This window comes from Centroberyx gerrardi, chromosome 8, assembly GCF_048128805.1.
Source record: "Centroberyx gerrardi isolate f3 chromosome 8, fCenGer3.hap1.cur.20231027, whole genome shotgun sequence".
NCBI classification, from domain to species: Eukaryota; Metazoa; Chordata; class Actinopteri; order Beryciformes; family Berycidae; genus Centroberyx; species Centroberyx gerrardi.
Window position 1 is genome coordinate 27,792,072 of NC_136004.1, and position 229,326 is coordinate 28,021,397.

General features: G+C 42.1%; 5 protein-coding genes across 5 annotated transcripts; 3 read left to right on the plus strand and 2 right to left on the minus strand.

Moving 5' to 3' along the window:
• Positions 1–96,612: 96,612 nt before the first annotated feature.
• On the plus strand, positions 96,613–147,178 carry srrm4 (serine/arginine repetitive matrix 4). Its single transcript, XM_071897737.2, has 13 exons — positions 96,613–96,818; positions 129,881–130,021; positions 136,397–136,486; positions 136,678–136,758; positions 136,878–136,904; positions 137,200–137,250; positions 138,421–138,504; positions 139,902–140,067; positions 144,123–144,445; positions 145,008–145,202; positions 145,305–145,406; positions 145,499–145,654; positions 146,890–147,178. Exons 1-13 carry the CDS (start codon positions 96,613–96,615, stop codon positions 147,176–147,178), a joined length of 1,911 nt encoding a protein of 636 aa, XP_071753838.1.
• A 3,542-nt stretch (positions 147,179–150,720) lies between these two features.
• Positions 150,721–162,028, plus strand: hspb8 (heat shock protein b8). The gene is made up of 3 exons (XM_071897723.2): positions 150,721–151,374; positions 154,027–154,090; positions 160,799–162,028. The coding sequence occupies exons 1-3, from the start codon at positions 150,951–150,953 to the stop codon at positions 160,971–160,973; spliced, it is 663 nt and encodes a 220-aa protein (XP_071753824.1). The 5' UTR covers positions 150,721–150,950; the 3' UTR covers positions 160,974–162,028.
• Positions 162,029–162,972: 944 nt separating this feature from the next.
• On the minus strand, positions 162,973–165,199 carry LOC139910369 (uncharacterized). Its single transcript, XM_071897634.2, has 4 exons — positions 164,833–165,199; positions 164,402–164,465; positions 164,022–164,142; positions 162,973–163,506 (listed from the first exon to the last, which is right to left on the minus strand). The coding sequence occupies exons 1-4, from the start codon at positions 165,197–165,199 to the stop codon at positions 162,973–162,975; spliced, it is 1,086 nt and encodes a 361-aa protein (XP_071753735.2).
• A 2,167-nt stretch (positions 165,200–167,366) lies between these two features.
• Positions 167,367–198,426, plus strand: LOC139910371 (coiled-coil domain-containing protein 60-like). Its single transcript, XM_071897635.2, has 15 exons — positions 167,367–167,476; positions 168,573–168,801; positions 172,142–172,213; positions 172,525–172,601; positions 177,297–177,467; positions 178,396–178,482; positions 182,716–182,820; positions 185,487–185,577; positions 187,294–187,525; positions 192,742–192,829; positions 194,190–194,282; positions 194,812–194,952; positions 196,145–196,333; positions 196,594–196,783; positions 198,319–198,426. Exons 1-15 carry the CDS (start codon positions 167,367–167,369, stop codon positions 198,424–198,426), a joined length of 1,983 nt encoding a protein of 660 aa, XP_071753736.2.
• A 9,724-nt stretch (positions 198,427–208,150) lies between these two features.
• xbp1 (X-box binding protein 1) lies at positions 208,151–211,456 on the minus strand. Its single transcript, XM_078285091.1, is given in 6 exon segments — positions 208,151–209,283; positions 209,472–209,555; positions 209,558–209,638; positions 209,783–209,899; positions 210,460–210,556; positions 211,102–211,456. Coding segments are annotated over 6 exon segments (1,242 nt in total). The 5' UTR covers positions 211,338–211,456; the 3' UTR covers positions 208,151–208,656.
• Positions 211,457–229,326: the final 17,870 nt, after the last annotated feature.

A 229,326-nucleotide genomic window follows, 5' to 3' on the forward strand; every position in this document is an offset into this window, starting at 1 on the left:
CAGAGCCTTTTGGCATCCGTCACACATCTAACCGCTGTGTGTGTCTTCACAGTCAGGACATTTTAATTGATCCAGGATCGATAGCTCATCTTGAGGGTTTTACCAATACATCACTGTTAAATTACACAAGGGTTTCAGTGTGAGCAGGTCTATTCTACTGCTGTGCCGGCTGCTTCAAGCCTTGCTCAGTCTGAGTGGGTTTTCTCACCTGCTCAGAGTGCTCACACTTGACTCGCACCTCTCCTGGCTCGAATCCGTCTGTTTCTCATACCCAGACATACAGATTACACATTCTTAAGTGGCGTGTCAATGACCCATTTCACTGCCTGACTGTAATCTCCACATTTAGCCAAGCAACAATCTTCACCCTCTCTTCTCCACCTTCGCGCCTTTCAAGTCCGGTAGAAGAGCCATGTCCATTTTCTGGCTCTTTGGGAATCTTGTCAGTCTAAGCTATCTGTTTTTTCATACGGTGTAAAATCAATCTGCTGAGTAAGCAAGGGAAAAAGTAGGAACACTTAGGCGAGCAGACAGTTCTCTGGTGGTGAATCAATATCTCTCTTATGCGCCATGTATATTCACCTGTGTGTGGAAAACACCTGCTGACACACACCGTGCACAAAACCAGAGGGAGCACTCCATCCCTCCATGGCTAGGAGTCAGTCTAGTGCTCTGGCTGTGCTTAGGGTTTGTTGGTGGGTCTCACTGGAGCTGTTACACTCTTTGGTGGTTATTGCTTGTGTGCATAAAAAGTCACCCAGGGCATCAATAAAATCCCCCCACAATCTTCCACCAGCCCCGGTCCCGGCGCCGAATTCCCACTTTCATCCTCCGCCTAAATCGAGCATTCGCTCCACTGCATGTTAGTGCTTCGATGCATGGCTCAGGGCGGAGAGCTGCATCTCGCTCGCCGCTATCTGGCGGGAAAGGAGTGGGATCCAGGCAGACTTAGATTTGCCTTTGGTGGTCTTAAGAGAGGATGGTAGGGTTCTTGACATCCCCGCCAGGCCCTGTGTGTGTGTGTGTGTGTGTGTGTGTGTGTGTGTGTGTTCCTGTTCCTCCAGTTTATCACTCTGCAGCAGGTCTACTCATTCTGCATTGGGAGAGGAATTCGTTTATAAGCCGCTCATTTGACTCTTGATATATGGCCATAGGTTACGAAATAGGTTTGGCTGATCATTGCAGCCCCATTGGACCATTCGGCAATATTGATCATTTTAAATGTTCATATCGTTACAGCTACTGCTCATTATAAAATTGGGTCATTGTATTCAGTTATTCATGCGCTCAGTGCCGTTCTGTTTACCAGCTGAGCTACTCTTTTGATCTTGTGCACTTAGTGAATACATAAGAGCAGAGCAAAGTTCACCAAATCATCTGTCTCTGAGGCCACTGTGTGAGTCTTCTGGAGTGGGAATGTTTTATATCACAAGTTTGTGTGCTGAGGGAGTTTTTATTTCCTATTTTGTGCCAGAGGCGCTGCTGTAGTCAGATGCTCTTCCTTCTGTTTTTAAAGGTCCCACTTCTGCTGCTCCCAAACAAAACTGAGACAAACAATTGAAGTAAATCTTCGCACTACTTATCTATCATGTTATGCTGGAAGGAAGCCTTAATTTATTTTTCAGAGTGGGACACATTTTTTGTTGCAAGTAGTTGGTTTATCAATGCTCCATTAAAAGTGCCGGTTGGAAGCAGTGCATTTTTTCCCCACTTATTGAAGCCGGGAAAAGTTTAGCTTGTACAGATAAAGCTGCTGTGTGTATTTCTTTAAACCCTTCTGCTAATTCAAAGAGAATTGCCTAATGATGATGGTCCCCTTTAAACAAAGTCTATGTTTAGCACTCCTAGCACTTGCAGCGTGTCTCAGCCTTTTCCACAGTTATAAGGAATGCAATGTTATCACCGCTTTTAGATTAGAGGGCTGAAAGTTCCCAATCACTCCTCTCTGGCACATAAACCACATGATTTCCAGGGTGGTGATGATTTCATCGGCAGTAACTTCCAACACAGCAATGACTGAACTGTCTTGTTCAATATAACAAGGGGATAGAGCTGTATTCCTGTTTGTCCTGTATGTACTGTATGCTCACCATATGAAAAGCCCTTGTGTGTGCTCAAGACTCAAGATGAAACCATCATGACCTGCTCTGCTAAAAATCATAAGCTGATAGTTCTGATTTTCATACTTTTTCCATGGAAACTGGACAGATATGACTTTATCATTAGCTTACAGCATGAGTGTTTTGTTCAAGGAGAGAACGGCAGAAGCCTGTCAGGCAATTTCAAAGCCACAATCTCAGAGGAGCTATTTACTGTAATTATTGGTACAATGATGATGCAACTAGCTGCGAGGTGTAGCCGAGTGCTAAAGTGCCCAGAATCACTTTTAAGTAACACCCTGTTGGGCATTATGGCTTTTATACCACCGCTACCAAGCCATGCCACTAGATTTAGCATGATTGTTCCATTTTATTTTGGCATGTCTGCCTTTATTAGATAGTTTACAGTGAAGAGAAACAGGAGAGATGTAGGAGAGAGAGAGAGACGGGATGACAAGATACCCAGTAGAGCTGAACAATCGCAATATGAACTTCTGCAATTTCCAAATCACAGAGGCTGCAATTAATTGCTTAAGAGAGAGAGGCGTCCATGGATGGGAATGGATTTCTGAACAAGGTGTTTTTAGTGCTGCGGGTAATCTTTGGTCCATGAATCAAGTGCAATATTGCTGAAAACCTTTCATCATTTATTTTTTATTGTTTAAACAATTTTAAAGTTCTAAAAAATGTATGAGAAGAAAAACTTGTGATGATATGAATCGCAGTTTAAATCGCAATTGCAATACTCTGTCAAATAAAACCTATTAGATTTTCTTTCAGCCCCGATACCCAGGCTGAATTCGAACCCAGGTCATCAGAGTTACTGTGTCAACGGCCCCACCGCTGCCATTTTTGATAAAGCAGAGCTATAGCCATGCTCTATGGGAGTCATCGGCGCAGTCGGAACGTGTCTCTGACCAATAGGATCGCTTGGCTATAATTATCCGTTGTATAAATATGAAGAGATAGTCTGTGACACATCTGGTTTCATCCATGACAGGAACGGAGTCACACAATGATCTCGACGTGAATAATTCAGCAGGGGGAGAGCGGGGGGGAAACAAAGGAAGACGAGCCTGGAGAATTCACACTCCGCCGCCTGAAAGCGGAAGAGCGCGATATAATGTCGGTGTTCTTTTTGCATGAATATCGGCGCTGAAACATGACGCTTCTGTGGTGTTTTGTGTCACAGCATTTACTGTAAATTGCCATTCAGAGTGGCACTCGCTACTCGAGACAACAATAGGCATTCATGATCGGAGCGTCTAAAATGACCCGCGTTTTTTTGTTGTTGTTTCAAGGTCAGTGCGTGTTCGGGAGGTTTCAATCACTCTGGAGAGTTTTTGTATAGATCCGGATTCATCTTTTGCACCCCTTGACGCTAATTTCCCTTTTTTCTTATCGCACAGCAACCTCTCATGAAAACGGCGAGTGAATTCCATTGTGGTTTTAGTTGTTTTGCCATTTCAATAGAGGCCACATATCTACTAAAATCCTCTCAGGACGCGCGGCTCTAAGCAACAACCTTCACACTGACTTTGGAGCCCAGTTGGAAAAGTGAGATCACTCTTCCACTGATAAGATTTGCTCCGATAAGACGTGGATATCTAGTGAGCCATCTCGATATGCACACAGGGTCCCCGAAGGAATCAAAACTTCGCCTCCTGCGTAACCTCTCCCAAGGCATCTCAGCTTTCTGCATATTTTATTCAGCAACTGTGGAAGAGAAAGAGCGGAGCGGAGAGGAGGAGGGGGGAGGGGGGGGAGGTGTCACGAACTGAAAGATGGACCGTGCATGCAGTCATCTCCGACTCGTCGTTCAGAATGAGTTTGTCACGCAAGTTCTGCAGCCGTGGGGCTCCTCGGGGCCCTCCATCACCTCAGCAGAGGCCCCCGCCTTGGGAAGACTAAGAAGGATCGGGTTCGGCCTTGTTAGCGGCAGGCAGGCATATGGAAGCTGCTGCCTACATGCGGCACATCTCTCCCTCAGCCGTTGCCGTTGTCTTTCGGAGCAGCGGTGTCAGAGTGGCTGAGGACATTGGCCTTTTCTTTCTCTGAGCTGAGGCAAAGTGGGATGTTAGGGTGCGATCACACCTACAGTTTTGTTTTCTTTGGTTTGAACCAGTGGAAAAGTTGACTGTGTTGACAGTGTAGGAGCATTTGTCAGTCCCTCCAGGAACTTGCGATTTTGCGATCGCAATAATTAACGCAAATTGAAGAAATCTCCGCAATATTTGCGAGAGCTTGCAGTTTTGCAAAATTGCCGCAACTTTTCTGCATCAAATGGCCAAATCAACAGACCGCTTGTGATTTGGACCAATTGTCGCATTTCGTGTCGTGGTAACTTCGCACATTCAGGTGGAAGATGAACAAAGCTCACCTGCCAACAAAAATTACTGCCATAGACCGTGCAAAACAAAACAAAAGCAGCAAGAATCGAGGTGAGTGCAAAATTCAAACTCTTGGAAGAGTTAATAGCTTAAAAAGAGAGTGGGAGAGAATAAGGGGAGGCTGTGTGTGTGTGTGTGTGTGTGTGTGTGTGTGTGCGGGTGTGTGTGAGTGAGTGAGTTAGAGAGAGAGAGTGAGAGAAAAAAAACAATTTTCCTTTGCTTGCAATTTTTCCCAATTCCCGCAATCTTACCACAAAAAGAGCACATAAAACCTTGCAAATTGTATCGCAATTTTTGAGAAAAGCCACAGCAAAATCAAGCATTTTTGGCCGCAATAATCACAAAAAAACTCTGCGAAATCCTGGTGGGACTGATTTGTGCCGAAGATTCGCCTGAAACCTTCGACACAAATCCAGTTATCCTTAGAAATGACACTGATTGGCCTATTGGGGGCGCTATAGTTCTAACTGAAACGTGACATCTCAGACACCACTGATCCGATTTTGACTAAAATTGTGTGTTTTAAATAATTACACCGCTGGGGATGCTGATCATGCCTGCATCATTGGTGGGGGACGACATGCTTACTTGTTGTATTTAGTTTGTTGTAGGTTCACACTGCCCAGTTACAAGCAAACCAGAGTTTTTAAATAAAAAAGTCACGTGACTCACAAGCAGCTCGTTTATTGGACAGAGTTTGGGTAGCCTGTCATCCCGCCAGGTTAGAGATGTTGGTGATGGGTCAAAATAAATGTGATTCCAGTCCAGTCCCTGTATCTTTAGCATGATGGACTTGTCTGCACGCTTTGCCATCATTTATGTTCTCCGGTGTTCGTACCGGTTTGGAATACATGAAGAAATAGCTGAATCTGAGCAGCTTCACTTCCTGCCCTCGCTTCATTTTTTCATGCTATCCAAGCATGTGTAACTGCTGGCTATCCGATGTCAACACCAGTCTCCTTATACCCATAAAACCTTGCATTGTGGGGTCGTTTCCTGTAGTTGATTCAGATTACCGGTTCACTCCTAACAAACCGCGCTGAAGTTCGCTTGGGAGAGGATAGAGACATTTTCAGGCGTCTCGGTGCGGTTATTCGGTGCCACCAAAGTTGGAACGGCATTGTTTTCACCTGCGCCAACAAACCAAAGCTGTTTACACTCCAGACTTCAAATCAACAAACATGCTTTGGTGTGAACGCACCCTTAGACGCTAGTCCACCCCAGATCTGTGCAGTGCAACAAGCCAAAGACAGTGAGGCAGACACATCTTCATTTCTGAATTCATAAATGAATACTAATCAACTGCAGCCCCAGCAACAGAGGAGAGGAGATTAAAAATGAATAAGATGAATGAGATTTAATGAATAACATCATTGAGCTTCGCCTCAGCGTGCCATTTCAGAAATGAGCGTGATCGTGTCAGAGTGATTTTTTTTTAAGGCTCAGGCAGAGGTCTGTTGTTATCTGGAATCCAGTCTCTGTCTTTTCCCCTCTCTCTCTCTTTCTCTCTCTCTCTCTCTCTCTCTCTCTCTCTCTCCTCCTGTTATTGTCACAGTGAGGGATGGCACCACTGCGACAGATCAATGCTCTCTCATACACTCCTGCTGTATGCCAGTGGGGGCCACACATTCCCACACAGAGTGAATTCCACACTGCATTACACATTCATGATGCCTGATCAATAAATGGCCACTGTGTGGACAGTTAGAGGGATGTGGTGAGAAAATGAACTCAGCGCCTCTGCGGGAGGAGCTTTTGACTTCAACACATGCCAGAATGAGGCCATATATTTAACCTATGCCACTTGGTAGACGCTTTTAGCTGGAAAATACACAGAGCAATACACACCGTTTTTCATTTTTATTTTTATTTAACCTTTATTTAACCAGGAAGATTAAAAAAACTATTTTTCAAGGGCCAAGATCGGCAGCAGCACAGATAAAAACAAATAGTTTCAGACAGACTACAATAAAAACAAATATAGGAACAGAACAGACTACAATAAAAGCACAGGAGGCAGAATACAGCATAAACTAACCAAACTTTTAAGATGAAGAATAGTCCGCTATACAGTTGAGAAATTTGTTGACATTCCAATGCATTAGCCTCCAATTCTTTAATTTTAGATTTAAAAGCATTTAGCGACATTAACTCGTTCAGTTTTAAGTCGTTCAGGAACGTATTCCAGGCAGAAGGTGCAGAATACATAAACGCCCTTTTTTCCAATCTCTGTGCGTACATTTGGGACAGAAAGCATAAGCTGCGACGACAACATCGCTGATAAAGGAGGCATGATGAACTTATGACCCTTCAGCTGCCGCCTGACCACCCACATTTTGCTGCTCCCCCCGTGTTATTAGCGTCGATTGAGCCGAGGCATTTTCTCCTCTTTATTGAGGGGGAAAAAGGAGAGGAAATGGACGCGATTAGAGCCCATTGATTGCGAGATGTCTTCACGAGGCATTGAGGAGAGCGCTGAGTGCTTGCCGATGCCTCGTTTGGAGTGGAGAGGGGAGGGATAATGGATTCCATCTTCCCGTCCCTGCCGTCTTTATGGCTCGTGACAGAGCCGGGATGCCATCAGTTTGCCGGCCCGGCGCTGTCGTCGGCGAGTTGTGGCTCTCTCCTCCGTCCCGGGCTTCCACCGCTGCGGCGTGGAGCCCTTCGCGGGGCTGTGCAATTCACTGGTGGCTTAGCATCATCGCATATTTAGCCTTCCTGTCACCCACATCACACGCCACCAAAATCTCCATCTTAAGTCATTTTGTCTATTAGTGAGTCCTAAAATCCAAATTTTCTTCTAAAAAAGTGAAAAAATCTGCCGATGGGATGAGATAATTTCACTTGTTTCCCATGCAAATCAAATTGTTTCAAGAATTTTGTCATTTTGTCATTTTTTTAAGTGTCATTTCCTTGACAGTAGTGCAGTGATCTGCCTCATTCTGACTTGTTTCAAGATACTGACGATCATTTCTAGGAAACTCCTGAAACAAGTGAAACCGCATCGGGAACAAGTGAAATTATCTCACCCCATTGGCAGAATTTTTCACGTTTGAAGAAAAAATTAGGATTTTAGGACCCAATAATAAACAAAATGACTTGTTAAGATGGAGATTTTTTTTTGCAGCGCGTGACAGCGTCCTCCGTGAGTAGGTGGGATGTTCACACCCTTTCCCTGCTGCCGTGGATTCAAGCTAATGAGAAGAGAAATGTGCGAGACTACGATATGATACTTCCGCTTCCATTAGCTTTATTAGAAGTGAGTGCAAAATTACCTCCAATTAGAGTTTCCTAGATGACGCGCTGGCACTGTATAATGATATTCTTCGTCTTTCTCAACCCCCCCCCCCCCACCGCTCCCCCACCGCCTCTTTTTTCACTTGTCAGGAAATTGTTTTGCCTCTCCCCTGGCCTTCCCGAGGTAATTTTGTGTGCCGTGATGTCTGGGCTATTGAGGAAGGCAATTTGTTTGTTTCTTTGTGTGGTCTTGCATGTGTAGCCCTGGTGTGTCTGTGAGGTTCCTCACTTGTTTTGCACTTTGCCTCTGGATATTATATTGGATATTATTTACTGCATTGTTCCTGAAAGATTATATTTGTTGTGGAGTGTGTGTGTGAAGAGACTTATTGAAAAGCAGCAAGATGTCTTTCCCGGACCAAGTGTCTGGCAGCCCGCATGTTGCGCCAGAGACGGCATGTCCCATGGACCACAACATCTGTTTCCATTAGGTCCCATTATAGCAACACTCCGCCTCAGAATACATCAACTTATGCAGCTGAACAGGCGTCGCATGCTGATGACTTCACTTCCCATCTGCCACGGCTTGAGTAATGGCGAAAGAAAATGTCCAATTCACTGGAGAGTGAAATGCAATCGTATAAGCTTTCACACTGGAAGCACAACAGGCTGCGGCGTTTCATCCTAGATTTTTCCAAGGATAGTGATACAGGGAGTCGAGCGGCCTCGGCTTCAGGCTCCCCGTTTTAAGAATTTACAGTTGTCTAGCTAAGCCTTGCTCGACACATCACTGTATGTTTAAGGGCTGCTCAGAGCTGAGAGCTGCTAAGAAAAGACACTCAAACCAGCAGAACTCATCTCAACAACACTAACACAGATGAGTCCTGTATGAGTCACCAAGACCCCCTGATCTTCAGCGCCGCATGTTTGAAATCCTAATAGTGCTATAGCCTGTTAATTATTAATCATAAATACACTACCAGTCAGAAGTTTGGACACACACATTTTTCTTTATTTTTACTGTTTTCCACATTTTAGAATAATAGTAAAGACATCAAAACTATAAAATAACACAAATGGAATTATGCAGCGACCAAAAAAATGTTAACTAAATCAAAACTATCTTATATTTTAGATTCTTTAAAGAAGCCGCCCTTTGCCTTGATGGAAAGGCAAAGGCTTTGGAAAGAAATTCATACATAGGCATCAACTTCACTATTTATATTTGTCTCAGAAACAAATTTCAAGCATTTAAGCATAAGCCTTTAGATCAAAATGGCTTTAAGAGAATGAAAAACATAATACATTCAATCAGGTGTGTCCAAACTTTTGTAGTTTGTATAGTAGGTAGGTAGTTTATAAAACTACTGTTGTGATGACCACTAACATAATGCTGATTGTCAAGTTAGTTTTTTATCCCCTTGTACCCTGACTTTACCCTTAAATTTCCCCTTAAGCAGCTTCAAAGTTAGAAAAAAAAAATGTCCTAACTATACAACAGCGTCACATCCATATTCTGTATCTGCTCGTTCCAATGCTTTCTTGAAGCTCTAGCTGCTTATATTGAATGAAATATTAAAATACAAGACGCCATGTTTTTATGGCTGCACCATTACATCAAATGGAAAAAATCTAGATGTTTGTGCATCATTTTATACACATTTCCCTGTAATTCAGCCGGACACATTTGGTGTCTTTGGAAAACTTGTTATCTTGACTAGAATTTAAAATAAAGTTCTGTGGGTTTGAACAAAGCTCGGCCGTGCAACCTGCGTTTGTAACGATGGACTCAGTGGCGGGGGCGGCAGGGAAGAAGAGGTTATAGGACAAAATAAAAGTTCCATTCAGCTACATTTTCAGCAATGCTCAATACAATGTACACAACAATACAATGTATATCCATAAAACCACATTACAAGGACAGAAACGTCTAAATGTTTACGATAACGATTGGATTGGATTGGTTTGTCTTGCTTACTTTTTTTGTTCGTCTTTCTTCTCTATCCCTTTCCCCTTCGAGAGGTCCTTTGTCCTCTTGCCAGGCCGTCACTGTTCTTATTTGACCTGCCTGGTTAAATAAAAAAAACAAAAAAAACAAAAATACCTTCCAGACCTCAGATGACTGCAGGCTTGAGAGTGAAACCCTGACCGCAGACTCTTCGGCGAAGGTCTGGCTGACTGAGACCTTGTTTAATGATGCTGGAGTGTCAGGACGGTTGGCCCAGGATTGAAATGATGCTATTTATATGCAGCGGAAAGCTCTTGCCTTGTGTTTATGGCATGAAATATCACTGATGTTTATGTCCTCATCAGTGTGTTCGCCGCAACAGAGAGGAACATAACAAAGCTATATTTGGGGACTGTGCCGTCTTTACAGGAAAAATCCACCATAAAACACATTAGCACTGATAAAAAAAAAAGAAAAACAGCTGTTGACGTTGTACCTTGCATCTCTGGGCTCATTTTGTTGTTTGGTGGTGTGTTTGTCTTATTTCCGTGGATAGCTGGTCAAACGTAGACGAAAAGATGTCACGTCCAGATATTTCCAGCAGCTACAATGGAGTTTGATAGCAGAAAATGTTTCAGCGATCTGAAACATCAACAGTAAATGTCAGGTTTTGGTGTCAGTCCCTCTGAATCAAACAGCGAGGGCTTCTTTCTAGACTCACCATTTTGCGCCGACATTCAACAATCACACAGGGAGAAATCCATCGTAGAAGAGGCAGAGAGACCAATTTCCCCACTGACAGTAGCCTCATTAGACCAGAATGCAATGCAGCCACAGCTTACATCTTTGCAGATCTGTCATGGGTAGCATGTGAAATCCAACGCCCGCTTTTTTTTTAAATTTTGAACAACATACACACAGCATTGCTCTCTCTTCAATCTCACTTTTTCTTGACTGGAAAACCTACTGGTACGCTGTCGCTGTTGCCCTCTCCGCCTGCATATGTATACAGCACAAAGCTACTGCTCATTTTGGGAAAAATATAGGAAATCATCATCACAAAATAACTCCTGGAATTAACTGAACATCACAAATTGATGATATCTAACAGGATTATGAAGTTCCCATACAGTATTATCCTCTTCTTTGATTCGTTTATTTTCAAATGTGCCATGTCTCTGAGTAAGGATATGGTGCTTCTTCATCGTTTAAGAAGCGCCAATAAATGTTCTCAGACTAACGGGGTGTTTCTTGAATGAATTTGAGGACTAAGTGCTCACTGGGCAGAACGGTCACAACACTGCTTCCTGATTGGCAGACAGTGGCCCCGCCCCTGATCCAGCTGATCTGAACCTGCTGAGTGGAGTCATTAAAGAGAGTTTATTACTGTAATTCAAAGGCTGCAAACCCGCCTGATAGGATGGATTTCAGCAGCGGTGTGGGGAGGGACGCAAATCTACACCAAGCCCAGCTGTGATGCATTAACCCCAGTTGAAATTGCCTGTAAAATATTAGCTATGGATAGAATTTTGATATGATGCAATCATTTTAAATATAATAACACCAACAAATTCAAATACTGTCAGTGTCTTCATGAAACTGTATTGGTTAGATACCGGTATAAATACAGGAAAAATGTACTTTCCCATTTAAATGCCCCTTTAAACTCTGGGAAATAGGGAGTGAAACTCGGCCTCGTAATTAGGTTCACGGACCCGACTGTAAACACACTGCAGGCCATAAAAATAACAACAAGGCAACAGTAAACATGTCGTCCCCCCATGAATGATGCAGGCAGCAGCATACATCATCCCTCCAATCAGACGAGCAGTTAAGGCTTAAAATTTTGACCTTTTTTTTTTGTTCTTATTATTATTATAATACTCATTTTCATCTTTTTGTATCTTAAAGTGTCTTAGACTATTTTAAGTCACTGGTTTTTACCCTACTGTTGTCATCTTGTATGCATTTATCAATTCATTTTGTCTTCTTTTAATAGTAATAGCACTTTGTAACTGTGTTTTGAAAAGTGCTCTAGAAATCAAGTTTATTATTATTATCATATTTAATTATAGCGCCCCTACTGGGCCAATCACAGTGCAAAGATGCATCATCCATACAAATTTCGTCAAAACCAGACCAGTGGTGTCTGATATCACATCTGATGGACGGATGAACATTTGGGCGACAATTTGTAAGAGATATCCAATTAAAATGTCAACAAGACAGCATGTTGTGCATTTTCTGTTTTCTTTTTTTTTACTGCTGGTGTGAACTCCCTCAAAGAAAGGCCCTGTGTGTGTGTGTGTGTGTGTGTGTGTGTGTGTGTGTGTGTGTGTGTGTGTGTATACATACTGAAGGTCACATAGCCTCAGACACCTTTTAAAAAGCAAAAGCAGTGAAAACAAGAAGGGCAAACCCTGCGAGAGTCATTTAAAGAGGCCATTGAACTCTGTGAGGGTTGAATATCAGAGGGTTAGATGTTATTGGACAGAGAGAGATAACTCCACTCTCCATAAACAGGTTAACGACAAACACACACTCACACACACACCTTATAAAACCTTATAATGTTTGTTTGTGTTTTCTTCCTCCACTAGTCCCATGTGAATACAGCATCGGATCTTTGCCTGGGCATTAGCAGGACTGATAGCATCGCCAAGACTCTCCAAAGGTCCCGCTAATCACAGCCTCGGCATTATTGGACCATTTCTCACCTATCGGCGAGGAGAAAACCCTTCGTCAGCACCAACAGCTTTTGTTCCTTTTGCCCAGACTTTCAGATGAAGATGGTTTTGAAGATTTTTCAGTGAAAGGGCAAAAAAAAAAAAAAAAAAAGTAGTTTTTGTTGGGGAGAAAAAACTCAGCTTTGACTTTATTGACGGCCTGTGCTTTCACAGTGAGGTAGATTATTTTGGATTCTTTTGTGGCCTCAGCACCTTCAGTTTGGGCCGGTGCTTTCCTCATTAGAGGGGCCGCTTTGTGGAGGCGGGAGGCTGGACATGAATCCATGCACTCCAGATAAACCCATCCTTTAATAACGTTTCCTAACTGAATTTAGCAAAAAAATCCTATCTTATCTTCAGATAAGAATTTAGCTATTACAGAAGCGTCCTAACTTGAGAATATCCTAATTTTGGAATAGCACTGAACCAGTCCTGAATTAAGAAATAATGGACAAAAATGGCAATTGAGACAGCAGACTACTTCTGCTGGGTCTAAATAACAATGAAGAGAGGGAACGCAGAAATGTAATGACAGAGAGGTTGATGAAACCTCAGGATGATGTCCTCAACTTCTCGGACGACGTATTGATTAGGATTTACAGGATGACTAAGGCCTCTGTCTCATCATGTCTAAAATTAAAGGCCCTTCTCTTTTTATCACCAATATTAGTGGCCATTGCGATGTACTGTATAATGATATATTTATGTCGGTTGATACACATTCTAATCATATGGGTTCACTCACAATGTGCATCTAAAAGTGGGAGTATTTGTTGTGTTCTTCTATCTTTCTATTTTACTTGATTTGATTCTTTTAATGCAATGCATCTTGCTTGTTCTTTTATATGAATTTTATCTTTTTATCTGCCTTTTATTGATGTAAAGCACTTTGAGCTGCATGTTGTGTATGAAAGGTGCTATACAAATAAAGGTTATTATTATTATTATTATATAGGTATAGACGCATTGAGATTGAGATTTGAGATTTAGAATTTACCAAAATAGTTAAGATTTCCTAACTTAAATTAAGCCAGGAGGTTTGAGATAAGACAGGACACAGCCATGAGTTTAGGATTTGCTTCTGTAATAAGATTTTTCCTATCTTTGAAACTTAAGATAAGATAGGACCAGAATTTAGTATTTTTTTCAGTAATGAGGCTGAGATCTGTAAAATATATGCATGTATAATGCCCTCTAGAAATATCTGCATACATGTTATCTACATGTTGAATTATGCTTTTATGAAAGCACGGAGACAAGCACCTTCAATCTAATCAACGTGAAACTCATTACATATGGTAATTCTAATGAAATTATGCCATTATGAGTTACATGATCAGAGCAAATAACTTTTCATATCTGATAAGGACAATTATCACTCCCAAGGCCACCTACTACGCAGCCCAGAGGGAATGAATACATTATGAATATATTACGTGATAAATCAGATTAGTCCTTTTTGTCACTGGGAGCGCAGTCACTGATCTTTGGTGAAAATCTGACATTTGACATTTTGCTTGACATTTTCTGAAAGGAGTATGATCCAATCTTTTCTCATAAACCGTGCAATGTGAAGCCTTTTCTTTATTTCAGAGGAATAGCAGTGGAGAGTGACCTTCTTACCTCTAGCCTGCTGATACTATAGTTGCATTTTGTAAATGGCTAAAAGCATTTGTATCTGGATAAATCACCCTGCTCGACTGAGACAGACAGGCATCCTGGAGTGACTCTATCTGTTGCAGCTGCAGCTGAACTGACAGGAAACACCTGTAAACTGCTGGCTTTGTTTCAGTCTGGGAGCTCATAAGCAACTCTGCAACTACTGTGCAGCAGACAACAAAACAGTGACACACTATTTTTATTGTTGAGGGATCATTCAAAAGTCTAAACCAAAGGAATATGAGTCAGGGAGAGAAAGGCTATTTTATTTGATGGGAGGGGTGCGGAGGGGCAGGACTGTTAAACAAATCTAATGGTTTTATTGGTTAGAAATTTATATTTACACCTACAGGTGCAGCATGAGGTCAGAAATACTCTGTTTTCCAGGAAGCAAAAGTAATGGGAGTTCATTTCATGAGGACTTCATTGAGCTTCATTAAAGTAATAATCCATGACATTTTCATATAAATTAATGTCTGTTTTGCTACTCTCTACCACCAATTGATATAACACAGTAATGATTCAACCTTTATCCAGTTAATGAAAGCTTTTACAGTTGCTGTTGTAAACACTCGGTAAAAATCCTCTGGTGCACAGCAAGTGATGCGTTTTACATTTATGATTTGTTTGGAATAAATAAATATAAGAAACTGGGTAGTTGGCATGAGCAGCGATAGCAACCATGGCTGAACAGACAAAGAAAAGAGCGCCACCTACAGGAAGTCAAACTGCATCAACAGAAAATCCAAGGAAAAAGACGTCACAGTCCCGCCCACACTGTTTGATTGACAGGTGATCTGTGGGAAGTGCAGTGCAGAAACACCACAGCAATAAGCGCTTAAACATCAAAGACGAAATAGGAAAAAAAAATACGAGGATCTCGCAGATTTAGCTTCATTTCGACAGCAGGGATGATAGAGGAAAGACAGTCGGAGAAGTAAATAACATTTTCACAGGAGATTTTTGCTGCAGGGTTTGAACTCGGACGTAGAGGAAGGCTCTCACCTACCGTAACAAGACAAGAGCGTTGTAAAGTGCGTGCTGCTGCGTGCTGAGCGTTCACACTGGAGACGGGGAGAGAAGCTTCTCCGCTCTTAAGTCGCAGCTCTCAAAGTAATTGCTCCACCTTGGACAGTGACAAGGGTTTGCTCTCAGGAGGCTCTTGTGTGATGCAATTCTGTTTTGTGCTCCCCCTCCCACCCCCCCGCTCTCATAAGTGCCTGGCTGCTCACCATTTCTCCAACTCTTCCACAGAACACCGGATCAACTTTACAGCAGCAGATGTTGTGCCAAAGCCTTGACATATGCTTGAAACGTGTTTGAGGTGCAAATCAGCGCTCATCAATCGCCGCAGCGTGTCTTCTTCATTGAAGACATCGCAACGTATAAAAAAAAAAGCCTGTTCCCTTCACTGAGGTGTTGGATACTCTCTCTCTGCTCTCTCTTTCTCTCTTGGTTAACCTTATAGACTTGTTTTTATAGGTTTTATAGGTTAGGCGGAGTGCTGCAAGAATAAAGTTGTCTGCTTCTGAATTGATTATTTGTTTAGAGGTTAAGGCTTTCTTTACTTTGAATTGCCTTGTTGCTGAAATGTGCTATATAAATAAACTTGCCTTGCCTTGCCTTGCCTTGCCTTTTCCATTTTGTTGGTGTTAGTAACCCGTTTGACTGTTATACAAAGCTGCAAACTAATCAAACTATATGTTTATTATTTGTTTATTATTAGGATCCCCATTAGCTGTTCATGGTGCAACAACTACTCTTCCTGGGGTCCACACAAAATATAAAAACAAGACATAAAACTTAACATTGGCTTACATTGCACTTCACTATTTCAGTGCAGTGCGTTTCCTCACATTGCTCAGACTTTGTATTTTTCCAGAACAGCCCAGAAAACAGAGAACAGAGAACAGAGAACAGAGAACAGAGAAAGGAGAGAGCGGACAAAAGAAAAACTGAAATATCACAATCGACAAAAGGTGAAATTAAAAAAGAAGAAAGACGGAAAAAAGAGAAAAGTCCCCCCAACACACACACACACACACACACACACTTTTCATACATTTGAACCCACCTGCATTAAAAGCCTGCTCAACGTATCGCAGTAATGATGATATAGTGCTCCTCCATACATTGCTGCAGCATTCCACCATAATAATTTCATCATCAGCCATTGCTTTCAGCTAATTCCTCTGCCATTATCTTCATTATCCTCAGGTTATCCATCGGCTTATTCATATTCATGGCGGCTCTCGCTGTGAATTAACACATGTAGTTATGATTGAGTGGTAGACCTAATAATATTGAATTAGCATAGAATCCAGCCCCCATGAATCACACACACTTATACTTGTTGTTGCCTGCCTTGCCATTTAGATTATGCAAATCGGAGGAGTGGCGGTGGCACTTGTGGACGTTCTGCAGCGTCTCAACCAGCAGCAACTAGTTTGGCCGTGTATCTAATCAACTTATTTGTTTATTTCGGTTAAATAGCATAGTATGGCTGTTTTTGTTACTTCCATTTCGGCTCATTATAAGTATGATTGGTTAAAGAAATGTCATTTAGAAATAGGTCCATATGAAATACAGCTATTAGACTACCGCTATTTAAACAGGCATTTCATTAATTTTTAATTTTACAGTGTTTTATTACTTTATATTCATGTTTTTATGGGCTGTTGCACTACTTGTCTGCAGTTTATGTCCTGCGCTCTTTTGCCCTCTTTCTTTTATCTGTTTTAATTTAAAAGTTTGTTTTTAACTTGTGCTTTATTTCCTTTTGTAAAGCACTTTGTGACTCATTTCGAAAGGTGCTGCGTAAATAAAGTTTTACATACTAGATTACCCCAGGGTGAAAATTTAGGTGTCATCAGCAGCAACTACATTACAGCATGGTAAAGATTAAAAAAGATAACATAAACATTTAAATAAGATATAAAGGGAATTTGACTGAATCACAAACTGATATATTTACAGTATATTTCACAGTGATTAATGGTTTGGACAGACACTCCTCCATTGCTGGCTAAAGCTATAGAGGGGGGGAGCGGGGAGGTGGGAGCTAAATAATGTTTACATGACAAAACAATTTTCAACACCCCAGCTTGCTAAAAACAAATGCTGCATCTGATACTGATCTGTGAATTATAGATTCAGATTGGCTTACACAGGGATTTTTAAGTGGAGAATTTGATGGGATTTAGTCACTCAGGTTTCCACCTGAAGCATCATCACTTCAACCGGCTTTTGAAGGCTGAGACAAGACAAGATCATCGATTCGTCCCGTAGCCTCTGATCGCTCACTGGGATCAGTAGGGCTCATCATTCATCCCACGCACTGCTGGCATTGCACTGCATTTTCTTCCTACCTTTCTTCTACTTTACTACACTCCTCCTCTGCCCCTCTTCTCTGATATTCTAAGATGCAGAGGCAAGATAACAAAAACAAGACAATTAAGCAACATCACACGAGAGAGAGTGCTGTTGTACAGTGGATCGGTCTGGCTGTGATTTGTTTGTAGGCGGATAATCACAGGCGTATGATACTGCTTTTATACTACAGTTCTGTAAACAAAGCTATTTATCAAGTAATTGTAATTTGAGACAACAGATTATGATTTTTGTCTTTTATTCGTCTCCGCCAACAAAAGCAGTTCCCTCAGGATTCCACTACCAAGTGTTGCCAAGCAACACATAAACTGTTTTTATTAGAACAGCTGTAAAGCGGAGTGATACATAAAGTGAAACGTCCCAGTGCTGTTATACTGGATATCAGCACTCATGGAATGCCTCCTGTCCAATCAAATTACTCGACTGGAACTAACTGTTGTATAACAGTAAAGATGTCGTCCCCCGTGAATGACGCAGTCCCCCTCTGGGCCGGTCAGTGACAAATGTGTCATCTTGATTTTTACCTTTCATCGTCAACCAATCAGTGTGCGCCTGAGTTTAGAGGTGAGATGCATCATTCCCCAAAATTTGGTCAAAATCTGATCTGTGATTTATGAAATATCCCATGTGACACATAGACAAACAAATAAACATACAAACAAACAATGTAGCCCTCCCCTTGGGCCAATCAGAGTAATTTTGTCAATTCTGGAATGTAGTGGTGAGATGCATCATTCCCCCAAGTTTCATCAAAATCTGATCTGTGGTGTCCAAGATATCTTGTGTAACAAACAAACAAACAAACAAACACACTAACAGAGACCGATTCATAGTCCCAGTAATAAATATAGGATGTATTTACTAAAGGGTAAACATCATTAGTGGAGGCAGAACTTATTTCTAACCTGAAAAAGGCATCCTCTGTTTTCTCTCTGCAGACACACAGACCCGCTGAAATACATTCACAACTCTTACCTGGTCCAAAGAGACGATCATTAACACTGTTTTGCACTGAAAGAAAGAAATATGCATGATCAAATGTATAACTGTTTATTTTTCAGCCCCTTTTTGCTGTAGGTTGTAATATACCCAGCGAACATTTTGACGTTGGATAGAAATGATAATGAAATTTGAGCAGACATCTGTAGTCGTCTGTCTGCACCGTTTTGTGAAATGGGAACCTAAATATCTTTCTGATGTAAGTTCAAAATAGTTTCCAAAGCTGTATTAAATCAATTTTATACTATTCCATATCATACTGTGAAAACTTGTTTGCTTTGTTTGGATTGACGCTGGACTCGGCTGTCTCCTGCCCATCACCGTCCGTCCAATGCTCGTTGGGTAAAAAAGATATTTGGAGGGCATTTTTAGCCTTTAGTTAATTTTTTTTCATTCTGCTTCATTCCCCCTAAACGGTAGCTTTCGGGATGGCTCGCAACGATGTGTTAAATTGCTGCTGGCCTCTGACTGGGGCCTCCGAAGTACAAAGTCACTGACATTATGAAGCTACGGAGCATGAATCCTGTCACAACTGCTGAGTGCACTGATCAAAGTTCAGAGCCCGTCACTCCAAAACAACTGGAAAGATTGATTGGGGATAAACGCCTGTGTTTCCCCCCCGCCCCCTCTCTCTTTCTTTCTTGCTAAATTGGGAAGCAGCAATCATGCACAGACATAATCACTCTCCCCTTTACCTTCAGGGGCAAACACATCTATCCCAAGATTGTGACTGTCATTTTGAAGTTCTCTCCCCCCCCCCGCCAAACCGCTCCGAACTTTATCAGCGGCGGCAGCCCGGCGCGTCTTTTGCACGCCTCCTGACACGAGTTCTAATCAGCCGGCGATAAAAAGGAAATGCTTGACGAAGTACCAGCCCGCTGTAATTTGATTTGTTTGCTCGTCGCGAGATGAGAGGGGAACTCTTTGTTTCTTTGTCTGCGAATGAAAGGGCTTTTTTTAATCTCGCTGCCACAAATGGAAAGCGAAAGCATATAACGGCAACGGCAAATAGAAACAAAAAGCGTGAAACAAACCGGCCGGACCGTGTGGCTTCATGATAGCGGCCGCCCCACATGTCGGGGACTTGTGTTTCTGCCACAGAAGCCGATTACGAGTCGGCTCTCCGGCTCGCCACTTTTATCCCCTCTGATGTGCAAGCCAATCACTTCAATGAGAAAAATTACAGTTTTTGTTATGAAGAGGGGGGGGAATTTCAATCGGGATGCTTTGAATAACTTACGGTATATTGAATAACAGGACACAACTGTGTATTAAACAATAACCAATTGGATTGTTCAGATCAATAGCTGTGATCGGCGCTCACTTTCCCTGCATCAGTTATTCAGTTTCAGGGCATTTTCCCTTTGATCTCTGTGCCCAGTTCACCTGTGTTTCTGTTTAGCATTTTTTTCTTCTTTTCTTTCTTTTTTTATGAGGCTCTCTGGGTTTATTTCTATTTCTTTACATTCCTTGTTTCTTGATTAGGTTTTTATCATTTGTATGTGCGAATGAACTAAACCTGAATAACTTTCATACATAACATAAACAAACATTTACCCAGGGGCCGGTCACCATCATACGACTTGAAGTGGATATTGAAGTGCGAGCGAGATTGGAAAAATTATTTTGAAAATGTGATCCGTTCAAGAGGACTGACTGGTTTCTACATGTTTAAAAATGCAATCAGTAAGGTAATTCACACAGAAATCTATTCCTGCATACTGTAATTTGAAGAGAAGCAGTGTCTGCTGTTATTTCAAGACACAAATATGTAAACCTCTACACTCTAATAATCAAAATGCCTTTCTCTCTTCCATCATATTTCTCAGTAATCTAATAAAGTAATCACTTTTTTTGTTTTTCCAAAGTCAGTCGGTAATCAGTTTCTGATTATTGCATTCTTACAGTGATTGACTCCCTAATCCAGTGTCTGTCCCATTTTCTGTCCATTAAAGCTGCACAAGGCCACTCCGCAAATGCCACAGCAAGAGGAAACTGTGTTGAAAACATTTGAACTTCAATACCTAGAAATCCTGTAACATGATGTCAGTAAACTGCACACAGCACGCTCATGTTCACCAACCCGGCCGGTCTGTGATGTTTCATACCAAAGGAAACTAAAGAGACGAGAGAGGAACAGATCTAACTCTATCTCTTTTACTCTTAAGTTTTGATTCGTCACTTCCTGTGGGTGGAGAAATGACCATACCTGACACCAGAATTTAATTTGGCAAACGGTGAATCTACAGGGTCTCAATTATGGGGGATGGGACTTTCTTCTCTATTGCACTGAGCTCCACTGATTTAGGCTAGATGATAAGATTTTAATTAATTTTTACATAAAAATCTTCCCTCTAGTGTAGCTTTATACTATTCAGGAGCGCATGCAATTGTAACAAAACGAAGCAGACTGCATTGACCAAACATTTGGCAAACCAGTAAGTGAGAAATGGTAAAGTGAACATATAACAGTTTCTGAAAAGTTCATACTGGATGTTCCCTCTCACATCTCTAATGGCTCCATCACATCAGAGAGAGGCTCCAGGAGCTTGGAAGCAGGTGAGAAACAACAGCGGGTGTAAATGGAGCTCTAATGTGGCGAAGTGAGTGAGAGTATGGCTGTGTTTGAGAGAAATCGAAGAGCACTGGCTTGTTGTGAAAAAGCTAATGGCACGGGTTGGGAGAGGAGACGTTTCCTTCCTCCCCTTTCCCTTCTAAAGCCGCACGCCGCCTTTCATTTTCTCACTTTAATTTCAGAGCTCATAGATCATTTGTGCCTGCCAGTAGTGCAGCGCTGCTAAGCGAGCTGTGGAGCAGGACAGCCGAGTCACTGAATGTGTAAATATTGTACTTAATCCATCTAATGTGCTGTAACGTTTTAAAATTTGTAATTTTTCTGACACTGCGAATGCTGAGTCAGTGGTGTGTCATGTTGTGTTTTGTGTTGTTTCCTATCTCACAGCAGTGTGGTGCAAAAAGTTTCCTAACAGAAAGTTCTGGTCCTCAGTTCTGATTGGTTGAGGTCGCATTCGGAGCCATCTTAAAATAAACACGCTCCTGCGACAAAAAGAACAGTGTATTTAAATGTCAGTATGCTAATTGAAATTCATCTCTCATATTGGTACAAATTTGTCTTTTCGCAACCACTTTGTTTAGTTACTGTTATAGTTACCAAAGAACTATATTGCCAGGCAGAAAACTCAAACTCATAATTACTATTATTATTTATTGTCAATGAAAAATAAAACATTTATTCAACATTACCCAAGCAAACATTTTGACACTGGACAGATGATAAACCCTGAATCAGGACCTAAATATCTACCTGACATCAGCTCACTCAGTTCACAACAGTCTCTACAGCTGTTTTAATGTTAGTTTTTTTCTGTGGCATAATATCATATTGTGAAGATTTTGTGCATGTTCAGGTTGATGTTGAACTTGACCTCCTCCTGCAGGTCACCCTCTGTCAAACGCTTGCTGGGTTGCGTTCATGAGAAGAGGCATGAAACCCCTTCATCATTTGTCCAGGCAGCAGGATTCTCTTGCTGGCTCTCCTCCATGTTTGTTTGTTCTCTGCTGTTCAAACCCGTGTGTCACATGGGGAGTGATGGGAAGGAAACAGCTGAAATCCCATCTGAGCGGTCAGAATGATGCAATTTGAATCGCGTTTCATGCCACCTACATATGTGGCTTCAATCTGATATGAAAAGATGTGATTCCATTGTGTATTTTTGCTGTTCGGACTTTAAAAAATTGGATTTGAGTAGCAGGTGGGGGTTCAGCATCTTGCTTTGTACTGAATGTAGAGATCAAACCGGCGTTTCTGGTTATAAGACGATCTTTCTAACCGTCAAACCACGCTGCCATTCCATCCAACCGGATCTGTTATGCAGCACACATATCAAAACACTCATGAGCAACCGACTGGGTGTAATAAAACAATCTGTCGACTGCAAAATAGATCACTGAAACCTCCTTCCTTTGTTTTGTTTGTCATTAAAGAGCAAGGCAGCTGTCCCATGGGTGCTTGGTATTCAATCAAACCGTAGGAGTCCAAATGGCAATTTCACCTCAAAACGAAACACACGCTGTCCAAAATTGAGTTGTTTGTCGCTAAAAAAAAACAATAAAGCCGCCAGGAAAGAAAGGCTGTTTCAACCCCACTCGGTATTATCTTTCTGAACTCGGCGAGGCGGCGTGCGGAGAGCAAACACGTCGCTTCTTTCTTTCTTTGGAGCTCGGTTTCCCGCCCGTCACTCCGAGCCGTTTGGAAAGCCCTCTGCCATGAGGTGCTGAGTCCACCGAAGACCCGGAGAGAGCATTGCAGCCATGCAGCAAATGAAACGGCCATCAGCTGTTTTTGAGGCATTCTGTGATGTCTTGTGACCTCTCTTGCTGCACACGCTGTGGCAGAGGCACGGCGGCGGAAGCTCCTTTAATGGGATTCATGTGAAAGAGCCCATTAAACACACAGTCGCTGCTGTAAGCCTTTCATCTTCTTCATTTTCTTCCTAAAAAGTAACGTGCTGTCTCTCCCCGCTCAAAGTCAAAAACAGATATAAAGCTCTTTTCTATATATATATATATTAAAAAAAGGTTTCTTAAGAAGGCCACAAGCAATCATATTCCCTTTTAAGAAGGTTTTTTTACTGTTAATGCGTGTCTTAAGGACAAACATAGTCAAATACAGCCGAGCAGTTAATTTGCCTCATTGCACTTGCTGCATAGTTTAAACATCCCCCCGGTGCCTTTATGTAGGCGGTTGTGTTGATCAAGCCCTTGCCCTCCGGTTCACCCTCAGGAAATTGAAAAATCGTCTCTTTATCATACACACTTTAACTGCTCTCATTTGCACTAAAAAACACTATTAATTTCCATAGCTGAAAAGAAAATAGCTTCTTTTCCAGGGTGAAAACTGTTTTGGTGGAAGGGACCGGTAATATCTGTGAGTTGATGTGGCACCAACAGGCGTCCCAGGAGGAACAGGTGAGCTGCAGATGGGATCTTCTCACCGTTTTAATATATTGTGCCAGACAGCCAGGAATTTAAGCATGGATCACAAGCTGGCTATAAAAATATTACTGGAAGAGGCGAAGAAAACATCCTTCCCTCTGCTGCAGAAACAATTCTCTGTGGCGTCGGACATGCTTTGCCATCTTGCATCGAGTCAATAAATTCCTGTTTGCTGTTGCCAATAAAATAGTTGCTGTTGCTCAATTCTTGGAATTTCTGAGACACATGAGAAAAGAATCGCTGTCTATAAAGGTTGAATTGTAATCATAACCAGAGGCTGCAGTGAGCAACATGTTACCGGTATGTAAGAAGATAAGATAATTGCACGGAAGAAAGAAAAAAAACCTGTCACAGCATGAAATCCTAATGAATTCTAAAGCGAAGGAAGACGATGATTTTGGATGTGTGTCGAATACAATAAGGTCACATTATGCTTTAGAGCTACTTGAGTCATCGTGTAGGAATAGGTGCGACAGCCCAATCAAATTAACCATAATAACAAATTGACAGAGTGGCGTGTTGCAAATTGAAAAGGATGAATTCCATTTCACTGATTTATAAAGATCAAAGAATAGAAAAGGAGGATATTGTGTGTTTTTCCTGCCTCTGCATGGTGTGCATTGGATTTGTCAAGGGGGTTTTCTCTGTGCTGGAACAGTGTATTTTGCCAACGAGGTGCCACTGCCTCCTCTTCCACCCTGCCGGTCCCTCTGGTGGCTCCATCATTACAAATGCATGCTGCGCTGCCTACCTGTGTTCAAACCCACAGAACTTTATTTTAAATTCTAGTCAAGATCTCAAGGTTTGCAAAGATACCAAATATGTCATGCCGAATTACAGGGAAATGTGTAGAAAATGATGCACAAGACGTCTAGATTTTTTCATTTGATGTAATGGTGCAGCCGTAAGAAATGGCATCTTGGATTTGAATATTTCCCCTCAATATAAGCGTGATATATCTTCAATGAAGCGCTGGAGCAAGTAAATACAGAATATGCATGTGAGTTTGTCATACAGCATGGGAAAAAATGCTTTTTCTTAAGGGGAAACCAGGGTGCAAGGGGTTAATACATCCCACAATAAACACCTGAATATGAAAGTGTATCTTGCTGCCTTTGTGGTTGTTGGGTGTGGATGAAAGGTAAACTTTGGACCATCTCTCACCCTCAACACCACACCACAACGACTGGTGCAGCGCTTTACTGTGCCTCCAAGCAGACGCATTTCATTTGCCACACTCTGTGACTTGGAGGCAAAGCGGAAGTTTGAAAGTGGAGCGCGAAAAGGATTTTTGAACATCTTTCTCTAACAAACACCCCTCAAGACCGGAGCCTCTGCCCCGCTGTGAGCCGCGCTGGGATGAAGGAAGTACGAGGCCAGCTGTGAATCTGTGATAGACGCTCAGCTGACTCCAGCGGCGCGCTCGGGCTCGCTCTGTGTGACTGTGCAACGCAGAAGGGAAACAAGGATTGCACAAAACACTGAGGTCAATATTTAAGGGGTATTTCGCTTTGTTGGAGGATTTCGATTCCACATGAGCTCATGAGCAGTCAGCGTTCGGCTTTACTGTAGCTGTTCAGTGTCTGTAGTTGCCACTTTTCACATGTCCAGTTGAAACGGGATGTTGGGGCGGGACATACTGAGGGGAGAGACTGTGGACAATATAAAGCAATGGTATGGCACGATCCGTTTTATATAATGGGAAGGGTAGAGGGGATTGTTCAAAAGTCTGATGGTATTATTGATTGTTTTTTTTGTGTACACCAACTTATATGCTAGTAACCACTAGAAATACATTTTCCAGGAAGTAATGGGGTTTTGATGAAAAAAATATGAGAAAATAAGACATTTGTAAATTTAATAAAATATATAAAATAATGAAGTTGAATGAAGTTATCAAACGTGTGTCCGCCCAGTGGGATGCCCTCCGGCTTTTTTTCACTGACCAGTGGCTTGAGGCCAGATTGAACACTGCGGAGAATATTTTTCACGCACTTAACGACGAGTCTCTCCGGCTGTATTACCACTTTCTGGAGCGGGCTCTGCCAAAGTTTACAGACCTCAATCAATATTTTCAGAGCGAAAATGTGGTGATTACTTCACTGAGGAGCAAGATGTGCGAGACCTACAAAGATCTCCTGCTGACCTTCATGAATAGGGACTATGTTCTACGCACCGCAATGAATCAGAATGATATCAATGACGACTCAAAGCTTACACCACTCAACACGATGTACCTGGGTGTAAAGGTGATGCAGCAGGTCCAGCAGTCAGAGATCGCACCAGCCACCCTGACGGATTTTCATGTGCGCTGTCAAAAATTTCTTCGGGTTGCCTGCAGAGAAATCAAGAAACGCTTTGACTTTGATGACGCCCTCTTGACCCACATCGCGTGCCTCTCTCCTGCCACTGCGACCGATGCCAGGACACGAGCAGAGCATCCCTCTCTGCTTCCACTCATGCAGCAAGTGCCACGGTTAATTGACATGACAGACGCAGACCGTCTCCAAGCCATCGATGACCAGTGGAGGCGATTGCCTCTCATGACCTTAGGCGAAGACACAAAGACAATAGCTGTGGATGAATTCTGGCACCATCTCTCTACTTTGGAGGACTTTGGGGGGGAAAAGGTGTTCAGTGAACTGGGAAAGTTTGCCCTCGATGCACTCGTGTTTCCGCATTCAAATGCGTCATGTGAACGTGTTTTTTCCAAAGTGAACCTAATCAAAACGAAACCAGCTCATCACAGACACGCTCAATGGGCTCATGCACACATCAGAGTGTGTGAAGGATGTACCGCATTTAAGCCATCAAGCATTATGCTGCGCTCCTTGACAGCATCAAATCTGTACCGTAAAAGGACTGCCCCGGCCCCATCAACATCTGGCACACCGGCGGAGGATGTAGCAGCCACAGACAGCGACTCAGAGGTGGAGCTTGAACTTTCTCACTAAGGTAAGCCCAGTTATTTATTTAATTAGCCTAGCTGACGGCCTAAACTGTTTTCATGCAGATTATGAACAGGTTTCCAGTTGTGTTGTCTTATAATTTAATTTTATATGTCATTATAAATCTAAACAATAGCCTCCTCTCTGCTTCCATTCATGCAGAAAGTGCCACGGACGTGGACATGGACATAACAGACGCAGACCGGACAGCCTTTGAAGACCAGCGGAGGCGATTAGGCTACGCTACCTCTCATCATGACCACGGCACGAAGACACAAAATCAATGGATGTGTAGCCTTTTCTGGCACCATCTCTCTTTTGGAAGACTTTAGGGGGGGAATTGGTGTAGTGAACTGGAAGCGTTTACCCTTGATTTATTTTATTGTTTATTTATTTTATTATTTATTTATTGATTGATTTACTATTATTTTGGACTTCTGCAGAATTAAGTTAACTGTTTTATAAGATTGTTTCATCATTTACAGCACTTTAACTATTATTTTATTCATATGTTTATATGTGAAACATTTAAGTTACTTATTCACGTCCCCTTTGCCTAAGGACAAAGTCATTTTAGTTCCTACCTGTCATTGTTTATGTGACGCCCACTAATGTGTGGTCACATTTGTGTAGTATTTTGATATTTTTCTTGTATAACCATATTTCATATAATGTGCATCTGCTTGTAATTTAAAATAATTTAATCAGTTATGGTGAATACTGTTTCTCTATGACAAGGAAGTAAACTTGCTATGTCTACTCCCTAACAGTAGGCACAGATTATGACCGATTCTTTCGCCCCATAGTCACCGAAGTAAATATTGGACCCATTTTTCACAAGCCACATATCTTCCGAACATTCTGACACTAAAATGGCATTTTTCAGACAGACAAATCAGGAGAAAATTAACTTTGTTTGAGACCTGTCTCTGTCTCAGCAACACACTCTCGCGAGATCTGGCATCATCATCATATATCCCGTCGGTCTGGTTTCACTGCAGTCAGAGACGGTTTAGAAACATTTCATGCAGTAAAATAACGTTTCCAAAACTATATTGAATGTTTGCTTCCGTTTTTTCTATACATATTTCGGATTAACGTTGTTTATTTCCCCACACACGTTATCTTGTTCAAAACCAAACGTTACTAGTCTAGCGTTAACGTTAGCCAAACTGTGTTAAAATTTTAAGCTAACGTCAACTAATGTTCGCGAACGCCACACGACGTTCACAACACTTCCAAACGAGGTGGGGGGATGGGGGGGGGGGGGGGAGGCGACCACGCCCACTTAGGAGACAGGAAGTGTATATTTCATACCATTGGCGCAGCTTGTAATGCGTCATCTTGTGTGTATAGAGTATCTTTGCTCATACTTTGCCTAAGGACAAAGCAATTTTAGTTCCCACCTGTCATTGTTTGATTGTTTACGGGGGGACACATTTGTGTAACGGTAACAGAGTAACATGTGATGTGCCGATGAGTAGAGGTCCGCTGTGAATCCGTACTGATGCCACAGCCCAGAGTGACTGGAGAACGCTACCCACCAAGAAATCAGGGTTACAGACACATAGAGTAGCCTATTTGAAGATTGCACAACGGTAGGCTCTTGTTCTCTTGGTTATGACTCGCGTACGATAATTTTCCTCAAAATAATTTTAAGCCTCTGGTACGATACTTTAACATTTCCCATCTGGCAACGCTGGTTGGTTAGGTTTAGGGTGCTGGTTTACCTCAAATAATAACACAGCAACCACGGTGAGCACTTTTTAATAGCAGGACCTTGTAAATTATGTTAATAACATATGTCAGGGCTCGACATTACCATTTGCCTGTTACTGTATGTCATGGGAGAAACAGTCAGTCACACATTGAGGGGGACCAATTTGGCAGCAGGGCACCACAAGAGAGCCTGCTTTCATTATAATATGCATCCCTCAATTACTTGAATGCTTCTATTATTTTGGCGGCTATCTGTAGGTTCCAATTAACTTAGTGAGTCTGTTTGAAATTCTTGTGTCAATGAACTAAATTCAGTAATGTTCAGGTTATGGTAATTGTTTCCATTGTTACATTTATAGCCTATAATTCAGTCACTCATGTTGTTTTTTTGTAGACACCAATAATGACTGGCCAGACCTGTGGACAGCCAAACAAAAAGAAGATTTTAAATCCAAGAACCCCTTGTTAGGATACAAAAACAAAAAATTGGGTAGGTTTAGGTAGATTGTTAGTTTTGGCAGCTTCTGAAACAGTGGACACAGAGAAATATACAGTGTGTGTGTTTGTGTGCTTGCATGTATGTGGGAGAAATGGACATTACATTGAACTCCATTGGGATCAACAAGGAGCAAGGTGTATCTCTAGAGAGAATGGATGAACTTTGAAATTCAAGCATCTGGCCAGGGAAGTAGAGAGACAAGTCACACTACACTATCTACACTAAGTCTTACACTATCTGCTGCAAATCAGCTGTTCCAAGAGATAGTTTACAAAAGAAACTACTGGCCCATAGACTACTTGCAAGGTGAGAGAATAGTTGTCCAATTTTCATGTGTGGATGGACTAAGGAATAAGGAATAGTTCACTCAAAATGCATAATTATGTAGTTGTCTCACCCTACAGTCTGTGGGCCAGTATTGATTGCAAAATCTGCACCTCTTCTGTGGCTAATGTTAATTTCATAATGATCCTTACTCCCTGAAGTCAAGCAGCAGAAGTTAAGTGACAATGTGCAAATACTACTGGCCCATTTTTGGGTGAACTAAATATGCAAGAGTAGTCTTACATGTCACTGTTTATAACACAGGGCGTTTATCCTTTGCTGGACGGGCCGCTTTAAAAAAAATTAATTTGGGGCATAAATTAAGAGTATACCCACTTCTCCAGCCTGCATCACTGCCTGTAGCAGGTGAGTTCAGTCAAGTTTTTTGTGATATTGCCTGTTGAGTTTATTAGGGTGGGGGGTAGTTCATACATACATTCACACCTGGAAGCTTCCCAGCACAGTACCACAGTTTTCTAGTGTTACAGACTAGTACAGTACAGCTTTTCCAGAATCTCGCCTAGAGCTACTGAAATGCTAGGGCCGGCCCTGTCTCCAGGCACTGCTACACCACTGTTAATACCTCACGTCTCAATACTAGTTTACCCTCTTCAAAGAGCACCTTCGAGTGAGGAAATGCTTTTTGATCTTTCATGAGGTGCAGTTGATCTTTTGAGCGCCTAGATCTTTTTCTACTCTTTGGAAAAATGACCATGGATAGTTAAAAAAAAAAAAAAAAATGCATTACCTGTTTCCTATCATTCAAGGTCATAATTTAGCAGTATTATTTTTATCGCTTTAAGGAAAGGAAAGCAGGTGAAAGACGTCCCTGCAGATACCAAGGTGAAAATGTTCATCAGAAGTGAAAACCCTTGCCATATGTAACTGTCCATATCCAAAAGCACATGCAAGCATATAAAAGTAGGCTATTGCATGACACGTGTTCTTATGTGTGCTTTTGGTATGAAAAGCTGTCACATGGCCTCGGCTGCAGCGTTCCAACACTCTCTAGAGATGCTTGTTGACATTTGTCACTGAATTGCTTTCTACTATTTCCACTGAAGCCTGGCAACCAAACCAGGGGGCCGAATGAAGGTTAGTGCTCTCTGCAGAATGAAGTATGGAGAGAGGAGAAGAGGCAAGGAAAACCACTTGCCCTTGACCTCTCTCTGATTGACAGTTTTCCCCTCAAACTAAATGAGTCTATTTCCTTCTGGTGAAGGATTAGGAAAGACTTGATCTCGAAGTGAGCCTGCTCTCTCATTCAATCTCTACCTTAAAGGGACATGAGCAATACGTGCAACTGTGCACACACACACACACACACACACACACAAAATACACACACACACACACATATACTGACCTTGCTTATCTGACATACATTTTTACTTTCCGTTTCTATTTCATATCAATTATAACAACAGCAATTACAAGTTCTTAGTTCACAAAGTGATCACAGTTTTAGCCCATCTCAGTGACTGAGACCCCCCCCCCCCCCAAAAAAAAAAACAAATCCAAATTTCATTTCAACACACTCCCAGAGCCCCGTTTGGGATTATTTAAAACTAAATGGTCTGAATTCAGATTGCTGTTGAGTCTGCTATGCATGAAACCAAGTGGTCCCAACTTTAAGTTAGTCGAGGATGTTTTGAAAAATCAATATAAATAAACTTTAGCCAGTCGGACCGGATAAACTAAAGAATTTGATTTATTGTTTGTATTAAACAACACCTGTTGCAAACACATACAAAACACCTATTGTGAATTTCTATCATTATACCTTTAAAAAATACCACTGCTCCCAAAAATACTAAAACTAGCACTGAGACTAAATAGAAACTAAACAAAAATTAAACATTTGTAAAATAAATAACAAAATCAAAAAATTATATACCTCTTTAAATAGTGTATGTCTGACAACATCCAGTGTCTGATGCATTTCTTACATTTAGATGCCTCTGTTTCTTTTTGCTCTAGTTTCCCATAAACACAGCTGTGATTACCAGTGAGATTTTACATCACTGCAGGAGAGCAAGCCGGCCAAGAGTTGCTTTATGTCCAGTCTCATCTGAGAGGAGCAGAGCTTTCTATTTAGTGCCCGTCTGGCTTTTTACGAACCCGGCCAAATCCTCCCTCTACCTAATAGAGCTGAATCCTGGAGTCTTGAGGAAGTGTCTTGGCCCTCTGCTATGCCAGTGCCTCTCATTTACTAGTGTATCCTCTTCCAAACAGGTGAAGTATGGATGTTTCTTTATGTTACAGTAGTTGGGTTGCAGCACCTTATTGGGAGTAATTGCACCGCCTCACAGACTACAGGAGCATCTTTGTGCTGCTAAAAGTAGGGATACATTCTTTTGAAATCATGACTCCTCAGTAAAAGGTGGTTTTGACTAGTTTGGATCATCGCAGAATGAAGGCGCAGTAACAAATGCGTGCAATTTGTAAAATCCAGAGGAAGAAATAAGTTTGGATAAAGCCAGTTTTTTTTTTTTTCCGCAAGGTCACGCTGCATCTTTCAAACAGAAAGGGAGACAGCAAAATGCTCTCAGTGTGTTTGATCATATTTCACGTTCCTTCCCTTTTGAAATCCTCATTCGGGCGGATGAATAAACATTAGAAATTACGGAGAGTGACAGACGATCTTTTAGGGGAAAAAATTGTCCACTCTGTGTACTTTGCCTGTCATGCATCTCTGGGTGTCTGCAGAAAGCTGCTGGAAATAATGACTGTGAGTTTGAAAAGTTGATAATGGCGTTCTGAAAGGATGTGAAACCATTAAAGGAGCTGTAAGGCGCACGCAGCCTTGATGGGCTAAATGCCACGGATCTTAAGTTCAATGGCTTCATGACTTATAGTATGACATGGAGGCTTTTAAAGATGCATCCTTCTCGCGTGCCCGTCCCTGAAGAACAATTCACATGAATAAACACAATGCGCGTGTTGTTTGGCTCGACTCATTTTGTTGTCAGCCCGGGCTGGACCACAGTCTGCAATTTCAAAGCAATTTTCAAAAAATTCTCCCATCGTTTTTTGAAGACATTGTCATCAAAATGCTCTTCAACTAAAAGAGAATGACACAAAAGAAATAAAAGAAAACTCTCTTTCAGTCTGTCAGCCGAACATTAACAATTCGACATTGACGTTCACAAAAATAATTTGTTTCATGCTTATTCAGTATCTTTTGAGATTCATTCATTACTTGGACCATTTGGATGTGAGCATCTGTTTTTACAGGTGAATCAGAAACAGTCTGCATTTAAGCAGCGCGTTTCAAACAGAAGAATAGTGTTTGAAAAATCCAAGAAATGCATTACAGTGTCTAGGTGCTGAATGAGACAGGGAGAGGCTGAGGTGATAATACAAAACCGAAAGAATTTTGCTTACAGATGCACACACACACACACACACACACAAATTGAACACAGCATGCATGTTTGTCCGATCCAAAAATCGATGGTGAAAGAGGAAAAAGTTGATTGTGTGCCAGTTGGTTTTGTTTGCCTGGGTAATTGGGTAGAAAAAAATCAATGGCTTCCCTTTCACTTACGGGCCAGGTTCATCCAACTTGAATCCAAATACGCGGACAGTGACCCTAATGCATTTGTTTGTTTGTTTGTTTTTTGTGCATCCAGTACAGCGTGCAATATCTGTCCAAGCACTTCTGCAATTTTGTACCATGTATATCACGCACAAACTATGGAAATTAAGTTAAAGAGATTCAAGCTGCCATCGATAGATTGCATTTACGAGGACGAGGATTTTCCACATTTTAGAATAATAGTAAAGACATCAAAACTATAAAATAACACAAATGGAATTATGCAGTGACCAAAAAAGTGTTAATCAAATCAAAACTATCTTATATTTTAGATTCTTTAAAGTAGCCGCCCTTTGCCTTGATGGAAAGGCAAAGGCTTTGGAAAGAAATTCATACATAGGCATCAACTTCACTATTTATATTTGTCTAAGAAACACATTTTAAGCATTTAAGCAGAAGCCCTTAGATCAAAATGGCTTTAAGAGATGAAAAACAGTACAAGTACATTCAATCAGGTGTGTCCAAACTTTTGACTGGTAGAGTACATGAATCACATGAAAATGTGTTAAGGAGGTGAAGAAGCGTTGTGTAGGGAGAGGCAGAAATACTCCTGAACCTGTTTGGTGAGTGCCAGAAGTGATGGTGTCACTTCAAGTAAACATCCAGCTCCCTGCTCGCAGTGAGTCACTGCTCCCTCGCTCATCCTCTGATTTACAATTTCAAAGTCTGTTTTGCCAATCCGTCTTGCACATTGAGACACTTTCCTCTGGTTTGTTTCAATTTCATACGAGTCTTCAGAGGAAATAATCCCATCAGTTAATCAAAAGTACAAATCGTGTGTAAACAGTTCAGCCGCGTGTTTTACACGTCAGTGTCTTCGAAATCTGCTTGGTAAAATATGAAGAGCTCATGAAAGGCTGCCTGTGGAGGCTTCAACACTAAATCAGGACTAAGAACACACATCTGTAGAGAACACAGTAACCTAATCAAGCGTAAATGTGTCATAGCAAAACACATCCTCTCACAGCGCCGCTGCCAAAAACAAGAGAAATCTTCCTCTCGCCCTCAGTTGCAACTGACAGTGCACATCCTCTAAATGCTGTGAGTTGGGCTCTGAGGGCACAAACTGGATAAATCCTATCTCTGTACTTGCTGTCGCTTCGGGCCAGTGGAGGGATTTTCTTGGGGGAGTGTTCTGGGCTCGGCCACAATGCATTGTGGGGGTGCTGGTGAGTCACGGCTGTGTGGATGCGGTGATAGAGACGGAGAACAGCTTTCTTAATGTCAGCCGTAATACCCGAGCAGACATGTGAGACCTAATCGAGGATGGCACCTCCCACTACACCAAATTAAACAAGGACCACCAGCTCATCCGTTCATCGTTATGCGTTTGTTTAGCGCTGCTGGCGTTCCTGCAGCAAACCTCAACTGCTGTTCTGTTTGTCGTTTTTTGTTTTATTTGATCGTGTGACATATCATCTAATATTTTTCCACTGACTAATCGAAGAAGTACGTGAAGTTTTGCTCGCCAAAAACAATATGCACCTCGCCGAGCAAGGAGAACCAATCCAATGTGATTTAAAGCCCGTGGTCATAACCTTCTGCCCTACTGAGTATGAGAGTGAAAACCTAACCAAGCATGAAGAGGCTGTCCTGCCCGCTCACATACTGACACATTGCTGATTCATAGACAGCCATGTTTTTTTCATCTTCGAGTTTAGATGCTCGACACACCAACAAGCAGCGAAAAGATAGAAAAGGTTTTACTATTTCATGGCGAGAAGTAGAAGAAAGGGGGGCAGATAATACAAAGTGTGAGAGTAGAATAGCTTTTGGTGCCGGTCAGGTCCAATTCAGCTTCGGGCTTTTGTCCATTTTCAGAAGAATATGTTGTGTTGTACACCGAGAAAAGGCAAATAGGATTCTGACTTAGAGTTTAGGCCCTGCATCTGTCCAGTGACGATAGTGACATAAGTAACCATTATGAAATTTGCAAAGTACAAGCACTGGTAAACAACAAAACTCCCCATACAATAGTATAATATGTATAATAAATTCATGGCAACTTCTCTACAAATGGTAAACACTTTTGGCAACTTCTGTATCAAGGAGCTTCTCAACTTTTTCGTCGCTCTCTGTCTTCATAATCGATTCAGATGCACATTCGCAATCTTCCATGTGTTTTTCCAAGTACCATAACATTCTCATTTAATTGTAATAATTGTAATTTCTTCCACTCGCAAAGCGTTTTACACTTTCAAATGATTAGTGCCCCAGTGTCACGGGGAAAGGATGAGTCCAGCAGATAAAACCGTATTGACCGCTGCTTTCCGGCCGCAGATTAAGCGGAGCGACTTCCTTCACGTTAGTCGTTCCCAGCCGTTGTCAACATAGAGGATCTCTGTTCCTCCTCAGCTACTGCCGTGGAAAAGGAAAGATTAACAGAAGAGGTTTCTCTAACATTTTACGATTTCACCAGTTCATATACTTACCATGCGACATTCTGTCACCCCAACCAGACTTTTTAATAAGGCAATTATTGGCATCTGAGAAAATGGATCCGGATGAAGAACCTTGTCAGTAATCTGCTCTAAATGTTTTCCCTAATCCTCTCCAGCCTTAAAATATGATTGAAGCGGCCGGTCATAAAAATCTCATTCATCTGCTAGACCACTTTGTATTTTTGCTTTAAGAGAGAGATAAGCAGAAGTTCAAGTTTAGTTTTTTTTTTTATCTGAAGAGCAGTGCAGAGCATTAACTTGGATTTCTAATTTGGAGTTTCCATGGTGGCTTCAAATTGCTTAGCATCTGTAGCCCCGTTTTGAACGATCAATATGAATATAATCGCCTTAAAATCATGTGTAGATGGGTATGAAATCCCGGCATTACATCTTGTTTTCTCAAAGCACATCTTTGGGATTGCGCTCTCATGTCTAATTGCTAAATTGACTGACTTAAATGGAAACATGAACAATAGAACAGGAACATTTCTCCAGGAAAGGAACCGCTTCCCTCGCTCCGTTGCTTTTGTCTCTCCACCCATCCTCGGGGTTGAGCATGTAAATTACTATTTGCCTTTGAATGTACAGAAGGAATGTGTTGCAACATTGCTTGAGTGAAATGTATGCCGGATAGTCTAGGGGAAGTTTTGAATTGATGCAAGAGGAAACATGATTGAAGGTATAAGGCACGACGACTGTGATTTCAGCGCTGTATTTCTGAAGCAAAGTGTACACTGATTATTCCTCTGTAAGCACAGCATGTTAAGCGCTTGTGTGGGAAAAGCCCCTAAAGCACTATGCAAATCAGCTTTCACATAAAGATATTAGAATATATGCATGTATGAAGCCGGTCTGTTTTATTTGAAATTAAAAAGGCACACAAAGCACTGGCTATTATGTCTTTAGTCTTGGTAGAAATGCAGCGACTGCCTCCAGGGGCGTCGATCAACATTGCACATAATCCATGTTTTTTTTAGGATCTGCTTCAATGGACAACAGTGAATAAAGTTAAACAAACCGTTTTTGGGTACTTTCCCTTCTCTGGCCTGTTGGGTGTGGCTGTCAATCTATTTGGAATTGATTTTTTTTCCCGGTGTCCTCACTTGCCTCCAGCCTTTGTCACACATCCCTCTCTGTTAACTGCCAATCAGTGTTGAAGATTACATTTTGTTCCATGTCCCCTCTCCTGTGTGAGAGGCATGGATCATTTTAATCAGGTTCTGTTGCCATTGCAGCTTTTGCACAGTAGTAATTAAATTCTGCCTTACTTCAAAACGAGGTGACCCTGTTTTATCAGCCTACTTTAGCATTGTCAATCATCCAGAAATGTTTCCCCGGGGGCTATACAGTAGCAGAGTATTCAAGCAATGGAAGGGATTTAAGAAAGATGACGCATCTCAGGAACTTATTCATTTATTTATCAAGGTGGCCTCTTTGGATGGTGATTTTCTTCAGGAAAAGTAATATCTGTATCTACATCTACTTGGCAAAACAAACGAGAAGAAATCTGATATCTGATTTGAAATATTGCCACCTAAAAACTATTGTTGATTCTGTATTGCATTAGGTGGGAAGAGATTTATAGCCTCTTTTTCAGCCTTTTGGCAGACTATTGCACAGTGTCAAATGCCCAACACACTGTGCAGATTGGAGTTTTACTTATTTAAGCATTTCTCAGAGGCAGAGCTGCTCTGGAGGCAGAAATAATCTCATTGCTTGAATTAAACCTCAATGGGCGGAGCTAAAAAAAAAACTGTGGTTCTTTGGCTCTGCCCATTGAGGTTTAACTCAACCAATGAGATAATTTCTGCCTCCAGAGCAGCTCTGCCTGTGAGAGATGCTTGTCAAGTAAAGGTCAAGTGTAGGTGTCGACAGCAGTGCGAGCACTTATGGCTCTGCACTGGTGATTCTGCACCCAGAATGCTAGACCGCAGTGTTGTGCTTTGTTAACACTGGAGTAATAACAGAAAAATAGTAGTGTTTACATTCTCTGAAACTCATGTTCTGGATATTTCTCACCATGAATTCAGTGACATCTGGTAATCTTTATAATTCAGAGATGATGTGTCGTACAAATCAATATATTTGCAGCCCTCCTCAGCTCTTCTCTCTTCAATCTGCTCCATGTTGTTTTCACTATCGGCGGACATCAACCGGATACAGGTAGGAAGAAAATATGAAGCGGGCCACTCACATTTCTAGCTACAGAGACACAGAAGTACGAATTGGTCTTAAGTCACTGTTGCTGCCAATTTGGCAACTTTGTTGCTAGATTTAGTGACTTTTCAGACCCCCCTGGCAACTTTATTTCTCTAAAGCGACGAGCAACAAATGAGGCGACTTTGTCCGGCCATGGGGAACAATGTTAATGTGTTGACTCCCAATCTAGACTAAACTGTCTAGATTAGCTGGTTAGACTAGCTGACCTCCATGGCCAAACTAGCCTTCAGCTATCCAGATAAGCTAATTAGCTAGCCTGCTGACCTTCTAAGGTCATGAATGAATGAAAAAAATAAGTCATTGCCATTTAGTCCATATATTTGTATTTTGACTAGGGCTGAACAATTAATTGAAATTTTATCGAAATCGCAATATGGCCTACTGCAATTTTCAAATCGCAGGAGGCGCAATATTTGTTAAAGGCTAAATGTGTGTCAAAATACCATTTTAAATTAAATATTGTCGTGCTGCAGAGATGTCCTGGCCTACACATCATATTCTACAGACTTAAGAAAACATCTTTGTTTGATACAGATCCCTGCAAAAATCACACCACAATCATTTCAATACGTTTTTCAATGAAAATGAGAATAATGATGTAAAAATTATCATTCCCTCTAATATCGCAAATCATATCGCAATTGCAATATCAGTCAAAATAATCGCAATTAGATATTTTTTCAAAATCGTTCAGCCCTAATTTTGACCAGAGTTCCTTTTTTGCCATCCAAATTTGCTAATTAGCTTACTCATGAATGTGCTCCGCCCACTGAGGTTTAACTCAACCAATCAGATCATTTCTGCCTCCAGCGCTGCCTCTGAGAAATGTTTGTATAACTAAAACTCCAATCTGCACACATCATGAGCAGCTGATGCTTGTGTCAGAGTGACGCTGCTCAAACTGTGCAGCAGGACACCCTGACCACTCAGACAAATGTCTGGATTCCAGCAGGGTCTCACCTCTGTGAAACATGGATACACACCATCTCCAACGTATTATTTTGGCAGCCATGAAATGTTTGCTCAGACATCAATCTTTCTTTTGCTTTAATGCAGAAATAGAGGTCGCGGCTTCTGACGTAATATGCAGCCTGTCTGCGCTCCTAAGATGGAAGTCTAGCCCGATTTCAAGGTAGACTGCCCGGCTAAATTTAGGAGCTGTAATTCATTCATCACCCAGTTAGTGAATGCACCAGAGATGCCCATTCTTCTTCCTAGGTGTTAAATCTGTCCTTCAGGGTCTTTGCCCGTGACTTTGAAACAGTCTGCTGAACAAGGTTTCCTCAACAAATCTACACCGGCCATCCTGCGCCTGTATCGTATTCTACACAGTTCTGTCATCAAATCTGATCTGTCCTGATTTAAATGCTCTAAACAAGCAGGAGCAGTAAGCACCAATTGTCTGTTAATATCCTGTTACTCATAATTGAAGCTTACAGATGTTTCCCCTTCTAGTTTGCCCCTCCGCAACTAACCAGCATTTTCCTCGGTGAGTGCGCGTGTTATGATGCCAATTTGTAAAGACCAAACACTGCATTCAGGGTCAATGCCGGATATTGATCTGAGGCTGTAGTGGAGGAGAGAGCTTATTGCTGTTGTAAATCAACAATGGATTGGGGGAAAGCAAGGCTAAAGCTCCTAACAATGACCCTTTACTGAGTGCTTCCCCGTCACCTGGGAAACATAAGAAAGCAGCATTAAATTACAAAGGGCAGGCACGGCATGTGTGAAACAAATGGATGGGATTGAGGAACGAGAGGGGTGAGAACGTGCGCCCTGGGTCAGAGACGAAGGCAGGTGGGGACCATCCAAGCAGGAATCATTAAGGGTCGACTATCTGTCATAAATTCCATTTCTCCATTCTTCGCTTCACCCATCGATCAAAGCAGGAGCTAAGCAGGGGTGAGAAAGAGGAGTGCTGCGCCCTTCGGACAACAAAGAATGATACCGCTCAGCTCTCCACTCAGCCTGGGGAATATTAAACAGACATTTAAGAGTTTTCTATCTTTGGACAAAATGAATTATGAGCGCTGAGGAAAAAAAGCCAAGGTTCTTTGAAACTTTTGGCTTATGCAGAGGCTTGGTGATGAATGTAACTTTTCAATCCAATGACTCGCCCACATCTTGTCTATTCAGTGTGACACTTGCAAGTGCTATTTAAGCTCAATAGAAATACACTTTCATTCAGTAACGTGTCCATAAAGCTCTCCTCAGCAAAGACCAAGACATTTGGTCTGAACAATTTAGCAAATTCATTTTCCCTGCAGACTGTGTGGAGCTGACAAATAGCCTCACATTTCAGGCCAATTTTCAACGGCAATCATTTCACAAAGGAGGAAAGAGGACCACTTTTGTGCATACTGTCTTACCGTTTAATTGGTTCAGAGCTCACAATGACCAAGGTGATGAGAAAAGTGCAGCGATAACAGCCAGAAAGAGCAGTGTACATATGGGATTGTTTCACAGCGTTGTCAGCCGTTAATGAAGATCTGCGGGGGGACTGTCAGTCAAAATGGCATCTACACCAGCCTATGCCATAGATATGATTCAGTGGTTGTGTTTCTGTTCCCTGGTCTTCATCCAAAAAGACTCTAACCCTAATATGGAGCAGGTTCCACACTCCTTTCAACTGCGTTTCCACCCATTCTTCCCCTAAAACACGATTCTCTTGCCATTTCTGCTTGTTGTGAAGCAAAATGCAAAAGGTATATTAATATACATACAGGAGTTCATCTTCCATTTATACATGCAAGGCTCCTGATTAAGATTTATGATGAGATCTCCAATCACAAGCCCTTAATTGCACTGAAAATGAAAGCAATATGGTCGGTTGTGTTAGCGTAGCAGTAATCAATTATTGGGTTTTCCCTGAATAGCATTAATTGATGTGAAATTAGCATCCACGCCTCCAGCTCTGAGCCCATTATCCGGCGATTACGTTGCAGAAATAAAAAATGAGAGTCAATTCATTTGAGCGATTTCACACTCCAAAAAACACACTCACATATTTGGAGGGGAAAATGATTAAGTATGCTGCTGAGTAATGATAAACTTCTCAAGTATTCTGTTAATGAGATGGTTTGAGAACAGTTAGTCAGCGGATGAAGCTAGCAAAACATCTTCTATGAGCTTCTGAGAAATCAAGCAACAATACACTGAGGCTTACGCTAATTCAAGTCAAGTCAGTTTTATTTGTATGGCACATTCCATACACAGGTAAGCTCAATGTGCTTCACATTAAAAAACAAAAATAGTAACAATAAAGAGATGAGGAAATACAATACACAAGTAATTCAGGTTACTTTGAAGCTATCAGTCATTGCAAATTTTTTTAGGAACATAAGCATTATGTGATTGTCATTTATTTGAAGTGAATGAACAATAAACCAACCAAGAAGAAAAATATAAACCCTGCCAATTGTTGTGAAGCGCACCACACTGCCACTGTCATCGCCATTCGGAATCACATTTGAAGCCAAATTGCAGCGTTTGCCAAAACGATGGAAAAAAAAACAAGCGAGTCAACAGCTCACAACTGAAAATGATGAAACAAATCCACGAGGCGCCGGTTAATACACTCGTATCGAGACTGAACTCCCTCTTGGCAAGGGCACACATGGCAGAACACCGGCGGCATTTCCTCCTTCCTCCATCGACTGGGCACGATTCGGCTAACAAGGGGGTCAGTGGCAGTGATGGAGGAGATGGGCGGCGGCGGCCCCTCGGGGACGCATTACTCACCGCTTTAATCGTCACAATGATAATCATCTGTGGCAGGAACTGCAGGGAGGCAGTTAGGGCCTATTTGCAAGTCAGTCAAAAGCGCACACGCTCAGATTAATGATCTTGGGCGATGTCTGAAGGAGCCGTAGTGGTGGAGGAGGTGAAGGGGCAGCGGGATCATAACCACCCTCTCGTCCTTGATGGTGGCCAAGTTGAAGAGTTTGATGGCTGGAGTGGAATCATTAGGCTTCAGATAAATTATACATCGACTTTTGACAGTTATGTCTGACCCGAAGTTTTAAAGGAGAATATTAGTCACTTTCTTCTATCATTTCTCTCACTTCAAAACCCATGTATAGATGAATAACAGCGATCATGATAATCTCTATATTTGCACAGCATCTTAGAAGTGTTACAAAGTGCTGTGACCAAAACAACACAAACATGCACTAACTAAAATGTTTCTTAAATCACATAAATGTCACAGTCAGATCTGAATTACTTTACTTGCAAATGCAATAAATGTACAGCAGTTTGTCTTGGTGACATCGGGGCAGGAAAATATCAACAACTCACATAGTACTAACTGAAAAACATGCGGAGGGAACAATAGGACCTCACATTTAATGCAAGGCGACAGTGCAGGACATACTGTACTCTAAAGACTATACATACCACCCTGCATGCACATAAAAGCTTCCATCACTATGTGCATAAAGGAGATTTTGCATGCAGTAGGTTGCAGCTGCTGGTGAGAGTCCAGCACTGCAGTAGAATAACATAACATGACATAGAAGTTATTGAATTACATAAGTATGTAATTCAATAACTCAGCTTCAATAATTCATGCTGCTCATAGGTTCTCATTCAGTTTGAAACGCCATCAAACATGCCACTGAAAGACATCCTTGTCTATATGGGGCCATAATCCATCATTGGGAATTTATTGGTGTCCACTTCTGGGAAATAGCCTCCTTGTACTTTCCAAGCAATTACTTTGATAGAACTGTCCATGAAATTTACTACTGTTACCGGTCATTACCGTGATACTTATCAAAGCTGCACTAGGCAACTTTACAGGATGGCGGCTCCAACTGGCAGTGAGAGGTAACCGTTGAAAAATGTGAACTTCTATACCCAGAAATCATGTAATGTGATGTCAGTGAACCGCACACAGCACGCTCATGTTTACCAACCAGGCCGCTTCATACCAAATGACACCCAAGGGAGGAGAGAGGCAAAAGATATAACGAGCTAAGTCGAGCTTTCTCTGGATGAGGCGCTCGTTCACTGCTGTTTAGGAGACAGTTTTGTATTTTACTGTGGGCACAGAAATCTATTTATTTTGGGCAAATAGGGAGAATCTACAGCGTCTCAATAAGGGGAAATGGGACGCTCTTCTCTACTGCAGCCCCACTTGTGGTTTAGACTGATTAGACGTGCATTTTTACATAAACATCTTGCCTAGTGCAGCTTTAATACCTATTAATACCTTTTAAATACCCTTTAATGAATGTTTTTGCACAATCTTGAATTACTTGCAATACCTCCACAACCGTAGCTTACCAAGACCTTAAATGTTACACTGTTTTGCCTAAATCAAATAAGCCTCTTGCAGAAAAAAAAGATATTGGTCAATCTCATTGAGTCCCAGCCAAAACGGTATTTTCAGTGAAGATGCAAGTAAATGAAAGAGCACTCATTGAGACCTATCGCTTTGCCTGTAGCCTACACTGTCTGACTGCATACAGCAAGCCAATAGAAACCAAAGAGATGAGAGGCAAAAGAGCAGGGTAAGAGGTCTGACTCTGACTAAACAGCAGAGGAATTCAACCAGCACTTAAACCTTCAACATCAGACAAAAGCTAAAAGTCATCAGTCCTCATCTTATTACTTTCTCTCTCAGGTCTTTGCCAGTAAACTAATCGGCCAAGCGTGAGTACGATTCTAACGTAGCACATCGCACCACCAAGCTAATCGGTCACAATTTGTCTGGTGAACTACGCGGCGTAGTGAAAAAGAGCTGAGAGCTTGATTCAGGGCGCACCCCTCGCATTATCAAGATAAATTGTTTGATGCTTTCCCCCCGCGACGTCTTCCCTTAGCAGCACCTAGCCATTAACTCTCACAGGAACTGTAAATGTTCCTTCCATTAGGTTTTCAGAGTGAGGAATGCTGAAGGCTGAGCGGTCTTGAAGGCTGAGAGGTCTTCGCATTTCTCTCATACAAAAGTGTCTTACACTAAAAATGATTATCCCCGCCTCGGATATTCAAACGGTGAAGTATTTGAGCGACAATGAGTTTCACCATGGTAAGATGTTTAAAAGCCTCTTAAGTGATTCAGTGAGTAAGCAATCGAAAGTTTGTAAATGAAAGCGATGACCATCAGCCATGCTGGACCGTTGGTAAAAGCTTAGTTCAGCTTTAGTTCCTCTCAAGGATTATTTCCTTCAAAAATGAAATTGCTCAGCGTTGAGTGACGTGACCGGGTGTGCAGCATAATCATGGCCATAACCAATGAAATTCCATTTTTTGTTTGTTTCCCTTTTGCTACCTTTTGATTTTGCTGAAATTGGGCGCTCATGTCCCACACTTGTCAATATACAGTACATGCTTGTGTGTGTGTCCATATGATCATTTGTAAGTGCATGTGCAGGTGATTGTGGATGTGTGTGTGAGTGAACACGTATGGAGTAGACCTTTGAAGTCCGACATGCTTCAACATAAATCTCAATCCCTTCCAGTACGTTCTTTCACTCCCTTGTAGGTAAGGAGAAGGCGAGCCAACCGTGAGCCTTTGAAGGTGTCACGCTTAAAAATTAATTTCTCTTGTTGGTGTATGGATATGTGTCGGCTGTTTCTTCCAATGCAGCCCTTATACAATATCATTTTATGGCTGTTTTGCGCTTGTTGCTGTGGTGTTTCTGCACTGCACTTCCCAGAGATCACCTGTCAATCAAACAGTGTGGGCGGGACTGTGACGTCTTTGTCCTTGGATTTTCTGTTGATGCAGTTTGAGTTTCTCTTTTCTTTGTCTGTTCAGCCATGGTGGCTATCGCTGCTCATGCCAACTACCCAGTTCTTCTTCTTCTGCTTATTCCACACAAACCGCTGCGCCAGGAGATTTTTCTCGACACTCTGTGCAGCAAAAGTAAAAGCTTTCATGAACTGAGTATGGGTTGAATCATGTTGGGTTATATCTATATTATCTATATCTATTAGCGATTAGACTAGCTTAACAGACATTTATTTATATGAAAATGTTGTGGATTATTACTTTAATAAGTAGGCAAAATACTGTATACTTACGCAACATATTCCTTTTTCGTTTTGTTGATAGAGGAAGTGTGGTGGCAGCCCAGTGGTTAAAGAGAGCCATTTACCATTTTTCTTCCATTTACATTTATTATTTCACATTATTACATATGATTTTTAGGATTGGCTGGTGACTAGCATCATGGGGCATCCGTTACAATGCCAGTACATGAATGACGAAGCTCAATGTAAGTCCAGAGAATGGTGATTTATTAAACACACAGAGTAGGAAAAACAGACACACATGGGCTGATGAAATAGATGATTTGGAGCGGTCTGTAGTTGTTGACAAGGTGAGAAAAGGACACATGAGAAAAGGAATGAGAGGGAGAGAAAAGGAATGCGAGGGAGAGAGCAGCGCTGCAGCAGCTTTAGTGCTGAACAGGTGAACACAATCAGGTAAACGACTGGTGGCAGAGACCAAGGTGCTTCTAATGAAAGTACTGAGGAAATATCAAGTGCACTAAATAGGGTGTAAAGGAGAGTGAAGTGAGGAGCGAAAGAAGTGAGGCAGTCAAACAAAAGAGATTGCTGGTTTCTTCAATATACACATACAGTATATATATACACACAACAAAACAGACATACAAGAAAGACAACAAACACTACATTATCAACTAGAGACAAGACAATACACTGAACTGGGGAGGGGGGGGGGGGGGGGGGGGGGTTACAGTGTTATGGTTATACCAGTGCAAATAGTTACACCTGCATGCATATGATCCATCAAATGAAACCTGCATAGCTCCAAAACATGAATATAGACTTTTTGTTTTTACTAATTTACCAATTTGAAATCCTGGATTGGCTGGGAAGTGAACAAGACATGCTTTTGCCTCCCGCAACAACTACCAATGAGGTGCCCTCAAGCAAAGTGCTTAACCCCCCCCCCCCACACACACACACACACACACACACACACACGCACACACACACACACACACCCACTGGGCAGCTCCTAGGTGTGAATGGTGAAAAAAGAGAATATTATAGCCTACATACTCAGCCAATCTTCTCTGGGTAAACAAAGCTTACCACAAAAAAATCCAAACCTTTCAGTGTAACAACTAGGCAATATATATGAAAGGGTGATGCCTCACTCTTCCCTTTTTTCACATGCAAACATTTCATTGTGTGTATCGCCAAAAAGAAGATCGCTTTAACTGATGTGGGCCATCTAATATCCTGATCTCCAAAGCATTCGCCGTTGTGCAGGGAACAGTTTGGATGCGATGACAAATATGCCATGTCAAAATGCACAGGGAGAAGCTATATTGTGCCTCACCCCAACTCAATCTCTTAATATTAAATCTGTCAGGCATAATTGGTTTCCTACCAGATTAAAACATAAAACTGCAGGGAAGACACTGTTCCCAGCTCACCACCATCTGTGCTCTGCGATGTGCACACTGCAGCAAGACTTAATGAATTATTAGGTCATTAAACCGAGTGCGTATACAGTCGAACCTCAATCAACCACCTTTGACTCCGGGTGTCTTCCGTGTCTTCCCTCCGTTCACCCCCACCCCGCACCCCACTTCACCTGTGACACCCACTGGCACCCTGCCTGCATCTGCCCTTACAGATTACAGAAACAAATGGCCGCCCAGTGGCTGCAGGGTGTTCCTTGGGAGCTATCAGCCACAGGACAGCTGTGTTTCCCGCTGCCAGCCCCGGCCTGGCAAAAAGCCCCACAGCACCACTTGAAACACACGCTCCCCAGTGTCACTGTCCAATTATAGAGACACAGCTCTCCTGCACTCTGCATATGTGCTGATGGTTTGAGCTTGAAGCCATCTTTACCTCTGCTAACCAAGTTGGAAGGATGTTATGTTTTCACCTCTGTTTGTTTGTTTGTTAGCAAGATATCTCAAAAGGTTTCAAACAGTTTTGGTTGAAATTTTGTGGATATATAGCCACTGGCTCAAGGATCAGTTGATCTGGGATTTCCACTATTTTTTTAGCATGCACATGTGCTGGTGGGAAGGTCCAACATCCAGGACTTCCAAGTCGGCTGCTAAACAGCATTGCAATTCACGTGCTACTTCATTGCAAAATCAAACGCAGAACATGAACAATAAACAAACCGTTACAGAGGCTGCAGCTTTGCAAGTTGGAAAATGTTACCCTAGCTGACCTTCCAAGTTCCAACTATCCATAGCAAATAACTATCTAGGTAAGCTAGTCAGCTAGCTGCTGACCTTCCAAGATCTTGAATGGCATGGTCATGAATTAATGAAAAAACTGAAGTCATTGCCATATACACTATATATGATGCAATGATATCCATGAACCTTCTCAACATGGTGGAAAAATCAAGTTTTGTGTCAGTCAATGGTAAAAAAAACACTTATACACAGTATACACATAACATGCATCTTGATTGCACGCTTGTAGTTAGCCAATAACCATCATAACTGACATTTGTTTAAATGAAGTTTGTTAAGCTTGTTAAGCTGCAGGAAGTCCATGTTTGTTTGTCATTAGCAATCCTGGATAGTCGGAGCTTCCTATCAGCACGTGAAAGCATAATAACTTGTGCTCTGAAAAACTTCTTTGGCTCCACCCATAGAGGTTTAACTCAATTAATAACATTATTTCAGCAATCAATAACATTATTTCTGCCTCCAAGGAATGTTTCTAGAACTAAAAGTCCAATCTGTGAAAATATGTCAAGAATGTGAATTTGAATTGGTCAAAAAATCGAAACAGCAGCGTCTCGGATTGCCCTGGGTGTACAGTGACTGATAACACTTGAGTGCTCTTGAGCGCTCGAGTGACCACCAACAGTACATGCTTTGTTGAGCCCCCCCCCCCCAGCCCCCGAACGCCCCATCCCCATCCCACCATCCCCCTTGTCAAGCTTCTTCAGTGTCAGGTCAGTGGTGCTATTTTGTTTGGTTAAAAGTGTGATAATACAGAGAGAGAAATGCCCATAGTGAAAAAAAAATGTGAAACAGGCTTTTCTGTCTGTTGCAGAGCATACGCCATGTTCCTTTCTTGCCCTTTTAGTTTAATCATGTCTCCATAAAGAATTCATCACTGTTACCATCCATGTTCCAGACTATATATTCATCAACTTGATGTTTTTATGTAATGGTCTTGATGAAAATGAATGCTAGTATGCCCGATGCCCTTTTCCTTCATTTCACATTTCCCCTTCTGAACCTTGATCACAGAGAACATGTTTTGCTTCGGCGGAAGAGAAGAGATTGCCAAGTCACAAACACCACAATGTCAACAGCGATCTTCCACCACACACAAAACACAAGTTGTCTGTTTTGTTTTAAACATCGCAGAGAGAAAGAGCGCTCAACAAGCTGCACAATCAAAAATAAGTCTTCTTCTGTTTTCTTTTGAGATTTGATGCCTGGCAGCGCAGATGCAAGTCCTACTTAATAAAAAAATGGACAGGCAGTACACCGTGTGGAAAAGCCAAAAATGACCATGTGCTTGTTCTATTTTCTGGGGGGGAAAAAAAGGACATTTTATGTTTTTTTCACTCATCCTCCAGTTTGGCATGTCTTGTGTTGAGATGATGTTGGCACCATGAAGGAGCAGATGCTTCTGATTAGCTGCCATTACGCCTCTGTGGCGTCACACAAACATATTCCTGCTTCCTCCCATGGGCGACGATGGGTCCAACGTCACCCTCTGCCAGCGATGTGCGCGAATGTGCGGACGTGCGTGTGTGTGAGACAGTGATAAAGAGAGAGATTAAAGATGAAGTGGGACAAAGGGATTGAGGATGCATGACAGAGAGAGAGAGAAAGAGAGGAAGAGAGTGTGTGTCTGAGGAAGCGGAGGAGAGAGAGGCAGGGTGGAGCGGCCCTCCCTCACTTTCCTTCACATTCAGGTTGGATGACACCATCGGGCTAGTCAGGCAAATAGGATCCTCGCAAGACCGGTCCAGAAGATTAAAGCAGGACAGCTGGCTTTGATGCTGCCGCTGCTCTGCGGTCGCTGGAGTGGAGCAGGATGGAGAGCTGGATTGTTGTCATGCCCAGTACTTGAGCTTCTCTCTCTGGCTGCAGAAACCGCATCTCTTCCGGCGCCTGGACAAAGAATCAGCACACACTCATCTTACTAGTGAGGCCAGGTGCCAGAGACAGGTGAAATGGAGGCGACCGTGAGATGAAGCCGTCTTGAAATGAAAATACCTGCCTGAGACAGAGGCATCTTGAATACCAAACTTCCCAGCAAACATTTTGACTTTGAATAGATATATACATTATTACATTATCACATTATCATTACATATATATAGATTATACAATGGCCTGTACCAAATATATCGCCAAAATGAAAGATAAGACGATAAGACTGCTGACTGCATTGTTTTGTGAAATAAGAGCCTCAGTGTCTTTCTGGTATCGGTTCAAAATAGTTTCTAAAACTGTTTCAATAGAATAATTTTTTTTATATCATATTGTGTAAAAGCTAAGGAGAGTGAATCTGCACCTTTGTCACTGGCTGGACATAAGACAGACAGGGTGCGGTGGCCCCAAAAATTGCATTAAGAGCAGACAGAAAAGACTTCACACTCACAAATAGGAAGAAAAAACTCCTCAAGCCGAGTTATCCATTATTTTCCATCTGACAAAGTGCAGAGGTGCCGAAGTGGTGCAAAACGTCTTCAAGTTACCCTATTATCAGTGCAAAAGATTGGTTTAAAAAAGACCCGAGTCTAGATATAATATTGCAAACATTTTGCAAACCGTTATATAGAGTCTCTAAATGATAGTGAGTCTTTCTTAACCGATCTTTTGCACTGATAATAGGGTAACTCGAAGACATTTTGCATCACTTTAACACTTCCACACTTTGTCAGATGGAAAATAAAAAGCCTATTTTTTGCATTTGGGTAACTCAGCTTGAGGAGTTTTTTGAGTTTTTTCTTCCTGTTTGTGAGAGCAAGCTCTTTTCTGTCTACTCTAAAACCATACTGTGAAACTTTTCTGCTCATTAGGGTTTGTCATGTAAACCTAATGAGTTGGATTTGGCCTCCTGCATGTCGCCATCCATCAATGCCGGCAGGGTTGCATCAAAATATCTATATTTTATTACATTTGTTTATTTATATTTTTATCAAGAGTTTATTTATTGAGGGCAGAATGATGTAGCTTCTCTGGATAACTGGAAGGTTCTCCGATTAATGCTAAGATTAATGCTTGATACTTCTAAAACATCGCTTGATAAATCTATTGGCCCTACTCTGTCCCTGCAGAAGTGCACTAGTCACTACAAGTTATGCCTACCGTACATTAGACGACATTTAGTCTGACACACTCTCACATTTAACAACAATTTGTCTCAAGTCATGAGTTTTTAGTCCTAGAGCTGCTCACATTTTAAGATTCTGTCAAGACTGAGGATCATGCAGCATCACAAATTAAAAGAGGATTTTTCAGAGATTTTGTAGTAGTTCCTTGCTTGCATCACGCAGGTTTTCAGTGCATGTGAAGGATTATACAGGCTCAAAATATACTATGGACATAATCGACTATGATGTTTGAGTGTGAGTGAAGCTACAACATCCCCCTCCTCCACCATCTACACACACACACACACATACAACAAACCACACATACGCAACACAGAGAGAGAGAGATAAAGAGAGCGATAAACTCTCCACAGCTCCCAGTTTCTCCTCCAGTTCGACGCTCCAACAGAACCGGGACTTGCGCTTCCCTGCCGGCATCACCATGTTTACTGCTGTCTGTCTGTAGAGTCTGCATTAAGACCGCATTAAGACAGCTTCAACTGAGGCTTACACCTAATGCCTGTTCGGCATCAGGAACGTGCAGCAGCTGCCGTGATTTTTCCCCCCGACTTTGAAAATGTGTCTAAAATATCTTCAAAATATCGTCTAGCGTAAGGTCAGCATTAGCTGCATCAGTCACATTAACGATGCTTTGTGGAGAAAATCACACTTAGATGTGTCATGATCTAGTCATGTCTCCTCATCTTTAATATCTTCAGCAGTCAGAAACCAGATTCCTTGATCGCGACGCAGACATGGACATCTTTTCTCTCACAGTGACGATGAAATAACTTTTTTTCTGCTTTCTGTTTCAGGAGTGGAGGAGAGTAACAGGGAAGATGGGAGAGAGAGATGACATGTGATGAAGGTCAGGAGCTGGATGTACACCCACGGCGTAGTAAGTACAGAGCATGTGCAGTAGCCAGCTGAGGCACCAGGATGCCCATAACAAAGTGCACAGAGTCTACGAGGACCTTTGGCAGAGTTAGTCACTGTTTCTTCGTTAGCGGTGTTTATGTGTGTGCTGTGTCTCCTCACTGTTGATGATCTTGAGGGGCATTCAAGTCTGAGAAAATTAAGGCCATCAACGCATGTGTCATGCAGAGTGGCTGATTGCAGAATTCCCACATCGGGGAGCAAAGTCCATTATCATTAGTTATCCTCAGATATGTGCCGCAGAGAGTCGAGGATGATAGAATAGGAGGGGGGAGGAGAGGAGGAAGTGGGAAGGAGACAGAGAGAGAAAAGGAGAGAGAACAGAGATATGCTAGACAAGACACCCAGAAAAAAGAGAGCTCAATAGAGCTGGAGAGATTGAAAAGAAAGTGCATTCACACACACACACACACACACACACACACACAGGGTGGGAGCAAAGAGACGGGGGAGGAGAGGTGTGGGGAGAAAGTGAGAATGAGGGAGAGCTATTGATTCTCCTCCCTGCACCTGCCATACTAAAAGCAAAGCACCAGACAAAATCAAATGTCATCATTTGCGAAGAGAGTGGCGGGTTCCCTGAGTCATCTTGCAGAAGGGCCACTCAGCCTGTCATCCGCCATTCCCTCCAGCATTCATCACCGACGCTCAGAGCGAGTTTCATTTGGAGCGAACACATGTAAAAGAATCGATGAATGTGCTTGAATGTGCGGGCATAAATCACATGTTCCCCCGCACACAGGAGAAAAGGCCTTGGTAATGCATGTTCAGATATCTAAGTGATAAATAAAAGAGGATAAACAGAAGAGTTTTCTGAGTGAGTTTACGAAAAATTGTGAAATGTGAAAACCCACATGTGAATTCAAAGCATAATTATGTGCTTTTTGGACACATGTTGAATTTTCCTACATGAACATGTGAAATTCCCCCATTTTTACCTGTGAATTGTTTCTTTGCGTCTGAAATGAACATGTTTTCACATGTGACATAAATATTGACAGATCTAACAGGAGGCGAAAAAAAAGTTCACATCATCTAGAAATTGCATTTTTTTTTACATCTGAAGTAAAAACTGTATACAATACAACGTGAGAAAAATTGTTCACATATGAAAACCAACATGTGTCCAGAAAGCACATGTTGCTTTGAATTCACATGTGGGTTTTCACATGTGACTTTTTTGTAAGGGGAGAAATGACAGTGGAATGGGGAAGTAAGGCGTGTCAATTCACATCTTTCAAGTTTCTAAGTATTTGCCTATTCATTACGGTGGCCCTGAGGGTCAAAACACAACATTTCACAAAACACAACGACATTTCAAAAAACAAATTAACATTTCACAAAACAAATTAACATTTCACAAAACACAACAACATTTCACAAAACACAACAACATTTCACAAAACACAACAACATTTCACAAAACACAACATTTCACAAAACACAACATTTCAAAAAACAAATGAACATTTCACAAAACAAATGAACATTTCACAAAACAAATGAACATTTCACAAAACATGACATTTAAGAAAATACAACATTTCACAAAACAAATGAACATTTCACAAAACACAACATTTCAAAAAACAAATGAACATTTCACAAAACACAACGTTTCACAAAACAAATGAACATTTCACAAAACACAACGTTTCACAAAACAAATGAACATTTCACAAAACACAACGTTTCACAAAACAAATGAACATTTCACAAAACACAACGTTTCACAAAACAAATGAACATTTCACAAAACACAACAGCAAAAGAGAAAACAATTCAACATTTCACAGAAAACAGAAAAGGTAGGTCCTTTCTTTGTTGTTACTGATTGGATGTATTCGTTGTCACTCAAGGTAACAGGAAGTGGGACCAGAGCAATGGCTCTGAGAGATGCGTCCGCTGGTTCAAATGAACAGAAAATAACACTTCTGACGTTTAGCCTTCAAAATAAAAGCACAATATTTTAAACATGTATAAATACTGTTTTAAACCAATTACTTTGTATTTAATCATCGAATTCAATAAGTGAACACCCATATTAATGTTTGATGTCAAAATAATAATGAAAAATGCCATATTATGTGCCATTGTTAACTATAAATGCTGCATGTATTACGCTTTTTGATATTTCTGACTGGACACTGTACAGTTTAGAGTAACTGCACAAGTTCTTTGTCAAAACACTCTAACAGACCTGTACTTTCTCCGCACACTATCATTTAGGTCCAAGCTGTGTATTTATTATTTATGTATTTATATCTAATTTGTCCCATTTCTTTTTTTCAGTCACAGCTGCCATTGAAACCAATAAAATTAAAAACTGTAAAAAGACTTGAGACTATTGTGTGTGTTTCAAATGTGTGTCTTAGATACTTTTTTCTACAAATGTCACAGTGTTAGAGTATGGCTGACTTTGAGGGCCTGTCATGACTTTTCTTAAACCATTTGGGCCTAAATATTAGTGTGTGTGAAAGTTCAGGTCTGCAGGAGTGTTTTGACAAACTGTACAGTGTCCAATTTAGTCAAAAATGTCAGAAAATGTAATATATGCAGCGTTTATAGTTAAAAATGGCACATATTATAGCATTTTTCATTATTATTTTGACATCAAACATTAATATGGGTGTTCACTTATTGAATTTGACAATTAAATACAAAGTAATTGGTTTAAAACAGTATTTACCGTATTTCCTCTAATATTGGCCCGGGCCTTTATGTACCTCAACTGCAGAGGGTACCAGGCCTTTATTGGAAGCAGGCTTATATTAGAGACAGGCCTTTATTTCTAATTCCCTCTGTTTGATAAGTATATTTGCTCATATTTTAGTACGAAGCCTCCTTGTTTTCTGATCTGCTTCTGTTGGGGTACGAGACATCTTGTGGCACTTGTACGTTACTACAAACTACAGTTACAAACAGGCACCAGGAGTTTACCGGTATCCACCGTTATTTGCATGTAAGCTGAAGCTAACTGAAGCTAACTGAACCTGGGCGCCGATGTGTTCCCGGTGATCCGGCCGAGATTTCGGCAGGGGGTCCGGGGCTTGAATCGGGAGGATCGATGCGGGCCGTGGGCGCGGTGGAGAGGCAGCGGCGGAGAGAGGAGACGGACACGGTGCAGCTATATACTAGGTTTTGACCTAGTCTTGTTTCCTTTGTTTTTTCCCCCGGCCTGTATTTGAGGCCGGCCTTTATTTGTTCGTGTCGACCACGGCCCCGGCCATTATCGGAGACCCGGCTTTTACAGTTTTTTACGATCGCTAGCAAGCGTTTTTCAATACTTATAATACTTTTTCTAAACTCTTCACACACCAACTCACCTACAACACACAGTTGGCAAAACAGTTAATTTTATGCTCAAAATCACATATTGTAAACTAAACACCAACACTAATTTTCTAAATGCAAGAATACTTTGTCAAAATACACTAACTCTACCAAAACACTGCAAACATGTCTCAAAATCAAATAATTCTTTCAAAACTCTAGCACATGTTTTCTTCCAACAGGAACATTTAGTCAATCACAGCACAATGACATACAAAATACTAACAGTGGATGGTATTACAGACAATGCATTACTTTACATATGTCAGTTCTACCCTTATACAATAGACAGTATATTGATAATCAATTGTTTTTCGCACAGCAGTTTCTTTTGAAGTCACTCTACACTTTTTCTTTTGTTGAGTGTAGTAAATGTACGCATTTTTATCTTCTTTTTTGCATTCTATATCAAAAGTGAATGACTCATCTTTATTTTATAGAATGTACAGTATATGAAAAAGGAATAAGTTACAGAATTGCTGCAGTAAAGGCTTTACAGTATTTGCAATAGGAAATTACTTCAAGAGATCAACAAAAATCTGCAATATAGCTGCTGGTTACAGTTGTGTAAAAATAAAATATACAAAAAGAGAAAGGCACAGAAGAAAAAAAAAGAAAAATACACAGTCCTTTTCTAATCTACCCGGTCTTCTGCATTTGGCCACATGTTCTCGTCCACATCACTCCTTATATTTTCTCTGGCTATGCATCATGGGAAGTATCTTTTGGCGTGCCTTATCCACCCCTGGCAGTGTTCAGCTGTGATTGGTCTATTTGCATAACTTCAATCAGCTGTTTCTCACTAGCAATAAAAATGTACATGTTTCAATGTACAATGTGAACTGCTGTTCACTTCAACTTTAGCCTATAAGTTAGGTTTAGAACATGAGGTTATCTGTTCTGACATACAGTGTGAAAGCATTTGTAAATTTGGCAGTAAAAATCCATAGTTTTGGTCTTGGTTGAGCTTGTGTGTAAAAGAAATTCAAGAGTTTTTAAAATGTGTTCACTGAATGCATTTTGTGTCAAAGGAACAAGAAATGTGTTAATGGTATGGCCCACAACAGACCGATGTTGTGCTAACTGTGTTAAGAGTTATGAAAATGTGACTACAGAACTGATAAAAGGTTGCTAGCAATCGTAAAAAACTGTAATTGACTACCGGCCACTATTAGAGGAAATACGGTATACATGTTTAAAATATCGCGCTTTTATTTTGAAGGCTAAACCAGCAGAACACATCTCTCAGAGCCATTGCTCTGGTCCCACTTCCTATTACTTTGAGTGACAACGAATACATCCAATCAGTAACAATAAAGAAAGGACCTACCTTTTCCGTTTTCTGTGAAATGTTGAAATGTTTTCTCTTTTGCCGTTGTGTTTTGTGAAATGTTGTGTTTTGTGAAATGTTGTATTTTGTGAAATGTTCATTTGTTTTGTGAAATGTTGTGTTTTGTGAAATGTATTTTGTGAAATGTTCATTTGTTTTGTGAAATGTTGTGTTTTGTGAAATGTTCATTTGTTTTGTGAAATGTGTTTTGTGAAATGTTGTTTTGTGAAATGTTCATTTGTTTTGTGAAATGTGTTTTGTGAAATGTTCATTTGTTTTGTGAAATGTTGTGTTTTGTGAAATGTTCATTTGTTTTGTGAAATGTGTTTTGTGAAATGTTCATTTGTTTTGTGAAATGTGTTTTGTGAAATGTCATGTTTTCTGAAATATTGTTGTGTTTTGTAAAATGTCGTTGTTTTTTGTGAAATGTTGTTGTGGTTTGTGAAATGTCGTTGTGTTTTGTGAAATGTTGTGTTTTGTGAAATGTCGTTGTTTTTTGTGAAATGTTGTTGTGGTTTGTGAAATGTCGTTGTTTTTTGTGAAATGTCGTTGTGTTTTGTGAATGTCGTTGTGTTTTGTGAAATGTCGTTGTGTTTTGTGAATGTCGTTGTGTTTTGTGAAATGTCGTTGTGTTTTGTGAAATGTGGTTGTGTTTTGACCCTCAGGGCCACCATAATTCATCATACCTTTTGCTCTGTGATATTCACTTTTCTCCACAAGTTTAGCCATTTGGTTGGAAGTGAGGCGTCAAAGTTTTGGGCTTTTTTTCACAGCAATTTCAAGGACCTCTCCATTATACTATTGAAAAGAAAATGGCCTCTCTTAGTAGTCAGAACCAACATAAATATCCCTTTCTAATCTCCGCAGGAATAAAACTGTTTTCATACAGATTCTTGACCCCTTCGGCCCTCGGATGTTTAAGGCAGCTGAGTTTTTGTCTCCAGCTGAATGGCTCTTTCTCTAACAACGTCACGCTGGGGTAGGAAGATAAGGAAGGAGGTTGAGGGTAAGACGAATCAAACATCCCTCCTGTCTGCTTCGCTTGATTTCAATTTGGTATCCATTGGAAACAGGGATTCTTCAGCGGTCTCTGATAATGGCGTGTGCACTTTACTGATATCTTTGACAGAGGTAGGCGCCTCGCTCTTCATCAGCGCTGACTCGCTCTCAGTGGCACAGAGTGCGTGATTTCAAAGAGAGAGAGAGAAAGGGGAGGTTCAAGGTTTTCCTCACGGCATGGCTAAACATGGCCTTTATCATGTCTGCGTGGCTTTTGAAAGTGTAAACAAACTCACCGCCGCGACGACCTTCACTGGTGACTGCTGCAGCGTGACTCTCATCCACAGCGTTGTGTGTGAAGAGGGTAAGAAATTAACTTACTAGACCTTGATCTGATTTTTAGGGGCATTTTGGTCATATTGAACTATGAAATAATATATTTGCACTGCATATTGTCAAATATACACTCAATTTGTATCACTAATATTTGTTTTATTTTAAATCGCAATATACCGCACATACCACACTTCTTTCCCATTGTTGGAAACTGGCAGCCACTTTTCCCTACTCTCTGTCCCCAGCCAGTACATCTATACCATTTTTCACACAATTGTTTTATTTTTGGTTGATGGTTTGGATAAAAAAACAGTCCGCTTTTATCACCCAGAATGCACTGGAAAGAATCATCCAGTCATAGGCTTCCACAAATCGCCTATGGTGGCCCACGGGAGGCAATAATTGTATTCTCGTGGATATGTGACAACTTTAACAGGGTGAAATTCTATAAGCGTACTCATTATTATAGGTGATAATCTTTTTTTATTTCTCAGGCATTTTATGAACATTCAAGGCCATTTTTGCCCTGAACACCTGTTCATTTCTGATCCTGCTGTGAGGGATCTTTTCTTTCTTGACTTCAGTTTTTTCTTTTTCTTTTCTTAACTTTACCACCAATTAAGTGATCGTGACATTTAGTCCATCATCTCCAGTACAGACATCATAAACCATTTAAGGCCGATTTTGGAAGGAATAGGTTTGATAATAATTTGTGCGTTTAAAGTCCTGTACTGTACAGTAAATGTTTTAACAGCAGAAAAATGGAAGCATACCCCCAGCAATATTATAACCAACGTTTAAATAAATGATTTTTCCATTAAAAGTAAAATTTTAGTGGTTTTCTAGGTGAGTATGAAGCAGAGTGGAGAACCCTAGATCGGTTTCAAGCAAGAAAACTGATTTGTCAAAGACACATTATGCTGAAAATTCCCAGGGAACTACTTAGCAATCTTTTTTTTCTCTTTCTTCTGTTTTGTTTTTTTTTGTTATGTATGCCTTGTCTACTACTTTGAAGAAAACTTTTCAAGCCCTGGTAAATATATCTGTGCAGTACTTTGCTGATGCCGACGAGAGAGAGACTTAAAGAGAGACACTTAAACTTTACTTCTGATGTAAACTTTGTCGACTGGCACTTAAAGCTCTACTCAACTTTGATGAAGTAGAGAACAGTGCTGCGTGGCTGTGTTGTCTCTGCTCCTGTTGTTTACTGTTTGTTCTTCTGTGGCGGTGACGAATGCGAGATCTATAGGGCGAAGTCAGGGTTGTCGGCGGGGGAAATATAGAGTTATACGCTCATTAAAGCCTCCTTGACACCAGAGTAATGTACGCTTGTAAATACTGCCAGTGCCTGCTGGTCAATTTCCAGTTGATCTTCCCGAGACCTGACCTATGTTTTGGATGCTAATTTACACTTCAGAACAACTGGGGTCGCCCAAAGGTCCCTCCAGCCAGAGACGAAGCCGGAGCAGCAGGCTGAGGTCACGGATCCCGATGTAATATTCATGGAGGAGACGCTGCACAAACATCACACAAGACTGAAGTAGCTGCAGTATGTTACGATTGGTTTCCCTCAATTTTCACAGCAGATACGCAAAAAAATGCTCTTAATGCACAATTTTAAACAGCTAATATCCAGCTGAAAATCCAATGTAGCATGCCAAATGAAAAGAACGGTATCAAATGAGGTAGAAAAATGATTCAAAAGTGTATTACTGTATACTATATGAGAACCTTGTTCATCATTTATGCAATTGTCAAATTTACATAATCTCAAATGATAGTCACACATTAAATAAATCTCTTCAAAACAGAGCATGCGTCAGTCGTTTCCTGTATTTAGAATGAAGATGTCAGAAGTTATTCACGTTCCAGATTTTACTTTACTTTTTTTTATTTTGTTTGAACTTCTATTTTATTGAACTGGTGATGACCCAGTGACACATCTCTAGGCTTCCCAAACCGACCCACCCAAAATATTATAATATTTATTGACTTTTTGAATATTTTAGTATGCAGAGTTAGACTCCTTTATCATTGGAAAGAGAAAGTTCCCAAGATGAATGCCTGTTGCCAAATACATTTATTGTACTTGGCAAATAAAGGGATTCCGATACTGAAGAAAAGGACAGAAAGACTGTCTGTGTCCAAAATTCAATATTGAATTCAATAGATGACACATCACTTTGTTATGAAAGTTTTTGAGCCTTTTATGTTTTTATGTCTTATTAAATGTGTTGCAGTTCTCCTTCCCAGCAAACATTTTGACTTTAAACAGATGTTGATACGATGGTCAGTACCAAAGAAAACCGTCTAAACAGGAACAAAATCAAAGTTGAAACGTTGTCCTTAGTCATCCATAGCTACTATCTGTATATAATTTTTACTGTGCCATAATATTTTTTTGTGAAAATGTTATGCTCATCTGGGTTGACGTTGAACTTGGCCACTTGTTGCACGTTGCTGTCCATTAAATGCTTGATCGCTTTTTCATTTTAATGTACCTGGGCAGTGTTGGTGGAAGTAATGGGACATAATTGCAAACACATGATGAATTTATTTAGTGATCTGCTTTTCAACATTGTACTAATATGATGTGACTGCATTCTGCATTCTGATGAACGCCATGTTGAAAATGATATGAAACGAAAGATTTGCAGTTTGTCGTTTGCATTTTATGACTTTGATGTGCAGCAGGTGGCCAAGTTCAACTACAACCCAAATAAGCCCAACATTTTCACAATAAGATATAATTATGGCATAGTTAAAATTCATAGTACAGTGGATTTGGAAACTGTTTTGAAGTGATAGCAGAAAGATATTTGGGTCCCGATGCAGGTAGCAGCTATGGATTAGTTTTCAATGTGGGTGCAGGCTGTCCCATCAACATCTATTCAACATCTATTCAATGTCAAAATGTTTGCTGGGTAACCTTAACCCTCTCTACTACATGTCTAATCTCAATCCTCACCCTAACCTAAACCTAAGTCTAACCTTAATACCAAACCCAGGTCCTAACCTTGAAACAGCCCCTTAAAGAAGTGAGGAACAGCAAAATGTCCTCACTCCCTCCACCCCCCTCTGTCTCCCTCCCTCTCTCTCTCTCTCTCCCTCCCTCCCTCCCTCTCTCTCTCTCTCCCTCCCTCCCTCCCTCTTTCTCGCCACAGATGTGAGTTGTCAGTCAGCGGTCCGGAGGGCAGGAACAGGATCAAGAGGCCGGTGCCAGCGGTGACAGCTTTGACGGACACATGTCACATGAGGATGGAGTGGCCCACCCTGCTGCACATGCCCATAGAGCTGTAGGGACACTGTATGTTTATTACACACACACACACACACACACACACACTTAGGCCAGTAAATCGTCCCAGACTGGGAGTAAACAAAGTCGGGTGCATGAGGCTCCAGGCTGGATGGTAGAGTTGGACCGGTTTAGTTAAAGATCATCCAGTGCGCTCCCTCCAGGGGCCATGGATGGGTGTGTGTGCGTGTGTGTGTGTGTGTGTGTGTGGAGGGGGGTGGGGGCCTCTGGACAGCCATTGATAAGGATGCCCGCTGACGAGAACCATATGCCACTTGTAGATAAAATAAAAAGGACAATGAGAGAAAAGGGCCAGAAAACAGTGATTTTGTAACCAGGGCGACTCTGTCTCAGCGAAATCAAGGTTACAGCATGCGAGAGCAGACACATTTCCAGACACTGTAACAGGATTAGTTTCGCTAGAGTCTAATGCAGCTCTGCGCGTGTGTGAGGGTGTGTGTGTGTGTGTGTGTCCTCTCCAACATCATAAATGCCTCAGTCAGCCCCCCCCCCCACCCCCCTCCACCCAGGACTGGATGTGATGGCAGGCAGCTTTTCATCCCCCCCCCCAATTTCACAAAAGACTTTATTCGGTTATTTAAGGATTTTATTTCATCCATTTTTTTTTCTTTGACTCTGGAATGTGCTTTTACAACTCATTTTCATAAATTTCCACAAAGTGTGGTGCATTTTTAGAAAAAAAAATAAATAAAATAAAATAATTATCTGACCAAAAGCCCCATTACCATTCACTGCTGTGAGAGTGTGTTGAATTGACTGTTACCTCTGGCTCTGACCAGAGACCTAATAACACCTACAGCATCCGAGCAGATTAGAACATTCTGCAAATTAATCAGCACATACCTGGAGGAAAATTAGACTCATAATGGCATTTGAGCAATTTCAAGTTTTTGAGAAAGTTACTAGTTTCACTGGCACCTGTTCAATGTGTGTGTGTGTGTGTGTGTGTGTGTGTGTGTGTGGTTGTGCATGTGTATGAAAACCAAATGTCCTCACAGTTATGGAGACATGAAGAAAATCCTCCAAAGTGAAGACATTTTGCCATTCCTCGCTTCTTTAAGGAGCTGGTTTAGAGTTAAGACTTGGGTTTACGGTTAGAATTAGATTTAGGTTTAGGTTGAGGAAGGATTAAGGAATTAGTGGAGAGGGTTAAGATTATCCAGAAAACGTTTTGACATTGAATAGACGTTCATAGACATTCAAAACGTGCCTGTCCGGAACGGGCCGATTGCTGCTTGCAGTTTTCTCGAGAACCGCGTGTGCCCGTACCGCTTGAGCCCCACTGCTGCACAGAGCGCTGTCCGCTTGTTTTTCAAAGTTTAGTAATATTGAACGTGTTGCGTGTCCAAATTGCACCAAATCCGACACTGCACGTCCTTGGGTCCCCAGTCTTCACCAGTGAGACTAAACTGCGCTTGAACCGTAGAAGCAGCTTACGGCCTTCCATCGGTTGATTCTGCTGCCAATCGAACGTGTCTGCGCTCCTATTGGCTAGTTTTACTGCCTCCGCCTCTGTTTTTTTCTCCTGTGTGTGTTCGTTCTTCTCTCTCGGGCAGTTTAACTGAGCGGGGCGCGTGCCTTTGTCCCGCTCAGCCAGTCAGAGCCCTGAAGCCCCGCTCCGCTGTGATGTGACGGTGTTTATATCAAACAGTTTATTAATATTGAACATGTCGCGTGTCCAAATTGCACCAAATCCGACACTGCACGTCCTTGGGTCCCCAGCAATACACCCGCCAAGTGTGAAGTCGATCGGACGAACGGTTCTCGAGATATGCGAAGGACACACACACACACACACTCACTCACTCACAGAGATTCCTCAAATTAGTAGATAGATGTTGATACAACAGCCTGCACCAACGTTGAAAACTCCGTAGTCGTCCATAGCTGCTACCTGCATCATTTCGTAGGAATTAAGATCTGATATCAATTCAAAGCACTTTCCAAAGCTGTTTTAAAATACTTTGCCATAATACTTGTTTCTAATTCTTACTAATTCTTACTTAAATACTTGTGCCATAATATATTATTGTGACATTTTTGTGCTCGTTTGGATTGACGTTGAATTTGGCCGCCACCTGCACGTCACCATCCGTCAAATGCTTGCTGGGTAGCAGTAGGAGTTGGGGAATGAATGTAGTCAAAAAACTCACACGTAGCCTATCTGTCTTTGTAGATTCATTTCAGTCATCCAGGTAGCAGGATATACAAAAACAAATTTAAAAACAAAATCCACTAGACTTAAAGGTCCCATATTGTGGAAAACGGGATTTCCCTTGCCTCTTTGATTATAAAGGCGTTGGATGTGCTATCTAAACATGGTGAAAGTATCAAAACGCACGGTCGCCAACTAAATCCACACAGTCCATATTAGAAAAGCGAGCCTCTAAACGAGCCGTTTGGACTTCCGTAACTTTGTGGCGTCACAAAGGTTCGCTCATTATCATTTTTGTAAGAAATAATAGACTAACAAAGTGTTTTTTCCAAAGCGGTTGAGCGGTTGTCATTGTTTATTACCGGAGAGTTTTCCCTACCTGTAGCTGCCGGGCTGCGGCGTCTCACGTTTCACTCTTGAAACGGTTAGCCAATCAGAACAGAGGGGTCGTTAATATTAATGAGCCTTAAAGACACAGCAACAGAAACAAACCTGTTCTTGGTAAGGCTCAGAGAGATGCTGGAAAATGAACGTGTAAAGTGTTTTTGGTACATGACACCACACAAACAGCTTTTAATGGCCCTCAAGACATAAAATAAAACACTGGAAAGTGGAGAATATGGGACCTTTAAAATGAAGAGAAGAAGCCTCTCGGATGAGTGGTAAAACATCTTCAACTCTTCATTTTAAGTCCAGTGGATTTTGTTTAAAACATTTTTTTGGACACCTCACAAGTATAGTAATACAAATGTGTGTGTGTGTGTGTGTGTATTCCTTAAATAGTATACATATCCCCGTGCTACTGACTGTGATAGCTGTGTAAAGGCCACAGAAAAAAATCTCCCTCTTTACTTGTCACAGACAAGTAGGTAAAGAGACAAGTAGGATGACATTTGGAGAGTCTGCGATGGTTAAGCAGCATCACTTCCCTTTGACACGGGGTTTCATCCCACAGCTCTGTCTCCCTGTGTTGATGATGACATGCTTATGGACCGCGACCGACCGATGGCGACGTCACGGTCGACTTCGCCGCCCGTTGTGCTGACCGGATCCACCACGGCTCTATGAGTCATCGATCGGAGGAACGGTTTGGCTTTTTAACAGTCGTCGACGAAGCGCAGAGGTTTCCCCTGGGAGGTGAAGCAGAGGTGTCGATGTTGCGAGGCGGAAGGAAAGTGAATTTTCGAACTTTCTTGCAATTCAACAGGCCCGATCCAAATGACAACACTTTGAGACACGTCCAATGAGGAGACACCGGAGAATTGCACCTCTCCGGCACTTGTCTCAGAAACATATTTGAAGTTAATAAGAAGTGATAGCGATCAAATGAAAAACCTATAAAGTGTATAAGGAACCCGGGCCAAGCTGTGATTTTTTTTTTCTCTCCCTAGGTATTTCCAAGCAGGCAGCGGGGCTGATTGAGATTTGACTGCGGTGGCGGAGCTGATACGGCGGTCCCATTGGAGAGGAGGTGGCTGGGAGCGGGAGAGGCGCGCCTGTCCACCGGGGGCCTTATCTCATCTTGAAGAACTCCCAGAGAAGATACGACTAACTCTCTCCCGCACAAGGGCGCAGAGGCACTTTAGGAGTAATCTTTGGCTTTTCCACTTCTGGAGTGCTTCTTCTGCTTTGAAAAAAATTGAATTGTCAACTGAATTGTGAGATGAATCTTTTTTTTTTCCCCCTGTTTGCAATGCCTTCTAAAGCAGGATAGACATTGCAAGCTCCTGTTGAGCTCACAGTGGTTGGTAGAAAAACAGTGAAACTAATCTATATCTGTGAGTGAAAACACAGTAAAATGTTTCGATGCAGCTTGTGAACAAATCTCCAAACTGCTTTTCAGATATTTTCATTTCAGTTATTTCACCGCGCTGCACTCTAATCAAAGCTCGTGCTTTATGACAAATGTTTTTGTAAATAATTTTAATAGTAAGGGCGGCAGCTGTTGTACCGTCTGCTCGTCAGGTGGAGGGATATGGCCAAATGATATAAAAAAAGGGGATGCTCCAATCAGAACGAAGCCAACCTCCTCATTACTGAGTTATCGTTTTTGGCGACATCGAAGTAGCTGGCAAAAGCATAAGGTCCAGCAATCTGCAATCTCTTAAATCCCGCTGATTTATAAGCCCTGTCAGTCAAATTGCAAAACAAGTTGAAAGTAACTGAGATGCACCACAAATTCAATACTCAGCGCGGCCTATGAAAGAAAGATGGTCGCGGTCTGGTTGTTCTCATGAAAAATATACAATGTTCCCGCTTTCTCCGATTATGGTTGCAAGAAAGACGGAGCCAGACCCACAAATCCCACTCACGACAGCTGATCTATACTTCTGTATGAGTTACTGTGTCTCTAGAGACGGGAGGGGGCAGGATTGATCAATTACTGCCCCATGATTGATTTTAACGTTGACCCCCATCAACTTTGCCCTTCACCAGAGCAGCCCGAGTGTGAAGGGAGCCTGTTCTTGTTTACTCCTTGTGCTCCAGCTGAGTGATAAATTATTATACCGAGTCTCTGCCATATCTATGGTGAATACACACAACTAACCGTGGCTCCCCGACATCCAAGGCTTCAAGGCAATCATTCAGAAAAGAAGAAAAAAAGATTCTCACTACTGTATAGCTCAATAAGAACATGATTCCAGGTAGAGTGCAACACATCCTTACAGCTGCAACCCGTGGTTTGTGCTTGTGTGCACCCTCTCACGGCTGTGCAAGAGGAATTAGTTCAAGTTTATTGTCATCTGCGTTAAAAGTTAAAAAATCCTTGTCAAAATTAAAAAACACAATGAAATTCTTGTGCTCTGGCTCTCTCAGCCTTGAACAAGGAGAACAAATCACAAACACACTATGGCAGACAGTACAATAAATAAATACATCAGACAGTACAATTGATCAACCAGTAATACTATACAGGTGTATGTACCATATTAGTGCCCAGTGCCTGTGTGCCAGTTTGTGTACGTGCGGGTACTGTACGTGTAGGTAATCACAAAAATATATACCCCAGAATGTAAACACTTTGTTTTTAGCTAAAGCTAACCGTGCTGGCTAGCTAGCATGCTGATGCTAGGAGAGTGCTCTCCATTTGAATGCTGAGCCAATATTTCCCATTTCTTAGTTGTAGCTGGAGGATCAGCAGATGTAGATTACACATCATTAATGTTATCTTTTTAGATGGTCAGTTGCCAACTTCAATTTATCTTGTCTTTTGTCTGTGATGTCAGTAAACTGCACACAGCACGCTCATGTTTACCAACCAGGCCGGTCTGTGATGCTTTATACCAAAGGAAACCAAAGAGACGAGAGAGGAAAAGATCTAATGTTGGTGAGTCCAGTTTTCTCTGGACGGGGCGCTGCTCACTGCAGTTTAGGAGACAGTCTGGATTTCTCTCTTAAAGGAAAAATCCACCCTCAGTTAATCTCACACTGTTAGATTTCAGATACAATCAATCTGAGATGTTCAGTGCATTCCAGGAGTTATTTTGTGAAGAAGTCTTGTAATCTACTTTTTGGTGACGATTTCGACTTTCATATAATGTCGAGATTTACTAATATACATAATTTGCTAGCACTCCTAAGGTAAGTTGGTCAGCATGTAAACTAAAGCCAAATTCGAATTAATTTCCAAACGCTTGCAAATGTATATTTTTTCGCTGCAGATGTGATTTCTTTTAAATGTTTTTTTTTGCCATGACCTGTGTTACACCTTTTCATTTGATTACAGTCTCTCCACCAGCAAGGTAAGAAAATCAGATTAAATTTATAACTGAAAGACTGATGCCTCAATTGGGAGGTTGAGGTTATTAACTTGAAAAGTCAGATGAGTGCTGGGCAAATTCACACGGGTTAAAATTCAGCATTTGAAATTCACCATCCTACCATTTTAATTAAGTGCAGAGAGCCATCTTATCTCTGTGTTCTAATTAATGGAAATGAACAGAGTCTGCACTGAAGAATGAGAGGACTTTGTGTGTGTGTGTGTGTGTGTGTGCATGTATGTGTGTGTGAGTGCATGTGTGCTTTCATTATATGTGTGTGCATGCATGAACGTGTCTATACAAGTCTGCATGCTTGTGTGTGTGTGTGTGTGTGTGTGTGTGTGTGATATGTGCTCGTGTGATAAAACAGCCTATCCATCCCCTCAGTCCACTTATCTTGGACTTAACTTTTCCCTCAAACCTTACGGCTGTTTGCGGCGAACATCCCCCCTATCAGATCATGTTGAAGGGGAATATATTAAGAGTTTCATTTCCAAAATGTTATATATCCACTTCAGAAAATTACTTCAACATATACACTTTAATATATACACTCTGGAATTACTTAATTATTTGAAATTCATCATCCAATATTTCTAAAATATTGCAGACCCGTTCTGCAAAAGACTGAAAACCAACAGAACATTATATTATTTACTGTGTATAATAAAGGCACAAGAATCTTTCTTGGTTACATTGGTGCTGAGATATAACAGCTAGTTTCTTCGGTAGTACATAAGTACATATAGTAGAAGAAGAAGAACATACTGTCACACATGGTACAGGGACAACAGCAGCTCTCATTCATTGCAAGGGGAGAATGCAAGGCCTGCAAAACATACATAAGCTACATATCACTTTATATAATCTATAGAACAGAACAGCACAACAGATCAGAACAACATTTGGTCAGTAAGAGGAATACAAATGTGGAATGCATACCATCTGAAATTAAAAAACTAACAGAGTTGAAGGTTTTTAACACACATGCAGAACAATGGCTGAAACTGAAACAAGCCTGTGAACACTGATTGTGTATATCCTTTGAATCCACATACACACATATGCAGACATGTGTACACCATGTGCATCATGCACAGATACTGGCATGGACGTACATGTGTGAGCATGCGCACAGGCATACACACCCACACGCATACACACATGGACGTACACGCACACATACATAACACATATTTTAATACTGTAGTTCTTGTTAAATGTATTGTATTTTATGTACTACTAACATCTTAGTCCCTGTCCTTATCTGTATTGTATTTTAATGTTTCTGTATTATTTTTAAGCTTAATGTTCCTGTAAATAAAAACCTGGCTAAAAACCCGTATGCATGGCATCTATTTTGTATTTTATATATGAAACAAGGTTTAATGCATTTGTCCCTGTTAAATAAACGAGTAAATAAAAAAAATAAATAAAATACAGAATAGGCTACATACAGCAATGTATTACTCATGTTGTCAACTGTCATTTTGTAGAGTAGATACTACTTGTACCTGACATCTCATTTCAACTGAAACTCGTCAAAAGGAATTCTTTAAATAATAATAAAGGGACACTTTATTGATCCCCGTCTCTTTCCACTCGCTCACCTCCAGCAGAGCGGAGTGCCGGCTCAGCGCTCCTGGAGCTGGTGGCGGTTCAGTGACTTATTGCTCAAGGACACTTCAGCAGTGCGGATGTTTGCTGATACAGGGTCGAACCAGTTGTCCGGTTTAAGGACGGTCTATTTAACCACTGGGTCACCCTGCTGCCCCCAATATATACATGACTAGAACATTCATACCACGAACACAATGAGGAAGTCACTCAAAACTCAAGCTGTTTTAATAGTTTTAAAGCTGCACTATTGGCGGCTCCAAATGGCAGCAAGAGGTGGAAAAATTTGAACTTCAGTACTCAGTAAATCATAACGTGAAGTCAGTAAGCTGCACACAGCAGGCTCATGTTTGATGCTTTATACCAAAGGAAACCAAAGGGACAAGAGAGGAAAAGATCTAACGTTGGTGAGCTCAGCTTTCCCTGTACGGAGCGCTGCTCACTGCTGTTTGGGAGACAGTTTGGATTTCGCTGTAAAGTTTTTGATTCCTGTGGGTGGAGAAGTGTCCATACCCAAGACCAGGATTTCATTTGGGTGCGGTGGGACGCTCTTCTCTATTGCAGACCACCTTTGTAATTTAGGCTTATAAGACGGGTGTACACTTAATGTACAAAACTGAGCAAAATATTAGGGACATCTCCTTGTTATTGAGTTGCAGCCCATTTTGCTCAATCCACATCGCAATTATCTCAAAGCTTCAAAATCCTTCTCTAATTCATCTGCTTCTTTTTATCTACATCTCCTTTGTGATTGGTATAGATTTAATAAGGGAAATCAATAAGAGTTAATGGCTTTTTCATTGAGTAATCATCTCAAATATTTTCAGTGTATTTAAACATAAAAAGCTTGCCTATGGCTTTAAATACTGCTGCTCACATGTGCAGCATTTGAAATTGTGCCAGAACTATATGATCTACTGGCACAACAGGATGCCAATGTGGGCGAAATCTACACCTACAGTATATATGTGCTTTTCTGGTTGTTATGGCCACCATTGCACAGTAGCATTATACCATGAAACAACCTATGGCTCAATAATGTTTAATGATGATGGCTTAATAATAACTTCCTCTAAAGCAGCACTAGTCTTTTTCACTGGGAGGGAGATGAGTCTTGGACCACAGATCGCAACAGGAATGCAGCAGCCGCCCTCCTCCCACCGTCCCAATTACAGGTGCATGCAGTAAATAGAGAACCTAATATACACAGGATAATAGTTCCTCATATCAGCCAATCTTTTCATTTCGGGGAAATACTTTATGACTGCCAAGAAATAATGGCACTGGCCCCTGTGTTAATTGCATTTTGAGATTCAGATTTATACTACAGTTGGAGTCTGAATTAAGTTATTTCCAAGCAGCTACTGTGAATATACCTTGTGAATATTAAAAGGGAGAATTGTGTAATGCGGGACACAAATGTGATGCATATGGCTGGCAAAGGCAGCAGTGGGGGAGGCAGACTGTTGATATTGTGTTGCAAACATTTGCCTAATCTCTGCCTGACTAAAACAGTTTTGTATTATAAATTCGTCCCGATGCAGCAAATGCTTTCTTAGAGAGAAATTTTTAGAAACACTGAATTTTCATCATTCATGTCTTCCCATTTGGTGTCATCTTTGTTGCTAAGCGCTCATTGCTGTGGTGTTTCTGCACTGCACTTCCCAGAGATCAGCTGTCAATCAAACAGTGTGGGCGGAGCTTGGATTTTCTGTTGATGCAGTTTGAGTTTCTGTAGGTGGCGCTCTTTTCTTTGTCTGTTCAGCCATGGTGGCTATCGCTGCTCATGCTAACTACCCAGTTCTTCTTCTACTGATTCCAAACAAACCGCTGTTGCTGCTGCTGGAAATGTAGAACGCATCACAACACAGGTAGATCTTGATCTTGCACATGTAAAAGCTGTGATGACCTGGATATAGGGTGAATCACTATTGTGTTATATCAATCGATGATAGAGAGTAGTAAAACGGACATTTATTAACATGCAGATTTCATGGATAATTACTTCAAGATAGAGCCATGAAACACAAATATAAAAGAGAAAGAATGCTGTGCGTTGTTGAATCCGTACTTAATACAATCTGTAATAGCAGATTGTTGAGTTACAACGTTCTTTGGCAGTGGTGGATACACAGGATGTTAAAGTCTTGAAGTCTAACTTTGCATCAGTACAGTTCATACAATTTACCGATGCCCCCGAACAACTTGCCACCCGCCTTTCCCCACTTTCTCAACCACATAGCAAAGCACACTGGGAAATGCTTATTTTTCATTATCAGGGATTTACACAAGAACAACAATGAATTGCCTCTGCCAATTCAACAGGCTTCAAGCCAGGGGAATGTCATGGTGACGGTTCAAATCCCGACTACAAGAGAGGATTTCTAAGCACAGCGCAGCCTTGTTCCTGAGAGGTTATGGTGAATGGAGGAGGCTTGGGAGAATGAAATGCATTGAACGGTGACATGCATTGACATACAAATTCAGAATAAAACAAAAAAATCAAATATAAAATGCCTGTCCAAGCATTCTGAAATGATGCTCTGAACAGTGAATTCTTCAATTTATATGCCTTCAGTTACATATGAAGAGTTCTATTCAAAAACACTATATATCCATTTCTGGGACAAAAAATACATGAAATTCAATGTACAGTATTTCAAAAAAATATATGATGCAGTATGTAAAAGTGTAATCATTTTGTCAGTAATCTATCATCCTTTTTAAAATTTTGTATTAACCATTTTGGGAGAGTTGGTGTCACTTTTGTCAAATGGCGGACGCCTCATTTTGGAATGAAACATCTCTCTACATACTATATATCTTAAAGTAAATTACAACAATTATGCAAAATAAATAGAAAATAATTTTCACATCGCCGTATCTTTTATTATGCCTTAAATTGGTCAAATTAAGTCAGAGGGTCATATCTGTATCTGTAAAGGAATGTTTACTATTTTGTTTAAGGTCATGTATTGATATTTATTCCTGTTTTGTATTCTGTCGTCTTTTTTGATTCAGAAAAGTTACAGTAGCTTGTTGCAAATTGTTTAATCAAAGTCCCGATCCATAATTGCAGTTGGATGCCAAGTGTTGAATAACTAATAACCACCAACCCACAACTGGCTTTGTTTACATTTCAAGTTGTTGGATTGCAATTTTTCACTTTCAAACTGAGTATTTGATATAAAAAGATTATCAATCTCATAATATGAGACTCTGCATAACAAAAGGAGTGATTTCACCCTCTGAGGATGAAGAGCCTCTATTGTGTTTGACTCATTAATTACCGAGGAAGCAGAACAGAGCGCAGGCATTTCTTGGTAAAGCCATTGTCACTGCCGAGCCCCTTTTATCGTTATATCGTGTACAAGTTTGGTGATACACACCCAAACCTTCAGCACAATGTGGAAACAGATCTACTTATTTATTCAATATTAGATTCAAACAGCTATTGACATGATTCTTGTTTCTTCTTTTTCTCCCCTCCAGCTCTATATAAACTGCCCTATAGAGTGGCATAGTAAAGAGGAACTGGATGAAATAATTGAAGATAGTTAAATTACCTTCTAATTGATGCTGACAGACTCATCATTCATCAATCATCAGCACACAGAATTACTGGAAAGAAAGAGAACGGCACCCAACCATGTCTGCTCTCATAATACTATTTAACAGTAGTAGCAGTGGTAGTAGCAGGATTATTACTGTAGTAGTAGTAGTAGTAGTAGTAGTAGTAGTAGTAGTAGTAGTAGTAGTAGTAGTAGTAGTAGTAGCAGAGTTAGTGGTTTACTTGACAAACAGAAAACATAACACACATTCCAGCTTCAAGGAGGTGAATTACAGATGTAATGAATGAATAAACAAGCAATTATGAATTATAGAAAGAAAGCTAAACAACCAAAGGCATGGATGACACAACCGAAAGTGTTGCATGGTGTGTTGTGATGCAACCTGTAAGTGGAAGATTTCACTTTAGCAGTGTCTGGCGGTGATCGGTGGTTCGGCTTTTTCTCTGTCTGGGCTTCTGTTTGAGAGATTCTGACACTTCAAAGCCAACAGCAGCCACATCTCTGCTTTCAGCCTTAAGGTCGGGTTGCTGCACAGCAGCTTGTGGGTCGCGAGCTGCACATTAACTACAGGTTTTTACTTTTAGTTTGGTTTTAGTTTATTTACAGAGGGATGAAATAGAGAGGAGAAGTGATTAAAAAAACACAGTCATATAATTACAATGATAAAAAAAACACAGAAAGAACAGAAACGAATGAATTGTGCAGGTGAGATTAAAAAAAGCCCCAAAATTAATTAAAATCTCAGTTCACAACAAAATAAATAAACAACAAATAAATCATTATGACAAGTATAAACACAACTAAAAATGATATTGTTGTAAATAATTAAAGTGATACTTTGCATCTCTACAGCTTACCCTTGTAGACACCATGCACAACATGTAGAAACATTTTTACATGCATAGTTATATCAAGAACATTAAATGCACAAGAAAACAAAAATGATAAAAGAACACAGACACCCAACTCTACACTTAAAGATTCAAATAAATAATCTTTTTTTCAACGATAGATTCAGTATGATTCCAATGTTATTTCATTTTTTTTCTGCTTTGGATTGGAATCCAGAGTCTTTTTTTATTCCTCTCTTTGGTACCTGCTGAGCCACACAAGATGTCCTTTAGAAACACATTTTCTTACAAAGTTTAGAGCAATAACAGGTATATTCCTAAGTGCTACAGTAGGTAATTATAGGTACATTGATGGACAAGTGCACTGCTATCTCTACTGTTGAACTAATAATTTCTGTCCGTCTCTGTGATGGATCTCTGAACCTGCCATTGCTTCGGCATGAAAATTGCTTTAAATATACAAACCTATCAAACATCACATTTTCCTTCAAGGCTTTCTGATGAGAAGTTGTTTTTTTCAGGCTATACTATCACGCAGTGGATCAGTTTTGCATGACTTGAATATAAAACAACGGATTAACAAATAATCATTCTCATTAAATCTATCAGAAAAAACAGCACAAGGCTTCGTTTGGAGCCTCAAAAAACTGATTTTCAAAAAGGGTTGTCAAGACAAAAAAGCATTAAGCAGCACTATACCACTTAAAGATTTCTATGTAAAAATACACTTGTTTTATGAGCCTAAATCCCAAATTTGGCCTGCAACAGAGAAGAGCGTCTTATCCCCCCTAATTGGAATAAATCACAAATATTATACTAGCATTAACAATCAGTTACCAATTTGTGTAAACAGACTGAAACGTTTTCTCCAAAGTAGTGTACATACATGCATAAGAATAAAAATTTTGTATAGCTTTATGGGAATTATCAGCATGGTTGACGTGCATCTCTGACTAATTGTTGCTTGGCTCTACTCTTTGTGTACGAACTTTTTAATCCTGATTTGTTAATGTTTGTTGTATGCTTTTTAAAAAAAAAAAAAAAAAATAGCAAGGAACCTACAGATCAGTAAAGAGTTTCACTTTAAACACAGCTGGCTTTAGTTCCTTGAATCCGTTTTTCTTCTCTCTCTCATCTAAAGACAGTAATAATCTCGCGGAGCTGCCTTGTGTTTCTCCGCATCTCTGGAGTGATAATGAGTGCCAGGAAGTAAAGGGCCGACTCATTAATTTTTGCCTTGCTGAGTGAGGACACAGTGTGAGGCTGCAAAACAGTAACACTGGGCCTCTGGATCATAAACAAGGTGTTTGGCGGAGAGCGTACAACCCGGCGTGTCTGAGTGCAAGAGAATAGCTAAACACTTCCCAGGGGATGGGGGGGGGCTTAAGGTACCGCTGACCTCAGAGACAAGACCATAAGATCCAGGCCAATTATCATATTTAAGATCTTAAGAAACTAAGGATGGATAAAGATGCCTTTGAGGGCTGAAATGTTTTGTCTTACAAATGTTTGCTTTTCTCTTCTGTGTGAAGCGGCAACAATTACTGGAAGCGCTTCAAAGGCGCTTTGTGTGCCGCAGCTGGGGGCTCGCTTCAGGGAGGAGCCATTACCACTCCTGTGCAACGGGTGCGGATAGACGTGTAATACAGAGAGACCATTAAGGTTTCAAATAAGAAAAGTTGCTAATTCTTTCATAGAGTTTGGTCTGGTCTGTGTCCAAAACAATATCCTAATTAGCTCCAAGTATCCAGCGTAATGGGAGCATCTTAATTTCTCTTGAAAGCTGCACTCGGGAACATTGCATGTTGGCAGCTCCAAATGGCAGCGAGAGGTAACTCTGAACTTCAATACCCAGAAAGCATGTAACATAAAGTAAACTGCACACAGCACGCTCATGTTTGCCAACCAGGCCAGTCTGTGATGCTTTATACCAAACAAAGCCAAAGGAACAAGAGAGGAAAAGATCTAACGCTGGTGAGTCCAGCTTTCTCTGGACGGAGCGCTGCTCACTGCTGTTTGGGAGACAGTTTGGATTTCACTCTTAAGTTTTGATTCAGCACTTACTGTGGGAGGAGAACTGAAAATACTTGACACCAGAAATTCATTTGGGCAAATAAGGGGAATCTACGGAGTCTCTATTATGGGGGATGGGACGTCCATTGCAGCGCCGCTATGTGATTTAGGATAAAACAGGTGTAACTTCACAGAAAAATCTTGCCCAGTGCAGCTTTAGGTTTGTGCGTGGAAACTATAGTAAACATAACTGCTGCGATTTGTGGGGATTTAATGTAAATCGTTACATCCTGTAATGCTTGTTGAGGATTGAACTCATGACCTTCTACATTTAATGCATTAGCGCTAATATTCCACAAAGAATAATCCACCTTGTAGGGCAGCTACTATACCATAGTATAATAATCGATAGGTACCAGAAGACTTGGGAGGACCAGTCCTGGTTTACAAGGTCAGTCACTTGTTTACAGCTAAATCAATAAAAGTGCATAAATGGAAAGGAAAGGTTGTTGAAAGAAAAGCTAAGTGGAGCATCTCTCTGTGACGGTCTGACTGGATGATATGTGCAATAGATTTTGTATTCATTAATACTTTATACAATATACATTTTCTGTCATGCACCTCAAATCAACATTTTCATTGTTTTTCTTCACCCAAGTCTCATTTTGTCAAAAAGATATCAATCAAATACTGCTAAATATTAAAACTAAATGTTGCACAATAACATTCAGTTTACATTCTATTTACAGTCAATTACTGGTAATCATTGTGCCAGATCTCGTGGCCAGCATCGTCCAGGCCTGGCCAGGTTTTGAATTGTGGCCGGCTTAGCTGCGGTCTAGCCAGGTTTGGCAGGGATGGAATGGCAGAGGAGATTGTGGCTGTGAGCCAGACAGACCGCAGCACCGCTAACCTCAGCCAACACAGACAAGGAATAGCTGCAGGGTAGAGTTGTTCATGTTCACAAACACTGATGGGGCTTCTGAGGACACAGGGACAACATGCATGGATTCTACATTTTGCGCACCCTTTAAATGGGCGATAAGTCATGTTTTTACTGCCCCATAGTACAAAATGACCATATGGGAATGGGAGCTGGTTGATAGAGTTGTTCAATACCAATGAAACAACGATTACTTTGCCAGGTGCTGAGATTTCTGGCATTTAAAACTCACTTTCTGGCCTGTTTTGGAAAAAATGTCACTATTTTTGCAGTTCCTACTGGTTGCTAATAGATGGTGAAAGAAGTTATAGATTACTTAATACCCCTTTAATTCCAGAAGTTCTGAAAATATGAAATTAGACTCTGGCACAATTTACAGCACAAATATCAATGGCCATAAATACTACGGCCTTTGTCCAATGTGCCTCCCCCTCAGCCCACTCTCTCTGTAATATGTATTCATACTCAGCATGTTATATGCACACTGTTATTATCTATCAGAGGAATAGGCACCCTGCTAGCCTTCTGTGTATGCATTTAGACACCAAGTCATGCAATTACCCATATAAATCCAGAATGAGCGTGGCAGGCAGGAGATCGTTCCAGACTTTTTGACAAAGCCACCTAAGGCACTGGGGGGAAATGAAGTTATTTCTGCACACTGGAATAATGTGAAAGGTGTTGGATGATCGGTGCATACACAACCTCCTAAGGCTTTGAAGGGAAACGGTGGTGTGGCGTTGAGAGCCAAAGAATACACGAATCAAGGGATTTACAGTATATTCATTTGGGCCAGTTAGGAGTCAGGCTCATTAAAATGCATTGATTTTCTTTTTTGTCTAAATCTTGTGGATGTTGCCCTTTTACACTGCAAACATTGTCCGTCTTAAGAAGTCATTTTTTCACCATATTCAGTCCTAAAATCTTTTGAAACATTTGAAACAATTCAGAATAACATATAACTTCACTAGTAACAAGAACATTGACAGCTGATTCAAGAAAATACCTGAAACAAATGAATTTACATTAGAAATAAATGAAATGATCTAACCCCACTGTCAGATTGTTTCACTCAAGAAAAATAACATTTCAATATTCAGTACTGCATCAAACGACTAATATCTAAGATAGATACTGCTTGCGGTGTAACTGTCCATCATTCACATTGCTAATTTAAACTAGCCATGCTCCTTAATTAAACTTGAACCTGACATTAATGATGACAGTTGTGTCCCTGGTTAGAGATAAGATCTAGTGTGTGGGTGGTGAAAGGAGGGTCTTGGATGGATATATGCCTTGACAAGCTATAGCCTTTCCTACATACATTCTTGAGTGTAATATGTTGCTACAGCACTGTGAGCTGAGCTACACTGATGATGCAGCGCATCATGTGCCATAGACTAGTCTGGTAACCTCAGAGCTCTCTGAGGAACAGATACGCTCATTAATAATGATTTGTGTTATTACTTTGCTGGGAATCAAGTGTCTTTTGTGGAGGCTGTCATACTGAGTCACTGTTAAGATGTATTTGTGACATTAAACTCACTGTTTTATTGTGTGTGGGTGTTGAACCATTGGTATACGTTATATCTTTCAGAGTTTCTATTGTTGCTTTGAATTCCAGCCCCATGAAAAGCCATTAAAAACAAACTATCCATCAGTGAAGAAAAAATTTAAAACGGCACAAAAACACTCCAATGCCTTCATGCCCTCAGAGAACAGAGAGGCAATCTAAAGCTAATTATAATGAACAGCATGTAACAATGGCATTAGAGTGTATTTTCAGAAGCTACAGCATATCATTAATCCCATGGCAACCGATGCAGCTCCAGTGTGAGGCTCAGCAGGTCCCCACTTACATGTTGGTCTCTGAACCAATCACCACAAAACAGAGATAGAGTTGAACTCTAATGAATCACTTCATGGCACAGCCAGCGCACAAGGTTTAGCTTCAAAATTGTCCCAACAGCACTCGTTTTCATACGTTCTGCCCTGGTTCAACCCCACCAGACCTCTTGGGTCCAGACACCAAAGGACAATATGGGTGTCATTTTTTGCCCATTTAGTATTGTCTACGTCTAGTTTACACTTCCTTATTATTTCCTTATTTCATAATTTTGCAATGCATGTCGTATGTAATTATACTTTTGACCATTTACTCCTTTTTCAATATACAAACTTTATGGTGTCAAACCTTGCTTGAAGTTAACTGCTGTCCCGGCTAACAAAGACGGCCTAAATAAAAAGATACGGATGTTTGTAAGGCTTTGTAATGTTTTGAGGGATTATTCACTGGCTGAGACTTTCTTCCTGTGGGTGTCAGGTGATTGACAGTGACCACATTGTAATGTAATCCATGCATTGATATGAAAACACTCAACTCGTGAACTCAGCGAAATAACAATAAAACAGAAACTTTGACAAAACCAAATTAAGGCTTCGTGTTTACTGTGGTGGATTATCTCGCTCGGGCAATTTTCAAGTCTGTGGAAGTTGAAAACGAGCGCTGATATCTCCAAATACACTGACTGACTGCAGACACCGGCAGGGAGAATGTAAAGCAGAGAGGCAGCATGGACAATTGGCACCAATACATTTTAAAAAGCACCAGTATTATCCTCTAAATGAAACAGTTCACTGAAGTGGATCAGCCACTATAGTGGAGTAGTTGGTTAGCCAAATCTGTATCATCTTTCAAATCCCTGCTTAATTATGTTTATATACTGGATTTGATGTAAATGTTTGGTTTTAATTTGTCTTTTATTGTTTGTGTCTTTTTTTGTATCTGTTTAATTATTTTGGACACTTTTGTTATTGACTTTTCTTCCTTTACTTCTATTCCTTCTGTATTTATGTAAAGCGCTTTGTAAACTATTTTTAGATAAGTGCTACAAACGTTTATTATTAACAGTATTAGTGTATGATGTGATGATGATGATGGTCGTGATGACATAACGGTTTGGATGGGAGTGGTGGCAGTGATTACGGTGATGATGGAGATGACGCCAGAACTGTGTGTGACTCCATGCTGATTACATCCTACTGATCTTTCTTTGGCTAACAACACAGCCAGTGATCCTGGCAACATGCGAGTTGTTAGTTGAGAGATGACAACTACTGTAATCACCAAACTGTGAAGAAAGAGTTTTGTCTGAGTTATGATTTCCTAATTACTGCTGTGTCCTGCTGTGCTTCTCGCCAAAGCCAGCTGGAAGGTGGAGAACCGTCTTATCTGGCCCAAACTCTCCAGACAGACTAAGTATATTTTACACATTTTGGGGTATTTGATTAGTATGTGATCATTTTGAAACGTTGGCCGTCATTTCATATGCATTGTGAAAGCCATAAGAGTTTGGAGAGTTATGCGCCGTTTCTGCACTTCTAATTTGTAATGCAACCAGACATGGGCTTACTACATTTAATTACACAAGCTGACAAACAGGCTGACTGAAAGAGAATCACAGCAGCGTAGTTTTGTTTGGAGGAATGAGAAATTAAGCAGTGTCATTTCAGTTTAAGCTCTGTAAGATAAAATTGTCACACTTAATAAAAAGAACTGTGTGTCTTTATGAAAGAGAGGCGTTTTTCAAGGCAAATTCTGCAGGTAGGTTATTTAACATTCCTCCTACACTACTGAAGTCCACTTTGACAACTAAGAATTCACACTATTACTGGACATGTTGTACTAATACAACCAAATTGAAATTGCTGATCACAGAGTTTGGGACGCTTGTGCGGGCCATTTTCTATTTTGAAGAAACCTCATCAAATTTTAAATATTACTAAACATGTTTCAATATTGCTTTCATTAATGTATCATAAGCCTGAATGAGTGGCATGGGAATTAGAGGGATACAGTTAGTATACACACATTGCAATTACACATGCCATGCCACCCTCAAAGAGCAACTCTATTTCTCTCCTTTCTCAACTTCCTCTCTTTCTTTCACCATTCCAGCCTCCAAACTCCCTGAAATCCTGCCTCTTCGGGTGATTATGAGGGGGAAAAATTATCATCATTGTACACGTTGTTTGTCTCCCCCAACTGGCAAATGCCTCGAGTGTGAGAGAGAATTAAGTCTAACTGGGGGATAGAACAACACAAGTGAAACTCCATACACTTTTCCTAAAAAAGAGAAAAAGCCTATGTTTTGTCTTGAGTTTGTTGTTTGTGTACCGTGGTTAGTTGCAGCTGTTGAGGTATGATTGATCCGTCAGCGTTTTGTGTGGAATCTGTGCAAAAGGACAATTCGAAAAAGGGAACCATGTTAAATTATAGAGGAAATTACTCCATTAGTAGAACAGGCTTCAGATGACTTCATGGACACACTGATCTGGGACCTGCCAGAGGTCCTGCAGAGCTGAATGGGTAAAGCATGGCAGGGATAGGAGGTTGATTCCCATTGGGGCGACCCATGCTGTTATGTCATGTCATGTCATGATAATGTTATGTTATGTTATGTTATGTTATGTCATGTTATGATAATGTTATGTTATGTCATGTTATGTTATTTTATGTTCTTTTATATTATATTATGATGAGTAAATAGATATATGATATATTTGTCTCCATACAAAAAAAATTAAATTACATCACCAACATGTTTTGGCAGTATGCTTTCTTCAGGGTGTTATGTAATGTTATGATGTACTGTTACGATGTTATGTTATGTTATGTTATGTTATGTTATGTTATGTTATGTTATGTCATGTTATGTCATGTCATGTCATGTCATGTCATGTCATGTCATGTCATGTCATGTCATGTCATGTCATGTCATGTCATGTCATGTCATGTTATGTTATGTTATGTTATGTGTAAAAGGATATTTGTTCTTGGTACCTGACAATATCGCTGATTCCAAAAGGAAGACTTGAAGGAAGTCACACCGCTTTATCGTCAATAATTTAGAGTAACAGAGCTACGGCACACTGAGGATAATGGCCAAATAAATACAGTACATCACAACACACAGACACACACACACACAGACACACAGACACGCACACACACACACACACAGACACACACACACAAGCAATTATTGCTCTCCACTCATTCCTTACCTTTTAATTATCAGTGAGTAATCATGATGGGAGCCTATCTTAATGTGGGAAAACGTTCACTCTCAGAAAAGATATGTTGTTTTCATCATCGCATCTGCGTGTCTAGTTTGGAACAACGACTGTATTAGTTTCAACACCACATACTGTATGTTAATAACTAACCTAAAAATAAAAATATATTGCGTGAATATGTGTTTGGCTATTAACATATGCTGTGTTGAAACCAATACAAATACAAATTGTCCCAACTTGGCACACAAGACACATGGGTGTGTTGAAAATGTCCTTTGTCATTTACACAGCAGTGTGATTTTCATGTGGGAGGCGCTGAAGCACATTGAGGCCCGTTCAGGCACATAAAACAAAAGGAATGCATGCTCACAGTTTTGCTGCTCCCAAAGTGGGTTTTATTAAATAAAGCAGTGACTAATACAGTTTCAACCAAACATGGTGTCAGTCACATAATCAGCCAGCCACATACCCGCAGAAATGAGCTCTCAATGTTTCAGAAAGCTTTTAGACCTAGTTTCTTAACCAGATATGAAGCGTTTCATTCCAAAACGCCGTACATACAATTTGTAATGTTGCTACTTGAAATTCATAAGTTATTTTTAAAACTACAGTATTTTGTAAGAAACAATCTTAAGATGACACATGACAGCAGCCCTTAATATACTTTAATTTTATAGCACTAATACTTTTGTAAGTGTAGGAATCATTTTTTTATTTGGTGGCTTTCTCATTTTATCAATTAGATTGACAGTAATAGGTGCAAAACTAGTGGATACCGGTGCACAGCTAATGTAATGTAATGCTACACGAGGTAGGGGTTTAACACAGTTTAACAATCTACTTATCACCCACACATCCTAAGTGTTTGTTTACACCATGGGCAAGCCATAACAAATGTGGAATTAATGGAAATCTATGTTGTGAATGAGCACAAAATTAATAGTATCATAAAATGCTGCATATTACAGGAGGCATACTGTGCAAATTCTGTTTTCCTTAATTGATTAGGCCATTTGATAAAGGTTGCATTAAGAGAGCATACTGGTAATATTTTTTTTTTCTCCTTAAATAAATCCCTTCTGTTTGTATTGACTTTTCTAACCCCTCAGCTCTCAGTATGCAAGACAGTTAAAAAGTTCATCCAAATGTCTCTAAACACCATCAACAGCTTTCAGTCTGCATTTGCATTAATATTTCAACACTGCAAAATTTTGTCATTAGAATTGTCAAGCTTGGCTATTTATATTTTATTTATGTAGAGGGTGGTTTGCATCTGAAGCAGGCAGGATTACCAACGGCTAGGCTATTTTCACACTATTCCACTTTTTTTCAAACTGCCAGAGGCTTTTTTACATTAAAGTCAATGGGAAGTGGCTGCAAGGCAAACGGAAAGCATCCACTTTGGAAAAAAACGCTGTGCTTGGCTTTGATGAGTGAAAACGCTTTCTAAAGTTGAGAAATATTGGATTTGTTAGAGAGAACCACATGACATTGACCACTTTTTTTGTGAGCCGACCAATCACAAGAAAAGGCAGGGATTCACGCTGCGTACAGTAGCAGCCAGAATGAAAACAGAGACAGTATGATCAGAATAGTTGGTAGTAGCCTTTACTCTGATGGGAGCACACTGGCTGTGTTGTGGGAGTTCCTGCTAAGTGTTTGAAAGCTGTTCCTAATGCTAAGTACTGTCTGCTCATAGTGGCAGATACTGCAGGTAGTTACTGCACAACCTTATTTATCAGCACAAAATGTGATTGAGCCAGTGCTTTTACTACAATAAAAATGCAACACTGTCAACACACACAAAGCACACACCAAGTTTTTTAGAGACTGTCCTGTTAAGTGATGAGAACATACATGTGTCCCCAGTAGATCGTTTGCTCTGTTGCTCGATGCTGAAACTTTAGCATACACTATGTTGAGTGATGGTCGGCTAGTAGCACAACCTCAAAAGTGAAAAAATATGAGCCTTTTGGGGGTATATTTTTCTGTATTCAATTTTTTCTGAAAAACTACATTAAACAACTAATTTACACAAAAGCAACAATGTTGTTTTGACAATTGTACTGTAATTTACAGTGGATTAAAAGTTAAAGGCATACTGAGTAGGATTTTCAACTTTCAAAGTTAACCCCTCCTCCCTGCGGTTGCCAGGCTGTTAAAAAAACAGTAAAAAAGTACAGTGAGGCGAAACGCCAAGCAGACAAGGTACGTTCTGAAATGAGAGTGAATCTGGGGTTGGCTTTCATCCGTTGGCGAGTATTGAAGGAGAAGATGGGGATGAAGGGCGACGTTTGTTGGCCTGTTTTCTGTTAGCTTAGCTATCAGCTTTTCTACTACAAAGAAGCTACGCTAACAACGGTAGCAAGCTGCCAGCTCACGACACACACTAGCACTCCAGTTACTGGATTAGAGTTCAGACCGCTACCGCAGCCAGCGTGGCTTTTGGATATAAAACGATTCAGCAGTGGTTTTGGTTGCAGGCGGACACACCTGCTGCCAAAAGGTTGATGTCCAGAAACGTCCCGAACATTCAGAAATAAGAAAATCCAGGCAGAAGGCAGGCTCTCTGCAGACACAGACACACACTACCAATGGGCCATAAGTAATGATTGAGTAGGATAATTTTTGGATGAGTTTATGCTTTTTCAAGGGGAAAAATCCTGCTCAGTATGCCTTTAAGTCTCTGGGGAGTGTTTGGGGAATGTGTTCGAAGCATTAGTGATGCTGCTGTAAGACAGTCAGTCTGACTCAGCGCCTTACAACCATTTGACCATCTGAGAAAGGTATTTAGATAAGATGCTTTTGAGAACTGTGGATCTGATGCTCTGCTGAATGGTGATCATTAGCATGGACTAGGCCTCAACATTTTTTTTCTGATCAACGGCATGAGCAGGATGAAAGCCTAACGTTGAACAGTAGCATCACTCCATGTTGCTTGCATTATAACAAAAGTTTGAAGTAAAACAAAGTAAACAAAAACCTCACCGTTTCAATGGCATTTGAAGTAAGATCCAAGCAGTTTTCCTACATCGACATTACTTCCAGGTAGTTACAACACATTATTAAGCACAACAAGAATGAAAGCAACTGCGGTTTACTGGAAAACACCAAAGGGCTCCAGAGTCAGAGTTTCCCCAAGATATACTGATGAGCACAGAGTAAATACTTCTGTCAAGCCGTCTAGCGATTTCTGATGTCTGGCGGGTAAAGCCCATTTGAGCAGAGAGGGGGGAAAAAAACACCCCATTACCCATGATGCATTTCAGATGCATTTCAAACCACAGATAAAAGCGATTTGCCTTCAAATGATTTTGTCTTAAGGGGCCATCTTCTGTGAGAGTACTCCCCCATCGAGTTCCTCTGGCATAAGAGGTCCGTTACAATGATTTAGTCCGCACAGTACAAGCATGCACTTGAGTGAGACATACACACACACACACACACACGCACACACACACACACACGCCTCAGGCCTCAGGAGCCATCAATTAGAGTGGGTCCAGTCAAGTCATCATCATCTTCCTCTTTTCTTTTTTCTCCCTCGGTGCACAGAACTGGCACAGTATGGACTCTCAACCCCCAGCCTCCAAGCTGTCCAAAACTGGAGCACTTGCATAAGAGTCTATTTTATAGTCACATAAGCAAAAATAAATCCGATATCCCGTTGTGGTATCGGGGGCGGGGGGGCAGCTCTTGTTTTGTTGTCATGGGTAGAAGGTGTGAAAGTCAGGAGGGTATTTCGGGGCCGCTCCGGTGAGCGAGGATTGGCAGGGGGACCGGAATGAAGCTGAGGCCATCAGATCGTGTTTGTCGGTTGGTTTCACTTTTGCTTTGTACCTCTGCCGTTCGGTGTCCCGGAGACAAAGGCTGTTTTGTTCGTCAGGGAGATACATTTACCTTGCGCTGTCAGATGTCATCTCAGGAACATGTTGGGCACGGCACACCCCGCCCCAGCTGTCGTTGTTTTCCAGTCCTATCCCGTTGTTTACCAGGTTATCTACCGTCATGATGCACATCTAGTGGGTATTACCATGTGATCTTGTTTTTTAAGATTCACTGCAGTGCATCTTAATGTTGCAGTAAATCATGAAATGGACCCAGGCTATAGTCAAGACATTATATATGTTCAACATTTACGCATACAAAAAACCTTTAAAGCTGTAGTAGGTAAGATTTTTATGTAAAAACACATCCGTCTTATCAGCCTAAATCACAAAATGGGGCTGCAATAGAGAAAATTAAAACATTTAATATGCTGTAGATTCACTCTCTTTGCCAAAATGAAATTCTAGAGTTAGGTATGGTCACTGGTGAGGAATCTGCTCAGCTCAGATAAATCAAAACTTAAGAGCAAAATACACAATGTCTCCTTAACCAAACCAACATTAGATCATTTCCTCTCTCGTCCCTTTGGTATCTGTTGGTATAAAGCATCACAGAGCGGCTGGTTTTGTAAACATGTAAACATGCATTGTGCAGTTAAAGGATTTCCGTGTATTGAAGTAAAACATTTTTTTAAAGAATAACCTCTCGCTGCCATTTGGAGCCGCAATCCTAAGAAGTTGCCTAGTGCAGCTTGAAAACAGTTTGTATTCTTCAACTGCATGACGTCAGTGGACAACACATGCACACTCACTGTCACGCAGGGTTTATATCTATAACCTTAACCCTAATACATTTAACAAAACTTTAAGAGGCTACATCCTGCAAAAAGTGGTTGGTGGAGATTCATCTACCTGAGGGCAGAACAGGCTGATTGATAAAGACTCCAAACCAAAATCTGTGCATCTGTGGCCCGCATCTGAATTCCAGAGAGATGAAACCTTTCTTTGTCCTGCGCCGATCTGCCCTTCTTGAACAACCTGCTTTGTAAACGAATCCACTGATGGGCTGCTCCAGCACCAGGGTCAGAGCAGCGGCCATATTGATTTTGCTGTTTATAAAGACAGTGGCAAACAGGGCAGACTCTGAATGCCAACACGAGTGACTTGAAAAAGGCATAGCCTGGAGGTATTCGCTTTCTCGCAGTCACTGCCTGTCTCTCTCTTTGCCTCGAATGCATTTTACTTTCTCTGCCTCCCTGTATGTTACTCACTGTCACTCTCTCCCTTTTCCCTTCTCTCTTTCTCTCTCTCTCTCTCTGTCTCTCTCTCTCTCTCTCTCTTTCCCTTTCTCTCTCATCCACATATCCTACACGGATGAGTAATTTTGAGTAAGATAATCATGAATTATGAGGGTTTGAAAAACACAGCTGTTATGAAACTGAGCTTACATGCTCCATAAGGGACAGGGTTTGTTGTTGGGAATTCACTCCCATCCAGCTATGGATTTCTCTGACAAGTTGATAAGTAATGCAATTAAATGGACTGTATGCTGCAGAACGGGGATTATTTATTCACGGCTAAAGCTCATTAAGTTTTTGTTCTAAAAGCTCTCTCTTGGACTCTTTTTATGGTATGCATGTTTCATTTGATGTCATTTATGTGAGTTTCTGAAGGTTATAGCAGGGAATGGTAAGCGTGCATGAATTAATGCATGCTATTATATGTGTTGTAATTGTCAGGTTCTGGTTTGAAAGGAGGTGAGCTTAGTGCAAACGGAACCCCTTTACAAATTTTAAGAGAAAAAAAAATGTCAGAAAACAATTACATGTCCCCCATTCCTCCTTGTTACCTTTGAACAAATCAAATCGCGCAGCAATAATAATTACTTGGTCTGTTATTGGTTGACTTAGCCCATCTTGTATGTATTTTTTTGAATAGTGCAGCAAAAATCAATGAATAAAAACTCATCATAGCTATTCCAGATGCCAATACCAAGCCATAGGCATGGTAACATAACATGAAATAATATGAAATAATAAGAAATTAATTCATCTCACGTGTGTTTTTTGTCTTTTGTATGTGAAAAACAAACGTGTTACCTTTACATTCAGAGCCTTGCACTTGCTTATCTAATGGCAATGCTGAAAGAGAGTTGCTGTTGTTCTGACCCAGTGTGAGAATGGCACCAAGAGAAAAGAGAGAGAGAGGAAGAGAGAGGGAGAGAGAGAGAGTAAGAGAGAGAGAGAGAGAGAGAGAGAGAGAGAAGGACGGCATGGTGTTGGCTGGGTGACAGGCAGAATCAATTTGGCCAAAATAAATAGAGTGTCTGAGGTCAATTACCTTCCCTACCTCCTTCCTTCCCTCCACTGTTCTTCTTAAGAGAGAGAAAGAGAGAGAGAGAGAGAAAGAGCGAGAGAGAGACTTGGACTGTGTCACGGCTGCTCAGTACAATCCGCTTGGACAGAATACGTCTCGCTCTGTAAATGAACTATCATGCACGTGGCATCACCTACCACCTCCTCTTAATTGGCAACTGTATTTATAGATAAAGGCCTCAGCCTGCAGGAGCTGGAGGGCGGCGCTGCACGCTGAGTGTAGCAACAATTGCATCAGCCGGATCTGCACCATCTGTCAAGTGGGCTAACTTCAAAGCTGCTCTCCTTGGGTCATGCTGCGTAACTTATGTGCTTAAAAGTAATGTACCCCCAAAAAATCGTGCACCCCTCAGGTTTGGCTGCCATAGATTCTCATACTCATAACTTGCAAGTGTCCAACCCACTGAGCAAAAAAATGTTGATTAGCCGTTTAAAAGGCGTTTAAATGGTTATAGGCGTCTAGGCTAAAATGAGGCTGCATAGAGTTTAAAAGTGGAAGTTGAGTAGATGTCTTAATTGGAAGGAAAATGGTTCTTTGGAGTGATGCCATAGAGGAACCGTTTCTGGTTCCACAAAGAACCTTTCAAGACTTGAACTTAAGAACCTTTTAATATTCCAAAGAACCATATGGGATATTAAAAGGTTCTTAATTCATAGTTATTGGATGGTGGGTGATAAATGGGAAAATAACCAAACCCCTCCATAGTATATATTGTGCAATTGCAAATGAGGCTATGTGTGTCTAAGCAAAGGAGTGCTTTAAAGAACTGTTTCTGAACCATTTCTGAAAGGTTCTTTGTGGAACCAGAAATGGTTCTTCTACAGTATCACTCTGAAGAACCTTTATTTTTCTGTGCGTGGGGTAAATGACAAAAATAAAGCATCATCTTGTACTTCTCTAGTGCATATTTTTGATATTTACAGCTGTTTGTGCATTGTTTCAAATATGTAATAATGTAGCCTATTTACTGCTTGGTCTAAAACTGGGCTATACGTTCCCAAAAAGATCTTGGGCTATATGAGAGCTAGAGCATAGACCCAATGTTGAAATGACATCTAGCACTCAGTGGGAAGTGATAAAGAAGTGCAAGTACTCATTAAGAAGAACACTGCAAAAAATCTCCATCTTAACAAGTCATTTAGTCTAATATTGAGTCCTAAAATTGTCATTTTCTTAAAATGTTTTCTTTTTTGTTTCCAATGCAATTTCATTGATACTAGTGCAGTGATCTGACTTGTTTCAAGATACTGACACTAATTTCTAGAAAATTCCTGAAACAAGTGAAATGCATTGGAATGTTATCATTGGCAGAATGTTTCTCTTGGTTTAAGAAAAATAACATTTGAAGGCTGAATATAAGACTAAATGACTTGTTAAGATGGACTTTTTTTTGCAGTGAACAATTAAGACTGCAGCAGGTTGATATTAGTAAACCTGATACATTGGGGATTTTATTGCTCTAAAATCAGGCTGTTTGTTCAAACTCGGGGAAATTTTGATGTTTAACTCACAGAGACACAAATCATTTCCCCCCTTGTGCCAGAAGTCTTTAAATTCTGGGGTAAGCCTCAGAACGGGACGGCTGTCCTCTCAGTGACCCTCAGCTTGTCTTTAGGGACTCCGCGTAACGCTGCGCGACAATCACCGCGGATGAGCATTATTCTGTGTCCACAGGGCCCGGTCTCAGCAGATCCGCTACTCGGAGTCGTCCCCAACCCCGCAGTGTATTTACCCTGACGGAGTCCCGTGATTTAATTTGGCGAGATGGGAGTGTCCTCGTACCCTTGCCCTGCGCCGCTGGGTCTCTCCGTCGGACGCCCCTCCCCCTCCCCCGGCCAGCTTGCTTGCTCACAATGTGCTGAGTCACAAAGAACTCATATTTTCCAGCCATGATCTGCACCTCCAGGGAGCCGGCGAGGGACTTGCAGATGGTTTATACCCTTGTTTTGTTCCTTTGCCGTGTCAGATTTGACTAAGGGCGATATCCGTCCCTCATGGCAGCGCTTGTGAAGGCCAAAGCGAGGGAGGGCAGACCAGGGTTAACTGTCACGTTTTACTCATGGGTGTATTTCTCGGTGTTGGTTGTGTTTTGAGTTTCTGTAGGGATATGACTTTATTCAGAGTTTTTTGTAAACAAAAATGAAAATGTATTACACCTTAGCTACTTTTGACAACTTGTTTTCATGTTAAAGCTGCTTTGCTCAACAAGTGAACCAGGACTTGTAAACAAAAGTCACATGGCTGTATCTTGTTTGGACAGAGTTTTGATAACGCTGTCATCCCGCCAGGTTAGAGATTTTGGCAGAGTCAAAACAAATCTGATTCCAGTCCCTGTAACTTTAGCTAAACATGATGGACTTGTCTGCTCTCGTCACCATAATTTACCTTCTCTGGTGTTCATACCAGTTAAGAACACATGAAGAAATAGCTGAATATGATCAGTCCAGACTGCGGTTTGCACCAAGTAACTGCTAGCTATCAGATGTCAACACCTGTTTCCTTATACCCATAAAACCTTGCGTTTTGGGGTCGTTTCCTGTACTTGGTTCATATGACGTTCTCACAGCTAATGAACTGCAACTCAGCTCTCTTAAAAAGTTCGAATGGTATTGCTCTCGCCTGCCCCCCCTCAAAAATGAACTAAAGAAGTAAACGCTCCAGAGTTTGAATAAACTGCTCCGAAAATGCTTGGTGTGAATGCGCCCTTAATTTCAGAGTGTTGCCCCTGTAACAGCTAAATCACGTGACAGTGAGCCCCGGACTCCACTGACCATGAATGACATTTCTCCACAAGTTGAGGACAAGACGATGTTATGAGTACACCTGGAAGATGTCACCTTGTCCCTTAGCAATAATGGTTTTCCATCAACACTGCACTGTCTGTGCTGTACTATCTACTGTACCATTATTATTAGTTACATGGCATCTGAAGTTCAACCCAAAGTCACGTCCCTACTGTCACTGGCAGTTAAGAAATATAGTTAAAGGATCAATAGTCATGTCATTTTAGCGGCTGCAGGCGGTCATCAGGTTTGTTTACTTTGACATCAATATTTGGTCAAAAGGGCAATAAGATGTATTGATTGCTGCTAGGATGTCTGCAGATGTCAATCACAGAGGGAGGATGTATTTGGCTAGAAGGTACACTAAGGTGAGCAAACGAGTGTGAAACTTAAAAACGACTTTTCAGTAGGTGTTTTTATTGTTGTTATTTCCCAAAAAGCTGCTCCGCCGCACATATTGTAAAATGTGCAGGCTTATTGCTCAAGTTTATCACGACTGCGGTTCCTCTGTGGACAGCACGCTTATTTCATATGGATTTTCATTCACACCCCAGGAAAAATGTAATCCTCATGATAAGTATTTTCCAATGTTCTACTCTCTTCTATGAGTGTAAATCAGGGCAATATTTTCTATTCACTATCATAAACAAAGGGCAACCTTTCAACTTGCCGCACTCTTATTAAAATTTCCACCCATTTGTTTTTTGCTGTGGTGGTTATAGCGCAGATAAAATTATTGAATTGGGCAATTTTCACATTTTTATCATCCCCGACATGCATAAGCACCAAGTTTCTATGGTAACAACCAGCGCTGGAATGTAGTCAGGTTGGCTTGTGAGGGATAATCTTTATTTTATCTCTCCACCTAGGGGGAGGAAGGAGAGCTATGAGCTAAGCCATGATGGGTAATTACATTGGGAGATTGACTGCTTTGCCGGTTTTATCCAATGTCTCTGAAGCTGAGACACTTTTCTACATGTACCCCCCCCCCTCCTCCTCTCTTTCTGTGACAGTGTTGATAGGAAGACAGAATTGGAATGAGAATCCATTTATATTATGTATGATATGCTAATAGAAAGATTCAATAAAGCAATGTATCCCTCTAAATTTCCCCGTCAGTCGGCTCTGGGCTTGGTGTGATCCTCCTTAAGGCTAAATCAGTCATCTTGATAGCAGTGCTGTTCTTTGTTGTCTATATTTGGAAGGATGGTGTACAACTATTCAGTATAACAAACATAACAACAGTGTGGTCCATAAGCCTCTGTGTTCAAAAAAGGTGTCAGCAATTGTAACATTCTCCTAAATGTTAATTCTGCTTTTATCGGACAAGGTCCTCGCACCTTGCCACCTCAGCGTCACGTAACACAATAGACCCAGACCAGGTCTATTTACTTCCAGGTGCCGGGGGGAGGAGGGGTTGATCAAAATGCCATTTTCATGGCAGTCATTCCAAAATTGCAATAGCCTGAAAATGGAATATCTTATCAGGTTTGTGCAGCCTGAGCCAAAGCACCTAGAATTTGGGGTTTACATTTTAATGAAGGGATTCTGAGTAAAACATTAAACCAATCGAACCGCCTGTGTCTTTTTTGGCAGCATTCCTACAACCCTCACAGTAAATAGAGAGCGCTAGGCTTGCAGGTAATTTATACTCTACCCAGTAATATATTGGTGCTACTTTAGAAGTCATTCGTAGTTTATAATTGAACGAGGAGCTTCAAAGTTTTAGCAGAGGGAATTATATTCTAGTCCTGTCAAAAATGTCCAAAAGTTGTCAGAGTAAACTAGAGGTCATGAAGCAGATTGGCAGCTGTTTATACGATCATTACCTGATGTCAGTGATGTAACCCGGGCTCACTGGGCGCTCAGGGACTTTCAACTTTCAACCTGTCTGGGTGTGATCAAGCCCTGGCTTGTGAGCCGCAGCCGATGCCGGTCTGTAGCTGTCTCAGAGGCGACTGTCGTGTCTCATTGTGCTTCCACACTGCGAGCAATATGATCAACAAGTCACTGCAAGTTCATTCATTTCCTACAGAGGGTGACCAGGGAGTCTGATGTGTGGACGGTCAACAAGCTTGTCAGCTGAGAAAAGCTGACCCAACTGATTTTGTGATTTTGTTTCATGAACAAAATGGATGGCACTGGCAAGTGTGGCAAGTGCAAAATGGATGATAGGTTGATTACCTATAGCCATTCAAGAATAAAAGTCTCAGAAGCAATGCTTGGAGAAAGGTTGCATCTATCGTTGGGGTTAATGGCAAGCTCCTAATTTTATTAACTTTTTTCTGTTTATTTTCAATTAATGCTACCTAATTAGCACTTGCTGGCTAGCAAGGTTAACTCATCAAAACAATGTAATGTTATGAAAGGCAATACCAAATCAAATAAAAGGCGTTATGATCCATTACTTATAACTTATAAACTTACAGCACATCTAGAAACAAAGAAAAGTAGATATATATATATAGAAGTAAGTTTGGCCGTTTGCAATTAGTGATATGGAGGACAGGAAAAAACCTGAATGCTGAAGATGAGCTGATACCAGAGGGGCTCTTGAAGTTTTGTGGAGGTGTGCATTATGGAAAGTGAAAATGTTCTATGGAAAAATGGCTTAAAGATTTTGATTTTAAAATAAGGGTGTAGCCTCACTGTTTCCTGGGATTCACCAGGTTCGTACTAAAATAACTTGCAAATTACGCATCAGTGGCAGAACTGGTATAAAAACATTACGGACTTGAAATCTCATTGGTAAAGAGAAAGTAAAATTACACATTTGAACAATTTGCCTTTTCCCTTTCGTGTTGAATAGGTCTGCGACAACATGAAAACAAATCCATATAAATGAATCCATCTGCTCTAACAACTGCAATTACTGTCATTGTTGTCCGGCTTCAGATCTGACAGTGTGAAGCAATCCAGCTCTTCCAATACATTCTCATACATTCCCTCTGCTGGGTTTCTGCTAACTTGTTATTTTCTTTGAATGGATGCAATAGAAAATTACAGAGGACTGAACAAATGCCTTGTTGATATATGCTTTGAATTGTTGATAGCAGAACTGGTGTGGCGCTACATGCAAAGTAGATCAATCAGCGCTGATTTCTGCTCTTGTTGTGTTTCTGTGATTTCTTGACCTACACTATCAAACGCATTAAGAAGCTGGCACGCTGTGTAGTTACGTTGTATAAATAACATGCAAGTCTCTTATATGTGATGTCATGTGAACTCTTGAAAAACCCTTTACCGACCAATGTGACTATAGCTGCAATTCTCTCGATTAAAACATGAAATGATCATCTCCCTACAGCTTAATGACTTTTCCCGTGACAACCTCATGTCCTTGAGCTCAACTTTCCATATAAAAACACTGCTAGCAAAAGCACTTTGTAAAAACACTCGGCACGAAGGAAGTCCAACCCGTTGCCCTCGGCGCGGCCCTCCAATATCTCCTCGACTGCAGCTCACGGCAGAAGCGGCTCTTTGGTATTCCCCGCCATAAATGAAACATATTCTGTGTTTTGCCGGACTGGCCTGTCTTTGCCCTTTGGTTTGATTCGAGAGTGCCTCTGCTCCATCTTTATGCAAAGCACATTGATGAAGCAGCCACTTATCATTAAGTGGCTGGCGTTGTTATACATCAAGGTTTCATGTTATCAGCTAATGTATGCATTATTAATCCAGGCGAGGCGCTGCGCTATGTCTTTATGCATACCTATTAGCAGAGAGAGATATTAATTCCCACCCCCGCGTACGACTCTTCAGCAGGGCGAAGTTAAGTTCACATGACGATGTTGTCTTTACACTGTGGAAATGTTTGCTAAGTTTATGATACTCCTTTCACACACACACAACCAGGGAATATTGCTTTATCCAGGTCCCCATTGGACATTTCCGTGTATGAAGCTCTGTGTATTGCCTCCTACATGGAAATGTCCAATCGGCTGGTACCTTATAATATCATCAAAAGCAGATGCAAGTTTCCCACAGGCCTTGAACTATTTCATGGATATCCCTGGAAGTGCTAGTTTTTTCTTTTTAAAATATAGCACCCAAATTCATCCTTATGCCTCACCTCTCTCCATCCTTTCTTGACTTGACAAGATCACACTGCAAAAACTGACAGACTTGTTAAGTTATGACTTATCAAGCTTATTTTAGAATTGTTTTTAGTGGAATCATCTTACTGCACTGGCAGATAATTTTACCGGTTTCAACAAATTAGACTTTTTTTTCAGGATAATATAACTTGTTTCAGGAGATTTACTTCATTGTTTTATGGTGATTTCCTGAAAGAAGTCATATTGGCATGAATCAAGTGAAATTTACTGAAACCAGCAAGATTATCTGCCAGTGCAGTGAGATAATTTGACAAACAATATCATGAAATAAGCTTGATAGGTCTGGAAACAAGATCAAATCACTTGACAGCTTGTCATTTTTTTGCAGTGCATGAGTAAAACATGAGGCCTCTTTGATATCTAATTTTGACCAGTGTCATGTCTGACCCCAAAACACGGCAATTTTGAGTCCCTGAATTTCACCAAACAAGACCTTGAAAGCCATTGAAAAGTCCTTGAATTTGATGTCCAAGTGAGAGTGGGAACCCTGCAGATGGATTTACATTCTGCGTTCAACATGGTGGACGACACACGCCAGGCACGAAGCCAAAAGGGTTAAGCACTGAACTTTCACTCCAGGCAAAGCAGAGTTTGACCTGGTTCTGAACCCTGAACTTGATCGGGGTCGTTTTGCAGGGTGAACCTACCCAGGTCGACCTTTTTACACTGATGGTTGACCCACGTATTCCACACAGTCTGGTGTGAAAGGGGCACAAATGATTATTACTATTGGCTGATCATGAAAAGGTCAATAACTAAGCAGAGAGCTTGATCAATGTGTGCAGTTTGGTGGCTTTGATTTTACACTGCAAAACAACTGTAAGAGTTTATATTAAAGTGGTAATCCATGAAATTCTTGTTTTTTTTATTTTTATTTTGTCTCCATCTTTGGATCTAAGCGCTCGTTGCTGTGGTGTTTCTGCACTGCACTTCCCAGAGATCACCTGTCAATCAAACAGTGTCCAGACTTTTTTTTTTTCCTTGGATTTTCTGTTGATGCAGTTTGAGTTTCTGTAGGTGGCGCTCTCTGTTCTTTGTCTGTTCAGTCATGGCGGCTATCGCTGCTCATGCTAACTACCCAGTTCTTCTTCTACTTATTCCAAACAAACCAGTGTTGCTGCATCACCTCCTGTACGGCAGAGGATTTTTCCCGGGAAAGACTTACGAAATACCAGGTGTTTAGAAATGCAAATGTAAAAGCTGTCATGAACTGGCTATAGGATTAAATCACTATTGTGTTATCAATCAGCGATAAAGAGTAGCAGAATGGACATTTATTTCTATGAAAATGTCACAGATTATTACTTTGAGAAACAAACATAAATTGCTTGGAAATATTCCCGACTATATATGGGCACTGCCTCTCCAGCTAGCATTTTAGAAGAAAAGTGAAGTTGTTGTACATGAAGGCTGTCAGCATTTCACCTAGTTTCACTCTGTCATGTGACAGCTGGTAAGCAATAACAAAACTCTATACATTCCTCTTTCACAGTGTTGCATACAGTTGCCTGCCTCAGCCTAAATAGGGTTTCAGTCCTGTAGTGGCTCGGCCCACATCAATAATCCCTCCCAACATTTCCAAGCCTAGTCCCACGCATTACAGCAGTGGCAAGCGACAGATGATATGCACCATTAGAGGCAGAAGGCAGAAAGAAGAGGAAAGGGGGGGGGGGGGGGGGGGGTGTCGCCGCGCTCTTGCTCTGTGTTATGTTGTGTAGAAGTAGAGAGGAGAGGAGGAGGAGGAGGAGGAGGAGGAGGAGGAGGAGGAGGAGGAGGAGGTATCCGACGACGGGGAGAAGCTGAAACCCGGGGGAGGTTTGTGTCAGCCACATGCTCCGGCTGGTCCTCGCTGAGCCAGGCCTTTTGTTATGCTGATTGGCTCGGCCTTTTGTCCACGACTCTGATGGAGTTGTGTGTGTGTGTGTGTGTGTGTGTGTGTGTGCGTGTGTGTGGATGTGGTGGGGGGCATACAGAGGAAAGATGGAGGGGAGAAAAGAAAGAAAGAAAGAAAGAAAGAAAGAAAGAAAGAAAGAAAGAAAGTACATTCAATTTGACATTTTTGCTGACAACTTGTCAGAGTTACCCAGACACAAGGCACAAAACAACAGGAACTTGCATTCAAAAAGTGTAAGACTATGGACAGTAAAATAACAATAAATATACATATCACATATCACTTTACATATACCGTATATACTGTATATTCAACATTCACCATTCAATAGCTGTGTGTTCACGCTGTGTGGCATACAGTATAATTGCAGTGTAATTGTACAGAGAAAGCTATACTGAAGAGAAAGAGAATGAAATTATGAGTTTATTGTTATTTGTTCATTAGGAAACCCATTAGCTAATGTTTAATATCAACAGCTTGTCTCCCTGAGGTCCAGACATATAAAACTAAAAATTAAAAGAGAAAATATAATGTAATTAAAGCAACACTCAGCAAATATATGTTAGTTTTGTCAAAAGACAACAATAAAATCGATTATTGAGATCACCTCAATAAATACATATTAGAGCTACATTTTGATTCTGGAAAAACAGGTGTTTAATCTGTTTTTTTTTTTTTTAGAAAACCTACTAAGTGAAAGAAGGAAAGAAAGAAAGAAAGAAAGAAAGAAAGAAAGAAAGAAAGAAAGAAAGAAAGAAAGAAAGAAAGAAACAAGAAAGAAAGCAACCAATTAACTGATGCTGACAAGAGACAGGAAAGAAAGTGAACCTAATCAAGGGTATAGTAGAGTAGGATGAGGGAGAGAGAGAGGGAGAGAGAGAGAGAGAGAGAGAGGGAGAGAGGAGAGAGAGAGAGAGAGAGAGAGAGAGAGAGAGAGAGAGAGAGAAGGATGATAGAAGGTGTCCCTCTCCCCTGTGTCCAACCCCCAGCCTTGACGTCACAGGCTGAGAGAGACAAAACAAGCCGCTGTCAGCTGAGCTCCTCACTCGATTTGCACACACACTCACTCTCGCACACATACTCTCCGACACACACTCCGACACACACACACACACACACACACACACACACCGCAACACTTGCCTCGGCACTCGGTCAGATCTCAACCGCTGTGTGTAGGCGTGCGAAGCCTCTCTTCACTAAATCAGTGCACTCCAGCAACAAGAAAACCACTTGGTCTCTCACTCCTTCATCCACAAACAATGGGACTCAAAGATGCTCCGTCTCTTGTGAGTGATGCCTAACTCTGCCTGAAGCTGCCGACGGGAGAGAGAGAGGTGGTGGGGAGGAGGAGGAGGAGGGGCGGGGGGGGGGGAAGCGGAGGACGAGAGTTAGAGAAGAGCGACTCAATCAAGCCAAGCTACGGGGGAAAAGGAGCACTCCGACTCCCAGCCCAAACCCCGACCCCGACCCCGTCCCCTCATCTCCAGCAGCAGATGTGACAGGAGAGGCGGAGAGAGAGAGAGAAACCCAATCCCCTCCCCATCTGGGAGAACAATACCCAGCCTGCCGTTGGAGGGGGTCAAGCCTTTGTCCCTCTCCCCACGCTCCCGCTGAAGAGTGAAGAGGAGACGCACTGACACATTGACCCACTGTGCGAGGAGAAAACGCTGCTGCGGCTGCTCGCAAAAACCACTGCTCCGCTCAGCAAGGTTTGATTCAGTACTTGGACAGCTCCTGAGCGACAAGCAGTGTGTGTGTGAGCGTGTGTGTGTGTCCATGAGTGCGTAGACTCTCTCTGGCGAGGTACCGTAGGAGTGCTTGAACCGGTTTGGAGCTTCGAGGACGCCCCGATGCAGCCCCCCTGTTCCCTCCAGCTCGGCCCCTGCGGCCCCTCTCCCTCGTCCCTGGGGGAGACGGGCGGCGCGGCCAGCCTCCAGCAGCTGGAGGAGAAGCAGCTCTTTGAGAAGTTTTGGAAGGGGACTTTCAAGGCTGTGGCCACGCCGAGACCCGAGAGCGTCATCGTGGCCAGCATCACCGCCCGCAGGAGGGTGACTGAGTGAGTTCTCTACTTTGTAATACCCAGTGGTCCGTCGGGCACGAAACAATTTGAAATGTGTTTGGTACCTGGCTGTTCCCGGGGAGTGTTGTTTTGTTTTGAGCATGTAACTCTCTCAACTGCAACACACGCACTCGTCAATATGACACAGCAGCAAGTGGTTGTGAACGTTGATTATTGAAGGACTACACTGACTTTTTGGGAAATTGTCTCGTGGTCAACTTACCTTTTACATGTTACAATAGGAGTACCACCAAAGTACCATCATCTTTTGTGTCTCATCAACGCGTTAGCATACAGTAGGTCAAGTGTCCGCAGGCAACTAGCATTGTCTAACATAAGAAGAGTTGGTGTTTGGGTTATTTTCTGCCAATCCTCTTGTCACATGAGGAGTAAATCGACCCATGGGCCAATTTCCCAAAAAGTAGTCATTTAAGAAGTTCAGAATTTAGCCTCGGTTTTTGATCTATCACCGGCGAAACTGTATGTCTGTATGTTCTCTCTGTGCTTAAGCATGCAGCGTTGCACGTGTGACACACAACCAAACACAGCTGGCATGAAAAGTGTTGAGGTTCTGGTAATTGTCCCCTTTAAAGGTCATCTGGCAGCGTCTTCCTGCCTCTAATGTCAGACTTGTCCCCCTCCCAGGGACATGGCTACGTGCCAGAGTCTCAGTCGAGGGGCCAACGTGTCACGTGTTCGTTCCCCACTTTCATCATTCCACCCAAAGGTTAGCCATCGACTTACCGCCTCGGAGGGAGGAATCGTAGCATCCGGCCCCGCTAAGAGGAATATCTGTCGCCGTTTCTCCTCCTTATCCCTCTTCCCCTCTTTTTATCCCATCCTCGCTCCCGTCTGCACGATCAACCCTGATCCCCCGGCTTTGACAACTTCATCCCTTTTATCATGCATTGCTCAGCGTGCTGTGCCTGTTTGTCAAACACTACACATCGGCGGCAATGGTACCGTTTTGTCTATGAAAAAGGCTTACATGCAACGGCACACTCGTACGCACATAATAAATGTGTAAACAGGTAGGACATACACACACATGGTCAGAGACACACGCACTCTTACATAGCAGAATGATGTAGTTCGCTTGGGTGACCTTTGAATGGTTTTGACACCCACTATCAACTTTCCCTTATGTGAAATTAGCGATGTTAATGAGGATTAGAACGGCCCATTTCATCCTACATCAGCACAGGCAGGGGAAAGACACATTGAACCAGATAATGTGTCTTTAATGGCTTCTATTACAGCAGGGCCATAATGCCGTAAATGGCTTGGTTATCGGGGATTTTATGAGGTTGTAGGATATGACCAAAAAAAAAAAATGTGTGACCAAATACGCCCTCACTTCATCGTGCCCCAGCTCAGTGATCCAACCAAATAATTGCAGCCCCAATTTTTCTTACAATCAACTGCAGCTGGGTACAGAAAATGGACTTGCTTCTATTAAGGGACGTGGGCAAAAAATAAGAAAAAAAAAAACGAACCCACAAAAACTGTAATGTTATGCGGCTGGCTGCCACGAACTGAGCAGCGTTTTGAAATAGCCAGAGACTCTGGAGGGGGGCCAGCTGTCTCTTCAGCTTTAGCTTCTCCAGGAAGGAAGCTCTCCTCGAGCGGCTTGCTCCTCCATCGGCTTCTTCTGGCTGACATTGATGATGATGCCGGCATGGCAGGGGGAGACGAGAGAGACGCTCCTCAGAGAGCAGACATAATGTTGCTAATTCGCCTGGGTCTGTTTGTGAGAGGCAACGACGACGTCCCCATCGTCCACAGCTCCTCTCTTGCCCCCCGCCTCTGTGTATATTTGCAGGAGGGGAGAACTGCAGAGGGAACTGGGGTGACATGGATTGTAAATAATGAGTGAAGCACATTGCAACACAAACACAACACCCAGAGAATATGGATGCAGGAGGCACAGGCTTCCTCCCTACTGCACTGTTGATTTTGCCCAAGCAGAGTGTAACTGGGGAATGCTTAGACCATCAGAATGCATGGCCTCAGGCCCGCTGCTCTCCCTCTTTCCCTCTCTCTCTCTCTCTCTCTCTCTCTCTCTCTCTCTCCAAGAGGAAACATCATTATTCACTGAGGATAACTGAGGGGTGATGAACAATTGCAGTGAAACGGCAGGGGCAGTGTGTACAACAAGCAGAGAGGGAACGAAGGAGACCGAGGGCCACGGGGAGATGTTTCATGTTCAATCAGCGTGTTTTTTTTTTTGTTTTTATCGTCCTCGCCTTTCCTTTCCTTTCCGTTCCCTCTCTCTCTTTTTTTTTTTTTTTTGGAGGGGCCTGAGAGCCACAGAGGAGTAATTAGAGTGTGTTGTTCTCCCTCTCCTCCCCTCTGTCCTCCCTGTCTCCTCCTCTTCATCCCTGCCATAGAGAGGGGGATGAGTTCATTGGCTCTCTATAGCGGGGTGGGGCTTGTCCTAAACCATTATACCCCTGCAAGCTGTTTTCTTCATGGGGTGCTCCTCATTAAAAATGCAGGCTGGGGGGCTGTGTTCTCTTGTGTTTGTGTGTGTGTGTGTGTGTGTGTGCATCTGCAGTGGAGATGTTTTCCAGCAATTGCAAGGGTTTGAATTCAGGGTGTGTGGTGCCTGTGTGCGTGTGTGTGTGTGTGTGTGTGTGTGTGGCTGGAGTGTTAGTGGGGTCTTGTCCAACTCTGTGGCAGATGGCAGGCTGGGGAGAGAGAGTGCTAGGCAAAGGGGGAAGGCTGGGTGTGTGTGTGTGGTGTGTGTGTGTGTGTGTGTGTGTGTGGGGGGGGGGGGGGTCAAGCCTCTTACCTCAGCAGATGCTGGTTTAACGAGGAAGAGAGGAAAAGGGATTGGAAGGGCTTGTATCCGGACAGCGCCGGTGGGAATATACAATAGTAGATGTTGAACAAGTGGGTCCGGCTCTGCATCAGGACCGCATGTTTTTTTTCCAAACGACTCACACACAGAATCACGCCTGCATGCACACGCACGTAAAAGAGTTTCCGAGAGTAGCGGTAAATGAATAAGCAATATAGAGTCTCCCAGACGTGGAGGAGTGGCAGAGCTCCCCGTGGGACAAAGCATCTCTCTCTCTCTCTCTCGCTCTGTACAGAATGACAAACATGATTTAGTGACGGACGAGGGCTTTGTCTGCCGCTGTATATCTCTCTGTCTCTGCTTCCGCTCTCCTCATCGCTGAATATCTTTACCCGGCTACTTTCCCCTCTCTTCACATCAGTATCTCTCTCTCTCTCCCTCTCTCTCAGTATCTTTCCAGTGTGTGTTAACTCTCCCTCTCTGTTTCTGTGTCATATTACTCAGAGCCTATACTGGATGCGGCTGCTCAATATGATGCCCGGTCCCTAGGCAGGAATTGGACTTATCACCGCAGTGGAATTATATTTGATATTGATTTCCGCACAGCCAATCCATTTGAATCAAACCGGTGTCTCTTGCTTAACGCTTGATACGCCGTTCCAGTGCATTTTACAGTAGGAGGCATTTCGCGTGCCATGGGAATTGAAGCTAGCTGAGATTTGCACGATTGCCAATTGGCGGAGTGGATTTATATTAGATATTGATTTCCGCACAGCCGATCCATTTGAATCAGACTAGTGTCTCTTGATTAACACTTGATGCACTTTCGCAGCATAAAGTTGTGCATTAGGAGGCATTTAGTGCATCATGGGAAACCGAGGTGACGACGATATGTGACATTGCTAATTTGTCACTGTTGGTTGAAAACCTTGTATCTCCAAAGCATCAGCTTTTCAAGAACTAAGAAACTAAAAAAAACAGCATTGTTTTTGGCTTGACCACCGTGCATTTTGAGTTCATCCACTGCGGTTTCAAAGGATTTCATAAGCACTAAAGATTGCAGAATATTCCCAACTCACAGAGAAGAGAAGAGATGGAAATCACCAAAATTGGAGTTACAAGGTTTTCACACATCAACAACTGATGAATGATTTGAATGCCAAGACAGAAAATGATATACTTCATACAGAAGTAGCCATTGTAGAAAATTAACACTTTACTGCCTGCTGCTGCATTGTTGCTCCACCTCTGAGAGGAATTATTAATTAAAAAAATCAACTTTTCTTCCATTTTCAGTCATCAGAAGGTGGAAATGGAAATGGTTTGGCAAGTAGCAGTTTGAAACACTAGAATTTTGTGTTACAATACTCTTATTATATATATACTCCTACTATTTGGCTTTACTATATCTATAACATTTGCAAAAAAAAATACTAGTGGGCTATAACTGCAGAATAGATTCAGGTTGGACTTTTTTGAGGGCTACTAATGTAGATATAATTTGTTCCATCTTACATATGTGTAAGATGGAAAAAAACACTGTCTTTCCATCACTATAAAATCACAAGACAGGGTGTCTTAAATACATGCTGCTATTTTGAGCGGAAATCAAGTCGTGCTGTCATGCAAGCCATGGAGAAGGCAACCTGCGGAGGCTGGCTGGTCTGATTGCTTCTACAGCCCCAATTAGCAACACTGTGAAGTCTGTCCGTATTTCTCTCCGCCTGCAGGCTCCTATTTCAACAAGCCTAATCACTTCCAAGTACTGCTGCAGTATGGACATAATGAAGAAAATAGAGGGAGAGGAGAAAAAAAGAGGAAAGTGCACTGTGGCGTGATCTTATTTTGTCTTAATCTTTCACCAATGTGCAGGATTTAGTGGAACTTTGGGGTAAATGGATTTGTTCGCTTTATCTATTAGCCCAAAAAACTGTGCAGCTAAAATGACAGCACATTCAAAGTAGAATACATAACATATTCACCGTCCCATAGCACAAAATGACTATAATACATCTGCAGGGGTTTGAAAGGGTTTTTGATCAATACCAATGACTCAACGATTACTTCACCATGGTGCTGAGGTTTCTGGCTTTCAAAACTCACTTTGCAGCCCGAGTATGACATTTCCATCTGGTGATGATCTGGCAACTGAGAGATATGACTTTTGTTTTCATAACACTATAAAACACTACTGATTCTGAGAAAGGATACGCTGCAGCACTAGATAGACCGATAGATGTTTTATATATGCATGATGCGTATAACGATGGCTGCCCCGTGCCCCTTGTATCCCGCAAGTCCCTTGTATGGGGAGCTCAAGAGAGTCTTTAATGTGTGAATCCCACCAATCCCCACCAATCCCCCTCCTCGGCGCTCCCCTGCACCCCCATCTGTCTGCAGCAGCTCTTTCATGAGGAGACGTAAGGCTGTGTGCTTGTCTCTGCTGCTGCTGCTGGGGGATATGAGTCAGAGGCTGGAGCCGCTCTGAGCCCTTCTGGGCAGTGTGCTGCCAGGCTAGCCTCTCACACACACACACACACACACACACACACACACACACATGTATGTATTGTTATAGTTGTGTGGACCTTCATCGACTACATTCATTCCTTAACCCGAAGCTTGAAATAGAAACAATTCGCCGCTGCATACAAATTTCTGTGTACTTGCCGCAACTTCGTATTGTTCGTTTATTTAGAGTCCACACCAGTGGGGGAGCATTAAGATTAAAGAGGTAACCGTAAACTAGGGAAACCAAAAATAGTGGTGACAATAACAGCAAGAGCAACAACAATGGAACAAGGTCGCTGAGGGAATATGAGGATTTACAAGCCGTTTGATTGGTCATAAAGGTGCAGGTATCGTTCATTTTGAAGAGTTGACCATGAGATGTTGGCACTGTGATGTAAACAAAGGCAATGAACCGAAAAGAGGAAATGGAGACGCTTTTCCACAACAGAACCAAACGAAGCAAAGTACGAAGCAAAAAGGAACTTTATTTTTTCGGCAAATGTGTCCTTTGGTCCGTACAAACCTGATGAAATTTGTTTCCACAGCAAGTATACTATGGGCTTAAGCCTAACTTTAATCCTCACCAGCACACGCCTAACTTTAATCTAAAGATAATCTAACCTAATTCTAATATTTACCCTAAACCCAAGTCCTAACCCTAAAATAGCTCCTTGAAGAAGTGAGGACCAACCACCATTCCCTCAAAGATGAAGATTTTTCTCATCTTTCTATCCTTGTAAGGACGTTTGGTCCTCATGAGCATAGAAATACAGGGACACACACACACAGATACATACAAAAATGTGTACCAACTGCAGTATGCACCTGCATACACGATGGCAAATACACACGCACACACACACACACACACACACAGCAGCTGATATACATTGCACCCTAGAGGGCTTGACACAATAATTCCTCCGGAACTGAACAGCAGCCGCAGCATTTTAGAAGATGAGAGCCTGAAATTAACCCTTCCATTCAAACATCAAGTCATATGAGTTTATTTTGTTTGCAAAAGTCCTATTTTGTGTGAATAAATTCAAATTTACATAGTGAGCTGCTATGAAATTTAGCCTCAGGAATGACCCAGCCTGAGCGTTAGCTCTGTGGTAATTCTATTTCTATAATAATATATTGGAAGCTGCCAATTCTCTCTCTTCTTCCTGCAGCTGTTGGCTGTTGTAAAGTCTAACATCTGAATGGCACATTTTTATGCGCAACATTTTGTGAACTCCTGAAATCATTTTCTAGTCCTGGGAAGAATTGGTTCGCTCACATAATTGAAGGCAAACTGTTTTTTGATGGGAATCTGTGCGGCGGTTCTAGAGGGGGCGCTGACAGCTAATTAAAGAAAAAAAAATCCTTCATAAATGTTGTGTTCCAATAATTGGACAGTTCAATCAATATCAGTAAACATAAACAATTATTTCCAAGAATCCAGCAAGGCAAGAATGTAATCTGTCATGCCATGAATAGAAATTTTCTGCTCCATTGGTAATGAATGGGGCACTGACTTTGTGGGCTCATAAAATTTTTGATTGGGTTTTACACCTGAGTTAGTTTTATTTCATGATTGTGAAAGAGAATCACCTTAATTTCTGTCTCAAAGTCCCTCTGCTATTCACTGTCAATGGAGCAGCTCTACAGAGAGTCTTGAGCTTCCCCTTGTTTTTAGTCTATGGAGCGAATTGTTCATGTACACAAACCCAGACTAAACTATCCCAGAGCATAGGAGCAACTGTTTCTGTTTTAGGGTGGATTTTTGCCATATGTATTATGGGTCAGTAAGGTTTCCCTCCTTCCCTCAGTCCAAGTTGGACTTACTTTTATGTTAAAATCGAAAACACAGTGACATTTAAAAAGACTCCTGGCATTTAAAGCCATTAATGTTAACAAAGTGAATTGTGTTGCTTGTTCACTAGATGCACGTTTGAGTTGACTTGTCATTTTGTCAGTCTGTACATTATGTAGACTTTGCAAGAATAAATGCAACAGATTATAACAGAAGAACAAATGCAGCAGCCCTATAACAGCCATGAAATGATAAAGTCGGTGAGAGTGCAGTTGTAAAAAAACTGACTACAATCACTAGCTTTAATAAGTCAAACTTCATTAGGAGTTTAATATCTTTTTGAGCAATGGCTCTTTAATGTTGTGACTACTCAACTTTATTTGGGGTTGCGAGGAACAGATACGCACAGATGTTGCCCCAAATAGACTCTCAACTTCATGTCCTGCACTCACTGACACACAAAAGAAGATATTGTGTACTTGTTTGACATTGAAGAACCGGTGCAAAGCAAGGATGCAGCTCACTCCACTGAATAGAAAAGGAATATGCTGTAGTCAAGTGCCGTAGTACAGAACGACCTGTGACCGCCTGTGTGCTCCTTACGTTTTGCCTCTTATAGAGGAATATAGGTTGTACAAGGTTGTTTGGAAATAGATGTACTGTACTCCGTGTGGAGTGTGTGTGTCCAGCAGCCAGCATCTTCATGTAATTTGCCTCTTTATTTTGACAGAGAGAGAGTGAAAGAAAGAAAGAAAGAAAGAGAGTGAGGAAGAGAGAGAGAGAGAGAGAGAGGTGGAAACTCTAGGCAGATTTTTAATAAAGAGGTGAGATGGAAATCAATATGGTTAATGTCAACATTATGGAGTGAAGAGTGCTGCTGTAATAACTGGTGCACAGAAAGGGAAGAGAAGAGAGAAAGCGGGGGAGGGAGAAAGAAAGAAAGAAAGAAAGAAAGAAAGAAAGAAAGAAAGAGAGATACTCTTTGAGTGACAGGCACCATTTTGAGGCTGTCCATTTCAGGACACTGGAGCACCCAAGGTTATTACATTTTACTGAATATCGTACTCCAGCCCGTGAATAGAAACCCTTTCCTGAATCCTCGCCAAAGGGAATTGAATTATACAACGGCACACAATGTATAGCATTGAATAAACTCATAATAGGCAATGAGAGGGAAGGTGAAACACTCCTTTGTCCTCTACTGGGTCGACATGAAATGGACGGTAGTAAATCTTACAGACAGTAAGAGATGACCTATTCCTTTGAGCGATTCATTACAAGGAGCGCGGTGGCCGAGAAAGGGACGACTCACTCATTACTTCATATTAGATCTTTGCAAACCACGGATGTCCCTGCACATGAAAAAAATATCAGCCAACTTTCTACTTTAACTCCTTAGAATTTGCCCCGCGGCAATAAGGCACCACAGTGAAGGAGAAAGAAAAAAAAAAAATTGTAAGCAAGCCTACAGAAGAAGACTTTTGCTGCTTTGTTTCAACTAAAGAATTTATGAAAGGTTTATGATAATGCTTGGGGGTTTTTTTCCAGGCAAGTTTTTCTTCATCTTGGTTTAAGGCTGAGTGGAGCCCAGACTCTGTGCCTCTGGGTTACTTTTACCTGGTTTCTCATCACATTACTGTCCTCCCTTGTACTGGAAACACTCAGGAACCTCACATGCATCACTTCCTTCTGAAGCATTTCTCACATGGCAATAAAAGTGTAGTTGAATGGGGTTGGCAGGGAGAGAAAAAGCGACTTAATCCCTAACATCCTGCCGAACGTCAATAAATCAAAATCAGTTTCTGCATCTTTGACATACAGAAGGACGGAACACGGAAAACAAATTCTTGTCAAACTGTCCGCAGGAATACGTTTGAACTGGTCTCCCATTATCTAAAAAAAACACACACACTCTCCTGCGTAGTAAACTCCCGAGCTTGTATGAGCCCCGAAGAAAATGATATAAAGCGACAGGTTTTGAATATACGGCAGCTGAAAAAGTCATAATCGTAATAAGATCAGTGGTGCTTTGGGGGAAAGAGAGATAGTTATTGCCACATCCAACTGGAACGTGCCATGAGGAAGCACAATCACTCATAATGACAGTAGGCTGAAATCCCTCTCAGACTAAAATTGCACAGAGGCCAAGGCCTCATTAAATATGCATACACACCCCAGAGTTGGCATATTGGAAAATCTGAAAAATCCTACACAATAGGCCGAAGCATTTTTTTCTTCTCCTAGTAGCAAATGCAGGTCTGGAGTCAAAACACCCAGGAGAGCCTTATTTACAACAAGTTCACACACACACACACACACACACACACACACACACACACACACACACACAGGACAGGCAGACAGACAGTGAGCTTCAGTTTTGCCTTGGGATGACTAACTGTCGGCCCTGCTGGGTCTATAGGTTTTTTTTGCTTGCCGTGCATGCTATTTCTTTGTAACCGGACCCCTGAAGCGGTCGTAGGATTCATTATTAAAATGCAAACTTATCAAAGTCAGCTCCTCATCACTTAAATTAAATCATTTCAAGGCTGACTGGCTCCCACATCCCAGCCTCCTCCTCCATTTTTCATTTTCGCTCCTTGCCCATCCTCATTTCGGGAAGACGATCTGCCATTCATGTGAAATTGCCACCATTTGCATAACTGATGCCGGGGTAAGGGTGCAAACTATTGCGGCGTCGATGTCACAAATGCAATCGGAGATGGTAGAGGTGGAATTAATTGGCCCAGCCGCATTACTTCCCTTCCTCCTCCGCTCCCTCACCTCTGCTGTCGTTTCTTGACACGAAATGTCAAGCAATGACAAGCGATGTCTCGGGACGGAAAACTGTGCCACCTTTTTCAGGTTCACGCCAGGTGATAAACTGTTCCTGTGTTTCACTTGGTATACTGTGGAAAGTTTTTGGCAAGGTTGTGTGGGAGAAACAGCCTGTTCCTGCTGCACTGTTGGGTCTGTTGTCTTTATTTTTCCAGCTTCTAAAAATGTTGTTTTATCCTGCTTCTTTGGCCCTTTGCAATCAGTGAGAGGGGGAATGAAGTTAATATTTTAACAGCGGACAGTAGCACTCCATAAAATCTCTGCAGCGAGTGTTTATCCTCAGAATTACTAAGCTGAATCCAGAGGCACACTGTTTGAGTTCTTAGCTTAAACAGCCCTCAGACTTCAACCTCATTATGTCATTAATCTTCTTTTCAGTATTCACTGATATTCAATCATGAATTCATTTTGTTGCCTTGTGTTGCATCACTCTGTGGACATACAAACGCACCCGTGGCCGAGTTCCATTTTTGCTGCATGCTTGTTTAGAGGGACAATAAGAGTTTTACTGCTTCATAGTACAAAATGGCCATAATACATCTGGGTGGTTGATAGGGTCACAGAGTCAATATCAATGACTCAACGGTGACTTCACCAGGCGCTGAGGTTTCTGGCTTTCAAAACTCACTTTGCAGCCCGTACTCCGTTCTGCAACAAAAACTCCCCACCCACTGGAATTTCAAGACACTCCCAATGTATAACAACTAGTCGTTAGCACAGTTAAAGTTGCTCTAAGCAAGACTTTTATGTAAAAACACACCCGTCCTATCAGCCTAAATCACAAAGTGGGGCTGCAATAGAGCGTCTCTACTAAGTATAAAGCATCACAGACCGGTAAACATGAGCGTGCTGTGTGCAGTTTACTGACCTCACCTTACAGGATTTCTGGGTACTGAAGTTCGTTATTGCCATGCCATTTGGACCCGCCAATGTGCAAATTTGCCTAGTGTACACTGTAAAAGATCTCCATCTTAACAAGTCATTTAGTCCTAAATTGAGTCGTAATCAAAACTCATAAAAAACATAATTCCCTTAAAAATCCTACTTTTCTTAAATCAAATGAAAAATCTGCCAGTGGGATTAGATACTTTCACTTGTTTCCAATGCAAATCAACTTGTTTCAAGAATTTAGAATCAAGTGTCATTTTCTTGATACTAGTGCAGTGATTTGCACTAGTATTATTCTGACTTGACAAGTGAAACCGCATTGGAAACAAGTGGAGTTATCTCGCCTCATTGGCAGAATTGTTCTCTTGTTTTAAGAAAAATAAGATTTTAAGGTTGAATTTGAGACTAAGTGACTTGGTAAGATGGAGGTTTTTTGCAGTGTAGTAAAAATAGTGTAATAAAATTTCAGAATCTTACTCTAATGCCACATCAGATGAACATAGATCAGAAATGCCAACCAAACAATCTGATTTTGAGGCAATGGATGACATCACCACATGGGGGTCAACATTAAGGACAAGGAGTGATAGTGTAGCTCAGAACTGTGTCGAGGGTGCAAACTGTACAAAGCCTCATCTTCCAAGCGTGATACTTCCCAGTGTGTGAGCGTTATTCCCACTGACGTTCCAGTAGTCGGCAGATCCCACAGAGAACTGATTAGGACAAATGGAGCTGACAGGTTTGTCGCTGTTCCCGGGGTGAGAGAGACACGCGAGGAAGTGGAGTCAAAATCTCCTGTTCTGTCGGGCCAAATCACACCGAGCAAGAGATGGGAATTACGATGCTTTTAATAAGCTCTTTAGATCTTTCAGGCTGTTTGATAGCAGTTAATCTATTTATTGTCAGAAAACAATGAGGATTTGTTAGCCAACAGCACTTCCGGCTATACTAACCTTTATCCACGACAACATGCATGAAAACAAGCCTCCACCTGAACATCCTTGTCTTTCTTGTCATCAATAAGTGGGTGATGTCTCAAATCATAATGAATTTTGCAAATTAGGTCTCCCCCCCCCCCCCCCCGCACACCGCCATGATTTGGGACTTCACGTTTGCAGACTGCAGAAAGTCATTAGAGAATATTATTTTTCGTCACGTCAGCAGACCTCCCAAACGCCACGAAATGGCTTGCTGTCGCAGTAGTCCTTGGGAACGGCTCATTTCATTCCTTAATTAACTCAGTAACAGCCATGTGAACTGTGCAGACAGCCGTTAGACATATGTTAAATGTGGTCAGCGTAAGCATTTCGGCAGATACGGACGTCCTGAATGCAACGATGTCCGATCCAGTTCAGCATTTCAGCATTGCTAATTCATTCACTCCATGACTGATCTGACAGTCATGCATATACACTACCAGTCAAAAGTTTGGACACACGCACTTTTCTTTATTTTCTATTTTTCACATTTTAGAATAATAGTAAAGAACTATGAAATAACACAAATGGAATTATGCAGTGATCAAAAAAGTTTTAAACAAATCAAAACTATCTTATATTTTAGATTCTTTAAAGTTGCCTTGATGGAAAGGCAAAGGCTTTGGAAAGAAATTCATAAATAAGCATCAACTTTACTATTTATATTTGTAAAAAGGAACAAATTTCAAGCATTTAAGCATACGCCTTTAGATCAAAATGGCTTTAAGAGAATGAAAAACATTCAATCAGGTGTGTCCAGATTTTTGACTGGTAGTGTGGGGAAGTTACCTGGTTTGTTGGAATATTTTGAAGGTTGGAGGATGAACAAGTTTGAGCATTTGCATGTTAGTGAGTCACCGGCAAGGCAGGTAGTCCACAAACTGTCTTCATCTGAACTTTCAAATTCCACATATTCATCATCCTCAGGCCCCCTACTGAGGTGATCTGTTACATATTCAGTGCAAGCGATTCATTAGGTATGGGCAGCCTTAATGAAATGATGTCTGCATCGCAAACTCCCTCACTCAGTGATAGATTTGCTCAGACAGGCACAGTTCAAGTAGAAGTCACCTGGTGGGTTAGAGCACTCCGAGTATTTAAAAATTAATAACTTTGAGAATTTGGACCAGTTCACGGAGCCGTATTTGCGTTCTTGTGCAACGCTGCCGTTGATCGATATTTCGATCCGTTTGTGTTTGTGAACTGAATCAAATCCCTCACTTTAAAGAGTCCTTCAAAAAGAGTTGGTCACGACAACATTGTGCTGAATCCTACCAGCGTCTTTACTGCATGCAGCGTGAAATGAGCTGAAAAGGTGAGAAGAACTAGCTGATGAAGGTTTGAATTTGACCACTAATTAAATTTATCTGGCATGGATCTGGGTGATCTGGGGATATTCTTCCTAATTATGAGAAATATAATTAATGTCTCTGGCATATGAGCTAATTTCAGAGGCTTACGATCACTTTTGATAGGAGCTGGGAAGACTTTTTCAGTTTCGCATCGATGAAAGAATCGGTTATCGCACTCCTCCTTATTCATTTGGAAAACATGAAAGCCCCACAGATAGCCACATAATTAAACAGTTATTTTGGGGCATTCAATTTAAAGTCGGGCTCGGCGGTGTCCTTGTAGAAGAAATAGAATTGCTTTGTCTCAGCACTCTCTTTGACTCTGAAGACAGTTTAAGGAAATCTAGTCGCAATAAAACGGCAGATCTGACTACGACGGGAGGCTCAGAATTAATGATTCGTCTTTGATCCGAGCGGGGCGATGCGCTGCTGCCTTTGTCCCCATCTAAATGAGTTCCTAGTTCTCTGTGAGGCTGCTAAATTATTAAAGCTGTGCTAGAAGTTGGACTTTTTGATTTCTCTTTTCTTGCACTGTACTGGCAAAATAATCCAAAGGTTTAGAATAGAAAGAATGTGAACTATATCTGTGTTTGCAATGATCATGATGCCTCATAGAGTTGTAGTACAACGTCTGCCCAATGTAATAAACGTCCACATTAACCTACATTGTCTATATTTAGATGTTATTTCAGAGCTTACTGCTGCAGAATACAGCATAGTACATTATGTATTGTGATGGACAACGGGCCGCCAGCTGCAAATTGACTGCAGGATGCCCTCATTGTGTTTCATATATTCAGCTGGAGCAGGGGGGACCTTGGCCTTTCAAGTGATGATTTGCGTAAACAAATGGCTCCTGACTGGTGGCATAATCCTTCTCATGATGGCCAAAGGGCAAAGTTAATGCACTGAGATATCAATGTCAAAGTCAAAGAGTCGAATATAGTCTATTTTTAATCCGTTTATCTGACTCCTTGATTTTCGGCATATTTTCTTTGCTAATCGAACTGATGAAGGCCGCGTTTGAAATCCGCCGCTTTTGAAATTCAGATTTTACACATGAATCGTAACCACTGTATATGGTGATAAGGAAACATTTTCATGAAACTCATTCTGCATAATAACTATGAAGCACACGTGGATCCTAGTCTAGTAATAAGTCAGAATGCTCTGAATGTGGAGACTTTGGAGAGGAGGAGATGCAGTTGCCTCGTTGACTTTCCTCTCTTTCCTCTCAGCGCTCCGAGAGATTGACATATTTACTCCTCCTCCTCCCCGCACTCTCCTCCGCCATCCCTCTCTCCATCTGTCGCTGCCCTTAACGACACCTCATCCTGTTGAGAATAGGCGGAGAGAGGCAGGAGATTAGGGGCTAATATGGTATGGGGAAGGAGGTCTAATCTCACAGGCAGCCTATCTCCTCTCATATAGCCGGCGCAAGGACAGTCTGATTGACTGGCTGACACCGACTGACTGACAGCCGCTATGCGTGGGGCTGGAATGACAGCCAAGTATCCCAAGGTTAGGGTGCGTCAAAATGGAGAAGTCAAGTATAAAAACCTGTTAGCAAAGTACAACCTTAGTTTATCATCCTGGATGTCCGCCTCAGCTATCAACTGTAAGCCCTTTTCCCACGGGACTAATATCACCTGGGGACGTGAAGTGATTTGTAATAATTATGAAGATTGTTTGTCATTTTAATACAAATCTACCATGTCTATAATTTGTTAAAGTCCCCATGAAATGAACTCCCATTACTTTTCCTTACTGGAAAACAGAGTATCTTTCATGGTGACCTCATGCTGCACTAGTAGGCGTAAATACTAAATTTCTAACCAATAAAACCGTCCGATTTTTGGACAATCCCGCCCCCTTCCGCACCCCTCCCATCAAATAAAACTGCCTCTCTCTCACTGACTCATATTCCATTGGTTTAGACTTTTGAATGATCCCTCACTGCATTATGTCCCGCCCCCAACATCCTGTTTCAACAGGAAAATGCATCACATCAAGGAAGTCAATATGCTGTTTCATGGGGTCTTTAAGTAAAAATTCCAGCTCAAATTACCGACCATATTTTGGGGAGGACAAAGGCCCCCTGATACTGATCTGGTGCGAATCAAACTCTCAGTAATTTCAGCCATAATTTGCTTTCGGTGTACAATTTCTTTCCCTTCTTCTTCTTTGACGATGCACAGTTCCTCTCCTTCCCCTGTCGTGAAAAATAGAGGCCATGCTGGAATGTGTAGAGGAAAGATTTGAACTTCAAGCTTTGCCTTGCGAAATCAGAAAGTGAGGAATTGCAAGATCTTGACCTTATACAATTATATTCGGGGAGGAAAGTAGGGGTTAGAGGGGTTATTCATTAATTACATAAGGTCCTAATACCAACTGACTCCCATGCGAATGAGGCTTAAGTCACTTCATCATCATAATCTGTTCCAGTCAAATCGCTGCCGGACATGGACTCACCTTCCTGTAACTCTCCACACTCTCGCCCTCCGGTTCTCTTAGTGGACTTCCCGCTCTCGAGTCACGTTTTCATCGCCGCTTGCTCGCTCTGATTTCCTCTCCGGGAAATGTGCTTACAGGACTGCTGTGACAAAGGAGAGATTTGAGTTTGCGTGTTCGCCCTGCACCAGCGCCACTTCACTCGGGGAACGGTCGTGTTTGCCAGCAAGGTGACTGAAAACACGCTGTCAAGACGCTGACAGTGTTTGAAGCAGCCGACAGGCTTTGCGCCGGATGCCTCGTACATGCCTCAGGGGATTATTTTTTAATATATCTTATTACCCCATACATCCTGCTATCTGTGGAAAAGCAGATGAAATGTGCAATTTGTGTTATTACACCCGTTCACCTATGTTATGAAGCAATGACGCTTTTCATAGAGCTCTCAAAATACACCTGAATTCAAGCAGATATGCTCAGTATGCCTATACAGTCAGTGCACGTCCCAGTGCATTGATGAAATCTACATATCAACCTTCAGAATGATTGCATTGAAATGGAGAAATATTATACCTCATTTGACAGGCCTTTGACCTGTTTTTCATGGTGAAGTAAAATGCAAACCAAAAGTCATTTTATAGAATGTAACTTGAACAAAAAAAGCTACGTGCAACACTCGCTCAGTAGAAAAATATAGACTCTATTGCATTAAAAACATGACGTTTCAGCCATGATGGCCTTCATCAGGTCAATGTAACTTCAGTAGAATGTAACTTGGAAATGATAGAGATGTCCTTACACACGTTAAAGGAAACATCCACCCTCTTACACTGGTAGATATCATCAATCTGTGATGTTCAGAGCTTTCCAGGAGTCATTTTGTGTGTTTGTTGTAATTTGCTTTTTTGGTGGACCCACTTTCCCCTCAACCTGCCCGTTTCTACTTCAGTTAGTGATTTCCTACATTTAGGAAGTGCTAAAGATGAGTGAACTCAAACTTTTTTTTAAAGCTAGTTTATAAGTTTATTCAGGATCCACATTAGCTCATGGACAGGCGACAGGCTATAGTCTTACTGGGGTTCCCATAAAACATAAATAAAACAAAAACAAGTTAAGGTAGAAAGACAAAACGAGAATCAAAACAACAAGGAACACAATTAGAACAACAAAAACAAACAAAATGACAAAATTAGCTAAATGACAAATCAAAGGGTCAAAGGAATTTCAAAAAATTAACAACAGAAAAAAATGAAAACAAATATATTTGCACAGAAAGACAACACAGGGACTCATATCAGCAGAGAATCTCAATAAGGTAAAGTCTCCGATCATAATGAAGAATTTGCTAAACAACTGAGGAGGCACCGTACAAACCACAATGATTCGTTTTTATTATACTTAGAAACTACAACTAAAAAAAAAAGACAATAAATAATTTTTCCATATGACTCCAAACTCAAAAGTCTTTCAGTCCAAACGGTCTTTCAGATCGCTGGTCTTTCCATCAGTTTACTGCGAACGCCCCTCGTTACGTTCACACTAAATACAGCACTGTATGTGCAGCCTGACGACGCTGCATGGTGAATCCTTTAAACGCCACCTTTGACTTTGAGGGGGATTATCCCCTAATAAGGTTTAAGCCAAATCTAAGAAGACTCTTTAATTAAGCCAATCATTTCAAGCCATGTGGCTCTGATGCTTTTCAATTAAATGTCATTACAGTTTTCTATTCATCACATCAGGCTTGAACCTGAAATAGAGAGAAAATCAAGAGAGAACTCTGATGCAGTTTATTCTTCATTTATTACATATTGGACAAACTGTATTTTATTTTTGTTTTTCAGTACAAAAAACAAACAAACCTTTAACTGGAAGGAAAGAAAATCTTAAAAGGTCGACACCACCCTAAAAGTAAAATAGAAAAAATTAATTACATCAACAACAGTAATAAAATGAGTGACAGTAGCGCGACTAACAGCCTGTAAAATAAAAAACTGAATAATAATAGGAGGAAAACAAGTAAGGACATGAAGCAGGGAAGTGACCTGCGTTTTACCTTTTGATGAGGAATCTAGTTGAATCCAATGTGCACAAAACAACATTTTTCTGCATCGGAAACTGCAATAAAAACATTAAAGCATGGAATACATTCTCAGAATCACTTAAAGCAGCCATGAATAAGGGTTAGTGAGCCTATTTGTCACTTTTTTCTATTTACACTCATTTCTTCCTCTGCAGGAACAGAGGTTACACAGCTAAGTAAATTCCTGCGGGGCCTTGACGGCGGTTCCCCTCCACCACATTAAAGATAATGGAATAATTCACTTGCCCTTGAGCCCCTTCGCCGTGCATCCATACAGAACTTCTTATTGGGTCGCCAGCAAATTGAATGAACCTCCTTTCCATAAAAAGGTAATGGACTCCCTCTGATGGCCCTCTAAATAACATGGACGGTAGGGGAGGTGAGATGAACCAATTTATTATCCGTCTTGGAGGAAGGTGCATGCGGAGGGGAGGAAGGTCACTCTCTCATTGATCACCAGTTCCCCGTAGGGAAATGATAATTATGTGTACCAACACGGGCCGAGGTCACCTCCAGCCGCAGCAGGCCAGGAGCCGGTTAGAAAACCCTCCGGGGACAATGTATGTAGGGCCGTGTCGTGGGACATTGTTGTTTTAGCATAAATTAAAACGGGTGTTTGTTTACTTGAACTAGAACGTGACGCCAGCTTCATCCAGCGGCCACATATATTGGAAAATGCTCTTTGCAAAATATTCCCATTTGTGGATTCTGCCTTGTTATGATGAGTTTCATGGTGCTTCGCTGATGTAACGATCACTATTCAAAAGACTTAAAGCACCTGGAAAGCAGTATTGCAAAGGATTGGTTCAAATAGAAGTTAGGGATGGGACGATATATTGAAATTCAATATATCGCCATACAAAAATGTATCGTGGGGCAGAAAAATTAATCGTGATATTAGCTAAATTTTATTCTGCTGGAGTAATCACAAATGACACAGCTTGACCATCACAATTTCACAAGCTCTCAATCCAAAGTATACTATTTTCACTTTGTAATGACATTTTTAAATTGTTGTTTACATTCTAGCAAGCCAATGCCATTGCTAGAAAGATTTGCAGCTCAGAAATAAATATAATTCTGCAGACAGACTTTGTTGTCATTGAACTTTTATTCATTACATCGTATCATGGTTGTATCAAATCGTGAACCCTATATCGTATATCGAATCGTATCGTGAGACAAGCATATCGTCCCATCCCTAATAGAAGTACTGGTACTTGGCTTCAGTAGAAGTGAAATTACTGGTTTAAAAATCTACTTGAGTAAAAGCAAAATGTAGCTCATTTAAAATGTACTCAGAGCTAACCCTAACCCAAGTTTTTTGAACTGTTTTACAAAAGGGAAAACTGTTCCACATGATCTTTCACATGCAAAGCAAAATGGACGAGAGGAAAGAGTTTGAACTAGATTCTTTTCATTTAAGAAAAATCTTCTAATTATTCTTCTCTGCTGACTGACCTTTCACTGCTAATGGCTCCACAGTTGGCCAATTTATGATTAGCCAGTTTCTGCTGTGATGCCTACAGTATGGAGAGCCTTCAAAGTGTGGAGGTGATTTAAAATGTAGTGAAGTACAATACTTCAACAGACAAGAGCGTCCCATCCCCCCATTTGAAAAGCCGTATGCTTGCCTTGTTTGCCCAAATAAAAATCTGGTGTTGGGTATGGACACTAGTGAGAAATTTTCTCTGCACACAGGAAGTGCGAAAAGTGCAAAATATGAACTGTCTCCTAAACAGCAGTGATGAGAAGCTGGACTCACCAACGTTAGATCGTTTCCTCTCTTGTCTCTTAGGTTTCCCATTTGTATAAAGCATCACAGACCAGCTGGGCTGGTAAACATGAGCTGTGTGCAGTTTACTGACGTCACCCTTTGATTTCTGGGTTTTGAAATCCGCAAAATTCAAACAGTTACTTATTGCCGCCATTTTGGGTCGCCAATGTAGAAAGTTGCCTAGTGCAGCTTTAAGGAAAAACAGCTTGTCCCGTTGCTTCAAATATAGCATATGCAAGTTAATTTGAGTCAACATTGCATGCAAGCCGTTCCACTTTCTTCCATAAGCTGTAGTAATGGAAAAACATACAAAAATAGACAAACTGTAGTGCATCTTTAAATTGAAAGAGTAAAATGACTTAAAAAAGTAGTCTAAAAAGACTACAAGAACACAAAAAACTACTTATTTTCAGCAACAAGAGCAATTAAGTTAGAGTAATTTGTTACTTCCGCCCTTACCCATGGCGAGATTTTCTCTCCCTCCACATGGAGGTCAGAGGTCAGCACCCATAGAGCTCCTTGGGAATTAATTTCTTGCTCAAGGACACTCAGCAGGACACAGGGGCTGAACCACCAGCCACCTCTGATAGTGTTGTATTGTATTGTGTAGATTGGTCCGCTTATCCTGCGTAGGCTGCAGGCAGTTCTGTTCTCATAATCAGATCAAATCTATCCAGCAGCCAGCAGCACCCACACTGATTAGCATCAGGGGGAGAGGTGGGTGGAGGAGAGGAAAGTCAGCGGGGGTCTTGATTGCTCTCGGTAGTCGGCACACACTCCGTGCCCTGTTCCGTTTTTAAGATGAGTATTTTAGATGTGAACGCCGGGTTGCATAATGTCTCCCCAACAAAGACAAAATTTATACTTATTTCACGCTTGTATCATTGCGGTTATGAATATAATGGAATCTGCTTGACTGGTGGTAGATCTCCCCAGCCAAGGAAAGATTACACTTTATATAGATATAAATAAAACTTGAAATAGCTATAAATGTAGATATGATATAGATATATAGATATAGATACACTCTACATATATACAGTATATATCTGTGGTTGTGCTTTTCCATGCAGGTACATGCACACCATGATCATGCAGGCTCTTCCTCTCTCACACACACACACACACATGCACACACAAGTGCACTCTCACACACACACACACACACACACACACATGCACACACAGGTGCACTCTCACACACATGTGTACAGTCATGTGGAACGGTAGCACAATGATACTGTCACCAATGGAAATAAAGACCACTCTCTTTGAAATGTAGCTAAGGCTTTGCATGGCGGGGGGTGGGGTGGAGTGGGGTGGGGGTCAGTGGTGGAGACGATGCAGAGTGCTGCGAGATAACTGCGACAGGCAACCGCTAAAATTGCTTCTCAGAGTCACTAAGAACACTGGAGGGAGGTATGAATAGAGATACGTTCACACAGAGATAGAGAGAGAGAGGGTGTGAGGGGAAGAGAAGGGAAACCGAGAAAGAAAGCAGAGAGATAGATAGATAGAGAGAGAGAGTGCATTAAGAATATGACACACACGGCCCATGTAATAGCCTGTAGGGTATAGCAACAGACGTGGGAGGAGGTCCCGACTTTGATTCAGACAGCGGGTGGTTAGGAGATCGATTCAGATATGAGAGACCGCAGAGCGCCGTTCGAAAAAAACCACGAGGCAGCTTTCTGGGCGAGACACAAATAGATAGAGACAGAAGGTTAGAGCGCCGCACAAACACAGACGAACAAGCCTGCAGCTCTGACACAAACACGCGAGGAAAGCGGCAAGCTGGCGAGAGACAGCGAGAGACGCCGTCAGTTAAGCCGCATTTGTCGAATCAAAATGGCGGTTTGTGGCGGGTCTGCTTGGACCCGTTCTCCACCCGCGCCTCCATCTGCCCGTGTGCTATAACCTGGCGGGCGGCAATGACAGAGCAGAGATAAGAACAGCAGGAAAGACTGTGGGGAGAGTTCACCTGTTCGTAAAGGCCGTCCGCGGGCCAAAACCAGCATGAGAAGGTACAGCGCATAGTGTGAGAACTGTAATGAGCACAGGTGATGGAAAAAAAGCAAATGTCAGGTAATTCAAGTTGTGATGTAATGGTGTGAGGAGCAGGAATACAAGGTCTACAATATATTGTGCTTATAATCTGCAGCTCTACTAATACTCAGTGATGCTGTATATTTCAGTCGTTCCCTCATTTTTTGTGCTTTTTTAGTTTAAAAAAATAGTTTAAAACAGTAGTTTAAAAAGCAACTTTCTTAGTTAAACAAGTTTGTGTCTGTTTTCTCTGCACCTCAGGCAGACACCCCAATTTTAGACACTTTTTTTTTAGAATAAATTGAATTCCATGAACCCAATCATCAACCTCACTGTTATGTAACATATAGTGGCAAAACTTTCGCAGTACTTTCCCGGTCTATGTATATGCTGTAATTACATTCTTTATAGTGCGCACAAGAGTGAGAGGTAATTTATTCCCACATGCATATCTGTAATTTACACCGGACTGTGGAGACTAACATAAAAAAACGGAAGAGTGAAAACACGGCAGCATCCAGGTCTCCAGATGTTACTTGTCACATCATTTTTTAGTCTCACCCCTCTCTGCCAGATTGCATGCTGCTCCTATGAGGGTCCATCAATCCACAGTAGAAAAAAAAAAGAAGAAAGAATGTTTTTTTTTTCCCCGATTCTGGCACGTATATTCTATTGACATTCATTATTTCATGAGAGAAGAGATCCTGTGAAACGCGTTTCGTGGTCATAAAGTGGGCTTTGTGAATAATTCACAGGGCTGTTTTGCATTGCAAAGGCCGTAGTAGGGAAGGGATGAGGGGAAAGAAAAAGAAAGAGAGAGAGAGAGAGGGAAAGAGAAAGATAAGAGCAAGTTCAGAGTTATAGAATACATTGGCCTCCAATCTCAACCCATTTGCAATGCCAGCTAATTACCACCGTATATCCTGATCTTGTCAAGAGTTTCCTCGCTCTCTCTCCTACACCAAGGTGTCTGTTGGCCCATTGAGTTTCATTCTCCTTGTCATGGCTGGCTGCAAACCTGATATGTTTACTGACACAAATTAGTGTGGAACTCTAGCAGCTCATTAAGGCAAAGGGAGATTGAAATAGGGAGGCGCTGGGTCCCAATCTGTTCGCCCATCGAGGTCTGTGTATTTGGACAGGTGTGCGGAGAGACCCTTAAGTTAACGCTAGGAATCATTCCCGCGGAGTAAATACAAGGAAACTTGATGGTGGATAATTGGAGGCAGAAACGGGAAAAGGAAATACCGAAGGTCCTTAATGCACAGTGCTGTGGCTGACGGTCTGTCAAAGCAGATTTTAAATTAGCTTCAGTGTCATGTAAAAAGTTATTTACACTTTTTCTTTGCAGTTGCTGGTAAATATTACTTGTTTAATTGGCTGATTAAGTGTGAGCCAGATGGCAATTTTATTTTCTATCCGTCCTCTCAATTAATTGGATGAGCTGTTACAATGTGGAAAATGTCTGTTCTTAGTTTCTCCCAACAAACAGTCCCAAAATGGAGTTCAGATTTGAAATGACTACTGTCACAGCGGAGCAATTGAAATGTGTCCAGAACCCATCTATCAGCCCACTGTTGAAGTCCGACCGGCTTGGCAACTGTCCAAAAATAAATCCTTTTCTGCTGAATAGAAATTGAAGCCCATTTCCCAGATCCAACTTTACTTGAATGGCACGACCCTTTCTCTTCTTCTTTGGTCCGACACTTCAGTAACACCTTCAGTCAATCATGCGGAGGCCTTTTCCAGGCAGCTTCCTCTCGGCGTGCTGCTCATCTGCGCTGCCGTGGTTGTGCTAATTATACAAAGAGAGTGCAGTGATTATTGCACTCCACATACATTAGCATCTGCAGAAGGCTTTTCAGTGATCTCCTTCATACAGGAAGAAATGTAACGAGGAAGTGCGCCTCACAAGCTGCTAATTAAACCCAGCCATGCCTCCTTCCCTCCCTCCGCCTTCACACAAAGAACCCCCTAATCACTCCTAACTCGATTTGGAGGAAAGTAATTGACACACACGTAAGGTTTATCATGCGTGAAAGAAGAGCAACACCGCCATTTTAGGTGTTAACGATCTGGGCTAAGAAAACCATGTGGCACCGGTATCATTTTTAGCTTCTAAATTAGCATAGTTGATTTTGACCACAAAGGCCGAGATGATGATGATGATGATGATGGCGATGATGATGACGATGATGATGATGATGATGATGATGGCAGCGCCACAGTGTTGGCATTTGTACGAGGCTGCATGGTAATCAAGAGTCAGGGCAGGCACTTTGTTGTGCTTATAGTTGTTTGCCGGGGGCGCAGTCTTTATGCCTGTGTGAAAATCCCTTTGTTCTCCAATTGGAACTGAACTGCCGCTGATTACTCAGTTGGCCATGGCTCCATGCTCCCAATTGGAATGAACTTTCTCTAACAGATTGGTTTCCAAGCCAAGGCAGCTTGTAACGGGACTGAAATGCAAAGCAGGAGCTACAGGGAATAGCGCCATCTATTTCAGAGAAGTCCTAGCGGAGTTGGCTTGGGGCTCTCGTCTCCAATTCACAAGGAAATGCTGCTGCCTGGCCTGGGATGTGAGCTCACCCTGTGACTTTTGATCAAACTTCATTTGGACTTTTAAATAAATTCATGCCTCAGGTAATATGAGAACAGCAGCGAGCAAAGTATTACCACGCATATAGCACACTGAATGCATGACACATGCATATGACAGTCTTTGACATGACGCTGTCCAATGAGAATTTTTTTTCAATTCAAATCACACATTCAGGGCAGAAGCAGCTTGAGTATGAAGACATTATTCAACTGCTAAGGTATGAATATATTTCCTCAATATCCTTACAAGTTCCCTCTCCCTCTCAGCCTGTTGTCAGCAAGTGGCTAATAATGAACCGCAGTGCTAACGGCTCCTGTGAATATGAGCGCTGGTCCTGTGAATTGAATTTCGGCGCTACAGAGAGGCTGACTCAAACAGAAGACCTCTCAGTGGAATCCACTGGGTTCACACGAGTCAAATGAAGCCTTTAGGCTACGATTCATTGGCTAAACTGTGAATATATTTTCAGAAAGAGTTCATCCCCGAGTTGATTTTGCAGCTCTCATTTACATAACTCTGGAGAGGAGAATGTATGTTAAGCAGAGATATTTAATTCTGATGAGATGCTCTGACTTCACTACTATAGATTTAAGACTTTCCATTTGGGTCATATCTGGCTTTAATATTGAGAAGTTGTTAATATTTACACCTTATTATATGTTTGTGAACACGATGGCACACAGCTTTCACTGCAGTAATGGCATTTTTTCACATAGGAAATTTAACAGAATTAATTTGACCAAATTACAAACACATAATAAGGTATAAATATTAACAACTTCTCAATATTAAAGCCAGATATGACCCAAATGGATACTCACTCCAGCTATGAAAGTCAGAACATCTCATCAGAATTAAATATCTCTGCTTAACATACATTTTCCTCTCCAGAGTTATGTAAATGAGAGCCGCTAATGAACTCTTTCGGAAAATATATAACTCAACGTTTGGTCAAACTTATTCAGTAAAATTAATAAATTTGACCAAACGGTGAGTTCCTATTGAAAATCTATGAAAAAATGCCATTAATGTAGTCAAAGTAACTGTGCATGTCATTTGACTTGGACAATCATTCCAAATCGATAAGGCAGACGGCAAAATCCACATCAGTGATTGAAGGTGGTCGAAATCCTGGCTGTGATCTAATGAGCAGCCATGTCAGGAGGCAGAGGTCGGAGGTCAGAGGTCGCTCGCTCTGCTCTTCCTGTATCGACCCCACTCCCACTGAACGTGTCGGAGAGCTTCGCTGATCCTTCGCTGAACGCCATGAGAACCGCTTCTAAAATCTTCAATTACACACACACTTGCTTGTGGAATTAATTCAGCTTCATACAGTAGTCAGTCTTGGGGAAATAAACACGCTTGATGCTTGAATGTGTTAAGGGTCTTTCACTGTGTGGGAAGTGGTCATGGAGTCGCTCATGCGTTACGACACACCAGACTTCTTTAAGCAAATTCATTTACAGAATCGCCGCAAAACCTCCTTCACGCCGGCACTTTAATTGCGCATACACAATTTCTATTAAGATTTCTGACGTGTTCGGAGCATTCCAATCGCCCTGAGTAACCTTTGCTTATGCGTGCGTGTTGTCGAAGTTACAGTTCTTAGGTAGACGCTTGCATGGCCGGAGGCAGCGGTCTGAGAGAATCGACTAATTTGTTCTGTTTGGAAGTGATTGCTGCCGAGTGGAGACTGCTTTAATTTGATTGATGTGTGGTTCACCAAGCGGTGGATTTGGTTGTAATTACTCTTTGTGCTCACCGTGATAAGGAAATTAATCAAGCCATTATGTTGCTCCCATTTTATCATCAGGACACAATAATTGAATAAACCAACCTCACTTGTCTTCAAAGTCACTCTGGCTTGCAGCGTACCGGCAACTCGCGCGCTGGAAGGGTAAAACGCTACCTGCTGCTGATGGGCTGACAGAGAGGTGAGGATGGTGAATTTATTTCATATTGAAGCTATGTAGTTCTCTATTTGAACTGGATCACGGCCAGTGCGCTTCAGATTTAATCAGAATGCAGCTGGAGTGTATAATCAATCGATCCAATATGTTTTGAACAAATATCAAGTTCTTTGGCACAATCCTTGGAGTCCTTCAGTAAAAATCCCTAAAAGACTTTATTTGCAGATACATCAAGCGCCGATAGCCTTGAGCTTAAAAACAGAGAAACAGAGAACCTATTCCCATCGTTACATAATGATACTCTAATGTACTGTCAAAGCTTTAGCGGCGAAGTTGGATGTTAGATTTGGAACAAACCAGCGAAGACGGGAAATCGCCTGGAGCCAATGATACCTCCTAATTGGCGATGAACAGCCATTAAATCTTTAATGTTCACTTCTATCACGCTGCCTTCCCATCATACAATGCAAGAGAGGAGAGGTGGCCAATTTGGGGCCGATCTCAGCTGCCCGAAAGGATTTGCATCCGTCCTTGCGATTCGTTCTGGCAGGAGGAATGTCGCTGAAAATCAATTACCCATCTACGCACATTTGGGATGTTATGTGGAAAATCACCTCCGCTGGGAAGGGAATATGTGATGTGCTGTTCTTCCCCCGTAAGACAAAGAGATACCACTTGTTCCAGGCTACCAGACCACTTTCCAGAAGAACAGCGAGACAAACCGAATTTCTCACCCGCATGTGCGTGGCAGTATACTGTTCATTGCACAAACAGCTTAGATTCTAATTTACTTTAAATGGCAGATCTCTCAATAGCTCATCTAACACGGGGGTATGTGATTACTCCATGATCTTAGAATGTCACTTCATGCATCTGTGGCTTTTAATGCAGAAAGCTGCAGCAGCTCTCATCCATATTCAGCAAGGACCCGCGCTGCCACAAGCTTATAGAGTGCTGCTGGCTGGGGTGTGTGTGTGTGTGAGTGACATTTTCCTCATGTTTTGAAGGCAGCTTTACACAGCAAGTGGTTGGATCTGTTGCTCATGTGTGTAATTGATTGGGAGTGCTTGATTGCGTGTGTGCGTGTGTGTAAGGGCTTTCTGTAAGCTGCACAATTGCCTCAAAATCTCTTAACATTTAGTCAATAAAATCTTTCATAAAAAGTATCCACTCTGCACTGAAGTTCAAAAAGGTTTTGAGTGCCCCAAGTGATATACTTGATTCAGTTAGCGTTGGTTTAATTGCTGGCTTGTGTCCTTTGGGTGATGATAAAGTTGTTCTTGACTAGAGTCTGAAACTTGGATAAACACTTTCAGTGTAATTTAAAGTGAAGCGCCCTGGGACCACACTGTTTCGATTTTAATTGTGGTACTAGATCATCTCTTTCCCTGGTAATTATCTCAACTATCATCACTCCTATAATAATGATAATCAATTGTTCCTGGTAGCTTTGACAGGGATAATGAAAAGTGTGTTAGCCTTCCTGAACTGCAAGAGTGGCTGGGGATCTCTTAAATCATCTGTGCAAACGGGCAGAAAAGAAGCCCACTCCTACACACTTTGCACACACACTTGCACACATTTCTACATCTACTCTGCGGCTCCTGAGAGGATCAAGGTCATCCAAGTCCTCCTTCCTCAGTCGCCATTATCAGCTCTGATAGACTGATGTGTTTACCAGCTTGTTGCACAGAACGCAGCTCCTCAAATGCTCATTTAGAAAATCTGGCAACCTACCATTATGTGTAATCAGGATGTCGGCATCTTCAACTATGGGCCACTACAGTGTGCAGAGCTTTGACATTCTGTATGTGACTTTTCCCAATTTACCAGTCAACAGTCTGGACACACCTGATTGAATGTACTATGGTTTTCATCATCTTAAAGCCATTTTGATCTAAAGGCATATGCTTAAATGCTTGAAATTTGTTCCTTAGACAAATATAAATAGTGAAGTTGATGCCTATGAATGAATTTCTTTCCAAAGCCTTTTGCCTTTCCATCAAGGCAAAGGGTGGCTACTTTAAAGAATGTAAAATATAAGATAGTTTTTATCTGTGTTTGCATCATAACAGCAGTATGAAATCATCAAATATAGTACATAATATATGCCAATGGTTGGATTTTTCTTCCAAAGCCGATCCTGTTGGACTGAAACTCTCCACTTCCCCCTTGATGTCTTAGCCTTCTCAAAGTGCTGCATCATTTATTGATTGTCTATGTTGTTTTCCTGTTTTGCTTTAGGGTTAGCTCTATTGATCCTTCCATGTATATCCTCTAACTCGCTTGCCAGTTTGTTATTCACTTGCTCTATTAGGCATACATGTCCTCTTAGCACTCAGCAGGATGGAACAACTGTGAGGATGGCATGGCAACCAGAATGACCGGAAACGACAAGGTTTCGAGCAATGTCGATTTTTGAAGGCCGATACAGATATTTTTAGACTGAAGTCACTGATAGACAATATTTTGTGCCAATATATGTTTGAATTTGACAATTTCCATGCCAAAAATTCTGAGTATTCAGTGTTTCACCCAGAATTTTCTTCTTGTCAGGGTGGAAATGCCTCTGAAACAGCATTTAAACCATCATGGGACACAATGATGTCACTCTCCATTGAAACCCACACTAATGAAATTCTTTTTTGTGTTAGCAGCTCTTTAAAGCAGAGTGACTAACCGCACCTATTCAATGGTAGGGGAAGCTCTGGGATACAATACTGCCTTTAAATGAAGAATTAATTTACAAAAAAACATAATTGCACAATTAAATGAATAAATAAAAGCCTTCATCATATCGGCAGTGGACAATATGACCGGCCAACAGCCAATATTTAATAAAAGCCCAATATTGGCCTGATATATTGGCCTAGAAACGGTGATTCAGAAGATACACCGATTTACGCTAAGAGAGCAAAACAAGGCCAAGAGTGAGTACATTTGTCTGTTTGTGCTCTGAGCGATAGATGAGAGCACAGAATGGAAAATGTACAATGGAAAATGTACAAATGCCCCTCGGGTGTCTCTTAGTTGTGTCTTGTAAGAGCTCAGTCTGTCACAGCGGGGTATGTACAGACAAAAGGGTTAGAAGAAAAAGGCTGCTTCAGATTCGCATGTGTTCTGTTGTCTCCCCGTAGACGCTCTGGAAACATCCAGCACTCCACACTCGAACTCCCCAGAAGCCGAGCCGGAGTAAACCGTCGGGCAGTTTTCCTCACGCGCTTTTGAGTAAACACTTGATTTGGAATTGCCGAGTGCAGATGGAAAAATAACGCGCAGAAGGCAATTATGGCAGCTTTCAATGTAATCTGTGCTGATTGATTTTTGCAGCATTTTTCATGCAAACATCCGAGTTGCGTAGTACTGTTTCCGTGGTTTGTTTATTGGAGCAGTGATGCCTGCGTGCTTCTTGCACACCTGTACCATGTCAGCTGATTGTGAGTTTGAGCCCTCCGACAGCGAGCCGGTGTTCTCCAAAGCAGCTGGCAGATTACCGAGCAGCTCCTGGCAGATATTGTAGCAGTTTATCTCAATTTTACATCGTAAATGGGGTGTGGACAATGAAACTGTACACAAACTATGATGATCCTCCTGTGGCTCTGGCAGTCGATGATGATGTTTCATGAATATCTCAGCTGCTAGCTGGAAGCTGGAAGTTCAGCAGACAAGCAGGCAGATGGTTAGTTAGAAAAAATGAAAAGGTTAGACATGTTTTGCCTTTTCTCTGTCTTTTTTTTGTACCCATTGGGCCCAGTTGACAATGTGATACATCTTTCATCAGGACACAATAGGACAACTGCCCTCGTACACACACACACACACACACATACACATGCGCGCGCCGCCACACACCCTGCATTACGCACATCCTCTCCATCCCAATTTGGAAACGCACTGAGGTGAAAATCACGTCCTCACCCTCTTTAAAAAAAGCCCCGTCTTCCTGTTTGCGGAGTGTATTGTGCACCATCTGTCAGTATTTGTTGCCCATCCACGTGACTGAGAACAGCAGCAGTGTATGACGGAGCAGCGGAGCCCCATGCCAGGAAGAGTGAGCCACTCTCTCTCTGAAAAAAAGACTAAAACAAGAGCCAGTCACAGCGTGGTCATGCCGCTCAGCATCCAATGACAGTATAACTCAGCCGCAAAGGAGCCTGGCGAATGCATGCACATACAGTATGACACATATGACTAAAGAGAGAGGTCAAAAGTTCAACGGAGCGGAAAGATGCCAGTATTTATCTCTGTGTTGTTATACACACAGATGTTGGTGTATTCCAGCCACGTTTTAATCAGCGACATTCCCATCATGCCATTTTCCAGGACGGATTGTAATGGAGCCTTTCCCAGCCTATATGACTCCATTTTACCTGTCTTTTGGTAAACAAATCCAGTCAGGATTTTGCAGGATTACCGTCCGCGTAATTCTTCGTCATCAAGTACTCTCACTTAATCCGCTCAGTATTTGCATTCATTTCAAGCTTTTTTGCCAGTGTGGTGCTTTGAATCGCCCCTTTAAGTACCTTCAACCGCTGCTCGGTTATGGATTACGATTACAAAAGGATTGCCCATGCTTGAGAGAGAGAGAGGAGGGGGGGTGGGGGGCCTTGACAGATACAAACAGCCTGCGATAAATCCAGGTGCTTATAGCTTGGAAAGTTTCAGCCATAAATTGCAGTGCCCGGATCAGGAGAATGTGCATCCGTGATGGCGAAATCGATTTCATTTAGAACTCATCAACCGCAGCTCACCGAGTGACAGCGAATAACAAAGAGTCAGAGGGAGGAGGTAAAAGGAGTTTTGGGCCACTTTCCACTGCCGCTTTGTTCAGGGACACCGAGGGGAGCGCTCAAACAGCAGCACATATAAAGGTTTCGCCTTTTGTTCTGCTGTGTGCAGCCAATTGGAGATATTGTTCGGGGCTTTGCAGGAAGTGGCATTTGAATTATGACTCAAAACCTCACGTCAACCAATCATTGTGCAGAAGCCAAAGATCTCTCTGTGCACAATTAAGGTTGTTCTATTTAGTTTGGGAGAAAAAGAAAATGAAATTCAGTTTATGTTCTATCGTCCTTTTATATAATGAGCAGAGAAGTGTGCTTCATAGCAACATGACTTCTGTTTCTGCTCATTTCTTTTAGATGATTGTTATGAAAGACTTGGGATTTGGGAGGTGTAACAAGCCATTAATTGAAGGGGGTAAATACAATTATAACTACAATTTCTTTGAGTGGTTTTGAAAATCTAACAACACTGGTTCGAACAGAAAGTAGGTGTAAGAAAGGTCATGGAGGGACATTTTGAAAGCTGAGATATTTAAATTGTAAAAATTCAAAACAGCTGTCAATTGACCATAGTTTCGCCTTTCTAGTGTTAAAAGGTGGGTTGTGTTTGGTACATTTGATCAGTAAAACCTGGGGAAAATGGCAACATACTGTACTTTATGTGTATGATACAAGAGTTTATTTAGGAATATGTTTGTTACACACAAATTGCAACACAATGTACTGTATGAATGTGTCTTGTAAGTGTCTTGTTGGCACCTAAAGTGAATAATACTGAAAAAAATCGTCATATGAAATGAAATTAAATGAAATCAAAATCAGTCCATCAGGGCTTAACTGTGCGCAACTATTAAAATATCCACTGAAAGCATGAAACTCAAAACTATGTCCATCCAAGGAGCAAAACCGCCGTATAAAATGACCAACCACTGTATTAACAACAAAATGTGAATCATTTCTCAGCCTGAGATACCAAACGCCTTCAATAACAGACAGCAATCAAGAGAGTAAATAAGCAGACCTTCATTTGCATCTCCAATAACGCCAGGAGAACATTAGCCAAATCACTACAATATTCAAAGGTTCTTTTCCCATCAGCCTCCTTGATCAGACTAATCATCCTTCCGGTGGCTGTCTTTATCTCCCCTATCACCTTTCAAACGCTCGGTCATGTCGGAGCACCCTGTCTGCCGTTTCACATTATTAGTTTTATGCCGGGGGGCGCTCCCGCTTATGCAGAGAAGCGGAGGAGAAAGAGGGTGAAGAAGATGGAAAGCGACGGCTCCTGCCTGCTCATCGCTGGGGGGAGAGGGGGAGGCGTTGACGGCCCAATCTCTGGGTCTGATTATCTTCTCATTACAATCAGACGGGAGCCACTCGAAGAAGAGGAGAATGTGTAATTACGCTCAAATCTCCCATGACTAAAACAGAGGATAATAAGCAGGGCCAGAACTGTGTGCTCACATCTAATCACTCAGTTTATTTAGTCATTCGTTCTGCAGTCTCATTTGACTGTCTGTGGAGATATTTGGGATGTGGAGGTGGAAGTGGTTGGGTTAGTATACACCTGATTTATATCAACATTAATAAGGAACTAGCGGTTCATGAATCAAAATATTACTATTATTGTCTACAACTTATGACTTAATCCTGTAAACTCTAAATTGCCTTCATTTCATAACTGCAGAAAATACACTCCTAGTTGCGGCTGACTGTATAAGTTTTGTTGTTCTTGTTCTTGTTTTTGCTTTGATGTCTGGGCTGATATTATTTCGATATCTAACATTTCTAAGCCCTGGTTTATCAGGGGTAGGACAAATTCAAGGAGAGCTCAACTGTTCAACTGACCATGCATCTCCCGCAGCCGCACCTGCCAAGCAAGAGATAGAAAAAAAATAATTTCCCAAAATGTCAGGGCAGCTGAAGCATGTAAATAACTGCATTTCAATTGACAGCTCATTTGAATGGTAAATGGCTGACCTCCAGTTTTTCCTGGAGGCTGGTTGGCTGGGAGAAATGGAGGGGGAAAAAAAACACCCAGTACCCAGTAGACCAGAGGGAACATGGCTAACCAAGCATGCATGAGTCTTCCTCACTATTGTATGATGGAAGCGTTAACTGTGTGCATCCCCAATAACTATAAACTCACTTTGAAAGTTGTCACGCAGCAACATGAAAGGCAGCTAGGGCACAAGAAGAAAAAACTAAGACTTCCTTTCTTCTTTTATTCTCCTCACAGCACAGAGACAACGGCCTGCCAGCCGCTCAAGGCTGATGAGAGGAAAGTGGCGGATGCGGGCGCGAGGCTGGACGCCACGGACAGAAATGGCTGCATCAAAGCAAAAGGACGCAAACACAACAGCCATCGCAGGGTCAGGAGGTGAGTGGCTCTTTGGTGCTTTCATTAATGGCAGGCAGGACTGTTCCCGGGTCAAAGAAAGACACCTAACAAACAGAAGAGGAACTCAAGACATCAATGTCCTTTGAAGTTGTAGCATAGCAGATTATAGGGAGAAACGTTTTTTTTTCATAAGGTTTTCTATAACATAGGTATTTATTTGTTGTTGTAGCTGTTTTTTGTAGATTTGTGATTAAGGTGCTGATGATAAAGCCTTTCAACAATACAGCAAAACTCCTTTAGGGCTTGACTATCACTGCGAAAACAGGAATAATCTCTATATTCTGGTGCGGGGAACGTAAACAGCCTTATCAGGTCGGGCACAGGGGAGAAATACAAAGATTTCGTGAAGAATTCCACACTGTGTCATTCGGATTCTCTCTTTCATGAACACCTTGAACCAAAAGTCTTTCTTCACACACCGAGAATAGACTGTTTCCCCCCCCCCCTTATTATTCTGAGGTGGGAAAATCAATTGAGGCAGATTTTTTTTTTTGGGAGGAAACCTCTTAATTATCCTGACACCTTCAAAGCCTTAGGAGTGACACAGCAGGGAAGCAGCCAGTGATATGTAAAACACGAGCGAAGCCGCATCTGAAATGTTTGAGGGGATCACAAGCATGAATCACTTCTCTTTGGATGAACTTTACCCAGCGGCTGCTTCTCTTTGTTTTTGATTTTTTACAGAGCATGGAGAGTAAACACAGGCACACAGGCCTCTGATAATCATTATCTCCGTTTCTGACATCTGATAGAAGCAGCCTGATGAACAAGATGTATTTCTTATCCACAAAACTGAGCTTTTCCTTCACTTTGCACATTGGCGGCTCCAAACGGCAGCGAGATATTGCTGTTTGAACACTGTTTGATCTTCAATACTCAGGAATATCAGTAAGCTGCACACAGCACGCTCATGTTTTTCCAACCTGGCCGGTCAGTGATGCTTTATACCAAAGGAAACCAAAGGGACAAGAGAGGAAAAGATCTAATGTTGGTGAGTCCAGCTTTCTCTGGACGGAGCGCTGCTCACTGCTGTTTAGGAGTGTTTTTCTCTCGTGTTTTTCTATGTGGTCTCAATTAGCAGGGATGGGAGCCAATTCTCCATTGCAGCCCCTCTTTCTGATGATAAAACAGGTGTATTTTAACATCTTGTCTAGTGTAGCTTTAATTCAAACAATGCTAAACTCAAGCCACTCCCCAAATGGTCCACTCTCTAAATATCATAGAATATACCTTGCGATTCTGAGTACTGATTGGGTCTAATCCAATCATCAATCACTAAGAGAATCACATTGAAGAAGAACGCTAGTCTTAAAAACAGGCCTTATCTGTGTAAGCAGATAGCAGGAGTAATAGACACCCTCAGACGCCTGTTTATCAAGACTTTGACCACGATCGAGGTCAGGGAGGAGAGGCTGAGGAGAGAGGGCAGCAGCTAGATGACGCAGCTATGGAGGCTTTGCAGCTGCATCACAGCAACCACTGCTGGCACCATCATCGAGGTCCATTGGAGAATTGGCTGTGATTATTGCTAAAAGGATAACAACTGGTCAAGAAAAGGAGAGATATGTGAAAATAGTTATTGTATTGGTCCATTCAGTAATGGTTTATGCAAAAATGAATAGTCTGATGCTAGACTAAGGGCAGGTTTTTTTTTTCTTCAAATTTAGGTTAGTGTGACATAAGAAACTGCCTTAATTGTCCTCCCTTGTCTTCTCCAAAGTGCAAGTTGTATCTTGAGAAGATCAGCTCAATCAACCCAAACAGTTGGTTTTTGGCATTGTTAGCTAGCTAATTAACAGCAGGCTAATTTGGCAAAGCAACTGATGTTAATGTTAACATGCAACTACTAGCCACTAATGTTAGCTTCTGCTAGATACTAATGTGCAAATCAGATGTGTTTACAATGAGACAGTGATGGTTAGCTGACCAGATACTCTGGTTAACAAGTTGACATCTAAACACAAAATTGATATAGGCCTACATTAGTGGCAAAATGATCAGTCCCCAGTGAAAAACAGCACAGAATTTAACCATTTCTATTGGACTCTCTTGAGACAGCCAAGTCGTATGTTTAGAAACGCAATCATCTGTTCACAGCCTCTGTTGTCCAAGAGCTGAGGACCTCCAATATGGCCGCCAGAAGGTGCGTTACATCACCTGAAAGCCCTCTGTTGTCTGCAGATGCAACTGCCTGTAGCCTACTTCACCTTAACGAAGGAAATCCACCTGATAATGGCTGAGAACTAAAACTGACACGATCAGCAGTGCCCATATGACAATTTTGGTAAATAAGGAAGTGATTTTTTTTTATCAGATGTCATATCTAGGATGTAGTTATATTTATGCTATTCAAACCTACAGCAATTGTGCCCAAAAACTACAAGCGCTACTCTTCAGGAAACTGGAATGCCTTCAACAGCATTGTTCTCATCAGATGTCGCCTAAATCCCTTTTTACACTATTGTTTTTCACAATCACCATTCCCAGTGTAGCTGGCAATCGACTGCTCTCCCATCCTCCCTTTCTTTCGTTCTCTCCACCTCATCAAAAGATACTGTTTCGGCTGGCAAAAAATGCAAATGCTCGCCTTGTGCTCTTTTTCTCCATGGCCAGAGTGGGAGAGGTGTTAATGAGTGACAAAGCTTTCTCATTACCAGGAGAGGGTACTTGGGCCTGGTCTGTCTAATCAGCCCTAATGCATTTCGGTTGCTAATGCTCCCAAACTGCCGACTACGCCAACCAGAGCCATTTATTATAGTGAGACAGTCTTCTGCATCCAATGAAACAGGCACATGGTCTCCAGAGCCATGTGGTCGCATATATCAAGGAGGGCTGCAGTTTGTCACTGTCTGCATCGGTTCTGATCACACCTACCTGTATGACCTGCTGTTTGCAGTACAGTCATAGGCTTTCAGAGGATTCTGTAACACAGAATCACAGAGGTACAGTTCCATGTACTTGACATATAAATGGCATAAGATTACCCTCCAATAAACATGAAAAGGACAGCCATTTTTTTAATGTATTGCACCCAGAGCTATGCCCAATTCTATGCTCAGAAAAATATCAATTGGATATTGGTAACATTCAGTTATTCAGTATTTTATTCTCAACAAGACTACTAAATTCAATATCTTAAAAACATGTTGGTTTTATTCTGTGTATTATCTGAAATGCAGCCATTCTCTTACAGTTAGCCTACTATTTTTTAGAAGTTGGCTGCTGATTTGCCCATTTATCATCATTAAGGAGTAGAAAATTCAGGTTCAAATGATTTGATTTCAAAATGTGTTGGTTGATTGATATAATGGGGCAGTGTGTCTGCACTGTATGTGCCCATATATTTGTCTGTGTGTGAGTGAGTGGGCATGTCGGTTCAATGAGTAAGTGCTCCATGTCTCCATGCCAGCTCACTCCTCAGCCTTATTTACTGCTCTGCCATTAATGGTGTAAATGCCCCATCACCCCTACCTAATTCTGCCCATCTAATTTAATCTCCACCAGACACCCATTCCAGTTTTCCCAATAATGCTCATTTTCCACCTCATTATTGAAGCGAAGGTGAGGCTGCCCGAATGAATTGCAGTTTAAAAAACACCTTCTTGCACATCTCTCTCCCTCCCGCCTTTCCCTCTACTGTATTCCAGTCTATCTCCGCCTGAAAGGCCTATTTAATGAGCCTGTGGCGCTTCAAAGGCCTTCATCGCCTTTTCCACATCAGTCATTTTCAGAGAGCAAATGAAGTGGACCTCTGAGCAGCATTCATTCTGGCCAACAGATAGAATCCAACAAGAGTTTCTTTTTTCTATACTGACAAATTTGCACGTTCAAGGTGGAATGGAATGTATGAGCGAGTAGAATTCGTGGCTCAGGCTAGAATGAGTGTGTGTGTGTGTGTGTGTGTGTGTGCACGTGAAAATGTGTGCAGGCAAGTGTCTGTGTAACCTATAGAAGATTTGCAGTTGTGTCACATATCTCCCGGTAACCACAGCTGACGCCGTCATGGAGGTCCATTTGGGGATTGGCTATGCTCAAATAATGTCTAAATATATAACAACCGGGCTAGAAAAAAAGAGGTACCTGAAAAAGATTGTTGTAGATCCATTCAGTGATGTTATAAGTGAATGTGTATTGTCAGATAAGGTAGATTTGGTGTGTGAACTGTCTTGTCTTTAGCCCAGGGGCGGAGCCAAAGGGGTGGCCAGGGTTGCACTGGCTATCCTTGAAACCTGATTGGCCATTCTTGGTGCCACCCCAGATTGTCTTGGTGGTGGTCAGGTCAAAACTGTTGAACAAATTAATTTCAATGTTATTTAACCTGTTTGATTTAGTTCCAGAGAGTGCATTACATCACCTGAAAGCCCTTTACTTGGCTGGGCTATGAAAAAGTATGTGTACATGTGTATATGTGTGTGTGTGTATGTTATAGAGAGGAAGAAAGAAAGAAAAAGAGAGAATAAGGAACAGTCCAACATAGAAAGTGTCTCTGCCATGCCTCAAAGTCAACAACCAATAGGAATGCAGAGCACACGTCCAAGGCTAAATGGGAACCGTTCCCTGATGTAATTGCTGTTAAGTTAGCTAAGGGCATTGGCAGTCGATAGGCTGTAATCCACATCTATCTCCCTCTCTGAGTGGAGCCATCTTGCCACTGCTCTTGACTTCAGAGAAGCACACTGGCACGATATCAGTCTTTTGCTACGATGCCAGTCTGGGTAGGATTTCATACTGTTATGATGGAATCTTCTCATAAGGGACAGTTGGCTCACAGATAATCTTTCTTATGATTATCGTGAGAGGGAATCAGGATGCATTTTAGTGATGTGATGCCTACGTTGAAGCATGTGGATTATTTTACCCTCCACCCCCCACCACCACCATTCTGTCAGGGATATCCATCTAGGAATTTATGAAAAACATTTGGCTGCCCAATAAGAAGACTTGGCATCTCCTAGCCAAATAAGTTCTATGAAAAGTATTTTGAGTCCCAATCTGTGGACTTGCAGGCTTCTGGACTTTGGGGCGCATTCCCACCAAGTCCAGGAGGGTTTAGGGCTGTCCCTTGTCAGAAACCAGGAAGTCTGTGAGGGCTTTCATGCGGACTTTTAGAGGCATGAAAGCGGACTTTTATAGAGTCTGCAGCTTCGGAGACTTTTATAGAGGGCGTTCCATAGTCCATCGTGTACTGATACAATGATGTAAAACTGTAAACAACATGACGCAAAGCAACTGAAGAAGGTATTCCTGTTTTCAGATTAAAGTCCCCATGAAATGAACTTTTACTTTTACTTTTACATTGCTTTTACTTCCTGGAAAACAGAGCATCTTTCATGGTGACCTCATGCTGCACCAGTAGGCGTAAATATAAATTCCAACCAATGAAACCGTCACAGATCTTTGAACAATCCCGCCCCTCCACTCCTCCCATCAAATAAAACCGCCTTTCTCTCCCTGACTGATATTCCATTGGTTTAGATTTTTGAATGATCCCTCACTGCGTTATGTCCCGCCCCCAACATCTAGTTTCAACAGGAAATACAACAAATCTAGGAAGTAAAGATAACGTTTCATGGGGTCTTTAATGTAGCTATTAATACAGCCTATTAGCTAAGGGATTACTCTGCACTGTTTCACTGATGTAACATTAACAGTTAGAGAGTCTGTCCCATTATGCCCTTTTAAGCGTCTCGAACCCCCAAACTCACATCAACACGCTGAGAGTTTTAGGCAATGTTGGAGAAATTAGATATATATGTCACCTTTTAATCAATTGTATATATATTCATTTCTAATCATCAGGTTGCATCCTCATAGTCTGCACTGAGACGCTTTCAAGTAACCAAATGATTACCTCACTACCCTGCCACACGCCGACACAGGCTGGTACTGGAGAAGATACACCTAATTTGTATTTTTCCAGAACCTGGCCGCCGCCTTATACCGCACGTGTTACCTCACTCAACAGTTTTTGCACTTCTTTGTCTCCCCGAAGAATACGGGGAGTCAGACTTGATGAACTGTATTACCCTCGTGCACGAGTAAACACTCAACTACAAGAGAACTGGAACTCAGCTTGCTTATTGATTACCCTGAGTTATTTCCTTGATCCAAATCTACAAATAGAATATTTTTCTGCAACAGGCAATGTCAAACTAAACCAAACCAAAGTCTGTGAGTCTGGGGTCTAGACATTGAGATCCAGCCACTGTAAAGCTGATTTGTTTGTCATGCTATATGCTTGCAATAAAGATTCCATGTTTCATATCTCAATTCGAATCCATCTGCCCATTGAAAACCTTTACCATCGCTGGAATGAACACAGAAGTAACCTCTGTGCTCCGTTTCTGCTTGCAGCCCCTCCTACGATGAGGATCTCTCCCCTCGGCCCACACCCAAGGGGAAGAAGAAGAAGAGAAAGTCAGAGCGGAAGAGGAAGAGGAAAAGGTCAGTTAATAAAATGGGCCGACCCTGCAGTCAGGTCTATTGTTGGACACGTTCCCCGTGTTGCCTGAACAAATTGAAAAAAGGGGAGAGACGTGCAGAGAGAGAGAGAAAAGCAAAAGGTGTGTGTGTGTCTCCATAAGGGAATGCTTGGTTCTCTCTGGTAGTCACGTTTATTTGCTCTCCCGCCGTAGGTCTCCTTCCCATAGCCTGTCGCCACCAAGGAAGAAGAAAAAGAAGAAGAAGAAGAGTTCTAAGAAAAGCAAGCGGCATAGGTATGTCCTGCTTAGTATGGCAATACTGAGGAAATGAATATCTAAGTCATACCCTCTATACCGCTTATGGAATGACATTTATTTTTAGGTGACCCAGTGCTTTTTTTTTTCTATTCCAGGTACACCTCCAAAAAGTCAAAACACAGGTATGTACAAGTTTATTGCAAGATTATTCTGTGTGTTTTGTGGTTGTATGCATCTGGAATTTCTATAAGTTAGAAGGTTTTGTTAAAAGAGTTAATTATAGACATAAATGGAGCGCATAATGAATTTCTCTCGTGATAACAAGGTGTAGCTGATTTCATTTAATGCCTGCTTTCCGTGAGATTGCTCCATTTCCACCTTAAAACGCCAATGCCCTTTATGTATCAAAAAAGGATGCAGGCTTTGTCGGTGTTAATACTCTTATGCTTATGATCCTATTCTCTTTCATCCCATCAGCTCTTCAAGTTTAAAACATAAGAGGAAGGATGAGCGCAAGCACAAGAAAAGGTTAGTGTGTGACTGTTGCATCAGAGTCATGTAGATGCTGCACATCTTGTTTGACCCCCCCCACCCCCACCCCACCCCCATCTCTTCTTCCCCCATGGTAAGCCAGCCGCCCCTTTGATAACACCCATTGCTGAGAAAAAAAAAAGAGAGAAAATCCCCCAAAAGACTCCCAGTTAGATCAGTATAGGGACGCGATCAGTGTAGACACAAACATGCTGCTTTTATGTTTTGAGCAAAGCGTGAAAGAACCCTTGTAAAGAGAAAAACAGATTGAAAGCATGAACCACAAAGAGAGGAAAAAAAAGGGGCTGAAAGAGAGTAAGAGAAACCAATTTCATGCTGTGATCTTGCAACATTTTATAATTCGTCTTTGGCTGAGCAGGCCGCCGTTCCTAAGCACAGAGCCAAGTTCAGACGCTGCGACTTCAACAGAGACCGCTGCCGTCTCTCAGCACACCTCTCCTCTCTCTCCTGTCTGATCGCTTCGCCTCTTTCATGCCTTCGCTGTTCCTTTGCACTCGTGCCTCCTGTGATGTGTTCTCTCATTTTTCAAACATGGCTCATACATCAGGTGATCTGAATCCTGTAATCCGATCTGTGTAAATCCATTCGAAGACAGTACGGAAATGCAGATAGAAGATGCAGCGAGGCAAAGACGCAACATTTGAATTAGATAATTCTTCAGCATTATAGGCTTGAATAGATTGTACACTTCCAGTCAAAAGTCTGGACACACCTGATTGAATGTACTATGCTTTTCATCATCTTAAAGCCATTTTGATCTAAAGGCTTATGCTTAAATCCTTGAAATGTGTTTCTTAGACAAATATAAATAGTGAAGTTGATGCCTATGAATGAATCCAATCCCTTTCCAAAGCCTTTCCATCAAGGCAAAGGGCGGCTACTTTAAAGAATCAAAGATAGTTTTGATTTGTTTAACACTTTTTTGGTCACTGCATAATTCCATTTGTGTTATTTCATAGTTTTGATGTCCAAATTTTGACTGGTAGTGTATATTTTTATTGTTATACAGTACAACTTAAATAAGGGAACAGTGGTTGGAAAGCAATTAACAGACATTTGGTCACATATTTGCCAAATTTCTCTCGCTAATGAGGTTCCTATCCACTCGTGTCTTTTGTCCTTTGCTCTACTCATCGCCTCCCTCAGCTCACGGAGTCACTCACGACGGCGGCGGCGCTATCGGAGGTCAGAGTCGGACAGTTCTTCCTGGCAATCTTCCACAGAGAGCAGGTAGGACACTGATGCGAGGAGTGTGCACCCCCCCCACCCACCCCTCCACCCCATCCCATCCCTCCACCCCATCCCATCCCCACCCCACACCTCAGTTTATCTTATCAGCCCAAGGTGTCTGCTGAGTTCTGGTCACACCACAGCGATGACTGATAGGGCAGAGGTGACTTCCAGATCTCAGGCACGACCATCCCTTATCACAGCTTCACAGGAAATGGCTCAAAATTCACTCCACAGATCGATGTGCACTCAATTATAATGACATATTGCCAAATCAGGGTCTTTGTGATAATATGAAAGATGTAGTTTGATGGATTTTGTGGATTACATTTAAACTAGAGGATGTGACACGATGGTTTCTTAGGCTAGTGGAATAACTGGATACTGCATTTTATATTCTGTAAACCTTAATTAACTTTATTAATCACTGAATAATAGTTGATCGCTATCAATATTCTGCGTTCGCTGCAGGAATGCGGGGATGGCATTCTCAGAAACAGCTCAATTAGTGAACTTTGCCACATGAGATTGCATTCTCTAGGTGGAATTCACTTCAGTTCTTTGCTCATTTATTCATTCATCATTCATCTATGCCGTGCTGGCAACCGAAATGAGGCCCAGTTTTCAAGCTGAAATAATCTGAAAGCAGAGATAATTATTTTTAAATCCGCCTGGACCGCTCCATTACGAGGAATTTCCCTGGGATATGCTCAGCAGCGCTCAGCTTTACAGCACATTCCTCTGAAGAAGGGTTACCTGAGAAGTTCTCGTGTGAAGTGACAGTCAGAATCGTTTTTCAACACCCGTTGATGCAAATGTCCAAGAAAAAAAAAAAAAGACTATGCAGAAATTGCATCCTGGGACCGTATCCATGTATGATGTCCATTTGGCTCTCAGATCATGTTCACAGCTCTGTTATGGTTAAGAGACCAGAGCAATACTTGTTTCTCCTTTCAGCCGGTTGGTAGCACTAGCCATGTTTCCCTGTCTGCTGGCTGTGTTTGAGTCACTTCGTCGAAGTTCTGCCAAGGCAGCGCTGCAGGCGTAAGTCTGTGAACAGCTAAGGCTTGATCCCTCATCAGCTGGTCTTCACAGCAAATATAACTGCTTCCTCACAATCCAGGCACACTCAAGAACCGTCACGCCGCAATTTTTCTATGTTTACAAAATAGGACACTATTCATACAATTCATTTCTCAAGGGAGCCAAAAAACCACAAGCTGCTAGAAGAAAACACGGATGATTTAAGTTCAAATGAGGAAGGTTGCATCACTGACATCAAATATGCATGTGTGCTGCTATTTGTTTTGTGCTCTGAAATCCATTGCTGCCACTTATTGAGGCATCTGTTGTAACGATGCTGTGTTATTAAAACTAAAAGTAGAATTTTCCCGCAGACATCATCTGCAAAAATCTGTGGCACAGCAAGCATTAGGAGAGCTGGCAGGCCTCGGACAGGACAGCAGTGCAGTGCTGGACCAAAGGGACCTGGACTGGAGACCAGCGCCCAAATCAGTGTGTAAAACGGCTCCAAAATATCGCTCCATCCTCTCGACCGGCACCGTAAGTACTCCTTGGGACTCTAACGATGGTACCAGTGGTTTAGTTTGATTTCTCAGTTATGGCCATGTAAAACTCAGCCCTTATTGTCTGTTAAAATGTAATACCCCGAGTCAGCGGGAAAAGGCAATTGGGTGTGGAAATTGATTCTCATCAAAGAAGAAAATGTTGTAATCTTTATCAGCCTGAACACAATCGATCTTCAAACTTTCATAAAACCAAGATACAATAGTTTTGGAAAATTATAAAACCCATTTATTCTTTAAGGGGTGAATCTAACCAGTTCTTGCACAATTTAATTCATTTTACATGGCCTGACTTACTTTCTGATCTTGTTTTATGAACTCCTTATTTTGCAGTAATGTCATCAGTTCTTGTTTTTCTGTTTTAATAACTAACACCATCAAGTAAGTACAAACTTGGCAGAAACGGCTCCACACAAAATTGCTATTGTTGGCAGAATGATAACAATTTGAGTAGGGTGTTTTTAAACTTGTTTTTCTTTTGTCAAGAACTACTGCAGCAGAAAGCAACTGAAAATATCAGAATGACTACAGGCCAACAACAAACAATTTTCAAGTTCAGCTCTATTGACAGCAGCCATTTCCCTTCACACCTGTAGATTCTCTAAGTAAAAGAACAGTGTTATTGATTCCCAACAATGTATTACATATTCGATTTTATGCACGAGCAAGCAGCTTATAACTGGTACACATTTTACATAGTCTATGTGCGTGTGATGAGCAGTACTTGTATTCAAACCAGCAGTAATAAGTTAAGGTTTATAGAATTTGTTTCATGAATAACATAGCAGCCTCACATCATTACACAGTATTACATTAAAACTCCCCATCACAAGCAGACCAGTTCCATGTTTTAAAGGTTTATTACCATACCAATGAAGCTGTAGGAAATGAGACAATCAAAGGAAAAATCAACCCCAAATGAACTGAAGACATACAGTATATCACATCAGGAAATGAAAATATCACTCTTGTGCATACACAGGGTACGGTCAAAATAAGAGAAACCCAATGTAAAGTCCTGCCATAGTAAAGGAGTGTTTTCGCTCTGTACTGATACAAGTCACCGAACTAAATCTATCCTACCGGATGCTATCCTTATTCCAATATCTAATGTACTAACATAACCATTCTGGGTGATTTCCTTCACTCCTTAAAGTAATAATCTGTTACATTTTCACATAAATAAACTACTCACTATCACTGATTGAGTATATCCAGTTCATGAAAGCTTTTCCATTTGCTGTTCTAAACACCCGGTGTCTGGTAGCTCTTTCCTGGGAAAAATCCTCTGGCGGTTTGTTTGGAATAAACAGAAGAAGAAGAACTGGGTAGTTAGCATGAGCAGCGATAGCCGCCATGGCTGAACAGGCAAAGAAAAGAGCGCCACCTACAGAAACTCAAACTGCATCAGCAGAAAATCCAAGCTCCACCCACACTGTTTGATTGACAGGTGATCTCTGGGAAGTGCAGTGCAGAAACACCACAGCAATGAGCGCTGAGCACCAAAGATGGAGACAACATTTAAAAAAAAATAAGGATCTCACAGATTACCACTTTAATGCATTATGCTTTCTTGATGGGAACTGTGTCTTAAAGGATGTATACCTACCCCGTCTCAGTATGCAGATAAGATTCCAATTACATATTCATAGAAGACTTAAACAGCATCGTAAAGATAGGAGGCCAAGATCACGAGCACTCAGAATAATTATGTTAGGAATCGCTGGCATTTTCTTCAACCTTTTGAACCAAAACCTGTGGTTAAAACGCTGTAAACAATACGTTGTGTGAGTCTTAATCTGCTGTGCGCATATCTTTTTCTTTAATCCTTTATTTTGTCTGTACCCTGTAAGCACATTGCAATTTCCCAGTAGGATGGATTTACAAAGAGACAAAAAAACAACAACACATAATGTAGATGAAGGCTTTGCACTTTGACCCTGCTCATAGCTCCTGTAGGGAATTACATCTGCTTTATACTGGTTCAGGTAGGAAGAGTAGCAAAATTATTTTTAAACTGAAATGAAACAGAAAAAAAAAAACAAATGTGTGATTGAAAACTGTAGAAGTCTTTGAACTTTTGTTTTGCTGTTTGTAATTTGTGTTGATTTTCCCTATAAAAAGTCATGTTCTCTCAAAGAGCCGTATAAATGCAGCTATGTCCATTAACTCATTGTCTCATGCTCATTGGGGCATTAAATACATTTAATTTCTCTCCAGAAATCATTAAATTATGCTAATTGCGTACGCGGATGTTTTTAATCACACACCACAGGGTTTTAATTGAAATTCAATAAATGAATCCATATATTGAAGCATGCCTGGCATTCAACATCCCAAATTCCTTCTGAAAGTACTTTACAGTTGGTTGCTGAGAGGTAATATTACCCAGAATTATTGTTTCTTAAAGAATCCATTGAAGATTAAAGAATTCATTGATGTTTGTATTTATTTATGGGCTTTGATTTGGTAAATTAAAGCAAGTCATTCGCCACAGGAATGCAGAATGAACTTTACTTAATATTTCTTTCCCAAAAAAGCAATCTATAAAGGGAAAGGTGGGTATAGCATTATTGGGGGGGAAATACACATTAATATGCTAAATTGGATGTGGTTCATAATAAACCTTATGTCAACCTCTTCCGATTTTGTGGAAGCATATGAATCTTCGTGGAGAAAAGGGAAAAGAAAGCACACAACAACTATTTACCAAAAACACCGATAGACACGCAGTGTTTATTTGAAGGGAGCCTTGTCAGAACATCTCAGGATGAAATTGAGGAATGTCTGTGTTCAGAATCTATTCTTTTGTAAGTGAAATCTTTTGCTCCTGTGTGTGCACAGATGCCGTTGGAGATGCGAGTGGTTAAATGATGGTGGAAGCTCTTTCAGATTTGTTTAAATTTCCCTCTGGGTTGGTCTGTTCTGTGCCGACTGTGTACTAACTAGATGATGGAAAACCTTCGGGAGGACAGAGTGTCTCGCAATCAATAAGTAAAGAGAGATCATAATCTGTCAATTAAGTAAAATTAATGACTAAACCACATAAACATACATAACAAAAAGTCAGTATCTCAAATTCTATTCCATCTGTGGACTTCTGCAGAGAAAAAGCAAATCGGTGCTCTCTCTAAATAAATCTGGTGTGCAGTGTAAGTACTCATGAAAGAGCACACATTTAAAGTATTTTTTGGGACATTTCGCCCCCCAAGAAACTCAAAAAGAAGCACCATTAAAGAAAGAAAAAGGAACATGCCAATATAAGTCTAACTGGCTCTGGGTTTGAAGAGAGGGTTATTGTCTTTTTCTTGCAATTTACGACTCTAATGATGCACTTATGTTGCCCGCTCTTCCCTTTTTCTTACACCTTACCTACTTAAGGAGGAAATCTTGATTGGTAAGTCGATGCTATCCGCAGATTTAGGGATTTACTATAGGTCGCTGCAGGCTAATTATTTACTTCTTGCAGGAAAAAAAAAAAAAAAAAGAGCACAATCATCTGTCCTATTCTGAGGGCTTTCTTAGTTAGACTGATGGGATCTCTCTTTGTCTGCAATCCTTTTCATTTCTACATAATACCCATTTTTGTGATGTTTGTTCAATGTTCTTTAAAAGAGGCTTTTCAATGGGGCTATTGTTTCTCTTTTTCTTCTCACTCGAGTTAGAGCCGGTAGATCTTTCCACGCATAGTTTCTCTTTCTTTTCTGCTCTTTTGTTGTTCCTTTCATATAATTGTTTTAGTTTAGACTTAATTTTACTGAATTTTACTTTTTTTTTAATGGTTTCTTTGACTTTAGTTCAGTTAAACATTTCTTTTGAGGTTATCCGCATGCTTCAAATTTGCATGATGTCTTTATCTTTCAAAGTTTTCTGTCCCAAGAAAAAAAAAAAAAAACTATACTCTTCTCTGTGTTTTCAAGGGAAAATATGTGCCTTTGTACTAGAGTATTCACAGTGCATCAAGCAGGTAGCAGGTTCCATATATCAAAACATGCCTGGATTTAAAGCTGCAGCCTGTTTGTCTGTTTGCAGATCTCGTCGTCAAAACCTGGAGACGAGCTTTTGCATGGAAAAGGCACTCACCATCACACTTTATCCAGTCAGGCCGAAGGTCCGCACGATTACGATTCCGGGAATGACACGTCTTCGCCGCCGTCGAGCAAAACCGGCGTTTCTCGGGCGAGTGTCACTGAAGACAAGAGAAGCCACTGTCAAGGTCTGGCCTCCCCAGAGAAGCTGAAGTTTACTGATAGAGACAATGCATCTGATTCAGGGAACTCTGTGACCAGCTATGCTTCCTTGTGCAAACCTCATGTGGAGGATGGCTTGTCTGCCACCCTTTTCAGTGGGAAGAGGTAATGTTGCGTTCATAATGAATAGTCCATCTGAATTATTGCTCATCAGGGAAATTATGAGCAGTTTATCTTCTGATGCCTGCAAAAACTGACAAACTTGTTATCTTTTATCCAGACTTATCAAGCTTATTTTCAGATTTATTAGTGAAATCACCTTACTGCAGTGCCAGATAATTTTACTGGTTTCAATAAATTCAACTTTTTTCAGGATAATGTAACTTGTTTCAGGACATTTACTTGGTATAAGTGAAACTGTCTTGGAGAAAGTTTCTTGTTTCAAGATTTTAACATTGTTTTATGATGATTTCTTGAAAGAAGTCATATTGGCATGTATCAAGTGAAATGTACTGAAACCAGCAATATTACCTGCCAGTGCAGTGAGATAATTTGACAGAAAATATCATGAAATAAGCTTGATAGATCAGGATAGATCTCTCTCTCCGCTTTAAATATTAATCTTATGAGTGAGAAAAGAGCGAGAGCATTTCATTTCAAGTACATCCTAGGATATTGTTGTGGCTTTTACTCAAAGCAATGAAATGTCTTTGTGTTGCCTCTGCAGCGAGCAGATAACCTTGGGGTGTCGAGTCGAGGTTGTGAGACCTCAAAAGACCTCCGGCTCTCTGCGGAGGACGGGCGGCTCTTCTCGAAGGCGGCGGAAAGCGCGGCGGTCCAGCAGCAGGAGCAGGAGTCGATCCTCCGGGAGTTCCAGGCACTCCGGACGCTACTCTCGAAGCCCGTCTCTGTCATCTTGCAGGTCGGTTCACTGCGTTTCTATTGTACTTACTCCCTCTAATACCCGCGTGACACCGATGCTTCGCTTGATTCGAGAGGGTAATTGTCATTTTCTCACTGTCAGCTCATACTCGCGCTCGCCAACTTATTCAGCTGATGTGAGGCGAAGAGGCAGCGTGGCCAGCGTGAGCTCCAGAGGAAGCTACTCAAGATACAGTCCTGACAGGTGAAATATACTAAATCTTCTGCCAACAAATGACTCCTCACTGACTGAAAACTATCACATATTTACATTGTTGGTTGTTGGTTCCTTCTTAGACCACGAGACAGGAAGAGAACGCCTAGCTCCAGGGAGAGGGATACGAAGCACACGCAGAAGAACGGCAGGAAGAGACGGAGACGCAAATCCTACTCTCCTATGAAGAAAAGGAGGAGAGACTCGCCGAGCCATCTGGAGGCACGGCGGATCACAAGGTAGATATCTTTTGCAGCTTATTGATTTAAAGGCATACTGAGCAGGATTTTCCCCCTTGAAAAAGCATAAACTCATCCAAAAATTATCCTACTCAACATTACTTATGGCCCATTGGTAGTGTGTGACAGTGTCTGCAGAGAGCCTGCCTTCTGCCTGGATTTTCTTATTTCTGAATGTTCGGGACATTTCTGGACGTCAACCTTTTGGCAGCAGGTGTGTCCGCCTGCAACCAAAACCACTGCTGAATCGTTTTATATCTAAAAGCCACGTTGGCTACGGTAGCGGTCCCAAACTCTAATACAGAGTAACTGGAGTCAGAGCAAGTGTGTATCGTGAGCTGGCAGCTAGCTACCGTTGTTAGCGTAGCTTCTTTGTAGTAAAGAAGTTGCTAAGCTAACCGGCACCTGTCCAACAGAAAACAGGCCAACTCCGCGTCACTCTTCATCCCCATCCTCTCCTTCAATACTGGAAACTACTGAAAGCCAACCCTAGAGTCACTCTCGTTTCGCCTCGCTGTTGTCGCGTTTTCTACCGTTCAGGCAACCGCGTTCAGGCAACCGCGTTCAGGGGGCGTGCGCGTCACGTCTTGTTGAGCTCGGGAGGAGGGGTCAACTTTGAAAGTTTTGTTTATAAGCCACAACCGGCTAAATCCTGCTCAGTTTGCCTTTAAAGCTACAATATGCAACTTTTCTGCCTTGAGGCAGCTGGTCCCGCTCTCCTCTGCTGCTCAGCTGGAAAAGTTTCCACCCCAAAACTTGTCACTCAGCTGTGTACGTTGAAATGTATCCTGAGGCTGAGGTAACCGGCACCCACAAAGCCCACCCACAAAGCCTCCACAGGCGCTGAACAAGCAGACAGCGAACACAGGCAATCTGAAATGCAAAAAAAGAAAAAAAAGAAAAAGCAATGCCAATGTTCACTTGCAAATGTTCACTTGTGTTTTTGAACAGGTCTTTTAGCTTGGCTGTTCTTTTCTATCTTACTGCTTTCTACCATATGGTTTACACCCCCAAAACTACCCAAACATTACTGAAAAGCCAATTTTGGGTAAACGGGAGATTTAGGCGTGTGCACAAAGGGTCACAGACAGACAAAGACTGATCATTTTTAGCATATCCTATTTATATATTGTTATGTTAAGGTAAAAAAAAAGGTGCATATTGCAGCTTTAATTCTCTTACACTAAAAACTCTTTGCCAGTTTCACGCCAATTCTCTGATTGTTCTCTCCACAGTGCCAGGAAACGACCGATTCCTTACTTCCGACCCAGTCCTTCGTCCAGCAGTCGCTCCACCAGCGTGTCGTCCTGGAGCAGCCTCTTCACGCGGAGCCGCAGCCGCAGTCCGGTTCACAGCGTCAGCCGGAGCCGGAGCCGGAGCCGGAGCCGGAGCAGGAGCCGCAGCTACTCCTCCTACAGGAGCTACAGCCGAAGTTCGTCCTGGAACTCCATCTTCGGGACTCGCAGTCGGAGCCGGAGTCGCAGTTCCGTGATACTGAACAAACGCAGCAAAACCAGGCATTAGCTTTTTTTTTTTTTTTTTTTTTTCTCAGAGGACTTTAAAGGACTGCAGCGCCATTCATGTTTCCTGTTGAGAGCAAGAACAGTGGATGTTGGAGCAATCGGCTGTGTGTTCGTGTCTTCGCATCGGCTTGACGCTTGAGTGGAAATATCCCAGCAGGGTTGGAGCCATGTCTTACACTGAGGCGGTGTTGTTCACTCTGCCAACAGAGACCACTGGAGACTGAATGTCTTTTTGTTTGTTTTTTGTTCTTGTACTGCATCCTCTTGCATCAGCACTCACAACGGCCTGAGACTGTTCATCTCTGAGATATCTACACTTTAAACTACAAATGCATAAGAAACGCTATTACCGTATTTGGTCAACTGACACCGCTGTCCCATATTTTTATGTCCCTGCACTTCGCATTAACTTATTATTTTCAAGGAATACTTTCAAAATTGTTGAACCGCTTTATATTTTATTTAAAATTATTTCCAACTTATTTTACATAAACTGGTGCATTAAGAAGGGGTGATCAATGCCTAATGAGGGTTTAAAAATATCTATAATTTCATTGGTTCTCAAAATTTTCAAATGATTTCCTTCCCATAAACGTTCTTGCAATGTGGTGTGTTGCAAGTGCAGATGCACCGGTGAGGGACTTTCTCACCAGAGGCAAAATTTCATGGGACACCGTCGCATGCAAGGCCTGTTGGCTGTGTATGTTGTGGGATTTGAGAGGTGAAGTATTTAGGTACCATTTCAGCCGTTTGATCCACATGTTTACAAATGGCTTCAGAGGAACTGTTATCAGGATTAAGGAAAGGTTTATTGCTCTGATCTCAGTACTTCACAAGGTAGAGCACGAACATGCTTCCTCTGAAAAATGGAAGGAGTAGGTTGGCCTGACAGCAAGCAAACTGCCTGTCAGCTCAAATGCCAAATTAATTTATCCTCTGATCAAGTGGAAAACAATTGAAATGTCAGTCCTTGTAATACAACAGAAAGCGATCAAAACATTGCGCAGGGACTGAGAGAGTGATTTCTGTTGGAAAAATCTTCAGAATGTCTGAGGAAATATTTTCCTTGACTGCTCCCAGTGAACAAATTGTGTTTTGAGTTTGCCATACTTTTAGAAATGGATATTTTAAAGCTATTTGTAATGGGCATTTTTTTATCTTCTTCAGTGCTTAAGTTGTCATCTTGTGTTTTTATACATCCATTTCCCTGAATTCTGTTTATTTGATTGATTTGATTTAAAAAGGGAACACAGACAGCATTATGTTGAAATGATGTTCAAATGGATTTGCAAAAGGTTATACTTGATTTGGTTAAAAACAAATTGAAAAACAGATGAAACTTATGAATATTCTCAATTTGCTTGAAATATGTTTTCCTGGTATAACACTGGAACCAAACACACATCTCATCTGTTTTGTTCTTGTGCTGGGCTATATTCACACAGAAGGTCGAGATTTGAAATGCACAGAGCCATACATATTTATTTCTTATTTAATATTTATCAGTTTGTTTTCCCTCTCAGTAGTGGTCAATCTTTCTATGCAACACTGTCGATTTATAGTTATGACACTGCTGTAATTTCTGTTGGTCAACAATAGGTTCTAGTTGAATCCTTAGTGGGGTTTTGTCACCTTATTCAGACACAAACTTCAAATTAGAAGAAGACAATTGAAAAGAAGAAGGAACAAAAAACGGGAATGGCAGAAAAGATCCACCCTGTCTGAACTTTGTTGTTGTGGATTATTTTAGTTTAGCGATTGTTTTGACTCCAGAGTTTGAATCTGCAAAAAGTTTGAAACTGCCTTTCCATATAATTGAAAGAGTTATATTTCTCTATCATTTCAAATCCATCATCCTGTCTGTGGAACTGCTCCAGGCATGAAGGACTGCTCTCTATGCACTCAATACTCTGAGCTTATTTCCCTGAATGTCAAGTAAATTGGCCAAATGAGGGAAATACGATGCTGTTGGAATGGGAAGGGAAATGGCTCAAAAAGTAATCCATAAAGTAAAGGTTGACTACTTGTTGACTTTGTGCCAGCAGAAGATTTGCATAGTAATGATGATAAACTTTCTGGATGGGCACCCAGCTGAGTGTCCCTCTCCCCGTCTCACAATGTAAAGTTTACATTACTTCTTGTGCAAATTAATTTTGAAAATGTAATTACTGTGGTGTAAATATGCATCTGCACTGTATAAATTCTACAAAGGGTGTGATTATTTAATTTACAGACTGTGATATATAGGCCTAGCTGGTTGTTTTGGTGTTGTTTAGGTGGACGGTTTGTTATGATGGTGTCGCCTCGGCTCACCACGCTGAACAAGCCCAGAGAGGAAAAGGAGACAATATGCCAATAAGCTGGGTGTCAATGGACTCTAGATGTCTTTGTGCTTAAGATCCCTCCGATCATGTCTTTTTTTTATTTTAAAAAATTTCAATAACAAGGTCATAGCAATAGTGATCCCGTGTTTTTGGTGTTAAATGATGCATATTCTCTCATTTTCCATATGAATGTGCATATTGCAAAAAGCATATGTTTTTTTTCATACTGTCACATTTGATCGTGTCAGTGTGAACTTGACATCGTAATAATGTGTTACCTGGAAATTGAATTGTCCCCGCCATAACCCCATGAAATCAACTTTCCCTTTCACTGCGTGTCCGGAATAAGCTATATAAAACCATGTTCTGAATAAACCGGTGTTGCAGTCTTTGTTTTATGTGGCCGTGCTTGAGGGAAGCGTTGAAAACATTTGAAAACACTGTGACTTACCGTTAAAGGAGCAGCTGCATCAACAGTAAATACACACCATCTCCACAAACTTGAGGTATTAGCTGTTTGTTTTATCCGTACCGTGACATCAGTGCGTTTGACCCGAAGCCCTGCGTTACTTTCTATTATAAAGCTAATGAGTCACCGAGGGGAGGCAGCCTCAACAGATATAACTGACTGTATGAGTGACTGACGTGTGGTTGGAGACTTAATTTGGTAAAAGGGAGGAGGGTCTCTGGTCAGCTGCTGCCCCTGCACTGCAAAAAATGTCCACCTTAACAAGCCATTTAATCTTCATTGAGTCTTAAAATGTTGTTTTTCCTAAAGCAAGTGAAAAAACTGACATTGTAGTGAGATAATCTCTCTGTTTTCCTTTCAACTGAGGTTTATTTTTTAGAAACAAACGGGGATATCTTCAAATAAGGCAACTCACTCCATAATAATGTCATTTGATTCTAGCAAATTGTTGAAAAAAGTTTATTTGAATTTGAAGAAAATTGAGAAAGCATTTATGTCATCCCATTTTCACTTATTTTAACAAAAACGAGGTGTTAAATTTCCAAACTAAGTCAAATGACTTGTCAACATGGATTTTTTTGCAGTGCAGTTGCTCCCAGATCCACCCAGCACTTTCTGGACACTGGTTTAGTGCCGACTCAACGTCTGGGAAATCTCCCTTCCCATATAAAACCCACAGCCAGCAGGAATTAGATCAGTTCACTTGGAGGTTTCAGAGGATCTGGGTCTACTCAAGAGTTTGGTGTTGGATCAGCAGGTGACTCGGTGACGAATTGCGTCACGGTGATGCGCGTAAAACCTATCCAAAAGAGATAAACTTCTACTTTGTGAAGTTATTACATTTAGCCTACATTATCTAGGGATATAGATACAGACATAGAAATAGATACTTCTGTGTAGTGTCGTTTTGTTTCAGACTAGGACTTGAACACATAGTTGAACTTTTTTGGTTTTGACCTTGTGGCACCGCGCAGCTGGACATGGCAGAGGGAGACTTCTACACGATGGGAAGCCGGCAGCGGATTCCCAGGGATCCGTTTGGAGAATCGCCGTTCAGAGACCAATCTCCGTTCAGGGATCAGCTCGCGTCTCGGTTCATGGAAGATGACTTTGGGATGTCTCCTTTCCCCGACGACCTCGCAATGGACTGGCCGGGTTGGGCTCGGCCGGGCCGGCTAAGCACGCGCCTCAGCACCTCGCCTTTCACCAGCAGTATACGCACGGGTTTCCCCCCGCGCCAGTCCACGGGAGGGCCCACGGTGTACACCAGCAGATACAGTGAACCCTCCCGGAGCTCTCCCACGACCACCGGGGGGGAGCCGTGGAAAGTGTGCGTGAACGTCCACAGCTTCAAACCAGAGGAATTACACGTCAAAACGAGAGATGGCTTTGTAGAAGTGTCAGGTGAGAGAGGCCTTGCTTGCTGTTGGGGGTGTTGTGGATTGTAATCCCACCTAAACCCAGTTTACCCACATTTTTAGGCTGACATAAGTCTCTATGATGTAAATTCATATTATACACCACGTTAAGTAGTATCCAACAGATGTAAGTTATGTGAGGACAGGGTATTTAAAGGGAAAATCATCATTTAATGCTTTTCTGAAAGTGTAATTGAGTTAGATTGGTGGTTGTGATGCCTTATGATGATCAATCAAAACGTTCAATTTAGAGTGACCTACTCCAACATAATGCCACCAGGTCAGATTATAAGAAACAGTATAGTCTGAGTGTAAAAATACCTCTCCGGTTCTAAATATTGTATTTTTGTTGAACCTTTAACCAGGCAGTCACATTTAGACTAAAAATCTCTTTAACAAGAGAGACATGGCCAAGAACACTGCATCATATGAGACATAGACGTTGTAGACAAAACAACATACATCGACATATACACGCTAAATACATTTAAAATCACAAAGTAGGTCAGTGTAAAGTCAGAGATCACTATATGAGTGCTGAAAAGGCAGCAGTCCAGACAGATCAGTGTCCAGGCCTAAACAGATCCTGACGAGACAAAGCATAGAGCACTTTACTGAGTCTCCCTCAAGATCCCTTTTAATCATTTTAACTTTACCAAGAGAGACCAGCTCTTTTAGTTTTAAATAATTTCCAAGCAGCGGCAGCAGAGTAGAGGAAAGCCTCGGTAGCATAACACGCTCTCAGTAGCAATGAGTCGTGATGTGGATGAGCTAGATAGATTTTGGGACAGTGACTTGCAGATTGGCAGGCAGATCCTCAAGCTTAGACACCTGTTTCAGATTCCTAGAGAATCACTCCCTCAGCCACGAGCTAGATTTAGATTTAAGGCAAGGCCCGTGACAACAGTCTCTGTTTACAATAAGACAGGCAATGTGCTGCCATTAAACACTGGGCAGAATGTTCTGGAAACTGACTCTTTAACCCCGGGGTCCTCATGCAGTTTTCTCGCTGACATTCTAGCTTGGTCGCTGGTTATGGTGCTAAATGAGAATAACTTGTGAAAAATTGCTGCCTTAAGGGCCTGCCTGGAGTCAGAGCTTCAAAAGGCAGGCAAATGCCAGGGATACCCAGGACAGACGAGGGAACAGAGGAGAGCCGGCCGCAGCGCTGGGCTTTTTATAAACACATTGTTGGTATGCCAGTTGGGTCATTCAATCAGCGCCACGGAGGGCCGGCCTGCCTGCCTGCCACAGTGACTCGACCTCGTTCTAAAAGTGTGCCTGGGAGCGTGTTGCAAGCATGTACAAGACACAAGGAAACACAGCGCGCGCCTCCCCTCCGTGTCGCAGCAACAAGCGCACCGAGAAATCCCATCTGTACTCATATAGCCCTAACCTCAGGAAGAAAACGTTTGATGGGCGTAGTTGTATGTTATATTATCTGTTATAAGATACTGCCTGCCATCTCCCTTCCCAGGAGCCTGTTACACAGAGCATCTGGAATGTGACATCTCCGTCATAAGAGACTTGGAAACAGGGAGAGGCACCTTGTACTCTCTGACCTCCATTATTCATGAAACATCTGAGGGACCAGTTTTTTACTTCTTGAGTCATGATGAAGTTTATATAATCACATGACTTCACTCTTATGTATTCCGGCCTCGATCGCCGGTGGAGTCCAGCACTTTCGGGCAGGCAAAGACGTCACAGCGGGGGTATAGGGTAGCGCATAGTCGAGCCCGGAGCAGGGGGGGGGGGTGGAGGGGCGGGACGGGCCGAGCTGCTGGCGGCGCTGACATTTAGCAGCCCCAGAGCAGCTGCGAGCGACCTAGAGACACAGAACAGCCATAAACAGAGCTTGGAAGAGGAGGCCCGTTCCTCTGGGGCAGGCGGGGGGGTGGGGGGGGGGGCTTTCCAGGCCTCGCTGTCCTCCCCAGTTCAGTCGAACTTGTTTCTGTGTGTTTCTGCCGGGAATTGTTCTTGGAAGGATCTAAAAGGAACGGATGGGTGTTTCATCATGTTCATTTCACTTGTGTGTGTGTGTGTGTGTGTGTGTGTGTGTGTGTGTGTGTGTGTGTGACTCACTAACATGTTGACAGAGAGTCCGTAACACAGAGGGGGGAATGCAACCCACCCTCGAGGTCGCAAAGTAAAAACACTGCTGGAACAGGATTGGGAAATGGAAAGCTGCGTCTGCCAAATGAAATGCACTTTGATTTCAGCGTCATCAACAGCTTTTATACTAAAGTACTTGGATAGATTTAATAGAGGATCCCAGTGATTACTAGATCTGATCAATGTCCCATTTAAAGTGGCAAAAAGGACGCTTTTAATTCTCATTTACCTGATCTGTGACCTTGCAAAACCATTACACATTTATTTTATTTTATTTTATAGGGGCAGATACAGTCTACATAGAGAATTGTAGAACAATTTTCCAATGTAACGCATCACATCATTTACAGCTTCTGCTAATTGCCACTGCTCGTTCCTAATTGGGTGTTTCACAAGAAGAGACGACAGTCACGTACAATATAAAACACAACAAAAGAGAAAAGAAATGAAATTAAATCATTTTCTGGGGACATTCGAGGTTACTCAGTTCACTCACTTGTCTTTTCTTTTTTTTTTTTGATAGGAAAACACGAAGAGAAGCAAGAGGAAGGAGGCATAGTGACAAAGAATTTCACAAAGAAGATACAGTGAGTATTTTCAGTGAGCCTTGTACCGCAGTGAATGATAGCTGCTCAGTCTCTCCCTTCGGGTCAGCTTAACCTTGTTTTCCCCACTGGCTTTCTAGACAGTTTATAGAGATAACACCGCTTCGCTTTGCATCTAGTTTGTTTCATTCACAGCACATTTTCCAGTGTTAATAACTGTTGATGTCTTTTAGTGACAATTATTTGGAGGTGACAAGCGATGATTGGGGAGATGTTTGTCCACTCATAGAGCTGATATGGCTCTATGGCTTACATGCACCCTATGCTAAGTCCACCCTCATCAATTTAAATAGTTAATTTAACACTTTTAGATATTTTTTAACAGTAGAAAGAGAAAAATGCTATCCGCACTCTTCTGTCAGATGCAAAAGTACTATTTATTCAGCTAAGCTTTGCTGAATAAATAGTACTTTTTCATCTGACAGGAGTGTGCGGATAGCATTTTTCTCTTTCTAGTGTTTATGCCGTAGCTTCCAGCACCTTCACTTTTGGGGGTGCGGTTGATTTTGTCTCATTGTTCCAGATAGTTTTGAACATCCATATCAGATCTATGAGTGAACAACCTGTCAACTTCACATAATTGTCACTGAAAAAACAACACTTATTAACACTGGAACATTTACTGAAGTTTGCACTCAAAGGACTGCAATGACTACTCCTATTGTAACTCAACCAAACCAAGCACAACTGACCCCCCCCACACACACACACACACACACACACACACACACAAATGTCTGCCCCTTTAATTGGACAGTGGGAAGACTTCAAACAGCGGTGCTAATCGCTGGTGCGGGTCGCTGTCTCGCTGCCGCGTCACTCCACTTCTGCTAATTTCCTGTTGGCTAATTAGTAAGCGGTTGGGCTGCGCTAGCCTCGCACTCTTCATATCACAATCCCTTTAATTGGAAAGCCCTCAGATCGGGCCTGTGTGTCTCAGCTAAGCGAAACCCAAAGCAAGTGACAGATAGAATAGAGAGAGAGAGGGAGAGAGAGAGAGGGAGAGAGAGAGAGGGAGAGAGAGAGGGTGGTGGTGGGGGGGGGGGGTTCATATATAAATAACTGCCCTCAATACACAAATCCTCTAGCTATATAAGAGAGAGAGAAAGGCAGAGAGAAGACACATTATTCTTTTGCATGGCTAGTATTCCTGCGAATGTGCTTTTAATTGAAGCGCTGCTGCTTTTCCATTCTCTTTGATATGGTCTTCTTGCATATAATGGCAATAAACTTTATTTGTATAGCACTTTTTTTTTTTTTTTAAAACAGATGACAAAGTGCTTTAACAATGATTTAAAAGCAAACATCATACTCATAAATTAATTACAACAAGTAAAAACAAGAAGACAGCACAAGATAAAAAGGTAAGAATAGAGGGTAAAACAACAGTAAAAACAATTAGATAGAAGACATTGCATAAAGGCAAGGGCTACAAAAATGAGTTTAAAATGATGTTGCGTAACATTTTCATATCAATAAATGTCCATTTTGTCAGTGATTGAACACAATAATGATTGAACCTATAGCCAATTCTTGAACACTTTTACATTTGCTGTTCTGAACGCCCGGTGTCTGGTAGGTCTTTCCCAGGAAAAGTGCACAGAAAGTGATGCGTTTTACATTTCCAGCAGCAGACAAATAGAATAGAAGAATATCTAGAAGAAGAACTGGGTAGTTGGCATGAGCAGCGATAGCCACCATGGCTGAGCAGACAAAGAAAAAAGCGCCACCTACAGAAACTCAACCTTCATCAGCAGAAAACCCCAAGGAAAAAGACGTCACACTGTTTGATTGACAGGTGATCCGTGGGAAGTGCAGTGCAGAAACACCGCAGCAATGAGCGCTGAGCACCAAAGATGTCACCGAAAAAAAAAAAAAAAGGGGGAACTCATGGATTACCACTTTAAGAAGTGACTTAAAAGATGATAGGGACTCTGCTAGTCAAAGCTCTCAGGCGGGTTGTTCCAAAGCCCTGAAGTCAAAAGCCTGGTGCTTACAGGAGAAATCCACCCTAAAACACTTTAACACTGTTACAAGAAAATGTACCTTGTATTTCTCTGCCCATTTTGTAGTTTGGTGGTGTATTTTTCTTATTTTCGTGGACAACTGGCCAAAGATACATGGTGTGACATCAAGTGGAGATAATTCCAGTGCAGATACAATGGAGTTTGATATCAGAAAATGCTTCAGCGATCTAAACATCAGGTTTTGGTGTCAGTCCCTCACAATCAAAGAGCGAGGGCTTCTTTCTAGAGCTGCCATTTTGCACCGAGAGACGTTCAACAATCACACAGGGAGAAATCCATCGTAGAAGAGGCAGAGAGACCAATTTCTCCACCGACAGCAGCCTCAATAGAGCAGAAGGCAGCGCAGCCACAAGACTTTTTTGAGTAAAGGGTGCGACTCTCGCTCTCTTGCTCTTACTAGGCTATCACTATTTCTCTCTCCACCTACATGTATAACCCACAGCTGAATACAACAAGTTCAGGCCCGGGTTGTCGAAAGGCATTCTGGGAAACGTGGCAGGTTGAGGGAAAGTGAGTGCGCCAAAAAAGTAAATGACAACACTTCCTCACAAAATAACTCCTGGAATGCTTTTGAACATCACAGATTGATAATATCTAACAGTGCGACAGTATCTATGGGGGGAGTTTTACTTTATCTTCCTCTTAGACGGCGAGAGAAATATGTCAATTAGTAACCAAATATGTTACTTGCTAAATCAGTTCGAAGGGCAAAGGTAGCTTTCCGACCTTTCCGAGGCTTAACAAGCGGCCGGCTGCGATGGAATACGCTCTTTCTGTTGTGGATGTGAAAGTGTCTCCGGTGTTATTGGCTTGTTATTCAGCCCCTTTTAGGTGAATCTCTGCTTGTCGCTCTGCCTCTGTCCTGCCGAGACACATGATCATATACTGGATCGACTCAGTCTGTCTGGGAACTGTGTGTGTGGGTGTGTGTGTGTGGGTGTTATATGCTCACACACACACACCACGAATGCACACCCTGTCCAGTCTTACTCTCTTGTCTTCTCCCTCTACTCCCAAGCACTGTTTCAGCATCTCTTGGGGGGGGGGGGGGGGGGGGGGGGGGGGAGAAAGCATATTGGACAGTTTTTTGGCAGCTGTACAAAATCAATGTTTGAGATAAAACGTGCGCTTGCCAGAGGTAAATAAACTCCCCGCGCCGGACAGATAAGGTGTCTGCCGGAGTCCCACGTAATGGGCCGGCTGAGTGATTTGACTTTGTCAGAAGGGGCAACTTTGCTATGCAGCAATTGGCTCCTTGAAAATGGGTGGGGGGCAGAGATACAGGAGAATGTGTAGGCACGTGTGTGTGTGTGTGTGTGTGTGTGTGTGGGCGCTAGGTTTGGGAATTGATGGAAATTTTTGGTTCAGAACAACTTCAAACACCAGCACTAAAACCAGGCTTTATTCCACCTATGTTGAATAAAAGCATATTTTATGTTGAGAAAGCGCGTGATAGATGCAGTTATTATCTGTGTAATATTTCCAAACGTTTTCCTAAAATAGAATCCCATGACTCCATTTGTAGAAACTAGTAGGAAGTAGCTAGTACTCCTAAAACCTGAGATCTCATTGTAAGAATGCAAGACACAGAAGTTATTTTGACACGTTTTGATGCCCTAAAGTCAATGCTGATGACAAAAGTTGTTCCGATATCATTTATTGATATCGGAACAAACAAAAGAGGGTTTGCTGCTTGTTTCTATTTCTATTCTGTATGTGTGTTTGTCTTTAAACCTCTCTGTCTGTCTGTCTGTCTGTCTGTCTGTCTGTCTGTCTGTCTACTTCAGTGAGTCAGCATGGGTGAGGTCCTCTCTCTCTCTCTCTCTCTCTCTCTCTCTCTCTCTCTCTCTATCCACTCGACCCCCTCTGACTTGTCATTCTCAGTGGAGTGGGAAGACAGTGGAGGGTCCACTCTAATTAAATGGAGGGTAGACCCTCCGTCTCCTCTGGACGGGGCCTGGCTGCCTGATGTTTATATTAGCTCCCAAAGACACTTGGCAGCTCAGACGGAAAACCCAGAATACCCCTATTTGGCCATGCTGTCTGACAAAGACCAGAGATTGCTTGGATCTGGTGTGTGTGTGTGTGTGTGTGTGTGTCTGTGTGTCTGTGTCTGTGTCAGATAGATTATGAATTAAAATATGCACTGTGAGCACAGATATCACTTTACACATTTACAGTCCAGTGTAATAGGAGTTACATCATGTTACTCATTAACAAAAATGGCCAGATTCAGATTTATGTTGCCAAGTACATATGCACAAACGAGCAATTTAGTTTGGTAATAAATGACAAACAAACACAAAACAAAAACAATAAACAGTAAGTGGCATTTAGTGCAATATTCAGACACAAGCAATAGACAATAGGCAATAAGCATCCAAGCAGTACAATTAGCAGTTAAAAAACAACAATATCACTATAAAATATGAATGTAAATATAAAATATAGAAATGTACAGAATATACAAAAATTTACAAAATGATAAATTAAATAGATTTTACACAATTGTATATACATATACAGTATATACAGTATACTGGAGTGATTCCCAACCTTTTTCATATCAAGGACCCTAATTTAGTCCACATAGGGCCACGGACCCCCATTTGATGAAATGGGGGTGAGAATATTTTTATTGTTAGATATGATTTTGTCCAGAATTCCATGACTATCTGTATTGTAGGTAGAGAGATAATGAAACTATGATCAAAAAAGACATTCTTCTACATTCTCTAATTGTGTTAACTTCTTGTAAATGAAATAATGCTGATGTTTCACAATTCATTAATTTGCTGGGGACCCCCCGGAACCCCCTCAAGGACCCCTAGTGGTCCCCGGACCCTAGGTTGAGAACCACTGGTATACTGTGTGTGTGTGTGTGTGTGTGTGTGTGTGTGTGCAACCAGGCAACTTCAGCATCATTATTGTACATGCAACCTGCGATATCAATAATCTTAATCATGCAAAAGGTTTCCATGCTCTTACCAAGCCATCTTACTAAAGTTATTAATACATTTTTCTTGTCTCATAAACAATAATCCAGTCTTATTGGTTTTATTTCCCCTCATCCTCTTTCTCCTGAAACATTTGAAGACTTTCACTCCAAAATAAGATATGTATTATTTTGAGATTGTTGTCACCTACTTGAAATTAACTAAAGACCTATAATTAGAATACTTTTAGATGATATTTAAATATATTTTTTGAACATTTTTATTCCCCCAAAATGGATATGCAGCGTTGTGGAATGAAACCCTTATATAGCTCCATCTGATTTCCGTCAATACTCTTCTCTTCGTATCTCGCTGCAAGTTGAGGAAGCCAATTATACCACTCCGCTCAGGAAAGTATCACATTTGCAGTACGAAAAGTGTCAAAAAAGGAGGCCCCAAAAAATAAAAAAAAGTCTGACACAAAATTAGCTGTTGCCTGTCTGACAGATGAGAGCAGCAGATTAGAAACATACACACCGACGGAAATTTACAGGTGTTAAACTTTTGCGGACAGACGCTCTCCATAATTGGAATCAGACTTTGTTGGATGTGTGTTTTCTCTCCATCCCTTCACCGCAGAGCCAGAGGTTTTTTTTTTTTTAATGAAAACTCGGTGGCGGTTTTCAATTCCTCTCCTGGGTGCGAGATGTGTGTGAATCTAGAATGAGTGCTATAGCCAAGGAAGATAGGGTGAACGTTTTTTTTAAATAACAGTCAAAAATCCTCAGCCGAGTCATTTTCTGTTTTTTTTTCCGACGTATGGCGGTAAAATCGTACGCTTCTGACTGGAGGCTGTTTATGGGTATTGACAAGGTGTCAATCAAAATCCCTGGCGCTTAACAATGTTTTTACAGCAGCTCTAATGTGGGAAAAGGTCACAGAGTTTTGCACAACCTCCAACAAGCAGGAACTACTATTTCTCTAGGCGGCTTCTCCTCGCTGCTCTCCTTATTTTATTCCTCCCCCTCTCTCACTTTCTCACACACACACACACACACACACACACACACCAGCATACAGTATATTGACCAAGAAAACTGTACAACTGTAAAACTGTCGGAAGTAACATAGTTTACTCAAGTTTTTCTTTCACCTAAGACTTTTTACTCTTACTACATTTCAAAAGAAAAATGTATACTTTCCACTCAATACATTTTCAAAACGGACTTGTCTCTCTCGGGAAATCAACTGATTTTGTATTTTTTTTTGTTGTTAATTTTCCGCATCAGACAGCTTCCATCAGAAACAGCTGATCAAGTAGCAAATGTGATTGTGGCTGCTTGTTCAGCAAAGAGACACCAAAAAAGCAACACGATGAAGAAGAGAGAAGCAGATATAGAAGCAACAGTAGATAATTAACATTAGAATTCAGCTGCTGGAAGTGATTTGAGCTGCAGACTCTTTCTCATCTGGGATTCAGAGGAACACTCAACAGAGAACCGAAGTTTAGTTCATTAGAAATGCCTTTTTAGACGACTACTTTTACACTTTAAGTACATTTAAGACCACGTACTTTTATACTTTGACTTGACTAAAGGATTTGAAAAGGTGTTTTTCGATGAGTATTTGCACTTTTTCTTGAGGAAGGACTTTTTGTACTTCCACCACCTCTGCTGCTCCTTGCTCTCTCTCACCCGTTCTTCCTCCCATCTCCTGTGTCTCCTCAGGATCCCGATAGATGTGGACCCTCTGACGGTCTTCGCCTCCTTGTCCCCCGAGGGCGTCCTCATCATCGAGGCCCGGCAGACTCCTCCCTATTACCTCTTCAGCAACGAGGGCGCCCAGGCTGGCGAGATGCCCGAGGCGGAGGCCCCCAAGCCCCAGGAGGCTGCCATGGTGTAACCCTGGCAACCAGAGCCCCCCCCTTCTCCCCTCCCCCCCAATCCCCAACATCCCAACATAACAGAACATCCAGCACGGTTGATGACAGGGTCGATACGAAACCTGTGGCCTTCAGCTTCATGTTGTTAGACATCCCGAGTTAAAAATGTGTAAAATATACTGTAGAGGATCGATATTTCCCATTTGATTTAAACATTAAAGCTGCACAAGATTTTTATGTAAAAAACATACACCCTTCTTGTCAGCCTAAATCACGGTGGGGCTGCATCCGAGAAGAGCGTCCCATCCTCCTGTTTGAGACGCCATAGATTCGCCCGATTTGCCCAAATGAAATTCTGGTGTCGGGTTTGGTCACTTCTCTGCAAACAGGAAGTAACGAATCAAAACTCACGAGCGAAATACGATTAACGATTTTTGGGTATTGAAGTTCGAATTTTTGTAACAGTTACCTCTCGCTGCCATATGGAGCAGCCAATGTGTGAAGTTGTCTAGTGCAGTTTTAATAGATATATGGGTGGATCCTGTGGTAATACAAGAGCCGTTAGGCCACTGATACATTAAAAATCATCATATTCTCAATAACTTGCAGTTGTATTGACATGCAGTTAATTTAATGGAACATTATTTGCTAGAACATTTCACCAGTGTCATAATAACTCTATGATATCTTTGATACTCTGATTAAAAAAAAAGAATTTTTGAAATTTTGACAAATGTGCCTTTATTTATCTTTTGAGTTAATGAATGTCATTGAAATTGACAAGAAACTAAAGCAAGTCTCCCTTTGTGGCTACAATTATGAGAGGGAGACTTGTGTGCATTAATACTGTATTCTACCAAAGTGTATTGTAAATATATTACCATATGTGCCAATTCAGAATTATAATCTAAAGTGCTCTAGGTTTTACAGTATAGTTTGCAATTATTTTTTTTCTATTTGGTCATGTAGTAAGTTGGCTGCGTGGGTTTCGAGCAGAGAGAATGATTTCTTTGCCAAAACCTTTGTTTCCTGCCTTCTTTTTCTGTTGTCTTTGTATTGGTTGATGCAATAAAAATGTCCAGCCAATCTCCCAGTGTGTCTTAACATCTGTGTCTTTATGGAGAGCTGGTTCCAGGGATCCAGGGTGCCTGTTGTGTTATTGTTGTACAACAGAAGTAATTGGGTGGCAGATTAGCGGAGGGCTTAGTCCCGGGTGAGATTGGCACTGCCGTGTATTGCAGCATGGGCCGAAAGCACGGAGGCGGCAAAGCCAGGGCTTTTGAATGAGAGTGCAAAAATTGGGACAGTTCCATTGCATGTTGTGTGATGCAAAATAATGTAATATTCTGTGTGTATTTGAATCAAACGGGATGATCAGATTGAATTTAAAAAGTTGCCCAACTGGAACCAAACTGTAAATAACGGGCATCTACATTTTGGACCCTGCGAAAGCACCATTTTCTGTGATGTACGACTCTACTTAAGCTATTGTATTTATTGGTATTAGATGGTATGTGTGGACTTTCGCTGCCATAGCAACAGCATAATTGGAGTCATGCCAGCTTCTCCTTGGGCAAGTTACTCATGTAGAACTGACTAATGCACAGCTGTGCAAATGTATAGTATCTGATTAATGTCAAAGCCGCTTAGCTGAAACAGCATGATAATTAATCACTTTTTTATTTTCATACTCGCATATTTTCCGAGGTAACTGTGTAACTATGGATATGATAGCTCATGAATATGATATAGTAAAGGTTGATTCAAAGACTGACCCCATTCAGATCAGATAGTGTGTGTAGCATGAAAAGTGTCTAGACAAAATAACGACAAGATTTTCCATTTTTCTCATGCTATTGCTTTATTGGAGCTCCAAAGGCAGCATGGTTACACGGCTATTATGTGGGCATCCACTGAAACTCATCTGTAGAATTGGTGTTAAGCAAGCGTGTGCTGGCTGATCACAAAGAGGGTGTGTGCAGTATTTTTGGCGATATGTGTGTCTCTCTGTTTCCCTTTCTACTTGGTATGATCTTGCTCCAGCTCCTGGCTCGGGCCCTCGCTCGGTGGACTCTTGCCCAGCTCAGGCTCCTCGGGCTGGGTGAGCTCCTCGGCAGCCTCCCCTGAGCCCTCCATTACCTGGATCTCCCCCTCCACGGTCTCCGTCTGTTTGGATGCGGCTGTGTCTGGGCTATCTGGGATGTCCAGGGCTTCATGGTGCTTAAAAGATTCCTGAAGACTCTCTGTGCCTTCGCCATCTGCGGGCGCTGAAGGGTGGGACCCTCCAGCTGGCTCGCCATGGGTCTCCTCCTCCTGTTCCCTCCCCTCTTCACGCTGCTGTGGCCCAGCTGTGGTGCTGCCAGGTTGAGCTTGATCACTGTGGACCTCTTGTGGAGACGCCTCCCCGCGATCAGGTGCCTCTGCTGATGGAAACTCTGGGACCTCTGCTGCTCCGGGTGCAGATGGCTGGTGATCTCTGCTCTCTGCGTCTGTTTCAGGCGTGTCTTCTTTCTTATATTCTTCTCCCTGCTCCCCGGTGCTCTCCTTCTCCACCTGTATTTGTGCACGAATATGTAGAAAATGGCATTAAATGGCATGAAATTAAACATTGATTCATTGCAGGGTGTTTATGATTACAGGTGAGCTTGGTTAGCTTTCAAGCACCACCCGATACTGAATTTCAGAAAGTATTTCAAGTCCTATTCATATCGTCAGTAAGAATCAATTGGAAAATAAAGAGGAAAATTCAACTGGATGTAGTAAGTGTATATAAGTTATTAGTAGTATTATTAGTCTTGAAAATCTGCAGTTTAAATGTGAATAAACTTCCCAGTCCTTTAGGTTTTAGGTTTTACACCATAAAAAAAGAACAATAAAGATGATACAAAAAAAAATTAAAAAGGCATGTTGCGGAGAGGTTTGAAACCCAAGCTTATAAAAAGTTCCTCACCAAGAAAATAAAATTAGATGATGTATACAATGGAACCAACAACAAACCAAAAAACGTGTGTGTGTGTGTGTGTGTGTGTGTGTGTGTGTGTGTGTGTGTGTGTGTGTGTTGTAATCACCTTTATAGGAATGATGATGTCAGCAGGAATGGAGGAGTCAGGCAGTGGAGCTTCCACACTCAGGACACCGTCCACAGACAGAGTGGACGTGAATTTGGTAACATCAATCCCCACTGGGAGCCTGAAAACAACGCGTGTTTATGTTTACACTGTAATTAATCACAGTGTGCAAATGTTGTAAACACTGAAACTGATGTACAAAATATCTGTTTGTAATTTTGCAGTCTGCTGAGCATCTTAGAGGCTGGAGACTGCCAGAATCGATGGCCCGCTGTGCTACATTCTTGGATATTGATTGATGGTGTTTAGAATGACTTAAACAGTGGATATTTCATTGTCTCCGGTTAATATCAATGTTTGCTTTAACTAAGCTCGCATACCTGTATTTTCTTGTAAAACATCTGCCAATAAATCCATGCTCGTCTGGCCTCTCCTCGTGTTTCCCTGGGGATAAATTATCATATATGGGAAGAATGTGAGGACACACAGTGGAATCAAGCAACACAGAGAAACCACTCAACACAGAAATTAATTTCTGACACAGAGCTGCGATTTTAATTTCCCTGAGCATATTATTTAAGCAGCTTTCTCATCCTATTACATTCGGCTTCCTTTCCGTCGATGTTTAGTTAAGGGTTTTATTCTGTGTCTATACAGAATTGTAAGAGAACTCTATTATAGCAATTTACTCATAGATACAACAGTAGAAACTAGGGTTACTGTGTGTAAAAATGATGGCAATTTAATAAAGAGAGAGAGAGAAAACTATAGAGCTGTTTAATTATGGTAACACTAAGCCAATGCTCCGTACCTCCGACCTCCAGGAATCCATCCTTAGCGCTAAGAGAAATCTCAGAGGGGGAGAAATGAGCCACATCCAGGCTGACCCTCCACTTGTACTGCTCCTTACTGATCTTGGGGCTGGGATGATGCATGATCCCGGAGATATAGGGCACAAAGAGGGGAGCGGGTATGTACCCCGGCCAGGAGCAGGCGGCAAGCTTCCTCTGGAGCCAATCCACATCCACCCACCGAGGGTCCCCCGGCTCCAGGAAAGGCGGCAGGCCAGAATCCTGATTGAGAAGCCAGCTGGGTTGCCACCATTTTCTCAAGGGGTACCAGGTGGCACCCCTGCCACTCTCCGGACACCACGACTCTGTTTTGGCCTGTTCGGTCATGGTTCAAGAAACGCCCCAAGAAAAAGGATGATAAAAAAAAAAGATGGGGAGAAGATCAAAATGGCAGAACCCTTTTGATCGCAGCCAATAAGTAACTTTTGGGCTCTCGGGGTTGACTCACTTGTCTGAAATTTCAGCAATTAAAATCCGCTTTAATGAGTGAGAGAGTGATAAAGGAGAGATATGCGAAAGCTAAGTGCGGCGAGGAGGAGACATCTCAGAGGGGCTTTATATAGTCTTCCTGTCTGTTTTAGCACTTATTAAGCACTAATGCTGATCCCATGGGAAGGGAATGTAGGCATGGGGTGATGGGTGTGGAGGAGAGGCCGTTACCTCTCGCTGGCCTGGAGGAAAGAGGCGGACTAATTAATTATATTTATAACTTTTAAGGGCGTGATGGCAAATAGCTAGCAGTTGACTGAGGCTGCTAGTGTGTGGTTGAACTGTTGCATCCGTTGCCTGACAGGCTGTTCTTCTCACATCCCAGTGAACTCTATCCTCTCGGTGGTGACTGGGCTCCTCAGCCTCATCATAAGCCAGTGACAGTTAGTGTCTCTTCCCCCTGTGTTTCACCCCTCAAAGGACACACACTGGCAGTGTGTCTGGTTTGTTTGGAGCATGAAATACCTCCGCCAGAGTTTTTGAGGGACAAAATGTTCCTTTTTGAATTATCTGAAACGTTTCAGTCGAATGTGTGTTGACGCGGAGTGCACAAAACTCCCTTCCTCTCATTTTGCTTTAGCTCGGTGGTTTCAGAAGGATTATTATTGCTCCCTCTTTTATCAAGTGTGACAGACTTGTCAGTGTTTCATTTTTAGAGCCGTGTGCCCTGAGATCTTGGCATACTGTCCATTGGAGCACAAAACAGATTGAACAGATGTTTCTGTCACTTTGTGTGATGCCTCACCCACAGATTCTGCCTGTAGGAAAGGCTGTGAGAGGTTAAATTGGGATTTCATTGCTGCTGGAGCTGCCTTAAAAATTGGTTCCTCCGTTATGACCATCATTAGAGACTTCCATTCTGTTCCCATCATAGGCAACCTATGCCCACGGTGTACTAAGACGCTGACACTATCCTTAGAAACCAATTTGACAAGCATAGGTGAAAATAATTTGGCAAAATTGAGAGCATCAAAGATGATAGTGGGTAGATTTTTCTGATTTTAGCTTTTTTAGCTTTTTGTGGAATTATATACAAATTATTTGAATGATGTCAGTTCTTTTAAAAAATGTGTGTATCAGCCATTTCCTGACTTGTGAACTAATGATTACACTTTTGGTTATGCATTGCTGATATCCAAACTGCAGCCCGAGGACAAGCATGCTCCATGCACCCGACCCCACCGCAGGGTTAATCATTATTCAACCCTGTACACTGTACATCAGCTCCATCAGCCCTATTAAAAATTAGGCTGCTCAATGTAGAACTGTTGAAGATCATCAAAACAGTATTTAAATTTGTATGGAGGGCTTTCAGGTGATGTAATGCACCCTCTAGCGGCCATATTGGAGGTCCTCAGCTCACAATAGCTGTGAATAGTTGATTGTGGTTCTAAATATTCAATTCGGCTGTCTCAACAGAATTGAATAGACACAGACAAAAATGTCTGTGCTGTTTTTGACTGGAATCATTTCACCTTTGATACATCTGATACATTTTGTCTTTAGATAATGTCAGTTTATTAGCTAGCTAACCATCTAAAGTGAGTTTTGTAAGCCAGAGATCTCAGCACCTGGCAAAGTAATTGTTGAGTTATTGAGTCAACAACCCTATCAAACCCCCACAGATATATTATGATCATTTTGTGCTATGAGACGGTAAAAATCTTACTTAATGCACTTTAACTTTAACAGTTCCTAGCATGCTGGCTAGTTAGCTAGCTAACAAAGCCCTGTTTGTGTAACTGAGCTGACTCTTCTGAAACTACAGCTTGTAGTGCTTAGGAGTAGAAACTAGGGCTAAAGACAGTGTCCTGTGTCCCAGTAACCTACATTTGGAAACAAATATAGTATTAGACTATTCACTTTGAGGCCACTTATAGCCTAACATTAGTGAATTGATCTCCACAAACACCACAACAATCTTTTCCAGGTATTGATGTTTTAGCACGGTTGTTTTATATTTAGACATATTTGCACACAGCCAATTCTCCAATGGACCTCCATGATGGTGCCAGTCGTGGTTGCTGCTGCAAACCCCTGGCATTTGGGGCACTCGGTGGTCCAGGGCCCCAGGGAATGTGCAGGCCTACACCTGGGCCAGTGGTCTCCAACCATGTGCCATGGAGAGCCATGTGTATGCAGGTTTTCACTCCAGCCAAACACTCAGGCAGCAGCCGATTTCACTGATTAGTTCCTCCTGTCTGGTTGAAGGTGTGTTAATTAGCGGTGGAGGGTCGACCCCAGAAGAGTCAATTCCTCGACTCCAATAAGCTTGAGAGTCGGGGTCGGCTCTCAGCCAATGACTGTGGGAGTCGAAACTGAACACAATTGACTCTTGGTATCTGTCTTTTCCGTTTTTTTGGAGGGGGGTTTAACAGTGATTTTGTTTTGTCTGTGTACATGAAATAGATAATTGGTCAAGAGGTAATTAGGTAGTAATTATTACAATTAGAAGGTGAGCATTTTTCTGGTTGATCTCATTGTATCCCATGACCTTTCTGTTTTCCATGGCACATCCATAGCAGAGGTAAGTAGGGCCTATACATGCAGCCAGGGAAACTGAGCTGCATGGAATGGTATGGAGGAGATAGAGTGTGAAAAGATATGAATTTAAGGTAAAATGATGCAAAATAATTATTGCTCTTGCAACATTATTTAGATTTCTTAATTTGAATGAATTAGGTTATTCTCTCACACAAGAGTTATAATTTTGGGTACCACATACATAGTGGTCTGATCTCATTCCTATAGTTTAATCTATAGGAGTCCAGGAGTCGACTTCCACACTTAGAATCAGACTCAGAATCGACTCCAGACATCTGGGAGTCCTGCACCACTTCTGTTAACCAGTCAAATCAGCTGCTGTAGTGTTTGGTTGCTGGTTGGAGTGAACACCTGCATAGCCTACAAATGGCTCTCAGTGGTACTACATTGGAGCAGAGACTAGACCAATACAGTACAGCAGCCTGCATGCCACACAACTTGCACTTTCTTAGTGGGCGGGGCCTGGGCTTCATTCACTGTTACCAGGGGAAACACAGGCCTCACTACAGTAATGCATGCCGCAAGTGGAGTTTGACGACATACATTTAGAGAAACTTTATTTTTATTTTTTTAGACATTGTAGCTTTTTTTGAATTATAATGACTAATAGATATTGTGCGCTGGACCCGCGTGATTTGGTTACAATTAAACCTCTCCCGATTCCCAGAGTATGTGGTGACAGGCTTCTGCTTCTTGCACGGAGCGATGCGACGCACAGCGCCGGACCTCCGACCCGGGAGCAGGACCTGTGGGACGAATCTGACCGCAGAAAGCTGCAGCTGAGCCGGCTGAGCTACTGGGAATCCCCCTGGAGACCAGACGGAGAGCTCGGACAGCGCTTACATCTGGAAACCAAAACACTGATGCTGGAAAGTCCGGGACAACATGTGGAAGAGGTATGCCGGTTATGTGCCTGCATAGTTCTGCATGACTTCAAATTCAATGGAGAGCGCGTGTGTGTGTGTGTGCGCGTGTGTGTGTAAGAAAGAGAGAGAGACAGTAAACTAAAATATATTCTCTCAGATGAGTTTCCCCACCCTCTGTAAACACATCATCACCAAATCATTTTGATGTCTCGACATCAGGATTAACTTCAGAGTTCAGTGGCAGTTTATTCATCTCAAACAACATAAAAAATGCCTTATTTGAAGGAAGGAACCCTCCCTCTCTCTCTCTCTCTCTCTCTCTCTCTCTCTCTCTCTCTCTCTCTCTCTCTCTCTCTCTCTCTCGCTCTGTCTCTCAGCTATCTGTTTCTGATTTCTGATTGATCCCATCCCATCTGGCAGCTGGTAAAGATCAGAAAGTGTTCATGGTCCCTTCTGCTTTTCCTTCCTTGAACACCAATGCCCTTCTCAAGTGATATTTTCATATCTTTCTGTGCGCATGAGTGAGTATGTGTGTGTGTGTGTGTGTGTGTGTGTGTGTGCGTGCGCATGATCCCTCTCATTTCACGGCAGGGTTTCTATCTCTCATTCATCAGCCGCCCCAGCCGGCCCCCTTGGGCTACGCAGAGCAGCCCCATCCAAGACCAGTCGCCTCATCTACTTTTAATGGACACTGATCCTCCTTTGCACTCAAACGGATCAAGCACATCAAGTGTGTCGCAAATCAAATTTTCTACCCCAGCTGAAAATATATTTCAGCCCGCAACCCAAAGGACTCTCAGTCGGAGGATGGGGAATCACACCCATGACCCAGTTTACTTTAACCGGCCTCTGTGCCATTCCGGTCGGAGAGGATCGCAGAGATATTTTCTCAGGCCCACTGGCTGTACAGAGGCAGTTTTACAGAGGCAGTTTCCCCATTCGATAACACAGATGCCGTGGAAGAAGAGCCCATTTGTCTTATCCCCCGAAGCCTGTTCCCCCCCCTAACAAATGCATCTGAAATAAGACATTGCCATTTGTAAGATGATTACAGTCACCTATGCTTGGGGGAGGGCCCGTCGCAGCGAATCATGAGGCTTTAAACGACCCGCCGCAGATACGCGGGATATTAGCAGCTAATGCATCAAGGGGGATGGAGTGTCAAACGGCTGGTTTGTTCCTGTGGACATTGCATTCATCATAGTTATTGTGGGCTTGGCTCAGTCGCCGAGGCAGGCCGGCTGGACGGCGAATAGAGAGACGTGGTCCGTATCAAAAGTGACACATCAGAATGGAGCGGTTTATCTATGGAGATATATTTTTGGAAAGCCATTTTATAAGTTATTGCAGCCAGGAAGGAGTCAGAAACGGTACGAGGCAATGCTCGAACTTGGATCTAGCATAAAGCGACGCTGTTGTTGCTCAAAGAAATTCATTCCCTGAATTGGTTTAGCCATGCCTGTTGCCAGTCCATTGTCTCTATGACTCCAGTGAACAAGAATAACCTGTACACATTGTAAATCACCAAGGATGGAAAACAAGGCAATCTCATCTTCTGCCGTTCCCTGCTTTATAGTACTGCGTTTACAATGCTTTTGATTCAACTCTCTGTGGTGTTGTTAAGACAAATGCAATACCAACAACATTGTGCTGGATGGGGGTTCTGTGTGTGTGTGTGTGTGTGTGTGTGTGTGTGTGTGTTACACCCGGGTATTGTTGGAAATAGACTGGCTAAGAACTACTTCAAGTACCAGTTCTAAAACCCATGCATTTTTCCAATATCATCATATATCCTATGCCATGTTGAATGAAAGCACACAAGGCTACATTGCACGCTAGAGTAAATTATTTTCTGTGTAACATTTGCACATGCTTGCAAGTCTGTGTGTGTGTGTGTGTGTGTGTGTTATTTCATGTGGGCCCCTGTGTGCACAACATATTCATACGTTGAGGTCTCTATATATTCTGTGTGTCCACTGAAGTAGCAGAAAGGCAACAACAGTGTCCCGGTTTGACTCGAAAAAGAGATTTGCAGCAAATGAGCTCATCCATCAGCAGAAGCGCGTGGGGACAAGGGGATGATGAGGAGGAGGAGGGTGAGGAGGAAGATGAAGAGAGACGGTGGGGCAGAGCAGGGGCCAGGCGGAGTCAGGACGGCCTCACGGTGAAAAATGACGTCCCTGGCATTTCCGCGCTCTCCGACACCTCTCTTGTCCTTTGGATGTCGCGGCTTAAAGACTGCGCTCCGCTCGGTCCCTCTGTCCCATCTGTAGCTTTGCCATATATCTAAAAAAGCCGTGACATTTAGAGGAACTGCCTTTTTTTTTTTTTTATTAACCACCAGTGTTCAGTGTTTACTCTCTGGAGCTAAATTTTCTTTCATTTTGCCTGGCCGCAAATGCATTTGCAACCAGTAGGCAGCGGAGTTGTGAATGTTATTACTTAGCAACAAAATTAGGTTTCTGGAAATGAAAACTGAATCCGTGGAGGCTTAAACAAATGAGCCAGACACAGGACTGATCTGGGGAACAATAGATGTTCTTTGGCTCACACTTTAAGTCGTTGATCCGTGGTCAGAGTTTGTGCCGGGGCTCGATTAAAAGTTGTGCCACTTCTTATCATGAGGGATGGAACTTTCCCTTGGGTAGACACTGTAAGTTTTAGGTCAAAACAGTGCAATAAACAGTGCAAAAGACCAAATCATTTAATGGTAACCCTTTAAATTACAGGCCATTAATTACGCAGTAATGACCGGAAAAAACGAAGTAATATCCAAATACAATAGATGTAATATACTAAGTAATATACAAGTTAAAAAAAAAGGTGTTTTACTAGTAATTGTATTTGATAAATGGTATTACCACACACTTTTGAGAACTTTTCATTAGGTTTCAGTTTGCTTATAATGTATAATACATACAATAATGCATTATATATTTCAGAAAAGACATTCCAATACTGACTATGTACAATATTCACATAGGTATACAAATGTACTCCATACCAACTGTACACAAATAACAGAAAACAGAAACCCCGGGACAGGCCTAGCCCAGTGAAAAGCACCTTTTTTTTACTTGTATATTACTCAGTAATATACAAGTAATGCTATAACTAGTTATTACATCTATTTTACTTGGATATTACTTATTACTAACTACAATTGCTCATATTTTACATAACATCTTGAGAGCAACTACTTAACTTTAGAATCTAGCAAGGTTTTTTTTTATTTTGCGAATAATAAACACCTTCCAGAGGAATTTGTGTTCAAAATCAAATTATGTTCCTGTTATTATTATGATATTCCCGATGAATATCCCATACCGGCTAATCTCTCATTACCTCCTCTCTGTTGATCTTTTCATAGGCCGCCACAGATGACCCAGCAGAGGACCGGCCCATTAACAGAGACCCTCCAGATTCCACAGGGGGAAGGAAGGTGTGACAGTTCATCATTACACCTACATTTATACCCTTCTCACACCCCGTTATCTAGTTTGGACTGTAGAAAACATTAGTTTATCTTGCATAACAACGTTTTTATTTACTCAAAGCACTTAATGTTGTAGGGATTAATTGCCCGACACATTAGAGGCCCGCTGCCCGATCTGGCACTGCAGAGGTCACATGGGCATGCGGCTGAGTCTTTCAAGAGGAGCTCCAAAGCTACTCAGACGGCACAAAGATAAAAGCTGCTTGTCCTTTTTTGTTTTCATGTCCTTTATTTTCCCTGTGCGTGCTTGCTTTCAGAGTTTGCCAGTCCGCTGTACCCAGGCTGCAAAAAGAGAGGACAGTGTTTCCCTGAGGAAGCACCTGGGCCACGCCAGGTGAGAGAGTCCCATCTGTGTCTGTTTAGCAAATATGGAAAAAAATTAATCCCCTCTGTTTTCTATTTTCCACTGCAGGAGACTGTTGATAGAGGCGCATGGTGTCCGCCTGCTATTTCCCCCCAAACCGAATGAGGACTAGCACCTGTTTTATGGAAAAAGTCACGTTTCCAAATAACATTTTCTGCTTTTTTATGAAGGAGCCCTTTAGAGGGGAAATTGCAACAGTTTGCTCACCGCAGGTACGCTCAGCTCTCAGTGTCCCTGTGTCCTGCGGACAGTCGAGACCTGGCAACGAAAAGCTGTGGCATTTGGTCCGGTGTGTGTGTGTGTGTGTAACCCCCTAACCCCACCACAGTGCGTAGCGACAACATCCTCTAGGGGCGGCCAAGGGTACCCCTGACCGGCTGACATTTCTGACAGCCTCTGATAGAGCCCAGAGTGCTGAATTATTCATACAGGTGTTATGGGGAAAGGTTGCCATTTTCACAGGAGAAAACCAACCCCCTAATGAATGGTGGCTGTTTATCCCTGCAAGTGAATACAGTAGTAATGATCTGGCGCCGGGCTGGCTTTTAGGCCAAATGGCAACTCATTCTCTGTCAGTTTACATGTTGAAAGCTCATACATCTTGCTGCTTCTTTGGCCGGAGCAACCTGAACTTCATCGCCCTGGTTTTCTCCACCTGCTCAGGGAGTTAGGTGGAATCGTCTGATATAAGGTCCTGACATCCAGCGATACTCTTCTCCTCCACCTGTGTATGGGTTGTTTGTCATCAAAAGCGTTTATCACAACAGATATATTGTATAGAGTTGTGAACCATACAGCAGATCATCATCATCTGTTGTCACCACCTCAATAAGCAGAAGCTATAGCTTTATGTTTCTGCTAACGCTGCATGCAAACCAAGCGTGACCACTTCGCTTTGCGTCACTTCGCTTTCCGTCACTCTGCTCTGTCAAAGTCGTCGCTTGTAGCCATTTCACTGGGTGTGTTCTTCGTGTTTGTCATTATTTGTTTATCTAGACTAGAGATTTTGCATTTTATCACTTTATTTATTTCATTATGCCCAAATAAAATCCATAATCATACATCTGGGACACAGAATCTTGAAATAATGCTTTACTCTTAGTTAGCTAAGTGGCTTCAGCTATTTGGAAGTGATGAGATAGGTAGGCTGGCAAGCTAACATTCCTTGTTTAGCCTAGTAGAGCTAAGGTTAGCAGCTAAAATAGAATAAAAGTAACTCTATATACCGAGTAAGATACCATGTAAGATGCCATGTAACTCAGGAAATCCTGACAGCTGTAATTCATATTCCATTCAAAAGTGAAACATGGAACAAAAATTGAATGAATTTGAGAACCATGTTTTTGCCCCAATGTGATTGGTTCTCGTGCCATGGCTGTCATGGTCATTTGCATAATGTAAAATTTTTTATGCCATGCGCACACAGTTACTCGCTTCTCATACACAATGAATATATGCAAAGTGTTTGAGTCCAGTTTGGCTCCCTCTTTCCTGCGGCCCCAGCTCGTCTCAGTAGACACCACTAGAAGATACTCATCAGTGTGTCTTGGCCCTCACCTTTGCCTGCGATACTCAGTCATTTCTGACTGCGCCAGCCTGTCTCGTGGCCTGCCAACTGTCTCTGGTGATGTCGACATGAAACATGCCAGGCTGCCTTTCCCCCAGCTGACGGATATACTTCCACATGTTAGATGTATAATTACGGTTTAATTAGGAAATGTAATTGCATTCGTTTACATGTCGTGTTGCAGTGGCTTGTGTAAGATACCGCTGGCTGCAAAATTCATGATGTTGACGGCATTTATCTAAACTCACATTACAAATTCACACATGGGAATTCATGATGTATTGCCGTGGGCCAGTGGTGATCGCAGATATGAGAGTAGAGACAATGAATAGATTTAGAATAGAGGCACAACAGACTTAGTCGCTCTAATCACTGTCAAGTCGATGCCTCACCTACCACCAACTCTATTTCTTTTGTTGCCTGGCAACAAGCTGCCACCCAAGGGCTCCCGTGATCTGATCTGTTAAAAACTGCCCCCTCCCTCAAGACTCGAGTGGCAGGCACAACTGTTTAAATTTTTCACACCGCAATCAATTTTTAACCAACTCCTCCTTTCGAGCATTGTCATCTTTAATATGCTTTTCATGCCATTGTTTTGATTTGTGGGCCTGACTCACTCTCACACAGACGAATAATTTGTTGTTGAGTTGAAGGGCAGAGAGTGTTTATATGAAAAGGCATAATGGTTCACTACAGAGCTTCATCTTCTGTTTGCATATTGACCGGCACTGAAGATACGTTGCTTTTGAACCACTGCAGTTCTCAGCCTTTTATTCTCTTGTCACAGCGAATACTGCGGCTTGTCATTGACTCGGCAGAGCTGTTCGAGAGTCTCTGTATCTCTCGCTCGCTCTCTCTTCCTCCCTTTCTCTTCAGCGCGGTATTGTTCGGTATATCATGTTTTCACGTTGCGCTCAGGCACAACAGGTACTGCTGTCGTCGCAGACGTTTGTGTTTGTGGTTCAGCAAACACCAACACAAGTGCTTGCCACTTAGGAGACATTAACAGCCCGTAAGAACATTAGCCAAACCAAAGTGAAAGAGTCACTTTAGCACAAAGGGCTAACAAAATGAGTCATGTCTCAGTCAAGGTCACTGAACCACCTCCCACAGTCTTGGCAGCCAGCAGTTACTCCAGGGAAAACTTTTTTGCACATTCGAAAGCTACGAGTCATTAGCGATGCTGATAGAAACGCACTTTAATTAAGACTGCTGTATTTTGGACTCAGATGTCACATATGAAGATTAATAAGCAATATCAGGGGTGTGGTGGTATGCAAATAGAACAGACTTGCCTCGGAGCTAAACCGGTGCACTTGGTATATCACCAAATGGAGCCAAATTAGCATGCTGCAACACAAGTGCTCAATACCCCTCCTAGTCTGAAGTGCTTGGCTCCACTTGTGGCAAAATATTACCAGCCAGCTGCTCACTAGATAACAAATAAGGATGGAGCAGCAGAGCACTGCAGCATATGCATGTGTTTGTGCCTTCAGTTGTCCGCTTTCACCTTTGCAAACATAATCAACTTTACTTAGAGGGGTCACAGGTATACTGTCGGGGTGCTATGGCTCTGACCCTTGCGCTCCTTACTGTTGGTTGCTTGTAATTCTGGGAATCAAGGAATTGAAGCTTATTCTACTGTTGCACTCATTGTGTAAGACGCTCTGAACAAGAGTGTTAGCTAGAAAAATGCTTGATAGGGGAATATTAGAGATGCGACGATATCCTTATCTCACAATACGATTTGAAATGCGATATGAGGTTCACGATTCGATACAACCACGATATGATGTAATGAATAAAAGTTCAAAGACAACAACGTCTGACTGTGCAGAATTATGTTTATTTCTGAGCAACAGATCTTTCTAGCGATGGCACTGGCTTGTCAGAATGTAAACAACAATTTCAAAATGTCATTACAAAGTGCAAATAATGGAATTTGGATGGAGAGCTTGTGAAATTTTGATGGGCAAGCGTCTCTTTTGTGATTACTACAGCAGAATAAAATGCAGCTAATATCGTGATTCAGTTTTCTGCCCCACGATACGTATTGTCACATTTTTGTATTGCGATATATTGAATTTCGATATATTGTCCCATCCCTAGAGAATACGATTTTCCTTCCCTTCTTACATGATGTGAATCTGTATGTGCGTCTTTGCGTCACGTTCATATTGAAACTTCGCTCGACGGCCGGTGACTGTTTGGCTTCCTCCAGCATCAGTACGGTCCATATGAGCCGAACCTCAACCTCTCATTTCACTTTAAAGCGCACGCTGCACGGCGCTGCTGTGGATTATCCCTTTCAGTCCAAGCTGATTCCAGCAACAAAGGCTCGTACGACACGTACGCCGACCTAGACTCTCCTCTCCAGCTCGCTCTAACAAGCTACTCAGCAAGCTGCACTTTGACCTGCTCCTCTCTGCCTCCCTCACTCACAAGAAGGCGAACCACTCATGTGAAATGATTAAGAAACACTGAGGCTGTTCTCCTGGCAAAGTCACCGCGACACTTGCATGTGCGTGTGTGTGTGTGTGTGTGTGTGTGTGTCTTTTAATTTTCCACCAGAGCATTAATGCAAAGGTAATTACGCGTGCAGTATGAGAAAAACAAGCAAACAGTATTTGGGGAAAGGTTATGGTTGGGAGCTAAACCGCCGTAATGAAGTCATTAATCTGGCCAGACGTAACACGTTTCTCCCATAATGCTCTGGTTAGCTGTCGTTTGTGCCTGCCTGCTGCTTTGGTGTGCTCTGATTTGGGTGATTTAGAGACTAGCTGGCCCCATAATGATATGATTTGTGTGTGTGTGTGTGTGTGTGTGTGTATGTGTGCATGCATGGCTGTGAGGGATTATACTGATGGTATGCCCGCACTATTGGCTTTGATGGTATTTTTGTTTCTCCGATAAAGCCAGGAGATTGATGTTTTCGTTTGACACTTTTGGTTTATGTGCATTTTGTCTTTTCTCCTTTCTGTCATTTGGGTTGATGGAAAGGGAAGATATATCATTGTTAATGTACTCTGTGGTGGTGCACTGTATTTATGACTGTGTGTGTGTGTGTGCGTGTTTGCTGGTGTTCCCCTGCTTCCCAGGCGTTTGGCGTCGGCGGTTAAGCAGGGCCGCGGCTACTTCCAGCTCCTGCAGACGGAAGAGCAGGAGGAGCAGGAGGAGGAGGAGAGGCGGCGGAGGCGGAGGGAGGAGCGGCAGAGAGCGGAGCCCCGACCGCCCCGTCTTTCCTCTGACTCAGACAGCGACGAGGACGGGTGAGGCGACGACTCACGTCTACCGGCCCTGTGTCGTGTTTCCTCGCAGCCTCTTCCTCCGGCTCAGGCTGTCAGCGTGTAGAGTGCACATGCTCTTATTTTGCTCTACGTCAAAACTAGGGTGAGGCCGATATATTGGGCCGATATTGGCCTTTTATTAAATATCGAATATGGGCCAGTCGTGTGGTTCACTGTCGATACGATGGTTCCTCCCTGACCACAGCTACATAAAAACAGTCTGTAAAACCTGCTCTGAAACCTCTGCTTTGCACATTTTATTCATTCATTTAACTGTTCAATAATTTATAATTCATTTAAAAGCAGCAATGTATCCCAGAGTTGCCCCTACTATTGAATAGGTGTGGTGGGAAGAGCTGCTAACCCTAAAAGAATTTCATGGAGTTTTAATGGAGAGTTTTAGTGTAACATGATGGTCTAAATGTTGTTTCAAAGGCTTTTCCAAACTGCCATAAAAAACATTTGGGGGAAACACTGAATCCTTGAAAATTACCATGAAAATGGTCAAATTTAACGATATTGGATATTGGCACAAAATATCGGCTATCAGCAGCTTCAGTACAAAACTATCAGTATCGGCATCAGCTTTCAAAAATCCTTATCTGTTGAACCCCAGTCAAAACTGCACACATAAGATAATATAGCTCAGATATAGTTCAAAGAAGAGCTGAACTCATGACTAATTAAGGTCATGCTCAGTTAATATACTCATATATTCCCCCTAAAATACACTGCTCAAGATGTAAATATTGCCCTTCACATCACTCACATCATCCTTACACCCCGTCATTATACTATTAAAGACTAACAACACTGTGTTGGTGTGCATGTAACAGCCAGTCTGTGTGCTGGCTCCCTTCAGGTGGCCTCTCACAGCCGGAAGCAGCTGGTCAGGTGGGAACGAGGCGAGGCCACGCAGGAAGAAGAGCCAGTCAGCACGACCTTTCACCCCGGTCCATCGCTCTCTGACCTCCCCTCTGCTGAGTGAAGCACCATGGTGAGGCTGTATACTGTACACTCTGTTCCTCCACCCAGTTAACTCAGAGTCCAACAACAATATTCAAGATATTCGCCTTGGAAAGTGCGGTGTACTCGGGAGGAGCACCTCAATAAGAGCCGGGCTCTACGTGTTTATTGGTTGGTTGGTTCATGTGTAACGCTGTTTGCAATGTGCGATGCTTAGGGGAATTGCAGTATGCAGTGATTTTCTAACTGTAGTGGCTAATGCTGCGTTCACATCATATGGGAGTTACCGTAATTACTAGCTTCCGAATGGGGAAAAACCGTTAGCGTCAACCTCCGAGTAGGAAATATGGGAACTTTCTGAAGGCTCCGATATCTGACGGTAAAAAAACATGGAAGTGTGTCAATGCAGCAACAAACACGGCTTGTTGCAAGGCTACAATACAATTTACAATATTGTTTTCCTTTTCTGTTTCCTTTGCTCCTACAAGTCATTCAGAAGAAGGTAGCAGTATCGTACGTTGACGGTAAAGTACCGAACGGTAAAGAGAAGGAGCGCAGCAGTGACTGAGCGCACGGCCGCCATCTTGAGGTTTCCATCGAGTGCAACACTTGAACGCTTCCAAGTCAGAGCAGAGAGCGCAGACCCAGAAAGTGTTAACGCACTTGTTCCTTGCAGTGAAAGAGACGTGAAATGCAGCCGCTTTGCTTGAAACCGACTTTCGGCCTTTCAGATTCAGGGATAACCTTCAAACACAAGAGACCTATACAATATTATGCAGCACTTCACAGTGTATGGTGGTTGAGTCACTCTACAGTAGAGGTAGCTGCAAAACGGAGAATTATTATTATTTGTTTATATAACTTCATGCAGCAGTGCCATCAGGTCAGCCTGTGGCCTTCAAAAAGATCTGTATGTACCATCAGCAGTCACCAGTCGCACTCTGGTCAATGAATGTTTTTTTTTTTGTTTTTTTTTGAATTATTGACTGTAGAAAGCTAGGTATAACATTTAAAATATTCTATGGGCTACTTGCTGCTGTTCTCAAGATCAAACTATTCTCTCCTTGTTTAAAATGAGGGCTTGGGCTTGGGTGCGTTTGTGAAACCGCCACCGCAGCCTTTGGCATGATAAGAAAAGATGAGACGTTTGAAAAGCTTTTGATTTTGAGGAATCTCAGCACCTATTACACCTCCGTCTGTCAGTCAGCGCTCATCCTTTTGATTCATGTCAAACAGATGTCTTGCTACTCCTCAGCAAACATCAGACAAAAACAAATAGGCGGGTTGCTGAATTTTTAATGCAAGACATCTGACGGTGACAAATATTCTTGATGCTTTCATTTTGTATTCTTTCATACGGCGGGCTCCTTTGATGCTGCGTGAACAGGACCTAACCTTTCTGAGAACGTGTCAGAAAAAGTTTTCCCTGACAAAATCCTCCTGGCTAGAAACACGGGTACGGCTGACAATAACATAAGCAGAGCCTGGGTTCACAAAAGTAACATTTAGGTTTTTTCTTGCAGTGCCGGTGTTATGCAGAGCTTTGATGTTGCGTAGATTTGACGGCATTACCGTCTCGAATCCGCAAGTATTAACATTTTGAACAAAAGTGCACGCTAAAATGTAGCACGTATTTATTGTGACATGCTATGTGGTTGGTACTGCATGATTTACTTGAAAAAGATCCAGTTCAAATGGCACAGCAGGGGTATTTCCAACTTTGTTATTCACTGCCTGTTCATTAAAGAGCCAGGATATGCGTGCACTTTACATACAGGTATCCTTTCATTGTTTTCACACCTATTCCCTCATGTTTATGGAGACAGGAATCCTCTACGTTTTGTATTTCTCTGCGCGGTGTTCTCAGGGGACGGATCTTGACTCTACCGGCTGTGTTTATGATACATCACCTGCAACTCGACGCGCATTTCCTCTGACACTGCATTATTGTCGCTGCCAGAGTACAGCCTTGTTTTCTGGTGAGACCTCTGGAAAATAACAACCGCTTTCGAAGGCTGTTACCTGACGTCTGACAGATCCTAATCTAGGAGACTATCTGCCTGGCAGACAAACGGCCGTGTCGATAATGAAAAGGGCTTCGGGCGACCGAAGGCGGCAACGTTTGAGCGAAAGGGGGAGCGAGGGAGGGAAAAGGAGGAGGCGTTCATATTGTGTTTGATGTGTTGGGAGAGATCCGGGGGAATGAATGTGGTCGTAAAGCCTCGAAGCGTGAAAGTGTCGGGGTGACGGACGGCGCCGCTTGACTGCAGGTGACACTGTAACCGAGCTTTTAGAGGGATGGCATGTTTTGCCTTGTTCCACACTACAGCGGCCCGTTGCGTTACGATGCAGCGATCTGTTTGTTGGGCCTCTTGTGTGGTCGTTTTTATTCCGTGATTCTTTTACCGGTATTGGCTGAGAGGCTTGACTGGTAATGAAGAGGAATTGTATGTATAATTGATTGCAGTGGCTGTTGTTGGCCATTGGAGGGGGCACTACACCAATGGTTGTGACTGTTTGGCTTTTCATATGGGGAACATGCATCCAAATCAGAGTCACAATAAATGTAGAGGGATTTGTCTCGGTGGCATTAGTGCAGACACATACTGACAACCACACAACTAGACCACTATATTCTGACGCACATGGTGCAGTAGCAACAGGAGCTAGAGGGATACAATACGACAAGACCGTGCAAAATATAATATGGGCATTAGACCATACATATCACTCTAATAATATCGATTCAGAGTTGTGTGCATTCGAGCAGCGTGGTGTGTGGAAGGAAATGTCGTAAGTGACGAAAAAATCCATGTTGTTTGTAATTTGAACACAGTGTGCCGGAGGTCTTGGACAAATGGAAATGTTAGTTTTCATATTGCACAATGATGCTATGAAACACTAATCCATCAATATCATATCCCCCCCCACCCCCATCCCACCCTCCACCCTCCCAGTGTCTCCAAAACAACTGACAGGAATCATGATCCCTCGATCCATGAACCCTGAATTGATGATGGCCCTCAAACCTCAATGAACGTGCAATAGATATGTGAAAAAGAGACACTATATATTTCCTATATTTCAGGGCTTGTGACCGGAAGGTTGTCAAGTCAAATTTCAGATTGGCTTAGAAAATCTGGGTTGGGGAAGTGAAGACAAAATGCTCCCCTCTCAGTCCAGCAGTAGAAGGCTGTGTTTATACTGGGCAGCTCCCAGGTGTGAATTTGTGTAACTGTGAGTGTGAAGCATGAAAAGGGGCATTTGAGTCAGGCAGTCTTACCTGGGTAAATAAAGGTAAGAAGAAATATCCACAATACTAATCAGTAGAGAACATAAGTAAAGCCACAGACAAAAGCAACCTGCCAGCTTGGCAATTTTCAATTTCTATAAAACTCACATAGAGGGAAATGAGGTCCTCAGTGACTTGACCAGCGTCTCTGTCAGTCTGAAAGTGTGGGGACAAAACATCATTTATTAAATTGTTAAATTCCTCACATAATGGGTAAATAATTTGCTTTGGGAATTTTATTATCAACATCATTCTAACTATTTCCCTTGGTTTGTTTACCACCACATATTTGGCAAAAATCACTTACTATGTATTTTCACTATGTATTATTATATGAGTGTCATCATCATCATCAGTGCACACTGATCTTTCTGATCTTTTTCTATTGCTTCATGCTGATCAACAACTGACTGCACTTTCCTGACCATTATCATTAATCTATTGGTCAGAAATCATCACACAGAAGAGGATCTTTCAGTGAAATTGACATCTAGTGAGACAAAAATATCTCTATCAGTCTTTCCAAAGCGATAATATAGGGCTTTTCATGTCAACCTAATTTTTGTCTTTTTATAGGTATAAAGAATACAATACAACTTTATCAAACATGGGACGATTTAAAGGATGCGGTTAAAAGTACAAACAATCATTAAAAACAACATAGAATACACACATCACATCACAAAAAGAGACAGGACAGGTGACCAGATTAACAGTTGGCTATTTGCATATTTGTGCTATTAAAGTCAGCAGCCAAATGCATGTAGCTAAAATTATAATAGTTTACTTGAATGAGGATATTCTTCTCTGCATCAGGTCATGGGTGTGTATGAGGTTTGTTGCTGGGTTGATGTTGTGAAATCATCATTATCAAATCAAAAGCAATTTTAAACCATTTACCAAATCATTTAAACCATAAATATACTGATGTTAATGATGTTGATGTGTGTGTGTGTGTGTGTGCTGCTGCAGCGAGGCCATCTACCGCCAGCTCTGCTGTCTGAACTGGCTGCTGGAGGCCTTGAGTCTGGAGCGCTCAGGCAGAGCCGGACCCATCACCTCCTGCTGGGACCCCAAGTACGTTTTTCAAGGTTCAAGGGCCATTACCACCCACACAGAGCCGGCCAGCTAGAGCAAATGCATGAATAACAAGTTGATTTTTAAAGCTGCCCTAGGCAAGATTCTTATGTAAAAAAAAAAATACACCCATCTTATCTGGCTAAGTTACAAAGTGGGGCTGCAACAGAGAAGAGCGTCCCGTTCCGTACTAATTGAGACCTGTAGATTCACCCTGTTTGCCCAAAGGAAAATGAAAATTGGTCACTAGTGGGAAATCTTCTCGGTGCACAAGAAGTGATAAATCAACACTTAAGAGCGAAATACAACTCTCCTAAACAGCAGCGAAGGAAGGATGGTTGAACCTGCTGAGAAAAGATTGTTTTTCACCATCTAGACCTCTACTGGCCACTCAAAAGAAGAAATTTAGATCAGCAAAGTGTGCAGTTTACTGACATCACGTTGCCTGATTTCTGGGTAACAAAGTCCTTCAAACTTGGAAAAATTCAAACAGTTATCCTCACTGCCACTTGGTGCTGCCAAAGTACGATGGTGCGTTTGCAAACTTTGTTTTTCCAATACGCCATGGATGTCCTCTTTGTTAAAACCTGACCTGTAGATCTTTATACATTTATTTAGATCATATCTCTTTGAAAGATTTAAGACAGCATGTGCTTTAATATGCCGATCATGATTTAATGATGGAATGCGTTAAAGGATAACGGTGCAAACAGGTTGAATGAGGAGACACAAAGCTAGATGGAGTAGTAGGAACATGCCCAGGGAATATTCTCATACTCTCAAAAAAAAACATCATACATAATGCATTAACCTTCATTTACTATTAAAGAGGCCACGGTGGTGTCATCCCATCGCCTGCGGCCACGAGCCACAGGCTGCGGCGCGGCGGCGTGAGTGATACATCCGTCAGGGATTGGCTCATTACGGCGCTGACCTCTCCATCCCGACCAATGAGGAGCTTTTAGTCAAATTCACGTCGCAGCAGTGCGGTGTTTCTGAGCGAGCCACCTAAGGAACATATAGGTGTTCGAGCTACAGAAAGTCCGTGATGACGGGTGGAGGTTTTCAGGAGCTGCAGGTGGGAGCTGACAGTGCTAGATGAAGTGTAAAGTCCAAAGCTCCGGGGGGTCTAAGCTGAGAGAGAGGAGAGATTGCATTCTTCCATCTTCGTCCCCTCCAGGTTTCAGCTCCCCTGATACTGACCCTCCACAGGGAGTGAGAGAGAGAGAGAGAGAGAGAGAGAGAGAGAGATACAGAGGGGATTTCAGAGAGAGGAGAAGTGCAGAAGCAGCAGCTGTATGGTGCTCACACTCATAAACATATATTTAACCCGCAGTATTCCTGCTACATTGCAGTCGTAGTGTGGTATAGTGCTGTTACATAGTAGTAATCGATTAGTTAAGCAACAGCAAATCAGTCAATTATAGTTGATATTGATGCATTGATATTGAATAATATTGAATCGATTAATCGTTGTAGTCAAGTAAAAATACCAAGCATTTGCTGGTTACAGCTTCACAAAAAGATTTGCTTGCTTGTTTTTATATCAGCATAAAATGAATATTTTGGTGTTTTTGGGCAGCTGGTCAGACTAAGTAAGCAGTTTTAAGACATTATTTTGGGCTCTCTCACATGTGATGGGCATTTGTCATTATTTTTGACATTTTATAGATTAAATGACTACATTTACAGACTAATTGATTAAATTAATCGATTCAATTAATCGGTTAATCAAAAAAAAGAATCAATAGATTAACCGATAATTCAACTAATCGTTAGTTGCAGCCCTACAGTACATCTTTCCTGAAAGGCTTTTATTAACTTAGCATTTCTTTCCTTTGCTACATGGTTCCCTCTCTGCATCTCTATTCTTCTTCTTCTTTCTTTTTCCCTGTTTGATTCTGATCTTTAATGATCTTTACGATCTCTCTCCTGCACTCATTCTACACTCTTTTGCCTTTTTCTCTCTCTTTAGCTTCGACGGGTAATAAAAGAGAGTGAGAGCCTAATGATTTTAATGCCGCGGCTCCTTCCACCGTCAGAGGAGACCTGGATAGGGAGAACGGATGAATTCATAAAGTTTAAAAGCCGCTCTGCCGCGCTCACTCACAATGGCTCCTGGTAGAACGTACTAGAATATTATCGCACACCTCCTGTAAGTCTTGAATTATTGATGGACAAAAGGGAGAAGAATTGGATAAAGGGAGAGGGAGGAAGAGGAGGAGGGAAGGCGGGAGGGGGGGGGGGGGAACCTACAAAAGGAATCATTATTTTTTTGTTCCCAAACGTCGTCATGTTACAGCCTCGAGGGCCTTCACTCAGCTTCAAATCCAATTTCCCAGAAAGTCTTAAGCTTTATGGGCCAAATGATCCAGCGGAGGTATTACTGTACAGAAAGACAACGAGGGGATGAAATGAAACATTATCACAAGGTTACGACAGGGCCGGGCCCTCCACCGAGGGGGCAGCTCCGATGTTAGGCATCAATCTGCAGCGCCGCACTGTTTTCACGATAAGGTGAATTATGATTTTGATAATGGCCCGGGGCGAGTCTCGAGCCGCCTCTGCCTCGAAGGCCGGTCCGACCACCGGCGAATCACAGAAGGTCAGAGCGATGATGAATGTGTCACAACATCACAACGGCGGCCGCTGTTTTCCGTTCCCAGAGACCCAGGCCGAGGCAGAACCACGCCAAAGACGCTGAACAAAGAGAGAGCCATCGAGAGCAAATGGGAGCAGTTTGTTTACGCGACCAAGGTATCTCTCACTCTTTATTTTGTCTCTCTTCTCAGTCTCTCTCTCCTTCAATCCAGCAGTGTGCTGAGGTGTTTTGTAGTTTCCTGCTGAGGGTCAAGTTTGTCCACAACTTATCTGTTAAAGTCCTCTACCTGCCACGCTCTGCAGAAAGGAGAGAAATCCAACACCACGACACCCACGTGCACAGATGCACACACGCACACACACGCACACACACACACACACACACACACACACACAAAGAGCAACAGGCAAGTACATTCACATGTGCACGCTCACACTCGCACACCACACTTAATACACACTAAACCTTGAAGCCTGATGCACAGGCACACACACACACACACACAGTCAAACACTCACACATAAGCAGCAGTGATGCCCACTGACTCACTCATCAAGAAAAAGGCATCCTCACACACACACACACACACACACACACACACACGCACACACGCTCCTTGGGGGATGGCAGTGTGTGGCAGTAGAGGACATTTGGAGAGCTGCTGCTGCTGCTGCTGAAGTATTGTGCTACCTCCCGCCCTCATAATTAGGCTGATGGGAGCATCACACACTCTTACGGCCAGAGTCTTCTCTGACAGACAGGCTGGAGAGAGGGAAGGGCATGGGGGGGAGGGGTGGGGGGGCATGTCTGCCTCTTTTCTGTTCCTCATATGTCGTCCTCAGTTGAGAGGAGATGGGTCTGACTATGGGTGGGTGCCAAACTCACGCCTGTCTGCCAGCAGAGTCTGTGTGTGTGTGTGTGTGTGTGTGTGCTCTTGTATTTCTATACTTATAAGGACCAAATGTCCTCACAAGGAGCTATTTTAGGTTAAAGGAAAGAAAAAAAACACCCTAAAACACTTTAACTGGTTTTAAAAAAAAAACAGCTATTAGTGATGTACCTCAAATTTGTGGGCGCATTTTCTTATTTGGTGGTATTTTTCTTAATCTTGTGGATAACTGGTCAAACATAGATGCCACAGATATTTCCAGTGCAGCTACAATGGAAACAGAAAAAGTTTCAGCGATCTAAAACATCAATGGTAAATGTCAGGTTTTGGTGTAGAATCAAAGAGCGAGGGCTTCTTTCTAGAGCCGCCATTTTGCACCAAGAGACGTTCAACAATCATACAGGGAGAAATCCATCATGGAAGAGGCAGGGAGACCAATTTCTCCACTGACACTGACAGTAGCTATATTTATATGCCCATACATCCATCTTTGATTGAAAGCAACAAGTTCACACCCCTTATCTGGGGGTTGTCGAAAGGCATTGTGGGAAATGTAGGGAATCACTAACTGAAGTAGAAGTAGATGAAGCAGGTTAAGAGAAAGTGGGTACGTACACCACACTAGTAAATTACAACACTTCATCACAACATAAGTCCTGGAAAGCGCTGGACATCACATTGATTGATGATATATAACAGTATAAGAGAATCTGAGGGTGGAATTTTCCTTTAAGGTTAGAATTAGGATTAAGTTTAGGTTAGCGTAAGCATGTAGTGGAGAGGGTTAAGATTAGAGTTAGGAGTTAGGAATGAATTAATGACTTAACACACCTTCATTGACTAAACACTATTATGCATGCCTCGCTACATGACACCATGAATGTAGACTTCAAACAACCACACGTGTCCACCTGACTGTAAACTTCCTTTGGACACGTAGCTCAGGTCAGACCAACCTCTCTCTCTCTCTCCTCCCCCACAGCCTCGCAGGACGGGCCCCAGGCTGGGTCGCAGCTCCTCCGGTCGCCTCCAGCTCCTCCGGAAGTCGTCCTCCCTGAGTGCGGCCTCCTCCTCGGCCCTCACCGCCCCCACTGCGGGCAGCAGCCTGTCCTCTCTGGGCCCGGGCGCTGAGGAGGAAACGGGAACGGCCACCACCGGTCAGGACATGGAGTCTCCGGCAGGAGCAGAGGAGACGGAGCCGCCCACCTCAGAGTGTAAGGTGTCAAAATGCAGATTGGAGATTTAGTGTCACAAGCATTTCTCAGAGGCAGAAATAATCTCTTAAATTTAAATGGGTGGAGCCAAAGAACCACAGTTTTTCTGGCTAAGTAACGTTAGACTGAAGCCCAGTGAAAAGAGGGAAGAGAGGAGGAAGCTGATATTATGAAGCCTAGCACTCTGCTACTAACTGAAACTTCATGGGGATGAGAGAACTGAGACATACGAGAGAGAGAAAAGGTCATGGTTAGGCGCGTTTAAATAGGGTGGAGCAGGAAATTGAATGTGTGCTTGAGGCGTGGTCTTGTTCCCGAACTTCAGTTATAATAATAATAACTTCATATACAACCTATACAAGCCATACTAGCCTGTAGCCATATAGGCTAGTATGCCTATAAGCCTATAGTTAAGCTAGTTAGCTAGCCTGCTGACCTTCCAGCATCATGAATGCCATGGTGATGAAACGAAACAAAAAAGAAGACATTACCACTTATATTTCTCTATATATTTTGAACACAGTTTCTTCTTTGCCATGCAAGTTTTCCATTAACTACCTTGCACTCTGAAAAACTGGTTATTTGGCTCCGTCCGCCGAGGTTTAACTCATCTGAGATTATTTTCTAGCTCCAAGAAATGTTTGTATATCTAAAACTCCCATGTGCTGTCGAAATTGGAGGCTTGGGTTGGGTGTGTCATGGAGGAGAACGGGCAACCTGCTTCTAATGCTGTTAAATTATGATGTTTAAAAACTTGACAAATGTGTCCACCTTTCATCACCATGGAAAGCAAAGAGACGGAGAACGTTGAATCTGACAAATACTCAGGAATATTAGCCTAATTGATGACTGCCTTTCCTTATACTTGCTCAGTGAAGAATGTTTTTCACCAGTCGGTAGCACTTTCATGCCAGCGCTTGCTTATGACAATGTTTTATATTCTCATGCCTCCTCCCAATGTCTTTGTGTCTTAGACTGTGTATGATGGAGCGTTGAGGTTTATTGCTGACTATAAAGCTCTCACTCATCATTTTATCTTGTATGCACAGGGCGATTGGCTTGCCTTGTACACTCGTTGACTTATTCATTGGTACATTTTTATCTATAAGGCCATCCTGGGTCTGCTTCCTCATTATTTGTGTCTCATATCTCTAGAAAACTTGGTTTAAGTTGTCCGTTGTCACAGAAATTGCTTTGCTATCTATCCCTAAGGTCTGAAGTGAATGAGGTTTGGAATTCATAGCAAAATTATTTAAAATTGAAATAGATTGCCTCTCTCGGTGAGTGTAAAATTATTCTGAAGGATCTCGAGGCTGTTGTTGTTTAGCCAGAATCTGTTCAGGCTTGGCCCCAGATCCTGCTGCGCTGCTTTTGGACTGAAGCCTTTTGAGTTCTCACAGAGTGAATTTTGAATTTGCTATCATGTGATTTTAATTATTTAATTGCTAAAGTATATTACAGTATGTTGTTTGACTGCAACCTTTATGCTTTTCATTGATGTCGCTTTCTTGGCCAGTTCTCTCTTCAAAAAGACATTTTTGATCTCAGTGGGACAACCTTGTTAAGCATTAAAAAAAAGCATTAATAACATGAATTACAATGTCATCTTGACAATAACTGGCAATAACCAGCATCGGGATGTTCAAATCTGGGCGATGTGTTCTCTTTTTTTGGCACCAGTTTGAACCCTTCGGGCTGCTTTCTGTGTGAGCCGGAGAATTGAGAGAAACATTTGACCGAGGCAGAAGTAGAGAGTTGCAGCGGTCTAAACAAGAAGAGATTAGAAAACATGGATTACCTTTTCCACTTCACAGCTTTATTTAGGTATGGAATATTTCTCAGCTGAAAGAAGCAGGACTGCACCACTTTCTTGACCCCCTTATTAAAACTTAGGTCACTGGCTAAAATTTACCCTGAGTTTCTGGCCGCTGGCTTCACATTGGCAGACAGAACACCTAATTCATTTTGACCCCCATTACACCTGCCATTAACTTCCTGGGTGATTGTAATCACAGCACAAATGCATAAAATCCAGGTGTAAATGCACGCAAGACACACTGACGGTCCAATCAATCACCCGAACCGCGCATTTCACCAAATAAACAACCGAGAGTAAATGCAATGCATCGCCAATCCAGAAATAAACTTGAATGCGGGGATCCAACCAAGAGGTGCTCACAAATCAAATAGGCAGCGCAAATAGTAAAATACTTGTCAAAAGAGGATTTCCAGGAGACTCATGGATGGGGAACAAGTGAGACAAGGTGTTTACTCTTATTTTTAAAGGACATAAATATTCCAAGAGGTAGTGGTGTGCGTGGTAATCTGAGTTTTGCAAGGGAAAGAGAAATCTAATTTTAGAGTGTATACCCGAGGCAGATTTTAATGTCGGGGGTACATTTAGTCCTGTTAAATCATATCTAGACACAAACTGGGTATGAGACGCATTTGAAAGCAGGTGTAAATAGGGGGACTTTCAATCAGTGGGATCAGTATTCAATTACTCAATCAATACTCAGTCAGTATGCAGTTGCAATGAGTCATCTCCCACTTGTTGTAGGAAGGCAGAAACCTATTCATGTCCCATCAGCACTGTCACTTTGCTGAGACATCTGTGTTTGGGTCGGCTCACAGACACACACACACACACACACACACACTCACACTTATATTTGTCTGACTATGTTTGTGAGGACCTTCCATTGACTACATTAATTCCCTAACCCCTAAAGCAAACCTTAATCCTTTGCCCAAACTAATCCTAATACTAATTCTAATCTTAACCCTAAACCCAAGGCCTCACCCTAAACTAACTTAACCCTTACCAAACCTAAAGGTGGCAGTATAGTAGAAAGTCGAACTTGTGCGAAACCGAACTGCTGTTTAATGACGCTCCACGCCAGATGGAGTCTTTATATTCCCTGTTTACGCGTCATATAAGTGCACATATCCTCTCACAACTTCAGCAAGTCTAGCCTCAAACTGATTCATCTTGGAAATGGGCAGAGGAAAGAGAAATGCAATGTAAACAAAGCAAATAAAGCGGGAACACGTGGCCCAAAGAAAAACACTTAAAAAACACAATCAAGCCAATCATGTGATATTGTTGACCAATTGCAGGCGATGGTGTATCGGAGGGGCAGTGAAGCCAACCTTGAAGCCAATGCAACACTCGATGCTTTTTTTGCCTTTGTGAAAATGCCAAATTTCGATTTTGTTTCTACTGTACTGCCGCCTTTTAGCCTAATCCTAAATCTAATCTTATCTTTAAACCCAAGTTGCAAACCTAAACTAGTCCTTAGAAGAAGTGAGGACCGGCCACAACGACCTCGCTTTGCAAAAATGTCGTCTTTCTGAAGGTTTGAAACATACAAAAATAGAAGTACATCAACACACACACACACACACACACACATACACAGAAAAACTCAGCTCTGTTGTCATAGAAACAGCTCTTTGACGTGAACTCGTGATCACAGGGCCTTTGACTTAACAGAAAAGAGTCACTCTATTCCTGCAGATAGATGGAGACGGCATCGCTAGGTTGGCTTTGTGAGAAAAAAGCTCCGCCCCCCCACCCCACCACACCCCACCCTACCCCACCCCAGCCTATCACCCCATCACCCCCCCCAGCCCAGCACCTCCTGCTGAGTCAGAAATGGAAACCAAAATAAGAGTCTGGTCTGTTTGATACACCACTCAGCTGGGTTCTGCCCGGGCTCAAACCTCCCAGAGTGCATCGCTTCAGGCTTCAGAGCAAAGGATAATTAGTCAGCTGATTCCTCCCCACCCCCCCCCCCCCTTCCCCCCCAATGCCCCCTCCACCCCCCACCCCTCCCTCCCTTTCAGATTACAGGTTTCATTATCATTACGTCCTGATGAAAGACTGTTCAGCTAGCCGACGCTGCCTGAGTCATTGTCAGGTTGTTGTTTCTTCTCTTTTCTCTCCTTTACTTTCTCTCTCTCTCTCTCTCTCTCTCTCTCTCTCTCTCTCTCTCTCCCTCTCCCGTGCTTTTTCATCATAAAAGCAGTCCAAAAATCAAAGGATTAATTCAGCCTCATTGGTTTAAAGCAATTAACTGCTGTTCCAGCTAATCCCCAGAGTTATGTCTCAAATCCAGAAATTGGCCACTGGAGATGTGCAGCTCCGCCCACACTACATTGTTTTGCCTGGCGAATGAAGTTGATAGAGGAGTTCTTTACTTTCAGAAAAAAATAAAGAGTTTTTCAAAGCTCTTTGATGAAAAAACGAATTGTAAAAGCTTGAATAATTAGGTTTATCTTTGCATTTCAATGTCCCCCTCAGTAATTTTTTAGTGACACAGATAGTTAATCCGCAGCATTCATTTGGGATAATTAAAATAAGAACTCTATTTATTCAATCTAAAGCCAGCCAATTTGCAGAAGTTATTGGCTATTACAATTTTGGCTGCAGGTTTTCATAGCTATTCCCCGTGAGAAATCATGCTATAGGTTTTAATAAACGCCCCCTCTCCCAATTCGCCACACTGTGATTAATTTTGTCACAGTTCATAGAGAAGTTGTAGCATTTAGCCCGGTATTTAACATTTTAATGAATGCTCCATACTCTTGGGAAGTTTTATGAAGATTTACTGTGTCATCATGGCGTGTGACACCTATGTATAAACTACTGCCTGGTGGTGCAATGGGATTTTGTTTTGGAATAGTTAGTTTGGTCATGGTGTAGTAGCAGGATGTGAACAGCAGGGGGAGCTGTGGGATCATTTATTTCCACACAGAGCACCTGAGTGAAGACATAGTTTGAATTCTTCCTGAAGTCCCATAAAGTGGAATAGCTGTTCAGTCCATTTGTGGAATTTCAGTCCATTTGTGGAATTACAGGCATTGCATAATATTTGTTTCTGTGCCAATATGTTTTACCAAACCTACTTTTATCTTTGGGTGCTCACCAGAATCAGCAGTACAGTGGGACAACATACCATGAGTCATACTGAGGAGGATGGGAACGCATGGAATAAGCTGTGAGCCTTGTGGGGCACGGATATAGTTCCTAAGTCATAGTGTATAATGACAAAAGTAGAGCAAAATTGTGCAAACTACACTCATGACGTGAGACTGACACATGGCAAAAAGTTTGACAAATGAATTGCTAAAGTCTGCTGCAGAGAGACATGAAGAGAGAGGGAGCAGAGAAAAACCTTTTTTTTTAAACAGTATACTATCTTTATCCCTAGATCTTCGCACGCTGTTGGATGAAGTCCACCAGAGTGTCAAGAGAGAGCTGTATGGTCAAAGCCCCAGGACCAGCAGTACGACTGACAGGTAAAGCTAGCTGGCCGGGATCAGCATTTTACCAGTCCACTAGCCCATGATGAGTGTTTTTTTTTCCAGACCTGGCTAGTGCAAATAGTAAGGAGTGCAAGGGTCAGAGCCATAGTACCCTAACTATTCCTATGACCACTGAACGATCATATAAGAGAGAAGGAAAAGACATTTAAAAAAGAAAAAAAGGAGAGCCGAGGAGAGAAGCAGAGGGGATTTTTATTTCATCTTTTTTTTGATGAGAGCAAAGTGAGTCGAAGAGGAAGATGTGAGAGAGGGGATGTGATTCAGCAGGGAGAGACGGATATGTCTCTCTACTTTTTGAAGAGACGAGTTTCCAGCCACAGTGACAGCCCGACCTGTATTCATCTGACTAGTTCTATAGTGACAACCCTTCAAGTTTTGGTGCTATATATAGTTCCCTCCACCATCTTCATTCCTCTTCTCGGTCTATTCAAATTTGAAGGGTGCGATCAGAAAGGCTATGTCAGGAATTTGCTGTGAGGCGTCAGTAGAATTGTTTTGTGCATGAGGGACAAAGGTAATTTCGGCGGTGCTTTCTACTGCTGCAGCTCACAACCTGATATTCATCTCGGCTGTTATAGGTGTGATCACATGTTTGCTACCCACGATTGACTAATTACACATGGCAGTTGACCATTTTCTCTGAGCTGCCAGCGCTTTCGGTAATTACGAGCTTGCACCACAAGTTTTACTCCGTTTCACATGCAGTAGCTGATGTGGAAAATGTCAGCTCTGTATAATTGTTACAACTTATACTGTATTTGCAGTACAAACTTTATTGTCCCCGAGGTGAAATTCTCCTTGCAGCCAGGTGCATAAAAACAAACATATAATAATAAATATACAAAAGGTCATAAAACGTAGCACATAAATTAAGAACATCATCAATTCAAAGAACAGTGTTCTCAGGTTCATCCACAGGTGAAGTACAAACCAAATTTTTGATGGGGCACAAATTCACACAAACATGTCACTAGAGAACATACATAGATAGTAAAAACACACATGAAAGTGGCTTGCCAGATTGGTAATATATATGCATTTTCAATTATATATATCATATATTCTGGAAGAAACTAAACCATCATGACTAAATACTACAACTGAAAAGCAACATGAAAAGTCTTATAGTTTTGAATGTGTTTTAAAGTGTGTTAAAAGTTTATATCTTAGAGATGTTAGATGTCAGATATCTTAGAGGACATACTGCCCCCTCAGTATGAACAGGCATGATTCCAGTCTGTTTACCACAGGCGAACCTTCCCTGACTCATCCCAGTCTGAATGGTCTCCTCTGTAAACAAGCCTAACTTGTTGTAACTGCCGTTTGGTTCCAGTCTGACAGCATCTCCGGTCCAGCCTCAGCCTCCTCCTCAGAGCACCGACAACCCAACCGCCTCCAGAACAGCAGAGAGATGTCGGCCCAAAAGGTGCATCTGCAGCCCAAAGACTAATTCTTAGATTTCACCAATGGACCAAAACAGCCATTATTCCTTATGTAGCATATGTCATCTGGTTTATTGTCTGTGTTAAAATACTGTATGCTCCAGTCATAAAAATGCTTTTTTTTATAGCACCCATGATATAAAAGTGTACATTACTGTTGCCACTCTTAAATTAATGTGACATTTTGTATAGTTGTATATTTTATATTACATGCATACATACCTGTACATATATAGCAACATACATAAGCCATTTTTGTTGCACCAGCACACCACTTATAAACACATACATACTCACATACATACTTCAGTAAATATGCATATACATAAATACAATTCCACACATATACATTGTATGCATTCTGTACACATTGATCATATATTTTTGTACCAATGAGTGGATGTGTGTGTGAACTTCTAGAGTGAATTTCTTCGACGATGATGTAAAGACATTCGGCATGAATACAATAATAAATCTGTGTCTAAATGCTGTTTTTCTGCCTCCCGTCCCCAGCTGTCCTGCTAAGCCGCTGTCGGCCACCAGCCAGCTCATCAACAGCAAGGCCTCCATGCTGCTGCAGCTGAGAGCGGCCTATGAGGAGAGAGCTGAGGAGATGGCCCAGAGCTACGCTGACATCCTGGAGCACAACGCCAGGTCTGCCAAAACCCCCGCTAACCCCACCCACCCAAACCTAATCTCCACCTAACACCCCCCACCAATCCATCCCCAACTGTCTAGGAGGCAAAAACGATAAGGGAGACGTTTCATTCCATATTCACCTTTTGGAAAAAGTGACAACTGCTCTTACAAGATGATTGTTGGTATATGAAAACAATGCCCATGATGGAATAGCGTTAACGCTGAATCAGGCAATGTTGGTGGGCCGAAGTGGCAGCAAGAGGTAATTTTGAAGACTTCAAAACCCAGAAATCATGTAACATGATGTCAGTAAACTGATCACTGCTCAGACCTAAATGTCTTAGTGGCTTATTGGCCCCACCTTCTTATTTTGGCTGCTAAGATAGGTGTATTTTTACATTAAAAATGCCTAGTGCAGCTTAAAAGTTATTAGCTATTCTTTGCTGACAAAATAGCCTTTTTTTAAATTTTTTTTTTCACTTCTCAATGGTTTCCCCAAACTACTACCCAAGCCTTAGCATGCTGAATACCTGACAGTGAATGCTGGATCTGGGCAGAAGCATTGTCTTTATCCATCAAGTTAAATATCAAGTGAAAGAGATGAGCTTAGTATTAAAGATGTTTCACGTTGGAAAAATGTTTACATTTTTTGGTGCACATCCTGCAAGGAGTTCACCAATGGTCAACCCACTAATTTGTCCTCCCTGGTGATCCATAGTCAGCATTTGTTCCACTACCACAGATGAATGCTAGTTGTGTTTGTTTGTTGCTCTGTTCATTATCAGATGTGATGGTGCTTAAAAACCAAAGGCTGCAAATTCAATTGCATGGAGCATGTTTAGACTGTGATGCATGAGCTAACTGTGAATCACTTTGGATGATTTCTTTATTAAAAAAAAAAATTGATTATTGACTGTGATTACTGACTTGATGTTGTTGTGCTATATCAAGTTATGGACTTTACCCACTCTCTTTGGCTCTGATGGTATATGAACCATGCATTCCTCAGACAGGTACTGCTGCTTACATAACAACACTGTTTGCTCTGTTATGTCACTCTGTGTGTATAAGACTGTTTAAATGTAAGGTAAATATTGTGTAAATGTAAACCGTGCCTTAAGATTGCTAACAAACATGAGCTCTCACGGTCTCTTTCTGTTTCGTTTGTGTTTTGTGCGTTCTCGTCATGCTTTCCTCTCCCATCCAGGAAGCGGTTGAACAGCGGCCTCCAGAAGTATCGAGCCCTGCGTCACATGACCGGCTCCCACCGCCGCCCTCCTCGTCATGTGACCTGGCCCTCGGTAACCAAGGTGAAGGCACCAGAGACGGGGGCGGCGGCGGAGGGGGAGGGGGTCGCAAACAGCAACAACAACAACAAGCACAGCAACAATATGTGGTATGCAGCCTGCCAAAGACATTACCTTGCATGGAATGTGGGGTGGGGGTGGATGGGGGGGTGATTTTGTGTTTGCGTGCACATGTGGCGTGCACATGTGTGTCTGCATGCACATACCACTTAACAAATATCATGTCCTTGTGTGTGGTATGCATGTTGTGTATTTGATCTTCATGATGCCGCTCTGTGAAGCTATCCAAACAAAATGGTATCATGCTCTTTTCCGGCGGGGGGTTTTTTTTCCCCGTAATTTTTGCCAGGCTCTCCACTCTGCTGAGAAGCCTGCCTGCGGAGGTGTGCGAGGAGCGAGCGGTGAGCCGGGTGCTGGAGAAGCTGAGTGGTTTTGCGGACGAGCGGACGCCCAGGGTGCGACCCCATCTCTTCCTGAAGGTGCTGGGCGGCCTGCAGCCGTGGGAGCTGTGTCTGCCTGACCTGTGTGTGGCCGTCGAGGTACAGCCAGTAGCCCGCAAACAGCAAGCCCCAAAGAAAAGAGAGAAATGACTGAAAACTGCGTTACCCATTTAAAGGAGCATTAAGCAGTTTAGAACTTTTATCGAACTCTAGCGGTCGATTCCAAAACGGAGTACGGGCCAGAAATTGAGTTTTGAAAGCCAGAAATGTCAGCACCTGGTAAAGTAATCACTGAGTCATTGGTATTGATCAACAGCCCTATCAACCCCTGCTGATCGCATCGTCATTTTGTGCTATGGGAGATGTAATCAAATTACACTTCTTGACAGCCTTTGTTTACATTTTCTCTATTGCAGGTAAATAATTTCTCATGATGTATTGACACAGGATCCAAGTAGGAAAAAAAGAGATTCTGTTGTGTTGTTCTGATTAGTTCAACAGAGCTGCTGTAGAGACCGGTGGGAGACTTTGTGCATTATTCCACTGTGCATCTTCGTACATCTTCCCCCTAACTATAGCCAGACAGCAAACCTCTGTCACTCCCACCAAGCCATCAATTTGAGACAAGCCTCGTTACGAGACTCACAAACAGACTGCAGACCCCCTGAACACGCCCCCCCCCCACCCCCCCCCCCCCCCCACCCCCCGGCCACAGATTAGGGGTGAAACATCCTTCCCAGACTGCAGAACAGACAGCAGAAGGTGTAATGACAGGAAGCAAACTGATAAACGACACAGGAGGACAGTAAAGATCGGGAGGGTCGTTGGGGAGGGATGGGCACGGGTGATTTTCTGTGTGTGTGTGTGTGTGTGTGTTTTCCTCCCTTCTGTATGTGGCAACATCATCTCTCTGAAGCTGAGCGGTGATCAAACAGACTGCACCGCAACAAGAATCCCAGCATTTTGGTTTCATGCTGGGATTGGAAGGGGTGTGTGTGTGTGTGTGTGTGTGTGTGTGTGTGTGTGTGTGTGGAGGGGTGGGGTGGGGGGGTCACCAAGGTAAAGATTAGCTTTGGGTGCTAGCAGATCTTTTTTGAAGCCAGCCTACAGATGCTCTCTCTATCTGTCCGTAAGCATTAAGTGACTTTTTTTTGTCAAACATTGTTCCCTTCCTGTTGGTATGTGTAGTGGGAGGGTGTGGGGGAGGTTAGTTTAATATTGATTGAAAGCTCCTGATTGGAAGTGCCCTTGAATGTAATAAATAAAAAATAGATTGACTAGACTAATATATCTGTATACATACTAGACTATGATTCAAAGGAATCATTAGAATTAACAGTTAATGACACAAAAAAAAACATTGCTTAAGTGAAACGCCCTGTGATCATCAGATATAATCACAGAACTGTTTCTATGACAACAGAATTTTGTTGTTTATGTGTGTGCGTGTGTGTGTGTGTGTGTGTGTGTGTTGCTTCCTTAGAACAATATGTGGCATCAACTGCATGTTGTATCACATGTTCTCTTTCTGTCTACCCCTCCTCTCTCTCTCTCTCTCTCTCTCTCTCTCTCTCTCTCTCTCTCTCTCTCTCTCTCTCTCTCTCTCTCTCTCTCTCTCTCTCTCTGTGTGTCAGATTGCCAGGGAGCATGTGGTCCAGATGCCCAGGGAGGAGTACGATGCCTGGCTGTGTTCGAGGGTCGCTCTGCCCTCACAGTACCACCGTGCCTCCAACACCAGGTGAACCGCCCTTAGGAAGGTCTGGACGGAGCCTGGAGGCTGGAGCCTGGAGGCTGGCACTAATTAGCTAAAGAGAACACACACACACACACACACACACACACACCTCATTTACATGCAGAGATACACGCATGAATGTGTATACACACCAGGGTTAGAAATTAACGGGAGGTCGAGTCAAAAATACCCTTCAAAAGTTCATAAAATGCTTGTGAAATCAAAAAATAAGGGTCCCCAATAATTAGGAGTATCTATTTTTGCATTTCACCCTATTTTTGCTAAGTTGTCACATGTAAATGCATGTGCCTTCTAGGTCAGAAATCTGAGTGATTTTTTAACACAAAACAACCGAGTACGTAGCCTGAAGCAGTAGAAAGCAGTAGAACGTGTTGGCACCACGCAGCCAGCAGTAGAAGAAAATGCCGACCCAACACACAAACCACTGCACCAACAAAAAATAAAACAACCAATACTGTAAAAACCTAAACAATTGAGAGGTGGAAGATGGACTGATTAGGGACAGAAGGGGGGGGGGGAATGGCACCATCTTCTTCTTTAAGGCCTTAGTGGTACAAATCGTGTATTTGCAAATGCATTATTTCATAATTAAATAAAATTGCCCCTCACGAAATGGACCAAAATGCCCCTAAAATCAGATCAAGGAGGCAAAAAAAATCCTTAAAAAACGTAATTTATTACCCTGAAACACGTGTTCAGGCATACATGTATAGAGATACACACTCAGTAAGGTGGGAGCAGGAAGACCAAGGCATCTCATTTCACGTCCTGTTTCCCTTTGTCTGTGTGTGAAACATGACTGAGGCATTTCTCCCAAGGGATCAATAACAGGTAAAAAGAAACCACTAAATGCCTCCCGCATGTCAACCTACTTTCCCAATACCTCATTTCCACATATTTCTCCATTGTAAAGTGGTAACACCCGCAAGATCCTCTTCTTCTTATTTTGGCGACATCTTTGGTGCTCAGTGTTCATTGCTGTGGTGTTTCTGCACTGCTCTTCCCACAGATCACCTGTCAATCAAACAGTGTGTCCAGTACTGTGACGTCTTTTTCCTTGGATTTTCTGTTGATGCAGTTTGAGTTTCTGTAGGTGGCGCTCTTTTCTTTATCTGTTCAGCCATGGTGGCTATCGCTGCTCATGCTAACTACCCTGTTCTTCTTCTGTTTATTCAAAACAAACGAAAACGTAAAACGCATCACTTCCTACCAGATCTACCAGACACCGGGTGTTTAGAACAGCAAATGTAAAAACTTTGATGAACTGGATATAGGTTAAATCACTATCAATCACCGATAGAGAGTAGCAAAACTGACATTTATTTATTTAAAAGTATCACAAATTATTACTTGAAATACCTCTTTCACATACACATATTACCGCACACATGCTCGCCAACATATACACATGCACATACTTTTTTTCTCCTAAAATACAAGCCATAAACACAGATGATATGCTAAACAATGCAACATGCCAACACTCAGTTCTGCTATTGAACCCCGCCAACCGCCCGGTCGAGGGCTGACCCTTGACCCCGCCTCGTCTACTGATGGACTGGTGAATGCAAGAAGCTGACCCGCCGCTCTCTGCCTGCTACATGAGAATAATGAACTCTCGCTTGCTTTTCATCGTCTCTATCAGCTTTGAGGAGGAACTGAAAGGGAAAACCAGTGCAATGCAACCCGAATAGAATGTGAATAGAATGTGAATGCAAGTCTTGTGACTGTAGGGCAACTGTGAATGTTTGAATCGAATGTGGTTCACATGCATTTTTTAGAGAGAACGTCCTGTGTGTCAAATGTAAAAGCGAGGTCGTGATTAAAAAGCAGCTTCTTTTGTGCCAGCGTGTGTTATTGCAACTCCCTTTTTTGGTAAACCAGCTCAGCAAATACCTTTAGGAGCGTTTCTTATCCCTTCACGATAAGCTGTACTCTTGGATGGCAGATGGGAGGGGGCAAATCCAACCCCAGTCTGTTGGATGGGGAGGGGGAGGGGGAAGAGGGGGAAGAGGGGGGGTCAAAGGCTGAGCTGACACTCGGAGGGTGGAAGGGGAAAAGTTTCTTGCATGGAAGGGGGAGGGGTGGGATCGGGAAAAGGGGGCCGTCGGTGAGCAAGCAGCAACGGGCTAGCACACATTTCAGGAATGCCACACAGTCTGGGAGCTGAGCTCAAACCCACGCACACACACACACACACACACACACACACACACAGCTTAACCCTACGAGTGGGGGCGGTGGGGTGGGTGTAGGAAAACATGCAGGGAACAAGCATTCTTTCATTTGAACCTCTCACTTGTTTTTAAAGTTCATGCCTCGGAGCACAAAGTCTAGACCTTACTCCATGCTGCTTTTTATCAAATGTTCAAATACAAATGAAGATAGGGAATAATAATGATGATAATGATTTTATTTATATAGCACTTATCTGAAAGCAGAGTTTACAAAGTGCTTTCACAAAAAGACATAAGAATAGGAATAGTAAAATGCATAACAAGGAGATAAAAATAAGACCCACAGGGAAGATAAAACACATTAAAAGCAGAGCAAATAAATGTGATGAAAGAAAATGATATGAAAAGAAAAAGATGATAAAAGGAAATAGAAACAACATGAAATTAAAAGTGAGGTGGATCAAAAGCAAGTCCACACATACTGACTAGTTATGGCAGTGTCTCCGCTAGTTCAACGCTGTTTTTATTTTTACATTTTCTGCATTTATCTGTCACTCATAGCAACATACAATGGATACAACAATAGAATAAGCTTTGATTCTGAGATCACCATCGTTGCAAGCAACCAATAGCAAGGAGGGCAAGGATCAGAGCCTCTAATACTCTGTGAAAATACATAAAAATAAGAGTTGAGGAGAGCGGTAGAAGGCATTGTTTTCCGTTTTGAGATTCAGATGAGGATGACGTCATCAGGTGTACTGATCTGAAACCTCGTGTTCTTTCCACACACCTTATCAAGAGCACAACCACCAAGCCGCCTGCAGGAAAGTTCAATATTTACTCTCCAGTTTACCAGCAGTCCACTCCGCTCCGGCGTAGTTGTGAAAGTGAATTTGGCTGCATGGAGGGGACAGAGAAGTGTTTGACTAGCGGAGAGAGCTTACGAAATCAAAAAAAAGCAGAGTAGTAATGAAATCAGCCTTAAGCTAAGATACTTTCAAAGAGTTGTATGGAGTTGTGAAATTCAGCAGTATTTAGTTTTCCTGCAATTGCACATGTTCAAGCAGCTATGCCCATACAAACAACTATGACTACGTCTGACCCTGTGGCTTTGATCCTCATACTCCTTACTCTTGGCTGCTGGTAATATTGGCAATCTAGGAAATTAAGCTTACTCTTCTATTGCACCCAGTTTTATGCCAACTTACATAAACCCTGTTTTGTGCTGTTTTTTCCACATATAAAGCAAATAAACCATGAGAGTAGTAGTCATGAAGCCATATATGTGCTGTCCTACTCCTACATGCTTCCTGCTGAGCCCTTTGCCCGACTGATAAAATATTCCACTCAGCTGGGTCTTTGCTCATGTAGACACTCTCTTATCACCCATGAAACAGTGAAGGGCACCTGCAGTTCTCAAAGTCACTCTCACTCTCACACTTTCCACCCAAAATCTACATTCTCCTGAGGTTTTACCAGGAAAAATGTAGCAATTAGATTGAATGTTTTTTGAATTACCGTGTCATGGTGACAAATGTCGTTTAGAACAAGTTCAAAGTGACTCGAGTCACTTTGAACTTGGGCTAAGTGACATGTCAGGCCGAAGGCTATCTTCACCACCGACCAAAATAGCCATGTGGCTTTAGCTTAAAGTACACACATATGACACTTTTACAGCTGAAGCCGCTGAGGGACACCACCTGTTGCCCAGTGGGTGAAGTGTGCTGGTGTGCTGTTGCTGGCAATTATCTTACATTTGACCGTGACCATACATCGACTAGGTCATGACTATGTGTTGATCGCATAATCTTTCTCGGTTTATGAGGTAAATTTAAAACGTTCCCCCGGTTTGATGCCATTTTCCTCTCATCGCCGGCCTCATTTAGCCTCTTCACAGCTGAACTTAAATGGTCTTACCGGCAGTTTGCATTTTGTTATGACTAACGCAAGAGGAGCATATTGATCCGTGACTCTTCCACCTCGTCGCTGCTGGAGTGTTCGATATTACAACACTGAGCAGCACAAGCTGAGACAGCTAAGGGATGTTTATTGTCTCAGAGAGCGGCGGGTGGTCCTGATGAAAACGCATGAAAGATGAGAGATTACTAAGCTTGTGTTTGTGTGTGTGTGTGTGCAGGGCTGTCTATCTATCTGCCTCTCCATCTGTCTGCCTGTCTGCCACTCTGTTTGCCTCTCAAAATATCAGTCTGTCTGCCTGTGCTCTGTGATTGTGTTTTAGCAGTCTGTAATTGCTGGCAAACGCAGGCTGACTCATGAGCCTTTAACCTCGGAGACTTTGTTTAACTGAGCATCGAAAAGAACTAAACTTATGATTTGTGATGTAACCGCAGCTCTACTCCCACCCCGACTTCTCTGACTCTCCTTCGGTGTCCTCCTGCTTTACCGGCCCCGTCTCATTCTTGTTACCTCCAAAAGGTTAAAGAGACATTTTCCTAGAAAGTTCGGACCTTAGAATTGCAAATTAGGTGGCGGGTCAAGTCAAATGCTATGCTCTGCCAAGGGTGTAAGAGCTGAGGTCTGTTAGATTATATCAGGAGATATTCATGAAATTCAATTCAAATCCCTTTGATCCGGTTTGATTTTTGGTTACGTGGGTTTGCTGCTTTCATGAGGGCTTCAAAGGGAGAATCTGCCACGCTGTGTAGGAGGAATTCAAGTGATTCATGTTTTCTTCCAGCAGACAGGCTGCTTCTTGCAGACCTGCCACATGTACAGGAAGTGAAACCATGGCGATGGAGGCTTGTGTAATGTGTGACGCCAGTTCTCTCGCTGCTTGCGCCTATTGAATATCACCTCGGCCAGCCTGCTGAGACTCAATTCAATTCATCGTACAAAATGTCCCGTCCCCTCTCACACTCATTTCCCTTTACTTCCTCATTGCTGGGCTTGGTTTTGGTTCCCCAGGAATTTGTTGCTGTTTTCTTTTCAAGCAGTTTTCTTTATGCGGATGAGAAGTGTGTATATTCAGAATTAATCACCTTTGTCGCTTCGCATGTGGCCAAGCCGGTTTATTCGTTGTTCAAGGCACATGCTTTGGAGACGTGCCATCTGATGTATGGACTGAAAATAGACTTGTTTGAAGAGCTTATTATGATTACACTGAACTTAATCATACAGGAATGACAGCTTTCCTGGGCTTTAAACTCTTTATGTAACACAAACCTTCAGCATCAGTTTAAAAGGAAATGTGTCAGACTATCAAGAACAAATGTTTTACTCCCAAAAGTAGACGTACTGTTCCTCAGTGTATTTTGGTTCAGTGCCACGCAGCAGACATTAACACACTTGACTGACTTCTTTGTTGCCACTGGTAACTGAGGATAAGGATCTCTCTCTAGGGGCTTGAGAGCAAGCCACCTTGACTGAGTAGGAGAGTTTAGTATATATCTGTGTGTGTGTGTGTGTGTGTGTGTGTGTGTTTGTGCGTCAGAAACCCGCACTACACTTTCAACAGAACAAAATATACTACGTCCCCAGCTCCTTGTTTGCACACACATTCAAACTCTGACGCAATGAAGGAAAACTCGACCCTAAGAAGACAGGCGGTTTGGGATTGTCGCGTTAGTTTTACTGTTCTTGTTTTTGTTCCGTCTTGAAAGTGAAAACACCAACAGCTGTAACAAAGCAGGAGTTTGTACGTGATGATGGAAGAGGGCGCAGGTGGAAAAGAGCAATTCAGGCTCACGGTGGATGGGTTTTTTATGCAGAAACCCAGTGTGTGTGTGCATATATAATGTTGATTTGCTAAAATTTATTAAAAGTTAATTTGGAATGTTTGACCTCACTAAGATCCGGACAAACAAGACGTAATTAGACAAGAAAGAGACACCTGTGTTTCCCTCCGTGTCCACAACAGAGACGTGACCCAGAAGGAATGGACAGATGTTGTTTGCCTGCAGTGACTCACTTTTTCCCAGTTGAATCATTCATAAAGTGCCCTAAATACCAGGATTAGGATCTCTTCTGCTTCACAACTGGTGATCAGCCAATCATTAGCCTTTTAACAAAGGAGGCCAAAGGGGGTCGTTGGGGCGATTTTCATTCCGCTCTCTCATTTGGGTCAGATGACTGAACTTGTTCAGCCCTTGAGGCCCAGTGACTGCAGAGACTTTTAGCCCAGCTTGACCCCAACCCCCCCCACCCACCCCCACCCCCCCACCCACCCCCACCCCCCACCCACCCCCACCCCCCCTCCATCAACACCATTACCACCTCTCACATGAGAACTCTGGTGGAGTCACATGCATTTCTCACTGCCTTTAGCTGCTTGTTTGGCTTACATCTGACCAACTTTTTCTTTGGTTCCTGTTTGATCTGCTGTTCCATTTTCTGCCTGTTTATTTCTCAGAATCCACGCAAGAAACAATAGTAAAGCTAATCGATACTCAAGCGGTTTCTGTAACTGTGTCAGATCGGATCTTTTGTCCCTGTTGCTCTTTGTCTTCAGCGTACCTTTTGAAGACATTGCTTGCTGTGCAACGCAAGTCTCAAGAGATTGAAAGCTCATTGCAAAACATGTATTTACATTGGTGTGACAGCTGCCAGTGTAGGTTTAGCAATCCTCTTTATAATACTGCTGAGTGCAGTAACTTGAGACGTTCAGGAGGGTTTATCCAAATGCGTGCATAGGTGACGACAGTGTCATATTAGCACAACAAAACTGGCTCTAATTTAAGTACGAACTTTGACCTCATGCTGGTTAGTGGAACACGCTGACCTGAAGCCCACCTTTCTCAAACGTTAGGGAACAATAATCAATAAAAAAAATTGACATGAACTGTGGTTTCTAATATCCGTAATGCCTGAACAACAGCTTCTACCAGCCACACGGCACATTTAATCCTTCCATTATTATCCTACAATATTTATCAGTCCTTTTGCCAACAGTCATAAGGTGCTCAATAAACAATAGCAATGTCACTTTACTGAAAACTCCTTTGGGAATTTTGAGGGATACAAATTTTACGTTAACATCCCCTGTGATAGCTGTGTTCTACAGAATAACAGACAAGAACTCAAAGAATTCTGACAGGAATTTAACATTTAGTTTTGCCACATTAAAGGTGGCCCTCTATTAACAAGTCGAACGTGCCTGAAATAGAAACACGGTCGAACACGGCACCGCATACAAATTTGTAGACATGTGCACGTGTAAATGTGCAGACAGTCGCCCAGTGGCGGCTGGTGTGCGAAGAATTTGACTAGTTCAGCCACAAGCCTGCACACACTGCTAAGTCTGAAGCCACTTTGTTTTTTTCTGCAAGTGTGTCCTTTTGTCCACACAAACCTGACGAAAATAGTTTCTGCAGCAAATATACCGTTGGCTTAAGACGAGCCAACTTGACGTTCACAATATGAGAAATGTCCTTCTCTGAAGAGGTTTGCACAATAGTCCTGAGCTTGTTTGGAAGGATTGAATAGCTCCACAGCTAAAACAGAAGGCCTTGAAATGTCCATAGCACTGAAAGAATCCAGTAAAACCAGTCACTTCCTGAGAGTTTTCAGAATGTTCTTAGACTGCAAATGGGCAACAGTAAGGTCAGGGATATTAAATAGTATACATGCTACAACAAAAGTATAAAATAGTACAATAGTATCCATTATGGTTACAAATAATTTCAAATGAATGCTGAAAACACAGAGGGTGAAATTAAAAAATGCAACTGGCACACAAATAATGACAACGCATAGTAGAGAACAACTGATTGCATGGTCCAGAAATAAACCAGCATTTACAACGTGAAATTGAAAGAGCTGTCAAAGTAGATATGGATGTTTTTCAGTTTCAGCTGAACAGCTGTAATGCTGATGCAGCTTTGCTGTGGTTTGCATGTAGGAGACAGGAAGTTGTAAACTTCTCACCGCACTTTTCTGGAGAAGCTGAAGCGAAGCTACGTCAAAAGCTGCTGCGGTTTCGTTCCGCCTACCACAACAACACAACATGGAGGTCAAATCACATCGAAATAGCAGAGCTGATCATTTGTTGTTTTACTCTTCAGCCTTTTCTAGATAATTTGCTCAGCTGTAGACGCACTTTGAATATTTATCTTTCCACAAAAACAGTTGGGCGGCTGTGAAACGTAATGGAGGACGTTACAAATACAAAGCATTCAAATCAACCAGCGGGAGACAAAGCAAACGGAGACAGGCAGCCAGGCCCTCGAGAGTTAAGATCAATTACATCAATGGTGCATCTGAAAACCTGATCTAATCAGCTCACGCAGTGATAGGGACGCCGAGGGGTTTTGTTAAATGGGCGGGTCGTATCATTCACAGCCTCGGGAACTTTAAAGGGGGCAGACAAGAATGAGACCCCAGAATAAATGCCTGCGGGGAAAGGTGTGTTCCCCTCCCAGCCTATTCTCATACACTGGGCCAAAACACAACAATACGAACACTGACCTAATTCTAATGGGAAGTAGAAACCATAACAGAGTCTCAGGTTTGACTCCCAGGAAGCTCCCACTTACATTAGATGTGTTATGTAATACAAGCAGACCTTGTTTCTTCTTCCCAGAAAAGTGTGGTTGTACTTGCACAAGAGAGAGAGAGAGAGATAGGGAATATAAACATTGTATCTGCACATGTCAGCCTCTCATTATCTGCCCAACCTTTGACCTTTTATCTTGAACTACTGTGGCGATGTACACTGTCACGCAGAAAAAAACATTTGACAATATTTTGCAACATTACAGCTCCGGCTATCTCTCCTGCTTGGTGATGTGAGATTTACAAGGAAGATACAAGCTATTTAAGATGTATGATATTTAGGACATTGGCAATTTAGAAAAAATACTATTTACATTAAGCATCTGTTATCTCTGATAAGAGTAGATCTACGGTGGATGTAATGAGTAACACAGTAGGTTGAAGACTCGTGGGAGCAGTAAATCAAATATTTATGAACAATTTTGGAATTTCTGCGTCTAGACAGCAGGGTGACTTAGTGATTACAGAGACCGTTCTTCAGCTGGAGGATTTACTGTAGGTTCAAACTACTGCGTCTCCTAGTATCTGCTCTACTGAAGTGTCTTTGGGCAAAACACTGAATCTGCTTTTCGACCTCCTTTATAGGAAAGAAAGCCAATAGGATAGGAGGATTGTTCTGAGATTAAGAGTTGTACTATTACCTTGTTTTAATCTGTGCTTCTAGTTGTTTTTTTAGAAAATACTTCCTGCTTCTATTTTTTTTTTGCATGTTCAGTGGAGATAATGGTACCATGTGACTTCGCATATCTGAACCATAGTGCTTTAAGGCGTTTAGTGGTTTGACCCTTGGAGGTGTAGTGCAACATTCAAAAGGGAGTTAATATCTATAGAAAACATTCTCATAAACATCCGTGCAACTGTGAAAACATCCGTTTACACCTCATGTGAAGTGAGTCCCAAGTCACATACGGTCTATTCCACTGGTTTCCCCTCTTCTTTGGCACCTAATATTTACCATATTTTCAATGCAATACATTTCCCTCGTGTAAGTGGCATGCAGTAACTGAAAATGAGGAGACAAGATTGCAATGCAAAAAAATTTTTTAATGCAGTAATTAGACTACAAGGAGAGCGGTCAACAAAATTAGAAGAATGCTTTTATACATGCGAACGGTTAACATACAAAGACTCCGAAGCAGAATACACAAATAAATAAAATTTGTCTTATTTAAATGATCGGTCCCCATCCCCCTATAAATTTACAGAAATACTGGATTCCACCCACATTTCATTTTGAACAGCGAGTGAAAGATTTGTAAGCAATCTTAAACCTCTGTAGCAATTGGCGATACCAAATAAGCTGTTATGAACTCCACCTCCCATAAGTCAATGCAGCATCGCCCATGGTACAGACCTGCTGTAATAAAAAAAAAAGGAGATTGTGTGCTTAACTTTAGCCGAAACACGAGAGGGTTCAATGGTGTTTGCACATCAGTATGAAGTATTGTGGGCTGGTCTGTAGTTATTTATCACTACACAATAGCTCTTATAGGTATATATGGATTAACTTATTGGGCGAAAGGGTCGATTCAGACACTGATAAGTTGGGGGAAGAGTTCATTAGCGAACACGTCGTCCCAGGAGCTCTCGGAGCACAGGGGAGAGGACATGTCGCTGAAGGGGGAAGGGGACCGCTCATATCCGGAGTCGCTGTAGGCGTCCGCCAGGTAGGCTTCCTTATCCAGGCCGCTGAGGGCGGGGGACGAGGCCGCCGAGAGGAAGTCGTCCACCCGACTGTCGTGGCCGGGGATGACCACTTCCTCCGGTTCGTCTTTGACGCAGACGGTCTCCGCCTCGACCTCCACCTCGGCGGCGGGGCAAGTCGCCTCCTCGATCTTCACCTCCGCGCCGCTCTCCATGTTGCTGCACTGCCCGTCGCTCACCACCACCTGCTCCTCCTCCTCCTCCTCCTCCTCCTCTGCCTCCTCCTCCTCCTCCTCCTCTTCCACGGGCTTGGTGTAGATGTGGTCAAAGTGGATCAGTTCATTAAGGGCCTCCAGCTTAACTGGTGGGGCCCCCAGAGCTGCAGGTGGGGCGGCAGGTAGTGCGTCCCCCCCTCCGACCAGCAGCACCTGCGGCTCCTGGCACTCCTCTTCACAAGACTTGAGGAACAGCTCTGGGTCAAGGATGTCCAGAATGCCCAGTAGCAGATCAGACTGGTGGGGGGGGGGGGGGGGGAGAATGGAGAAGAGATTAGCCTACTAACCTTCAACCTGACCCCAGTCTAAGACCACAGAGTGCCGTTCGTTACTGTCACTATGGAACTTGCTCGGAAGCAGGATTTAAATCTCAGACTCACTCACTTTGCTAGCACTCGCTTCCATTAGCGAAACACAAGTCTTACCTCATTGTCTGTAGTGTCAGGACCATCTGTATCCATTGGGAAGTCTTCAGATTTAGGAACTGCTGGGCCTGCACCTGCTGCGGAGGCACACGTAGCCTGAGTACTGCGGACTCAGAAGACCCGATCCCCAAACCTGCGTCATTCCCACCGGAAAACAGCACCTGAACCTGAGAAAAAGAGGGGGGCAAGAAAGGAGAGGAGGGTTACGCTCAACTCAAAAGATTCAATATGGCTGACTGACAAACACTGTAACCACCACCCCCAACCCCCCCTTCCCCTTCATCACTCTGCATTACAACCAATCCTCTTACCTTCTCTTTCGACTCGAGGGTGTCCAACCCAAGTCTCTGTCTCAGTTCCTCATTCTCTGTCAGAAGGCCGCTGGTCTTTTCCCGCAACAGCCTGTTTTCGATGTGAAGTTTCTGGTTCTGGGGGGGGGGGGGGGGGGAACAGACATGCGTCATGCGTCAGTTAACGATAAACAGTTGCAAGCGCAAACATGTATACATTAAGGATATCGCCAAGCTGGGGCGCTGTGTATAGTTATGAATATTTATAATCTTATTTCACACCGCTGTGGTTTTGAAACAGGGTTTGGCTGAAATCTACAACACTGCAAACAAATTTCTCAAAAATATGATACAGCAACTGTAGTTTTATCAGGAGATAAACTGGAATGAGTAGGAATAAAATTTGGCTCAGTTTTTCCTGTGCAGAATAAAACTAAATTGTCCTCCCTAGACAGATTTTGAACAGGAGACTACTGGTGAAAGTTTGGTTACACACTCAAAACCCATCATTTCCATGATAATTGATCTGTAAATGAATGTGTGGTGTGTTGGAGTTGTGGATGGGGAGACACAGATTTTGTGGAGACTAGAGGAAAGTGGAGGGGGGGGGGGAGAGCCCAGAGTCCCCCTCCTGTACATGGGGCCCATAATTCCTAGCTACGCCCCTGTCTGAAGGTGAAAAAAAAAACTAAATTTACCTCCAGCTCCAACTCTAGGACTTGCTGTTCCAGCTCCCCCATTTTGGCCTTTTTTCTGTCTCTGGCTGTCTGAGCTGCAACTCTGTTCTTGAGTTTCCTGGAGGAAGAAGAGGAGGAAGGAAAAAAAAAAAAAAAACAGGAATTTGAGACAGTCTTTCCATGATGCTGACTAAGCCGATGACAAGATTGGGTTCATGGCATTGCGCAATCACCGGCCATATTCTTGCCACGCAGGCATACCAGGATATCAGTGTCCTGCTCCATTTAAGCAAAGCTGGGTGGGTCCAGAGGGAGTGAGGTTCAAATCAGTCAGATAGGAGTTTGACAAGCTTGTTCAAAGTCCAAGGTTGATACAAATGTCTTTTTAAATAATTTCGGTGCGGTATGAGTCAATTTTAGACCGCTTAATAACCTACTTAGAAAAAAACTAGCTAATATTAGGCCTAGGTGCTGCAATAAAGCATTCATTCCTCTGGGCTGGGATTTAAACCTCCAGCCAGTTTTCTATTGTTCTACCACAGGATCAATATCTTTGGGCGTATCCCCGTTTTAATACTCGGGGCAATGTCAAGCTGTACAGCGACAAAATAAAAGCGTAACACCCAGACATTTTGGCGAATAAGCAACATTCGTGGGACTAACCTGCGAAGTGCTTTCTCTTCTGGACTCAAGTGTGTCAGCCTCTGTCTTTTCCGTAGCGGCGGCCCGGCGGAGGAGTTGGAGTCTGAATCGGACGACGCCTGGCTGGCAGCCGACGGCAGGACGACCGAGATCGGCCGGCCGAAGCCTCCCGGTGAGCCGCTGGACGAGCCGGTCTGCTTCCCGGAGATCAGGAGCACTTTGTGGGCTCCCCCGGTCCCTGCTGCTACCACCACCATGTTGTAATGTCCTGTAGGATCTGTGTTAAATTAGAAATAACGGGGTATCCTTTTTTATTTCGATAGAAACCCTACGGTTTCCCTGTTCTTCCGATCCCCGACAATTTCCAACTATTGACATGGGGGTTGCGCTTGCAGTCGTTTTCTACTGTCGTGGTGACACCTGATAGGCTCTCAGCGGCTGTGATGCAATCAATTTACAGCCTCTGATTGGTCGTCTGGCTGATGTAATTTGCATTTGAAGTTTCACCCTGCTTGCGCAGTAAAATTACTCCTTGTTCCTTGTAGGTGTAATTTCCCCAACAAGCCTTCCCTTGGTGGTAATTCCTGTTTCAGACAAACAATGGATTGTTTTTGCTCTCATATTCTATTCTATTCTATTCTATTCTATTCTATTCTATTCTGTTCATCAACATGAAACCCTCAAGCCTGCTTTGACAATTTGATTAGAAAATGGGTGTCACAGAGTTACAGTTCATATACATCATAGCACCATTTCCAGGAGTTGCATCAGATTTCACCTACACAAACCTATCATCAGTTCACTGTGGCATTGATTGGGAATTTCACGGATCTAGTATTTGGAATTGTTCCCATCATTTTTTTCATTTTTTAAGATTATTTTTTGTGCATTTTTGCCTTTATTCGACAGATGAAAGTAGAGAAAGACAGGAAAGATTTGGGGAGGGGGGGGTGATGACATGCAACAAAGGTCCTGGGCCGGATTTGAGCCCAGGATGTTGCATCATTTCTATCAAAAGCATGGGTTGGCAATTACAACCTATATATTCTGCCCAGCAAATGTAAACAGCAGTGCCTAGCTTATCTGTTTTAAAGGTCAAAGGTCACAGCGAGGGTTTAAATTTCATATCAACCAAAGTTATATCCATAAATGCCATTAAAGAATATTCACCACTTCATGTACGAATGAAGTTTTTTTTCTGGACAGGAGATTTTGAGGTCATGTACCTCAGTTTCATGGTGGTTACTGTTGTGTATTGTGCTGCATGGATAGCCCACTTTTCGCTGTGTAGCTTCCTCGTTCTCTTCTTTGAAAGAGTCTCATCAAACAAATCAAACGAGCTGAACCACTCTGCCACTTTCCTTGAAATGCTCTTTTCCTGTTTCCTGTACAAGACTGCTGATTGACAGAATGCATGAGAATAAGCAAACTGTTAGAGTGATGATTTCATGTATGGTGGCAGCACATGAAGTAGTTTTTTTTTGGCTATATCCTCTGAAAGTTTCTTGTTATTGATGGTCTCTCAAATGATTTTAATGTATTTCTTTTCATTTTTGTTTCCTCTGCCATCGAGGTTACATTTTCGCCCCAGTTAGTTTGTCTGTCTGTCTGTCTGTCAGCAGGATATCTCCAAAACATATGAAAGGATTTCCATGAAATTTGGTGGACAGATCAGCCTTGTACCAATGAACAATTGATTATAAATTGGTGGTGATCCGGATCTGGGCATCTTTTCTTAGCCATAACTATGAAACTAACAAAGATAGAGACTTGATTCTAAATCCTAAATGTATGTTTGCAGGGTCAAGAAATCAATTTAACTTAAAATTTAAGTGATAGGAATGATTTCTCTGGGTGTGACAGCAAGTTGGAGAACCGCTCAGCTTTGGCAGAGTTTTACATTCTCCAATTTCCTTCTAGTTGTTTAATACTTTACCCTTTATTCTCCTTTACTGTGAATGACTGATTAATAATTGAATCACTGACGCACATAATTACGCACGTCAATGATTCATGACGGAGAGAAATGCCATCACAATAAAAGTCCTCAGTCACCTTTGAGCATTACATTGAAATTGCCCATCTGTGTGTCACGGCACCAGCGCCAACAGTCATATACTGTTAAAGATAAAGGTGTCCCACTAAAGTCAAACAGGGCTTCCCCGGCAGCTGTCGAAGAAAAAGAACATCAAGCAAGTTCACAATTAGGCTCTGTCACCCTGAGTTTCCTGAAGCGCTTATTTGTCCTCAAACAGAGGGGGATTTACATTTCTGCCGTACCTGAAGCTGTTAGGGTTTACAGCGTGTAGTTTTGCCCTCTAGTCTGTCACCTCAGCAGGAGTTACTGCAGGAGGTTGAGCAAACACGGGCCTGTTTGCATAGCTTCACCAGCAGTTCAGAATCAACATCTGAGGAAGTGGAGGCCGGGGAGGTTATTTTTTTATTTTTTTATTTGGGAGTCTTCATGTTTACCGATTGTGTGGGAGAAAGAAAACAGGATCAAATACAGGATGTCCTTTATTTTTTATTAAGGATATCAAATAGGTCAAGGCTCTTGTGGGCTCATGCATGAAAGTTAACAGGCAGATTTGCTTGTCACATTTCTGAAAACATAAAAGGAAATAAGGAAATAGGAGGGCCTATGCACTTCCCAGTGAGTATTTCCTTTTTTTAAGTTTGAGTCACTCACATGATATACTGAGAAAAGACAGGTCAAGTCAGTCGATTCTGTACATCATCTTTCTGCCACTAGGTGAAAGAGAGTTGGTTATTTTTGACTTGGAAAGTTGGTTGGGGATCCCCCGGCATGGGTGAGAGATAAGTCTCAAATTTTCCTACAGTGAAGTGGCCTCCTATATTTGTGTATCACTGAAATAATGATAAAAGCACCGTGGGGTGAAGGTGTGAGGACAAGAAAGAGCTCAGTTCCTTCTGCCAAACTGCCAAGGGGATTTATCCTGTTGCTGTTGCATGACACACAACAGGATTTATCCTGTTGTGTGTCATGCATCAGTCTCATTACATTCGGCTCTGTATACATAGCCACTAGGTTTCTGCTGTGTGTGCAGATGTTGCCAGTCACTCATCAATGTACACTGGAGGCTGAAACTGAGAAGAAGTTGACACGGTGACAGTTACAGTCAAATAGTGACACTTGTTCTGCAAATAGCCTACTGTAAAACAAGGATGTAGTCCTGTGTTCACCGCTACAATATTTCATAACGCTCAGTGGCAACACATGACAGTGGCCTCCATGTATTAACCTATGGACAAACTAATTCTCTGTAAGTACTTAATGAAAATCTCCTTAACTCTTAATGTGCTTACACGGGTGTAACAACACAATGTAAGTACAAACAATTACATTGAATACGTTGTGAAAGAAGGAGTTTCAAGACTCTCTTCAAGCAAAAACATTTAAAAAGCCTTCATTGCCAGGCTAGTTCGGAAGAACTTATTAAAAACATGGAGTGTACTTAAACTTTTTCATTAAAAACAACAAACCCACAACAAAAAGCACCTTCAGCAAATGCCTCCATGCACAGAAACACAATAGAAGCATTCTATCTATTCTTTGAATTAATTCTATTGTACTAACATTGTGTTCTTACACCCTTGTAGGTACATTAAAGGAATAGTTCACCCCAAAATGAAAATTATCTATTCACCCTCACATCGGTGAAGTTAGCTAGTTAGCTAGCTAGCTGCTTCAAGTCAGCCTTGAAAATCTAGGAAATAATAAGGTAAACATTGGATTTTTGGACCCACAGTGAAATTGTTACTTGGATTGTGCTGCACAATCTGTTTGGAGTCATTTTATTGTCTTTTTTTTTTTCTTTTTGGAACTCTAAAGAACCAGTTCCCAGCCACTTCTGTTGTTTTGGAGAAGGCTACCATAGAGCTGTGCTAGCTGCTAGCTGTGTGTTATGTGGACGTACAAACTTCACCGGTGTTTCGACTGACATGAGGGTCAGTATATAATGACAACATTTTATTTTTTTCCTCAACTATTCCTTTAAGTATTAGGGAGGTCCTTATAAGTACAGAGTTCATATACTTATAATACATTTCCATAGGTTATTACACTGGAATAAGGTTACTGCAGAGGAAAATGTTACCCGAATTATCTTACTTTGTCTTAAGAACCTCATTTAGGACATGATGAATTATAAGTATGGGTAGTTTAGGGTAGAGTTCGATACACACGGGCCGCACTCAGGACAATTCAGCTGAAAATGTTTATTTACATATTCAAGATGAGTAACAGAAAAAACAGCCAGACGTTTCGGCTCTGCTGCCTACTTCAGTGGCTGTTGAGGGTAGATCCAGCAGTTTTAGCAGTTGACCCACAGACAAAAAACAACAGTTCTACCCATGTAAGACTTTTAGGGTCATAAGGTTTCAGGCAGGACTAATCAGCTACATGAAAGCCCCATTTATTCAAACAAAAAAGTGGGGCATTTCACATGTGGATTCAAAGAAAGCTGCAGTAAAGAAAGTAGAATCTGGCCTCCACTCCAGCTTCGACCCGCCATGTCTGGACTGAGTCAGTTGACCAAAGCTTGAATTAAAAGCAAATTCTGTATAACTAACTTAGACATTTTGCAAGTATATGTAGGCTCAACATTTTTGTTAAAATAAATAATGTAACTTTTGTGGTCATTCTGACACCATTAATGTGAATGATGTTATAACCAGTGAATGTATTGAGGGTTTTCTGCTGTTACAGATGGTGTGCGCTGTTGTTTGGAGCCAGAAACCCAATTTCCCCTGGGATAATAAAGGGTATCGTATCATATTGTATCAGTGCACAAGATGAGCTAAGAGAGATTTGAGAATACTCCCATAATGGATTTTAAACTAGTTTCGTTTTTACATACACTGCATTCACTGTAAAAACAAATCCATCTTAACAAGTCATTTAATCTTGTATTGACTCTTAAAATGTTCATTTGTCTTTAAATAAGTGCAAAATTCTGCCAAAGGGGTGAGATAAAGTCAGTTGTTTGCAATGTAAATGAAGAATTTTCTTGAATCAAGTGTCAATTCCTCAATACTCTAGGAGTTATCTGCCTTATTCTGCCTTGTTGTAAGATATTGACATGTGTTTCTTATAAAATCCTGTACTGTAAGTAGAATTATCTCACCCAGTTGGCAGAAGTTTTCACTTAAACTAAGAAAAATATGGTTTTAAGAGTGAATATGAGACTAAATGACTTGATGAGACGGACATTTTTTGCAGCGTAGGCCTCAAATCATTGGTTACACATCCTGGATTCAGCTAATCTGCCTTAGAGGGAGGCACAGAGAGGGGCTGTGTGCACAGCTAAATCTATGTATAGGCCGCCCTGCCTGCTAGACCCGGCTCAGCCAGTACTTATACAGACACACACACACATACACACAAGTGGGGTTCCTCCCTGGAGCTCAGAGCTGGAGCCTGTGATTAAGGAGGGTGGATCATAGACACCACTGTTCAAAATGGGCCAATCCCAGGAGCATGAAGAAACAACTCAGGGCGTATTTCACCGTCTCACACTCTTATTTCTTCCAGATGGTGACATAGCTGTGATGTAAGGTTCAACCCAGTTTTCCAGATTAAAATTGCACCATGTGGAAGTTCACTGATTCAGCCATGTTGAATGTGAAGTGGGGGTTGTTCTCTTTTTTGACTTTTATTTTGTTTTTATGCATTGTTTCACCTTGCTCCTTCCTTTATATGAGTTGGACTGTATTCTGACTTCTGTACAACGTTGTTTGTTGTTGTTCTGCAACTTTTATGCTTGTCCTGCTGCTTTTTTTGGTCGGGTCTCCTTTGAAAAGGAGATCTAACCTGGTTTAGTTAAATAAAGGTTAAGGTTAAGTAAAAACATTGAAACAAAGCTATTTAACCTTGCATTGGTGCCAGGTTACACTGAAACAGACAAAGTAAAAGTCATGATAGACAGTATTAATCTTATTTTGTTTGTGAGAATAGTTAAACCAAAGTACTTACACATATCAGAAGGTTCTACTCTTGTTTTATCCAGTCTCGTATTCTGTTAATGTTGAATGAATCCAGTCACGTGCCTCCTCCCCCAGGTTTCAAGTGATCAATCATTCATTTCCCTTCTGTCATAAACTGCATTTATATTTCTTGCATGAGATTTATGTTGCTCTCATGTCAACGTTCTTGCAACTTTCTTTCTTTGCATCCAGTGAGACTCAAGGCATGAGGGCTGAATGTCAACAAAGAGAGAACTAGCTGCAAAAATGATAAACTCGTGGTGTGTTGGCTAAGAGAAAACTGATGGACAAGCTTATTATGAGTATGTGTTTCATGTCCAGTCATGTGGTTCAATACAGATATGATGAAAGTTCCTTCCTCCCTGATCACAGTTACATAAAATCAGTTTGTAACACCTGCATTTTTTTAAATTTAATTTTCTTTGCGCATTTATTTATTCATTTAATTGTTCAATAAAGTTGTTTTTCTTCATTTAAAGGCAGTAATGTATCCCAGAATTCCCCTGCCATTGGATAGGTGTCACCCTGGTGAGTCACCCTGTCTTAAAAAGCTGCTAAACCTAAAAGAATTGCATTAGTATTGGAAGCAATGGAGAGTTTTGGTGTCACGTGTTCTAATTGCTGTTTCAGAGACTTTTCCATCCTGACAAGAATACAATTCTGAAATATTGAAAACTTGGATTTTTTGGCATGAAAATGGTCAAATTTACAGATGACACATGAATATCGGTACCAGCTATCAGTATCGGCTTTTTAAAACCAATATTGGTCAAAGCCTGTTCTGCACTCTCTTAGCCACAGTATTAATACTGTAAGTTTGACCTTGATTGAAGCAATATAATTAGATTAAGGTGTTGACAGGACCCAGGACCCAGGCCAGCGCTCTCATGATTAAATTAAGAACAAAACATTGGTGTGTGTGTAATTGTAGCCCACTGGAGGCCTTGTCACCTCAGCAAGAGAGGCCGCTGTTGACACACGCATGTTGTGTTCTAGGAAAGGCCTGGTCCCTACAGTGAAGGCATGACATGCAGGAGATACGGAGGGTAAACAGTGACGCCCGTGTGTGAATACCAGGGCGGGTACCGGCGTAACCGTTAGTGTTATAGGGCCAGAGCTGGGTTGGACAATAGGGGTGAGCGGGGTCACACCCTGGGACAGCAGCCAGCTGCAGGAGGCCGCAGGTCGGTGTGTTTGCCTACCTCCTCCCCATCACACATCGCACTCTCTACCCACGATCCACTGGGGTGTTTGCTCTGCCTGGAGCCTTCCCACACCCTCCACCTCTATCTCCTACTCGCTCCCCCTTCTCACGTTTTCTTTCTCTTGTCCTCTTGTTTTTCTGCCGCTTCTCCATTACTGTTTCTTTATTTCAGTCTCTGCATATCACGCTCTCTCCTGTCTGTCTTTCATTGGGTTAACTCTCCTTTTCTTTCCTGTTTCTTCTCTCTTGTCTGTTCCAGCTCCCCGTATTTTTTCCACATCTGTCATCGATGTCCAAATTTGTTCTTGCTCTTTTTCTCTGGTCTTTTTAGATGTCAGGTCCATTTTTTTTTTTTAAATCTTCTTTAAATCTCAGAGTTGTGTAGGTGTGTAAGTAAGAAAGCCAGTAAGTGAGTGGCAAGAGCGAGGTTTGCAGCTGTGCAAAAGCAGCACAGTCAATGTGAATGCAATGAGCTTTATCCTGAGTGATGCTGAAGGAGGCATAATGCTGCAGGAACTCATTCAGCTCTTTCATAGCTCTAAGATCAGTTGGCTCTTTATCTCTCTCTTTGTGTATGTGTGCATATCAGCATATATGTGTGTGTGTGTGTGTAGGTGTGTAGGTGTGTGTGTGTGTGCGCCCCAGCCAATGCTAGAGATAAGGCGTCCACCACTTTGCATATAGATTCTCCGTTGAAGCAGAGAGTAAAGAGAACAAGAACGTTAGGTGCAGTAGAAAAATATAGACTCTACTGCATTAAAAACATGGCGTTCAACATCATGTTTTTAATGCGATAGAGTCTATACTTCATATAGTCAATATTTCATATCTCAGAAGCAGGGAGTAATACAGAAGGCAGACAGGAGTGGCTCTCAGATCAGATAACACGCACTTCACTGCGTCACATGCTGTTGATGAATCCTCTGTTCCAAATGTAATCAAATTACCAACAAAGCCCTTAGCATCCGTCATATAGTTTCTGCACAAAATGACATTGCTGCCGTTAACTAAGAGCCACCATGGGAAAAGAGGTAGACAACCGAGCCAAATACATCTTGCTGTGTAAATCGACCTAAATCCACCCAGTGGAACAGTGCTTATTGTCAGTGCTCTCCGTAATTGTCTTGGGGTCTCTGCAAGCACTTTGTCAGCCCAGATAAGCCACGCTTTGTTAGTACAGAGAGCTGATGTAGCGCTCTTTTTGTTTGGTGGGCCACATTTACTCTGCTCTCACTGTGCTGTCTGCCTCCAAAACAACAACAACAACATCGTTTGCCAGCAGCAGCACCGTAATATTCAGATACAGGAGGGCAAGATCCTGTAGGCAGCCCATAATAACCTGCTGATGCTGTCGTGGTGATCTGAAGGTCACTAAACCTTTGAATATGTGGTCTTAACACAAATACTGTGTGTGTTGATGCAGGGCTGCGGACTGTTGCTCACTTTAGGAACAATATGATACTAGTTTAAAGCAAAGCCACAGTAATGGTTTCATTCCCGTGAAACGTGGATTTGAAAATTGTCAACACAATACAGAATATGTAATGTTTCTCCTATATTCTACATACACATGCGCATACACAGGACTAAAACATACTGCAAAATCACAGAATTCAGAACTCACTTTATCTGTCAAGTACAGGAATTTGACTTGGTAGTATTGGAGAAGAGGCATGCTGATCTTATACAGTAGCACAACACATGCGGACGCACATGGTGCAGTTACAAGACGACCTGACACACGGTGCAAAGCGGCAGAGCAAAATATACGACAGGCAATAGGCTATATCACTCTGCAAATACACATTCAGCATTCAATCAGTATGTGTGTTCATAAAACAATGAAGGAAGGCATCATATTTGGCCTTCAAATCATCACTTGGACACATCATCAGATCTCTGCTCTGATGCAACATTGATCTGATGCAACACAGTGGCAAGAGGGAAGATGTCCAGCCCCAAAATGTTGAAACCCACTTTTATCTCCCATTCAGCATGACCTGCATCTTTCTTCACACTGTAACGGTCATAATCTCTTCCTCTTTTGAATGGCAAACTCAGATATGTGTGATAAAGAGTTGGGTATTAAAGTAAGAGTGTTTTAAGACACTAATCTGACTTCTTCTTCCACCCGGTCTCCCACTGATCCTTTAAGTCCGGCATGCACTACCCACGCAGAAGTTATGTCTCCTACTGCCCTCTGGTGCCTCTAATAGCAGATTACACTAAAAACAATCCCTCATTGGTTTGAATTGATGTTTATTGCAGACAAACTTTCAAAATGAATAGAAAAAGTATTCAGTGAAAACAGTTGTGATTCTCTGGTATACTCCACTCTCTTGTCTGTCAAGTGTTATTTAATAAAATGTGTATAGTTATGTAGGAGTGTATAGTTATGTAGGAGTGTATAGTTATGTAGGCGTGACAACACAGACTAGAGTCTTTGTTGTCTGGTTTCTAGCACTGGGAAAAGAGTTGTTTATATTCACAAATACTTTGGACTCCTGGATCACAGGAATAACATATTTAAATTCATAGAAAACTTTCACATTCAAACTAGTGGGAAAATGCTGCATTACTAGCATCTCAATGCTGCCTCACACTGGACAACTGTAGAATGTCTTTTCTGTGTCCAACAAGTTAAGCTGCTGTCATCCCAGATCTGCATGTGGTATTACAGTTTGACAATATACTTAAGTAGAAAGCTCATGTTCCTTTACTAATACGCAGGATTTGTGTAAATATCCCTTATGCTTCTAAACCGAGTAACAGTAACTGACACTGCACCTTCACTTCGGTTTATCACATCTCACCCAGTAATTTCACCAACACTTTCAACATACTGGCCGGTCCGACCTGAAACGCCCCCTCAGTAGTTCAGAAAATGCATTATTCCAACGATCAGAGAGTCATGAGGCAGCTGACCCTGGTGGCTTGAAACAACCGGATAAGCACTTTAGAAACAGCACCGCACCAACCATCATGGGTTAAAGGGCCGGATGAAGCTTCGCTCTCGAAACAGACCACAACAGCAGTTCAGCAAGCGATATTAACTTAACTCTGTAAAAGGATCTAGCGGTGAATTCAAACTGAATTCAATAGTGACTGGATATTACCTGGATGGTCATAATATCTTTGCTATTCTGCTTTACCCTTAAAAGTTGGCCCATTCTGTTTCTGGTGCAAGGCAAACTACACATGCATAGTTTCCTACACTCCCTTATTTCCTGGGAGTCTTCCTTATTTAGGGGTTCAGCATTAATTGGACTTTTTAAACTTTTCAGTAGGTAAAATCTCCCTTATTTTCACAACTCGGTGTTGGCAAATATGCACACACCAACCTATTGTGGAGTTAGCAGAGTACAGGGAAAGTAAAGGGATAAGGGATTTAAATGATGTCTAGTATTGGACAAAAGTGTCTCGCAATTGTGTACCTTGGTGGCAAATTGGCTATATGAGAAGCACGCTATATTTTTTGTGCTGCACATAATTGTTCTTAATGATATCATAAATATCAGTGTTCAGGGGCAGTGATTCTCAACCTTTTTCATATCAAGGACCCTAATTTAGCCCACATTAGAGCCACGGACCCCCATTTGATGAGATTTTGTCTCTCAAACCCAAATCTGATAATATTTGTATTGTATTTGTATTCCATGACTATCTGTATTGTAGGTAGAGAGATAACAGTGACACTATGACCAAAACAGTCATTCTTCTACATTCTCTAATTGTGTTAACTTCTTGTAAATGAAATAATGAAGTTTAACAATTCAGCAATTTTCTGGGGACCCCCTGGAACCCCGTCAAGGATCCCTGGTGGTCCCCGGACCCCACGTTGAGAACCGCTGTTCTAGGGCATCAAACAGCAAAATAGTTTTTGTCTTGCAGTATTTGAATATTTTGGGCCTGATCCCAGCTCCAAATCTGGTGAACTTCTCGTGATAATTCGTTAAAATAACAGATCTATCAGATACTGCTCTGTGCGAAGATCTGATTCTCGAGGGAAATTGAATTAGTGTCTACGGGCTACTAGTTTGAACTGAAGTCCCTTTGATGTCTTCTTCCACTGGATCAAACGCTGGCGTCACCACAGCCAGAGAGTGTGTGTGAGTGTGTGTGTGAGTGTGAGTGTGTCTGCAGACATGAGTTAGCAGTTTGTGCCTGTGAGCATGTGTGCATCACCACAGAGTCAGCAGAAAACAAAATAAGTCTCGGACCTCAAAGAGGCCCAGGGAGGACGATCTGTTTTCAGTCACGCTGAACCATGTTTCTCTCCCAGACCAGTTTCCCAGTCATCCATCTGAACCCCCCCCCCCCCCCCCCCCCCCTCCCCTACTGCCGTGCCAACCACTGGGTGGCACATGTGGCAAAATGGGGTTATACTATGTCAACATGTCCTCTCACGCAAAGCCACGCTGCTCTCATTGAGACCAGCCAGAAGACAGTTGAGTGATATGCAGACCAGCTTTTGATTTTAGACCCGTTGTTTATGATTTTGAGGGTCGGTCGGTTTGTCGGCCTCTCTGCTCTGACGCACTGTTTTCCTCCTCAGAGTGATGATCGGCGCCTGCAGTCAAAAGCAATAGAGGCTACAGTATGGGAGGCTTGGGTATATGGTGGACCATCAAAGAGAGGGAAGGGGAGTTGGAGAGAGGGAGAGGGAGGATGAATGAAGATGAGAAAGACTGAGGGAGAGAAAGAGCAAAATAGAAAGACAGAGAACAATCGATGAGTGTGAAAGAGGGAGGGAGAACATCAAAGCTGCACAAGGCAACTTCCCACTTTGGAAGAGATAAAGATAAAGATACATTTTTTGAACGTTTGAAGGACTTCATTACTCAGAAATCATATAACTTGATGTCAGTTAACTTAACTCTCCTTGGACCTAAATTTCTTCTTCTTACTGGCTGGTGAGGGTGGAGGTGGTGAAAACAAATCTTTTGGTCCATCGTTGGTGAGTCTGGCTCGCTCACTGTTTAGGAGAAAGTTTTGCATTTCACTCATTGTCACTTCTTGTGCACCAAGAAGATTTCCCGCCAGTGATCATATTCAGCACCAGAAATTAATTTGGGCAAACAGGGCAAATCTACAGTGTGTCAATTCTCTGTTGCAGCCCCACTTTTTGATTTACACTGATAATTGTGGATTTTTCCATAAAAATCTTGCCTAGTGCAGCTTGAGATTTGTAAAGTGGGAGAAGGTGTTAAACACAAATACAAACAACACACACACACACACACACACACACTGTCCTGAGGGATCTTCACCTCTCTCTTGTTCCCAGTCTTGTTTCCTCATCCACTTTCCCAACATGTCCCCACCTGTCAAACATCATTCACAATTTCACTCTTTGATCCTTGATGAGGAAATCAGCTACTGCCTTTTTTCCCTCTTTTTTTTTTTGCTATATTGAGTTGGCAAAGGTTTTGTAGATCCAAGATGACCTAAATATCCCCTCTACTCTGCTCACAGCCCAGTGGGTCGCAAAAATGTTCGGGCCTCATTGCTGGATGAGATTTCTATTTTGACAAGTAGCACTGGGACCAATGTGACCCGCCTCATTTGTCCAAAGAACCACTTTTTGTTTTCTTACTAGTTTGTCTTGCTGCTGCTGCTGTGTGTCTGTATGTGTGTGTGTGTGTGTGTGTGTGTGTGTGTGTGTAGATTCCATCCATCCATCCATCCAGTCCTTTGAGAACGTGTTCATGCCTGTGTGAGTGTATCAACATCATATCCCCCTTTCCTCCACAGTTCTCAGAAAAGATTATGAGCGTCGGAGCTGACTGAAATGACTTTGAATTCTCCAAAGCCCCTAACCCCTGGGAACATACCTGTTCTTGCAAGCCTCAAACGTACAGGTGCCTCATTTCAAAAGACTCTCTCTCCCTCTCTCTCTCTCTCTCTCCTTTTCCTCTCTCATTCTCTCTCTCCTTTTCTCCCTCCCCCCTTACGGCTGCAACTTTACTCCTCGACTGAACTCGAGGCCTATTGAAATACCTCCCCCTGGTCTGTTCTGCACTTCAAAGTCGACTTTCACCCTCAAGCCAGATCCGAGGGGCGGTCCGACCAGGAAAGGGCCCGGCCCCTGAATAGTTAGAACTTCAAAGCCTGCAATATTTAGTTATGAGCTGTTTGAAAATTGGAGAATACTTGAAAACAAAGTGATGCTATCGTTTGTCCATTGTAAAGTAGATACTGACCTCCAGATTATAGTTGCACCAACATAATCCTAATTTAACATCAAAATGAGAGTGAAACTATCATAAATAGAATAGGTTGGTCAGATAAAACTGCTTTAAAAGTAATCATATATAAGATGTGTGCAGCAAGCAGAGCAACACACATCTTTGTGATGGTCAGATGGCTGTTTGGCCTCATTGTCGTCTAATAATCAGATGAAATTGGAGCGTAGACTTTGTTTTTCTAGTAATAGCCGTACAATCATTGTCAGAATTTAGCTACAGTTCATGCTAAATGAATGGATGCAGTATCTTTGAAATTTTAGGCAACTGTCTGTGAACCTTAGACTTCATTCTATATTTTTATGATGAAAAATTGATAAACAGTATATGACAAATGTTAGCAGCTGCAATTATTAAAAGAATTTACATGTCATTAAGCAAAATTTAGTAGCACAATGTTGTTAAAACACTCCTAAAGACTGGTAATGCCTGTTCACTTACCTACAGGATACTTTGCATCGTACATCACACACTTGCACACTTGCACAGGAGCCTTTTTATATTGTTCCATTTTGTATGTCCTGTTTTATCCCTGTTATCATTTTGTATGTCTCCTTTTTCATTTTTATTCCTTTTTTAATGTACTCTTTTATCGTATTTATTCATTTTATCTTATTTGTTTGGTAAAACGCTTTGTCACAGCTGTGTGGAAAAGCGCTACACACATAAAATGTATTATCATTATTATAAAGGCTGAAACCCTCCACCGACCATCCCTCCCTCACTAGCACTGCTGGTATGTTCCACTCTGTACGCTCAACATATAATTCGATGCAGAACATTTCATGAGAGTCTCCCACTGGGATTTGCAGTGACATCATTACAAACATGCAACATACTCTGAGCAGGCCGGGCCTGCTGGAGTCAATAGTCATCACCATATTGTGTCATCATGGGGAAAGCATCTCCCATAATCTGGGGGCTGTGGGGCCCCCTAATTGCTTTATGTAATAATACGCTGCAGTGATGCGCTCTTCTGGGAGCCATGAATGTAAACGCTCCCCTTCCTCATCGTCTCCTTTCTTCATTAAAACATAACGTCAGCACCATGCCAACAAAGGGACAATTCACAGAGGCTGGGAGCCCGCTCGGCGCACAGTGCTGCGCTGATGGACGGATCGCACACATTCAAAATGCCTCCTTTTGGTATTTTATTTATTTAACCTTTGTTCAGCAAGGCAAGTTAATTAAGAGCAAATTCTTATTTACAATGACAGCCTGGCAAAATGCCTCTTGATGGGGAATTAGTGGGAAAAAACAAACAGGAGAACAAGACAAGAAGGCTAGCCGTTTGCAGGATGCAACAAATAAAAATAAAAACACTAATGTTAACAGACAGGAAAGTAGCGCAGTCTTAAGCCGGACGGACACACATGAGGAAACAACAAGACAAATAACATCAACAGCATCAAGGATGCCATTAGAGCAAATGGTAAATAAAAAGGCGGGTAAACTGTGACCTCCAGCTGATGATCATCATAAGGCAAACATCCACCAACATGAACAAAAATCTGTTTTATTTTCAGAAAAGCACTGATTTATGCATTTATCCCTCGTAGAACAACCTATCCTCATAACTTAGATGAGTAAATACTATGATATATAGCATAAATGTACCTCATAAAGATTTATATCCCTGTCAAAAGGTTGGTAAACTCTATTCTGCAAATAAAAAGGTGGTTAAACTGAGTTAGCTGGGTTTCTTCCACTATATCTCTGATAGTAAACCTCCCAGTCTCTTGGGCTGCTGGACACTTTATTTCAAATCACAGGCAGAACACATGGGGCAGAAGAGAGAATGTGTGAGAGAAAGAGAGGTACAGAAAGACCCGTGCAACTTTTTAAAAATCACATGAAACATCTGAATTTAGCCTACGAATCCCACTCAAGTTAAACTAGAAAGAGAAACCTGGGGAAGGATGGCACAGAAACGCACACAGCCAAGACAGCCATCGTCCCTCAGAGTCATCCTCATCCTCAGCACTCTCCCAGCCTAAACAAGCGGACAGCTGATTCTTCTCAGGGTGGGGTGAGTTTATACGCTGGTGTGGAGAGAGACCGGAGCGTTGGCAGAAGATCCGCAGCTGCTGTCGAACGAAAACCACGTATCAGGGGGGGAAATTAATACGTTTGTCGGGAAGGAAGGAAAATAATGCTTATTTCTGATATCATACAATGGGGTTTGCAACAGCTTTAAAGGGCTAAAGTGTCACTAAACTCATTCTACACTTAAATGATCTGAAAAGTAAACAAACCAAGTAAAGAAAACGCCAAAATTACAGTTATATGTATCTTTTCCCCCCAGAGCAACAGCATAATGTAGAGAAACATTTGTCTGTGGGCATGAAAACTTCCAGCAGCCAGCAGAGGGCAGGCTTGCCATAGAAGAAGAACAGTTGCCCCTATGAGTAATTGGACCACAGTTGACTTGTTGACATAATACATGGCATTGTCCATTAGTAAATTGATAGCACATATCTCATGTCAGTGCATCGTTATGCTTCCAGGCATCACTGTCATGTGTGATTTGGCATATTGTGCCTTTAATGAGCCAATTGATTTGTATTTTCTCAGGCATTCATTGATTCCTATTTGATTCTTATTTCTTCGGTATTCATTCAAAATCATAATGATGCATGTATATGTATTTCTTCTGTGTGTGTGTGTGTGTGTGTGTGCGTGACAGAGAGAAAGAGAGAGAGTGAGTGTTAGAAGACAGCGAGCACATGTGGTGTGGATCAGGATTCATAAAACAGAATGACGTCCAATGCGATCTGTAAATTATTGTCATGCTGGAGGCGCTGAAGAACTTCTTAAGTTTCTGCTAAACTCCTTTGAATTGTTTTCCCCCCGCTTTTGAGTCCGAACACATGTTGACCATCATGCTTTCCTCCAAAGGCGGCTGCATTCTTGACCTAAAAAGGCCTCACAGTTGGTTTTCATAATCACACTGCCACACAGCTGACAGCAAGATGAGACCTTGTTTTCTGGGCTTTGGACATCTATCACTGTGGAGAGCTCACCCTTCATTTGGGAGCTTAAAAACACCAGTGTGTTTTCCTCACAAGAGGCCAATTTGGTGCTTTCACATTTGACCAAGAATGATTGAAAACAGGCCTTTCCAAAGTGGTATCATTCAACTTCATATATTATTTGTAAATATTACAAAATCCAGTTTCATCAGTATAACAGTATAACATCCAGGATGTACTGGATGTCACATAGCATGGTAACATATAGTTGCTTCCATTCAGTGCAATACAATGTGAGTACAGTCATCATTTGCATGGTACTATGGGCACTTTTCATGAATTGTTGAGTCACACACAGATTCAAATCCTGCTTTTGCAGGAATGAAAAGATATTGTGTTTGTCTATTCTGTCCATGCTCCTTGCCATCCAAAGACACTGTGCTATTGGGACTCCAGGCGCTGTCAGGGTGTCTGCAGACTCACACAGTGCTTAGTCACACACAGTGGAGAGAAGGGACTGGGCAGAAGATGCGTTCAGGAACTGGTCAGTATGACAGTTTTCCCAATAGACTCTTGTATTCTTCACAGAGAGATAATTGTTTTCTGCTGTGGTGAAGAGCTGCATCAACAATTATCTCTGTTTATAAGAGACATGTAGGCCATAATACCCACAGCATGTTACATCTTTATCAATAAATGTATGGTGAATTAACCAAAAAGTGTCTTTCTTTTACAACTTCATTTGCATGTTTTTCCTGGTGATTTTCCATTCAGCAGTCTGATTTGCAGCGGACCATTCAAAATGCTCCTTTTACGACTTTCTGCAGATGAAATTATGTCAAATTACGTCTAAACATTTAGCGGCAGCGTTTGTAAAACGCCCCAAATGATCTATGATTAGCTTGTCAAGCCTGTCTCAAAGAGGACAACTGCTTTAAAGATCAAAGACAAAAGTTAATTGGAGATTGGTAGTCTAAAGACTGGTGCGCAATTATACTTGAGAGAATATATTGGCTTTAATTAATGCGCAATACAACTACTCATAGCCAGAATGCCTCTTGAAAGAGAATTGAAGAAGATCAAAAAAGAAAAATCTCTTATGAAAAAAAATAAGTAGGCCTACTCCATTTAGAAGGATGCTTCTTAAATATAACTGCAAAAGTCCCCAAAGGAATATAAAGGGAATATTATAGGAATATTGTGGTGATACCAAAGGAATTAAAAGCACCATAAATTACCATAATGTCACTATAAAGTCACTATTGAGTACCATAGGGACACTGCAAGTATAGGAATATTATAGAAATATTATAGAGCTTTCTCCTTTGGGATACTGAAGTTATATTTGCTGTCATGACAAAAAAACTCCTAATAAAACCCAACTTTTCTCTCTCTCTGTCAAGCTGAGATGTTGCAAGCTCAAGCAAACTGTTTACGACATCGTAACCTGGAGGTAAACATATCTGAATCAGATTGAAAAATTAGCCCGGTTAAATAATGAAGCGTCCTGAAGAGGGTAATGTTTATTTTAAGGTGGTACGAGAGTTGAAAACGAGTCATAGTTAGGAAAACAATTCACAAGTCAGCCCAGCGTTGGGAAAGTGCGTTTTAAATGTGGCGACTGCGAGATAAACAACCCAATAAAACTAAATGAACCCAAATGGAAACATGCGACTTTCGGATTTTTTAAACATGAGTCGGCTGTTGCTATTCAATGAGCGCGTCGTGCCTCCTTAACTGAGTGCTGGCACTTCAGAGTGGGGAGTGCAAAGGAGAGGGTCAGAAAGATTGGTGGGTGGGGATATAACCCTTTTGGGAG

What these genes read in the sequence shown, in the direction of transcription:
- LOC139910369 (XM_071897634.2), bottom strand. Translation starts at nt 165,199, where the DNA reads ATGACCGAACAGGCCAAAACAGAGTCGTGGTGTCCGGAGAGTGGCAGG. An exon ending in TGTTTTACAAGAAAATACAG is followed by an intron (nt 164,143 to 164,401) that starts GTATGCGAGCTT and finishes CGTTGTTTTCAG; the next exon opens with GCTCCCAGTGGGGATTGATG. An exon ending in ACATCATCATTCCTATAAAG is followed by an intron (nt 163,507 to 164,021) that starts GTGATTACAACA and finishes GCACAAATACAG; the next exon opens with GTGGAGAAGGAGAGCACCGG.
- LOC139910371 (XM_071897635.2), top strand. Translation starts at nt 167,367, where the DNA reads ATGGTGCCAGTCGTGGTTGCTGCTGCAAACCCCTGGCATTTGGGGCAC. An exon ending in ATTCCACAGGGGGAAGGAAG is followed by an intron (nt 172,214 to 172,524) that starts GTGTGACAGTTC and finishes GCTTGCTTTCAG; the next exon opens with AGTTTGCCAGTCCGCTGTAC. An exon ending in AGTTTGTTTACGCGACCAAG is followed by an intron (nt 185,578 to 187,293) that starts GTATCTCTCACT and finishes CCTCCCCCACAG; the next exon opens with CCTCGCAGGACGGGCCCCAG.
- hspb8 (XM_071897723.2), top strand. Translation starts at nt 150,951, where the DNA reads ATGGCAGAGGGAGACTTCTACACGATGGGAAGCCGGCAGCGGATTCCC. An exon ending in TGGCTTTGTAGAAGTGTCAG is followed by an intron (nt 151,375 to 154,026) that starts GTGAGAGAGGCC and finishes TTTTTTTGATAG; the next exon opens with GAAAACACGAAGAGAAGCAA. An exon ending in AATTTCACAAAGAAGATACA is followed by an intron (nt 154,091 to 160,798) that starts GTGAGTATTTTC and finishes GTGTCTCCTCAG; the next exon opens with GATCCCGATAGATGTGGACC.
- srrm4 (XM_071897737.2), top strand. Translation starts at nt 96,613, where the DNA reads ATGCAGCCCCCCTGTTCCCTCCAGCTCGGCCCCTGCGGCCCCTCTCCC. An exon ending in GCCCGCAGGAGGGTGACTGA is followed by an intron (nt 96,819 to 129,880) that starts GTGAGTTCTCTA and finishes TTCTCCTCACAG; the next exon opens with CACAGAGACAACGGCCTGCC. An exon ending in TCAAGATACAGTCCTGACAG is followed by an intron (nt 145,407 to 145,498) that starts GTGAAATATACT and finishes GTTCCTTCTTAG; the next exon opens with ACCACGAGACAGGAAGAGAA.